The 263,353-nt window shown below is 40.8% G+C and overlaps 11 protein-coding genes across 13 annotated transcripts; 6 read left to right on the top strand and 5 right to left on the bottom strand.

Moving 5' to 3' along the window:
* Positions 1 to 32,991: 32,991 nt before the first annotated feature.
* Positions 32,992 to 42,743, top strand: LOC310963653 (cyclic nucleotide-gated channel beta-3-like; the record flags this gene model as incomplete). Its single annotated transcript, XM_083936543.1, has 17 exons — positions 32,992 to 33,138; positions 33,720 to 33,774; positions 34,505 to 34,610; positions 37,085 to 37,245; positions 37,427 to 37,956; positions 38,042 to 38,092; positions 38,171 to 38,257; positions 38,359 to 38,423; positions 38,972 to 39,094; positions 39,855 to 39,996; positions 40,377 to 40,536; positions 40,694 to 40,791; positions 40,881 to 40,964; positions 41,112 to 41,230; positions 41,371 to 41,523; positions 42,395 to 42,538; positions 42,627 to 42,743. 16 exons carry the CDS (start codon positions 32,992 to 32,994, stop codon positions 42,534 to 42,536), a joined length of 2,223 nt encoding a protein of 740 aa, XP_083792669.1. The 3' UTR covers positions 42,537 to 42,538; positions 42,627 to 42,743.
* Positions 42,744 to 43,805: 1,062 nt separating this feature from the next.
* Positions 43,806 to 53,437, top strand: LOC310963651 (cyclic nucleotide-gated channel beta-3-like). Its single transcript, XM_083936541.1, has 18 exons — positions 43,806 to 43,941; positions 44,585 to 44,783; positions 46,292 to 46,385; positions 47,584 to 47,741; positions 48,611 to 48,907; positions 48,983 to 49,191; positions 49,305 to 49,355; positions 50,233 to 50,319; positions 50,413 to 50,477; positions 50,876 to 50,998; positions 51,190 to 51,331; positions 51,457 to 51,616; positions 51,764 to 51,861; positions 52,004 to 52,087; positions 52,216 to 52,334; positions 52,617 to 52,769; positions 52,943 to 53,066; positions 53,321 to 53,437. Exons 1-18 carry the CDS (start codon positions 43,849 to 43,851, stop codon positions 53,333 to 53,335), a joined length of 2,271 nt encoding a protein of 756 aa, XP_083792667.1. The 5' UTR covers positions 43,806 to 43,848; the 3' UTR covers positions 53,336 to 53,437.
* A 61-nt stretch (positions 53,438 to 53,498) lies between these two features.
* nsmaf (neutral sphingomyelinase (N-SMase) activation associated factor) lies at positions 53,499 to 72,873 on the bottom strand. 2 transcript variants are annotated; one of them, XM_083936455.1, is made up of 31 exons: positions 72,759 to 72,873; positions 68,974 to 69,060; positions 68,003 to 68,081; positions 67,599 to 67,660; positions 67,189 to 67,225; positions 66,953 to 67,003; positions 66,252 to 66,323; positions 65,989 to 66,036; positions 65,048 to 65,100; positions 64,791 to 64,920; positions 64,633 to 64,704; positions 64,434 to 64,542; positions 63,935 to 64,111; positions 63,693 to 63,772; positions 63,169 to 63,259; positions 62,548 to 62,611; positions 62,344 to 62,395; positions 61,287 to 61,407; positions 60,963 to 61,094; positions 60,839 to 60,881; positions 60,589 to 60,755; positions 59,568 to 59,679; positions 59,142 to 59,200; positions 58,222 to 58,289; positions 58,066 to 58,133; positions 57,860 to 57,983; positions 57,606 to 57,689; positions 56,799 to 56,949; positions 55,389 to 55,491; positions 55,024 to 55,133; positions 53,499 to 54,754 (listed from the first exon to the last, which is right to left on the bottom strand). In XM_083936455.1, exons 1-31 carry the CDS (start codon positions 72,794 to 72,796, stop codon positions 54,660 to 54,662), a joined length of 2,739 nt encoding a protein of 912 aa, XP_083792581.1. In that variant the 5' UTR covers positions 72,797 to 72,873; the 3' UTR covers positions 53,499 to 54,659. The 2 variants fall into 2 exon arrangements, with proteins under 2 accessions (XP_083792581.1, XP_083792580.1); XM_083936454.1 differs by having other exon boundaries at positions 60,839 to 61,094.
* Positions 72,874 to 74,401: 1,528 nt separating this feature from the next.
* Positions 74,402 to 80,520, top strand: tmem241 (transmembrane protein 241). The gene is made up of 15 exons (XM_083936312.1): positions 74,402 to 74,585; positions 75,195 to 75,241; positions 75,555 to 75,632; positions 76,019 to 76,100; positions 76,221 to 76,298; positions 76,512 to 76,537; positions 77,236 to 77,287; positions 77,420 to 77,468; positions 77,642 to 77,687; positions 77,895 to 77,930; positions 78,487 to 78,521; positions 78,639 to 78,708; positions 80,030 to 80,123; positions 80,238 to 80,302; positions 80,396 to 80,520. The coding sequence occupies exons 1-15, from the start codon at positions 74,514 to 74,516 to the stop codon at positions 80,460 to 80,462; spliced, it is 897 nt and encodes a 298-aa protein (XP_083792438.1). The 5' UTR covers positions 74,402 to 74,513; the 3' UTR covers positions 80,463 to 80,520.
* Positions 80,521 to 81,316: 796 nt separating this feature from the next.
* Positions 81,317 to 87,688, bottom strand: rbbp8 (retinoblastoma binding protein 8; the record flags this gene model as incomplete). Its single annotated transcript, XM_083936412.1, has 18 exons — positions 81,317 to 81,414; positions 81,581 to 81,722; positions 81,812 to 81,899; positions 82,024 to 82,069; positions 82,187 to 82,345; positions 82,517 to 82,667; positions 82,958 to 83,046; positions 83,191 to 83,305; positions 83,545 to 83,827; positions 84,958 to 85,025; positions 85,132 to 85,205; positions 85,612 to 85,707; positions 85,820 to 86,001; positions 86,271 to 86,343; positions 86,990 to 87,081; positions 87,160 to 87,255; positions 87,390 to 87,432; positions 87,592 to 87,688. The coding sequence occupies 18 exons, from the start codon at positions 87,686 to 87,688 to the stop codon at positions 81,317 to 81,319; spliced, it is 1,992 nt and encodes a 663-aa protein (XP_083792538.1).
* Positions 87,689 to 90,470: 2,782 nt separating this feature from the next.
* On the bottom strand, positions 90,471 to 95,296 carry fam168b (family with sequence similarity 168 member B). The gene is made up of 7 exons (XM_083936427.1): positions 95,173 to 95,296; positions 93,355 to 93,446; positions 93,169 to 93,252; positions 92,758 to 92,900; positions 92,337 to 92,535; positions 92,064 to 92,188; positions 90,471 to 91,885 (listed from the first exon to the last, which is right to left on the bottom strand). The coding sequence occupies exons 2-6, from the start codon at positions 93,422 to 93,424 to the stop codon at positions 92,076 to 92,078; spliced, it is 609 nt and encodes a 202-aa protein (XP_083792553.1). The 5' UTR covers positions 93,425 to 93,446; positions 95,173 to 95,296; the 3' UTR covers positions 90,471 to 91,885; positions 92,064 to 92,075.
* Positions 95,297 to 95,901: 605 nt separating this feature from the next.
* fbxo45 (F-box protein 45) lies at positions 95,902 to 98,442 on the top strand. Its single transcript, XM_083936016.1, has 3 exons — positions 95,902 to 96,360; positions 97,164 to 97,520; positions 97,705 to 98,442. The coding sequence occupies exons 1-3, from the start codon at positions 96,034 to 96,036 to the stop codon at positions 97,888 to 97,890; spliced, it is 870 nt and encodes a 289-aa protein (XP_083792142.1). The 5' UTR covers positions 95,902 to 96,033; the 3' UTR covers positions 97,891 to 98,442.
* A 5,207-nt stretch (positions 98,443 to 103,649) lies between these two features.
* Positions 103,650 to 108,823, top strand: nrros (negative regulator of reactive oxygen species). 2 transcript variants are annotated; one of them, XM_083936472.1, is made up of 3 exons: positions 103,650 to 103,764; positions 104,909 to 105,023; positions 106,848 to 108,823. In XM_083936472.1, the coding sequence occupies exons 2-3, from the start codon at positions 104,922 to 104,924 to the stop codon at positions 108,804 to 108,806; spliced, it is 2,061 nt and encodes a 686-aa protein (XP_083792598.1). In that variant the 5' UTR covers positions 103,650 to 103,764; positions 104,909 to 104,921; the 3' UTR covers positions 108,807 to 108,823. The 2 variants fall into 2 exon arrangements, with proteins under 2 accessions (XP_083792598.1, XP_083792597.1); XM_083936471.1 differs by having other exon boundaries at positions 103,657 to 103,764; positions 104,906 to 105,023.
* Positions 108,824 to 115,039: 6,216 nt separating this feature from the next.
* sh3glb1a (SH3-domain GRB2-like endophilin B1a) lies at positions 115,040 to 124,683 on the bottom strand. Its single transcript, XM_083936456.1, has 9 exons — positions 124,516 to 124,683; positions 123,946 to 124,087; positions 123,046 to 123,174; positions 122,293 to 122,426; positions 121,333 to 121,425; positions 117,875 to 117,964; positions 117,417 to 117,517; positions 115,883 to 116,117; positions 115,040 to 115,148 (listed from the first exon to the last, which is right to left on the bottom strand). Exons 1-9 carry the CDS (start codon positions 124,576 to 124,578, stop codon positions 115,041 to 115,043), a joined length of 1,095 nt encoding a protein of 364 aa, XP_083792582.1. The 5' UTR covers positions 124,579 to 124,683; the 3' UTR covers position 115,040.
* A 2,725-nt stretch (positions 124,684 to 127,408) lies between these two features.
* LOC310963693 (crystallin J1B-like) lies at positions 127,409 to 133,533 on the bottom strand. Its single transcript, XM_083936596.1, has 10 exons — positions 133,496 to 133,533; positions 132,966 to 133,039; positions 132,191 to 132,370; positions 130,921 to 131,019; positions 130,271 to 130,363; positions 130,028 to 130,184; positions 129,741 to 129,856; positions 128,802 to 128,879; positions 128,249 to 128,388; positions 127,409 to 127,755 (listed from the first exon to the last, which is right to left on the bottom strand). The coding sequence occupies exons 2-10, from the start codon at positions 133,030 to 133,032 to the stop codon at positions 127,651 to 127,653; spliced, it is 1,035 nt and encodes a 344-aa protein (XP_083792722.1). The 5' UTR covers positions 133,033 to 133,039; positions 133,496 to 133,533; the 3' UTR covers positions 127,409 to 127,650.
* Positions 133,534 to 140,835: 7,302 nt separating this feature from the next.
* On the top strand, positions 140,836 to 239,822 carry vav3 (vav guanine nucleotide exchange factor 3). The gene is made up of 27 exons (XM_083936108.1): positions 140,836 to 141,103; positions 158,236 to 158,352; positions 185,206 to 185,264; positions 185,375 to 185,440; positions 188,599 to 188,707; positions 189,980 to 190,081; positions 191,502 to 191,570; positions 192,672 to 192,775; positions 192,961 to 193,060; positions 193,666 to 193,761; positions 198,564 to 198,632; positions 199,433 to 199,519; positions 199,624 to 199,709; positions 200,072 to 200,204; positions 204,159 to 204,268; positions 209,265 to 209,366; positions 211,614 to 211,705; positions 213,747 to 213,769; positions 215,327 to 215,345; positions 218,775 to 218,905; positions 221,485 to 221,550; positions 222,222 to 222,256; positions 223,017 to 223,133; positions 225,418 to 225,505; positions 226,228 to 226,357; positions 233,341 to 233,492; positions 235,695 to 239,822. Exons 1-27 carry the CDS (start codon positions 140,897 to 140,899, stop codon positions 235,737 to 235,739), a joined length of 2,514 nt encoding a protein of 837 aa, XP_083792234.1. The 5' UTR covers positions 140,836 to 140,896; the 3' UTR covers positions 235,740 to 239,822.
* Positions 239,823 to 263,353: the final 23,531 nt, after the last annotated feature.

The raw sequence follows: 263,353 nt of genomic DNA on the forward strand, positions 1-263,353 counted from the left end.
TTGAGTTATCCATACAGTCTCTCTTTGACACCAGTACAGACGGCATGGTGGGGTAGCAGCAGGGCTGTTTATTAATCTGCTGCAAAATGAAGGCTTAAGTGTGATGTATGCTCTGGGAATCAGAAGCTGGCATCAGTGATTGACACCAGGCCAATGGGGTGAAGCTAACACCAATGCTTTCCTGGTTTGTGGAGGCAGCTGAAGCAATTACTGTGTGAACATGAATACATGTTTTAACATTTGGCTGTACTGTGTGTCGGCATGGTGTATACATGTAAGTCTATTTTACATCTTAATTTTCCCAAAACAAACCCACTGATTGTCTCGATACCAAGCCGAGAGGGCTAATAAGGGGCAAATCATATTCTCTAATAGCCCAGTAACAGGCAGCTATTACCCTGTTTGAGCCCTTCATTGACAGTAATGAGACCAGTGGAGTTACAGTATAATCAGTCCATAATGTAGTTTGGAGCTCTGGCACATAGAGCAACAGTGGAAAAAGACGGAGGAAGAAGAGAAGAAAGACAGCTGAGAAATCTCAGACAAGGCCAGATGCCAAAAACGCAAACTTTAGAAGGAAATTAATTCATTCCCAGAGGATGTATCACGTAACATCAGTGTACACACACTGCTGCTGAACCACTGATGGCTCAGCGGTAACGATACCCAACGCTACCGCAGCCACATAATACGTAGCGGATCGTAAGCTTTACCACCTGCATTCCCTGAAGGCGTCAGAGTGATGCCATAAGGCTGAGCCGTCCCACTCAATTAAAAGGACATCTCAACAGTGACGGCAAGCTTGAGCCAGGACTGAGTCTTCACAGGATTAAGGCAGGAGGCATGGAAAATCGATCAGGTCTTTCACTTTACAGCGCTATGAATGGATAGCAGCGTTTTACATGTAATCCATCAGGCTGGGTGGATTAAAACGCCTGCATGTACAGTAAATTTGATACTCAATTTTCTGTGTAGAAATCAAACAAAACAGGCCTCGATGTAGGTGTGTGTGTGTGTATGTATGTACGTACGTGTGTGTGCGTGTGCGTGTGCGTGTGCGTGTGCGTGTGCGTGTGTGTGTGTGTGGCAGATGAAAATAAAACAAAAGGGCCCAGTGGACTAATTGACTGTCTGGACATGAGATACAATATTCCGTTAGTGTGTCCAGTGAATATTCCACGGTGTATTATTCCAAGACGGTCTGCTCCAGTTTGGAAGCGTGGGAAAGCAATGCCTGAATCAGGTCAGGCCGGCCAAAGGGCCTGTGAGGTTTGTTTTTGTGTGTGTGTGTGTGTGTGTGTGTGTGTGTGTGTGTGCGTGTGTGTGCGTGTGTGTGTTGCAGCTGCAGCATCACAGTCAGTCAGCCAGTCACTCCAGCATATCCAATGATGTCATTCAAAGTCATAACACACGAGCTATGTGTATTACTACTGTTTTTATTAGGAAATGAGCCCTCTTGCAGCCTTAGTGGAGGTCGTGAGCTTCACCTGGCTATCTTGAGAGGAAACCAATATAGTTTTGTATTTCTGTTGTTTATTTACAGGGAACTTATAAAATTACTTTTCTGGCAAGCAAACCCCTCATTGATGTTGTGCATGTTTTTTCCTACAATGTTTGTGTTTACACATGTATATAATGTGCACAAAGCTTTCAAATTTAGTGAAGTACCGCCTCTCATGTCTGCATAGTTTATATACTGTATAGCTACTGCCATTTCTCGGTTAGCTTAGCTTAGCATAAAGACTGGAAACAGCAAGCCTGGGTCTGCCCTACAAGAATGTCGAAAGCTCACAAATGAACATGTATCTTCTTTGATCAATACATACAAAACTGAAGCGTTTGCAGAATCCTTAAAAATGAATGCGTTCAATATAAAACCCAAGCACATCCTTATCAGCTCAGTTTTTATTGCCTTTTGCAATGCACTGCACATTTACAGTCATGTTTCTCTCCTCTTCTCACACACATGCACACACAGACACACAGGAAAAGGTTTACCTGGGCTATTACAATCACACGACTGGGTTTATTTTTGAGTCTGCAGGGAGATCCCAGTACCCTGAGAGGTTAGACATGGCACTGCTATACACACGCACACGCACACGCACACGCACACGCACACGCACACACACTCAGAAATACTAACATCTTTCTATTTTTCTTCCTTAATCAAGATCCTGGAACGTTGCATACAAATAAGAGTAAAATTATTAAGACAGAGATGGCTTCATTTTCTGTGTGTGTGTGCGTGTGCGTGTGCGTGTGCGTGTGTGTGTGTGTGTGTGTGTGTGTGTGTGTGTGTGTCTGAAGCCATGCACATCTTGCTGTCAGTCATCTGTCAGGCGTAGGCACTGATAAGACACAATCAATCTCCCTTCCCTCAGTGGGCCTGGTTGGCTGTTATCTCACTCTCCACTCTATCCATCTATCTCTCTGAATTTGCCTTTATTTCATCCTGTCTTCCAGTCTCTCTGTTTCCCCTTTTTATTTCTTTACACACTCTATTCCCTTCTGTCTCTTTCACCTTTAGTTTCCCCCCATCAGTCGCACCTCTTATCTCTTCCTCACAAAACAGAAGCAGTGAAGTTCAATCAAGAGAGCTGGCAGGTGTGAATATCCATGATGAAGGAGAGATGAAAACTGACAAAACCTCCGACTGACACTAAACTGAGTCTTTGTGCGTTTGAGTTTGCGGAAAAAAAACCCAGCTTTAACCTATTTTTGTACATCTGTAGGTACATATCCGTCAACAAGCATTTTTAAATTTGCTTTCAATGACAAAACTGAAGGTCCAAGGCATGATTAAGGGGAAAAGGCTTAAAGCTACTTCACATGTGATTTCAAGCCGGCCTGCATGATCCTCGCATTAGACGCAATGTGAAAAATGCGATGTGAAACATGCAATGTTGCTTCCTTCACGTCCATGAATGAGCTTTTTTCCCCCTGGTTAGCACTAGCATAACTTCCCATTTAGAGGCCGCCATTTCAGGACCCTAGCTGTTTTGTCAAAGTGCCGCCCACCAACAAGTATCCGGCAGCTAGCTTGTTGCAGCTAGCCTCGGCTGACAAGATACGTCAGAAAGCCAAACGAGGCGGTTAGCTAGCAACCGCATTTAGTGAAGACGAGGCGTCTGCTAGCTAACTGCCTCGTTTGGTTTTCTGACGTATCTTGGAAAATAGTGAGAGAAAATGTTGTTACATAGGCGGGTTCGCATCATCGCTCCAATCGCGCAGATGGTGCGTTTGAGGTGAAGCTCCAAATATGATCAACACTGGCGTTCCTTTCAATCAAATCATGGCCATCGCCTGTGATTTGAACGCAGCTTACCTTGGGGGCGGAAAGCATTATGTTAGCATTTTATGCACAATTAGCACGAAGCTTGACACCAACATACAGTGAAGAGTTCAGAAATTACCAATACACAAATTACTTGGTCAAAACGTACACCTGTTGAACAGTTAAGCATTTTGTCTATTTATATCTTTTGATTGGTGTCACTGTAAAAGAGCATAACAAATACTACAAAGCACAAAATAAGTGTTACCATCAGTTTTTTGGGGGAGAAAACTGATCATTCATCACCAACTGCTCCCAAATCCAGCAACAATTTAAGTTGTTCTATTGTAAAATGTAAAGATGCCAGGCAACCTTTAAGATTTTGTTAAACAGCAAGAGATTTGGAAGCCCTCACATATTTATAAAAAGTTTTGATATTCTGGGGGGGATGTCTTGTGCTGTTCTGTGATCGAAAAACCATTGGATGATTTCCCATGTCGGCTTCGCTGGGAGAACCCTTACTTTTTAACACACAAAGCTAAACCAGTACACACTAACTGACTGAATAAATATGTGATGTGACTCCTTGTCCCTTGTAACTCATTTTAATGAAGAGGTTGTTTTGATTGGCCCACCATTCAATGTATTATTAATACATGCCCTTGTGTTTAACATTTCATTACCAGGTCCTTAGGGTCATCTGCTGAGTCCAGATTGTAGGGACACACCTAACTATTTAGAATAACATAAAATCCAAAGTTTGGCAAGTACTGTAAAGCAACAGGGAGGAGAGACAAGCAGAGAGAGAGTCATAATGCAGCCCCCTTTTGGGTGAATGTCGACAATAAGGTATTTGATATTTATTATTATTAGTATTATTATTATTTTATGGCATAACCATCATCAAACGCATCAAACAATCGTCTCAAGTTTGATTTCATGGCATTCCCATTCAGCTTTTGTTGTTATTCTTTTTCAGGCAATCAATAAACCAGCCTTCACCAAGATAAAAGCCAGACATCAGACCATGGCAGATGCGTTTCTCAGAGAAAAACAATTACGAGTCCTTGTCTCATAGCACAAATACACACGAGTAGAAGGACACATTTCTGATATTAAACATTTCTTTTTTTCTGTCAGGGATTTCATAAAACTGTTAAATCATCTGCATAATGTATCCAGTCTTGACATTTACTCCTGACATATTCAGTCATTATTATCTATCTGAGAACACACTTAAGACCAGGCTGGGGGATTTTTTTCTTCTTCTTCAGAATGGTTCATCATGCGTCACAATCATTAATAGGCAACAATGTGCAAGTGATTATCAGGTCTGACAAAGGAATGGTAATTTTGCGAATGTGAGAATGAGAGAATGGATTGTATCAAAGCGAGGACGATCCTGAGATGACAATGAAAATCCACTGAGCGTCGTCGGCTCTGCTTTGACAGTCTTTGATAATAATAAATTGATTCATGAATCGAATCTGGTTTTCAACAATGTCTTCAACGGTCAATCTAATACGTGTATTTCATTTGCTGCAGAGCTACAGAATCAGAATTATTTTTACCACAGGAGAATTCTATTCGAGAAATAGATAGACAGATAGACAGATAGACAGGAAAATAGATGGATAGATAGACAGTAAAATAGATGGATAGATAGACAGACAGATTCTCAGCTATCACAGTACAAAACGTTAAGTCTTACTTTGCCCCTGTTCGCAAACCCATCTAAAAACAGTGGTTGCCTAATCATAACTTAGCAACCGTGGGCACAGTAGGCCTGTCAAGCTTTAAATCTACCCACATGTTGAGGTGGTGTGCATGGAGCTTTGGCAAAACTGATGCTGTGTTTTCATGCACAGGGGGGGGGTGTATACAAATGAACGTGGCATGAGACTGTGAAACCTAAAAGTAATTGTTCAATCCCACAAAGGCAGCCAGCAGCCAACCAGTGCTGGATCAATGTTGCATTATAACAGGAATGGGGTCTTCTTTGGCCTTTTGTACCCTATAGTGGTTTATTCATAGGTTCTTAAAACATTTCAGTTTGATCAAAATGTTATTCCAAATGGCACAACTATCTCACATTGGCAGGTGGTTAAAGCTTAAAAGAAAAATAAACACATTTAGAAGTCTATTGTCATCGGAGCGTTGCGATAAGATACAATGATGTAGGTGATGAGGGAGATGGAGAACGTAAAGACCCAGTAGGATTTTTTTTTTTGTCCTGCTAATCCACAGCTATAGGGTTATATGAGCAATTCAATCTGACCAATGGATCATGTGGCTCTGATTAATTATAGGCTAAATGTGTTGCTGATTTAGCTCAGTGGTTTCAAAAGACCCATAGCCCATAATTTAATCAGCAAATGTAATCATAGCTTATAGAACAATGACTCCCCAATGGAGAAACGACCTTCCCAGCTCTATCGTTACCTCACAGGCACTGAAAACACATCTCATTAGGAAAAGCTTCAAATCCCACTGCCTATTACTGTCTTAACGTTAATGTTTCCACCCATCTAGTCACCCACTTCCTCTACCTGTATATTACTTTATAATGCTCTTTAATATAAGCAATAGATGAATTTCCTCTGGTGTTTGGACAAGGAGATGCCACCTCCTATTGTTAGAAAGTACTGCGTGAATATGTATAGGGTAAAGCACAATCCAGGAGAAGTTCCAATCCAGGACCTAATGTTACCAATATATTGCAATTCGCATTTTTATTAGCATCCATCTATTTCCCACCTTATCAGGTTCTGGGTTGTGATAACAAAAGACTAAGGGTACGTCCACACGATCGAAAAAATACTTTTTTCCCCGCGTTCTTAAAAAGTTTGCCACCCACACGGCCTCTGCTGTTGAAATATATAATATGTCCACACGAAACCATTGAAATTGACTCAAAACGCTGTAATACACATGCCAGGCCTATATTTGGCGCTGTAACTGCCACAGAAATACACTAACAATGGAGAAGAAGAGACGGAGAGACGCTGTATACACACACCGGCGACTTTCTCGCTAAATCTGGCGACTTTACAAATACTCTTGGCGTCTTTTTTTGTCAAGAGCGACTAGAGACAAATTTCGAGACTGTTTCTGCTGTTATTGGAGACTTTTGTGGTGTTTTAGAGACTCTGACGTGAAAGCAAGTACCACTCTGCAGTTACTGTCCTCATCGAGCAGCGGGTGCTGCCGTAAGCCCTCCTCCATCCCAAAGCACTCACGGGTGGTCACTTTCCATCTAGATTTAGGGACTTTTCACACTTTCACAGCGACATTATTGATAACAAGTGAATAGCGACAAAGTTAGCGACCTATTTAGACAATCAGGGAAAAGGGAGAAATATATGGTAGGCCTTATTCATTCCCATTCATGCTGCTCAGAGTAATCCAACTCTATGACGGCTGAGATCCGTCTCTCACGCCAGTAGGCGGGCCTTGCCGTCCAGAAGACAACGCAAGCGGGGGGCGTTTTCAGATTTATCCACTCTGGCACAAGGTTTCAGAAGATACCGTTTTTAGGCTCCGATAACGCCGGCCCCGTGTGGATGAACTGCCAAAATGATACAAAAGTTGTGTGGTTACAGCGAAATGCATCTTCTTGGGGCGGCGGTGGCTGAGTGGTTAGAACAGTCGCCTCATGTAAAGAGGCTGAAGGACCTTGAGGCAGCGGCTGCAGGTTCGACTCCGACCTGTAGCCCTTTGCTGCATGTCTCCCTCTCTTTCTCACCCCATTTCCTCTCTGTCCTATCTCATAAAAGGCTTGAAAACTGCCCAAAAAACAATCTTAAAAAAAATGTGTGCATGGGCCCTAAGCATCTTTATACTTAGACACACCTGGTCAACTCCAGAAAAGGCAAGAGTTTAGCCCCCTGGAGAGGTTTCTTCAACCAAAGATGGTAATCATAGTCTGTGTCTTTAGAGACCCAACCAAGCGCCGCTGCTCCTGATAACACTGCTCCCAAGATTACATTTTTGATAATATCTGAAATTTTATACACTTAACAAACGATTGATTTATCAAAAAATAAAGATAACAGAAAGATGAATAAAGAATGAATATGAAACAATCGTTCCAGCTCTAATTTAATCTAAAATTCAGTTGCAGAATAACTTCAGTCACAAAGAGCTGATTGAAAAGGGAGAGGTTATCATGAAAGAGGAACAATTGCTTTTCATGCTTTCATTTGTTGGTTGTTGCTGCTTCAGAAGAGACAAGTTGCTTCGGAGGCTAAATGGCTGACAGCTTTTTGCAAGTGTTGTAATTCCCTGTGGTGCTTCTCATCTCCTGTCATTCCTCTCCCACTTACCTGCCACCCATCCTCTCTGTTTATCAACCCATTTCTCCTTTCCTCCCCCCTTCCTCTACCTTTCTGTTCTTTTCCTGTTTTTCTTCCAGTCTTCTGTCCATGTCCTCCTCTTTCTGCTCTTACCAGAAAAGGGGTTTCAAATATGCTTAATCTGGACGACTCTACGTGGAGAACGAGCAGAGAGAGTGAATTATAGATGGGTGGATGGAGACTGAATAATTAAAAGAAACAGGCAGATGGGACTGCTTTAGGCAGCTCTCCTGATATTCATGTTCAATCAGCTTATAGAAGAACCAGTTCAGAATGGTACGATGGTATGCATGTGTGTGTGTTTACTTGCATACATATGCATCAGTGTGAGCACTCAAACACCCACGTCTAATGATTGTCCATGTGAGCATGCAAAAAGACTCTCCTTGTTTGTTTTGCCTCTTGCCTTCCTACAGCTAAATCTTATAGACAAACAGACAGAACCGCCTGCTTGCTTGATGTATTCAAATGGCTTTGGTGAAAAGAATGAATAATAGATGGTGATTGCATGTGTTTTTTGTGTCTTCAGAGTGATAGAGAGCGGTGGCGGGGAACGGGACTGTCTAAAGCAATAACATCAAAGCTTTCCTTGACTGTACAGTAGTTGTGAGAAGAAAAAAACCCCAGAAGAATAATGCTAACAATCTGTCAACCAGCTGCCTGTCTGTCTGGCTAACTTACCTGTCTGTTAGCCTACCTGCTTGTCTTCTCTCGTCTTCTGTCTATATGAAACTTTTGAGCAAACAGCCTGCCTATGTAGTGGCTAAAGCTGTCTTTAAAGTGGCTTTAAAGCTTCTTTTGGCAAAGAGACGTTTAAAGGAGGCTTGAAGCGCTCCCTGTGGGTTTTGTTTCTTTGGCAATGGTATTTACGTTAGCCAAGTGGCTACACACAACGACAAGCTAACAACAAGCTTACAACACGTACGGTGATAAATGCACAACACTCCGTTCGGTTGATCTGCCCTCACAAAAAGCTTTTCTGTCTTTGTTGTGATAGTTTCCTGAACAGTGACAACACCAGCCGATTCTTGAAAAGTTCAGAGATATTTACCTACAAGCGTTTGGAGCGGCCGAACGAAAAAAGGCAAAAACGCTTTGGAAAGAAAGATGCTCTGTTCAGCTCTCTCTTCATGCTCTCTCCTCATTGGGAACAATTGAAAAAGTTTTTTTTTTTATTTACTCAGACGGGTGTGGGCCCACTCTGTGTGATTACAGCAATTTGTGTTTGTCCACCCTGAAGATGTTTTCACAATGAAGCAAAGACGCTACATCGCACATAGCATCATCTTTTCTTTTTCTTCTTTCTTTACACGGTCCTCATCTTATCTCGGTGTAATAGCGAACGGAGAAAACCAAAACAAAATGTCAGCTTCACATCTTTCAGACATAGGACAAATCTTGGTAATTTACTACCATAAAAACACAGCTGTTGCACAAGAATACTTTGTGTTGGTACATGATTTTGCTTCATGTTTACAATTAAGTTCCTTTTTGAAACCGCCGAACATACATTTGGGCATCTTATGCAAACCACCATAATGACACCACTCTACTTGTTTCCAATCAGACGCTATGACGCCTTCTTTTTAAGTCCTTTTTTTGATGCTTCCACATGTTGCAATGGCATTCTGCAGTCACTGGCATGACTCATGTTGTCTATCAAAGGACTGATGAAGAGTCACGATGCTGTCAAAACTGAAGATGGAGTTGTCAGAATATCAAACATTTATCACACCAGCGACAAAAACAGAACATGGCTGCAAGCAACAATTTGACAGGACAAGCAAAGATTGAAAGTTTCTGCGCCTTTCTGCCAGCTCCATTCAAGTCCTGTCCTGAGTTTGGAGACTGTTGGTCATTGTGTGATGTTATGCATGTTTTTGCTGTTTCTTTTACATGCGTTCTCTTTGTTTTTGTCTCTGCTCTGTGAAGCACTTTGGATGACTGTTACCGGTCTTTTTTAACTGCGCTATATAAAAGTGAACTTAAACATGATTGTTGTATAGAATATCTTCTCTTTAGCGATGCATGGTATATATTGGTGCTGATATATTATCAACTTATAATGGAAAATTGAACCTATAATGTATTATTCCAATAATGAAATTACAGCTGATGTATAATTGGTCAATAACAAACGCAGCTTCTATACATTCCGTAGTAATGCAGCTTCATGAACCATTAGCTGTATTTGGTGAGCCCATAAGATGAAGCTCTCTTGACTCATTGAATGGTAATTCAGTGTGCTTTTAACCCTTTGTGGAACATAGAGTACCATTCATTCATTCACCTTCAACCGCTTGTCCCTGTCGTGGTCTCGGGGGGGCTGGAGCCGATCCCAGCTGACAGCGGGCGTGAGGTGGGGTACACCCTGGACAGGACGCCAGTCTATCGCAGGACACATAAGACGAACAGAGACAGACAAACACTCACACCTACGGGCAATGTAGAATCATCAATTCACCTAACACATGCATGTCTTTGGACTTTGGGAGGAAACCGGAGAACCCGGAGAAAACCCACTCAGACACGGGGAGAACATGCGCACTCCACACAGAAGGGCCCCAGCCGGGATTCGAGCCAGAAACCCTCTTGCTGTAAAGCAACAGTGCCCCCGTGCCGCCCTTAATTTGAATTCTTAAGCAAAAGATTATCTATAAAAGACAAAGTTTTTTAATTCGAATGAACAGTTTTTGTTGCGTTAACAATAATGATGATCAGTTAGATCCGATCATAAGGAATATTAGAGTGACCATCATTGCTCATTACATCTTAGTTTTTCTTACCCTCATAAACTACAGCGTCACATGCTAACATTCACTGCCAACACAGGAAGAAGTGTGCCCTGTATTTGTCATAACCATGATCTTTTCCTAACCACACTGTAGTTTTCATGTGCAGATATTACAGAAAGCAAGAACTTTGAAATCGATTTAGATGCAAATAAACGTAAAAATAATGATGAAAAAGTAATTTATCTTCTGACCAATAGTTAGAAAACGTGAAACCATCAAGTGTGAGTATGAATGCGTTTGCACAGAGATTATCCAATATGAAACTTTGACACTGCACTTTCAGATCGACATTTTAAAAATCAGATGGTGAGCTGAGCTCTTCCTTCCACCCTGCAGCTTACCCACCTGCCAAGCCGAGCGTGGCTCTTCGATGATGAATCCTCCAGCATCCAGGACCTCTGTCCTCTCTGACCGAGCCATGCATGTCTTTTGCTGAGCTCTGCCTCGTAGCTCCGAGCTTATTTCAAAGGTTCAGTGCTAGAATAGTTCAAAGAGCTTGCATGCTAAATCAATGCTTATAGTGATAGTGAGGCCAACAGGGAGTAGCAGCCTGTGGTGTCTGCTTTTTGATTTCCTCCTTATGGTGCTATTGCATTTGTAAGCATAACGTTACAATTAGTTTATGGTTATTGCACCTCATAAGAGACTTGATGAGCTCAGTGTGTCACTTATATCGGAGCCAAAGTCAGCAGCATTATGCTGAGCTGTGCTGTTTGAATTTGTTTTAACAATATTCATGGGACTGTGGAGGGGTTTCCCTTTCTTGAGAAGTCTCAGAGGGACCACATGTGTTTTTCCTGACCACCAAAATGGAAATGAGAAGTACACAATGGATTTGATTTTCTTCACTGCGATCCAAATAGTTGGGAGTCTGAATATGCATTGTTTGTACATAGGCACTTTTTCAAGCCTTTAATATATAGAACAGACAGGAAATAGGGTGGGGGTGGGGGTGAGGGTGAGGGGGGGCATGCAGCAAAGGCCTGCAGGTCGGAGTCGAACTCGCGGCCGCTGCCTCGAGGACCTTCAGCCCCTTTACATGGAGCGGTTGCTCTAACCAATCAGCCACCGGCCGCCCTCTCCTATGCTCTCTGCACTGTATGAAGAAATCTCACTAAGTAGATTCCTGCGACCACCAAACTTGATTCATGGACCTTGTTCCCTGAAGGTTTGGTGATGCAGTGGCAAACAAAGCATGCTGTAACCACCCCTGTCTGGATAATTAGCGGCCCTTTGCTGCATGTCTCCCCCCTGTATTTCCTATACGGTATAATAAAGGCTTGAAAACATGTTAGCATATAAGCATTCTCCACATACCACTTGACTTAGTACGGCCTCACAGAGCTGCTATCGTGGCTGAAAAGTTGTGTTTCATCTTGTCGTATTTCCAGTAGCACATTTTATCTTATTTTATTTTATAATTTAGCCTTTTTTATTTACTACTTCAAAAGCAATGGTGGATTTACATTATCAGCAATTCCTTTTGATCTTTGGATTTCTAAGGCAAACCAAAAATAGTGACCTCTAGCCCTGTATTTGTTTAAGGAAATATTTCACTGTAAGTGCTTCGCAGCTCAGAGGATAAATAAAACCCTAAAATCGCAAGGCTAGGCATTTCTTAAAACCACGAGGAGAGCTTGTTCTTCATCCAGCTTTCACAACACTTGGTGACACTAATTATACATTTTCCAGTGATAATAATAATAACCACTTCTAATCCTCCCATACATTTGTAATTAACTGATGGAAAAGTTTATCATCGCGAGTACAGGAAGGACTCATTCTGGGGGAAAAAATATTTTCTGCAGTGTCAAGGATTTATAGCTTCTTGAAACACACACACACACACACACACACACACACACACACACACACACACACACACACACACACACACACACACACACACACACACACACACACACACACATACACACACACAGCAAGGAGCTGAGCAGTCAGAAAAGGGACAATTGTGTAAGCAGAATGGCAGATTAATTTGTGAGATGCAGGGTTTGTGTGTGTGCGTGACCAGGTGTTTCTGAGTTTGAGAGAGAGTGGTAGATAGAAGGACACTGTATGCCAGAAGGGGTCGGACATGTGCCACAGCAGTGTGGTGCTGAGTTTTGTAAGTTGTACAGATTCTGTTGATGCTTTACTCCAGAGAGTTTATATCTCAGATTAAAAAAATGATAGCCAATTGGCAAAGACACAAACAGAGAGGATGATGAGCTGAATGAGTGAGGAACGAATGACTTCTTGGTGAATGTGTGCAGCAAAACTCCAACTTCAGTAAACACGTTTGCCTCTATCCTTGCCACAAGAAAGTTTAAAAAAACTAAAGTACAGTACTTATGAAGGTAAAATAAAAACAAAATACAAGCACTTAGCTGCCCAGGAGTTTGTGTAGCAGCTGATTGTTTCCTGCAACAAGCTCCAGCACAGTTACCACTTCTCTTTTCTTTCTCTCTGAGGTCGGAAATGTTGAGATTATAACAACAAAATGGCAAAAAAACAATAACTGTGAAATGTAAAGTCTACTTGTGCTACATTTGGGGGTTGAACAACACAAAAGGATGTCACACACACGGATCATTTAAGGGACACGCAACACTGTGGCGATTGGCCCGAGCTGCCGGAGGCTTACAAACATTGCAAGGAAAAAAAAGTTGCTGACCATTTAAAGCCATCTTCCTGAAAGTAGACTTAGCTGAACAAGCTTTAGCTAACTTTGTGGCGTTTCTTTAAGTATCTATGCTATATTTACTCAAGTACTGTACTTAAGAACAAATGTGAGGTACTTGTACTTTACTTTAGTCCTGTTTTCTGCGATTTTTTACTCAACTACATCTTAGAGGGAAAGATTGTACTTTTTACTCCACTATAAAATAATTTCTCATTCATCTGACAGTTAGATTCTAGTTCATTTACAGTTTCAGATTAAAAATACAAAATATTATCTAGCTTTATTGGTCCCCAGTGGTAAATTTACAAGTTACCTAGCAGTATGTGAAGTAATATATAAAATATATGTAAATCAATTAAATATCTCCATCTTTAACAGCTGCAACATATACAGTAAGTGATGAATACATTAATGCATCAATAATTATAATCTGATATAACAAAATTGAAATGATTTGTTTATCCTTTCAAGATGTTGTCCACGGACACTTGCCTACATACTAATAAATACCACAGGCACAGCAGAAGCTGACCCATGGCAGTGTTCTTACCATCAGAATTTTCCTCCAGTTGGAAGCACTGAAAAAGAAAAACAATTGTACAGTATGACTTAAAAAATGTCTTCAAAGCTGATGAGAAACATACTAAAACATAAAAGCATGGCCTGGTTGCTATAAAAGTTGGCAGAGCGACCCATAGACATCCACATGTGCTTGCATGAGAACGAGCAAAACTGTCGGAAAGCAGACACGCTGGATACAAAAGCTTGCTGTATAACTGAGGATTATCTGACTGACTCTCTCTGGAGTTATAGCTGTGTGTTGGTGGCATTCCACTGTTGGAAAAGATTACAGTCCTCCGTCATCAAGCTGTCATCATTTAATAATCACACTGATGCTGATCCCACCTCCGCACATCCTGCTCCTCCAGCGTCATCAAGGGCTTGCGCGGCCAACGCTCTGGGTGTCGAGGTGTTGGATCACATTAAATTCAAGTTCAACAATGTCCAAAAATCGCTGGGTAAACCTTCAGGGTATCGGTATGAGAAAGCAGGCTGCTGTTGTGACCAGACAAGGAGCAAAGAGCCCCACTGATCAGACACTGGGTAGGTGGTGAAGGCCTTTGCCAGCTTGATCAGTGGGGTCTGGAGGCCTTGATTGCTTCTCTGATGGCCTCAACTGTCCTTTTATATGTTTTTTTTCTTACATCCCTTTCTTGCCTTTGCTGTACTTTTCTTCCGAAAGAACTTGGAAGAGTCAAAGGTCAGTCCTGAGGAAAAAGGCAGACTGGTTTAGTTTCAATTTCAGCAGCAATAGGGGATTGTAGAGGAAGCTGTAGCCTGGCTGTGTCTTTGGGGGATTGTGGGGCAATGAGATTCCCACTAAAGCCATTTAGAGCTTTATCAGCACTAGCCAATCACTGTGGCCACTGTGGAGCACCGAGGACCATCCATCACAGCAGAGAGATCAGGGCCTGGGACGCCTCTGTCACTGGATAATGCATTGTGAGGACTGAAGGGTAGAAAACGTCTCAAGAGGAGGATGAATGTCCTCCACTGTCCTCAAAGGACCCGTCTCGTTTCACTCTGATGTAGACTTTGACTGTGGGTGTGATTTGTTCAGACTGGCAAAGACAAAGTGAAGAAAACTCCCTAACAGATACCGAAAATACAGAACGTACCCAGAAACTCAAGCAAGTCCTGAAAACTGAGAGCCAGAGGGTTCAATGTCCACCGTCATCTTCCATGTCTGGAGCAAATCCCAACACTCAGCCACTGGAACACTGGGTTTGATTAATGCCCCCGACTCCTCCAACTGTTAACAAGTGAGAGAGATAGAAGGCCAGAGGATGAGAACAACCCGAACACAGAGGAAATAGATGAGCAACGAATGGGTGTTTAGAAAAACTCTTTTCTTAAGAGGTTTTTCCCCCGGCAAAGGCAGCAGCTGTCGTTAAGCTGGAAGAGAGGCCTGGCAGTAGAATGTGAGGTTATGTCCCACCTCTGCCAGAAACAATTAAGTCCCGACAAAAAGAAATAAACCAGAGAGATTAGAGTGATAAGATTTCAACCAACATGAGGCTCTGTAGCTACCAATCTGAGTGCCAGTGGGAGATCGGAGAGAGGGGGGCGGGGTGATGCTTTTTTTTCTCATTCAATATAAGATAGATCAGGTCTGTTATATTACCTAACAGCCAGTATATATTTTTTATTATTGGTAATAACATCTGCCCCATACAGTAAGATGAAAGATATAAAAACAAGCCCTCTTTATTAAAAGTGTCTATCAGATGGCTGTTCTCGCTTTTGGGTTTGCAAAGAAACCACAAAGTTTAATCTTCAGCAGCAGCTCCTCTGACACCAGAGAGTAGGAGATAACCTTCATTAATCTAAATAATGTAACAGATCTGTCCTTTTCCTGAGAACACACTTTTCGTCAATACTTGTGAGCGAGAATGAAATTAAAGTCTTAGAGATGCTTAGCTACACTGCGTCAAAACTTCACATTGCCAGAACCGAACATAAAAATATGGCACTAAAATGCCCTTATTGCTTCAGCAGCACACACTCAACAACTGCTTGCTACTATGCTTAGTTTAGCATATAAAGGGGAACAAAATCATTTAATCATCTTTAGCCTTAGTTTCTTTATTTCCTATTTGGGGAGATCTGTACATGTTGGCCTGCTATAAGGGCTTGTGTCCAACTTGGACTTCAGAAGTTGGAAGTTACTTTACTCAACCCTTGACTAGTCTTACAAAGTGAAATATCAACTTAAAAATGATATTGTGTTGAGTCTCTTTCTGTGGTTGATTTAGATTAGATAATGGAAAAGGTCTGATAACATTTTCCAGCCAAGAAAAATATGGTGGTGTTGTTCTGTTTTTCCAAATTACAAAAAAGGGTTTTAATTTGTCACGTTACAGACATCAGATCCAAAAAGATACCACGTCATGAAGGCAAGTGTTGGTGGAGGCGTTGTTATCTCTGTCTGTATTGATAGCTCTGTCTCTTTGATGGATGTAATGGATTTCTCTCTGGCTGTCTCCACTGTTATTATCTGCTGATAGAGCTGCAGGATGCATGAAAAAGTAATCTAATGTTGGCTAATAGGTCGAGACATGTACTTAACATATAACCAATTATAGTTTCGTTTTAAGAGTAACTTTTGAAGTGACAACCGGGGCTGTGTATTGCCTATAACCTCACATCTCAAAATACAGAGGCCATGATGCACCATGTATCGTAGTACACATTGGTTTAGACAGCTGTTCTTTATTCTTCTGTATCTTAACTATCATACAACTTAACATAAGACACTCGAAATTCAGGCCCAAAGAGATCTTAAAAGTAGAGTTGTCAATATAAATAAAAGATTCCTATGGCACGTGTTCACAGGGGCGTTTTTGCCTGCGAGGGGTCGCCCCGCTTCCCAGCATTGCATGCTTGATGGGATTGAAAATAGCAGTTATCAATTTCTCCTCAATGACCAACTGAGACAAAAGGCTACACCCACCTACAACAGTGATGGCTGCACCTGATAGGAAGAAGGCTTCGCTCATGGGCTGCCTGCCCCTGGATTTCAAACCGGACCAACTTGGAATTTTTCTCTGATATTACAAAAATACACGAAATGTGTTTCTGAAAACCCTTTATCTGAGAAATTTATGCAGTTGTTGGATCTGTCTTCATCTTGGATGGACTATGGTAAGATGTTTGTGAGGTTCCTGAGTCGTTGAGTCGTGCGGGGAGCCTGTGATTTGCATAAAGTAGCCTGGACCTCAACTTTATGCAGATAAGGAGCTGGCAACTCAGCGCCGAGTCCTTCGAAACTCACGCCACGCTACCAGAGGCACATTATTGTCACATTATTTCCTGCTGCATAGATACACGTATCAGCAAGTACTACATCACGATATATTGTCGTATCGATATCTTGTGCACAGCCCAAGTGACAACTCACCTTCACTTACCTTGCATGGCTGCGGGATTGTGCGATATAACGTGAGAATCACTGGATCACATATCACATGAAAATCCATCTTGTCTGGCTTCAGATAATAAGTTTGTGTTCAGAGCCTCATTGATCCAACTAGTCAATGTCCTGTGCTACTGCCAGACAACAACATGGAGAGGTGATTGTTTCTTTGAAACATCAATGGAAGCTCCTAAAGAGGTTAGCGTAGCTCCAACAATAGCATCAGTTTTGTGTAGAGTATTTCTTCATTGAAAGAAGAGAACTGCACTGAAGATTTTTCTTGATAAAAAAGATCTTTTCACTCTTTTCCTGACTGACTTCGGCAGCCCGCAAAAGACAGATGGTTCATCCAATCACCTGCCAGGTATTTTTTGTTTCAAGCTTCTCAGATGGTTCTGTGTAACAAACCATCTGGTAAATCAGGTTACATCTTCACTGCTATTTGAAGAAATATTGAGACTTTTCTTCCTAGGAAAACAGTACCATCAGTGGTTTTCAGTGAATGGCCAATAACAACATTCTGCATGTTTACGTCCAAGTGACAAAACCCTCTAGTGGCTCTAGGGATTATGACTTTTGCCTGTTGGCAAGAAGAGAGGGAAATAGCTACAAAGTCTGCTAGTGAAAAGACCAATGTAGTTGAGTGGGTCCACAACAATGTAAAATGTCAGACTTGCGAAAGTTGCTACCAATAAAAAAAAGACTTATTTCTGTCATGGGGATTTCCAACCTTTTTAGATGCCAGTGACAAATGTCATCATTCTGCCGATATCGGATCAGAAAATATTTATATGTAACGAAACAACGTATATTGAATAACTGGAATTCACAGAAACATTCTGCGGATATCAAGTGAAGTGGCGTGCAGTAGTCAACAACCATGGCTTCATGTGTTTGACATGGGGACCATTTCCACCCTCAGCATCTGTCTCTAACTATTAAAGACACAGAGTTCATTACCATTCCTGGCTTGTGTGTCATCTTCCATGAAAACATGAACTCCCATGGTCTTGTACCCAATAAAGTGTCGTTATATTGATACAGCCGAGCAACTCTGCTCATGATTGATGAACATGGCATTTACAGATGATGTTTCTCATTGGCAAAAGCTGTCTCTATTAAGAGTTTGCCGGATTTTTTTCTCTCCAGCAAACACTGTCACCATATTGCTTGATGTCTATGTAATGCAGGGTGGGTATCATGCTGTACATTCAGATAATCACGCTATCACATAGATTCTTTGGGGGGTTATTTTCACTTGTCCTGAAAAGTTCTCTTCCTTTCTCTGTTTCTCTCTTTCGGTAGGTGACTGAGCTGAGCTGTACTCTGTAATTTCCTATGCCCCAGGGAACCCTCAGTCTCTCTCTTGTTTCACCACCAGGCTGGAGGCTCTCCATAGGCATTTGTAGAGTGAGGAGTTCATGCACTCCTAATGAATGACGCCGTTACCTCCTTTGGCCTTTTACCCAGTCCTGAAATGACTGCCTAGCCAAGGAAACTGAAATAAAACCCAGTGTTTCTTGCCTGACAGCAAGCTGTGTAGGATTTTCATACACCTGACTAGTCCTGAAAGAGGCTCTACCTCGGTTGACCCACAGAGTGGGATGGGAAGGAAAAGTCATTTAGCATCGTGGCGCTCCACAGGATGACTCACTCCTCCTCTGCCAGAACCAGATGAGAGGGGAACTTCCCTTCTTTCTTCCTTCAGCGACTCCTGTCTCTCCTTTCTCAGTGTTGACGTTTCCACAGCATGATGAGCGCCCTGGTGATATTTATGTCCCGCTTCTTTTTCTCCTCCCGGCACAGTGTCAGACACATTTAAATAGAAAAATAGAGAGATGGGCATAAAATGAGGTAAGAGCCAGAGGGGGAAAATGATGGGGGGAAGTAATCTGGAGGGATATTGTATTTCCAGTACTGCATGGCTGCAGGAGGGGTGTTATCGCTGGACAGGCCTCGGTGCTAAAAAGCTGGTTCCAAGCACCTGTCTCATATTGGAGAGTGACGCTATGCCTCTTAGTGTTGTTCACTCCATCATCCCTGTGGCAGGCAATGTGCTGGCACAGACTGTACAGCTATCTGTTCCATCTCCTCGGCTGGCACTAAACAGACACACATCTCCACCTATGCATAACAACTTCTACTGCACATAAGTCCAGCAAAGACAGCTGTACAGTGTGCAAAAGCATAATCTACTTATCAGACTCGATGTATATCACGCTATGCAAACATTCCACTTTCCCTTAGTTTGATTTATCCAGCACACGGCCCACATTAACGGGGCTAGGGTTGAGCAGGGAGAGGGATGGTTAAAGCATTTGCTCATGAGACAAGACATCAGTCCCAGCCAGAGTTCTGGCATCACTTCTTTGGACGTTTACAGTCTCTATAAAATATTTCAACATAGCCTTAGTCCTGTTGGTCTCTGGTTTCTGGGAAAACCCGGGGAAGATTAGAGTTCAGAGGCAAAACAGAGAAGCTGGAAAGATGCACGTTTTGTATAACGATTAAGGAGAATCACATTTACTTTAACTGACTAAAGACGTGGGCATACTTTCCCAACAACCGTCTACACATTGGCTACGGACTTGTACCGGTCACAAGGGCACAGTTCTAGTCCTTTAAAGAGGCTCTGCTTCAGTGTGGTGTTCCAGGCACGTGCTTTTCCTGTTCCAGTCTCCACACTCTACTCCAGTTGCTGGTCGTTGTCTTTGTCTTCCTTTAAAGACAAATTATATATTCATGAGTAATAGTAGTATTTCTCACACAACCTCCCTTCAAGACAAGCATCCATTTTGTTATTGTCGTCTTTCTATTCGTCTTGTTAGCAAGCCAGCTAGAGAGGCGCAGTAGGTGTGCTTGCTATGCGTACAGTCGAAGCGGTAATTTATTTTTGCCTGAGCGAAGCGGAAGTGAAAACGAATGGTTCTTGCCAGAGGCCACTTGACATCAATTTCAGTATCTGCATCACCATAATGTGCCAGAAAGTAAACTTCAACTTGTGTCAGGCCAGTATTGTTCTCTAAATTAATTACAGACTCAAATGAGGACATTAGCTCTTTGCACAGTTACAATGCAGCGACCAGGTTACACAGGGACATCAATGAGCTTAGCTTGTAGACCGTGAGTCACTATGTCTGATGCCTCAGGACTTGCCGCATATTGATCACAGCTCCTAGTTCAGTGGACAAACACAGACACAAAGCCAGAGCAGGCTATCACATTTCCATAGCCACTCTAACATGATGGTGCTTATTGATTGCGCTCATCCCAATGGCTGCTAATAAATACCTTGTTGCTTCAGCTGCTGCAGTTTTTCCCTGAGCTCGCATCTCTCCGATATGGATCCACCAGTACTGCGTAAATACCCCATTTGCTCTAAGTAGGACCACCTGCCATTACTTTCTAATAAAGATTAAATATATATGATACCCAATCTTGGATAATGGTGTCGAGGCGAATAGATGGCTAATGATAATAGATGGATTTAAGACAAGCAGAGCCATCAGCTTACGCAGGTAGAAAATCCGGAAATGAAAAGCTGCTCTGTGTGTGTGTGTGTGTGTGTGTGTGTGTGTGTGTGTGTGTGTGTGTGTGTGTGTGTGTTCACAGAGACAGTAGGTTGTCTGGCAGGTTTCCATTTGTGTAATTATTTTTTTCTTTTTTACCCACCTGACAGGTCTTCACTCACTCAGATTGTCTTGACATTTAGTAGCAGCAGCCAGCAGAGTGACTGACATCCCACTGAGCTGCTCACCTCTCTGTCCCCTCCGTCAGCCCTCGTGCAGTTCCTTTGCTGAGGCAGCGATGTCAATTAGGCTTACTTACTGTACGTCACCTCAGTCATAATGATGACTGGACTTGACATTCAGTGATAACATTGCTTTTTTTTTTTTTGCCAGGCTAGCAGCTGAAATATTCCAGGAAATATTTGATGGGCTGTCGTTGTTTCCAGAGGTTGAATCCTCCTGACTTTGGCGATCCTCCTGACTTTTCCTCTAGCACCAGCGTGAGGTTGACATGTGTGTTTTTCTGTGAAATGCCTTGACAGCTGTTGGATGGATTGGTTTAGACATTCATCTTCCTCGGGAGGAATTATAACAACCGTAGTAATCCCCTGTCACCGAAAAACAGGAAATCTCCATATTTGAGAGGCTGAAAACAGCCTTTTCTACCATTTTGCATGACGAATTACTTTAACGATTAATCGATTAGCAAAACAGCTGGAGATTAACTAATCAATTAGCTGTAACCCGTTCTCATTCCCTTCCTCACATTTCATACTGACGCTTTTTTTTTTAATACTTTATTTTTATAGAAATCGCAAACAGTTGGTCACCTATGCATTCACTCTGTTATTACACTAATGGAAATACATGTCAGATAACATATAATACTGGCTTAGACAACAGCTCGGGAGGTCACAAACACAATTCATATTCCCCAGTCATACTGAGGCTTTTTGATGCACCATGTCGCAGTTTTAAACACGTGGTTAACGTCGTGAATTTAAACATTTGTCATGGGACGGGACAACAACTGGGCTCTCCAGGGTGAAAGTCCGGTGTGCTTGACCCAACCATCCACCCTGATCTCCTCTCTAAGAGAGCTCGTTATACTACGCAACCTGACTTCGGGAGTGCTTGCTGTGAGTTTGTGTAAAAAAGGTGCTAGAGGGTGCCAGAAAAGCTTCATATCAACGCTTCTGTGGTTTACGGAAATTCACAATGACAACATTCCTTTCACCTGAAAGGAAAATCTGTTTTTCTAAATCTGCGTATTTAATGTGGAAATCACAAGATAAGCATAGACAATGCAGTGACTAGATTAGAGGGAAGGGAAACTGTGAGTATTCGTTCTGTATCCACCTACTGAAATGACGCTGGGAAGGGGAAATGGAACTGGGAAAAGTGACTGTGACTAAGAGAAAGGAAGAAACACAAGTAGATGAAATCAGAGAGAAAACAGTGTGAAAGTGAAGACAAAGCAAGTTCTTCCATTTGCTTTTTTTCTTTAGAAAATAGGCAGCGAGTTCTGCTGAGCCTAAGCATCAAAGGCTCCTGTTCCTCTGGATGTTCACCACAAGCACCCTGCGTGGATACCCATCCCATCCTGTTCCAAGGAGACCTGTCTTCTGACATGGTCGGTGTGGAGGGGCAGGTGCTGCGTCCCAGCAGGATGACCGGGGGAGGGACAATGTATGCAATTCCTGTCTGGCACAGAGTCAGGCTCTCACGGGAACAAAGCACAGGATGTGTGTGTGCGTGTGCGTCTGTGTGTGTGTGTGTCTGTGTGTGTCTGTGTGTGTGTGTCTGTGTGTGTGTACATGCTACTGTTGGGACTCTGCCCCCCCCCCCCCCCCCCGCCTCTCTGAAAGTGAAAATATGGTGAGGCAGCAGGCATAGGTGGAAAAAAACTGCAGTGCACTTGGATGTGATAAAAGGTCAGCAGTACTGTATGTGCACACACACACACACAAGCACACACCCCCCATAAATGCCTTTCAGCAGGTAAAGTGATCCGTTTGATGCATTATACCAAAGCAACACAAACAACAAAATATTCATGTAACAATGGAAATTTACGTTATGTAGATATAAAGGTATATCTATATCTATATCTATATATATATATATATATACAGATTGTTGTTGTTATCATGGTTGTTGTCCCACATTACGTTAAAGGTCTAGTCACTCTGGTGCTGGAAATTACTATTTACGAACGCAACCCATGTTCTTTTCAGTTCCTGGTTTCCCCGTCTAAACAAAAAGAGTGGCAGTTTTACCAAAGCCATTTTCACATATGAATCCCAGAGAATCAGACATAGACAGAAACAGGCAGTCCGGACTTTCTCTTTCACACATGCAGCACATACTGTAACAGGAGATTCTCTTTGTCAGATGTGTTCTCAGTGAGTTAGACATTTCCATCGCCGTCTTCGTGTAAATCACCTTTCTTCTTCACTGTCAGAGCCTGTTTTCTTCTGCTGATGGCCACCGCGTGATAGAAATGTCATGAGCATGCCCATTCACTCTTTGCGAATACACCAAAGTACGAGTGGCTGTATTCACATATGGGCTCACTCCAAGGTTAAATGGTCTTTGATCTAGGGAGCTGCGAGGGTAAACTCCGTTTGATGTCCTGTCAGACTGAAATGGACATTCACGTACTCACATACAGCCCCACCGGGTAATGTCTGGATAATTTCAGGTTTGCTGTGCATGTGTGACGGGGGCTCAGGACAGAGTTAGGAATGATCCTCTGTGGTGCTGAGGGCGAAGAGAGCTGAAGCGTAGGTGCATTATGGAGGAAGTGTGCAGCAGTAGGCTAATGTAGGTGTAATGGCTGCCAAGTGTGAGAGCAGGAGGAGACTCTGTTCAGGCTTATGGAGGTGTTGGACCTGATTAAATAACACCGACTGTTGATGACAGACCTACTTTATCCAAAATGATTTTAAATGCACCCACTGTTTGCCTAATTGCATTGCCAGCTACAATATTTCAATATAGGCTCTTTATAATTTCCAAAATAAATAATATTCAATTTGTTTTACAAGAGTGTAACACATTAACAGTCATCTTATATGGAAACTATATTACATTAGTATAAAATGAATGTTCGGTACTGCATTACAACGCCCAGCTCACACTTCTAACCACATCTGAATTAGAGCCCCAGTTGAAATCCAGTATGAAAGTGGAACTCGATTGTTGGATTAAATCTGTAATTTACATTTGCATTAAGTTGCATGTCTTAAATAACCTATTTTACTTCTTTTATATTAAAATATGCTCATGCCTCTGCTTCTATCACTTCACAACACACAGTAAAAGTGATTTAACCTCATGAAAACCTTTGCATTCATCGCTTATACGCTTTGATTGACTTTAATTCTCAGTGTGGGATGTGTATATGTCTCTTGTTGGTTTTGGGGAATAAAAAGGAAAAAAAGAACTCCAGTCAGTCTTTATTGTGAGATTACGGTCACAGACACTAGACCAGCAAAGGATAAACCACCATCTACAGAAGCTACATATTTAAAAAAAAAAAAAATCCCAGAATAGACACTGATTATATTGTTCCACTGAGGTGATCCCTATAAATGACAAAAAATGAAGACGATATGATGAGAAAAGAAGCTCAAACATTTCTACTTAAAGGGTAATACCTGTGTTTTTTGGTCTCTAAGAAGCAGAAAACCAAATACATGCTATATATAATAGATTGATTGTGTGAATTAAACTCTTTTTCTGTACTGTTGTAGTGCAGTCCTAAAAACATAATTACACTTAAGACAGTGGAAATGATAGTGCCACTGGAGTGTTTGTTTGCACGTCCACCTGCAGTGCAAAGGCCTCAGAAGTTGCACCGTGATAACGCTATCATAAGCAAAACAGCGTTGTATCACTTTAAAAACACCACTATATTTATCCTTAAGATGGGGTTAGCTGCCCTTTGTTATTCTTACGTGGCTGCTTTATCTTGAGGTCATTTTTACATAAAAATCAGTGCTCTTTGTTATTGCATTTCAGGCACACACGCAGTCTCACAGTGAAAGACTGTCCTCAATTCCTCACATGTAAAACACACACACAGACCTGGCAGATTACAGTTGGCATCCGTAGCATAGATATGAAGATAGTCGGTGCTGCAGCTCTTATCCAGAGGAAGTGAAGCTCAGCGGGGAGGCGGCCGGAGGCCAGAATGTAGCTCTGAGAGGAGAGGAAAGGGGAGGATGTTATCAGTGTCTCCATCTGCGGAGGGTGGCACAAGACAAGATGAGAGACACACCTTTCATTAACCTTCACCTTCCTCCTCTTGTTCTCGCGTGTGCGTGTGTTTATGTGGTTAGATGGCAGATAAAACACTGGCTCGCTGTGTGGAAAGTTTCTGAGAGGGAGATGGGTGTAAACCCTGCTCTTAGTCATACAGACATTCAAGATTTATCTCCACTGTATCGTCATTCATCATGTCCTCCGGCTCATTTGTCATATGTTTAAAGCACATAAGCCTTTCCTGTGGTTCCATGTTCCTTCATAGGTGATTTATCACATATACTCTGTGTTCATTTACATTTAAACCCTACATAAGAACAACAACAAAACTGATTGCTTGTCCCTATCAAATAGGTTTTTCTAGAAGCTTTGTGATTTAAAGACTATTTGACATGCATGTAAAGTAGGAAAGAGATGGGGCGGATCTGTGTTTAAAGATGGCGTCCGATTCATGCAGATGAAAGTTGCTCACAGTTTATGCCTATAATGTTTTCAACGTATTCTCATCAACAGGTTTGTATGATATCTTACAAAATAAGACATTCTATTCTGTCGCAGTCCCCTTTGGCGACCAGAGGTAGACTGCAAGGGTTAAGTTTAAATAAAAAAAGACTTGGTTAGGGTTAGAAAAACTGGAGTCCCAGTAAGTCATACCAGTGAGCCAGCGTGCACAATACTAGGACCCTGGAACTAATTCACCTAAATGGATGCAGTCATGTGCTTTTCCCGCTGTGCCGTCCCAAAATGTCAGCTGTTAAAAAGTTATTTCATGCATGGCTACTATTAGTTATTTCTGTTTTTTGTTGATGACAAAATGGATATGAAGAGGAAAGCTGTATTGCATTGCTGTCCCTCATTGCTTCACTGTTCATACCGCTGATTCAGACCATGAAGATGGCTCACTAAGACATTCAGTGTGTTGCTGACGCTACAATGTTACATTCAGTTCAGTGCAAAACCAAAGACGCAATAAACACAAGAGAATATTTAGATTCCAGATGCTACAGCTGTTTCACTAGGGGGATGAATATTCTGAATTTATATGTATATTGTAAAAAACTCTATCTAACCATAGGAAACCAAAAGAGGACCGCAGAGACAGTCCAAACGTTTAGACGACCTGCTAAATAACTAGCTTCCTAAGTCCAGCACGCTTTCATGCTGCACTGGTAACAGAAACAAGCCGACCAGCTGTCACTCATCTGGTGATAGCAATGTTCTTTCCTACGCTGTGACAAGAATGTGTGGATGAAGCATTAAGTTTTTACTCATTAAGTAGCTAGGTAGCCAACGATAGCTTGCGACAGAGCTCAGTACTCACTTCAACCGTGGGAGAGGGAGAGGGAGAGGGAGATATTCGATTGTATACAAATCTACGCAATTTTGACAGCCCTAATGTCCTCTTCCCCGTATGGGTCATTAAAATTTCATCCCTCAGTCAGTGTAAGTAATTGAGGAAGTGTTGGCCCAGGCAGTAATACTTTTGAGCAACAGTTGACCTTTGTCGGGCTGGAAGTGTTAGGATGAGGAGACCTGTAGCTTAACGCTGGCCGACAGCCTTGTCATGTAAGATTTGATTGGTCCCAGGGGGTGTGTCAGACACTGACACGAAAAAGAGAAAAAAAGAAATTGGGTTGTTAACATTCATGAGAAATGATCACGATGTCAGAGGGAGAGCATCAACTTGTCATCTCTCCAGACAGTCCTGATCCATTTGACTGGCCGTCTCTCCTCTATTCAGCCCTGTGATGTGTGGATCCATCTTATCTGTTCACCCTTTCTTTCTTTACACCATCTGCCTCCTCCTGCCATCTCCCCTCCTCCCTCCCTTCATGCTCTCCCTTTTCCCTCTTTCCTTCACTCCCTCACTACTTTCCACCATGCCTTCTTCCCTTGCTTTATTAGTTTCTTCACTGCCTTCCTTCTTTTTACTTGCTCCCTCCCTTCTCCTTTCCCTTTCTTTCCTTCTTTCCCTCTTTCTATCTCTTCCTGCCGTGCCACCCTCTGTCCCTTCTTTCCTCTTTTCTTCTTTTCCTTTCCCTCCCTGCCTCACTTCCCGTTCCTCTCCCCCTCGACCCCCTGCTTTCCTTCCTTCCTTTAATCCTTCATTCTTCCTTCTTTCCATCCTTTCTTCAACTGAATGTTCCAATTTCCAGATCAAGCCGAGCATCCTTTTCTCAGCCAGTTCGCAGTGGGATCTGAATCAGGCATCCATGCATGTATGAGCAATATAAACAGAGAAAGTTTAAATATGCCGCATACATACTGTAGATATGAACAACTTCATCCACAAGAAAGGTTCAGCATCACAACACAGATCTCAACGCCTGATATGAAATGTTAAGTGTTAGCGTGTCCCTGTTTAGCAGCCACCTGTCCATCCAGAACCCTCTGCTCAGTAGGCGACCCAAAGCGTCCTGAGCTGCACTCGGATCCTTCCCAGCTCAAAGTCAATCAGTCCCACTGTTGTGACTGTGGGAAACATGTGACTGTAAGGTTTAATGGGCAGTCTAAATCACAGGCCTGTCACTTTGTGCCTTCATACAGATTAATGTGCACACCAACCAGCCAGGCATTAAGCCCCACAGGCCCTCTCAATGACACACCTCAGTGCTCTGTGGCTCTCTTCTGCGCACCTGCCACACAGAAATACACACACAGAGGCTTGTCATGCTCTGGCTAAAAAGCACATGCGCTCAAAACACAAACACACACACATTTTCACCACGAAGAGCCAATAAACCAGCATTTCACAACCTTGGGAATAGATGTGAAGTGAAACCATGGGAGTGTCAGGGAATCAAATGTGCAGTTATCCAGTAAAAACACGGCTATGACCTCACTACCTCACTACCTCATCACACCCTCCTGAAACACACTCCAATCAATTCTCAATGATTAATATTATTTGATGCTTTTATTATTAAGGAAGAGGAAATGACTCCTCTCCCTTTAACCCTTTATTACATCATCATTCACCCAAACATACCTTCTCAAAACCCAGCTTTTGAGTATCTGCAGTCACAGCCGTTGCCCAGAAAAATGCCTCATCCAGAAGAATCAGATGTTAATTATTAATTTTGCGGTTTGACTAATTTGATGAATTAGTCGCTTTTCTTATTTTCTTGGGACAACTTCTGTAGAGCCACCAGATGTTGCTGTCTTTAAAATGCTCATAAGTCACAGCGGTGTCTGCTCTTGTTCGCCTTCTCAGGGTAATTCCCAACAGCATCTGGCTAATTCTAATGAGAATAGTTTCATCAGCCGTAGGAGAGGAGACCAGAGATATGAAAGGATGCTCTGCCCCCATTTGGTAGCAGACAGAATTGCAACCTTCAGGACCGAGACCCCAACAGCAACACTCAACCCTTTTCAACTTTTCACATATTCCCTTTGAAGATAAATTCAGTACCATTCCCAAGCTACACTCAACTGTCCATCTGCAAAGTGTTTGATCATCCAAAAAGTATATATCAAAGGCAGCACATCATTTCACAAGATTTGAATTAAAGATCATTTTCATGACTGTGAATCTAAACTACATGATTACACAAACACTGACTGACTAAAGGTATAATCTGCCGTATTTTACAGAAATATGTGTATGAGGGCCTAAACCACTGCATTACAAATACGGATTTTGGTGCTCAGTGATGCATTTTTTAACAGAGGGTTATGCAGTAAATAGCATTAGCTAATGTAATAGAGAGCTTGATATTTAGCCTTAGCAGGGAGGGCCAACGAGACTGATAAGATTATACCAGTTATACCTATGAACGTCCAACTTTCTCAACAGAAGACCACAAAATACCAGAATGCTTAGCAACAACATCGCCAAAGCACCCTCTACAAGTACTTCAAGGATTATTACTTTAATCCTTGTGGACCTACTTTGAGGTTTAAGACTTTTCCAGCACCAGTGAAAAAGGAAAATATAATGTTCATCTTACAATTTACCATCCTGCATCTCAGCTGAATCCCCATTCCAAACTCAACCTAACACCCAGAAAGCCAAATTTAGCAGTGATGGTTGGACTTCACATACACATCACAGCCTGGTGAGCCTGCTCTGAGTCATCTCGGGGGAGGAAAAGTCCGGGTAATTTCCAGTGCAACCAGCTTTCACTGCCTTGGTTGTGTGATGCATATTTCATTTGAAGAACTTTAATTTACCTGAAGTCCATAGAGTTATTTCAATTTTTGTATAATATGATTACCGTCACTTAAAACTGCTCTAATCAATATTTCCACATGTACAATGGATCAAATGAGTATCATCATCATTCATCTTCAACCGCTTGTCCCTGTCGGGGTCGCGGGGGCTGGAGCTGATCCCAGCTGACATCGGGCGTGAGGCGGGGTCCACCCTGGACAGGACGCCAGTCTATCCAAGGCCACATAGAGACAAACAGAGACAGACAACCATTCACACCTACAAGAGAGAAAAGACAAAACGCGAAGAAATACTACCACACTCTCCACTTCACCAGAGTGTTTTTTGAATATGTCAGTTCATTGCTTTGGTTATCCAACCTAGAACTTTACTGTTGATTGGGGTTTTTGACTGTCAATGCTCCGGTCAGTGTTGTTTCAGCTTTTTTCAGCAAAAAAATAATTTAAAAACTCAGATAAACCCACTGTACACCAGCACCTGACATCCAGAGAGGTACTTTTTTCATGGCCTTTGTATTTGCCCACATACAAAAACACCTGGAGGTGAAATCTGACAAGGGGGGCAATCAAACAGTACTTGATAGAAACTATCTAACAACCACTTTCTGCTTAATCTCAACCTATTTAATCCTTCAGACAAATCACAAAGCTCCCTGCCCTTATATATCCTCGCCCTTTTCAAATTAGTTTAGCCTTGCTGACTTCCTATTGCGCTAGACAAAAGCCTTGAACATTTTAAACACAAAAACGCTAGAATAAGTGTTCTCTTTCGGTAAAATGAAATAGTCCTTCAGAAAGCCCTTTTCTTGTAACAAATCGCTGGCCTCCTCCTTCTCTTCACTAAAGGGAGACCCCTCACATGGAAACCGAACAGTGCTTGATTTTATGGCATTGTTAAAAGAGTAATGATTGTGGCATTTGCCTCTATGAATTGGCCTCCCTCGGTCAGGCCTTTTAATCATTTCAAGACCCCTGGTTGAGAGCAGCTCTGTGTTACACCAATTAGAGTGGTGAGTCATATGTCACTGGCCACCGGAGGATTTCAGCCTCCTCCACTTTGTACTATATACTGTATGTACCTCTAGCTTTGCACTGTCAAGGTCTATTGTCATTCTGCCGCCGACTGACATGTGAAACTTATATGTTGCCTATACATGCTGGTGTCAGGGCCGTATGGTGCAAGGAGTTCAAAGGTCAGGGTTTAATCTGTATTATATTGCAATTGCAATCATCTCCTTTAGTCACATTTTTGCACAAGTCCTGTACTTTCTGAGGATGATGTACTGCAAATTCTACGAAAACAAGTACATTGAAGTGTTTTCTGTACCTTTCCCTGAGTGCAGGGTAAAACGACAAACCAGACAAATGATGATTCTTTTTACTATATACCAACGTCTAGGCCCAACCCCCGAGACTTAATTAGATTAATGGAAGAGATGGAGAGGATCTAATGACCTATCTCCCTGCATCACTGGAGAGAGGAGAGACGGAGAGGTATGAAAAAGTGCTTCGCCACTCGCCTGCTTCCTCCTCCACTCATCCTCTCCTCTCTGCCCCAGACAAGTCAATGGTCCTTGAGAATTCTCCGAGATACATTACACGAACCCCACAGCTGAGTCAAGCCCCGTCTGCATCACTGTGGCACTTTGTCGGTCGTTCCCCAGCGTGACAAGAGGAATGGAACAGCAGAATATGGGCTGAGTGGGTGGGCGATAGTGGTGTAATTTTATTCTTAACGACAAGCGAGCGTATGAGTGTCTCACTGAGATAAGGGCTAAATGAAAACAGGCAAATATGCAAAGATAATGAAAATGACAATGGAGAGAGATTTATGGGCAGAAATAGCCACACTTATACTTCCCCCCTACATTTATCATGCAGATGAGGAAATCAGCTTAATGTATTCATGAAGCGGAGTCTTCTCACTGGGAATATAGAATACTTTATGTAAGAGCACAAGCACATAGGTAGCACAACCCGTTGTGATACATGTGAGGGGCTGGAGCGTTTCAGATGGTGTTTTGCACCCCCCTTAATCTAACGTACAGTCGTGATTCACCAAATGATTCCACTGATTGAATCTGTTCAACAGCTCAGTTGGTGGCACTAATGTACCAGGACCAACGAATCCACCGCTAAGGCAGAGAAGAGGAAGAACGCTTGCTAAAATAGATGAAAACAATTAAAGAAAAGAGAATTGTTTAAACAATCAGTTTGTTTAATTGAAAAACAATACATATAAGAACACTGCCCAGGGTACTTTTTAATTAAAAAAACCTCAGCACGCAGAAATAATCAAATACAACGTTTTAGAATAGGCCAAAATAACACATTTGTACTGCATTTTTGTCATGACCGGCCCACCACAGTTGATCAGACGGCAAAAAAGTAAGTACAACATAATGGTGCCTCAAATAAGCAGACTTTAATGTACTTAACAATACACTGAATAAGTACAGCAAGTTGTACTAATTATAGGGGTAATTGAAAATAGTAAGACTTCTGAAAACTGCATTTGAGAAAATAATAATGGAGTTAAATAGTAACTGCAAATAATACACTTTAAATATTAGTACACATTTTCCTCCTGGGAATGAATGTACGTCTAAATTGAATCTCTATATAACTCGTGCAGGTTGATAATATTTTGCCCGCGCTGAGGAAGGATGACTGGCCCGAAACATCCGTGTGACAAATAAACCAGTAAACTTTGAGTGCTGTCCTTATCTTTATTATTTTTTATTTTATAATTTTAGTTTTTTCAGGACCCAAAAGTGCTTTTATCTACCCATAGCCTAATAAATAAATGGAGCAAATTAAATACAAAGACACTGACAGCTTATTCACTTTAATGTTGAACAATTAGCAAAGTAATGATATTTTTTTCAACATGCAGACAACAGAGCCACGAATATCTCACCAAAGAAAACACAGGAGACAGGAGCTAGCAAATAACACCACTGAGTGACTTAAGACCATTACTTTAGTAATGGTCTTAAGTCAGTGTTAGCTAAAGTAGCCACTGTGACTTGGCTCTGTTGATATTATTGCATACGTACGTAGCTACAGGGAGCAGGGCTGGACTTAAGTCACATTTTCCAGGATTATTACTTTAATTTTCTGTACTTACTGTTGACATGGTTAAAACTTACTTGAATGTGTTAAACATTTGTATATTTAATTGTAATTTTAATACATACATACTGTAATTTGGCCTACTATGATTTTGAATGTATTTTATGACATACTATACTATGATTTTTTGCATTTATAATCCATTTATCCGTGGTATAGTATGTCCTTAACAGTCATAGTATAGTATTTCATTAAAAAATGCATAAAAAAGTCATAGAATAGTTTGTCATTAAATGTCATATTAAGTCATTTAATAGTATGTCATAAAAAGTCAAAGTATAGTAGGTCATAAAAAATGCTTAAAAATTCATAGTATAGTGCCATAAAAAGTCACAGTACATCATAAAAAAACGTGTTAAAAGTCATGGCATAGTTTGTCGTTAACAGTCATAGTATAGTATGTCATAAAAAGGTCATAAGGCCGGTAGTCATGAGCAGTAGCACTTCATTTAAGTTGTGTGGTAAATGCAGTCTGTATGTATTCTGTAGAGGCAGACCTCCAGTCTCTCAGCCCTGCTTTAGTAGTCACCTGTAAGCCTATTTGGACCTCATATAGCATGGGCATGGGCTTAGATGTCGCTGGTGATGGTGGGGGCTATTCTCCCTGGAAGAGTATTAGTGGTGCTAAAAGCAGTACTGCCATAGGAGTCCGCCTTGTCATGGTTGTGAGCTTTAATAGAAGGGGAGAAGAAACGCTAGACGGAGAGAAAAGAGAGGGTTAATCCAGGAGGGGGATCTTTCAGCTCCTCAGGAAGCCGTACATGCTTTACATTCACTTGCAGAGGACCGAGCAGATGCACCTTTAGGTTTCTAGACATGTTTGGCAAGTTAAAGGGCCTCCTTGGTGGTCCGCAGGTGCCAACCGCCTTAGTGTCCCCTGATCCAGCTCCAGCTCCAGCTCCAGCTCCAGCTCCAGCTCCAGCCCCCGCTCCAGCTCCAGCCCCCGCTCCAGATCCAGCCAAGGTAGGACTTGGCAGAAAACAATGCGCTGTTTAACTGTAACTTAACTGTAAAATGTTTTATATTTATATCTAGTGCTTCACAGAGTATTGGATTCTTCTGTGATTATCACAAGTGTTCAATAGATGTCCTACTGTTCAGTATGTGCCAGTAACAGCAGTAGCAGCCAAGATTGAAATCGAGCCTGAACAAAAAAAAACAAATGAAGTATTGTTCCAGCCTTTAACGCAGCACTTACACTTTGGTTACATTTGTTTCCCCTAAAATCACAGCTGTGGCGTTTTATCTGTCCCCCCATCCATTCAGCTGCTCATAACTCTTGCCAACAAAGAATCAAATAAAATTGTTTTATTACACAGACCTCATTGAAATCGCTCATTACCCAACGGGCACTTTTAAAGTCATTTCATCTCAAACACAGTCTATCAGGCAAGGGAGCGATTCTTCAAATGCTAAATTCACTTTTCATTAAAAAAAGAAAAAAAAGAAGGGCCTTTTAAATTAAAAACGTCTCTCTAATGACTGTGGTTTGACTAATTGAGCGGAACATCTGACTTTGAAGAAAATGTTGATTTGTCTTGTAGGAGGAGAAGCCAGCCGATAAGGAGAATGAAGCCAAGCAAGTGGACAAACCGCAGGGTAAGGCATCATTCGAGTGAGAGGCTGAAACTGCACATTTAGAAACTGAGTTATTGTATGTCCCTGTTTGCTTTGCTCGGTGTCAGATGGGCTATCTTTTAAATTGAGTTGACTGTCCTTTAGCTCTCTTGCACCAAAGCCTGTGGTTAACACTGTATCCCAGACATATTGGGGGGGGGGGGGGGGGGGGGGGTGCTGGGTGTCACAGGCACCCAGGAATATGTTGTCACTTTCCGCTAAAATGACCTCAGCACTGACTTGGGTGCACTGGTAATGATCAAGAGTCAAGACAACCAACAAACATTGATTTTTGATGGATTATCAATTTGAAAAGTTCCAGATGTTCAACTTTTGGAGCAGTCAACCCATGTGGGGAGGCTGGGGGTCCTCGAGGCAGCGACCGTGGGTTCGACTCTGACCTGCGGTCCTTTGCTGCATGCCCCCCCCCCCCCCCCCCCCCCTCTCTCGCCCCATTTCCTGTCTGTCCTTTATAATAAAAGGCTTGGAAAACTGCCCAAACAAGGGTTGATTTCCCTGATTTGTTGATTGGGTTTCTCTCAGTTTAGACACCTGTCTTATAGAAATTGTAGCCTTAAGCACAGTGGGTGGGTCATATGTCTGGGTCCTGTCACCCAAATACAGCTGATTATGTGCTTACTTCTAAACATGATTATATGCTTACCCCTGAACAATCCTCCAACTATAACACATGCACCACTGTCATCATCAGAATCAACTCCTGCACCGGCTCCAGCCCCAGCTCCGGCCCCGGCCCCGGCCCCGGCCCCGGCCCCTACAGCAGCTCCAGCTAACCCTGATCAAACAGGACCTGAGGGGTAAGACCTGCACCCTTGGTAGCTTTTTTTTGTTTTTAGTAACAATCACAACAGCAACATCAAGAGTTTTTTCTACCTATCCATTTGTTCGCAGACATTTAAATTGCAGGGGAGATGCATTGGAAGTTTAATAAAAGGATGAGCAATTAAAGAGAGTAGTAGTAGTGTCTTTATCCCTGGAGCCTCCAAACTCCACTTTTAGCTGACTGAGACCATCGCCTGCCAAGACACTAACACCACAAACCAGTATCAAATTAATCACTCAATGGACACTAATTAATCAGATTCCCTGGCAAGATGGCAGGGAGAGACGGAGAACGCCTTCAGAGAGGAACGCAGCATGTGAGATCTTTATCCTCTGGTGAGGCATGCATATTAAGAGAGGATGACCTGAAAGTGGATTAAAAGCTTTTCAGCTTTTAAGGTTTAAGAAGCTCACCAGGGCTGCTCCTGGGCCAACAATAAAAATCACAAAGGCGACAGATTCAGCAAATTCTTATAGTTGTACACAACTTTTCCAAATGACAACATGTGTTGTAATTGTTACATTGGGGTGTGGTTATGTGTAGCACCGTTAGAGGTTATGTTGACCGACTTATAGCCGGATAGATGCCTCTCCAGATCTGGAAATCTTATTTTGGAAATTTAGCCATACCTTTGTTTTGAAAACTACAATTTAATCATCAAAATCTGCTTGCATTTTAAAACTGGAGCCTTAAAAAAACACCTCTTACATCTTTATACATATATTTCTGATGCAAAGGAATGAATACATGTGAACATTTGGATGTAGATGTCTAAACCTCATGGTTTTTTGGTATCTATAATTTAATGATTATACTGCTTTTTCCCACTCTCTTGGTATTGGCCAGTTTGTTAGGTACATCTAATAATAAAATAAAATAATAATAAAACCTACCTTTGTGAAGGTTATAAGCATTTGTTTGATTAGGAGAGTTGTTGATTCAACTGTATGTTGGACTGTATTAAGCTAAACAGAGAGGTGTTTCTATTATTCAGTCTACCCTGGGGTCTACAGAATCATATTTCTTTAACTGCCAGTATAATGTTATACAATTAAGCAGCACCACTATCTACAGACTGTGTCTTGTATTTTGTGTCCCTGGTGGGATGATCGTCCAATCAGAACTCCAACACGTTGCCAAGAGAGGCAGAATATTGTATTGTATTTGACAGGAGTGCAAGTGAAATGTACTGCTAAATTATGTCCACTAGGAGGTGACATATGAGCAAAGATGTCCCCTTCCTCTGGCTGTGCTGCTGAAGTCACCATTGTCTTTGTCAGCTGAGCTTTTCCACTTAAAATGCTAAATGTCTTTATTTGACATAACAAAGCACAGTTGATATGATCGTACCGCACACAATTGGTGTAAATACAAATCCAACTGAAACAGCAACATTAGCATTTATTATATATATATATATATATTTGTATGTATAGGTGGAAAGATCTGGAAATGCTGACCAATCAAAGCAGACTGGGACTTTTCAGGGGGGTGGCTTAAAGAGACAGGCGCTAAAAGGGAGTGAACCAAAACAATGAGCTGAAAGATTAGAGATATGACAGGAAATGCTGTCTACTCAAACCGATTAAATATTGATTATAGCCAATAAGTAACAGGTCTTTTAATTCAATTCAATTCAATTTTATTTATAGTGCCAAATCATAAAAAAAGTTATCTCAGGACACTTTACAGAGTAGGTAAAGACCACACTCTATGACTTATTTATGATTTACATAGACCCAACAATTCCCCCGTAGAGTACGGTGGCAACGAAAACCTTCACTATAACAGACAGGAACGTCAGACAGACCCAGCTCTGTGGAGGACGGACATCTGTCTGCACCGGTTGGGGAGGAAGAAGAGGAGAGAGAAAGAGAGAAAAGACAGACAGATGTACAGAGAGAGACAAAGACAGACAGACACACTTCTAGCTAGCAAGCAACCACAAAAGTAACAGTGACTATAGTGAAAGCTAAAGTAATGTGAACATGACTCATGGCAGTTAATGCAGCAGAACAGCAAGAAACAGGCACACCTAGAGTGACAGAACATGGCAAAGATAATAATTATGGAGGTAAATATGAAGTTGAAATAGTAACATGCATTGATGAGACATGAATGATACAGACAGACAGGACAAAAGCAACAGAAATTAGTATCAGCAACAGGATTATCCCCCGGCGGACTAGGCCTTTAGCAGCATCATTAGGCCAAATGACAAAATCATCAAAATCAAATTCAAATTCATCAAAATTTGACTTTCGCTTTACTGTGTTTTACTTAAAACACTTAAAGCACTTTGAGTCTGCCTTGTGAATGAAAAGTGCTATACAAATAAAGTTGCCTTGCCTAATTGCCTTAAAAAAATATTTTTACTCTCTTACTTAATATTATGAGATTAAAAAACAAGACTGTGCTAACTTTTCTGACGTTATTTTCCATATACAGGCAAGAGGCAGACGCCCCTCCGCCTCCACCCATCGTCATAAACAAGTATTCAGACGAGCAGCTCAGATCCATAATCAAACGGATGAGAGAGAGGCTGGACCTCTACAAGGAGAAAGTGACCGATCAGTATGCTTCCTCCCCAGAGATCAGCCCTCCTGTCAGTGAGTAAACAGTTCATTTTCTGTGTGCGCGCGAGTTAGAGCTTCACTTCAGCTGTGAAAGTGAACACAAGCGCTTCACATTTGTGATTTATTATATTTGGTGCCTTATAGGAGGCAAAAGATGAACATTTCAATTGCATTACGTGTTTCAGCGCACTCAGACTCAATACTGTCCTTTCAGCACCTGTGCTGCGCAAAGACAACTACGGGCAGGTCATAGAGGAGCGTAAAAGGCAAGCAGAGGAAGACAGAATAAAGAAGGAAGAAGCTGAGAAGAAGAAGAAAGAGGAGCAGGAGAAGAAAAAGAAGGAGGCAGAGGAGAAGAAGAAAGAGAAAGAGGAGGAGGAGAAAAAGAAAGCAGAGGCTCAAGATGAGAAAAAGGAGGTGAAGAGCTTGAAGGTCAGGGTAACCGAAGCTTATTGGCATTCAGTGGACTTTGTGCTGAAGCCAATTGAGGACATGATGGATTCAGTGCTGGGCAACACCATGGACCCTTTCACAGACCGCCGCTACATCGCCTGGCTGAGCTTGGTCACTCTAGCCTTCAACTACAACACCTGGTTCATCACAGCCCGCCTGTGTTTCCCATACCACACTGAGAGCGCCATCCCCGTCTGGTTCGCCCTGGATCTGCTGGCCGACCTCATCTACTTCACAGACTCCGTCATCTTCCAGCCCCGCAAACAGTTTGTCAAAGCAGGAGATATCATAGTAAGGCTAATGTAATCCTGGCCAGTGGAGAAGGATTGAAGGATTTAAGATATAAGAATGTGACAATTTGTTCTCTTCCTTTCAGAAAGACAGAGCGGTGTCAAAGAAGAACTACAGGGAATCGGAGAGATTCGTGGTACTGTAAATTAAAGTATTTTGGAACATTAGGACGAACTCATCTCGGTGACCTCACACATCTATCTCTCGTCTACAGGTGGACATGATATCCCTCCTTCCGTTCGACTTGCTGTACTACCAGTTTGGATTCAAATCCATTTTCAGATTCAATCGCCTGCTGAAGGTGAATTTACTCTTGTGTTACAAAGGACAGCCAATTGATAAGTGACTATGTCTTCCTTACTGCGGTTGCCTTGTCTGACACTTTTCATTCTGATTCTCAAGGCGGGTACATTCTTTGAGTTCAGCGATCGTCTAGAGAGCCTTATGGCCAAGGCTTACATCTGGAGGTTAGTCACATGAAATGAATTAAACAGCTATGATACTGCCAAACACCTGAAAGTAAGGAAGGTCAGGGTGTGTGTGACTTAAAAGTGAGTCAAGGTTAAGAACATGAGCTCTATTTAAGGTCCCATATTGTAAAAAGTGAGGTACCATGTCTTTTTTTTTTCATTCATGAGGTGCTTTAAAAATACTGTGAAAGTATAAAAACACAAAGAAACTGTGCCTTTAAACTAGCGGCCAGGACTTCGGTAGAGTAAAGTCCCCAGATAGCGCGGATGCAGAAGACCAGGAAATGCTGACCAATCAGAGCAGACTGGGCTTTTTCAGGAGGGGGTCTTAAAGAGACAGGTGCTAAAAGGGAGCATTTCGCACAGAGGGTGACTACAGGGATATTCAGACAGACAGTATGAGAAAATAATTTGTTTTATGAACATTAAAGCATGTAAACATGTTCTAGTAGAAACCTTAAATACAAGTACGAACCTGGGCATAAGTATGCATGAAGACAGACACAGACAGAGGGGAGAAATTAACCCCTTTTCTTTTCCGTCAGAGTGATTCGCACCATCGGCTATCTACTCTTCATGCTCCACATCAATGCCTGCTTCTACTACGTTGCTTCTGCCTACCAGGGCATCGGGAAAACTAAATGGGTCTACTCCGGCGTGGGCAGTGCGTAAGTACAGAACCTTTATATTGCTGCTTGTGTTTGATGTGTGTGGGCTTGTATGCCATTCTTCAAAGGTGAAAAAGGAGAAAACTATATCAAAAAGAATAGGCTAAGACACTCAACTGCATCATCAGCACATACATTGATGATCACCAGGCAGCCCAGCACGTTCTGGTTGGGAGTCAGGAAAAAGAGGGAGGGAAGTGTCATTTTATAGAACGCACCACCAGTCTTCGGTCTAATTACCAGCCACCACCTATAACATTCAACTACACAACACATTATGACTCAAGAGACAGAATGTGGCATGTGATATCAAACGCAGCACAGTGCTTTTAAAGTCTGTTCAGTAAAAGTTCCAGTTGTCTCCATCCCTGAGACATCCTCAGACTGAAAATGTCTCGTATGTCCCGTCTCTGCTGCTGCTGCAGTTACCTCAGCTGTTTCTTCTATGCCGAGAAGTCCCTGCTGATGATCGCTGAGTTGCCATTTCCAGACACCATGTTCGGACAGATCTTTCAGATGACAAACTACCTTTTTGGGGCACTCTTTATGTCCGTCATTCTTGGCCAGGTAGTTTATTTGTAATATATGTTTTTCTTTTGTTTTATTTTACAGCAAGACATCAAGGGAATTAAACTTAAAAAAAGGGAAGAAATAACAATGAATTTCACACGTATATATCCATATGTATCCAAAAAAAACAGGCCAATGGCGTATAGTGTTGTTTGTGACAGCACCTCTAATGCCCCCACCCTCTCCACAGGTACCTGCGTTGTTACTACCATGCTGTCCGCAGTCTGATCAACATCGGGGGTCTTAGTGAACCCCATACCGTCTTTGAGATTACCTTTCAGATGACTAACTTTTTCACGGGCGTCTTTGTGTTCTCCAGTTTGATTGGACAGGTAACATAGAGACACAACCTGCCCGTAGCTTGAGTCAAAGTCCCAGCATGCTCAGTTCCTCTGGAAACGTGATAGAAATTAGCACCTTTAAATTAGCACGTCTTTTCCCACTTGTCTCATTAAGGTAGTGATGAACGATGAATGGAACCTGTCGTGTCAGAAATGACACAGACAATCATCGGTCATCTTACCATACTAGTTCTTCTAACTCCCCCATCATCCGTCACTCCAACTGTTGTATTTCTTTGGTTCCCTGTGGAGTCTTGCCTGTTTAAAAGCATGTTACATGTGGTAAATGAAGCATTTTCAAAACAAAAATTCCAATTTAACTCAAGTTTTCCTCAGTGCATGTATTCATTGTCACTGTCATGGTGCCTCAGATGAGAGACGTCATCGGTGCAGCCACAGCAGGACAAACCTACTTTCGATCGTCCATGGATGGCACTGTGGACTACATGGTGACAAACCACATCCCCTCTTTGGTGCAGAACCGAGTCCGCACCTGGTACACCTACACCTGGGACGCTCAGGGCATGTTGGGTCAGTAACACTGGTCAAAGTGCTTATTTTATTTTTACAGTATGTTAGAAAGCCTGAAATTCTAAGAACGCACTCACTCCATGTATTATCACCTCTGTAGATGCAGTCTATTTTGACCCCAGAATAAACATTTTCTGTTCCACGCTGATTCTTTCAGATGAGTCCGAACTGCTTGACAAGATGCCTCTGGTGATGAGAACCGCCATCGCTATTGACATCAACCTGGCCACCTTTCAGAAGATCGATCTCTTCAAGGTGCCTTTTTAAGACACCACAAACACATTAAAACAGGCAAAGTGGAGCTTGGACATTAAAGTCAATTCGTTTGTTTTTTTTCTCCATAGGGCTGCGACCAGCAGATGTTGGTGGACATGTTACTGAGGCTCAAGTCTATCGTCTATTTACCTGGAGACTTTGTCGTAAAAAAAGTGAGTTCACATATCCAGTCATCACCATCTTGGATTTGAACTTTAATATTTGAATCTGTTTGGTCCTTCAAAACCCTATAAGTACAACCTTTGTGTACAGTATATGTTATGTTTCAGCCTATGTTTATGACTTTGCCCCCTCTGCAGGGGGACATCGGTAAAGAGATGTACATCATCAAAAGTGGAGCGGTGCAGGTGGTGGGAGGACCTGACAACAGTATTGTGTTTGTCACGTTGAAGGCCGGCTGTGTGTTTGGAGAAATCAGGTAAGGGAAAATACAGCATTCGTCGAAGTAAATTTCCCCGAGATGTTTAATGCTGCTAATTAGCAGATAACAAATGAAATTCACATATATAAGGAACACTGTCTGGGAACGTTCAGCCATAAAGTTCTGTTATTTCTTAGTCTGTTGCAGTCATCCAAAGATGGAGGGAACAGGCGCACAGCTAATGTCAAAGCCTACGGCTTCGCCAACCTTTTTGTCCTGGAGAAGAAAGACCTGTTTGACATCCTGGTGCACTACCCAGAGTCTCAGAAAGTGCTGGCCAGGAAGGGAAGGTGAGTCAGAGACCTGAAGACAAACAGCTGACTCATGGCCTGGCACTGGGGTGCAAAGATCCCCAGAGCGACTGCACACTGCCACACAAGTGCACATGCACACACTTTTCTCAGTGCAAACACTTATTTATTGTCATTCTTTACGGGGGGAAGGGGCAATTTACACAAACTATACTGAAATGCTGCATTAGACATTAGACATTAGTATTGGTTAAGTAAGCTATTATCATTTTTGCAGTTTATGATTTATATGTTGGTATGTTGGGAGAGACAATACAACAACGGATCAATTTGATTTAAGAACACAAAAGCACATATTGATTATAGACGTTCCTAGGCTGTGGACATAACAACTTGGAATTCCCCTTCAATGAAGAGCTAAACTTGAGATGTTTTCTTACTAATTAAGTTTATGTGTTAGTATTTATTTTTTGATACAGCTTTATTTATGTTTTTTGGCCGGATTGATGAATTTTAATTTAACCACAAGATGGTGCCATTTCGTGTAAAGAGGACACAGTGAAGCTGATAGAAATAATGACTTCATTACGTGTACGTGCGTGCATACGTGCGTGCATACGTGCGTGCATGCGTGCGTGCATGCGTGCGTGCGTGCGTGCATGCGTGCGTGCCTGCGTGGGTGGGTGGGTGTGTGTATGCGTGTATGTGTCATGGCAAAATATGCTGCTACATTTATTTCAGTTAGGATCCTACTTTTTGGCCAGTGCCCACATAGGTTTCTGAAATGTTTTTCTATTAATTTGTAATAGTTGCTTCTAAGAGATAATTCTTCACACACAGCCATGTCCCCACTTTTAGAATCATCCTCTGTGTAGCAATCTTTAGCCAGCTTCGGTTTCTGTGTGTGCAGGAAACTCATGAAGGCAAAGGGCCCAGCAGCAGCTAAAGCAGAAGTGGAAAAGAAGAAAGGCCTGGCACTGTTCGGGCCCAAACCGCCCACACCCAAACTTCTGCATGCTTTCCAGAAACTGAAGAAACAAACGGCCAAATGAAGGTAACGCTTACATCCGATCTATATGTAGTCATATGAAAGCCACTGCAGTTCTGCTGACTGCTAAACAAACCTTCTTCTCCCCCCTCAGAGTGCTGCTGCAGGCGAGTGAGGATTGTAGTGAGCTTATATTTTATCACTCCTTTTTGGGAGCGAATGTACAGTTTTGTTTTCGACCTCTTACTCTTTTGTACTGAGTGTGTTTTTCCTGTCATTTTGAGATATTGTTTAAAATGGATGCATCTGTTATGTAAAGATGTGGAAAAGTTTGGTTTGACATGCTTAGACGACGAGACTAACTCCACCTAACAAAGACGACAAACAGATCCAAACAGCACAAATGTATTAAAACACATATTTCCAAACTATTTTGATGATATGTGCAATATTTGAATCTGTCTGTGAACCTCTAGTGGAAGCTGCTTGTTGTATATCTATCTGCCCATCCAGCTTGTTATGATTGTCTGCTGTTATTGGTTTCATTTTTTTAGTTTGCACAGTAGTTGTAAAAGCCTAACAGAGATTATCCATCATAACGATTGGCAGCGGTAATGCTCCCAGTGTAATATTTGATTGATTCGATCCCTGTCAATATCTGCTTAAATAAATAATGTCCTGATTTAACAGCAGTTTACTCCTAGTGGTGTCTTGTCCTGTTTGTCAGCTGTGTGTCTGTACAGTAAGAGTTACAATTCAGAGAGAGAGAGGTGCTAACTAATCCCATTAGCCAGACAGGGACATTGTGGGCAATCAACTAAGTAGTGTCTGTGTTGCAGACTGAGATAACCCCAACAGTCTAATTTTACACCAGCTACATTGAAGTTACTATCATGTAGTCCATGTGTTATGTTGTGATTTAATATATTGAAAAAGCCGGTTCTGTGTGAAATCCAGAGGCAAAACTCAGTTAGTTTGACTTATTTCATTAAACTTAAAGGCAGAATAAGTTTCCTGTTTGTTGTAATAATCAATAATTATCATTTATTATTAAGAATATGCACTTGTATTAATGGTACTAATAATTATTATGTGCATTCACCAAGAAATGATAACGTAAACCATACAAGGCCGTCTAACTGGTATCTGGACTGGAGTCAACAGTGCCAGAGGGCAGGCGGTGATTGGTGGCTGTGATAGTTGATCTGATGTTGACTGCACAAGAAAGGGGAGTGCCCAGAGGGAATTAATGCTTCCAAGAAATTTGATTGCGAGGACGACAGAGTGTCCTGGATCGGAGAGCCACATTGGAACGCGTCTCAGCAGGAGAGGTGCATGGGCAGACCTGTTTGCTGTAGCCCACGCCGAGCCCCACCATGTTCAGCAGGTTGAAAAAGTTGATGGGGGCTCCTGAGCCCCCCTCTGCCCAAGCTGCAACCCCACCTTCTACCCCAGCTCCACCAGCTAAGGTAAGGCCTGGCCTCTTTCTCATATCTTACGTATAAAACGTATGGACCTTTTACCATTTAAGGTTTGTAAAATCAGCACATTTGACTTTCTTATTTAAGGGTTAGGGTCATTTGGCTTAGCTGCTTCCTAAATAGATGTCTAGCAGTTTTCATGGGTTTTACTATTTAAATCAGTTGTTAAATGAATAAGGTTTTGGGCTCGCTGACTGCTCAAGTATTTTAAGGTAAACCATGACTGGTGGCTCAGATCAGTGAAAGCCTCTGGGGCGACTTGGCACTGATGGAGAGCCGCTTCAGCACGGAGGGTTGGCTTGCAAGGGTGGATTTACTTTTGCTTTTTCAGGGGCATGCTGGGACATCAATCATTTTCCTTAAACTGCAGAAGGGGACAGTACTGAGGATGATCTACAAGTGTAGTTGTGTGCAAAACTTAATCGTTATCAAAATTTAAAACCTGTGCTTGGTTTTATCGGAGTAGCTTTTAAAACTGTTATAGCCCCTTAACATTTTTTGGATGTGCAGTATGCTGGATGCACTTACAACGTAATAGACGAGTCTTACAACTGAGGGTCAGACTGTGTCTTGTTTCTCTCAAGACGTTGTTGCACAACTTTGTCCACACACTGTTATTGTGTATTATTAGGAAGAAAAGCCCCCTGAAAAGCAGGATGAAAAAGAGCAGCCAAAGAAAGAGGACGAGGAAAAGAAAGAAGAGGTACAGAACAAGGAGGAAAAGAAAGAAGAGGTGAAGGAAGAGGAGGAAAAGAAAGAAGAAGTGAAGCAAGAGGAAGAAAAGAAAGAGGAGAAGAAAGAAGAGCCCAAAAAGGAAGAGCCACAACCTGGTGAGAACTCTGTTGTTTGAGCCATTATGGCTGCAAGCAGATCGTTGGAAGATCATCAATCCATGTGTCTCCTTGTTATTGTCCTGACATTAGTGTCAAGTACAACAAGTACACAGGAACTTGAGTATCTCTTAGTGAGACAAGTGCATGAAATAACACCTTGTACATACATTTAGGAAGGTACTGCAAAATAGTCTACTTTAGGGGCTCGTTTACACGTAGAAAAACACGTTTTCATGCGGTGTGGCAACTGTATAAAAAAATGGACGTAGCCTTTCCGTCGAGGTCTGTTCTCTCAACTATCTCTTACAAAAAAAAGGGCATGTATGTGACGTTGGGGGGAGGGAGATACGTCCATCTGGCTGACGTATACCTCCGAGGAGAAGTGAGGGCTGTCACTCAAGAGGCTGCACCCCTAATTATTCATCAACTTTAACCTCCAATAAAATAAAAACTAGCAAAAAAAAAAAATTCACCCCCTAGTGTTGTCATGGCGATAGGACCTAAACATACAGACTAGAATGTTTTTTTTGTACCAGTCCTTAAATAGGTTTATAAGCTGTGAAATTGCTCTATTATGAAGCCTGTCCCTAGTGGCCACTCTGCGAACTGCAGTTTTTGGCACTTCCTTATTGGATCACCCAGGAAGTCGCTGTGGTGGGAGCTTGGGTTTGGCCTTTCATTCACACCAAAACGGAAAACGGTAAACGATGGTTTCTGGCAGATTTGTGAAAACTACATTTTCACGTTAATATGTGTACTGGGGTTTTAGGTTCCTCAACGTCACAGTATGCGTCCTGTGTGTACAGTTTTTTTGGCCAGTGGTCATGTTTACCCTTATGGAAGGAACAGGAAGTCCCTTGTGTCATTCGTTGTTATTGTTGATAATGAGGATTCTGAATGGCATGGGTTGCGTGGATTTATCTTTCTCATTACACTGCCACCTATAAGTTTGGTTCATGTAAACAAAAGCGTTTTAGAAAACGAGTTGTGTCTACGACATTATTTTTAAAAACGTAGGGGGAGAAATATTTGTTTCTGTAAATACACAGCTATTTGACCATGTGGCCTAGGTTACTTCTGTTTACATCCCCCTGCTAAGAAGTCATGGCTTTTTGATGTGACAAGTCTCATGTATGGGTGACATTTGAGTCCCAGTGGCTTTGAAGCTGGTCTTCCGAATGCACTTTGATTAGAAATCATAAAAAATTCACGCTCCACTGCCCTTTTCTGTCAATACTCCTACTTGAATCTTAATTAAAATCCACTTACCTGCAGATTGTGGAGCCAAACCTTTCCTCATATTTCTAAGTGATTTTATTTCCATGGATTAAAAAGCTCCCAGAAGTCAAAGGAGCTTCTGTTACAGTAATGCAAATGATAAAGTGGAGAATTTAGTGGTGTCCTCCCTTTTTGTCCGGGGTATGATTCAGCCTATGTGTCAGTGTTGGTGTCTGTGTTCAGTTGTTAGAAAAACACTAAAAACTTCTGCTGTCCTATTCGTTCAGCTCCAGCTCCAGCTCCAGCTCCAGCTCCAGCTCCAGCTCCAGCTCCATCTGCTCCGGCTGCAGCTGCCCCAGCCAATCCAGAGGGGGCTGCTGGGTAAGAATGCATCATGTATTGTGTGTAATCCACAGCTCACACCCAGAGCGAGACGGGATAGTCTCCAGTCCCCTGCGACCCTGCAGAGTTTAAATGTGTATAGATGATGGGTGGACATATCAGCGTTGACAGATCAGCTTTCAAAATTTACTTTGAGCTACACATTACAGGACTTAGATTTAGATTTATTTTCTGAGATCCAAATTTGAGAAACAAACATTAGAAACTCAACATTGGTGCTTTGGGAACACGTATACCTGCAGGAATGCAAGACTCCTTCCATTATGTTGTGTTTTCTCTGGAATGATATAGAGAAGGTGATTTAGTTTTTGTTGGAACATTTAAAAAATCAACTAAGCAATGATGTGTTTTTATTATTAGCAGCTTATTTTAGGACACATATGAGGCCACGAGAGACTCTAGCAGTAATTAGTAACTATCCAAGTAAACTTGACTGGACTAAGAATATGTTGATCCTGGACCTTGATCTCTGTCTATTTCAGGAACTCCTCATGTCTCAAGTTTGCAGGTATTAGCTTCATCAGTAGGCGATTTGGTAATATTTAGGTGGGGGTGGTTCAATTCCCCCATGAACGAGTGAATCGCCCCATGAATTACTCTTTTGGTTCTGTATTTTTTTATATCCACCCCTCAAATGGCCTACAAGCTTCGGCTTTTTTATACTGTATGTCAGCTGCAGTGACAGCAGCAATGATCAAACTGACTTGGCAGCCTGTGACTCCTAAAGTAGGAAAGGAGATTAGGAGCTTAGTGGTATTTGTGACTGAGAACAAGCAGGGATAACATTCACGTGCAAGTGGGAGTTGGTTTCAAAGAATTGCAGATTTATACACTATTTACTGATTTAAGAAAGTGAACCAAAGCTGAATTATTGGTCTTCTTTCTCTTTGAGGTTCAAATAAAAAACAAAAAAGAACCAAACAACCTGTTTGCGGTGCTGATATAGGGTTGTGTGTCTGTCTGCTTCTCTTCTAGTGTTAGCAGATTAATAGTGACTACTAACTTGAGCACTGCCACAAAATTGCCCCATTTATTAAAAATGTTCCTGCTCAAAATTGAATTCCCAAATTCACCCCCCTCACTTCCCTCCTCTCTGATTTAATGACACATTTTCTGCATTATTCCTTAATTCACCTTTGGGTTTTTTTTATTTATTTACTTTGCTCCTTGGTTTCAGTGAAGAGGAACCCCCCCCTCCTCCTCCTGTTGTCTACTTCCGTTACACAGATGACAAGCTCAGAACTCTGGCCCTGAGGTTAAAAGAGCGGACAGAGATTCTCAGTCAGAAAGCCATTGACCCTTATGCCACTTCACCAGAAATCACCCCACCTGTCAGTAAGTATGGACATGTACAGTACAGACTAACATGCAGACAGGAAATAAGAACAAATCATCACAAATCATAACAAAAGTTATCTCAGGACACTTTACAGAGTAGGTATAGGCCACACTCTATGACTTAATCAACATTTAAATAGACCCAATAATTCCCCCGTAGAGTATGCTGGCAACGAAAACCTTCCCTATTACAGGCAGGAACATCGGACAGACCCAGCTCTGTGGAGGACGGACATCTGTCTGCACCGGTTGGGGAGGAAGAAAAGGAGAGAGAGAGAGAGAAAAGACAGACAGAGAGAGACAAAGAAAGACACAAAGACAGAGACAGACACACTTCCAGTAACTATAATAATATCTATAGTAATGTGAATATGACTTATATGTAATGGCAGTTAATACAGCAGAATAGTAGAAACAAGCACAGCTAAGGTGATGGATTATAACAGCAGCAGGAAGCGTCATGCAGGACCACGGCAGCAGGCACCACCACCATCAGCAAAGACCTGCGAGACGACAAAGCACAACAACTCCGGGGAAGAAGTTGAATTAGTAACATGCATTATATAGACAGGAACGATACAGACAGAGAGGAGAGAAGCTCAGAGGATCTGGAAGAGGATTATGCCGGCAGATAGGGCCTAAAGCAGCATCATTAAGCAGAACAAAATCATTTAAAGAATAACAACATTGCTAGGGACTCAAAAGTCCTAGCTGTAAGCTTTATCAAAAAGGAAAGTTTTAAGTTTACTCTTAAATATGGGGACAGTGTTGTATTCCGAATAACACTTGGGAGTTGGTTCCACAAGAGAGGAGCTTGGTAGCTGAAGGCTCTTTTTAACTGTCCGTCACTCTCTTTACCTGCCCAGCACCTATTCTGAAGAAGGAGGACTACATCCGACTGAAGGAAGAGGAGCGAATAGCAAAAGAAGAAGCGGACAAAAAGAAGGCAGAGGAGGCAGCCAAAAAGGCAGAGGAGAAGAAGAAAAAGGATGAGGAGAAAAGGCTGGAGGCTGAGACGAAAGCAGAGGAGGAGAGGCTGGCGGAGGAGGCAAGGAAGAAAGCGAAGTTCCTCCCAGATCCCAGCTGCGCCTTCTTCGACATCCTCTCCAAACCAGCCGAGAAACTGATGGATAAATTGGTGGGAGAGACCCTAGATCCTTTAGGTGAGGTGCACACAGGGAACAGGACAGCTGAGATTAAACGAACACACAAAAATCTGTATGTCTGTCTCTCTCCAGATCGTCGCTATATTGCCTGGTTGTCCCTGGTAGGGGTGGCATTCAACTACAACATTTGGCTCTGCACTGCCCGTATGGTCTTCCCGTACCATAACGAAAACTCCAACCCCTACTGGATCTTTTTTGATGTTCTTAGCGACGTGGTGAATGTTATCGACATCGTAATTTGGCAGCCCCGAATACAGTTTGTCAAAGCTGGAGACATCATTGTAAGTCACAAAGCATTATGAAACATCACACATTTGGCTATTAGTGGCCTTAAGTGTTCTGTGTGTAATCTTAAACCAGCTGAACTGAAACACTGAGTATTATTCCCCTGCAGCACAATTCAGCGATGTGTAAGGCACACTATCGGAAATCACTGCGGTTTAAGGTGAGACTGTAATGTGGTGTGGTGGAAAGTAAGTAAGTACGTCTACTCAAGTCCTGAATTTAAATGCAGTTTTGAGTCATTTGTATTTTACTTACATTTCCATTGTATGCACCTTTAGACTTCTACTCCACTACATTTTGTTGAGTCATATTGTATGTTTCACTCTGCAGTGTTCTGATAGCTACTAGTTCTGAGCTATGGTAGCAGTAAATTCAAAGAGACATTTACTCTCTTAAAATCCTAATTTGTTTTGCAGATTATTATTTTTTGTTTAGTATCTCATGACCCCCCTGATATATCTGGTAAACCCTTTATAGAAGAGCCCGCTCCTTGGTTGGGAACCTCTTGACCAAACTACCCAACTGTATTAAGTTATTCTTTCATCTTTAAAGGCAGTTTGTACTCCAGGAATCTCCACCTCATGAGCACTTCATACAAACATCAAGCTTTCCAGTTTTATCCCTATCTATATTCTGAAGGTTTTTACCGAGGGGTGTGTTCATATATCTTACATAGCTGGATTTAGTTAACATTTTGTTCTGAAAAACATGGGGGGGGGGGGGGGGGGGCTTTGGCTGTATTTTCTGATATATGCAGTGATGACCAAAATCCCCTCAGTAAAAACCTCTCTCTCAAATTTGTCAACGAAATATAAGAATTTTGAACCTGTCTATATGCATGATTCGGATTTCTGTTCTGGTATTTAGATGATGTCTCATTTGCATATAAACATAACCTGAGAAAACCTGTAATACAGAAATTCTTAATGTCGGCAATCCAATGGGGACGTTTCCTGGTGATATCCATTAGTTATTTGTTTTACCCTATTCAACTGTGTAACCTGTTTTACAAAGTTTTCCTGTGTTCCTCATTTTAGATAGATCTCATCGGCATCATCCCCTTTGACCTTCTCTGCCTGTACTTTGATTTCTCCTCCTTTTACCGCATCAACCGCTTTATCAGGGTAGGAAGCCGACCCACCACTTTTACTAATCATGTAAATGAAGAGAAACCTGCCTTTGAATAGGCTTCATATTTCTCACCTTGTGTGTTCTAGATCGATTCCTTCTTTGACTTCAGTGATCGACTGGAGAGTATCATGGCCAAGGCCTACATCTGGAGGTAAATGCTCCTGAAACAGTGACAGAAATAAATCCAAACTGGTTTAAATCCTATCCCCTGAACAGTGTGTAAACCCTAAGCCATGAGAGGAACTCTGCTGTTGAGTTGCTGAGTTGATTCCCCATAAGATTGTTTGCCATTTAATCTTTGTAACTGAATTGTTTGTGTAACAAATATCCACGTGACACACCTGCTCACACTCCACAGATTTGACATTAACTGAATTCTCATTACTTTTATTCGTTCCGTAATGCACCTTCTGCTGTGTGCACAGCCTTTATACACACTGTTAATCATCTTTTTTTAGTACTGTATCTTGACAAAAATGCAACTAAAATGTCCCATTCTGCACATGGATCCAGTCACTTCCATCTAATCTCTCTCTCTTTCTAACGCAGAGTGGCTCGAACCACAGGTTACCTGCTCTTCGCACTCCATATCAACTCCTGTGCATATTATGTCGCCTCAAAGTCCCGAGGTTTCGCATCGACCACATGGGTGTATGATGGACAGGGCAATGCGTATGTAACTTTTACTGTTGCTCGATGTTTGTGATAATCGATGTTAGCGGTGTTTTGGGAGCTCTCCGTCGTGCTGAACCCACTGAAAGACAAACCCTCTCGGTGTCTCTGTCCATGGTGCTGAAATCTTCCACTCTCACTGTGTTGTGTGTATTTTTATTAACATGGAGATGTACTCTGTCCTTCCACAGGTACCTGCGCTGTTACTACTATGCAGTCCGCAGTCTGATCAACATCGGTGGGCTTCCAGAGCCTGTAACCACCTTTGAAATTACCTTTCAGATGACCAACTTTTTCGTTGGCGTCTTTGTGTTCTCCAGTTTGATTGGACAGGTAGGAGGAGGATTTTTGAACTGAAGCTTAATTTATAATGCATGTCATGTCACAGCTGTCATATTGCACGTCTTACCAAAAGCTTACCTTCAGAGTGTTCTCTCTCTTTCTCTCTCTCTCTTAAGATGAGAGACGTCATAGGAGCAGCAACAGCAGGAAAGACATATTTTCGGGCATCTATGGACGGCTGTGTTGACTACATGAACACCTACTCAATCCCCAAGGTGGTCCAGAATAGAGTCCGGACCTGGTACAACTACACCTGGGCAGCTCAGGGCATGCTGGGTTAGTCTCAGAAACCTATATACCAGAAATGTGTCCTTATCAGAATGAAAACCGCATGAGACACTAATTAATTAATCTCCACTGAAAACAAGGCCTCTCTTGGAATGACAATATATGTATATGTAAAGATATCCGTGTCGTCTCCAGATGAGTCCGAGCTGCTTGACAAGATGCCTCTGGTGATGAAAACTGCCATCGCTGTTGACATCAACCTTGCCACCTTCCAGAAGATCGCACTGTTTCAGGTGATTCAGCATGCACTTCCCGCGTCTTCCTATGATTTAAGACGATTAAATTAAATTGGGTTTAGGAAAATGTAAACATCTAGAGTCATACACATCCATCTGAATCCAGGACTGAAAACTCACCAGGTATTGTCTCTTCCAGGGCTGCGACCAGCAGATGTTGGTGGACATGTTGCTGAGGCTCAAGTCTATCGTCTATCTACCTGGAGACTTTGTTGTGAAGAAGGTGCGTATGTCTGTTTAAAAAATAAACCTCAGTCATCATAACGGTGCAAATAACCAATAATGTGCCCAAGGTATTTGCTTTTGGAGTGTGATGACTTCTGTGTTCCTGTCCTGCGCTCTCCTCTGCAGGGGGACATCGGTAAAGAGATGTACATCATCAAAAGTGGAGCGGTGCAGGTGGTGGGAGGACCTGACAACAGTATTGTGTTCGTCACGTTGAAGGCCGGCTGTGTGTTTGGAGAAATCAGGTTAGTTTGCATTTAGTGATCTGTGACAACTAAAACATGAAATCACAGAGCTAAAAATAAAATGTCACTTTTTACCCTTCGTTTTCATTATCATATCATGCCAGTCAGTGTCTCGATGACAGTGTATGAACCTTAAAATGAGGATAATATGGGACCTTTGAATAAAGCTAAATTATAGTACAGTACATGGCTGTAGCATTGAGGTGTATTTTGTTGTACTGTCGCTGCAGTTCCCACATAGATTTCCAGAGACTGATGTTTTTGCCTCTGTCCCCATTACAGTTTATTGCAGTCTGCCAAAGATGGAGGGAACAGGCGCACAGCTAATGTGAAAGCGTATGGCTTCGCTAACCTTTTTGTCCTGGAGAAGAAAGATCTGTTTGACATCCTGGTGCACTACCCAGAGTCTCAGAAAGTGCTGGCCAGGAAGGGAAGGTGAGTCATTCACAGTTGGAACATCTTTGGTATGCAAAAGCTGTTTTTTTTGTCATTTATCAGTACTAACCTCCAAAAACCTTAGTCAAATCCTCATGATACTACAAATACACTGCAATTTCAATTCTAAAATGCAGCCCATTAAGGATTTATCTGTTTTTTTTTGTGTGAAGGCAACTGACCAAAGCCAAAGGCCCCGCAGCTGCTAAAGCCAACGAGGAAAAGCCCAAAGGTTTGACTCTGTTTGGGCCAAAACCACCAACACCCAAGCTAATGAAACTCTTCGGCAATCTCAAGGTAAAGTCTTTTATAGTGTTGCTGCATTCTTCATACAGAGGTAACTGGGATTGTTTGGTGTGGTCTTTGACAAACAGCCTTGCAGGGCTATAGAAAATGTCACCCCCAGACAGTTAAAGTAAATGTTTGTGAGCATTGATTACTATTTATGATGAGAGAACTGGTACCAAACTTACAGCAGACACACTGCAGCTTTTACTAAAAACACAGTGCAACATGGTTAATGAGCATGACATTTTGTCTTCTGTCCACAGAAAAATAAAACATGAGGATGGCATGTGTGATGCTGCTGAGCTCCACCACTTCACATTTCTATATTATTTTATATATTCCACTTTTTATTGGCTCACAAGAGGACCGAGACAGGGTATCTGCAATTATGATCTGGTGATATTCACATTGTAAACCTTTGTACATCACTTAATAGTTACATTTAACCTGATCAGTGTCAGCAGCCAAATCTGAAGGTTAACGTTTAGGTTTAAAGTTTGTATATTGTGCATCCTTTTTCATATAAAATAAAGTTTAAATGTTTACTACAAAATGTGTCCTCTGTTTTATTAATCCAATATGAGCTCTTACATTCCTCAGGATGGTGTCTCCTCTGTAGTTATTTAGTCTGTAATGAGTTTGAGATCAGAAGAACTGGAAAGTTAGTATGAACAGCTATGGCTCCCATGGCTGGACAGGTAAAGAGCACCATCGGTTTGATATTTAATGTAAAAAGAAAATTACAGGAAAATGACAACAATCCTGGCTCGCACTGTTCAACTGACAGATAATCTGTGGAAAGCACATTAAAGAAATGACTTCTCCTGTTCACAGTACTACAAAGTAAAACCTGATGCACTGATGATGAACTTAATGTGTTTGAATCGTACTGAGCCTGTAACATCAGGAAAATGGTCTCTGCTTTTTAGATGTTTTTGTGGACAAGATAATACTTTTGTACCGTTGTTAAAACTGGTTCCAGCTGAGCAACTAAGCTTTCTAGAAACCTCTGAGGCCCAAGTGATGGTAACAAACAGCAGACAGGAAACTTTTAGAGATCGGTGTTATTCGGATAATGACAACACCTGAGCAGCCTGAAGCGACTGACAGACATTTTAAGTCCACTTCACAGAATAAAATGCACATAAAGCTATAGAAACATGATTGCTAATTTAAAAAAAAAAAAAAAAAAAGCTAAACATGACACAAAACAAATAATACATTTGGAAAAAAAAATCCACACCAACAGGATAAGCTGAAAGCAGAAGTAAAATAAGGCGTGTACACTGTTCCCTGCTCTCATGCACAAAACTGCAATTGGACATTTTCTCTCAATATGCAGATAGCTAAGAAGTAACATGACTGTATGTGACCTTTCGTTTGGTTTTAGACTGAGAACAGTTGAGAGAGAGAGAGAGAAGTCGTCATCTCCCTTGAACTGCTCCGATACTGTGTAGTTACAGTACGTTTTCAGCCCCTCACAACTGTTCACTGAGTCTCTGTTCAAAGTCAGTTAGTGTGCGATACTTGGCTGGTATTGTCCAGTATATTGCACTGGAAGTCTTTATCTGCCCAGCAGATGGGTTGTGCAGAAACAGTCCTTTAACTCTGGAGCTTCCAGAGGATCATCTGTCGGTCCTCTCCGCCTGTGATCACTGTGGAGCACAGCTCACTCATCCACATGGCTGTGACGGCACCTGTGCAACCACACCATTTTCACAATGAACATATTTTGCATCATAATAATCTATTCATTTCTGTAAGAACAAAAATGTCAAGTGCATGCTTTTTGGACTTTGTCATATTGCAAGGATCTTTATTTAAAATTGACATGTAGTATTAGGGCCAAGAGACATTTGTTCCGAGGTAGGCTACACTTAAAAAGCTCTTGTTACTCAACATAAGAAGCAAAACTAATTCATTGTTTAACCAGGTGAGTTGTTGAATGTGGGGAGGTGAGGTGTACCTGAGTGTGCAGGGATCCTCTGAGTGACTGTGTTGCTGAGCAGGTCCCACAGCAGGAGGTCACCGGACTGTCCCCCACACAGCACCGAGTTTCCGTCCCAGCAGAAACACCTGGACCCACAGATGTCAAACACTTGCATCAGTCAGCGAGGTAGAAACTATTTTACATACCAATTCCAGTACAGTGCTAGACATTTAAATGTACAGAGTAGGGCAAAGAAACTCAATTTGAAAATGATTCAAAAAGATTAACAACATAAATTCTCAATTATGTGACTCTTTGGCTTTCTAAGGAGCATTGGATGCAGTGACTTTGAGCTTTGGGCAACATCTGCCTTTCCTGTTGTACAGATGGTGTGATCTTACCTCTGCTCCTGTTCAGCTTTCACAGATGAGATCACCATTCCCGTCTGGACGTCAGTAACCTTCATACAGGAGTCGGCACCCACACTGAGGACGTGTCGGCTGTCTGAGGATGTAACAGTCAGAGTTGTTCCTTGAGCCATGGTTGGAAGGTGACTTTGGGATGTATCAGAGGCAATCTTTGCTCTTTCAGAACAGGATACGTCTATTCATTTGCTTACTCGGATCTTTAAAATACACTTTCAGGGCCACTGCTCATTTTCATGGTGAGTTAATTTACACGGAGAAAAAGGCTGGCATACAGTACTGTATACCGGTCATATTCGCTATATTTTAGTTATATAATACAGATCACCAAGACATAAAGTCTATGAGTTAAAATGGCGCAAATAGTGCACAATGTAAGTGGAGTTATTGTAATCAGTATTGCTTTTTGTAGATTTTATAGATTCATCATGAAATGCAAAACAAAATCGTTAAGCTTAACCCTTTGAAAACGGAGCGGCCGCAGGTGGTTCCTGTTTAGATGATCATGTTTAAAACCATCTAAAATAAAAACTATAAGAGTTGGAGCATTCATTCTTTCTGCAGCAGAAAGCGAAGGCTTCTGTCTCTCCTGTGACCACATTGAACATTGATTCAATTAGTGCATTTCCCAACCGTATAACAAACAAATGACCCTATTTATGTTTGTGTTTACTCTTTTTTTAGGGTCAGCCCAGCAAACAGAAGCGGAATCGTTCCAAACTAACACGCTCACAAACGTTAGGCAACACTCTAGACTCATCTCTATTGAACGTGACTCTGTTCTAGCAAGACTGCAGCCTCCACTTTGGAATACAGCCAGAAAATCCCTACTTCTGTAATGCTGGCCTCCCTTTTGCAGTAGATCTCGATGACTCACACAGCACCAAAAATAAAGCAGTTGTCAGCCCCTTCAAGGCAGTGTGTCAAAGTTAGTTTGTAGGGTGCAAAAACATCCCACCCTGGAACCTCCAGTCCTAAGAGACAGGCCTGCTTACCACTCCCCACAACAACCTGAAGACTTTCGGGCTCAGAGCCTTCAGTGTGGCAGCCCCCGCCCCCTAGTACTCTCTCCAGGCAGACACCTGTAATGCCACATCCATGCACTTATGCTGTTAAATCCCGTTAGTTACTTGATTTGCCTTCATATAAAGTGTACTTGAGTCCCTTGTCAGCAGAACGCATACTGCACCACCTAAAGGGCAGTCTCTAAGACTAAGGCAGTGATAAACCAATCAAGAAGCCCCTCACCTTTAGTGTTTTTAAGGGCAGATGGTGTACCCTAGATTACACCTATAACAGTTGCACATAAGGTTGGATTCTAGTTTTTCAGTGCCCCTAAACACTGACCAGTACTAAAAGTGTCATACTGGCTGCTTTGACACATACCCGGACTAAAGGCCATGTGGTGGATGGTTCCAGTGTGGCAGTGGATTTGCTGCAGTGTTCCATAGATGCTGGTGTCCCAGATGGTGACGGTCCCATCTTTAGAGCCGGACACCAGCAGAGTCCCCGCTGGATTCAGACCAATGGTGTTCACCTGTACATGAGTTGAAGAGAGATGATGTTAGAGGACAAAAACAAGTTTGTATGTTTTGAGTGCTGCTACTACTTTTCAGTGTTGAAGGTAATGCTTTTTTTTTTTAAAAAACCCTTTAAAAAGTGTATCAGTTAATAAAATAAACATTTGGCACCATGACTATAAAGACACTTTTAGTTTTTCATTTATGACAAGTCATAGAATCCAAACAGGCACCCTGCGGGCCTGGACTCAGACCAACCCAGATTCCATTTCATCTGCATGAATGACGTCGATTAAATTAAAAACTGCACATTCTTTCAAGGTCCTATATTGTAAAAAGTGAGATTTTAATGTATTTTTTTGTTATAAAGCAGGTGTTGTGAATACAGGCTGCAAGGACAGTGGAGAGACGTTGAGAGTGCAGATGCAGAAGACCTGGAAAGACTGACCAATCAGAGCAGAGTGGGCTATTTCAGGAGGGAGTCTTAAAGAGACAGGCGGTAAGAGCATTTCAGACAGAGGATGAATACAGGTATAGTATTATAGGTGAAATATTCTGCTTTTTGAGCATTAAAGCATGTTACATGCTCTGCTAGAAACCCAAAATACAAATATGAACCTGAAGAGGAGCATAATATGGGACCTTTAAACACAGACTTGGTCTCCTGACTCACCCCAGCATCATGTTCCAACTCAGCCAGTAACTCAAACTGTGATCTCTTGTGACTGGACAGGTTGTCAGAAGCGCACTGCCACACCTGTGAAATAAACAACATCATCTGCAACTCTCACCTCAATCAGACACCAACATACCTCATCTGTCCGCAGCAATGACGTTATCATTTTTCACAGAGCCTCAACTCGTCCAAATGACATAATGTCTGAGAAATACATGGCTAAAGAATAACTGAATAGCATTGGTTTTTACCTTGACAGTGGAATCCCAGGACGCCGTGTAGAGCCGGTCATCAAACCAGCACATCTCACTGACAGCATCATCATGCCCCATCAGTGTGTCCTGCCGCCGGCCGTACGGGATGGAGTAGAAATAACTAGGGGAAGAGAATCATGTCGATCAGCATGAAGTAATAAAGATCATTTTGAAAATCACATGTCCATATATACTATACGTACACATTGTTGTCCCAGGAAGAACACACCACGGTTTTCCCTTCTGCCAGCATCAAACATGATGATAGTGCCTGAAAAAGAGCAGAGCACTTTTTGTTTAGAGGGAGTTTAAATTAGATTAGAGAGATGGTGAAGTGGAACGTAAATACAGCCACCTACCATGTTGGAGAAGGACATGCTTCTCTGGAAATCCTTCAACTCTTTGGAAAACATTTTAAGTGTTGAGTCTGGAATTAAGAGTGACGCAGCTGAGTGATACAGTAATGAGCAAACAACACTACAGTGAAGGAACAGCGATCGTTTCAGCTTAAACTAAACTGGAACCAGTGCCCTTTGAACCAGTCTGCAATCTGTTTGTCCTTTATTGTTGTTCATTGTAAACCTCATTGCATTCTGATGTCTGACCAATTGAAACTGTTAGTGTTGTGCTATTACTTATTATTTTTTCTCTTTCTTTATATTACAAAGACAAAAACAGAAAACATTTCCTCATGATTAAACAAATAATTTACACAATAATAAACAGCTAGCTGTATTACTGTATTTTATCCCGCTTATTATACTGTTACTTAAAAGTAACTTAAAAGTGATTTTTTTTTTGTCTTAGTTCTAGACAGAATACTGATTTCAACAGAAAGCTAATTTTGCCAGAGCTGATGTGAAATTTAGTGGACTTGTTTCTGCGGATCAGAACTGCGTCCATAGGCAAAACAACTGACTGTAGAATGCATGAGTGATCTTACTGCGATGACGTCACTTTGCACCATTATAGTACTAGAGGAACCACTAGAGGCAGAAGTGACCATACTGTTGAGCACATGTAAAAATCACATCACACAATGTCTATGCCTGACTATGAAGAGACTAAACACACACTGCTCTGTGTTTTTTCTGTCTAAAGTTACACAACCAGGGTTATTGGTGTGAGGAGAACTCATAATGGCCATAATGGATCAGAATATCTCAGGTAACACTACAGTATACTGCAGATTCTCAGTGCCTGTCCTTTGATCCTTTCTTGCACCTCTACAATAATTGATATCTGTCTCTGACTTAAGATGTAAAGGTATTTTCCAGACCTTGTGATGTGGAGAAAATAGCGGCTCCATCTCGAGTCACAGCGATGCCCGTAACAGCCCTGCACATTCAACAGAAACACACAGTTACACAAAAAATAAAGAAATATCAACAAGAAACATGGATGTACTTAGGTAACTTTAGCAGTCACACTTGAGCAACATACAGTTGCATGGGGACTTATATATATAAAAAAGAACATTTTTCATTTTTATAAACCAGAGGAAGTAGTTTTACAGCAGCCACCTGTCTTCAGTTGTTAAGTGTCCTCAATACATTTCAACTGGTTTCTTTTCCGCAGCTGCCTGCTGCTGCCTTCTAGCTTTGCATTCACTTCCCTTATATTTGAACCAGAGCTTTAATTTCAGTTATATGTGGACAAGCAACGCAATTATATTTGCACTTTGTCATTACTGTAGCTGGCTTACTCTTTATGGATCTTGTGGCTGGAGATGGGTTTCAGATTTCCCATGTTTGCCCAGGCTAACTTCCTGCTCTCTTCAGTCAGGTCTTCAAAGGACGAGTCCTCACTCTGAGAGGCTGCAAAAAGAAAAAAGAACAGGGAGAACTGTAGTAGGGACATATGGAGATTTTATCATTTATTTTTACATATAAATACAATTAAATTATTATTAGATTATTACATTATCAATGACAGTGAGAAATGATCTTGGCCCGCTAACAAAACGACCACCCTCCCTCTGGACACACTTTGATACATATTATGTTATATTATGTTATGTATGTTATTAGGAACAGGAACCATTGTGTCAGAAGAGAAGATTTAAACAATGTTTTCTTAGGGCTATAGGGTTCAAAAATCTCTGGAAAACCCTTGGCAACAAAGGTTAAGAAACCCACTACAGTTACCAAACTGTGAAAGAGACTGAAGAAGAACGGACCAAGATCAAACCAGAGCAGTGTGAGAAACTAGGGATGTGCTGTGGGCGCAGATGTGCTGAAGTCATTCAAAGCTGTGGCCTTTACACTTCCTGTTCATTTTTTAATCCTATAGCCCTGAGAAAACATTGTTTAAATCTTCTCTTCTGACACAGTGGTTACTGTGCTCTGATTTTGCTCACTGTGTTTTTCACAAAATAAAGGTTTTTGTTAAAGTGGTTATTTAAAAAAATATGCTAGTACAGCAGAGGTATAGCCAAAATATATTAATAAAAAATAACAGTATTTCAGAATAAATCAAGTATTTATAATAAGTTCTCCAATTTTGATCTCCAGTGTATACACACACACACACACATACACCCACACCTTCTGAATAAGAGCATCACGTGACTTACAGGGATGATTCACTGAAAAACAAATTGCCTCCCAAACTGCACAAAGCCAGTGCTTTGGTCAGCATGACTGTGCAGTTTCCTAACATTATAACATGTCCTTAAATTTCATCAGTTGTTTTTAATCTTTTTAACTGTGAGTGTGTGTTTCTACCTGGAGACAATTCACTGACTGGTGAGTTGCTGCTGGGGCTTCGAGTTATGTTGTGAAACCTCGGTGTGATCCTCTGAGGGTGAGGGGTGGTGAACAGCTGTGTGGGCGTCTGTCCGAACTCCAGGATCTGCGTCAGCATGGCGATTCTCTGGTCTGGGTCCTCGATACTTCTCAGAGAAATGGAAAGTTAGTTCCACAAAGACATGTTACATATCGTTAGTGATCCCTTATTAGTACATTTTCTTCATACCTATCGCAGTCGATGCCTCCTTCATAGGTCAGTGGGTGAAAAACTGAAACACAGTGAGATACATATGAGTCTTTGGCCAGTTTTTGTGGTTGTGATGCTGAAGAACAGCTGCTGGATATTTTACCATTATGGGCTGCGACAGCTTCACTGCCTCTCTGTTTAAAGCCAAACACCAGGTCAATCCACTCATGAAGGTGCTCTGACACATACTGACTCTCAAGTGCTGTCTTGTGCTTTTGGAGAAAATCACTGGTATCTGGAATCATGAGAAACGGGACAAAGTAAATGTAAAGCAGCATGCAGACTCAAAGTAATAGTAACACTGTTAAAACAGCCCCGTGACAAGTGTATGACATGATGTTGTCTGCTGCATGTCATCGTTGGAGGATATGACACCTGGGTCCCAAAGAGCTTACATGCATACCAGGATGAGATGGAATTACGTCACCTGAGGCCCACGGTGGGAGAGCGACATCACCGACTAAGCTCCCGTTCTGTCTTCTGCCCAAACCAAGACTCAGTTTATTTTCCAGGAAGCTGCAGTCATTCCCATAAAACTCTGGAATCAACTGCATCACAGGAAAGATATTTATATAAAGAAGACAAGTCATTAAACACATTCTTCTACACAAACTAATCCAGACACTCTAAATGCTGCTTTGCCAGAGAGACACAGTATGTATGATAAAGAGTCCTGCACAAGCAAGATGTTCACTTCATCAATGACTGAATTGCTTGTTTCAGACTACTCCGTAATTCCCAGTTATGGTTGGAGTATTTTCTGCTTTTACCACCCTTTATCTTTCTTGTCTGAACTTGTTAGCCACCAAGTCTGCCTCTTACAGAAGAAACAGTAGACACTTTAAAACATGCTTATTTCACAGTCATCGTGAGCTGTACCAATGAAGCACTGGCCTGGCATCACAAGACTAATTTGCAAACGCATAATAGTCTGGACCCACTCGGGTCATTTTTGATTTCCAAGGGGTACTATCAACAGTGCAGAGCGAAAAGCTTATGGACGACATTAGATAGACCTACAACCAATCACAGCAATTAAACGACATAGCGCTGAGCGACGTCTGGGGAGGTGCTTGGTCCGTTTTGAAGCAGGAGAAAAAATTGTAGCATGATCCCCAACTTCCTCAAATTACAGATAAACTAAAATGCTTTTCTGAAAACATTGGAGGTGAGAAACAGGCAATACAGAATCTTGATTCATATTTAATCAGAGTCGTCTTGTTTGACTGTTTGATCAGAGTTTCGTGAGCCTGATAAGTTGCACTGGACACATTAGCAACTACATTCAAGTCATTCAACAAGCCCTACATGAGATATATGGTTGTGATTGGTTTCGGTTCTGCAGAGCTGTTAAAAAGCAAATAATGAAAATGACAAGCATGGATAAATTGGTGATTTACACCTATTATTACATGTTGGGAGATATTTGGTGAATGTGGCAGTAGTGTTTCACTGGCATAATATAGAGTAGAGTCATTTTTTACCTCTTTGAAGTCAGTTGCCCCGTCCAAGCAGTTTTTCCATGTGTCACCTATGCTGTAAGAATACATACATCATAAATACCATCATGCAAGTTCAAAAGTTCAAAACACTAAATTTAAATACAAAGTAATTCATGCAATAACTTAAATATTCACAGATTAAATATAAAAACTACCCATCTTTTACATTTTCATGGTTTCATGTACCTATTAAACATGCGATCTGCATGGTCATAGCGGCCATTCTGGACACACAGCATGTGCTCTGGGGCTGCAGGGGAGAAGAGAAAGCATTCACATAATATTAGCTTCATTTTTCAGCAGAAGCAGAGATGGCAACTACATAAGATCAACAAGAGCCAGAATACATTTGCAATAAAAATGACCTCACCATCTGTTTGTGTGATTAGGCTTTAGGTTGCTTTAGTGTGCTGTGTAACATGTTAACAGTTGTTGTGAACGGTGCTCCGTAGAGATTAAAAAAGGAAACCAAGATAAAATGATTTGATATATTATTTTCATTTATCGTTGTTTGTTATTTCGTTTTGGTCTCCATGATTTGTCTACAGGCGACGCCATGCGAGTTTTGAATGTACAAAGAAGAATTTGTGTTTACATATGAGCGCTAATTAATGAAGGGACAGGATTCGCATCTAAGAAGCCTCCACAAGAATCACAGTATTCTTAGGGTACAGACAAGCATGCAGACAAAAAACAGACATTGTGGTTGCGCAGTGGTGGTCCGTGAATAAACAAACTGAGTTGTGTGCACTGTGCTTCCATACATTTGTAATGGAAGCACACCTCAAGATTAGGTGTGTGACCTACCGACTCTGACCAGGTAGAAGAGGACGTAGCCTGGAGAGGAGTAGTGACTGCCGTACATGAAGCGAGGTTCGGGCATGCCTCTGTAGCGAGCCTGTGAACATGACGACAACATGTTTACTGACACTCACACTTCAGAAACATTATGTAGCAAACGCTCACAGAGTTTTTCAAAGTGTGAGGCGGGCCTCCCCAGGTGGCTCCAAACAGTTTCATGAGAGGCCCAGTGAAGGGAAGTGAAAATGATCACATTGGTTATCAAAGGAAGAGAACATAGAATAGTCTAACTGTGTTTTGGTTAAGGAGATAATTCTGAGATACAGTAGTTTGGGGGAATTTTACTGTTTTTCAGTCAGAAGCTAATAGATTTTTTTAGGAGAGACCTTTTTAAACATTTATATTATCATCTTCTGTTACATCAAACATCAATCTTAGGGGCGTTTTCCCCAGCTTTGCCTGAGGGGAGGCCCACAGTCACAGTAAAAAAAAACCATCTCAAAGAAAACACAGATGCGGCAGAGTCTCACCAGCAGTCGGTCTAGTCGCTCTTTGTTTAGGGCTCCCACAGGTTTGCTCAGGTCCCTGAATGTGGCAGCGTTGGTCATATCTGGGAAAAAGAGGGAGAAGTCCAGAAAATGAGCTACCTGTGCATGTTTCAAATGGCCGATTACAGCCCAATATCAATATCAGTGACAAGAACAACTGGATGTTCAGTAATTGCATTCCAGAAGCAACATAATCTGTGTGTATTACTTTTCCGTCGACCCACCCAACTGCGCGCTGGTGTAGTCGGCGATGACCCAGGGGAAGATGGGATACTGGGAGAGGTCGTTGCAGCTGCGGTCAGCCAGGTTGTTGAGGTGAAGAAGATACTGGTAGTTGCTCAGATGGCCGCGCTGCCACTGCAGCATGTAACTCTCTGCTGTGTGCTCCATCATGTGGTTCTCTGAGGAAGTTTCACCAATATTCGTTTCAAAGCGTGAATGCCAATACTTTTGGATCAATGCTGACACTCATTTAGGGCATCAAGGGAGTGTAAATCCTCCTCTGAAAGCCGGGCTATGTCATTGAATATTTGCATCATGTTGGAGAATAGGGTTGAATTGAAAGACAGATTCTGTCACTGAAAAACTGCAAACTGAGAAATGAACCTACATCCATAAGATTTCATCTTTGATACGGTTGATCTTCTGGTTTTTAAGACATAAGATTGTTTAGGAACTCAAGAAACTCTAATCAGATTCCCTACTGGCTTTGAGTTTTCTCACCCAAGAAAGTGGCAATGTAGTAGTAGATTTCATCTCTGTCAGCCGTGTTGTAAAACTTCAGGTAGATGTCGGAGCAAAAATCATTCTCCGTACAAAACACCTCAAGACCCTGAGTGAGGAGAGACATGCACACAAACATGGGTATTTGAAATGATGAGTCTCATTGACCACATTATTATTTATTCACTTACTTACTTACCAGAGGTCTGAGTCCATGCCGTCTTTTGTAGATTCTTCTGACTCTGTGGAGTTTGATTTGAATCACCTGTTCCTGTAATGACAAGCCGTAAAATCATGATATTATTACCTCAGCTCAATAACGGAACTCCGCGTGTCCACTCAGATGTGGCGGCTCACCGGATATCCATTTAGAGGCTGGAAGTAGAGGCTTTCATCTGTTATGCAGACGTGGCCTGGATTTGACACCAGAGGCATGACCATCTCCACTGCACACTCCATGTGGGGCTTCTCAGCAACACTCTGAAAGCTACACATCAGATTACAAACATTGTCTTATCCAGCTGCATGCTCCGACACAAATGATTAATACCTTTCGCGTTCAGTCAGCATTATTTCACAGTGAAATGTGAATGAAAGTGCTGAAGTCAACATACCAGTTTTTGTCAAAAGATGACCTCGCCAGTCGAGACTGTAAATTGGCTGCAACCTAGAAATACACAAGAAATGTATATTTAATCACAGATGATTACATGATGGTCACCAACAAATAATCTAACTAGAATGTAACGAGTCTCTGTCTATCTACTTCACACTTGGTGAGTGTACTGAACCCAAGGAAGTGCCGTGTCGAGTGTGAGTTCTTGGGATCTACGGGACATATTAATTAGTAGTGCATTACGTACACATTGTGTAGTGTATGTAGAGGGGACTCTTTAAAAGCTATAGTAGGTAAAAAGAAAATAAATTAAAAAAGGGAGTACTCTCTCTTTTAAATGACCTGCAATTAGCCAGAGTCTCAAACATGGGCTAGATTTTCCAATGCCAAATGCAGAGCCAAGAGGAGGTGCAGAGGTCTTGTTTTGTCTCAGAACACTTTAATTACAATGTGACAGAAGATTAATATGGATTAAGTCTTCCCCAGGTTTAACTGTACCACTTCCAAACACCATGCTTGGTACAGCTCACTCTCCAGATCCGAGCTGTTACATTGAGCAAATATTTCAAGCATCAGTGATGTAACTTTTGTTCCCAAATAGCTTGCTGTTAGCAGATGATGTCGATACTCTAGCATTGCTAGTGGATTTAACTATGTCATGGCAGGTGTATTGCTCTGGACCTAAGGAAGCGCATTGTTGAGTGTGAAGTTACGATGAGCGATTCTCGAGTAAGCTAGCAGCAGCAAACCCACAGGCCAAGCAATCGGCTTTGAACGGGCACTGCATTAGTTCATAGCCATGCACTGAAGAAAAGAAGATTTTGTGGAATAAAGAACAAGAAGTACAATAGATCATTCATGCTTTTGATTTTCATCATTTTCCCTTTCAGGCTTTAGAGGCCAGCTGTGTGCTTGAACTTTAAGTATTGACGGACTCACCATTGCAGTCTGGTCTCCAAGTTTATCCAGACAGGACGCCCTGTGGAGCTGCAACATTCACCAGAACCAAAATGAGCATTACACCAACACATATCAGTACAAATGCAGCATATTTCCTGTATAACAGAGTCAAGAACAGCCTAACAGCTCCCTTGATTAAAACAAACACACTCTGCCCAATTCCCATGACTCTGAGGTAGTGGTGGAAGTAAATGATTGACCTCCAAATCCTCCCATACTACTGTTTGGGAGTAGCTACGTACCTGATGTAATGTTTGAACGACATCCTCTGTTTTACTCCAACCCTCTAACTGAAAAGTCACTTTCTTCGTCCCCTGCCAAAGTGATGAGAGTGGTTTTAGTGTTTCACGTCAGTAAATGAGCAAATTTTTATTCTTCTGCACTTAGTTTTGGGTTAAATGCTGCTGTGTGGCTTCAGCCAATTTATTAGAGCCCTTTAAGAAACATACTATAACATAATGAAGTACGACTTTCATACTACAAACAAACAGACACATTTAGAGCCCAGTAAAGTCGATGCAAACACCAGACCAATAGGAAGCACATTGTTGACATGAAAAGCGCTACTGTTTGGCTGTGAGTGTATTGACAGTGGAACCTACTATCTGCATACCCTTCTTACTAACCGTTATAACTTTTAACACAGCAATTAATAACCTTCAACTTTAACAGGGAAAAACACCATGACACACAACTATTTGTGACACTGATAAAAGTACATTTACAAGATTACACTGCAGAAGGGTATGTTTTTAGATCATGTTCTCTTGACAGTACAATAAGCCATTATAAACCTGGAATTGTAAATATGCAAAAAAAATAAGAAAATACAGCGATGAACTGCCACAATCCTAAAAAAGAAAATAAATAACTACCATGACACAAATTTTGGTCACACCGCCCAGCACTAAAGAGAACCTCTGTTGAGTATCGGTTGACTCACCCTTTCATTTCTGTAAGGTGCGATCACATTGCTCTCTTTGATGTAAATAACCTGAAATGAAAGTGAAAATGGTATTTGTGTTTTGAAAAGCTGTCATGACAAATAATACACTGGGACAATTAAAGGTAATAAATCTAGTCAGTCAAAGACAAGTGAAACAACAGTGTGACAAGTCATGCGGCTGGGTGCATCTTTGAAGACCAATGTGTCACAAACATGACATTTTAATGACTCACCTGTACACATGAAATACAGATGGCAGATGGCCTCGGCCTGTGAGGAAGACACAAACAAGTTCATATACAAACAAAATCACTGTGGTTCATTTCTTTACTTACATGGCTTTTAAAAGGAAAGTTTCAAACAAAACCAGATCCAAAGATAAAAACGCAGACATTGCATTTTGGGATTTTGCTCGACATCAAATGTGTTCAGAGCTGAACTTCCTTGTAACGCCGCCTCAAAAGCAGCACCGCAGTTGTTTTAAATGATAAGATGTAGCCTTTATTATGTGGAGATGTTTCAAAACTGGTCATCGAGTAGAGTTCACACAACATTTGCGTGCCATTTTGAAGTTAGCGGACCAGTTTGACAAACTGAATAAACATCAGCGTGTGAAGTGAGCTCGAGATGGAAGCATGCTCACTCATTGAAAGGGTTGTTGTCTCTCTCCACAAACTCAATCTTCTTACAGTCTCGAAGAGGAATCTGCAGAAACAGATGAAACAAATGAGCTTGTACCATGATTTACAATGACCTGGTTATTATATCCAGTGTTAAACAGACACACAGTGCACAGTATAAAATCCAGGAAAAACATGACCCTAATGAATAAATAATGTTGTACTTTCTTTCAAACAGCATATATTCTGTTAGTTCTTATATCTTCAGCTTTCCTTAATGAATGATAATATGAACTTTATGGTTCCTATGTGACGCTTTTCATATTAATATTTCCAATGCGTGGCAACTTTATATTTTATCTGTTGGCAAGAGTTAAAAAATATACTCTACATGACTATAAAACTACATAAAAATAAAAAAACAAACCTTTAAAATGGGCTCTGTAAGATCCTCTGGATCAAAAATGACAGATCTGGAACAGACCTTGAACGAGCCTCGGAATTTTCTGAAAGAAAAATAGCTTGTTAGCGTGTTAGCACTGTTAGCCACGAGCCCCTTTAATTGACTTTAACAACATTTATACTAAGACCGCAATAAATGATTAACAGCTCTTTTAAGAAAGTTGAAGAATGCTCATTAAATGCTTGTTTGTCAAAAAAGAAAGAAAAAAAAAATCTCCTAAACCGTAATTTATTCAAACAATACTTCATAGAAACAGAATTAATATACCAAGAGCAATACATGCAAAGGAAGTTGTGTTTGTTTTGTACTGTAAAGCAGATCTGTAGGCTAATCTGACATTGTTGAACATAAACTGTGTATAAAACCATACGTCTATGGCAGAATTAGACTAATAACACCAAATAAAGAGGCAAAAGACACTTATTATACACGTTCAAGTTCATAATCACATGTCAGCGTGAGTCCCTTCTCCTTATTGGACACACCCGCCCGCTTTGACAGGACAATAAAACGAAATTGTCTGAATAATCTTCTCCCGAGAGGCGTGTGACTTTTTTTTTGAGTTTGCTCAAGCCTTCATACAGGATAAACAGGATAAGGTGATGTTTGAACAGCTGCTCCTTGTAGGCTAACACAACCGCCACACGCTTTAAAGACCTGCCTTAATATACCCGCAAACACCTCATAAATACAATAAAAGTGCTACTGTACAAGCATATCTTGGGGTTTACACCTTATAATGGTTTTTACACACTACTGAGGTTTGGATTGGCATCACAACATGGTGATCAGGGTTATCACGTATTATGACGGGAAGGTCCAAACAAAAAGAAACGTGTGAAGTTATTCTGAAGACTGACAGAGAAATCACGTTCATATAGTCACATATGTTACATGTACTGAAGAGACTGATTTCACTCTTTGATCTAAATTACCTCTCCTTTTTTGAACCGGCTGTCACGTGATACGCAGTGTGCTGCTCAAAATAATATTCTTCCAAATCCAGCAACAGGAGAGAAAATCTAGGGAAAACAAGAGAGCACAGTGAGACATGGAAATATTAAATTATGAACTACAGATTTTACACATTACTCTGTTTACAGGTCTTCTGGAGTATAACTGCATATGTGAAAAACATTTGGAGGAAATCTGAAAAACTGCCTCAGGTGAGGTCACTAGAGTGGTGTACTGTGAAGATTTGTTTATTTTTCAGTGCCGGGGTGTAGTATCTCTGCTGTATATATATATATATATATATATATATATATATATTAATCTTATTTGAATCGGAGTTAGTCCAAGAAGCCAAAATACTTTCCAAAAACACTGGGAAGTAAAAAAGGTAAAGGTAATTATTGTTAAAGGTAATGTTTCTCAATATTGTTATGATTTGGCACTATAAATAAAATTGAATTGAATATTGAGAGTACATTTTCAAAAAAAGCTTCATGGACTTCCTGCTCATCTTAAGCCTTTCACCTTCCACACCTTCCAGAAATCCTAAAAGTTGTTTAAACTGGACAAACAGCAGCCTCTTCCCATCAAATCCGACCCCAAAAGGTACATAAAGTGCAACAGTGTGGCTGACACTGACTCAGTTATTCCACTGCTGCTGACTGGATGTGCCAAACAACAAATATGGTGGCAATCTGTTGGTTTTATCATGCTTCATCTTTGGTCAGACCCAGGTACAAGCTACAAAATAATTAATATGGTACTATGGAAACTAAGTCCACAGCAAAATGTGTGTGTGTGTGTGTGTGTGTGTGTGTGTGTGTGTGTGTGTGTGTGTGTGTGTGTGTGTGTGTGTGTGTGTGTGTGTGTGTGAATTATAAGCAGATGTTAATTACAGAACTAAGTAGCTTCATACATTGTGGTGTAGCAGTATAGGTAATGAAATGGTTTATATTCTCTTTTAGATATTTGTCTTATTCTCATACGGAGAAAAATCTTCAAATCACAGCTTTAAATGGTGAAACCCTTACTTTGCGTTTTCATGTCCTCCATTCTGACTCATATTTTATAGTAAAACATGAATTCACGTGAAAAATACTTAAACTGAGTAAACGTAAACTGAGCTGAGCCTAAAGCAGTTCATAGACTTACACGTCATTATAAGAAATGTGCCAGGCCTGTAGGCTAGAAATAGTCCTAAAACCCTAAATATTGTGTCAAATATCCTAATCAAGGGTTAGAGACCAAGGTTGACTATTGGCTCATTCTGACTTTGAACTCACCACCTTTCAGGGAGGGATTTGGGAAATGCCACTAGTGTTTACCGACATGTAAACAAACAGGTGTGTGCAGATGAACAGTCGACTAATTAGTTAGCTGGGAAGTAGGCTAGATCCATATGTTGTTAGCAACAACAGCTAATTCAGGAGGCTAATTCCTGAGTTTTTTCCTGTTTTGGACAAGCGTTTCATATGTGTAAAAGCGTTTAAAATAGGCCAATTACCTTGTTAAACATATTAAGAGATGTTCCGACATTTTATCCTTTTTTGGTATCCAATACCTGAACTTGACCATCTGCCAATATCGTGAACCGAACCGATACAAGTGCATTGAAAATATAAAAAGCGGTATAGGATCGATGCAAACACTCGCATACTTGCATACATACTCACATTCTCAAATACAGAATCTTTTTATATTATATTTTTAAAATCTGCTGAATCCACGACGTCTCCTACTTCTTTAAAAAATGAATTCTTAGTATATTGTCTGTGCACTGGAGGCTTAAATCTTCCACATCACACAGTTGCACACTGGACCATTTAGCTTCCAAACTAGTTGGGACGTCACAAAACCAGGCTTGCACACACACGTCTTAAACATTCCCCCCTACAGCAGATGAAAGTAAAAGCCCATACGTCATTCTGCACAATGGTGGTCAAACATCCAAGAGAAGCAACGATAGGAAAAACACACATTTTTGAGTGGAGGGTTGGATTTGAAAAGCTTTTGGAAGCTTCTGATGCGTTGTTCAGCCCGAGTTGGGTTTCAACAAATCTTCAAAACAAAAGGTGGCGAGGGGTAATGTTAGCATGACCCTCGAGTCAGAATGATCACAATTATGAGAATAAGGGTTTGAATAATAATACAGTTTCTTTGACAGTGTCATGATAGAACTCATTCAGCCTTTAGTGCCACAGCCCTCCCCGGCCTCATGTTACCTCCATAAAAAATGATTTGAATGAGTGCAACACAACGGGATTTTAAATGATTGGGAGAAGTTTATATGATCACCGCATTGTTGTAAGGAGAGATGCAATACCTGGATTGGATATCGGCTCCGATATTGGCTAATTAGCTGATTCGGATATCTGATGATTGATCCATTCATTTCTTTTTTTATTAATATCAAACACAGCGCCACAGTTACAGCGATCTAGTCACTTCCGTTCTATATTTCCACACTAGGGTTTTGTATAGATTTTAAAATATCTGTTTGCAGTGCAATTCATATGGAAGTGTTATTTATTTCTCTTTGCTTCTAATGTACACTTTGTTATTTGTTCATAAATAATATTAAGTACATTTAGATCTGTGTTAATTTGTGACCTTTTTTTGAACAAGGCTAAATGTTTATGTCAAGCCTGATCCCTTCACGCACATGGACAGGTATACGGTCCGTTCACTCAACAGGAGGATCGGATCGATATCGGGTATCTGCCGATACGCTCAGCCCAGGTATCGGTATCTGACTGGATCGGAAAAAATGGATCGGTGCATCTCTAGTTGTAAGCTGTGGTGACTGAAGCAAAAGCTGATCTAAAGTGTCTTACATGGACACACCTGTACACTAATACTAATAAACACTAGTGTGAACACAGCACTTCACTGGAGCTGAAATAGTTGATCCTCAGCTCTTCTTGCTGGCAAAGTAAAACCCTGAGTCAAATGAAATCTAATGCCTCACTTTAGATCAGGGCCAGAGGGAACATCATTGAAAAGCTGGCTGTTGTGGTGCATTTGAAACATGTAGAAATCATTGCAGACTTATTCAATACCTCTTTATCCACTTGTTCACAATGGCCGATATGGTAAATCGACTTGTACTTATATAGGGCCTTTCTAGTCTTCTGACTACTCAAGGCGCATTCACAGTGTTTGTCACATTCACCCATTCACAATGATGACAGTGGACATCTACATACCATCTAATCTAATCATTTACACCACATTTACATAATTCGGGGTTCAGTGTCTTGCCCAAGGACACTTCGACATGTGGGCCGGGGGAGGTGGGGATCGAACCGCCAATCTCGCGAATGGAGGACGACCCGCTATATGTTCCTTAATGCACTTTGGTTGCTGCACAGCTCTGTATCAGTTGTACATGGATGTTGTCGCTGATGTCAGGTCAGAAATAGCCTCGTGAGGATTTTATTGAAGGTTACAGAAGTCAAAGCAGGGTTCACGGTAGGTTCCCTGCGTTCAAATATAAATATAACTACCCGCACACAGCCAGGGACTAAACTCCTGCTCCCCACCCAGGCCATTCATTCAGCGCCTTGAACAACAAGAGTGCATCCCTCAGCTGACACAGGAGCTCTCATTAGCTGAGTGGCTCAGCCTGACTGACGTGATGACGGGATTCAGCCACAGTGGAGAAAAACACACCGCTCCTACCGCGGAGCTCGAGACCGAAGCCCCCCGAAATGACCTCCCCTACCTGAACTAATGCTCCGCTAACAAGAGGAGAAGCGACACAAACCTTTCTTTGGTTCGTTCTTGCGTCTTTAAAAAAGCCATGACTGCACACCATCCTCTAAGGCGCGGGCACCGAGCAGCTCCAGTCTCCGGTGCTCACCTCCAAAAAAAACCCAAACACGGAAACTTGCCGGAGGCCACGTGACCGATCCTGAGACAAACGATGCTTTAACAACGGAGTGGAGCGAGCGCTCACTCTGACTCTATTTCAGGATACCATCCCCTCACTGAAAATAATCTAGCATTAGATGAACTCAAAAAAAATGGAAGTTATCTGTCACACCTAATATGATTGGTTTATTAATGTAAAAGTTGATCAACAGACATTTCGTCACCAGCTGATTGGATAATCACTTAATTGAAGATTTGTAATGAAATGGGATTAAACCCGCTATAGGGCAAGTGGACTTAAACCACTACAAGGTCCAAATCAATCCATGTTTTACTAACTAGGATAAACTGTCTTTAAGCAAGAGTTTCTTTTGCTTACTCACAATTAATGATTACTATTATGGATTCATTTTCTTTTCCATTGATTATGTTAACCATTTCCCAGGCCTCACAATAAATTGTTTTACCCAGCCAAGCCCCAAATAAATCCTACAAATGCATATCCATTATAACAGTTTAACTTTAATGCTTTAGCTGTTTGTTATTTTACTCCTTTAAAATGTATTTTAACTTGCTTAAATCTTCCGCCCTTTACTCGTTTGACTTGTAAATCACTTTGAGCTACGTTTGTGTACGATAGGTGTTATACAAATAAAGTTGATTATACTTATTATATTCAAATCTATATTAAGTAGCCTAACACATAATTGCAGTGAATTCCACATTTGCGTAAACCACCGCAAATTCCCGTCTTTGCATTGACTTTATATGTAATCCCATCCCAATCCCATTTCATTACACATCTTCAATTAAGTGATTATCCAATCAGCTGGTGACGAAATGTCTGTAGATCAACTTTTACATTAATAAACCAATCATTTTACCTCTTCTATGCCTCCATACAGATCCTGGTATACACGTATTGACACCAAAATATTTGATATAAGGGCTTTATAGTCCATACTTTCTAACTGTACATGACCGACATATGTATCACAGTAAATACATTATTGATATGTTTGTTTTCATACCAAACTTTACTGGACACTGCGTCACTTTACTTAGACACTTTGCACTACCTCATTCCATTCTGTTACTCTCTGTTTATATTCACTGTTCACTGTTTATTTATTATTTATACTTCATATTCTACTGCTAATACTCACTTCAAACAGCTGTCAACTCTGTCAACTTAGATGCTATATTATATCTTATTTTATTTTATATTTTATTTTATTTTATATTCTATTTTATATTTTATTTGTTGTAGATATGTCTATATCTTGCCTCCTTTTATATTTTATATTTACCTTTTATATTGTATATTTTTTGGTGGTTTCTGGAGCCTTGCAACGGAATTTCGTTTGTATACATGAAAAAAATGTGTGTGAATGACAATAAAGTTTGTCTAAGTCTAAGTCTAAATGGTGTCCAGAAAATGAGAAAAGACGCACATTGTGCCAGTGAGCGATCACCCTAGACATAGACGATCTTTGTCTCCCAGCGTCTTGACGTGTCGTCGGGGACAGTGAGGGAAGTTCCCTGATCTCTTAGCGTCGCTAGTTTGAAACCCTTTAAAACAGGCTCCATGTATTAGAGTCTTTCTGCCCGGAGTCATGTCCCCGCTGCGGTGCGTCTGCGGGTCAACATGCAGTGGAGAAGACACCTCACCGGCCTCGCTTTTAGCCTCGTTTTCGTTGTATCATATTTCACAAATAAGGTGAGTGTGAGACGACGTGTTTGGGCTTTAACTCCATTATTACTACATTATCCCTCAGCCGAGTTAAAAAAATAAATACAATTTTAAAAAGAAAACTAAAACTGTGACTTTTATCCAGCGATTTAATTCATAACCAGTCCTCCAGATATTTTTTTTTTTTGTATCTGTGACTTATTCCCGTGAAAATTGCAATGTAACCCTCATCACCAAGCATAACCAATAAGTAAACACGATTTAAGACGCTTCTCGAGTTACTGCGACCCCTTCAAAGACTACTAACACAGTCTCGACTCTTATTTTGGTAGATAACAGTCGCAGGAAAGGAAGTTGTAAACACAGCATGTTGGGTGTACAACTATAGTGTAAAAGTAGCCGAATCGAAGTGTGGATCCCACCCATCCTAATGCATACACAGTTGTGTTATACCAGATAAGTGGCATTGCAGATATCTTATGAAAACACTTGATTTGCAGAATTTTGAATGGAGTTTGGTTGGAGGGGTGGAACATCTCCCAGTGTCAGAATATATGATGTAAAAGTTACCACACAGCTTTGTTTCTCATGATAATCCCATGACCTGAATTATATTTCCTCCTTTTTTCTTTCCAGTTTGTCCTGTCAGTGTTAAAATTCACATATCCAACCTTATTCCAAGGGTGAGTAAGTGAAGGTTTAAGTGGAACCTCTCTTCTGTCCTGTCACGGTCTTTACAATGTGTGTGCATGCACTTACAAACATCAACAAATAGAGTAAATTGGTCAAATGCTGACCTTTAAGGCCACTTTCAAGTGTTAAGAGAAACACATGTAGTTCATAATTCTTAAAAAAGTGTGTAATTCTTAAACAATTTCAATCTGTATCTTGATTAAAACGGCCTCTCATGTGCATCCTATACATTAAAAACCTGCTGTGTGTGTTCCTTAACGTGGAAAAATGTATTTATATATTATTATATATTTGTGTTTCCAGATGGCAGACATTTATCGGAGCTGCACTGCTTCTACTCTCTGGGAAGTTTGGTTGGGTGGAAATGAGCCGCATCACCAGGTACTTCACTAATATAAGATTCATGCTGCAAATAAACCTGTGTATTTGCAAGTATAGGTGACTCGACTGGGAACCGGAGGGCTGCCGGTTCGAGTCCCGGTGTGGACATTAAATGGAGTGTGGACTGGTGGCTGGAGAGGTGCCAGTTCATCTCCTGGGCACTGCAGAGATGCTGTTGAGCAAGGCACCGAACCCCCAACTGCTCGGGGCGCCGATCCATTGGCAGCCCCCTCTCTCTGACATCTCTCCATTAATTGCATGTATATAGGTCCTGTCTGTGCATGTGTGTGTATTTCGGGCCTGTGTGTGTATAACATGAATAATAATATTGAAAAAAGTAATAAAGTAATTCTTCTTCTTCTAAGAGCGTATTTGTTGCGTTACAGATCGGCAGCTCTTTCCTGGCTTCCGGGCTCCCTCCTGTTCGTGGGGAACATATATGCTGGTTCCAGGGCCTTATCGAGCATAGTATGTCATACAACCTTCCCCCTTATACATGCACTATCTTTGCAATTACACCCGTTCTAAGCAATCGTGTCGCTCAGCGAGTGGGATCTATCTGAAAGCCTTTTCTTTTTCTCTGTCCAGGACATTCCTCTTTTCTTCACTCTTCAGAATTCCTCTCATGTTGTCAGTTACGTAATCCTGAAGGTTGTCCAGAGAGAGGTACGTGCCTGCACCGCCTGCTGTGTGTGGAGATGTACAATTATGTCCTTCTCCCTCTCATTTGATCGACTGGAAGGAAATGGAGGACAAAGGAGGCAGATGCACCACTGCTTTATGACCTTGGCCGTACACTCCACGTTGTACAAGCTTTAACCGTCACTATGATGCGTTCCACTCTGTAAAATGGGTTGTAATCTCTCTTTTTATCGACAGAAGACACAATGGCTGAAATTGATCAGGTTTGGGCTTTTCTACTTTTCCCTTCCACAGATGGAATTATAATTATTATTATTATTAAATATTTTTTTTATGTGGACATAGCAATTGGACAAACCAGATGCATTGTTGGAGTGTTTTAGCACACGTGCTTATGCGCAACACTTGTCCACAGGCGGCTTTTGAAGGATAAAACAATTAAAATAGAAAGAAAGGAAAGATCCCCCCCCCCTAAATAAACAAACAAATAACAAACAAATGAATAAAAAATAAAAACCAAATGCAACATTTTCCCACTTTAGGTAAATACATAAGCTACAAAGCAAAGGCAACATGATCAAGCAATCAAGCAGTTAAGAGCTATTCATGTGAGCACTGTTGATTTTAGCCATTGTTTGGATTTTAGCCATTGTTTGAGTCCTTTGTTTAAAGTATTGCTGCTGTTCTCTAGTTTTACATTAGTGGGTAGAGAGGTGCGGTGAGTTGTATCAATGCAACTCATTGCCGGTTCAATTTCAACACGTTGGTTCTCCCATTAAAGGAGCATAATTACTGATTTGTAATAATAATGGTGGCGATGTTGATAAAGGTAAACAATTAAACAGGTTTAGCTCGGGATCAGCAACAGTAATATATAAAACCAAGATTATACTCTAAAGTCCAAAGATGAAACAATCCCTTTTTACATCACTGTCTTTAAATGTGCTTCCTTTTCTCGTAGCATATGCTTCATGCTGCTCTCAGCCGTCAACCTCCCCCTCCATGATCCTCAGGTAATCCTTCATTATCATCAAAAAGTGGGGTTTATTTTATTACAATAATATAATTTATACTTGAGACGAAGAAGACCATTGTTTTGGGGTCCTTTGCCACACCAAATAAACTCATGTATGCCTGTTTTGCAGTTTGACCTCACTAGTTACCTTTGGGCTGCCGGTCATCTGCTCTGTGTCGGTAAGTCTGACGTACAGAGATGCTACACTATTAACCAGGATTGTTTAGGAGTTACATAAAGAGAAGAACAGCAGCCCGAGGTTAGAGCCTTGAGGGACACCCCAGGTAATTGAAAGTGTCGTGATAAACAGTAAGGCCTGAGAGTGTAATAAGAATATCGTGTCATCTTTCAGGTGCATACAGAGCGTTTCAAGTTCACTACAAATCCAGTAATTTGAGGTAAGTGGAAGCATGACGAAGCATAAACGCAGAAACGACTTTGCATGAAGAGAGTGTTTCTTATTCGTGCGTCTGATCCTTATCGAACACCAAGTTATTAATCTACTCTCTGCTCTTGGAACCAAATGAAAAAACACTGTACTTTTCACACGCTTGTAACTTAAACACACCACTAAAGACACTCTTTTTGTGCCATTTTCATCGTAGTGACCTTGAACAGCAGTGCATCAACTACTTGTTCAGGTGAGAATAAATTATTCTGAACGACCGGATCAGATAATAAACCCAGTTTCATGTGCGGATGGAAGGTTTTACAATGTCTCAAATGTTCGTAGCAATCATTTATTTCTCAATAGACAATAATATTGACCATGTGTGTCCGTGTGAATGAATGGAACCTGGACTCTGTAAAGTGCCATGAGCACTGAGAAAGACGCTCTATAAATCTAAGCCATAATAATAATAATAATAAACCGATTTCATCTGACAAGCTAACTGCCTTTCAGGTTCACAAATTTGATGAAACATGCAGATGGCTAATGTTTATTGCTTTCCCTGGAGCTCTAGAAGGAGCATGATGAGTCACTATAATCAGGAAATGCTGCAGCAGAAAGGTTCGAGGTAGAGCCAACCATTCAGAATTTTAATTACCTCCTGATAACCTCTTTGAATAGAGCGATTGTAAAAGGTATTTGCTTGTACATACGGAAACGCTACAGTGATTCATAAAGATGGATAATAAGAATGCAACATCAGATATTCTCAGTAACTAACCGCTTTCCCTGCGTTTCCATAACAGTGTACTGCTGCTGGCCATTGCCGCTCACCCCTCAGGTATGGATGACCATACGCTTGTGTCGCATATTTGTTGTGTTCGTAAATGCTACGAAAGTCGCAATAACCTAATGTAGATTTTGTTCCTAGAGTTATTAGCGCATTGTCCCTCTACAGGTGACCTCACGGGCGCCATGGAGTTCCCCTCCCTTCAGTCCTACACATTTCACTGTGGTTGCTGTGCCAGGTGAGAGGAAACAGGGTTTTGTTGGTAACCACTGTTTACTGAATAGAGCCACCGTAACAGTTTCAGTACGAACATCGGCTCAGCCAAATAATCGTCTAGGTCAGGGGTGGGCAGTTCCGGTCCTGGAGAGCCACTGTCCTGCATGTTTTAGGTTTCTCTCTGCTCCAACACACCTGATTCTAAAGATGTGCTTGTTATCAAGCAGCTGATGCCTGTCACAGTTTGATTCTTGTTAGACTCAGGTGTGTGAGGGTAGGGAGAAACCTAAAACCTGCAGGACAGTGACTCTCCAGGACCGGAATTGCCTACCCCTGGTCTAGGTTGTGAGAAGCAGCGTCACTTTATTATACTTTATCCAGGGTCAAAATAGAACATGCTGTAGGTGCCAGTTGTCACTTGGCGCGGAGCCCAGACTGTCAATGTGACTGTGCGGGATTATCAGAGAAGTGCACAACACGAACCGTTAACTAGAGCATGTGGAGGCCTACAGATACATGGTTCAAGTGGATCTGTATCTACAGAGTCCTAATAACACGTTTCTATATAAACAATTCAATTTTATTTATAGTGCCAAATCATAACAAAGTTATCTCAGGACACTTTACAGAGTAGGTAAAGACCACACTCTATGACTTATTTATGATTTACATAGACCCAACAATTCCCCCATGAGTAAAAGCAATCTGATGCACACAGTGGCGTTGAAAACCTTCACTATAACAGGCAGGAACGTCAGACAGACCCAGCTCTGTGGAGGACAGACATCTGTCTTGAGCGGTTGGGGAGGAAGAAAAGGAGAGAGAAAGAGAGAAAAGACAGACAGATGGACAGAGAGAGAGACAATGACAGACACAATGACAGAGACAGACACACTTCCAGTAACTATAATAATATCTATAGTAATGTGAATATGACTTATATGTTATGGCAGTTAATACAGCAGAATAGTAGAAACAAGCACAGCTAAGGTTATAGATTATAATAGTAGCAGGAAGCGTCATGCGGGACCACGGCAGCAGGCACCACCACGGTCAGCAGAGACCTGCGAGACGACAAAGAACAAACAACTCCGGGGAAGAAGTTGAATTAGTAACATGCATTGATGAGACAGGAACGATACAGACAGAGAGGAGAGAAGCTCAGAGGATCTGGAAAGGTTTTATTATTAACAAGACTACAAAGTACTTCTATGTCAGGAACTCCTCTGGCAGGGAAGCCGTGACACTTCTTTTCTAATGATGGGGATGTCTAATTGTGTAACTAACTTTGTGTTATATTGTCTGCTTTCAACATGAGAACTCACCTCGGTGTCATTTCACAGTGCACTGCTGGGGTTCTTGTTGCTGCTGGCCACAGTCAAACTAAAAAGCGGATTGTCCCTCGAGCACTTTGGGGTCTGGATTTTTTTGTCCAAGGTGATTGTGTATTTTCTTTTAAATTTAGGTTTATTAGGAAACATGCACTTCAAAGGAACTCATGACCTACTGCCCACCTGACGTACGGATTGTTGCGCTTCTCTTTCCTTCCAGATTACCGCCATGTCCCTCTCCCCGTTCATTTTCTACATGGACGTCAACACTCCATCTCTTATTTGGTAAGCACATCACCGGCTCATTTTAGGTACTTTATTATGCAGATGAGTTATTATCAAACCATAAATGATTCCTATGATTTTGTGTGGTTGCAGTGTGGTCGTCAGTCATGTCGGAGAGGCCCTGCTGGTGTATTCTGAGAGAGACACCCGACTGGGATGAGAAAGTCGCAGCTCTTTGGATTAAGCCACAACTTGCACTTCATAAAGATTTTTCAGAATATGTATTTTTTCACATTTTTGTAATTTCTCATCGCTGCGCTGACAATCAGCTGACCAAATAAAATGATCTTTGAGTACATAGTGTGCTTGCTGTGTGTAAACAAAGCGACATTTATTAGCCTATTAAAAAGGTACCATTTTGTAAAAGTAAGATTTCCGTCTTTCGAGTTGCTTCACAAATACTGTGAATGTATCAAAACGCTCAAGCCGCAGAGGCCAAACTGTGCCTTTAAACAAGCTGTCAGGTCTTGAATTCTGTACAATAAAAAAACAACAGTATATCAAAATGAATCAAGTATTCATAATCATTCTCCAATTTTGATTTCCAGTGTTTAAGACCGACAGTAAGACAAAAATGCGATTTTTAACTCTAAAGCTAAAAATGTTCTTTTAGAAAGTCAAAATACAAGTTTGACCCTGAAAATGAACATTATGTGAGACCTTTAAAATCACTGAATAAAGAGTTGCACCATTTAATGAGGTAAAGCCAAGTGGATTTCTTGTTGATTGAATAACTCTTTTATTCGTCCAAACACACCCCAAGCAAACTCACCATCAGGAAAAGCTTAACACAAACCATTCCGTCTATACATGCGGACAACACACCGACATTATTAACTTAAAAAACAGAAAAAACAGATGACAAGCAGTCAACGTTCTAAATAAGGTCACTGTATAATACAGAGCTTCAGTGTACTCAGGGCAAATCTAACACTTCTTCATATACTGAACTTCTTCTCTGCGAATGTCAAACAGTACTTGTATTGAGAAAAAAATAAAAATATATATATTTTTTTAGCTTTCCTGCTGGTTCTGCTTCGGGGAGAATAAAGCATTGAATGGTTGTCTTCTCCGAGTACGTGCCTGGGGGGTTTTCTCTTCCTTGATATAACCTATAAAGAAAACGGCATCTTAGTACATGTATGCAACAATGAAGACATTGTGAGAATGACCGTTAATGGATCCCCGCAGGGAGATGTGTTACCATGTTCTGCTCATGCTTTACCAACACGGAGGGTTTCACTAAAAAGCAAAAAAAAACAACAACCAGTGAATTACCTCTTTCAATGCACGTTTGAGTTGATGGGAAACCAACTTCCCAGAAGTTTTCAGGAGTACAAGGAGGAATATACAGAAACCGGTGCCTGGAGCACGCGGACAGCTTTTTCTGCTTTTCGTCCTCTGGTAGATGGGCGTAATACTGTTGGGAAAAAAAACACCCTTAGAGCAGGGTCTGTGATAAAACATTCACAGTCAGTGTGACTTTGACTTTATCATCAAAATACTTACAATCTCACATTCCTTGCAGGTAGTGCCCTTCAGTTTTCTTCTCTCGTCTTTCTTGCGCACGACGGCCACGTGTGCAAATGTTGGAGGTCTAATCCAAAGAGAGAAAATGTTGGTTGTGGGAAATCGACAATGCAAAACTGGAATCTATCTTTTCACTTTTCTGCATAAAACACCCCAAAGGATGACAACATGGAGTATTAAGTGTTTCTTACTGTGCTTTGCGCCTGTTTATTTGGCTCATAGTGTTTTCATGAGGATCTTGTTGATCGTGGAGATTGAAACAAGGACATGAAGTCAAATTTTAGAACCAGCGTCAAACGAAACACTGGTCAAATTACACGATGACAAAAAGTTTATCCAAGCCAAATAGCCTACCATCATCCTCCTCTTCCTCTTCTTTATGATCACCGTCATCATCTTCATCAGCACAGGGCTGGCTCTGACCTAAGTGCGAACAGTTGTAGGACTTGTACTCCACGTCAGCTGTCGTCTCAAACATCATATCCAAACTGTCATTTGCTTTCTTGCCCAGTCCTAAAAGAGCAGACACATCTTGTTAAAATCTGCGTTACAACACATTTGACAAAATTATATTAACTGCTGCAGATAAAACCAATCAACTTGTCTTTAACCTCAGTCAGTCAAAGCATTTTAGGAAGCATTCATTCTAAAAAGCAGCAGTTCACCACAACTTTAATTATTCACCAGACACGCGGTCCCTCCTGTCCTGGGCATTTTCTCCCCGACACTGGAGTAAGCTGTGACTGACCCAAGTGCGGTCGGTATCTACCAATTCTCCATGACGCTCATCATCATCATCATCTTCTACTTCTTCTTCTTCCTCCTCCTCCTTTGGCTGAAATATAAACAGATATGCACATATACAGCCTGGTAGGGACACCAACTATCCAATATTTGCAGATGAACAAGTCCAAAGATTCATGTTTTTAAGTAGTCAAAACAATCCTGACATGTGTCTCTGAACAGAAACAGTTGTCAAAGGTAGATGCTCTCTGGTATTTGCTAAATGAAATTAAAAGTTAAAAAAAACAATCCAAGTTGAATGAACATAAAATAAAATGCATTTCTGTTCAGCATGATACAGTTTGGCTGCTAAAACAAGGCACAGAACCCCAGTGACTGTACCTCGTCTGCTCTCCACTCACTGTCGTACATGGACAGGGCGAGCGCGGGGTCAATGCTCCATGTGGGCTCCACTTTGTACCTCCTTTCCTCTGGGAAAGCAGAGTTAGCATTGGCCACAGTTTAGCCAACTGATTATAAAAAATGTATTGAGCAATAAGCAAACAGAAAATGACATGTAGTGCAAAGCTCGTCAGGCACAACACATTCTGCCTGCAACCGGACAGAAAGCTCACCATCTTTTCCTATACGTGTGCCTTTCCAGCCGACACCGTCCTCGTTTGCTTCTTTAGCATTTGGCTTCTTGAAAGCAGGGCTTTGGTTGGAAAGCCCTGTTTGTGTTGACTGCACCTGTTAAATATTAGAAGAATCACATGGCATTTTAAAACATATGGAGGAATTGTATTATATCGCTTATATATTATATCATAGGCACTTTTATAGATGTAAGAAGTGTCTCAGAAATGGTGGATCAAAGTATGTTTATATGAAGGTCAGGACAAACATACTGCTTCAAATTGTCTTGCTATCTGACATGCTGCTTTCCCCAACACACACATTCATACAAGCCTTCTGGGCACATCCCTAACCTTGCTGTCCTCCTTCTTGAAGCTTCGATTGTTTAAAGTTGCGGAGGTTCGTTTGACCAGTTCAGGTTTTATGTGTTTGCCGTCCTTCGGTTCGTCCTGTCCTTCCTGGATTCCTTGTTTGTCCTTCTCTCGCGCCTCTGGTTCACTCTCCTCCTTCTTTCGCTTTGCCTTGTTAACGGAGCCATCCTCCGAGAACCTTTTGAAACTTGAGAGCAGTGATGGGGACCTTTCTGTGGTCGAGTCTGGACTGTGATGCAGCGTGGATGAAGACGAGGGGTATGGTCTTAAAGCAGGGAAACAAGTTCAGATGTTATTGGAATGTTTGTTTTTTTGCTAGAATACAGTCAAAAATAATCAGGAAACGGGTGAAATTGAAACCTTTAAAAAAAAAAATAGGTTGTATAGTACTGTAAGGTTGTTGTAAATTTGTTGCTTTAAAAAGGTCCCATATTATGCTAATTTACAGGTTCATACTTGCATTTTGGGTTTCTATTACAGGATGTGTGTAGTCTGTGCCACCACTGCAGCCGGGGAATGACTGTAACGGCACTATAGCGACACTTCCTACTTATGTATACACTGTAGTATAGTTGTGACATCACAACTGTACAGACGTCCTGATGGCTCGTTTAAAAGGCACAGTTTCTGAATACGGGCTGTGTGCCTTTCTCTGTGGATTAAATGGTTCGATACTTTCACATTATTTGTCGCACCTCCACCTGCTTTACAATAAAGAAAGACATGGAAATCTCACTTTTTACAATATGGGACCTTTAAAGAGAATTCATGGAGTTTTAAGGGGTTGGGGGATAACATCATGTATTGTTGTCTGCTACAGTGTTTGTGACAAGTCTATCACTTTATTATTTATTATCTGCACATAGCTTATAGTTATATATTATATTTATACTCTATTACTGCACTATAGTTCTGTTTACGTCTGCTCATTACACACATGTATCATGTCAGACCTCATCTGAATCCGATCACTGTCCACTTATATCTTTTCTGCACTACAGTTTTGTTCATACCTGTTTCAACAGTCTACTGCATGTTTACATTGTTTACATTATATACACCTGTTCACATGTCTGCTTACATCTGATACACTCATGTCTTTCTACATCTCACGCCAACGATGTTCTCCCTATCTAACTCTGACTGGATTCTAACCTGTACTAAAACACTAACATCCTGACCCTTAATCTTTTACAATTTATTCTTGTTGTTAGGTTAAAATGTTTTGTATAGTTGCGCTGTCGTTATTTGCTGCTCTGTGTGCCCTGAATTGCCCCCCGGGGAAAAATAAAGTTTTTTGAATTTGAATTGAATTGAAGTCTAAATATACATTTAAAACTCATGATACAACCAAGGTATTCAGCAAAAAAATGTCCAGACTGTTGCCATCCTTACTTTAAACTAACGCCAAACTTCCAGGTAGACTTTGCCTTGCTTTTCTGGCCTGCAGCTGTCACAGTTTTCTGAGAAAATATAACAAGGACAGAAATTACAGACAAAATCAATCCAAAGAGCTACATTAGTTTGAAGATAGAACCATTCAGTTCACACGGTGAACCTTCTACCTACCATGTTAGGCTTCTCAGTAAGTTCAAGGCCACAGGTTTCTGCTATAGCCTCTTCCGGATTTAGGTTTCCATCATCTGAAATGAAACCCAACACTTTTACACATCTCACAATCACACATGGCAACTGAAAATGCTCAATCTTCACTTCCCAAAAATCATGTCAGACAAGATTTTTTTTAAAAATGCAAAATGTATAATTACATCTACCACTTCTGGCAATCTATGCTGCTTCATTTCACATGGACTGGTATGTAGTAGGAGGCAGTTTGTATTTTACTTTTCTCTGAGTAGAGAGAATCTAATCTGAGACTTTAGGGTGACTTCCACAGCAACGCCTCTTGCAGCCCCACCGTGTGAATTAGGCTGATATGATGGGTGAGTTTGTGTAGATAAATATTGCCCATTGCTAACTGAGGACTGAAGAACTAGTCTTCTTAATACTAAAATACTGGTGATATAATAGGAGTGGATTAAGTCATACTTGAGATTTGGGGTGCGTCCAATTCACATGTGTTGGGTACAAGCACTTGAGTCCTCCCAGGATTCTTTGCAGCGTCAACAGGCTCCTTATCCAGTACTTTAAAAAAACAAAAAGGCAACAGACCACATTAGAAGAGTTGACCAAACAGGTTATTAAGACAACAAAAAAGGGCATTAAAGGTCTGAAAGTTACTTAAAAGCAGACTGACCGTTGAAGAGCGTGTTGTTACACTGTGGTAGAGGTAGCTCTGCATAGCGAACATACTTCATTCTGTCAGTATTTTTCCGTTTCTTCAGTTTGTTTGCCACAGGCAGCGAGCCTGGCAGGACTGGTGAATCTGGGATGATGCCTTCTTCTTGTTCCGGGGAAGAGGCCTGCTGGGGCTCTGAACTGATCAAAGAAAGCACCTGCAATGTTTAACTGGGAACCGAAACTTCCACCACAGCCTAAAAACTAAACTGGAGCTATAAACCTGTCTTCGCATACAGATGCACAGAGGACGCTTGAAACCTGACTTGAAATCAAAGCCATATGATTTGGAAGTTCTACAGTATTTAAAGTCACTTTAGCTTTTTTTTTATAGAACAAAAAAACAAAACAAAAAAAACAAACAGCCGATTAAATATCGAAAATTCCATTGAACACACTAAAGAGCTTACCCAGACATCTTTAATGTTTGCAGTTCAGCATATAGTTTTCGATTTTCATACTCAAGGCCGTTTCTTTCACTCTCTGGGGGAACAAACGACACACAAAGTATTTCACACACGCTACATCACATATGTTGAGCTATTTCTCAGGATACTTGCTGGTGGTGCTACAGAAAAAGTCAGGGTATGACCAAAGTCATTAGGATACATCCTCTAGACACCATGTGTGTCTACTTAAAATGTTGTGGCAATTTATTCAACAGCTGTTGGAATATTTCAGTCTGGACCAAAATGGTAGACCAACCGCCGTCTCTGGAGTGATGCTGCTAGCATGGCTAAAATGACAAACCTGAGAAAACTTGATATAGGTTACATGTTAAAAATTAAAAAGGGTCAGTTAAGGTCCTAATTTCCATCAGAAATCAACCACTTTCTGACCTAACCTGTTTTGACCAAATGTTTTCCTACCTGTGCAGCACTTTAAGTCTGCCTTGTGTATGAAAAGTGCTATACAAATAAAGTTGCCTTGCCTTGCCTTCCATATGAGAGAGAGAGTTTAAACGATCTACTTTACCAGAATGACCTTCAAAGTTTGCCCATATCAGCCCTGAACCTAACCCGTAAGCATAACATAGAAGAATTATTATTTTTACAACAGGGAGGGTTGTTAACTGCAGTTCATCACCTCTATCTGACAATGGAATAATAAGAATAATGAGTAAACTCACTCAGTTTGGCGATGAGGCACAAATTCTGATCCTGGTTATTTTTCAGGTTTTCCTCTAAGATGGCACATCGATCACACTCTCCTGCATGGAACCTGGAAACAGGGAAAAAGTTGCTGGTCTTTGTTACATATCGTCTTTAAGAAAATGAACCTGCTGTGGTGGGAAGTTACTTTTCCTCCAGGAGACTTATGGTATGCTGCAGGGTTTTGTTTTGCTCCTTCAGCTGCTGGGTGCGACTGTAGAACACCTCAAGTCTCTGAGCATCTCTGTAGGAAAACAAATAAAGTGAGGTAAATAATGGAGACAAGACTACATTCAAACACTCACGAATGATTTGGGTCAAAAATAATGTTATTAAAACCATCCTTATGTTTAAAAGTTAGTGACATAGTATACTCACAAACAGCGGTCCTTTTTCAACTTGCTCACTTTTGCCTCCAGTTCTATAAACGGCAACAAACGCAGTGTTGACGCGTGCAAAACACAATGCAATAAAAACCTAAATAGATTACATTTTAGTGACAGACTGCAGTTTATACGTAGATGAAGCCATTAAGGAAATTCACTTTATGTCTAGGCTAGATAAAAGCCATCATGGTTACCTTGAAGGGCCTTCTGGTGGCACTCTCCCAGCTGCCTCCATAAATCATCAAAGAGGTTAGTGGTGGGTGTCCCACTGCTCTGTCCTGGGCTGCTCATCCTCCAAAACTACCTGGAAAGACGCATCTTTATCACATAATTCGGTATTATGATTTAGTGCACTTACATGTTGGTCTCTCAATGTCAAATACCAACGTTAACTACTATACAGTATGCGACAAACTCATAAAAGTGGACCAGTTTGTATCTCTTTTGTATTAACTTATAACCCAAAGTTAGGGTGACCAGACGTCCCCGGTTTCAGTGACCTGTCCCTGGCTACTACTGCCCCCGGAAATGACCCCAGCTTTCACTGCGACTGAAAGATCCGAAAATGGAATATAGGAAAAAATTAAAAAATGTAAATGTTGACCAAATGACTCATAGTTGCACACACTACTACTCACAGGCCAAAGCAGTTTGAAATCTCCAGGTCAAAAATCATAAAAAAATAGATTTTATTCAAAAACAAGCTTTGTGATACATGAGTAATATTAGTCTTTATGTTACAAAAGTGCGTTGACATCCACACGTCAAAGATAATGAAGCATAATAGATGCAAGTTTTGTAAAAAAAAAAATAAATAAATAAATAAAATAAAAGCACAGGCAAAATTTGCTCACCAAGGTGGTTTGAAAGCTGCAGGTTAAAAATCATAAAAAATATATTTTAATCAAAAACAAGCCTTGTGATACATGAGTAATATTAGTCCTTATGTTGCAAAAGTGCGTTGACATCCACAGGTCAAAGAGGAGGAATAATAGATGCAAGTTTTGTACAAAAAAAAAAAATAGAAAAATAAAACTCTGGCAAAATTTGCTCACAGGCAAAAGCCAAAGTGGTTTGAAATCAACAGGTTAGAAATCATAAAAATAAAATAATAAAAAATATATTTCATTCAACAAGCCTTGTGATACATGAGGAATTAAATGGTTTAAATGCAGATTTTTTTCTGAATATCAAATGAATGTTGAATATCAAACTGACATAATAAAGGTCATGTTTTGGAGGTTTTTACGCCTCTGACCCAAAAATGTCACCTTACCCAAAGTCAAACCTACAATAACCGGAGAACATTTAAAATAACGACTTAAAGCTTAACGGCTAACGTTAAAGCTAAACGTCCACTCCTCGCTACTGAGATATTTGAATAAGAGACACCACACAACTTAAACCGTCTTTACATTTCCCCACAGTCAAATTAAACTTCACTTAACCGTATACGTTGACGTTAAAAACATGCTAACAGCCGTTAGAAAACGTTAAATTAGCGACAACTTCGGCTTTCAAAATTAAGACTTACGCCAACGAGTCCAGGGAACAAGCAGAGGTGTATAGGGTAAGGTATTGGCAGCTTTATGTGTTAATATAACATCCATGAGTGCGACGCCGCCATGTTTGTTACTCCAAAACAAAATCCAAATTCGCGGGCCCTATTTAATGCCGCGGAGTCTTCTTCTGCTGCTGTTCTGGAATCGTCTACCGCGGACTTCCGCCTGCGACGCCCCCTCCTGTTCACACCTGCTACTACAACTGAACAGTGATTCTGTGCAGTTTGGGCATAATTAGATATTTTTACATTAGGTAGAGCTGATTCTGCCATTACAGCCCCAGTATTTTAATGGGAGCGTGTCTGTGTTCTTTCAACCTGCCAGGGACTTCAGATGAAAATTAGCCTGTATGGCTAAATCTGGCACATTTACATGTGTGACATTGCTCTTGTTAATGTGCATTGTCCCTTCTTAAAAAACAAAAATAATTAAAAAACAAGCAAAAAAAAACAAACATGTGGTCCCTCGGATTAATAATACAATTAAGCATTTCACCTGCATTTTAAGTCATAGAGTGTGGTCTATACCTAGTCTGTAAAGTGTCCTGAGATAACCTTTGTTATGATTTGGCACTGTAAATTAAATTAAATTGAATTGAATTGAATGTGTTTTCAGATTTTAAAAAAGTATTAGAAAAGTTACCCTACAAAGAAAATTAAAGAATTACTACAGTAGCTCAGTCCATAGGTGTGAACCATGAATGGAGTGTGGACTGGTGGCTGGAGAGGTGCCAGTTCATCTCCTGGGCACTGTCGAGGTGCTGTTGAGCAAGGCACCGAACCCCCAACTGCTCGGGGCGCCGGTCACTGGCAGCCCCCTCGCTCTCACATCTCTCCATTAATTGCATGTATATGGGTCCTGTCTGTGCATGTGTGTGTGTGTGTAACATGAATAACAATAATAGAGTGAAAAAAATTGAATTTCCCCATTGCGGGACTAATAAAGGAATTCTTCTTCTACACACTACTACCCACACACAGACTTATTTTTAATTCATAAACAAAGGAGAGAAAACGATTGAGCTCAGATTTAAACCAGTTTCCCCTCACTTGCACACAGCTTTACCACAAACACAATTTCCTAAAATTGTGAGACTAGATCACGAGGGAATATAGGGCCTAATTTGGATGTGGGGAAGATTTCCTATAAATGAGGGAAACATAGTTGACCTCCATTTTTATTAGCCGCACATGCAATCTATCAGTTGTCTACATATTAAAGATTGATTACAAACCACCTGTCTGGCTAACAATATAGTTTATGAATGAGATTGTGTAATTACTCATCTAAATACATTTTCCTGTGCCCAGTCTTTCAGGCAAGCTATTATCTACAACTCTTTTTTTATGTTGTATGTAAAGCACTTTGAATTACCTTGTTGTTGCATGTGCTATATAAATAAACTTGCGTTGCCTAGCTCTTAACAATATATAAAACTATCCCCCAGGTACAGTTGAGGGCCAAAAACACAACACGACAGAACAGGAAGCAAAGATTATCCTTATATTTGTTTTATTTTTGGTCTTTAGAATACAAAACAAGAACCAAAATCACAAAAATAACATTTACAAAACAGAGTATTTAACTGAGGCAACATAGAAAAGCATGTCTGAAACAGTGATATTGGTGGGTTAGCCTAAAACCTTGAGGTAAAACAGCGAGCAATGTAAAAGGTCAGATATCTTTACTGGTTTTCGATTAGTGCCTTCCTTGACTAGTGCTATTCACAAATGGAGTTTAACGATATCATGTTTTCCTAACATGTCCACAGTTAGCAGTGATATACTGGAATAATGTAGTGCTTCAGACCTACCTAAGAGCAAATTGATTATTGTGAGATGTAGGCTGAATATTTCCGGCGTGTCGCACTATATGGCACCATTTTTAATGGTTTCTATTTTAATCAGCTTTTATTCACACACATACACTCACACACACGACACTGTTCCTATACCTCCACTCCCTTAACTCTTAAATGGGTGCAAATGATTTCCAACAACTTACTCTACTTGTTCCCCACCGAGAATGCTTCAAGCTAAAATAAGTGAATAGTTTGAACATTGATATCACCCAAAAAGCAGGAAACAGAAGCTGCTTCACACCTGTGGAAAAGTTGATACGCTTTTCCTAAAAAGGTGTGACAGAGAAGGATAAATAAAACACTCTTATTAAGTGTTGGAATGGCCATCGGTCAGAGGCGCAAACCCCATCTTCCTAAAATACAAAATGGTAAGACAAAATGTATACACTGCATCCACTGAGAGAAATAATAAAAACCTAGCTCCACTTACAAAAACACAAAGCAGTGAAAAGAGTAGTTTGCGCTGCACTTGTTTGTGCAGGTATGTTTTTGCATGAATAAACGTTTCTCGTCTTTTCTTCTTTCACATGTAAGACATGATCACTGGTGATTCAGCATTGCAGATTATTACTTTTTTTAGTTCCTTTGGATGTGTGCCTTTTGTTGATTTTGCATCTGTCACAGCAGGTAGATTGCGCTAGCATTACTTCATATATCTATATATACACATGCATTCAACATCATATGTATCCCCCAAATTAAAAGAAACAAAAAAATAACTATTCCAAATTCCCTTTTTCACCACTTTAAGCTATAAAAACCTGCATGGTAACCCACAAAAAAGTTTGCATGGAGGCATTGCTGTTAGATGTGAGATATGCAGCAGATTGTAGAGGTGCTGACGCTGGGGTGTAACATGGAATGCAGCCTTATTCCATTGAGAGGGGTCATGGGGATGGGCCTATTCTTCACCCCCTCCTATCCAAATGGGCCTCTATGTAGTTGGGTTTTAGATTCACATTATGCTGGAAGAAGAGTATGGTTGCAGACACTGGCAGGGCAGGTCCTCACCAATAGCAAAAAACACTAGAGTAGAGTGTGAATGCATATCTACCATCTTCTGGCCTGCAGAGAGAACAACATGCAGAAATATAAAAACATGTGTTTTAAATGAAGATTTTTAGAGAACAGAATATAAAGTGATAAGGTGGCGTGTTGATATAAAATACACGTTAGAAGCCTGTGAAAGTCTTGAGCCCATATCAGACTGATATTCAGCCCTGCCAAAAAACATCATACTCACGCTTCCCTCTCTTCACCACTGGGGGGGCACATAGCTGTAGCTGGGTGTGCCAGGAGGCCGATATGTGGGCATAGTGACTTGGTGGGGGGCAACAGACGCTGGTGAAGGAGTTGTCAACAAAGTTCCTGGGAACACAAATATGATACAAACACTTTCACAACAAAGAACTGGCCCAGATTTACAGATCGTTAAAGCCAGTATACGTTCCAGAGAAGTGAGGTATAACTTCAAATGTAGATACTGATAAATAATTAAATAGAAACCGCCGCTTACCGGCTGACATGGCCATGGTGGTGCCGGCTACCATCCCCATGGCCACACTGTTTTGGCGTTGAGCATGCATGGGCGGGGCATACATGGCTGCAGGCATCCCATTGGGCTGGACCACTGTAGTGTGATGGATAACATGAGGCGGCGCAGCATACAGCGGCTGTGTGTAATAAGTGCCCTGTTGTTGTGAAGGTATTAGTGCCTGGATCACAGAAGGACAAAACAGCACGTTATAGTTCAAGACATTAAACTAAACAGGACTTTGCCAACAAGTTTAAACAGCTATATCAGTAAAGACACTGTTATGACGTCACAGTTTAACATTTGGACCTTTAATTATAGCACCATCCTATCCTATCCTCTAGATAACACTTTAATGCAAGAGACAAAATCTGTCATCCTTCAGCCACACTATTGCACTGACCTGTGCATAGGGGTTCTGTTGGGGGTAGGTGCTCCTGACCGGGTAAACCGCAGCATGGTAGGGGTTGGGTGAGGAGGAGTATGGTGGCACATTCCCAGTGTTGGGAGAGCAGGACATTTTGAAAGGAGTGCCTGGAGCGTAGCCTGGGTGGGACAGAAGACACGTTCAGTTAGTGCTGCTGATTATTCAATGTACAGTCTCTTTAAAATCAGTGGGGGGTGATGAAGAAATATGCAGAAGTGTTGCACATTGGTGGTTACTAAACGCATCTTGAGAAAGGTCTGCAGACTGAAATGTTGGCCTACATACAAACTGAAGAGGTGTTGAAATCCTTGCTACAGCACAGACTTGTAAAATCTCCATTAGCTAATGCCATACACAGTTCAAACCCGTAGTCTAAAACATTCTTACCACTGGGGAAGGCTGCGTTCGCTCCTGCATAGATATTGGGATTGTATGCTGGCGCAGCTGTAGCATAGCCAACAGGGAATCCAGCTACAATGACCAAAAAGAGAACAAAACAATTCAATTTGAATGAGTTCAGGATATCTTTTGGGGATATTTCTTAAACCTTTAAACACCAACACATGAAATTACCTGGGTAGCCTAAACCCTTAGTATTGGTAAAGGGGACCCCTGTTGGTCCCGGGCTGTACACTGGATTCATAATGGAGGTCTATTCACAGATGCTGCAATGAAAGAAGCGTAGATCATATGAGTTTCAAACATTTAATTAAGAAAAAACAAAATGAAAAGACAGAGATCATGTGGGTAAATCTAGCAGAGACCCAGGTGTCAACTGACAGCTGTCCACCAACCAGGCATCCTATTATACCGTATCTCTGGCTGTAAAATAAGCGCAAAATCATGCTGAAATGTTGACATTCCCCTGATGCTGCCGGTGGATCACAGTGCCAGACAACTGGTCCAAATATGGGTATTATTGACAAATTAGCATACACAAGGCAACAAAAAAAATGTATTGTGGGTATGAAATTATCTGGTGAGGAAAACAGTGAGGGCTGCCACTGACTTATAAGATGACCTTGCTTAGTCATAGTTGTCATTGTCACAACAGGTTGATTTATCTTTCAAGTACTGTCCAGCTGCGAGTGGAATTCCAACATTTTGTGGGGCTGATTTAAATAATATGCATAATTTAACCGGGCCCGCCTGCCTACTAGACTTCTGCACTGCTTGAATTTTTTGTTTTACATATCTCTCCATGTCTTGACTAAGTATGAGCACTTCCATCCCTTAAAAAGCTTCCTGTTTTTGTGTTTCTCCATTTAACGCTCAGTGTAATTTCAATTTTGTACTACAATGTATAGAAAAGTTGTAATTTAACCGTATATGTTATTCATTCATATTATGGATTTGTGTTGCAGCAGTTTTACAACTTTCTCAATGCCATTACCAGATGAAGCCTGACTTCTGCTCCACTTTGTGCTCAATAGTTTAAAAAAAAAAAAAAAAAGCACAAAAGCCTGTGCACAGCTGTTTGTGTTTCTCTGTGACGCCCTCTAGCGGGGGTCCAAATACCATTACATCACTTTTACAAGTCTGCTAGTTCAAGGACAATTTAAGCAGTGGGAGAAACGCACGACTTCATTTGATTTTGAGGTAAAGTTTAAAATAGGACAGCACTAGTGAGTAAAATATTAACATATCAGCAGCATCATCATGCAGTAATGGAGAAAGAACTACAAACCAATCTATTTTATAGTCTTACTTAATTATAATTATATTTATAGACCACGGAGCAAAACCTAACCTGGCTGTCTTTAACAAATCTTCATCGTCTCATTTTATAATTAATAATAATAAATAAAATAGCCTACATCCAAAATCGTGAACTATTTAAGATTTTAGTATTTTGCGGCAAAACAAACAAACCAAAAAAAAAAAAAAAAGAACAGTGTGACGCAATTTAGGCTAATAAGTAGCTTCTTAAAAAACATCTGCATGCACGTAAGCTTGTTCCCAGTATGCATTAATAATAAAAAGGTGTTCCGAGTGTTTTCAGGTGACTAATGTTGCCTGCAAAAAAAATAAAGATGGCAACCTTTAAGTAGAAGAATTTGGAAAGGTGAACGGAGCGGCGCTTTGTTATCATTAGCCCTCGCGGCTCACCAGCCTCATTAGCTGCATGACCCGCCGTTAGCTTAGCATGTTTGCCTTTGAAGGATGGTACCGATGTACGGACCGACCTGCTAATCACCTGCCTGACCGCGCAAAAACACCGGACTGTCCCCGGACAGCAGTCAGATGGGGGCAGCTTGTCAACAGGCCGCATAGCAGAGGAGGGAGGCAGACAGACAGCCAGACAGACAGACAGCTGTGCTCTGCAGTAACGTCCGTCCCAACACTACCGATAACACACACGGCGTCGTATCTAGATGATACCCCACTTACTGTTAACTGCTCTGTCCGTCTGTTGGTCCCTTCCTTTGAGTCCTCTGGTGATTGAATGTATTTTTAGCTTAGCTGCTGTTTTGCTCTCAGATGCTTTAACTGAACTCTTTTCAGCACTCGCGTCACTTCCGTGTAGCGTCACGTGGTCTATAAATATAAGCTATTCTGCTTTTATCAGGTAAACAATATTATTATGATTATGTGGGTATTTTTATTCGTCTTTAAACACGAAATAATTATTTTCTCAATACAAGCACGCTCTTTAAAAACGAACATGAATTCGTATAAATAAAATAATAAAAAGCCGTGACAGGCCAGAAAAAAAGATTTATTATATAACAATGCCGTTCTTTTTTTAATAATAGTTCCTTTATGGTGCTTTTTGTTGCTACACGGTCGCTACACTTCGACATCAATGCAATAATGTAACGTAATGTTCGATATCCTATCACTGCAACATTGTTACTGATTCTTATGGCTGCTCATTGGTCCTTGCAGACGGTAAAACATATTATATTTGTGCAAGCGCTTCCCTTTCTCTGGCAACTTATAAATTCTGCATTGGGACGGTTTTTGTTAACACTTAATGCGAGCAACGATTCTACAAATGAATGTATGTATTTATCTCTACCAGGGGTAGCCTATGACAGGGAATGTGTATTTGCTCTTCAAGGACCTTGACGCATCGTTTCTATTCAGCCATTGAACTGGGAAGAGGGTCCATACTGTTGTGGTTTCAGTGCGACCTATATGTGATATTATAGGTAAAATGTTACTATCGATCCTCTGTTAGGAATCATTCTACGGTGTAAGGTGAAACTATTCGCTCGACTGGTGTCGTCGGTAAAGAGCAGGGGTATAATGTCTGGAGCGGCCGGTGGAGGTGGAGGCTCCTCCTGTCAGGGCGCAGCAGCGGCAGCCAGTTGCAGCTCCGCCGGCTCTCCCTACGCTGCTGCAGCAGGGGGGAGCGCAGGGGTGGCCGGGAGGTTGCCAGCTCGGGTCCTGGAGCATGTTTTTTCTTATTTGGACCTATCCGACTTGATGTGTTGCTCATTGGTCTGCTGGCATTGGAACAATATCCTGGCGGATGAAAACAGCGAGGTGTGGCGCAGCCTCTCCAACCGGTCCTTGAGCGATGAAGCTCTGCGTTCTGATATCCTGTGCAACCTGCCTACCTACAAGGGGAAAGTATGTTTACCAGTGCTGCTCTCTGGGGTTGGGAGAACCTTGATTAATGAGAAACTCCTTAAACATCTCCACGTGACGTAACTGATAATGTGATAAATACAGCATAGAATCATAAACTACAATAGTATAAGTCAGAACACTTTAGTAATTCATACCCAATCTGTAATAAACATATACAAAGTCGAAAAACAGGAATTAAATGGGCATAATCTTGAATGGGGCTTGGTGTAGGGATTTAACAGGCTAATGCATGTGTTGTTTTGTTGTCATCAGCTCACATTAGGCCTTATTGTATTACAGAGCCCTATAGTCAGGTAACTGTTATTGCACAGCTGTACACTTTCTGCAAGGAGATAATAGGACCACCGGAAGTTAAACCCATCTTCAGAGCAGTGTCTGAATGGGACTGTTTGTATGAAGTTATCCTTCATTTTCCATCATTTGAACATCCTCAAGGGACCTTGGAGGTCCCTAGATCACATGCTGTACTTTGAAATGCCAAACCAAAAACTGAGTGAACACTTGTAGCAGAAGTAATTCTGCTAAATATCTTTTATAAAATGAGTCTTTAATTTTAACATAGTGATATAATTATTTCAAATGATAATAGCAGTCATAATCATTTACTTATAACAGTATATGTAAAAGACCTCACAGAAGCTTGACTGGTGCAACACATTATGTCCTGCATGTCACACCTTGTAGCAACACTTCCACAATATGACGTTATGAAATTTCTAACAACAGGATATTTCATACCTAAATGTCCGTTGTCCTTGTCCTTGTCCATTCGTCCTTTACAGCTCAAGGCCTTTCAACACGCTCTGAGCTCCCACGACTGCTCCCGCAATGTTTACGTGAAGAAGAACGGCTTCACCCTGCACCGCAACCCTATTGCCCAGAGCACGGATGGTGCACGTGGCAAAATTGGCTTTTCGGAAGGAAGGCACGCCTGGGAGATCTGGTGGGAAGGCCCTCTTGGCACCGTGGCAGTGATAGGCCTCGCCACGAAGCGGGCATCCATGCAGTGCCAGGGCTACGTGGCCCTGCTGGGCAGCGATGACCAGAGCTGGGGCTGGAACCTCGTCGACAACAACCTGCTTCATAACGGGGAAGTTAATGGAAATTTCCCCCAGTGTAACAATGCGCCAAAATATCAGGTAGGAATCAAAGCTGAATGTTATGTCTGCCCTCCTCAGATTTGAGGTAATCCAAAAAATAATGTGTGGAATGAATTGCCCAATACGTAAAAAACAAATTTGAAGATATGATTGCTTATTTAAAAACGTATAAGTTATTTAGCATTTTTGTAATCCAGCAATGTGTGATTGCGTTTGTCCACAGATCGGGGAGAGAATACGAGTGATTCTAGACATGGATGACAAGACATTAGCCTTCGAGAGGGGTTTTGAGTTTCTTGGAATAGCATTTCGTGGACTGCCCAAAGCCTGCCTGTTCCCTGCTGTCTCTGCAGTATATGGCAACACTGAAGTCACCATGGTGTACCTGGGGAAACCTCTAGACGGCTAGAAGCGAAGTAACCTGTGCCACCATTAAAGCTAACAGGCCACTGGCGAGTGCAGGACTTTTTCTGTGGGCAGACTGCGACAGACTCTGTTTGTTGCACAGGTTCAAAAGGTTTTGAGTCCAAGTGGCCATGTTCCTTCCGGACAGAATAACTATTCACACACACAAAGAGAACTGTTGGCATTTCTACTACAGTTCGACATAAGGAGTCAGTTTTTGGACCGGACAAACTACGGAGGAAAGGAATGCTTGGGAACTGTCATAAACATGTTTCTGTATCGACGTGGAAGTGTCCACTTTCACAGTTTAGCTGCTGGACTGTTTTATTTACAGGATAGGGGAACATTATTTAATTTTTGTGCGATTCAGTGCTGAACATTTTCCTTGAGATTTTATGGCTGCTTGAATAAGAACGCCAAAACGATTCGAAACTGTGGCAAATACTTTAAGACATAATTTTAAGTGAAACAGTAGTTGTTATTGATAGTTATGAGTTTATGGAAACAGCTCATCGTGGATTAACACAGTTTAACTATAAGCGATGACTGGATTATAATAGTTATATGCCAAATCAATGTGACCTGATGTTATATTTTGCTATAGGCAAACTCGGAGGACATGCGGACCAACTGTCATGCATGTGCACGGATACTGGCGGAGGAAGTATAACATCTGACCTTTTAATATACCTATCCAGTAATGGTGTAGACTATACCTGTATCATGTTAACGTATGTCCTTCTTAATGTGCTACCGTAGTATTACACACTATTTATTTCTTGGTTTTATCTATGGTACTATACATAATGTATGGTAATAAGGCCTGAAAATAAAGTATACGTGGTGCCACTCTTAGAATAAAGATGGTTTGATGTTTGATGTCTGCTTACGGCCGTCCAGCTACACTACATGTTCTATTAGCCAGCCACATTCATTTATAGTTTTGAAAAAGCTCTTTTCATATAGATGCTTGAACCTAAGTCTAGATGCTGCATATTGTTGCTGTCCAGTGAAAACCATGTATCTCCAAAATGTGTGATTTTTGAATTTATCACTTAGACCGAAGTATTCACTGTTCCTAAAGCGGAAAACGGCTGCTTTTGAAAACCAGAACAATGTTTTCACATGAGAGCGATACGATATGCATGGATTGTAACTGCAGTGACAGTGCAGTAAGTTATCGGTCTGCATATGAGGTAAATAATGTATAGGACACATTATCCAATACACAAGAGTTATCATGCATAACAATGCAGTTCGTAGAATTCACCACACAGAGTGACTGTGCGTGAAAGGCATTTGAAGTCAAAGACTATCCATTCAGCTCTTACTGTAAGTGTTGAACTACATGTATATTCTCTTTGTGTTGAATAATAATTTGTGTTCAGCAGTTATCTTTTCAATATCAATAGAATTCAAAATGGAAACATTGCACTTATGGCTTGAAATATCCGTCATTAAGTGGCACAATAAAGCCATTATGAGGCTGAAGGATTTTCACAATGCTACATGTTTAGTTAAACTTTATAGTCAGAGATTACCTTACCTCTGCCTTATAATATTCTTGTTCTAATGTTTTAAAGGGATGGATCAGATTTCTTAAACTGTGGTTCCATAGTCAGTACATTATTGTCTCATTAGTAGATGGTGGTGGGTAGGCCCCCAGTTTGGAGAAACAGGCAGGAGGAAAGACAAGGAAGCTAAACAATTACGGTTGCTGATGGGGCAGCAGCAAAATGTATTTTAGCCACCAAAGACAATATCAATTTGACTGTACTCTACATTTACAATATTTTCACAGCTTGACCTTGCCGTCAAACAGTCCTGTTTAATTTACATAGAGATAGCTAAAGCCCTTACCCTTGCTCTCATCAAAGCCACCAGACTCCATTGACATAAACAGTAATTTTACCTTGCAGAACATGTGAGATGATGGTATACCGCTGCCCTGATCGGACTTCTACTACAGGCCTATTTATGCAGTTATTTGTTTTGAGCACATTTTTAGCCGTACTAGCAGCGTGGCTCAAGGACAACAGTTTTAGTTGAAAGATTCCCATGACATTCTTTTGCACACGTGACCCAATAGCGCTATCGTCAGGTCAAAATGATGATGCTAATGACATGCCCCATCAGCCTCAGCTGTAGGCTCTGAAATGCTAATCAGCAAATGTTTGCCTTCTCAACACTAAACTATGGCAAATATGATAAAAAATTATACATCAAAACATCACCATGTCAGCACTGTCATGTTAGCATGCTATTAGCAGTTAACCCTAAGCACTGCTGGGCCTAAATGCAACCTCAAAAGAGCTGCTAGCATGGCTACAACTCAGTCTTATTTCTCTACAATAAATCACATAAGGCTAGATGCAGTAGTGAGACAGATTGAACTGAATGCCCATGAGCTAAATGTAGTAGCTTTAATGGAAGTCTGACAATCCCCTTTTTAACGTGTGAGTTTTCAAGGGAATATAAGAGTCCTGATTGTCTATGCCTTAACGGCTGCTAGAGTATCATTAATGCTATACCACTTAACAAAAACAGGAAAATTGCAACAATGTATGCCAGAAACAGACACCATATCTGGGTAGTATGTCAAGAGATAATAGTGGTTATTCTATCTTTTTTCATCTGCAAATATAAAGGCATTTAAATACTTACAATCTTAGTTTCAAATATCCAATATATACTGTCTCCACAAGATGGCAGTAAACCTCTTGTGCATGTTAAGCAAACAGCCTTACACAGAAAATCCTGGTCATGTCCAATATGAAATTTCAAGAGGATACAGCTGGGGTGTCCAACCCTGCTCCTGGAGAGCTACTGTCCTGCATGTTTTAGGTCTCTCCCTGCTCTAACACACCTGAGTCTAACGATGATCAAACCTGTGACAAGCTTCAGCTGCTTGATAACGAGCACATCGTTAAACTCAGGTGTGTTGGAGCAGGGAGAAAACTAAAACATGCAGGGCAGTGGCTCTCCAGGCGCAGGGCTGGGCAGCCCTCCAGGAGCAGGGCGTGGCAGCCCTTGGATACAGTTATCAACCTTACTTTTTATTGTTAATCAAGCAGGCTTTTGCTAAATTGTATGTTTTCATGCATTTATGCAAACAATATCTTAAAAAATTACAAAACAAATGATGTAAATAAGGCTGAATAAAAGGGGAATTACACATAGAGATTACCGTTGAGAAAACAGGAAACATAGAACATGTTATGTTAATCAAGACACCTTAAACCTGAGACCGGTGAATCGTCAATATTCTAGTATTTATCATCATGTTTGGTCCTGTGAGTCCTCATTGCTGGATTTTTTTGTAAGTTTTTTTTACACTGCAGGGTGTGAGTTGCCCACATCACCTCACACCTATGGGACTTAACAGCCCAACAGCCACTTCACCTCCCTGGCTCTCAAAAATAGAATGCGCATTTTCATACTTTTAATATAACCTTAAACAGACAGATACTAGTGCCCGGAAATCACACTTGTGCCCCCACACGTGCTAACCACAAGTCCAGTGAAAGATGCTTTCCATCTGTCTGCTCAGAATATAAGAATAACACAAGTGACAGAACATGCTGCACTACGACTGGAAGGAAGGATGCTGAATTATACGGCTATTTAACCCATGTGAAGGTACACCCGAAGCCACTAGAACACAAAACGAAGGGCTACTCATTCAGCTGAAATATAAAGCAATGGATCTCCCCTGTTACGTGTTTTTGTTATTCGCAAGCCAGAAGGTGTGAGGCCAGGGATTAACAGTAATTTCACGGCTAAATACGTTTTTAAATTACATCATTGGTGCAGGGTTGGTGAAAATTAAAGGTGCCCTGGGGAGTTATAGTGTCAAATCATAACGAAAGTTTTCTCAGGACGCTTTTCTTAGAACAAACAGGTGTAGACCACACTCTTTAATTTATACTGTTGAGGAAACTCCTCCACTTTAACCTAACCCTAACCCTAACCCCATCAGACAAGCATCGTTGAAGAGATGATTAATAGTGTGATGTTAAAATGGACAAATAGAGGTCTGGTGTTCATCAAAGTATGACGTTTATTAAGACAAGTGATTGGAGAGAGGCTGTGTCTCAGCCGTCTCTGATGAGTTCAGTGAGGATGTTGTTGTTGTCCTTGTGTGTGTGCTCTGATTGATTAAAGGTCTATCTAATTGCGTCCAGAGGCATTAATAATGAGAGGTTCCAAACTAACACGCATTTGCAAATTAATCTGGAGATTCTGGCTCCCTGACCAGACACAAACCGCTGATGTTAAACCCTAGGCCACCAGGATATAATATTTATTTTCCTAGGATGGCAAAGGCATGACCCACCCAACTCTGCCTTTGATTAGATTACCCTGATATTCTCACTCTAACCATAATCAATCTTACTCTCGTGTCTAAACCTAAGCAACCCAACCAAACAAATCAGAAGCAAAGTAGGGCGGATCATGACTTAGCTATCATAGGGAAAGAAAATTTTCCACCAGGATGCATTCATATCAAAATGGAAACCCTATATTTGCAAGAACTCACAAAAACATTTGCAAGAGACCCAAACACCTATCCTAATACTAACCATTGAGGTCAGTGCTTGACCTCAATCCTCTTGCAAGACTTTCGCAAATCTTGGGGTCATCTAGACACGACCCCGATATGCACTAACGTTATTCTTCTTAGGTGTTCTTATGTTTTAAAGCTGCCACTATTCTGGAGTGCTGCAAGAGGCCTTGGGGACACAGTGTATACATTAAACTTAAAGTAAGTGTGCAGATTTATCAGTGGGCCGCACGGCCTCATGTTTGCAATACTCAAATAAGATTTCTTTTAGATTTTTTTTAGACGTATTGCTTATAAAGTGGGGAGTCATAGATTAAAAAATTGAGTGGCCACCTAAACTTAGGTACCTCCCGGTAGCTCACCTGTTAGAGCAGCTGAGGCCTATTGCTGCATGTCACCCCCTCTATACCTGCTGTATCTATCAGAAAGGCAAAATAGCCCAGAAAATGATCTAAAGAAAAACTTACAACAGATTCAGAAGTGAGAGCTGGAGATGTCCTGTATGAAAACAGGAAGGAATCAGTAACAAATCAACACTCTACAAACGGCACCGTCACTTCCTGATTCCTAATTCCTTATTCTCTCACCCGAGAGAAACAACTTAAGAACAGTGAACAGAGTAAGAGTAACAAAAGATGAAGGAGAGCTGGTGCATTCCCTAGTTTCAGTAGCTGGACATCAAGAAAGAGCAACATGCGTTGTTAAGGGAAGGAGCTCGGTTACTTAAAGCAGTTGCATTCATATAAGAATTAAAAGTACAGCATCAGAGTACTTTGCCATAACTCATTTAGATTATGTTGCAGTGATATGTTTTGTGCTGAAAAGTGTGCTCTCCATCGATAATCTTCCTTCCTGGGCAGGAAGGGTGTGTGTGTGTTTGCTGGTTTCCTCTCTAGTAGCTTGGCTGATCAAGCTGAGGGTGTGAAGGGTGTGTTCTCGTTAGGTTTCTGTGGTTGCAGTTGTGCTACCAACCTTAGGTGTCTGCGCAACATCAGTACTGTCGTGGTGTTTGTGTGACGAGAAAAAAAAGAAACTTGTGCTGTGCTGGTTGAGAGCGGTTGAGCCTGCATTCTCCTTCCTGTGGCCCCGGGCTTGAGAACCTCTTTCTGATTGCAGCTTGTCCATGTGACTTTGGTTTCCGTTGCTTGCCTGCTTCCGTGAATAGTAAAAAAGAGGCATCGGTGCTTCAGTCAGAGCAGGGGAAGGCAGCTGAACACCACACATGAGAACACACTCTGCAACAGCAAGTCAACCAGCGATATGGTCAGGGGATCAACCGTCAGTGGCTTGGGAAATCCACACCTAACCACCAGTGTAAGTAAATGCATTATGCACGATTCTAGTACTGCAGTATGCAGTATGCTAAAAGAAGCAAACTGCACACTTTGTCTGAAATTAGACAGTTAAATACAATCATATTTGGGTGTTTTTGAGCAAGATATCTTATTCATCTCCTGCTTTTGTGTATACTAGAGAACCTGATAGGATGTCATGAGGAGTTAAAACACGTCAGCATAAAACAAGTTTTGTAATCAAAATTACAAATTGCTTCGTATTGCATTTGAGTAATGTCCCTTGAGTTATGGATCAACCTTCATTAAAACTCAAAAGTTTGAAAAACCAAATGGCAAAATGTCATCTCAATTTAATAATGCATATTTTTAGTTTCTGTTTAAATTTCCCAATGTTAAATTAACATATTACATATTTTATTATTACTGCGATTAATGGGACCATGTACTGTATATTCTCCGCGCATTCCCTATGACATTTAAGCGTGGCTCATATCATGTCAGTAAACTCTGTATCACAGCAAGAACACCCATAAAAAAGAGAAAGCCGTAATCTGCGTATTGTCTTTTGTCTTTTCTCTCCCCGAGAACACACTTTATAGTTTATTAATGTGTTATGGCCAGGGGTGTACACAACAGTGTAGTTAACTACTGTCAGCCATGCACGTTAGTGAAGATAAACTATTTATTTTAACAAAGGTATTTGTACGTGTACGACTACTATGCCTTTTAAAGATTACATTTATCTGGCATGAAAGACATATGAACTGGACACACCGTTCTCACATGTGCGTCAAGCCATATTCATGACTTTTTAGTTTAAGGCGAGGTGAGAACAGGTCAACAAAAACTGCACACAACTACAGAAATGTTTTAGTCTTGACTCAATACCACAAACTCAAGTTGCAGATCTTAACTCATGGTATGAAAGTTTTTGGCATGAGTAGGTGACTGAACCCAGACCGTCTCTGACCTCCACGCTGCTTCAACACGTTAATGTCAAGCTGTGGTCTCGCCCTCGCAGTTTGATAATGCATCTATAGTTGAGAGATTGACTTCTCCATGCTCATCATCACATGCGAATCCCAATAACTATGGTTTTACACTGATGAAGAGCAAGGCTAACCCAACATCCTCCCTCTCTCTTCCCATCTCCTTCTCAGCAGTGAGGATGTTAAAATGCCAGTCCACAGGCTCACTCCCATCCTGCTTTGCTTAATTCCCGTGTGGAGAATCCTGACACCGGTCTTAAGTCATCCCCAACACAGTCGATGCCAGCTGGTGAGATGTCTCTCGTTATTCTCAGCCCTACTTTATAAAAGCGCATCGTGAAATAAACCCAGTATATTCAGTATATAGAATATCTGATGTAAAGGGCAAAACTTTTTATTTTTTTAGACTCAGATGTGCAACTTTGATAAAAGATTGGCTTTTTTAAATGTCATCATTACAACAGTCACATGCTGATGCTGCATTTAGCGTTTATCAGATGTCCCGTACACATGACAAGTGTAAAAATGTCCGTGTGAACATCCTGCAATGTTGAAACAACGCCTTATGTGTCAGTAACCCATCAAAGTTGGCAGTTCACTGTATCAAATGTTATAACTATAAGTACTTTATACTAAAATGATCCGCTTTCTAATAAGCCACTCTGTTTACAGTAGAGATCAAAAGTAGAGAACAAATAATAAATACTTGATTTCTTCAGAAATATTATTATTTGATGTTCAGAATTTGATAGACTATGTGCTATGGCTGTACCACTGCTGTACTAGTATGTTGTCTTTTTTAAATAACCAAGGCACTTTAACAAAAACCTTTATTTTGTGAAAAAACAGTGAGCAAAATTAGAGACCAGTAACCACTGTGTCACTGCAGAGCTTTAGTCCAAATTCTCCTAAGTGCCGAGACACTGTGCCGAGACGGATCCTTGCCCTGTTCAGCACTGAACTGATGAGCAACTCCAGCTGCAGTGTTGAACTGATTCCCCATTGAGAGTCTTTGCATTTGGACGACCGGCCTTTTTAAGGGACTTAAATGAATCTGTGTCCTTGTGAAGTTTTAATATTCTTAAAATCACAGCCTGTGAACGCCCGACCTCTCTCTGATGGCTGAGAGGATCATCCCTTTGGCCTTCATCTGGACAACCTGCTGTCTCAGGGTTTCAGTCTCCTTAGAGCAACTCGTCATCCTGCAAAGTAACCAGGAGAGCTGCAGATAAATAGGGTGTGTCCAACAATTATGTAAATCGTCACCTTGTTTATTCAAAAAAAAAACATGCTATTACAGCAGTGGTATAGCCACAGCTGATAATCTATCAGATTCTGGGCAGTAAAAAATAACAATATGTCAGTATAAAGCAAGTATTTATTATTTGTTCTATAATTTTGATCTCCACTGTATATTGTAGGGGTTACATATATTCAAACAGATTTTTAATGGACTATTTTAGTGGGAGTACCCATTATTTATGACCTGCTCACTTTTTAAAAAGCCATAATGTCTCAATGTTTTGAAAGTTAATAAAAAATTCTGATGAATTTAGTAGCTACCTAAAAAGACAAAACAAAATAAAAAGTTCACGACATGACAACCCCTACATTTTGACCTATCAAGGGTTAATTTACTAAACACTAATAAATATGGTCATTAAAGCTTACAAAGCCTTTATAAAGACAGATGTAGTGGAAAGTAAAGTGGTATACAACTAATCAAGGCAAGAAATATCGACTATAAATCGTTTATTATCACAATCCATCTAGCAGATGTTTATTAATTACTTCACTCTGAACCAAAGTGGTGGATCAACTGACCGACAGACTGACATCCCTAGATCTGTGCCGCCAGTGTGACTAAAAACCAAGAAAATACAGCCCATGCTAAAGTGTTGATGTAAGATAAAGCGGTATGAGAAGTTAAGCAATCCTTCCCAAAAGGAAGCTGGCTGATATAAACCTAAGAGTAAATTCCGTCTTGTGATTTCTGTTCCTGCATCATCTCTAAAAACACACAAACATTTCTCTCCCACGAGGAGACATACAATACACAAACACACAAACTAACACACAAACTTAAATGCAGGTGCTCTCCTTTTCTCGGCAGATCCAAAGAACGGCTCTCTGCAACAATGGCAAGCTCTCCTCTGTTCCGACGGAACTGCCAGACAACTTAGAGGAGCTTCAGCTCAACTACAATCACATCCAAACACTACAAGACGACTCTCTCCTCCGTCTCCCCTCACTAAACACCCTGAGCTTAGCCTGTAATAGTTTGGAGAAATTAGAATCCGATACTTTTCAAGGCACAAAATTGTTAGAAAACCTCAATTTAGCAAATAACAATCTTTATATTGGCTACGAAGAAACCAGCCACGCATTAAAGACCCTACCCAGGCTTAGAGCTCTGGATCTCTCTGCGAATGACCTTGATGATGAAATGGTGGCTGCTCTTCTCCAAAATCTGACGTCCTTGGAGTACCTCAATCTTTCTGGGAATCTGTTGCAGAGACTGGATGAGACCTCGTTCAGAGATCTTCACCAACTCAAAGAACTCGACCTACAGAAAAACATCATGTTCGAGATCGATGGCGCCTTTGACAGCAATCCCAAGCTCCAGCGGCTCAACTTGGCCTTCAATTATCTGCCCTGCCTGACGGACTTCCACATGACCCAGCTGGTGGTCCTCAACGCCAGCCACAACTTCATCGAGTGGTTCATCTCCAGACAAGACCTTAACGACACTTTCCAGCTCGAGACACTTGATCTATCAGATAACAAACTGCTCTTCTTTCCTTTCTTGCCCAGCAACAGCCACCTGCGGAATCTTTACCTATCCCATAACAGAGTTAGCTTTTACGAACACTTGGCAGACAACAGCACATTCCCAAACTCAACTACTAATGTTGAGTTCTACAATATGAAGAATTACACGAGCAACGTGACGGCTCAGCTGTGGGATGAGAACCTTCACGGTGACATCTCCTCTCTAGAGATTTTGGATCTAAGAGGAAACCAGGTGGAGTATTTTCCTCTGGGATTCATCCAGAAAATGGTTGCCCTGTCTAGACTTCAAATGTGCACGAACTGTCTAGAAACCTTAAATCTAACGTCAGAACAGTTCTCTGGCAGTTTGTACGAGTTGGACGTTAGCAACAACAGGCTGAACCAGATCTTAGCGGATGAAGGTACGCTGACCGCTCTTGGCAATCTAACGTACCTTAACCTTAGCCTGAACGATCTTCAGCGGTTACCCTCAGGATTGTTTTCCTCATTGCCAAGCCTTAGGTCAGTGGATCTCAGTTTTAACAGCGTTGCCATTTGCCTTCCTGAGGAAGCTGAGACCAGTACAAACACTAGCTCAGCTTGCGCGGATTGGAAAAACATCGAGTCCCTAAGGCAGCTTCATCTTGAGGGATGCAACCTTAAAAGAATACCGTCGTCTGCATTCACTGGCTTGTCTCTAACTCACTTGGAACTGTCCAACAACCCTGGACTCATTGTCCAAGAATCAATACAAAGTCTGAGCAGAACGTTACAGCACCTAGGTTTAGGAAACACTCACATACAAGACTTCGACTTCTCCCATTTCCAAAGTCTGAAGTCTTTAAACATTTCAAGGAACTCCCTTGCCTATCTTCCCCCTTCCCTTCTAAATCTGGACCTGAACGTGCTGGATTTGAGGGACAACAGACTTTCCACTATCCCCACAGGTCAGGCTAATGCATTAGCCTCAAAACTGCACACTGTTTTCCTCACAGGAAATCCCTTCAACTGCTGCCAAACAGAATGGTTCAGGACATTTGAAACAACAAAGACAGTCAATATGGTCGGACATTCAGACATTGAATGTGAGGATCTCATCCAAACGACACACAGAGTCAAGCACTCCCAGTCCTTTTTGTGTTTCGAGAAAAATGGGGAATCTATACTCTGGTACATCCTGCTTTTTGTACCCATCTGTCTTTCTTCTGTGGGCATTTTGATTATTGTTCTCCTCACCTTAAAGCCCAAAATGCTACAGAAGTCAATCAAAAAGAAGTGTTTGAAGCCTACATCTTACTGATACGTTACAAACCCTAAACAAATCCATATTTTGTACAGTATTATTGAGAAATGTAATTGAATGTACATTCTGTCGGAAATAAATATCATAAAACTGTCTACAATAACGAAGGATCAATTCTATGATGGGTATTTAAGCGACGGGGTAATCCCTTTTTCCACATTGTTGTGCTGTTGAAGTGCGGTTCAAACTTAGACCCCAAGCACTAAACCCTGATGTAAAATTGGGGCTGCGTTCTTGTGGTACTTGGGGTGTGTGTGTGTGTGTGTGTTTGAGAGAGGGAGCGTGTGTTTTTGTGTGAACATAATGCAGAAGTAGTGTGATGCAAGCTGTTGCTATAAGCAGCAGAGGAAACATGAAATTTCCTGTTTTGGTAAGATGTGCAGGAACTGCCCAGTTCAGTATCTCAAAGAGGAGGGGTTTAAGGTTTCCTTTCCATCAGGGACACACAGATGCAACATAGACATGAAATTCCAGTGTGTCAGTACTCATGAAGAGTTGGTTTCGACCCAGGTTTAAGCACATTTGTACGCATGTCATCAAAAACCTTACAAACAAGCCTCAGCATTATGTTTGTACCTTTGTGTGTATGTGTGGATCCGTGTGTAGCGGTGCATGGTGCTGGAGGCCTAACCAGAAAGTAACCAGAATACCGCTGTGGTGATGCTCAGGGTCACGGTGGTTGGAACATTAAAAGAGAAACCGGAGTGAAGCTGTGTCAAAGCGTACACACACCATCATTTTTACATATCCTTTATGACATAAAGTCCTACTAGTCAAAACAAGTTTTTGAGTATGCATCTGCAGAGCCGGGAGGGTGTACATGGGCTAAACTCAGCAGTAGAGGAACAGGCTTGTGACTTGAAGGTTTCTTGTTTGAACATTAACCACCATGAAGTTATTAATAGGTGGTGTGAACAACAACACACCCTGCACTTCTGGATTAATTTTGATAACTGGCAACTTGAAACCAGTGTGAGTCTACTTTGAAGCAAAACTACCACCAAATATGCTTAGGGGTGCAAATTAAGGTTTTCAGTTTCTATCAGGAAATGAACAGCGGGTGAGAATAAATAAATGGTCTGGGTAACTGAATGGAAGGAAAACATTGACCAAGAGTGATACAATGCTGCTATTGTCCTGAAAAAATGGCTTAAGAGTCTGATCATGTTGGGAAAGAATTGAGAAAGACGTCAGAAATCATCATTTGCGGAAGATACTTTTCCACTGGTCACAGATTGTCGACCAAGAGGTATTTAATTTGATCACTCAGCTATTTTAGCTGGGAAGTTTGAAGAAGACAAGCATATAAAATGGGTTAGAGGTCATGACGCAACACCACAGCCAAACTTTGCTAACTTTGTAGCTAACTTATCGTGGTATATTCATGCATTAGATGTTATTGCACAAGCCATATTCAGTGGTGGTCAGGGAAACCACATACATCATATCGCCACCCAGTCAATGTGTGCACATAGCCCAGCAAACTTGCCAAACACACACTGATGCAACATATTTGTCTTTGCAAAACAGCCGGACTGTCATTATGGCATCCGTACGTGGCGTGAGTTACCAAATATACGCAGCAAATCTTTACATTTCTTCACTGAAGTAGTGCCACAGTCACAGTTCCAAATAGCAAATACATCCAAATGTGAATGGAGAAGTGAAATTTGCCCTTAAGTGGTCAAATGAGATTCTTGTGAGTCACATTCTGACAGCGAGTGTGTACATCCGAGATAGATCTATGCACAATGTAGATAAAGCATACCTGGACACGTTTTTATACCAAAAGTAGTCAAGGTCACATTCTGCATATGTGACTGTGTTCCTGATGCATTGAACGCGTGCAAAGACAACTAATCCAGGTGTTTTTTTAGAAACTGTACATTATAATAATAATTCTGTGAAACATCTTGAGTGAGTTAGTCTCTCTGGCTGACTGTGATCTGCAGAAAAGGGGTGAAGTGTGAATGTATGTACAGTATGTATGAGTGACTGGCAGTCATTTTTAGCTGGATGTGCAAATTTGGGGTTTTCAGGATAAATGATACATACAGTAGAGGACAACAACAGTTGCCTAAAGCCATGTTAATGGATCTATGAGGCTAAGCATCGTAGTTAGCATGCTAATATTTGTTAATCCCTTAAAACTAAGCTGTGGCTAAAGTAAATATCATCACTTTACAAATATTTGAGTAGAAATCTCCGGCAGTGCCATCCATGGAGCCTCGCTGCTGGCATGGCAAAAAAAATATATATAATGGAAGGTAACCCGCACAGATGCAAAACCTGAATTGTTTATAAGTAGAAAGGATTAAAGAAATCAAATCTCCTCATTCACTGTGCAAAAACTTTTGTTGATGAAGGAAAAAATGAACATGCTTTTCCTGTTTATCACTTTTGTGTGCCTGAGCTGGAGATTACAGCACCAAACTATAGTTCGGTGTGCTCTGGAGCAACTGCAAATGCTGCATTTCGCCTGGCAATACATATCCAAGATGGCAACCGCCGAGGATGAGAAGTGTCCCGTTATGAGCCCAACACCTAGGTACTCATAGTGCACTGCATTTTGCCATACTTGTCAGTATGAAAGCACTTCTGCACTCAAATTTAGCAAGTGTAAGTAATTGTGCAAATAGACACAGCAACAGCCTTCGTATCTTTGACAGTGATAATATGGTGATAGTAAAAAACCCAAATACATCTACAGTGCAAACCAGCCTCTTCAGCAAACACATCAGATAAGCAGTTTATCTCCTCGTCTCACTTTTTCACCCTGTTTTTCTCTGATGCTCTCATCGACTGAAACCGAAAAAAAAACTTGTTTTTGCACCCAAACGGATTTTGCCCTCAGATAAACTCATCACTTTCTTAAATGTCAAAAGGAATGTGCAAGAGCCTGACGTGAAGTTGTTGACATCAGTATTTTGTATCAGCACCCTCAGTAGCGACATGAAAGCCTTGTTCAAGTGAGCCGAAGATGAAGCCAAAAAACTGTCATTTTGCTTTTTTCCCGGTACATCAAGTGCACTTTGAGGAGGCCTAAAATGGCAGATTTCAGGTTTTCTCTGTGCAACGTATCAAACAAAAAAGGACCGACAAAAGAGAAGTGTGTTTTCTCAGGGTCACTAATCTGATCTGCGCACTGGTTAAGGCTTACTCCAGACATGAAGGATTAGAAAAAGTCAGGTTACTGAATGCAGAACACTGTACTCCCTGAAGGCTATGCTCACAGCTAAGGTTTTTATGAGGACCAATGTTCGCCTCTGATACTTAATTTCTCCGGCTCTTTATCTCCATTGAGATCTTAGACTTTATCTTTTAATATTACACTTACATAAAACTATCCTTTGGTAAATGGTACCACAAGAGAGGGCTACTAAGGTTAAAGGTTAGTGGTTGATGTGTCTGACACAGATGTGCACGTACTGGAAAAATATTGTCCCGTGTAAGCTGATGTACAGGCAGCTTCTTAGTAAGTCGGCAGGCAGTTTACAAAACTCCACTTCCTCTTAACCCTCCCTGCTCTCATGACAGGGGAGGACGAGACACTTTGCACTGGACTTATTGTTCAGCCAGGAAGCGCTTAATATCGGTGTGGCTGCCTCGAGGCTGCTAAAAGTGACTAATGACAGAATGTGCAAAACAGATTTCACTAGAGCAGCGGTGTCAAACTCAAAGTCACAGTGGGGCAAAATTAAAAACTGGGACAAAGTTGTGGGACAAACTCAATATCTACAAAAAAAAAAAAAAACACCGCAAATGTGATTGTTTTCCCTTCTCTCCAGATGTGTTGGACCTTTCCAGTGCAGGTCGTTGTACTTGTTGTGGTGTTTCTTATGTTTGATTCTTTGGTTTCTTCAGACGAGACAAACAGCTCTTTACCTTCATAAACAGATCATCAGCCTCCCACCGGTGTGGAAAGCTTGTTTTCCATCTTTTGGCCGTTTTTGGGGAGGGGTGGATTAAGTTTGTCAGAAGAGTCTGGCAGCATGGATGCTCATGTTTGTCACCAGAAAAGTAGCAGTGCATGTGCTTTATACTCACGGGCCAGCTCTCATAGAACCTTGATATGATCTTGTGGGCCAAATATAATTACACCGGCCTGAGTTTGACACCCCTGCACTAGAGGGTTCATTTTATAAAGCTGTGGCCAGGGAGGAGCCATCATTAGCAAGGCCAATAATAGTGTACCCTACTTCAAATGATGAAATTCTGTCAAAATGGGTCAGCGTTTTCAGTCATTTTCTGGGGATTTGTATGATTCTGGTCCACAGCTGCTTACACTGCAGCATGAAGCACACTGGGAGTTGTGGGAGTCACCGGGGAATGGGTTCAGGAGAGAGCCCTCATCGCACACTTCTAACACTCTTCGCATGCGCTCACCAAATTCTTTGAATGTCTTATATTTCTTTAATAAGCTTTAATTTAGAGGCATTATACACACACACACAATATTAGCTCTTAGATCATGGTAGGTATTATTTCAGATAACTCATTTGACCTGTCATGAAGTGTGTCACAGCACTACTATAGCAACCCTTAAAAGCAAAAAGTGTACCGCACAAGCTTTTTTTAGATCTACAGAACATTTATGAAGGAGTGACATGCAAGTGCTCTACTGAGAGCTGATGAGGAGAAAATTATTTTGGGAGTTTATCTTTAGGAGTACCAAGGGTGATTTTTTATTTCTAAAATGTTTATTTCCTGCTGGTTTTTAATTGTCTAGTATTTGTATGTTAACGTTTGTTCCGTTGTGTAGTTTCCATTTTTCTTTTATGTACCCCTCTAGCACTACCACAGGAAGTGTCCATGCGTTACAGACATGATCAACTTTTTAAAGGTTGCATTGCTCATTCCACAAAATGACACGGTCACAACATTCGCTCAGTTGTGTGTACTAACAGAAGAACCAGGTTCATTTCACTGTTCACACACTGGTCAGGCTGCCTCTTCTGCCCTCTAGTGGTTCCACCAGGAATCACAACACATTAACAGTGCACGTGAATGGCACTTTCTGCCCCCAAACTACAAGAAATGTCCATTTCCAGTTAAATATAATGAACTCACAAAACAAACCGGTGATATTTTCTTATTTTAATGCATCAAATTGTATATTTATTTTACAACTGTATGCTTTCTTATTCAGTTACACACAAAACAAAAAGCAGCCATGTGATAATATACTTTTATCTCCCAGAATGTAACAAAAGTTGAAATGCAGGTTTAGGGGGAAACTGATGTTAGTAATGTTAAAAATGTAAATGTTTTTACTTTGTTTTCTTCAAAGTCAGTCGGCTAACACCAGGGATGATAAAAACAATCACGATATGTGTATTTATGAATACACAAATGAATAACTGAATCAGAGATAACAGCTGTGTTCTGGATAATGCATTTCAAACAGAAATGTAGAAATGCTGCTTTCCAATTGCCAATAACTTCAATAGAAGTATTCAGGATCAATACTGAAAGGGGATTGAATTGACAGACTCAATACTGCTGGTGTAGCTGCAAAAAAGGCAATTTTGTTTTTTTAAAAGGCTGATCCACTGTGATAGGCACTTAACGATAATGCGTTTAACTCTCCATCCAGCGTGGCTCCATGTGAGTAAAGCTGACACACAATACTAATGATAATGTTAAATAATCAAAGTAATTCATACTTTGGATAACCATACCAGCTACTGCACCATAAGATTATCAATTATAAAATAAGACTTGCTCATAATCGGCATCTCCACTTTGCGCAAGTGCACTTTCGTCTTTAAAAAATGTGTCGTCGCTATGACTACTTGGAAAAAAACCTTGAGGGAAGAGAAATAAACCCCTTCGCAATAAAAGCATTTAGGTCACCATCTGAGATACATGTTGTAAACAAAAACAATACTTTTTGTTAGAAAAAAGTTACAGTTTGGGAGATTTTTCTGGCACATAGCGTAGATTGCAAGGCATCAAATACAAAAGCACGGAAGCAGGTTTTTCAGAAATGTACTGCAGTTGCATAAAAACACACCGGGGATTGGGGTCCGTTTTCCTTTCCCTTCACTCGGATCTATTTATTCCAGCTGGGGTCTGCAAAAACTGAGACTCCTTTTCATAGAAATACAACTCATTCTAAAAGGACTGAATGGAAGAGAAAGGGAGGCCTGTCCCTGCAACACAATATAAATATGAGATCACAGCTGGTTACAGACGGCTGGAGGGAGTGGGGGGGGGGGGGGTTGGGTCTCAGTTAAGCAGCTCCAGGTAAGTGATGGGCACTTTGCCCTTCTGGTTGCCTCGCTCGCCCATCAGCCAGTCTGAATCCATGCCTGGGACACTGCTGACTGTGATCACCTGGAAACATAAGGATACACAGTTTACTGTTTTAAGTTATCTCAGTTTCTTTTTAAAAGTCCCACATACAAAGGTGAGATGTCCTTGTCTTTGACCAATCTGGTCAGACTGCAGACTGGGCTTCTTAAAGAGACACTTAAACTGAGCTTTTAGGTTCATGTTCTAGTAGGAGACCAAAAAACATGTATAAATCTGAAAATGGGCACAACATGGGAGCTTTAAAACGGTGCACTGACTGTATCGTCCATTTTCAATATCAATCCAACATTCATTTGTCAAGACAAATGACTGGAAAAGCAAAACGTGTCCATTCTGTAGCATTTATCAACTTAACAGACAGTGTTTTCCAAATGCACCAAATTGATGAAATGCTTGGTTATAAATCTCATCATCATCGAAGGCAGTTCAGACCCCTCAGTTGGCTCACCAAATACAAGGCAGACTGGAAAATGTTCCTGAATGGGAGTATTAGAACGTATGAGGTGATGTTGGTTCAGTGTTCATACACCACGGTCATACTGTATAGAAGTTTAGACTCATTTTGTCAGTTTAAATGTTGACTAATCTTAATACAAATTGGAAAATAAAAAGACAATAAGAGTCAAGCAAAATGGAAAAATGTATAAAAGACCTGCAGTAAAAATATAAAGTTAGACTAAACCCATCATTCAGTTGGTCTCCACTATTCTCCACAGTGATTAGACAGAATGGAGCAATGATTATTCCAGGCTCACCTCATCAGCCAGCAGGGAAAGCTCGCTGCTGCTGGCAGCGTCGTAGTCGTAAAGCACCCGGGCTTTGCGGCTGCCATTGGAGCTACGCAATTCATTGAACCCGCCTGATGCCGTTGAGCTGCTGTGGCCTGCAGACACACTGGGCAGGGAGGCCGACACCGGGATGGTGGGCACTGAGATGCTGGCCCCGCCCGACACGGACGATTGGTTGTTGTTGGAGAATGACGAGGGGAAACTGGTGGGAGGAAGGGGGGATGATAAGGACTGGCAACTACAGGCAGCCATGCCAGCCTGAAGCAGAGCTGTGCTCTACATTTATACAGTACATTATTTTACCAGTCTCTCTTCTCTGCTTTCTCTCCCTGTAAGAATAAGATAAAGCTGACTTCTCTGTGACCTCCTCTCTGACTGAGTATGAGTCCTTTTGAAGAAGTTGACTCAACTCTACATGAACTACAGGAAGAGTTTCCAAAAGTAAGACAGTGACATTAAGAAGGAAACAGAGCAAGGGCTGAAACAACTTACTGCAGATATAACTTTTGAAATGAGGTTCTGTTTGGAAAATATTAAGACCAGTGCTGCACTCGACCTTTATATCCCAGCTGATATCTCAGAAAAGCTGTCTTCTATGTGACATTATCTGAAACATAAACTGTGTGGACAAATTCCCAGCTAATGCGGTGTGATACTGGAGTTAGCATAGACTGTAAAAAATAATGGGCTTGGCCTTTTGTTTGTGGACTACCGTTTTGAAGCCAGGTGATCAGCATTTGGCTGTCGCCAGCTTGGTCTTTTGTATCCTGAAGTGACCGTATTCTGACAATAGGGCAGAGCACCAAGTTGCGAGGGAGGGAAACTTTTACCGATTTTAAACTGGTGAGTGTGGCGCTCATATGCATGTACTGCAGTGACACAGCGCCAGTTCATCGTTCTTCGATCTCCCCTAAATAAACAGCTCATGCTAGTGCTAACTAGGTTAGCAAACCATTGAATGCTGAAAAATACATTTTTAGGCGACCAAAACATTACAATTAACTTTAGTATTTGACACTCTCACTGTGTGCATTCACTTCATTAATGGGTGTATACTAGTGTACAGATACTAAATAAAACCACAAAACAAGTTTTCAGCTATTTTAATGAACACAGTGGCGTTAATATGTATCACTAAGCCTCTATTGGCAGGTTGCTGTGTAGCCTGTGTTAAATGGGACCATCATTTACTAAATGAGCATCGTAATGTATTAAAGAAGACTTGAAACTGCCAATTGAGTCCCTAAACTCATTAGTAACACGTTCATTAAGGTAATAGATTAACTGAGAAGTGGGTAATTTTTCTCATAGACATTTATAGAGTCTGACAAGTGGAGTCCCCCTGTTGAACATTAACAAGAATACAGGCTTTAGGCACTTCCACATGGACTTCACTTTTCAGACCAAGAAGCTATGTCGGTTATTTTTTACAGTCTGTGGCAATTTGAAGTTTACTAGTTGAGCTATTCAGGATGATTGGACTGAAAGGTGGTATTTTCACCTGCCCAGCTGCTTTTGGAGATCCACCATGTACTGGTAACACTGTGCGTAGTATGTAGTCTGCGCCTCCACAAAGTCATTCAAGCAGCGTAGGTGGTGTGCCTGTTAGTGCACAAGGAGAGATGTAAGATGCAAGCTTCTCTTTAACTTTCCACATTTAAACTCAAGTTTACAATCGGATATTTCAAAAGCTTTCTCAGCCAAACTATTTTATGTTTTAAGGTTAGATTTGCAAGACATACACATGCCTACAAGAACCCTTTTGTCATCTTAAGATGCCAAAATCGATTTTCGGGGCATGTTTTTGCTACCAAAAACCAGCAGCACTGCAATAATATCCCTTAATGTTATTTGTGTAATGATTGGGTGATGATTAAAGCAGAAGCCTGAGAGAGGAAAGGCCTTTCAACAATAATGTGTGGACCTGGAGGGTGTGTTGAGTTGAACTGGGCTACATACGTGGGTGCTGCTGACGCCTTCTAGCAGCAGTCGGGTGATTTCTGCCTGCCGGTCAAACTCACTCTGGGTCATCCTCAACTCCTGCTCTGCCTGCGAATCACGAACCAAAATTAGATTTTTAAAGAATTACATCACCATACACACGTTTCAGTTGAAGAAATCCAAGAGAGAAAAATCAAGTGCAATTTTCAGATGATATTGACTGTAATCATAGTGCTTTACAGACTAAAGGATGGCTGGTTTAAAAATACGAGTGAATAAACATGTCTACAGACTAACAGATTGGTGGGCTGATGTCCTATTTTTGAAAAGGAGGCCAGTCTGCATTGCCATCTCTGACATGCTATATTATCTTTATGTGAATAAAGTGTTTGTGTCCTGTGGTATAAAGCCTGCAGCTATTTGGGGAAAAAAACATCAAATGCAGCTGTTTCAACTACGGAAGCCCTGAGAGGCCAGTGAGAATTTTTTTCTGGTGATGCATTTTCAAAGTCTGATCTAATTGTTTACTCTCCTGTGGTTATGACTTAAGAACAGGTGAAAATAGGTTTTGCCAGAAGAATTTTCCGTCTGTGAAAACTGGTGGGTTTTGGCAGGTGTAAATAAAAGATTTGCTGAGCGTTTCTAATTTCCATCCGTGGGGAAAAGACGTTTTAGCACCTGTTTTCACAGAAAGGAAAAAAAAAAAGAGATTATCCTGGCAAAACATAATTTTCACTCGTTCTTAAACCATTTTTTTTTAGATCAGACTTTGAAAATGGATCACCAGAAAAAAGAAATCTCACTCACCTCTCATGGCTTCTGTATTAAACTCTTTGACATAAAACGGATCAAATTAATTTAAACTGAATATCAATGTATACCACAAGTGATTCCAACAATGTATTCAAAAATAAAAGAACAAAATGAACAAATGAAGAGTTCAGTCAACCACAAGAGAAAATGATGCCAGAATCTACATATGTGCATATGACATGACAGTGCCTCAGTGGGCGCAGACAGGGAACACAGCATCTTAAGAAGTGAACATGATGTTTGTGTCCTGAGGGAAATGTTTCCCCTTCCTCAGATTGAGCCAAATGATTCAATATAAGACCTGTGGAACAATGGCTTTGTTGAGACTTGCTAAAAAAGTCCAATAAACATATGGTGTTGACACTGAACGGGACAATGGACGTACCGTCCTGAAGTCTCCACAGCTTACATTAAAGTGAACATTTACAGTGTGTGGTTCTTGAAGGGCTCCTCTACAAGGATTCAAGATTTTCCATGAGGTATGACATTATGTGTCACGGAGGAGATAGAGAAAGCTATAGACAGCAGCTGTTGACACTGCTACCAGGGGGTTTGGTGTGTGACTGTGTGTGTGTGTGTGACCGTGTGTGCGTGTGTGTGTGTGTGTGTGTGTGTGTGTGTGTGTGTGTGTGTGTGTGTAATTCATAGATGGCTCCAACATTCCACTCACCTCTGTCACTTCCTCTGCTCACATCTGCTGCTTTGCGTTTTGAAAACAGTGACATATTAGTTAGAGCTACAGCTGCTGCACGGCGGCAGCCCACACAACGCATCCTTACACTGTGTGTTTGTGCGAGACAGCTTTGACAAAACCACACTCCGCAGAAGGTAGCGCATAAATATTTCTCATCCCTCAGCTTTCACACAACTAAACCACCCCGGGCTCCCTGCCATCTGAGAGTACCAGTCACCAAGCAAAGATCAAGGAGAACTGGTGTTAACCAGCACATCCTAATATTTACAGCAAATATGATTTCATGACTAAACAAGTTCACTGAGATATCTTTTACAGGATACACGTTTGTTTGTATGGATTAAAAAAACTATTATATCACTAGTCAGCCCTGACGTTTGGAAAAGCTACAATGAATGAGCATGTTAATAAGCCATAGGAGTTGCTTAGCTCTGAATACACCAAGGGGAATGAAATAATATGGAAATTAGGCTCACTGGGTCTCAGAATGTTTCTGTAAGCGTTTGTGGAAAATTGTGCTCCAAAGCCACTCATTTACTGGAGATACACTGCAGACTGCAGCCAAATAGCTTTGCAGGGATACAGCCCAGCGTCCATCCATGACTCTGACATTACATCGTATTGTTTAATGATATTGCTTCAAGTAGTTGTAGACTATCAGCAGCTTAGTTGAGTATTTGTCTCATCCATTTTCTCACTGGCACATCCTTTGTGCCATGATTTTCCAAAACGACTTAATTGTAAATAAGCCAAGGCTTGGCCCAGTCAAACACTGAGATCACGAGAGATATCATGCTCAGACAGACAGGAGGTCACGACAGACAATGTGCAACTTTGAACAAAGTCAGACTGTTAAGTGCCACTAGAAAAATGTGTATCAAGATATTCCAACCAACATTACAATGATCTCAATCAGTTAATACATACGATACCTCAAGTGTATTCAACATGTTTAAAGGCCTCATGCACCAACTCGGTGATGGCCTTTGTACTGATCCTAATCATCATGCTCAATTAATTTGGTAATGATTGATACGCCAAATGACGCAGGGATCAACTGAGCAGTTTCCTTTACAAAGCTCAAATCTACGTGCACACATGGCTCTTTAATAAAAGCATTTGCTTCCATTAGCAAAGCTCTGTGTAAAAAACATTAGAGCAGCCGCTTCTCATTTGGAGCAGTCGCTTTTGCCAGTTAAAAAGAAAAAGGGCAGGTCAAACCAGCACCACCTTAGAAAATTAAATTAATAAAATAAATGGTAAAATAACACGTGAACCCTTTATGCACCCCGGTCCCAGGTACACCTTATGCTTCAAAAGTCTTTAGTAATCTCCTAGTTAAATCTATTTGCCCACCCCTGTCTCATGAATACGTATGTATGTATGTTTAAAAAGAAAAATGCATAAATGTTATTTCTCTAAAGAAAGTTACTGAGCACCTTCCTTTTCATCTGTGCCCCTACATTTTTTTTTGCATTTAAGAACTCTAGTAGTACTAAATGTTAGTGTGGAGCCCTGGTACAACAAAGAAAAAGAGAAATTCAACCCAGATGTCAGAGGAAAAAGGAGACGCCATAGCAAGAAAACAACTGTCCAAAAAAAAGGGAAGTCTCAAGTTCCCATGTAGCTGCTGTGCTCATGTGACTATATGCAAGTCACAAGAGATGAAATTGCCGGCTTCATGTTGTGTAACTTGGTGTGGCAGTTATGACTTGTGTGACTTCAGACGGAGGGACAGCAGGACACGCCCAAACAGCTATTCTTCCTCTCCAAAGGAAATTGGCAGAAAGTTTTGGAGAAAGCAAAATTCACTAACACTGTTCATTAATCCGCGAAAAGACAGTCTTGCATTGCTGATGGTGTGTGTGTGTGTGTGTGTGTGTGTGTGTGTGTGTGTGTGTGTGTGTGTGTGTGTGTGTGTGTGTGTGTGTGTGTGTGTGTGTGTGTGTGTGTGTGTGTGTGTACTTACGGCAGCTCTAGCATCGGCCATTCTAGCTTTCTTTAGCCTGGTTTTGGCTGCGTCCAAATCCAAACGTTTGACCTGCAGTAGCTTCCGTTCTTTCTGGACACGAAACACAATAAAACTCTCAAAACACATAATTGGGTTTGTGCATCATTTACTGAACTGCAATTTTCTTGCGCATGAGCTAAGCGGTGCGCATTTGCTGTCGCCACTCACTTTATGGTGGATGGAGAATTAACAATGATGTTTGGATTCTTAGACTGGGTGTGTGGAGGCATTTGGTAAAAAGTCTAATAGTGCAAATGATATCAGTATCAAAATCAGTTTCAAACAGGTGCACACAGTCAAAATAGGAGAAGATACTCCTAAATATCCTCATCTAACCACTTCACTAGGGCTGTTTCTTCTTTTACCATTCCTCCCTGCAGTATTTAAAACTCATCTGGTCACAAAAAAAGTTGATAATTGGATGCTAGAGCTGCTGTTCTCTAATCGCCAGACAGGGAAAAGCTTTAACTCTGAGTGACAGGAAGTGTTACGTGGGGCTGATAAAAACCAAAGTAAACAAAACGGGGATGATTGCAATGACCACAAACCAACAGTGGGCATCTTATTAGTACAAGTCTTGTGGTTCACCTGTTGATGAAATCCTATCATAGTACTGTTTGGACCACTTTCTTTCAAATAGATGCAAGATCCGCAGATATTTTGCCTTTTCAGATTTTTTTCACTTTTTAAAACAATTAGAAACTTTTAACAATGTAGACTCAAATATCTCTGGACTAACTTCGACAGAGTTCGATATGATTTCTGATTATCAAGAATGCAAAATATAGAAAAGGGGCTGTCATCAAGACCACACTACAGTCTACAGTCACTAGTGCTGAGAGTCAGTTCCTGATAAAAGTTCAAAGTTAAGTGAAAAGTGAAAGTGATACAAGACCTGCATCCAGTAGTCCAACTCACCAGGATGGTTTTGAAGTCACCCTCTAGAAAGTTCCTGAAAGGTGTGAGGAAGTTGATGGCAGCACATTGGATTAACTCCCGTTCTGCCCCTCCAATCTGCTTCTCTGTCTCACCACATTTTATCAGAGCATTTCCTGTAAGGGTCAACAGCACAAACACGGTGTCACTCGCTAAATATAACGCTGGACAGAAGACTACGATGTGTACCACAGTCTCGACTAAGGCCCTAATACTTCCTGTAGATATGCACAAAATGCTGTTGATCAATGTCAAAAAGCTTTATTCAGAGTATACACTGGACAGAATACTAGGCATATAAGACTAAATTTAAGGATCATACTTGAATATGTCTGAATGTCTGAATATACCTGTATTCACCCTCTGTCTGAAACTCTCTGTTTTAGAGCCTGAGCCAAGCCAAACACAATGCCCACGTAGCCTTCACAAAGACCCGGTATAAAATGGGTATCCCTTTAAGCCTGCTCTGATTGTTCAGTATTTGCGGGTCTTCTGCATCTGCGCTCTCTGTGTCTCTGTACCGTCATTGCAGCCAGGGAATCACTGTAGCAGCACTATTGTATGGGAGGATTGTGTTTGTCAACCAGTGATAGGAAGCAGCTAAAAAAAAAAACATGGTATGAGCCACAGCCCAAGTTTAACAGAATTCAGCAAGGTTTAAATGGTAATTTAAATGGGAATTCTGGTGTTTTTCCACCTGGGCACTATTTTCCAATGTATTTGTGTGTCACTCACCATAGGCAGTGCCAGGACCAAATTCACTTCCTGACTCGATCATGGACTGGCCCAGCAGCTCGTGGTTGTTCATTCGCGTAGGGGCTTTTTTCTCCAGTTTCTCGTACACAAATTCTTCTAGCCGGACATCTGCAGATTGCAACGAGTAAACTTAATTACAAAGTCATAAGACTACAGTTTTGGAGCCAAATGTAGGCAGTGGCTCTAGGACAGTGAGTCCAAACAGCCTGCCTTACATTTGTGAACTAAAATAGGAGCTTTCATAATGACATCCACCATGACAAGCGAATGTTCTCACACCACGTGGATGGACCATTACACTCATATTTGTGTTCAAGACCGTTACACAAGCTGCAGCAGGTCTGTCTGTTTGTTGTGCTACAGCGGTACGGCATCATGGTGTGAACTGAAGAGGAGGCACAGCTGAGCTTACAGACTTCACAGACACCCTACCTACTGATGTATGTCAAACACCAACGCAGAGCATTTATTTACTGTGACCCTTCTTACTGGCAAATATGTACGTCTCCCAAATTCAGGCATTTTCTGAATGATGGTGCTACTTGTGTGCAGCTGCTATCATTTGACAACACATATGAAAGGGGGTATCAACTTTCAGAACTGATGTTATTCTTGTAATATTACAGGAATAGTTTCCAAATGTCGGGATCAAAGGTAAAGCACTTATGGGTGGTTCACTACTATGAAAAATCTACAAAACAATTTAGAGTGGTATTAAATTAACAGAACTATAAAATGGGATTTGTTAACTTTCAGCGCCTAGAGAGAGGAAAATATACAGTATGTGGGTTCACTGCTCTGAAAAGGGGTCCAGTGTGCAAGCATTTTGTTTCAAGTCCAGTCCAGTCAAGTTCAACACAGCGTCAACAGTGATCTTACTTGGATTGGGCTGTAGTAAGACTTCTGTCTGCTTCATAATCCTCTCTGTCCATTGCTTGGTGTTCTCAGCTCTGACCAAAAGGTTTTCCAAATGAGCATCCAGCTCTGTTCTCTCAGCCTGGCCAAATTTCTCCTCCGTAAACTGTAGAAGAAAAGACCCGGTTACAGAGTTCACATTGTCTCTCGCCTGTAAATTGATACACTGAAGTATTAAGGGTAAGGGGCTATGGCTAAAGTGCTAATGTTGATAGCTCTACTGAATCTAATGGTTTCGAAGGCCTGCGTAGATGCTTACGCTGAGCAACTGTAAAGTGTTGGCTATAATAGAGCCTGGGCTGTTTTATATATATATATATATATTCATATTCATTATGTGATAACTGCAGCAAATTTTCCGGATATTGCATTTTCTCTCAGACGATAACAGGCTACCTAGCAACACAAACTAGCCCCGGTAGCGTTAGCCGTTTAGCATTCGAGCTAACACAACCAGACTTATTAAGCTAGCAGCTAACGTCGGTTACCAACAACTTCCATGAATTTACGTTAACGTCAGACGGTCAAACTTACTTGTACGGCGCGGCTCAGGAAGGTACCGGCGTCCGCAGCTAACCGCTTCACATTAAAGTCCATGGCACCGCGGGTTAACTTAACACTCAATAATAACAGCTAGTTTGTATCACAAATCAAACTGCCATCACACTGAAAATGTCATAGAGGCAACTTTTTTTTTTGTTGAAGTTCCACCCAGCTGTTGAACCTGACAAAGATGTCACACAGGACAAGATAGTTCACATCTCCACCCAGCTGTTGAACCTGACAAAGATGTCATACAGGACAAGATAGTTCACATCTCCCCCCGTTTAAGCTGCGAGCAAAATGTCGCGCATGCGCTTATCGAAATACCACAAAATGGGACGCTTGACAATGATAATAAAATAATAATAATACGTTTATTTGATAAATCTCCTTTTACAGACAAAAGTCACAAAGTGCTTCAAATGATAACGTTGTTAAAGGTTGAATATGTAGAATCTTTATTTTTAAAAAGGGGTGGAAAAAATAAGTTTATACTTCTTCCCACTCCTTTTCGGATATTTATACAGAAATTATATTTTTTCAGTATACTTTGTTATACTTTGTTTTTTCCCCTTTTTTATGACTGCCCATTAATGTATGATAATTTTGTTTTTTCACATATTCGAAATAAACTATTTAAACTAAAAAAAACTAAACTAAACTTTATTAAAATATATATATATATATATATATATATATATATATATATATATATATATATATATATATATACATATATATATATATTAAAATAATACACCCATGGGGCGTTTTGAGTTGTAAAAAGTACTAGAAAAAGTATTGCTTTTCCATAAAAAAAACAAAAAAAAACTTGAATTAATATTTTAGATTTTATTTTACAGGTTTAACAATGACCTTCTGTCACGTTCAGTTAACATTGTACCAGCCAATAGCTTGGGCATTGCTGATTGCCAGGGTTGTCTGTTGTTGGGTGCAGCTACTGTAAGCTGGCACTGGGTGAAATGGAGTTTGCCAATCCTGCATCTGCTTATTTGTCCCACTAGCTGAGTGACCGAAGACAGGTAAAAACTCAATATAGGCCAAGCATTCACTCCATGGGCTGAGATAAAGGAGTTCAACGACATTAAAACACACACCGAAATGTTTACATTACGTGCTAAATCAAATTTCCCCGTTGCGGGATCAATAAAGTAATTCTTCTTCTTCTTCTTCTAACATTTAAACAGCTGGTGTGCAATACATTCTGCGACAGTCAAGTTAATTGAAAAAGTAATTGAATAATGTGTCAGGAATAGAACAAATAAAAAATGTGTATAAAATCATGTGTTGCACGATTCCTAGTATGGAAATATAAGCACTGGTGTTCTCTGTGGTTTCAGCCTATAGGCTAAACCACATTCAAACTACAGAAAAGAAAGCACATTACAGCAGCGGCTAAACCCATTTATAGCCTCATTATCATCTGCCCTGAAGCCTGGACTCATACGTTTTGCCTGTCAACCTCCATTGAGCCTTTACCATTGACTTCTCCATGCGTCCTATTCTTGACAGTTGTCAAGTCGGAAAGAGAAGTAACCTCAAATCAGGCAATTCTTTTGTGTGCCCAGTAGCATACAAGAACCGAATGCAATATATTAAAACAATGAATATATTTCCTGAATATCATCCTGAAGCCTCGAGCCTGGGTGCTTCTCCCTCCCACCATAAACAGGAACACCACAAGATTTAATTTCATTATGCATTACTTCTATGCGGCAGTGGCGAAGGAGGAGGAGAAGGAGGAGGAGGATGATGAGGAGGAGTCGGACGGGAGAGGCTCATCTGTCCTCATAAGTTATGCTTTTTCTTGTTAGCAGCATTCATGGCTGGACTCCAAACTTTGCAATTCCAATGAACGTAAAGGACAAATTGGTGTGCATGGCAAGTGAGGCTATTATAGGAGACAAGGAGATATTATTTAGGTCCTCCCCTTTAGAATATTGTCTGCGATACAGGTTCAGTGCAGTGCGGATCTGCAACATAATATATTCCGCAATCCCTTCCTCTTTCTTAGAAAATGTCTTGAGGAAGCGGCCTTTGGCACATTTTGGAAAAACAAAAACACTCCCCAGGTCTGGATGTAATTATACCAGACAGAGCCTACTACCTGCTGTGTGGGAGGAAGTCAGGCATAGAGAGAGAAATCAAATGACTTCCCCTCTGTAGGCGACCAACGCACTGTCAGCTACAACCTTTCTACTCAGCTAAACAATGGCTCTTAGGTTTCTTCATCCACACATTTGTTCATCTGTCGCATTTGTGCTTCACAACTGAAAAGGCTGCGGGTCTTTTCCAAATCACACACATACAGAAGTTTCTTATTGGTCTGCCAAAATGACATGTGATGTAATTTTTTTCAGATGCACGCTTGAGCTATTGCCCATTTATCATATTTGAACAACTATAGGCTGTAAAACAGCAAATGTAGCCTGCACATTTCAATTTTTTAGAACCACACTATGTCAAATATATTAAGGCTTTGGCTTTCCTTTATGCTTGGCTAACTTTCAGAATTGTTGGGGCGGGTGCTTTAAACACGTAAATATGGAAGTCAGCATTTTCAGGAAGGCAGAACAGCTCCTTTGAGGGAGGAATCGGTTGCAGTCTGGTTGTTCCAGTAGTAAATCTGTGTGTATCTGCTCTTTCACTTCACAATCACTGAAAGCACTCAAGAGTAAGAAAAGTCCAAAACCTGCTGAAATGTAACTACAAACTCAACAAACTTAACCTTCTCGTCAAGGTAAAGCATGTTTCCTGAGATCAGAAAATCCCAACTGTCCACTTCAGAGTAAAGGACTTATAGAAAAACAATACAGACATGTTGGTGACATATTTATTTGAGACTGTTTCTTACAATGCAGCTCCTCAACACAACATACATGTCTTGCATGGACTTTTACTTTCTTACAGGATGCAGATTTGACAGAGCAAATTAATTCGAGTTTCATTCAGTGCAAGACTTTAGAATGCGACTGTCATGGATCGTCATGTCAAAGTACATCTGCAACTTGATAAAGTCTTCTTAAAAGGCCTTGAACACCCAACACTCCATATATACTTAATAGGTGATAAAACAACTGCATTTAGGGCAAAATCAAAGCTGAACTACAACTGCTGACTTTTTTGGACCACATTTTGGGCTAGCTCCAGCAGCACAGGATATCTGAGCGTCCTCTGCCTCCAAGACTCTGGGATTCCCTGGAGACCAGTCTGAAAACACATCAAGATCACAGCTGAAAGCATCATAGGCAGCACAAAGCTTTCAGAATATCTGTGCTCACTGTCAAACTCATTACAAGAGTCCCATAGTAACAGACAACAACAATATGCTAAATTGAACTATTGCTTTTGACTGATTTGAGTGATTATGTTGATGGATTTTGTGACTGGACTGATAGTGCACTTAGCTTACCATAATCTCTGTGCTGTTACACACGGTTTGCAGTCGTGTCTAGATGGTAACCCTAGATTTGCAAAACCTTGCAAAAAATTCAACAAAAACTGGGGGGGCTTACTGCCCAACCCCCTATCCTAACCTTAACCATTTGAGGGTAATGCCTAACATTAACCATCCAACCTAAAAATCTTTAAAAACACATTTCTGATTGCATTCCCTAATCCTACTTTCCACCCATAAAACCTCAAAACAGTATCAGTGGCTAATAATTATTTTATATGCCTGAGAGCCACGTTTCTACAGTACCTGTGCCCCAAAACAGGCTCCTATGAAGGAGGCTCGGCTGGCGGTGCATCCCCCGCAGCGCATGGTGTCCCTGACTGCTTCATCCAGCTGTTTCAGCGTCAGGACTCCATGAAGCGCTCCCTGGAACGCACCAGGCAAAGCTAGACACAAATCCGGATTTAGTAGAGTTAAGACGTGGTAAATTATACAGTGACAGATCAGTTATAAAATATAGTATCCAGTCTTCTTATATTGCCATCAAGTTACTTACTGTATGCTATTCACTGTGTCTTGAAAAACACTATCATTTGATTAACTTTTGCAATATCAATAGGCTTGAATAGACCTGGCCTGCAGAACTTCACATGTATATTAAACATCTAAACCTTTTAGCCCTGTAAAACCCGAGACACTCGACTCAGTGGGAAGGGGAAAATGAAAAGGAAGGAGGAGGGAGACCATTAGTCAGGAGATCAAAGACTAGAGGACCCTTCTAACGGATATACTGACAGGGAGGGTACGCAAACCATGCCAAGTCAACAGACCTGAATCCTGCTGCTACCGACTGGCTTACCTCATGTATTTGTGAACACAGCAGGTACGAGCTGTTGGGATGTCTTGGCTAGGTTGTCCTTCACCTGGTGGATATGTGCTTTAGCAGACATACAGGAAGAGAGATAAAATGTGTTGTTGAGTGTTTAAACACTGGAAGCCTTTTTTGGCTGTCACTGCCTTTATTAATATCACACATTATGTATCTTATACATCTGTTCTGTAACATTTTATTTTCCCCTTACTGAATCATCAAGCAATATAGAAGATTTCACACCAAATCTATCCTCATGGAATACACTGTCAAATGACCCCTATGTTTCCCGGGTCCTATGTTCCCTGGTCGCATAAGCCTATGCCTTCGCTGATTTAATTCAGCATTCTGTTATGTTTTGGTGAGAAACGTGATGCCCAAAAGGGGGTATGGGTGGGATCTACATAGGCCTATTTGCCTCGGAATTCGGCACTGATTGGGGAAACAATAACGGACCGGGGAAGCAGAAAAAAGGGTCCAATGTTCCCCGGTCACATACAAAGCAGGGAACATAGGAGCCGGTGAACATAGGACCCGGGGGAATATAGGTACGCTTCCGTAAAATGCAATGTAGATGCTGCTAGCTAGCTAGGACAATGCCTGGTTTGCTCACCAAAATTACACTTAGAAAATCATACATATTCACCAGAAGACTTACAGCACTCTCATGTTCTTTTGGAGAGTTAGATTAGAAGGTTGATTGGTAGCTTTAGAGTTAGCCAGGCTAACTGTTTCCACCTATTTCCGGTTATGCTACGCAAAGCTACCAGTTATAGTTTTATATTTTACAGTTATTATTGTGGTCTTTTCATCTAACTCTCTGCAATAGAGTGAATTAGAGTATTGCACAATACGTGTGATTTTATAATTAAATTATTCCTTTGAATCTTAAAAGGACTGAAACTTTGAAGACACATGTAGCATTACCAATGACGGCCCGGTCCAGCTCCTGAGGGTTCTTTCTCATTGGGTCATTCAGCTGAGCCAGAACTGCATCCAGGGCATTTGGATCTGGACCATTCAGAATGAAATGCTCCAAGAACCTAACAAGGTTGGAAAGACAGAAAAGGGTCTATCCAAGTCTTAAGTCTCTCTTCTCTCTGGATTCTCAAGTATTTCTGATTCTGATTCACTCACAGTACTTTTATTGCTACTGTGCTTGACCAAAGGTTTATTATGTTTAATTTATTATGCTCTTCAGAGCTGTTTCTCACCTTGCTGCAGCTAGTGTCTCAGCCACACACATGTCATTGTTTTGGGTCACCCGTATGGCTTTCTCCACTTTCTCCAGCATCTCAGGTCGACCAGCGAACATGGCCACTACCGGAGCCAGCTTAGTGACACCGTCCATCTGACAGTCAACATCACAACCTCAAAAACATATAAAAACAGATTACAAAAAACAAACAAACCTGGGGAGGCAACAATGCACTTGCAATCTGTAATAGGCTATTTACCGGGTTCTTCTTTGCCAGCGTCCACATTTCTGATGAAAGCTTTCAGGCTCCCATTTCTCCATGGGCCATTTATGGGGAGGATGGCTTTGGGACCTAACAAATACAACAGCTATTATATGCAGGAAAATGAATAGTGAGTATTCATTTTCAGAATCAGAGAAGCATGACTCAGTGACAATACAAACAAGAGAGGAAAAGAAACATTTCCTTGAACTTTCTGTTGATGTAGTTTAAGTTTCTGTAGGTGGAGCTCTTTTCTCTGCAGAGCCATGATGACCATCACTGCCCATGATGCTGACACAGCCCTTCTTATGTTGTTCGAAGGCATAAAGCAGTCTGCGGTTTGCTGTACCCAAAAGTGCCCTGTGCTGTCATGGTGATTTACAGCAGCACTGAGTTCATATGATACCCTGACTATAAAGCAACACATATCCAAAGCTCTGAGCACCAACTAAGAACAGAGAAGTCTGACTATATGGAATATTTTCATGGAGAGGGAATTCCCCATCGGCTGGTAGGAAAAACATATGCACATGGTTATCAGACAGTAGCAGAGGTTTTCACATCCTTTTAGGCCTGTTAAGTTGATGATTGATACATATGGACATCACAATATTGACAGTTACATAAATGCAGAACAGGTACAGTACCTCCTTTCTTCCTGTAAGGATCATTGAGAGGCAGGTCATACACTGTTCCTGGGCCAAAGAACTTGTAGATGCGCTTGGTCAAATCTTCCATAATAACATCTGCCAACACATGACATACTGCATCTTTAAAAAAACATGTTAGCCCGATGTCAGCTGGGATCGGCTCCAGCCCCCCGCGACCCCGACCGGATAAGCGGTTGAAGATGAATGAATGAATTAATGTTAGTTCATGAAAACACACTGATGTGACATCATCTCTTATATACTGTAGTAAAAAAAGGCAATTAAGTGATACGTTAAAGGTGGTGTGTCACCAAAAGGGAATAGTTACATTTTTGCCAAAAGTTACATGAGAAGAACCATAATGCTCTCATGTCAGCTAAATATGAAGTTACAGCCAGCTGGTTAGCGTATGTTAGCATAAAAAGCGTAATCACTTTCTTGCAGAGGGTTAGACGAGAAGAGCAATCCTACTCTCATGTCCGTCCGTTAAATATGAGGCTACAGCCAGGAGACTGTTGGTAGCTAGCTTATCATTAAAAAAAACAGGGAAAGGGGGGAAACAGCTAGCTAGCTGGGCTTTGTTGAATAGTAATACACTTTGTCAACCAGCACCTCTAAAGATCACCAGTTAACACATCCTTTATTTTATTCATGTGCTGGACCATTTCTTGGCTAGTTTCTGAGGACTTTCTGGATTCTTCTCAGGAAGTAACCCCAGGATCCCCAGGAAGTCAGTGTACCCGGAGAGACATAGGGTAGACGGTAGAATGTACTGTAGTTACCAAACAACAAGACCGCCATACTGCGCAGGCATCAACAACACAGTTGAAGGCCTACTACAACAAGATGTTATAGTGAATAAATACTGTATGATGCAACCCTAACCCTGTCTTTTAACAGAATCCTAACTCTTCATAGCTAGCTAGCTGCTACTGCTTACTGTAAAAGTTGGCTCTTGCACAGTATTAGAGAAGAATGCCAGTTTCCTTTGTTGACTGGTTGGTACTACATTCTAGCATCTACCAAAAAAAAAGTCTGATACACCTCAAATACAATCACAACTCGTCCCTTTTAAGCTTTAGTTTGGCTAGCCATTTTCCCCTGCTCTCTATCTTTATGCTAAGCTAAAATACTCATCTCTTGGTTTCATATTTAACGTACAAACACCGCTCAGTCTTTTCCAACATGATATATTGCCAATCAAACAATGCTACAAGTTGGCAGACACTGAAGAGAATGGTAACATAGCTGCTGCCGGACTCAGTACCTCCACACTGACTCATTGACTCCAGCAGGACGTATGCCTGATCTCCATAGCAGGTCTGTTCGCCCGTCGTCCTGCGGTAGAAAGGATTCGCTGACTGAGGCCGAAACTCGGGAGATGGCTCCAGATCAGAGAGAACTTCTTTGAGTCTATCTGGATTGTAGATCCAATGCATGGGCTGGGCTGTATGGGTGGGGAACAGAGGGAGAAAAATAGTGGAACATTCAATAGTTTTATTTTTGACATGACCTACTCTGTATATACAGTCTGTCGATAACAGATAACATGTAAAGGGAAACAGATGTGTGTTGAGGGGATCCTGAATCAGGAACTAACATTTGGGATTACCCCCTTTATATGTGTTAGGGATAATTTATAAGGCAAAGAAAGAAAAACCAAATCATTTTGGGTAGTTTAGGTTTAGCAACTATTGCAGGACCTGTGTTTTAATGGCATTATGTATGAAATCACCATGACTTACACAAGTTAGGGAACCACTCTTGTACTTTATCAGCATGTACATATGTTGCTTATAGATAATGCTACTGACGAATGACTGAAATAGAGTTTGACAAGCGCCATGTATAAACTCTTATGAATCACATTTTCAATGTGAGAAATAAACATAACATGAAATAGCAGAAGCTCTGTGAAAGTATCACAACATGAAGTTGGAGTATGAATTATTGAGATATGGGCAGAGAAGGAAGCAGATATTTAAAGCCATGTTGCTGTAATTACCTTAGTCACAGCACCAGTATTTCCCAGTTTATCTTACCTGCTGCATCTGCTACTGCTGCCCCAATAATGGCCCCAATGGCTCTGTCTGCCAAAGTCAAGGCCATCTGTTTTCTTAAGGATAGCAGACACAAGTAGAAATACAGTTAGGGTTTCATTGTACATAAAACAAACAACATTTTTAAAGACTGTTGCTTGAATTAAATGTCTGTAATTAAATAAATAAAACAAAAATACAGCTGCAACATTTAGTATATCCAGATGCCTGTCTATGGTCAGTACATGTCATATTATTTCTTTTGATGAATAATGCTTGGGTTAATGCAGTTTACTTTTTATTTTAGTTACAATGTAAATGCATACAGCACAGCATTTGAATACATAACATCTGGTGAAAAGATTAGAGAATTATGCATCCAAGACTTATATAACCTTAGAGCGAACATACTTTGAAATCAGACTCTGATACTCTGTAATGCGTAGAATATTAATGTGTAGAAGTCCTTGAAACAATATGGTGCATCATAATGAAGTGCAAAATTATATTTGATATCAATAACAAATACAGACCTGTTTATCCTTACCTCGGCCTCCCCTATTAGCAAACAACTTGTGTCAGACAGAATGCTGTCTCAGTGTCAGTTTTTTTGACAAGGGGAGGGTCCCTTCAACCCAGTGATAAGCATACACTGGAGTGAGGCCAAGAAGGTGGTTACAGCACTGGACTGGAGTTGTTATGTAAGGTTCAGACTTAGTATACAGAAAGCAGATTTTGTACAGTATATGAAGGGTAATTAGTTGGTCATGATTCGAGTCAAGGGAACTGATCGTTTTACATTTTACCTATAACATTTAAAGAGCAGCATCATGTTTGGAAGTCATCAGGAGATCTGTTTGTAAGGGACTGTATAGCCCCCTCGCTTGTTATGTGTTTCAGGTATTTTTATACTGTCGTGCTGCTATAGGCTTAATGTTGGGGGCATTCTCACTTCGGGAAGTTATAGGATTTATGCAACAGTGGCTGTTTTGGACACTCAGCATAATCTGACCGACTACATGGCACAACACATAGACTGTTTAATATATGGATGTAGTTTCCCTGACATCATCCACAGGTTGCTGAAGAGCTTTTGCGAAAGCTCAGTGTGGGCGCCTCTGTCCGTCGCCATTTTAGCAGTGCCAGCTCAACATGCTACCAGCTGATGTGAAAATGGGCACAGAAGAGGAGCGTGGATGGAGCTGAGGTGGGCTGAATGAAGCCTATAGTTTGTTAGCCATATGTGATGGCACCCACCTGTCACTCAAAGCAGCCACGCCCTTAATTATGCATTTTTTGTATCAGGCTGTTAACATGTTTATTTCTTCTGTAAAGTTTGGCATTCTAACATGGGGGTCTATGGGGACTTGAGCCAGTCTCAAGTGTCCACTGGACGACCTGCAATTTCTGGCACTTCCGAGTTGGCTTCATTTTTCAGCCCTGGAGCTTTCCACAGTTGTGCTTTGAGCTAAATGCTAACATCCTTATGCTAACACAGTTACGTGTAAACATGCTGAGGTTTAGTAAGTAATGTTTACCATGTTCACCATTTTAGTGTTGCATGTTAGCATGCTATAATCAGCTAATTGGCATTAAACATAAAAGTACTGCTGATATAGCTATATATAGATAGATATTTGATTAAGTTGTCAAATACTTTGTGACCAAATACCTGTTACAATGGCACTCAATGTAACTGTATAGAAAAATTACAACAATTCATCCCAAGAAGACCATGTCTGAACCAAATTTCATGACAATCCCTCTAGCAGTCATTTCACTCGCAACCATAAATGTCAACCTCATGGTGAATCTTGAAGAGAAGTCAGGGGGTTCATCAAAGTCCAAAGCTGGTGCATTTTGCCATTCTACTGACTGCACAATCAAAATGCTTTTGGAGATGCTGTCTGTCTGCAGCTTGAGGCAACAGTTCTCCTTTGTTGGATTTTTTGAGGCTGTCTACAAACATAACACTGGGGCTCACTGCTGTCACCCACTGGGCTTGGTGCTCCAGACATATGGACCGTTTCTGTGTATGACCTTGTGTCTGAACTCAAGATGGTTTCCCTTTAAAATCCAAAGGTTAAACACGTCATTTTTCAGTTAATTTGCACTTGACAAACCTTACTGCAACACAAAAAGGGAAAATTACATGTTGAAATAGCTTTCAATGACTTTCTTTGTCATTCTAATTTGTCATGCTCTCCTTTATATCTTCCAGCCTATTGCATCCATCCTGGCGGTTCCCCAGCTGATCCCCTGCAAGGCCTGGCCAAACTCCACTTATCCCCGGCCTCTCATGGGTATCCAAGTCATTGATTTCTCTTCTGGCCTCCTAAACCAGCAAAATAGAGTGTTAAGGGAAGGGTCAGGTAATCAATAGTAGTTAGAAAACAATGAACAAAAGCTGCTATAGTCGCCTTCAGTGTTACCTCTGCGTTATGATTGTGGATGTCATTCAGGAATAAAACTGAAAGTATTTATGCTATAGTATGTTTAAACTTTCTATATGTAGCCTACCAAAATCCTGCTCAAGACGTACTTACTGAAATTTTGCATCAGTAGGAGAAAAATTTGAATGAGCGAATGGAAGGACAGTTCATATAAGGGGCCTAAAAACAAACACATTAAGCTTCATTTAAATGCATGTACAGATAATCTTATAGTGCAAATCTACAGGAAATGGAGAGCATTTACTCTCTCTGGCAGGGAGATAACATGCCCTTCATAGAGGGGATAAAACTGCTGCACAAATAGATCAGCCTCTGTCACCAGATCGAGTGACACAATGAGCAGGATGAAGCTCTATAAATTACCGCCTGGCAGAATTTGCAAGAAGATATCGAAGGAGTGCGGACAATGTGGCAGTGCCCGCATGTTCGGGAGCTGCTGAGCTTTGAGGGCTTTGATCATCTGGCAGGAGAGCGGGAAGAGGAGGCGATGCCACTGCAATTTCATGCCAAAAACAAAGTAACAGAGAAAGAGAAAACATGCTGACCTGGACATAGTGCTGTGGTTCATCTGATGTCCTGGACTGTCACACTTTAACCTACATGTTTATGTTAAATTAAAAAGACCAAGAGTCTACAGCCTTGCTAGTAGCTCTCTGGTGCACAGTGGTGTCTTGAGCTAAATGTCAGTATGCAAACATGCTCACAATGACAATGCTAACATGCTGATTCTAAGCAGGTATAGTGTTTACCTTAATCACCTTTGAGCATGGCAGCATACTAATATTTGCTAATTAGTGCCAAAGATGCTATATAACTAAATATAGCACATTACAATGTACATACACATAGATACCGCATCCAGACTTGTCAGCCGCCGCCATCTTAGGACAGGGTTGGTTCAGACCTGTACTGACCATAGACAGTAACAGTAACAGTAGAGTCCTGTTAGACTCCTATAAAGTGAAGTGACTGTTCTGATATGGAATATGATAACGCTAGCTTATATCAGGTGCTTAGTCATCAATAGCACATCCGTAAGATGCTGAAAATGTTGTTTGTCAATTAGCTACCTAGTAGCCGAATTGTTCCTCAAACTTGTGGCGTTCTCCAAGCAAGTCATTTCCCATACACTACAATGTAAACGATAACCAACTTTACAGCAGAAATAAACATGTTTACAGATGGGTAAAGCTGTTATACTCTCGGGTAGGTTGGCCTGCTTTGGCCACACGTAGGCTCTGTCATTGGTACACCTTCATATATATATAAGGCAATTCTCAGTGTGCTGCCCTCGTATTCATGTTTTCTCATTAAGCAAAAAAGTGCTGGCCGATACTCTCTGCATTCTCAGGCTCTCATTATGCTTTCTGTCCCACATGTCCGCACAGAACAGGGAAAAGGTGTGTTTTCTTTGCACCCTCAACATGGAATTTGCTGCAGAATGACTTAAAACTTGGTTTTAAATCAAAAAGGAAAGAAATCGTGTCAAACTCCTAAGCATGTAAATGTTTTTAACGTTTTTAAATTGTTCCTGGTTGCAAAAGGGCTCCTTTAATTGTATTTGTGATTGATATGATGTATTGCAAATTGTGTTGCTTTTTTTTTCTTTAAAATGTTATTCTATTCTATAGCTTTTGTCCTTGTGTTTTTGTTTGTAACTATGTGTTGTAACTCTGCTGCTGCCTGTCTTGGCCAGGTCTCCCTTGAAACCTGGATAAATACAGGTTATAATAAGAGCAATAATAATAATTGACTCTCAACCCTTATGAAGTCTAGTTCTAAAGTTGTTCTGGAAGTAGAGCCGAAACACAGTTTTTTGCCAGGGACTGAAATGGTTAAACTCGACAGGAACATTGTAACAAAGGTTACAATTAAGATGAAACCTGATTTGACATTTTGCTCAGGATGCAAAGTGACAAAAATCCTCTATTCAAAATGCTGGCACGGCTGGAGATGACGCACAGCGGCTGGCTGTTGACTCGCTTCTCTGTGATATCTTTTATCTTTTGATATTCTCTTTTACATCCAATACCCTCTTATCGTGTGCCATCTTCTTGTTTTTGCTTATCTTCAGTGCCTCCATCAACGTTTTATCTCTTATTTGATTATTGAAGCATTTGAATTATGTACTGTGATGATGAAAAAAAAAAAAGCCCTGGCAATCAGATCACATCTGCCATATGTGCCCAGACATAATCACGCTGTTTCTTGGAAGCTCACATGGTTAGTCATTACCTTCTAATTTTGGTCCTACTCCAGGTTAAATAATCCAGAAATAGGTAAATCAATCATCCGTGCTTTGATGTAAAATGTAAAGCAATAATACCATGTTTTGATGCGAATGCCAAGGTGACACAAAGTGCTGAGAATATTGGGTTGCTGCAATTTTTGAAAAAGAACTGAGAGTATTGCAATCTCCCCAATGTATGCTTGTGTTACACTTCTGGCTTCCCCTCGGTCCTCCTTGTACAGCATTAATCAGAGGAATGCTGATAATTGTCTGGCTGCGTGGCTGTCCTTCTGGTCCGGGAGATGAAGCTGAAACAAGAGAAGGGCGCCGAGAGGTATGCCAGCATCCAGCAGCTAGCCACCTCTCCTGTCATCTGCGCCATGCCAGCTATGGCATCCAGTGTTGCAGGCCAGGGGAACACAACGCTGGATGCTCACAACCTCTGCTGCACAGACCACCGCCACGGTCTTGATTCGAATGAAACGTCAGGTAAACAAAAGATATGGAGACATTTCTGACATTCATCGAAATCATCTGCGCAAATATGAAGAGGTGGAGATGAGGAATTCGACATCCCAGAAGTGTTTGCGAGTGCAAAATGCTGGAGACTAATCTCCACAGCATTGTTTGCACAGGCCTGTGTTCATTCTCTGTATATGTAAATGTTTTAATTCGTTACCATACATTCTTCTTCTCCTTCTTCGTCTCCTTCTGCGCAGTTTCGCTTTGCTGTAAAGACCCTTCCCCTGCAAATCTTAACATCTCTGCAAATCTCGTTTCTTTCTGTAAGAGTAAATTAATCTTGTAGGCGTGGAGTTCTTCTCTTCTTCTCTTCTTATCTACCATCATTTTCTGCACATACTGTAAGTGCAGCCTCATGTAGCACTTTTAATGTGATTACCAGCTGTGCTATAGAGAGAGTTGTGTTTTCACATATTGGATTTCTCATCCTCTCACATTCCTGTCTTTGTTACGTAATGCATACATTTGTGCAATACATTCAGAATGCTAAATTTATCATGCTCAGAGGCTTAAATCCCTTTTTGAACATCACGATTCTAATGTTTATTTATTTGATCCCATTCACGCTACAGTCTTTATGTAGCCTTTTGTCGAGCTAATAGCCCAACAGGGATCAATAAAAACAATTTGAATTGTATTGCAGGTGCACTCTCTTGCTTCACTGGAAGCTATTCACTTGCAGTCTCTCACTTTGCAGATCTTCTGGATTAGATGGGGCTCAATGGCAACCTGACAGTGACAGAGAGTTCTACCATTCACATTTTTGGCCAAATTCCTTGTAAAGATGGAGCAACGACAGCTTGTGCATATTCTGTAATGACACACCATTCCCATTACTGAAGCGTTTAAAACATTTAATTAGATGCTCATGAGTTTAAACGAGCAGTCAGCAGAGTTTCAGTATTTATTCACACAGAAGCAATACGAGATAAAGCTAGCCTCAGTTAGACCATTTATTGTCTCTGTCACGCCAGTCATGCTCTTAGTGAGGTGATAAGCAGGGTTATGAAATTGAAAGAATGAATATGTAAGAAATATTAATGCTTTGTAGAAAAAGTTGTTCTTTTAACGCATATTTGCCTCTGTCTTGGGGTATTCCTTCTATATTCTCAAATCATAAAAGAAAAAATACCTCTTTATTATCATTATTACTACAGTACATTTTATATTACTGTATTATTATATGTTGTCTCTTCATTGGATATTTGTTTTGGGTAAAAATCTAAACGTGACATAGATAAATGTGTCATGGAAGTGATAAAAACAGAAGTAGTTCTGTTCACTTTCTCCAAAACAGAGGAAACAATGGCAGGGGTGGCAATCATGAACTGAAAATGGCTTCATTAGATGGAGGATAGAGACCTTTCATCGTAGAAAAAGCTTTTTGGTTGGCTGACACATACGTATGGGGAAAGAATAAAGAGGCAGGCGAGGGGGACTTAATGGCTCTGCCATTGTTTCGGCTTACGGGAACAATGTAACAATTAATGCAATTAAAAAGAAACTTTCCCTTCTAAACCAATGTCATATCCAACATCCTTTTTGGCTTTGGTCAAAATAAGGAAGCTCAATGCTCTCAAAATTCAGATTTGAATATCCCAAATGAAAATGACGACTCAATAAGGAAGCAAAGCAGAAAACAAGAAGGAGAAGGAGCAGTTTCACATTTCCAAATATTTTAAAATCATTAGCTAATGTGAATACACGTGTCATTTTTCATCCCAAACCTAATGATTCACTCGTGAAAAAATGAAAGGTTGAGATGCATCACTGAACAAGAACATGCAGCCATGATATGAAAATACAATAAAAAGCCAATACGCATCAAATGTATACAAACAAAACGTGTACCTGTAATGCACTGGTACTGTTGTTACATTTGATCATATAATAAAGTATTGATTATAGAAGATATCCCAGAAGATATGTGTACAATTATAGTGCCTATACTTCATAGACTCATTTACGCTCACCTCATTATGACTAATATCAAATGACAGTTTAACAGTGTATGGATTAAAGTAGGATATTGATAGCGTGACAATAAAGATATTCTATTCTATTCAATGGGTTTATTAGTCATAAGCCATGAGCACATCTCGTAATCTTACAGAACAGTAAAGTGGGTCCTTATCACAGGGATATGCACTTGTTTGGTTTGTTTAATCATTAACTTTGGATATTTGCATACAGACAGGAACTTGGACAAGATGCGTGGTAATATTATCTGTACAAATGAGGAAGTCAATTCATTTAATGCACAAGAAATGCACGTTTTTTTTAAAACTTTTTTTTGTTCTGGACGAATAAGCATCCCCTCATCTTATCCTCTCTTATTTGAATGATTGTAGGTTCATACAGTAGTCTACACAACGAGCCTATGGGTGACAAGCGGAAGAGGTGAAGAACTGGGTGAGGGGGAGGGAAGAGAGAGAGAGAGAGAGAGAGAGAGAGAGAGAGAGAGAGAGAGAGAGAGAGAGAGAGAGAGAGACAGAGAGAGACAGAGAGCAGGGTGCGCTCCATCCACAGCCTCAGTACACCGGACTGTCATCCTCCGCTGTTCTGCTGTGGTCCAGTTCCGTCTCCATCGGCTCTCACAGTTGGCGGATGTGTAGCATGGGTACGGGTTAAGACGCAGACTACTACCGAGCCGAGAGCAGTCGGACTTGCTAAAAAAACCCACCCAAGAACCCATTCTCTTAAAGCTCTGCCGGCCGAAAGTCACAATAATGATGGAGTACTGGAGGCAATGCTCGCTGTGGTTGATAAACTGCAAGGTGCTCCCAGCGAACCACCGGGTTACATGGGAGTCTGCACAGGTATTCGACTTGGCTCAAACCCTCCGGGATGGAGTGCTCCTCTGCCATCTGCTCAACAACCTGAGACCCCAATGCATCAACCTGAAAGAAATCAACCTCCGACCGCAAATGTCACAGGTAAGAAACGAGCGCACGCAGAACCCTGACGTCCGCTCCTCAGCTCCGTCCCCAAACTGCAACTGAAGCCCCGCTGGAGAGAGCGCAACCAGACATCATGAGGAGTATGCTAGTTTAAAGTTTCCTTGCTTCTCGGCGAATTGAACATACCTGCCAAAACACAACTAGAGCTGACTGTAAATGGAAGTAGCGATATGTTAAATTCGGCATTATATAATCCACAAATAAGCACTTGGTTTCAAGAATATATCAACTTTTTACATTTTTGGTCACACCGCTCGCTAACGCCCCCGCCGTGTATTCGGGTGGCGGAACACGGTTTAAGAAGTCAACAAATGATATTAGTTGGAATTAAAGGCAATGCAGTCGATAATAACAAGCGGAATGTATGCCGAATACAAAAGATGATCCTTATCACTGCGGAGGAGCTATAAATTGTTGCTTTATGACGTGAATACCTCAGACAGAAAGCAGAGAAACACTAAATTACCAAAAAAATGAACGGACTTTGGTAGCCTTCTATTGGGGCCAACTTGTGCCATTTAAAAGTCATACTGTATGCTTCAAAAACCTGATTTCTTTGATGCGTTAACTTCACTCTGTAGTGTAAGATAGGCTACTTACTGTGTTACTCATGGACAATGTTGGTCAACAGTGAACCGTTATACGCACAAAACAACGCCTCAATCTGCCCTCCAGGTGATGTCGATGCAGTGGTGATGAGGCTTTGTTGTAGGCTATCCTCATCAGATAATATGATTTATCTCATAGGATTAACAACATGTATAAATAATCAGGTATCTCATGAGAGTATCATTTTTTTGTATTAATAATTAATTATAATAAACTTTGTTTGGCTTCCCTCGTAGGGTAATATGAAGAAACAAAGGCAATCACCATCTATACTGAGTAGTGTTTTTTGTTTGCTTTTTATTGTTTATAGCTAAGTAATGTAACTCTTACTGTTCCACAAACAACCCCATCAACTGTAGCTAGAAATCCCACATATACGTAAATATATATAGATAGATAGATAGAGAGAGAGATATAGATAGATAGATAGTTAGATAGATAGATAGATAGATAGATAGAGAGAGAGATATAGATAGATAGATAGTTAGATAGATAGTGGAGAGCTGTGACCATGTGGTTCCTGTTTGCCAGATACCATCTGCTTCAATAACAGGACAGCCAGAGCCAGATTAACATTCACCTTCATAACAGTGAATCTGGGTGTCTGGCTCGCTGTCAACACGCAGTGAGGTAGACACTCACCTACTGAGCCTGCAGACCTGCTCTAGAAAATGTTGACAATACCAGTAACACAACACACACACACACACACACACACACACACACACACACACACACACACACACACACACACACACACACACACACACACACACACACACACACACACACACACACACACACACACACACACACACACACACACACACACACACACACACCATTAATGGATACTCTAATGCTCTCATCTGATGCAAAACAGGTAATTACGGTTTGAATATCAGTTTTGTGGATGTACTTCACAATCGATGGGGAGAGGGGGATTAGGCTTCTTTCCTGGAAAAGGCACATAAAGTCGATGTCACAGTGGGATGGTTAATATGATATGCAGTTACTGTTCCTTCACAATCTAATTGGGTATCCGCTGTTCAACTTGAGCATGCAGGACAAGCGGAGAGTTTTAAAAAGCACAGAGGATTCTAATGTCATCAATGGCAGTGGAAATAAACTGTCAAAGGATCTGTTTACTCGGAGATTTCAGAGAAAACCAGATTTGGCCTGTAAGAGGAGAGGCTCATTGGTCCATTTGCTGTTCGAAGTTATGCTAGCACCAATGCCATTTCTAAATGAGAGACATCAATAGGGCAGTGTTTGCCGTCGCCCATGACATAATAACATACAACAGAGCTGCCATGTGTGGAGAGGTTGTGAACCATATTTACGCACGGTGCTCGGCCTGGCCTGGCCTGGCCTGCATGGCCCAGACTGGGTTATTTATAGGCAGAGTTTGTTTTATTCATGGCTGGATGGCTTACTCACACAAGGCAGTGGTGAAGCTCCATTCAGGGGTAAATTAGTATTAGTATAAGCCAGTCCTATACATTTACAAAGTGCATACAAGTTCACGTTTGGGAGGACTAGGGTTTGTTATTAAAATGTTATTGAACTGCATTTTTCAGATGTCCTCTATATTGAATAGTGTATCTAGTTTGAAATATGTTTTATGATGTTTTAAGATGGTGCTTGTTCCCTTGCTGCATCAACCATGGGGGTTAGGCCTTCTCATGAAAACCACCTATTCTAGTTCTGTTTATTGCAAAAGCCCACAGATGTCAAGTGCATCACTTCCTGGTCACCATAGGATATTTGCTGTGGGACTTAACTACTTTATATGTATGTCAGTGGATCATGACTTGTGGCTTCCCCTTTCACACAGATTTATACCATGTGATACCAACTCCCTCTTAAAATGGGTGTCAACACCCCCCCAGCAACTTTCCTCCCTCTGTCTCCTCAAAGTTAAATTTACATAACTGAGGGCGGAGTTGCTTCCCTTTTATCCTGCATAATTCATGAGGGCCGTGGCAGCTACTTTGTCATTGGCCAATAATCACACATGGGACGCCACTGTGGACTCACCCATGGGACCAATGCGTTGGAAAGACAAAGGCAGTGAAGGGACAGAGCTACAAAGAGTCTGCCTGGCCTCCGTGGACGCATCTCTGAGGACATAAAGTGCCCTGAAGGGCAAGGCCGCTGTGCTAGCGTTAGCCGCGTAATTAAGGCACAATGCATGAGAATCTCTGGAGGCTTCACATGTGTGATGCTGGCATCAGCACAGACTGCTTTTCATTCTGCAACAGTAATTGTGTTTCAGAGATTTGTATGGGCTATATGGTCTGTCAGTTCTATATGTGCAAGGTCAACAGAGAGCGAAAGTAAAATTCGGACGCCGCTGATCACTTTATATACTGTTTAAACCATTTGTGCTCTTGTGGTGAAAGATACAGAATGATGCATGGGTTGTGTATGTGAACTCTGTGCATGTGAGCATGACAGGGTCTGTTATAATGTTTAAAGGTCCCCCATTATGCTCAATTAAGGTTCATACGTTTTTTTTCTGGGGGGGTTCTACGAGAACATGCTTATTTGTTTTAATGTTCAAAAAACCTTATCTTTCTAATACTGTCTGTCTGAATATACCTGTATTCAACTTATTTATGAAATGTCCCCCTCGTGAAACTGCTCTGCTCTGATTGGTCAGCCTTTACGGGTCTTCTGCATATGCACTCTCAGTGCCTCCGCAACATCATTGCAGCTGGGGAATGACTGTAGCAATACTTTCTACCTATGGACCTTTTCAACAAAATTCCATTGCTAGGCAACAGCCTTGGTCCTTGTTAACTTCCTGTCAGCTGATGTCATTTACATTCACTGCAACAGGAATCAAACTTGGACACATTTACAATGTTTATGTTTGCAACTTTGAAAAGGTCGATATATAGTATAGTTGTGACATCACAACAGTACAGAAGTCCTGACAGGTCTTTTAAAGACACAGTTTCAGAATACAGGCTGTGTGCATTTCTCTTGATTGTACGTTTTATACTTCCTCAACTTGCTTCATAATAAAACAAAGACATGATATCTCACTATTTTTAATATGAGATGTTTAAAATGAAGAGCTCAAAGTTAAGGTTCCAGTTAAGGTCACTGTAAAGCAAAACCCTCTTTGATCATAGTTTTACAGGTCTGTAATGAACCAATTACATAGTCTAGACGCATGGCGACCACGGCAACTGCTGCGATTCTCTTTCCTACCAGAGAAAACAGCACATAATCAGTAGTTGTTTTTTGTCTCACTCAGTCAAAAACAGGAGTTTAGCGTTAAGGGGAACTATGGATTGCTTGCCGTGGCGCAACGAACCGACCATGTGGTCATGCAGTCTTTCCATCCTTCTGTTTCTTGAAACATTTTTGTCGAAGTTCTGCTGAATCCGTTTTTACTGAGAACACTAGAGAGATATTTTCCAAACCCAACTTGTATAAGTAAGGATAGTAACCTCCTTGTATGGGTGTTTTTTCTGTCATAATGCTGCAAGCAAAGTAGTGTGCTAAAAACAAACTAGCTAGCAGAGTGAGCTAGCCATTGATACATTCAGTTCAAGCACCCAAACAGCTGCTTAAATACATAAAACTGAGGTTGTGTTGCAGTAAAAAAGCATATAATAAGGAAATTTGATTGAAATTTAAATCTTCAATCGTCCCCCTAACTTGTTAAGCCTTCTGTTGCTTTGTGCTCCATGACATAGGATTATAAACTGCGGATTCAGAGTGAGAACATTTGTTTCCAACCCACCAGCAGCTGATAGCTTTTCACACAGACCAGTTGTGAGCCTCAAACTGCACAGGAAATCAGGAAATGGAATAGAGGAAGGAAGTGAAACTAAACATGCCCTCAATCAAGCACAGACCAAAGAACTGAGATGTCAGACACAATGAAGAGAAAAGCCGCCGCTCTATTCACACAGTAAAAAAAAAACCCTAAACACTTTGCTCTTCATAGAGCTGGCATCAAAGACTTCGCTTCATTTTTTGGAAAGCGAAAGTGAGAGAAGGATGGAGTATGAGCAAGAGTCAGGTCTAATTTTAACGAGCAGCAGAAAGGGTTTCACTGAGCTCCAAAGTACATCAGTGCACCAAAAGCCAGAGCAAAGGCTTCTTAGATTTTACGCCGATTCAAAACCAACGTAGAGATGCTGTGAAGACCTAATCAACACGATTACGACTGAATTGTCTGCTTATTCTAATGGCTAGCAGGCACAGTTAGCATAGGCAGTATGTACATACAGAGAACCCCTGATATATATGGATTTATTACGCTAGAGCTTATTTTATGACAAACAATTAATGTGCTGTTTATGATATTCTTTTGGACAGGAATGCAGCAGGTTTGATTTTGACACTTGGAGACCTTTTCCGGGCATATCACATTTGCACATATAGTACACTTAAGAGATCACTATTATTCATTATACATGGTGCGCACATGTATATTTTGTAAAGCTGAGAACAAAAAGCCAGCTTCATACAGCGGGCTTCAAAGGCTCGCTCTTCACTTGCAAAGACAAAAGTTAGAGAGAGAGATAGAGAGCGTGGGAGAATGAGAAAGACACAGAGAGAATGTCTTGATTTCCCTTCGGTTAGTGCAGAATAAGACCTTTGCAAGCTCAGGAAACACTGCGATTCATTGTAAACACACAATAAGACGTGCCAAATGGTCGGATATAAAGACATTTTACTGTGTACATTTGATGGGTAGAGTTAGGGTTCAGATTAGGTCATAAAGTGTTATTAGAGAGGAATAGTGAAGGCTGTTGTGAGATTGTCATGGCAACTGAAATTGAAAGAGGACAAATTATTCTCATTATCAGGTTCATGCTTGTATTTTGTGTTTCTACTGGAACATGTTTACATGCTTTAATGTTAAAAAACATTATTTTTCTCATACTTAGTGCGTTTACTTGCATTTTAGAAATCTGATTATATTCGGGTTAAGGCAATACGACATGTTCTCAAACACCATGTAAACACCTTTCCCCTGTTAAAAGACCTGGATAACTCCTTCAGTAACCTGAGTATTCATGCATGTTGAGTTAAGGTGAGTTCATTTGTCTGCGTCTGCTCTCTCAGCATCTGTGCACCATCATTGCAGTCGGGGAATGACTTTAACAGCACGTAAGCGTCATTTTCTTCCTATATATAGTAGAGTTGTGACATCACAACCATACAGAAGTCCTTACGGTTCGTTTAAAGACACTTACTGAATACGGGCTACGTGCTTTTCTCCGTTGAGTGGTTCGATCATTTTAAAGTATATATACCTCATCCTGCTTCATAATCAAAAAAGAAATGGAACTCTAACAATACAATACAATACAATACAATATGGGACCTTTAAGTTACTCAGTAATAAAGTAGAATAAGGTCATAGATAATTGAGGTGTAACCATGTGAAGCGTTACTGCATACTGGTTATTTATACTTTATGTATCTCTTTATGTGTGTGTGAACAACAAAGAGTCATCAGATACATTGAGTCTCCTTTCTTTCTAATTCATATCCACACTCTTGGATAAGATGCACTGTATGTTTTCCTCCTAAACATGCTTTTTAAAATGTTAACAGGAATAGTTGCAGCCTCCAACCTCTAGTCTGAGTACCTGCTAATGTATTGCATTCAACAGGCGTTCATGGTGTCCATCAGTCTTAGATGTGAGAATGGAGTCATCATTAATACAGTATTATTGCCACCTGCTATTTTACAAATGTCTGCTATGGAAAAAGCCTATTGGAGACACAGTTTAAAATAAAGTCAAGAATGTTACAATCTACATCTAAGGGCCATTTTAAGCTGTTCCCTTTTTGAGGAGAATAAACCACTGCTATACTAAAGTGAAACTAATTCATATGCGAAATATTCTTTTTTTGTGGTGGGTGGCAAACCACAGCGCGGCATCTGAAGTTTTTAGTGCATTCCGCTCAGCTTTATAAGTGAATGCCACAAACCAGGAGACAGTCTTTAATACTTTCTGCATGCAGTCTGACTTTCATAAGCAAGTGGACTTTCAGAGTAAACTATTTTGCTTCTCAGAAATCATTTATTATATTGTAAAATTGTGAAGAAATTTGCCACGGAGCGAAGATTTGCCCTTTCTTCTTCCCTTGTTGTCCATCATCTTGTGTGTTAAAAATGTCTCCCTCTAGATTGTTTCTATGGGAACAAGAAGGAGTAATTATGTATCTGATTTCAGTGACCTTACTTCATACTTAACATTCATACCTTTAACCTAGTGAATTTGCATACTGATATTGCACACACTACAAATTGCTTGTCATTGGTATGCAGTGTGTGAGCATTCGGACACAGCATGTGAGCCCCTTGATGACTACCCCTGAGTTACTGTGGCTTGGCTGCCCTCGTTGATTCGTTTTGAAGAAAGGATTGCACCTGTCAGTGTGTAAACACCACATTACTGCAGCCATGCATGCCACGTCGGAGCCAGGCACCACAACCTTCCATTTACAATTCCAGTGCAGCGTAATGCAGTAACATTGGTTTGTGCCGCCGTGTCATCGAGATGACACGCATATCCATGTGCTGCTTTATGTACAGTGACGTGGACGAAGATTATGTTGTGCCCGTACACGTGCACAGAGCGAACTGACCTTTCATTTCATCACCAAGGTAACAAGCCTTCAACACAGCCAACCGGTAAAGGCCGTGGTCTAGTGCACTTTAAAGTATAGATAATGTATATGCTGATTTTATTAGGAGATATTCAGTGGTAGAGAATGTACCTGCAATCAATGTTTATGATGTTACTCAATTCTGCCATGGAGGGTTCAGTTAATCACTGTTGAGTGCTCTGAAAGCTCTGAGAAAGTCAATACTGTCTGTTGTCTTTACTGGCAAACAATCATCATCATAAGTGACATTTTAAGTGTAGTCGGGGGCTAACACACACCAGAGGACACCTCTCAGCATACAGTATAATTTTGACATTTTAAACAGTAACATTCACAAATGATGATAGAAGTTTTGACCACTGTTTTGTTGGCTTGGTGGAAATGTCAAGAGGCTATCGGAAGACAGCGAGCAGTCAGGAATTGTAGATTTAGATCCAGATAATACCGGCTTATAACCACGGCCATAGCCAGCAGCAGTCTGTGTGCAACCTTTTACTGTCAGGTTCACTGTGGTGGAAACCTGGAGCCAAAGAGAGTACTCTATCAAGCTCTACAGAAAGCTAATATAAGACTTCTATATATGCTGCCAAAATATACACCAATGGACCTGCATATACCTTTTAGCATAACATATGTGCAAGTGTGTGGACCCAGTGTTGGTGAGGTAACGCCTGCTGCATATTACTAACCCTGTGTCCTTTTCAGCAGGAACAGGTACTGTATGTATAAGGCGTCCTGCCTTGAGCAGCTCAGGGTGGAAGTGATGGATGGCTGTTGTCTATTGGAAATAGCAACATCCTTATTTGTGTAATGGAGACGGAGAGAGAAGGAGTAAGAATCCTAGCAAGAGAAATCGTAGTGAATCCATACATGTATGACGCGGCACACACACAGGGGTTAAGGGAAAGGGATAGGGCCATGTGTGAGTCCATCTATTGTTATTACCAATACACTATGTACAATTCTATAATGCACAGTTTCCTTGGAGGCTCTACCTTTCCAGAAATCCAAATATGTGAAAACAAATACTTTTTGGCAAGAAAATGGACAAACCTGCATTATATCAGCTTAAACGTTTGAGCTTAAAAAAAATAAAAAAATATTGTAGACATGGTCTACATGTAACATGGTAGACATGGTGTTCAAACCCCAGAGCAGTTGACCATGTTCTGTCAAGTACCACAACAGAGCATTATTCACACTTTTTAACACAATCTTCCAAATGTATGAAACAGGACGAGGAGGAGGAGGAGGGATTCTGTCTGTTCACCATTTATGCTTCAGCATTTCTGCATTCAGTGTGTACACTTTATTTAGCAAAGTTCATATGACATCAACCTTCCAATCTCCACTATCCTTACTCTTTATAAACCCTCTTGTGAGCTAATCACACACAGTTGAGCTAAAACCACTTGACCTGGGTTTCTGTAGCCAGGAGTGTTCATTTCTCACGCAGAAACAGTAATTCAATTCCCTTATCGAGTGGGGGGATGGAGCAGGCTTTGAGTATATGTGGGGTCATCGGGGTTAAAACCAGGATTTAATGGAAAATGGCTTCTGAGACGCTCATTGGTGTTGTGGGGGAGGTACAGGGCTGGTAGGGTGTGGGGTGGAGGGAGCCGGGTGTTCCTCTATTGCCTAATTGTCATTACATGAAAGCTAAATAAAAGCTTTTTTAAAATCCTACATGGTTGGTTCATCAGAAGGTCAGATTTTCTGTCATCTTCAATTCTTTCTGCGATTGTTCATTTTAAATGCCACCGCAGCTGATCACGCAGTTTTGGTAACCGTCATTTATGTTTCTAAGAACGACTTTGAGAACATAAAGAAGGATTTGCATGTTATTACATATGCTCATTTCATGTTCAGACGTGTAATCTTGGTTTCTACTAGCTAACATGCTTTAATAATCAAAAAACATTATTTTTCTCATATTGTCTGACTGAATATACCTGTATTCTCCCTCTGTCTGTAATGCTGTTTTAGCACCTGTCTCTTTAAGCCTCCCTCCTGAAAAAGCCCAGTGTTGCTCTGATTGGTCGGTGTTTACGGGTTACAGTTAACATCTGCACTCTGCGCTGTCTTCACAGCCAGGAAATGACTGTTGCAGCTCTTTCTACCTGTATATGGTATAATTGAGACATCACAACCGTACAGAAGTCCTGACAGCTTCTTTAAAAACCCAGTTTCGGAATATGGGCATTTCTCTGTGGGTGGAGTGTTTTTATGCTATAAAAGTAGTAATATAGCACCTCGCCCTGCCTTTTAATAATGAAGACATTGAAATCGTACCTTTTACAATATGGGACCTTAAAAATATGTGAATGGCAACACTTGCATTGTGTGTTTGGCGACAAGACCAAAAATGAGGAAGAGGCTTAGTGGTTTAGCTATTGCTCTTCAGTATGCACAGTAATCTTCTTGAAACTGTGCTTGGGCAATGTGACATAATTATCTTGAAACTTGTCGATGGCGTTGGAGAAGAAACAGCAATGCAGCAACACCAAAATAACTGTTTGAAAATGACTCAGTCTTTTGTATGTACTTTAAAGGAATAGCATTTTTGTGCATCAGGGTTTTTTTTTAATGTCACACCAAAACAGTAGAGCTATGGGCAGAAAACCAAAGCAGTACGTTGTTAGTATAAACATTTTATTAGTGCAGCTTTTACATTTAGCCTTCTAAAGGCCACACATTCTCATTTTTATCTTTCTCACTTTAAAATGGTGCTCCGCTGCCACAATCACTCAACATACTGAACGGGTGGATTAGCAGGAGCACCGCATAGAGCTATCTGCTGCAAAAGAGGATGAATTGTAAGCCAATCTTCTCCTCACTTAAAGAGGGAGGCGACCAGTGAGCCAAACTCCTGAAAAAACAGAATAGTCCCTTACAGGAAATGTGAGAAGACAAAGGGGGTGATAAAGAGGCCGTCACTAACAAGCAGTGGATATTCAGAGTCATGAAAGTGACTGGAAAAAGTGAGTGGAAAGACTGTTGTCGGTCATGTGCTGTGATAGACCTGGAGCCTCTGGGTTTTCATTCCAACCTAGACAAGCAGCTCATTTCACAGTTTAGCACACCTTAAACCAGAGTGTGATCAGTTACCACAGTTTATTGCTGAAATGAAAAGCTGCTGACCACTGTAACGTTCACAATATTCCATTAGGATTGGTAAGGCTGCCTGCTGTGATGACCCTAACCTCCGCAGCAATGCTTTCGTCAGACCATCGCCTACGTTCCACCTCCCATTTCCTGGTTACACAGCTGACAAAAGCTCCAACATGACATGGATGTGACCTGATGGCTTGGGTTGTGATATGTCGCCCACTGGTTATGACTTACAGAGTCGTGACAAAAGAGCTCCACAGACCAGGCATGTGGACATGAAGTCATCCGCTCCGGACACAATATCTCAGCGACGTAATCCAGCAGGGGTTTGAAACTGACAGACATATGTCTTATTAGCCCCCCCCCCCCCTTTACATTGCAGAAGCGTGGTTTCCTTTTAATAATATACCTCTTTATTCTCCCACAGTGCTGTCAGTAGACATGGTACAGCTACCATATTAGATTCTACACACAGGCCCTCTGCAACAGACCCATCCATTTGATTGCATTAATTGATGCTCAACAAGGTTTAAGCAGTAAGATGGCCAAACTCCGGGCTGTCTTTCATAGCGTAGATCTATGAGAGAACAAGAGCAGGATTTCATTAAGCTCCACAATACGCACAGGGGCCATAAAAAGGCTCCAGCTTGTTGCTATGGAGCTTTGACTTGTACCGAGGAATACATAAGCAGAAACTGGATACTTATTGTAGATACAGAGCACGACCGGGCTCATATCAAAAGCACAGCAGCGAGATGGCTTGTCTTACAGGAATACTTTTTTGCCTTATATTCCAGATGGTTGGTCCTCGAGATGAAATGCTCGGGTGGGATTTGAAAAACCTCCAGACACTGTTTGTGTGTATGTGTGAGTGTGTGTGTGTGTGTGTTTGGAGCATCCTGCTGAAATGTTGCAGCATAATCCATCCTTAATTCCTTATTCTACACAAAGAGGTTATTTGCAGGTGTCATTGAAATGCAGAAATAGGTATACTGACACTGTTGGTTATATTTGCCATGGATTTAGTACAGTTCTACTTGGTACATTAAATACTAGGGTTATAATTAGAGCCTGTTTTTGAGGCAGATGCTGGTATTTGAAAGTAGAACAATCTGACAAAAATATATTGGATGATATATATATTTTTTAAGGAATTGTAACCATATATTAGCTAAGGTTTTCACAATACAGCATTTTTAACTTTGATACAATACCAGTTGAAATATATGATACTCTCTATATACTATGGTCCTAGGCCTAATCCTATTTCTTTCTTCTTTTTTTATATATTTTTTTAAATGAACATCCTGCACATAGTGTTGGTACAGAAAAACTCACTGGTAGGTTCTTTGCTGGAGATGCTGTAACAGCCACAGGTTGAGGACCAGTTGATTTGTTTCCCTGTTATTTCATCTATGCAGCCTCGGTTTGGAAATCTGATTGTAAATATGTATCTTTTTTTAACAGTTTCAGTACTTTTGATATTATTGAATGTATAATTAATGGGGATTGAATCGAAGTATCAACCTTTTTCAATTTTTGACAACCTTTATATGTACTGAGGGAGGCATGTCAGTGATCGTGGACAAACTATATAATGCTGTTTCTTAATTACTTAAAACATATCTTTGCAATTCCTTGTTTATTACCTGCTGCCATATCACTGTAAGCTATATCTGTGATAGTATCTGCAAATTGGTCAATGTAAGTTCTAATGATAGTTGTGATAGTTTTCTTTTATAGCTTTAAAGTTTCAAGTTTTTCTCCTTTCCCAGGCCTTTCAATCATATCATCTTTTCCCTGGTGGATGATTTCTTCTTTGGCATTCATGCTCAGCATTTTCAAGTTTTACTTCAGGACTAGTTAGGGTAGTAGAACAATTTGGGGTCTCTTATTAATTCTCTTCAGGAGAGTTAGATTTAGATGGAAATATATCTCTCTGTTGCCTGCAGTCTAAAAACGAGTCTACAGCCAGTTAGCTTAGCTTAGCATAAAGACTGGAAAGGGGGTAAAATCTAGCTTGACGTGAGATATCACAAATGTCTTTTTTGTTTAATCTGTACAGCCTGTAAATAGAGTCTGTCTAAATAAAAGGTCATGAAAAAGAAACTGTCAAATCACAAACTTTGGGTTTTGTACAGATTAAACAAATAAGATATAAGGTGTAAATTATTGAGCTTCAGAGGAGCTTGTAGACGGACTCTTTCATTCAGAGAGAGCCAGTCTTGCTACTTCCAGTGTTTGTGCTAAGCTAAGCTAACTGGCTCTTGACTGAATTTTCAGGCTAATTGCTTCCATTCTTTGCGCTAAGCTAGCTGACTACTTGCTGTAGCCTATTTAACATACAGAAAGGAGAGTGGTATTGATCTTCTCGACTAACTCTCGGTTAGAAAGTGAATACATTTATTTGTGAAAATGGCGAATGGCTTTAAAAGATATAATATAATGAGCAAAATTCAAAAATGTTTTCATGGCATTGGCTTATTCATGTCCATAGTCAACAACACATGCATGTAGATATAGATGCACGCATACACAAACACACACACACACACACAGGGCCATTCACCTCCTGAGCCCCAGTGAGTCACTAATGCAGAAGAAAAGCTGCCAGTGGAACAGTTACTGGTTGCCTCATGCTGCTACACTCTTGTTAATAAAATTCCCCCTCTACTGTCTTCAGCTCAGTGTAGCAGAGACACGGTCTTTCATATGTGCTCTGTGAAGCTGCTTCCCTCAGATAATATGCTGAGGTCCTTTGGGACTCTCCAGAGACTCCAGGCAGACAAGATGTGCTTGTCTGATAAAAGAAAGTGATGTGTACAAGTGTAAACATTCAATATTATTCACTCACTGCTCGCTCGCTGCTTTACGCTGCCTCTTATCTGGAGTTCAGTGGCCGGGGGCTTTTCTCTGTATTGCGAAGCCATGTGTAAAGCCTAATTCGATCGGAGTGGAGAGGCATTTCATATCTGATGCATGGACATGTGCCGTACAGACCAATCTGATTTGGCTTTGTTCCACAAGGGCAAAGGTGTGTTATGAATAGTCGAATAAGTCCGGCTGCTTCTTCTGGTTGGTTTTTAAGTTAAGGTTGTCAAACCTGGTTAGCCCTTAGAGTATGGACTCCATATTAACTTGCAGGGTTGTGCTACCTTTAAGAAACAGGAAAGGGCTGATGACATCCACTTCCTGTAAACCTGTTAACCAAGAAGAAGAAAAAGAAGAAGGAGATGATGATGATGATGATGATGATAATGATGAAGCGTTGTAATATGGAAATGTATCTCTGGGCAATTTGAAATAATTTCGAAGTTTTTGAACATCTGCATTTCTCCCATGTCGCTCACCTGCAACTAAAGCTCGACTCCCTTAAATAATTTAGCATTTTGTAAATGATTCAAATAATATTGTGACATTTTTCAGTGCTGACACTTGATGCTGACAGGCATTCAAATTAGGGTAACTCTACCGATCATACGATTTAATTCAGTGCTTTTTTTTCTTCCGGCACTGTTTAAGTCTGCTTTTGTACAGTATGCACAGCAATCCAGTGTTTTCAGTTGCCTTTGTTCATTTCAGATGCCGGGCCCTTGTACTGGTGCAGCCATAACGCCTCACTGCTCTAATGCAAAGAGCCACAAGCTCAGTTTGTTTTGCACTCTGTGCCTTTGTGTTGGCTGTGGTATGCTGTTGTCTTAACCCTGCATGTCAATATTAACACTGATGTTACTCCATACCAGTTCCATCACGCAAGCATAACTTTGCATGAAGCCCCATTTCCCACATGTGATGATCTGCCTTTGACAGGTGAACATTAAGCACTGCAAATATTTCTATGTTGTCAAATGTCAAACATTGAACAAACAACAATGTTCAGATCGTTTTCAGTGTAAGATTGAAAGTAGTAAAATGCACATTTCCAGCTCAGGTCATTTGTTAAACCTAATCCCAGCACTAGTGGACAGTGATGCAGCAAAAAAAACACCCCTCCCCAAAACATCCCTTTCACCAGCAAGCTTTTTTTGTCCCATCCTGTATCAACTACAGGAAGGCTTGTGAGCGTAAGTCACAGACAATGCACATTGGCTAACTATCATATGTTGACACCTTCCCCCTCCCTTACCAGATGGCAGTCTTCATAAATAGAGTGAACCACCTTAGATGACCTTAGTGAATTCTGTTAATGTTTCATTGGTGTTGTTGGGCAGCATTCAGTGCTAACTACCCAATAATTTGGATAAATTGTTTCTGGATGAAGCCCCATTAAGATCATTAATATGTTTTAGATTTAGGTTGCAGATGAGGCAGAAACCACAGCCAGTTTAATTACCTTGTTTATTAGAGGAGTTGCTTATTGATTGCTGGGTCAAGGTGCGTCTTCAGCTGTAATTAAGCTCAAAGTGTATAAAAATTAGAGGAGGAAGAGCTTCACGACATTTTTATGTTTCTTTATTGTTGGCAACAACCTTGGTACCCTCTGTGGAAATTGGTCTGTGTCTTGAATTGAACTGGCATAACAACATGATGAATTTAGACTGTAATTCACCCCAAGAGACAACACAATTCCCTCAATTTATTGTTTATTGTTCCTGGGTAAAACATACTCTGATGCATCACAACTAATATATTTTCTGTTTCCAGTTTGTTTTTAATAAAACAAAACAACAGCTTCATTAGCTTAGCTTAGCTCATCACAGATGTGCCTCCTTGAGCCTAGTTTAGTGAACATCATGTGGATGGATGAAAACTTATGTGTTAGTTTATGCATATTTTCTGTAATCTATAATCTATACAACCAATTTGTTTATGTCGCGGGGGCAGCAGCTCTAGCAGGGGACCCCAAACTTCCCTGTCCCGGGCCACATTAACCAGCTCTAACTGGGGGATCCCGAGGCGTTCCCAGGCCAGTGTGGAGATATAATCTCTGCACCTGGTCCTGGGTCTTCCTCAAGGCCTCCTCCCTGTGGACGTGCCTGGAACACCTCCACAGGGACGTGCCCAGGGGGCATCCTTACCAGATGCCTGAACCATCTCAACTGGCTCCTTTCGACGGAAAGGAGCAGCGGCTCTACTCCGAGTTCCTCACGGATGGCTGAACTTCTCACCCTCTCTCTACGGGAGACTCCAGCCACCCTCCTGAGAGAACCCATTTCAACCACTTGTACCTGCAATCTAGTTCTTTGGATCATGACTGAATTACTCACTAGAGCACAACATTGATTGAAGAGCACAACATTATTTGTTATAGATATAGCCTCTTAATTTTGCACCAGATTAATGCGTTTAACTTTAAAATTAACAACATTTTCCTCTGGGGAAGCATGCCCTGGGAACTTCATACTGGGCAACCTCACCCATTTTCAAAATTCAAATGTTATTCCTATTGTCTAAGACAGTCAAACAACTCTCTCCCAAATCCAAAATACTACAGTGCTAAAACTCAAATGTGTGAAATCATTATGTAGAATGTTGAGAACTGCTCCACAATGAATTGGCAATGATGTTATAGATGACTCAGAGCACCCGGGGGAATGTTCTGAGTGTATGGGGACATTTCTTTTTCAGAACTGACAACACTACAATAGAATAAAGCTCACTTGGGTATATTTGAGACTTTCTTCTCCTGTTTCTGGCTTTGTGAGACAGTAGCTCATGTTCACAAATATTGATTGAACTTGAATTACATATTGGAACATATGTAAATTAAGGTAATGTTCCCCTTGAATGCTAACGGCAACATGCTTACAATGACAACAGCAACGTGCTAACAACTTGGAAGCAAAAATGGGCGCTGACAGCCAACATGGCTGAACAATAAAAGAATATAGTTACACCTATAAAAAATTAAACCTCATCAAAATACCGGTCAAGACAGATGGCCGTCCTCCACAGAGCTGGGTCTGTCTGACGTTCCTGCCTGTAATAGGGAAGGGTTTCGTTGCCACCGTACTCTACGGGGGAATTGTTGGGTCTATGTAAATCATAAATAAGTCATAGAGTGTGGTCTTTACCTAGTTTGTTAAGTGTCCTGAGATAACTTTTGTTATGATTTGGCACTATAAATAAAATTGTAATTGAACTGAAATTGAATTGAATCAAAACAGAATAGATCACAGATTGACTGATTGATTAAAAATGCAGCATTAAATCATTAAGTTCTTGGAACCAAAAATGTAGATGATGAAACAGAAGGTATATCAGTCATTGCTGCTGCTTTTTTTTTTTGTCTTCTCTGGCTTTTCTCATGGCTGAATTCAATGTTGATTTTAGAAAAGCGTGAACAAACAAATCACATTCGTACTGCAAACTGCAAATATGAGGAGGGTTTGATCTTGGCGGTTGCATCATCCTTTACCAACAGGAGTAAATAAGATCCCTGCCTTTCTCTCCCTGCTCTGCTGAATTATCTCCTCCTAATTACGCACCACTCTACTGTCCTATTTCAACAGTAAATACATCATATTAATGAAACAAGATGCTCTCACGGTGCCTATCGACACAGAGTCATCTATCTTTTAGAGGAGCTGTGGTCCTCCAGTGTGTCTAGCACGCCCTGATTAGACAGCCAAAGTGAAAGCTACTGAAGCAGGCGGCGGTTTCTGAACACAACTCAGTGGCATTAAGCAAATACACACGTACGAAAGTAAAAATACAATAACACATATCATTTGTGCGTGTCATACATTTCTAGGTGACTCACTCACAGATGCACCCTTTCTGTCTTCCCAACACAGTTCCTGTGCCTGAAGAACATCAGGACATTCCTGGCAGCGTGCAGCGAGGTATTCGGCATGAAGAAAAGCGACCTGTTCGAGGCCTTTGACCTTTTTGACGTCAGGGACTTTGGAAAGGTAAGGCAGGGGTTGCTCGGTGAAGCAGAATTATGAAGTGGAGGCTCGGTCCTTGGTGATGACAGCACGCATCTACTTCCTCTGTGTCTGCCAGCTGTCCCCAAGGACCAAACTGAACCAGTCGAATGAGCTTTTATGCCTCTTGTTTGTGTGGAAATTATTAAAAAAAATATTCATAAGGGAGACAACTCCTTCATCTTGGACTTGGGTTTTTAAATTAACCTTTACTGATTTTGGATAATAAAAATATGTGTTCCTCATTTTAATAGCAGTTTCAATAGCTCTGGGTCATGTCTACAGGATCATTAGTAGATGCTCTTACTGGCACTCCTGGTGCTAATCAGAATAGTCTTAGGCCTTATTGCAGCTTTCCTCACACTCCAAGCTAAAGCTGAAGTCAGCAACATGACCCAGCAGTTTAATCGCTTCCTCTCATTAGAGTGAATACGCCTCAGTGTGAAGCCTTTACGAGGGGTTAAAAGTCTGGCCTCGGGTTCATTACTTTGATAGGACTGTGCTTGTAGCGCTGTGAAGCTGTCTGTGGCTCTTGTGAAGTCCCCAGGAGGTTTACTTAGAAATCAGAGAGAGAGCAGGCTGCCAAACCCACGGTGCACACGATGTTAGGCGTTTATGAGACGACGGGGTCATGCATCCCGGCTTAGAATGTGTGCAAATGTGTCAGTGGGAGAAACTCATGAAGACACAGAGTCATATTGACTGACTGGTTGTCATCATCCTCCGTTTAATTGTAATACAAATTTGTGAAGAAGTGGGATTTAGAGCATCACGGGATGCTAAAAATACTCCAGTGATACCAACAATTATAATAACATGAGCGATTAATATAATTATCAGCTCAGCTTTAAAAATAAATACACAGTATGCATGTAATCAGCCCCACAATAATGCAAATTAATACTATCATATCCAGAAGTTGATTTAAGTCTTTCATGATTAATTGAAAAAATAACTCCTATAAACATTTGTCTATTGAGCTTCCCCTTTTCAAGGCAAACACATCCACCGGGGAGCAACACTCTACCAGGGAAACATTAATGAAAGAGAAATGAAGTGTGATTTCCACAGAACTTTAGATTGGCATTTATTTGAATCATCCATGTATTCCTGGCAGGGGTGTTTGTGTTCTCATAACTCAAAATGTAAAAAAAACAATGGGTTAATATCCACTGAAAAATGTTCAGTTATTGAAAGCTTTGACTTACAAATGATATGTCAATGCAGTCCCTCAGATGAACTCTGTACGATGTAATATGTATGAAAAAGCTAATTACAATACAATGCACTACAGATCTGATAAAATAGTCAAGGGAAAATGAGAAAGGGCTTAAAATGTGGTCAACAGAACCTTTTTATCTTGGCTTGAATGCTCATCGTTGCTGGCGTGCTGAATTAAGTAGCTGAGAGAATTAAGTTGCTTTATTCTGTTCTATTTATTAAGTCATCCAAAATTAAAACACATTTAGACCGCCGGCAAGTTCCTTTCTTCACCCTCATAGGATAATGTTTTCAGAGAAAATCTACAGACGAACCAACAGGGGTTCAGTAAATTACTGGAGGCTATGCAAATCTTTATCCTTACTCTTAAAGAGACCCTAAAATGCTACTGTGGGATTTGCTCATCTTTTGCATCCCTGTGCTTTTCTATTCAAATTGCAGCCCCTGTATGCATTTTAAAGTAACACAGACTATGAAACTGGGTTTTATAGGCTGAAGCTGCTACTGGAAAAACCCATAGGCCTATATAAATACATCCTGTCTTCCCAATCATTTAATCCAATTAACAAATGTGTTTTTTTTTTGCTCAGTGTCACTGATAACACTCCCATGTCTGTATCAAGCTGCAACGTCTGGTGCTGAAAAATTAAGCCAATGTGGAAGTGCCTAAATCTGCAGTTCCTTAAATAGCCACTTGAGGCTGGCTGCAAAAGTGGGTCAATCCCCATAGACGCCCATGTTAAAACGGCCAACTTTACAGCAGAAATAAACATGTTTACAGCCTGGTACAACAAAACAGCTCTGGTCTGTATAGCTAATTTCCCCATTCACAACAACTGTAAGGTGGTGTGTTTTTAAATAACTCATCTGTTTAAAGGATATTGATGCTTAAAGTTCTGCCTAATTAAGGGCATTGTGAGTTACAGGTGGGCTGGAGCCGCCCCCACTGAGCTTCACATCTGCTGTTCAAAAACCTATGGGTAACGTCACGGAGACTTTTCAATATTTATTTTAGTCTATGATATGTACACTTTATATGCTACAGCTAGCAGTCAGTTAGCTTAGCTAAGTGTAAAGACAACCATTAGCGGTTTTATGTGGGGGTTTTCTGCACCACTCTATTTTGACTTGGGAGAGATTAAACAAACTAAAAATAATGTTTCCATTAGTGAGCTTTAGCTTTTTTTGTTTGGCAGAGCCAGGCTAGCTGTATCCCACTGTATCTTAAATTAGGCTAAGCTCACCGGCCGCTGGCGATAGCTTCCTATTTAATAGACTGAAAGTGGCATTATCTAATTCTCAGCAATAAAGCAACGTGCTTCCTAAATGTTGAACTGTTGCTTTAATGTTTTACATTTTCGTCAGTTGTTGAAGCACAATTCCACTGCTTTGATAAATATAACTGGTAATCCAGACGATACTGCTTGTTCCTTTCTGGGTTAGCTCTTATCATAACTTATAACTAAAGGACTCAATATTCATTCTTGATAACTGTGTGAGGTTGAATTTCTCCGTCCAATTTCTCGCTTTCTCCCTGGAGATTCAGATTTCTTCCTCATCTCCCTCAGTGATTCCAGTTTGCTCAAGCACAACACTTTGATGACTCTCTTGAGCGAATCCCACATTGCCCAGAGTGAATTTAACATTTCTCAAATTAGACAGCAAGCAGGCCCCGTAATCCTCGCTTGGCTGGCTCCGCGGAGGCTAATGGAGTGAGGAGAGGAGGGAATGGGAGAAGCTGCAACTCACCTGCAGTTCCAGCATTCTTTTCTTCATTTAAAAAAAAAAAATAGCTGCAATGCTACTCAATAAAACATCAACCGTGCCTGTTTATCGTAAAGTTTGTGTAGTGGTCTTGATAGAGTCTATGTGAGGAAACACATGCTGGATCTCTCTCTCTAGGCTTCAACAGTGGTGCTGTGTTATCTTAAGGTATTTTCCTGCCTGCTGTTATATCGAACCCTGTTACCCTGTTATACCGTTTTGAACTGAACTCATATGAGACAACCTTAACCATACAGCCTGAAAATTCTTCTTGACTCCTGCACCTTTAAAGCTGGGAAGGGATCCAGCAGTAAAGGGCCTGTGCCTGATGAGATTCAGGTCTTAGAAAACACGACCAGGATCAAAACAACATTGACTATCTGAATTTGTGATAACACTGATACAGTCGACAAACAGCTTTCGACTTGTTGGTCTTCTTGGATTCAAACTGTGGCCAAACAACACTGCAATAGTGAGACTGACAAATACAGCAGGTCTCTCTGTAGCCCTTTCTCCTCAGTGCAGGAACATCTGGTTTGCACATCTGTCTTGTAGACACATGGAGGGTTGTGGGCTCTGTAGGGAGAACAGAAAGTGTTCTGCACAGGGCATTCACACACACTGATACACACCTGGCAGAGAGAAAGAGAGAAGATAATGATGAAGTATTTAAAGAAGATATTGAGAGCTGTAATATCCTCTTGCTTTTAAAAGTCTAGTTTTTAATCCGCGGAGGCATTTGGTGGCTTTATGATGAATGAGACGAAACCTAAAACTGTGGATTTCACCATAAGCATCAGTAGTTTTACCGTACCCGACACAATGTCTACATTCAGTGAATAAAGTATTGGCTCTGCTGAGGTAAACCATGTATCCAATGAACTCGTGTAAAAACGTAATGTATCCGTGGTTGTGACACAATTGAAAATTCATGCTGCCATCATCATCCCTGAGAGTGAATCACCGAGTGGAATTAGCAATAAAATAGAAGTGAGACAGTCCCCTCGTATCAGCTCCTTTCAAAAATAGAATCAGAGTGCTGACAGGATCTTTCCATACTAACAGTCACATGATGGGCAGTTGCTTAGTGCTTGGAAACAAAAACGCGTGTCATGGACTGACATATAGGAACTCAGTGAAACCAGCAACAGCAGCCATCGTCCTTGCTGCTGGGCTTGTCAATCAGATGATTGTAAGATGTGCTCAGTGACCACAGAATTGTTTGTTAAAGTGACTCATTGGACTCTCTTTCATCAAGACGCACATTCGCATCTCAATGAGTGTGAAACAGTATTTTGCCTAATTAACTCACAATGAAACTGACACAGAAAACCAAATTCATACATATTATTTTTTTGGCGAGAGAGAGAGAGAGAGAGAGAGAGAGAGAGAGAGAGAGAGAGAGAGAGAGAGAGAGAGAGAGAGAGAGAGAGAGAGAGAGAGAGAGAGAGAGAGAGAGAGAGGGAAGATGACATGAAGCGAAGGGCCTTGGGTCCAACTTGGCTGCTGTGGAAAGGACTCAGCCTTAATGCAGAGTGCTACTGGGACACCATCCTGCTTCCAGTCTTAATGCCATGCTAAGCTACCTGACTACAGACTGTAGCTTCATGTAGTATTGATGATATATATATATATATATATATATATATATATATATATATGATAATATGATTTAAGATCTTACTTATAATCTTAAAGACGTGCACTGAGACACAAAGCACATCTGGATGATTGATGTACACTGTGGGCTTCATGTGGGCTGATTCCGCTACGGTAAAGTGACCTCAGATCATCTGCTACGTTCCAATCTGTGGACTATGCAAATTTTGCTGCACCGCAAATTCCTTTAAATGGTGAGGAGATGCCACACCTGCGTGTCTTTAGTCGTATAATATATCAACAATCTGGCAATAAGAGATTGATACGACATGCTCTTGTTTTTGCAGCTGCGTTCTGTTGATTCTTCTGCAATTCAATCACCTAACATTTTATGTAGATACTGTGTGCCAGTTTCACTATACAGAGACAGATGAAGTTTTAAATATCCTCAACATTTGAGTCTACACTCAAGTAAAACCTACTTCAGTGCAGTTAGTCATATGCAAAATCAATATAACTAGGGCTGTGCGTTATGAAGATATCGTGTGATGTTAGAGCAAAATATAAACAATAGACGTTCTCTATCACACACACACACACACACACACACACACACACACACACACACACACACACACACACACACACACACACACACACACACACACACACACACACACACACACACACACACACACACACACACACACACACACACACACACACACACAGACACACACAGACAGACAGACAGAGAGACCAGACCACACATGTTTAAAAAGCCTCACAACCTCACGCTTTACTTTATTGCTATCTTGTACCACTGGCTCTCTAGCATTTTTAGGTGGATGAAGATGCTGATTATTTTGGTGGGGGGTGGAAAGTGACAGCCCTGTGGGAGGGGTAAACAAAGATGGAAAGGAAGAGGGAGACAGACAGAGAGGGTTTATTGATTAATGTGTTCTTCCTTAGTTCACTGTGATAAATTTAACCATGGAAACCCACTAAAGGCTGATGCACCCCCCCCCCCCCCCCCCATTATCTCTGTCTCTTTCCTTTGTCCTTCAGCTATGCTCTCTCCAGCAGATCTGTGTGGTCAGATATCATATGTCTGCTATGTGCTAATGGATACTGTGGGTGTATCTTTGTACTGCATGCTTAAGCTGCATTAATAGTGGTCCGCAATTGCTTTGGAGGGGGGATTGTGATAGCTGCCATTAAGACTAAATCAGTGTATTGGATGGTCAATATATTGGGAGGATATATAAAATTTACATAATGACCTTTGTAGGACGGCACAGTGGTGTGGTGGTTAGCACTGTTGCCTCACAGGAAGAGGTTTCAAATCCCGGCTGGGGCCTTTCTGTGTGGAGTTTGCATGTTCTCCCCGTGCCCGCGTGGGTTTTCTCTGGGTTCTCCTGCTTCCTACCACAGTCCAAAGACGTGCATGTGTTAGGTTAAGTAATGACTCCAAATTGCCCATAAGTGTGAATGTGAGTGTGAATGGTTGTCTGTCTCGGTTTGTCTCTATGTGCCCTGTGATAGACCAGCGCCCTGTTCAGGGTGTACCCCGCATCACGCCCAATGTCAATGTCCAATGCCCCCCCGGACCCTGATAGGGATCAAGCAGTTGACGATGGATGGGAGGACCTTTGGAGGTTTCCCCCAGACCACTGCTATCCTTAAGTGGATTACCAGAGAAGTCTTTCTTGTTTTGTGTAGGAGGTTTTACTTTATAGCTGCGTAGGTGTAAGTCAGTTAAACCTGCAATCGAACCGTTAGCCTTAAGGAGGCTCGTACAGAGCCTTACTTTCCCATCAAATGCTGTTGCAATTGCTACTCTTGTTCAATATGAGAGAACACTACAAAAGATACAAATACAACCACACAGGAAAGACTAAATTATGTAAGTTTGCGGTGTTCTGGGCACACAAATGCAGCCTTCAAAAACCCATATTGGTTCACCAGCTGTGCGCAGCAGTTTTGCTTACTTGGCTGAGCGGATGCAAATGCAATTACTTAGATTTTATTGGCAGATAGCTGTACAACTGACCTCTCTCTGATAGGCATTTTGTCAAATACAGGTGTAAGCATTAACATTAATATTGACTGCATCCCAAGGATATTGTGCATGCCGGGTCACTTGCACACCTAAATTGAATGGAGCTATCATTAATGTTACACCTTGTCTGCCTTGACAAAGTTCTCTGTAGTCTAGAGTATTTCTGGTGGCTGAAGTAATTAATTCTGATCAGCAACACAGAGGTGTCGTCTGCAAACGTGTAGCTTGACCAACAAAGTCAGAGTCTGTATGTGGAGATGGAGTATGTAGGGCTAACAGACTCTCACATTCATGCCTCTAGGTGTTTTGAGAGTCTGTCTGTTTTGTTGTCTCTTTTGTGGACTTGAACAGAGGTTTAAAAGAGATAAAAAAAGGCGTCAAAGCTTAGAATTTAACCTACATTCGTGATTCAACTGTGATTCATCACATTATCACCTGAGTTCATTCAGAACTGTAGAGTATGCATGTGTTTACTATATTGCTCTAAAATCACAGTACATTTACCTCAAGTTCCAAACGTGCGGTGTCGGAAATCTGCATGCTTCGCTTACAATGCATTTGGAGTTTTGAGTCCAAAGCAATTTGATGAAACCCGCTCTAAAGCGGTTGTGCTGAAAGCTCTGTGTATAATCCATAGACTCCCAGTGACTGACTGCATGACATCAGCTTTCACTGGAATCATACTTTTCACATCAGCTGGCTTTCCTTCAGCATGAATGCATGCAGTCGTGCAAAAACACACACACACCCAACCCTTGCTGGCTGAAGATTACTGGGCCGGAGAGTTTTGTGCTTCCCTGCTTGCAAACTGCAGCTGAGATGGATTGTCTCTTTGATTGTTTCAGGGTGTGAGAGAGAAACTTCTTTGAAGATTGCGGCCATCTGTTCATCTGATCCGTTTGTGTGCACGCTGGATGTCTTACTTGTGGCAACCAACACCTAGGTTTTCACAGTTGTTGGGGTTTGATTCAGTGCAAAAACATAAAACATGTTTAAAAAAATAAGAAAAAGGAAAAGTGCAAGACTTTGCACATAAACGATCGTAGAAAAATCAGTGGCAGCAGCTCACTAGCCATTTGCTGTTAACATTTCCATAGCAAAAGCGAGTTGTTAAGCTTAGCATTGTGGATAGTGTAGTATTTCTCATTTACATTGTGAATTAAACCGTTTTTTTTAAAGTTAATGTATGGACTTGATAAATTTGCAAGGAAAATTGTATCTATTATTTATTACGATACTAGTCACTGAATCCTGGGGTATCTATTGAGAGCTTTAAAGGCGATAAGCTTTAAGTTATGATGAGTTTTGAGATTTTGACAACCCTGTTTACCAGTTGTCTGTCGTTTACACTCAACGATGGCAGTACCGTGCTACATACTAGCTACCTAAGCGATTTGTTCTTGTCAGATTGCAGAATTAACGTTAATTAGCATGTCTTTTTGTATCCCTATGTTCCCCGGGTCCCATTAGCCTCTACCTTCACAGATTCAATTCAGCATTTTGTTAGGGCTAGAGGTTATGGTTAGGGTGAGGGGCGGGTCTAAGGCGGTAGTGTTAGGTTCTACATAGGCCTATTTGCCGGGGAATTCGGCACTGATTGTGGAAAAAACATAGGGGAGCGTGGGACCCTTCTGTGAAAAGCGGTCACAAAAAAAGCGGGGAACATAGGACTCGGGGAACCTAAGCACTGTTCTACTTTTACTCTAAGGAAAGAATGATCAGGTTGAGATTGCATGATGCTATGCCTATATAGTGATACATCAGAGAAGCATTGCATCTATCATGTTTTGTTGCCAACAATGCAAGTTGCCAATAGAACTGTTTTAGAGGACTGTAAGACTGGGAAAAGAGATTGAGACAAGGATTGAAGCATTCGGAAACAACCTGGTCCTATACTTTAACAGAGTTTCTGGAAAATTAGCCGAAGTTGTGGCACCGGTATGGCTGTACAGAAAAGGAGGCTACAAGTAATTTCCCCTCAAATTTACACGTCTGACAAAAGGTATAGCTATTCTTCTTACTTTTTAAATAAGTGTATACGGTTTATGAGTGTATCTGTGTGTGGCTACGTTTTAATGTTTGCATCTGTGTGTGTGTGTGTGTGTGTATGTGTGTGTGTGTGTGAGAGAGTGACTCCCCTGAGGACTGACTCATCTCAAGTCTCAGTAAGCAGCAGGAAACAGGAAGAGGAAACGGTCACCACAGAGCCCCTCTGGAGTTGTTCTCTGTATGTGTGTGTGGATATGTTCAAATTTAGCTCCAGGTGTAATGGTGCATTTACAACAGTGTAAGTAGTATCCATGTATGTGCACTATGCAACACACTGGCAGATGTGCTCCAGCTCTCACCAAGGCCTTATGGGGCTAAACGAGCCTGTCAAGAAATATTTTTTTCTATGTGTGTGACCAAGACTGTTGGACTTCCCCTAATTTCCTGAGCTTCACTGTGTGTTGCCCTGTCAGAGGCTCTATCAATTACCCACTCATCCTGTGACCAGGCCACAGCCCCTGGAAGTGGACGTGTGTGTGTGTGTGTGTGTGTGTGTGTGTGTGACATAGAGAGAAAGAAACTAAGGCGACAGGGTGCTTCATATGAAAAACTGGAAATGTATGCTTGCGATTTAGTTAGGAGAGAGTGTGTGTGTGTCTGTCTGTGTGTGTGTGTGTGTGTGTGTGTGTGTGTAAATCTTTGCCTAATAACAGTTCAAAGGGAGTCTCCCATTGAGCGTGTAACACATAAACACTGCAGGTAGTCCTACAGTGAAAAGATTCAAAAGGAAAATGATCCTCATTTTAAAAATATTAATGGATTTTCCAGTCTGCTCAACTGCAAATAAAAGAGTAAAATATAGAGGAATACAGCACAGATATTCATATTCATTTTATAATGGATTATGTTTTTATACCTTTTTGAGATGCCCTACAAACCATGTTGTTGCGTTATTGATTGACAGCACTAGTAGCAAGCAGTGCAAGGTTACCAGTAATTCTGCTGGCAGGGACCTTAGTGTGGAGGCTCTGCATCTTAGAGCGTTTCTGGGTATTGAGGTTACCTGGCCGAGCAGAAATGGCAGGTATTTATAGGCCACTGCTGAGTCTGGGCCAGCCAGAGTGCATGTGAAGCTAAGCCACCATGGTCAGGATCAAAGACCTCAAAGACTAGAAGTGCAGGTCTGCACACCAGCCCTTCTACCCTCGCTGTCCTACTTTCTGACAGCCCCGCCAGCTTCCGTACTGAGCTACCTGGAACTATAGACACACATGTCACTGTGACTAAGACATACAGAATAGGTTAAGACTGATGCATTGGTTGTACAGTAAATGGCAAGACTGATGCTGTTTTTGGTAGATATGATGCTGTTTGATTCATTTAAAAGAGAACACACCAATCTACCATCAAATAATGTTGCTTTCATCACTTGTACACTATATATCCGTGAGATGACCTTAAACAGAACTCTTTCAAATGTAACAACAAATTGGATTCCACTGGAATATGAATTCAATTATTGTACTTGATTTCAGTGCAGAACTTTATTGTCTTCTGTGGTATAAAAGTTATTTTGGAGGTTTTTCCAACCGACAAGAAGAAAACATGGGGGCTTGAAAAAGGCTGTGAAATGTCAGCTTAATATTTGTTTCCTCCAGCTTCACTCATACCCGATCCAGAGCTGTATACATGTCACAGTCCTACGTAGATATGTCACAAGTTGAAGATCCACTCAGAAATTTTTTACAAACTCACTGGCTGGTGGGAGATCCTCTGTATGTATTAGCTGGGAAATAATAGCATGTGGCTGTAGAGCAATCGTGAATCATTGTGATAGAAAAATTGACAATATGTGGTGTTATGGGGCTTATGTGCCAGGCAGTTTTTTGTCTAGGTGCAGGGACTTTACTGCAAGGGATTACTGTACCTGGCCAATAAAGGGTTCAGCAATAACCCTCCTGTACCACTGAAACATGTTGTTTCTACACTGGTTTTTGTAATTAGTGAGGTTTAAAGGAGCTAATAGGCAGATTTCTTCACTAGCCAGACTAGCGTACACACATGAGTCGTACCACGTTGGATTCTAATCTAAATGTCAGCATGAAGCAAACAAATGACCCTCTCTATCTGAAAACGGGTAAGAAGATTTGAGTGAGTTTAAATGTTCAATATTGTTCTCATAACACATTTTATGAGCAGATATGGGACTGAAATGTCAGAGTTTTGGAGATATCCTTGTAGGACTATGATACATAGTATGGGGCCCTGGATCAGGGCTACTTCAATCCTAAAGTAACACCCTCCAAAATGCATTGGAAGCCTTGGAATAGAAAAACACACCAGACAAACTTTACTATGTAGTTCACCCTCACAGACTCAAGCTATAAAACTTTGATCCTGCTTACAGATGACTGTACGAGGTGCATTTAGATTCAGAACATGACTCGCCCCCGGTCGATGTTGTCTTCCAGATGGGCAACCGTGCGCTGAGATGGAGTAATGTTTAGATTCTGCATGTTTATTTCACTCACTTCAGTCCACTGTCTCCCTGCAGCGAGTCAAGTCTCTCTTGGACACCTGCCGGCATCATAAAAGAAGAGAAATGAGGGAGATTTTATTTTCAACAAGTCCAATCTCTGTCTCTGACACATCTTTAAAAACTTTCTTCTAAATCTTTCATGAGGTGCCAGATGCAGCATCTGTCATCTCTCCAAAGCATCTGAGTTAACAGCAATGGACGGGATTTCACAGGGACGTTTATGTTCTTCTGATCTCGCTGAGATGTTTTTCTGTAACATAAAGATAATGCAGAAGCCGTGCAGAGGACTGTATTTATGTCAACGATGCTTTCTCCAGATGCTTGAGGCTTCAACTATGAGGGGGGTTGGGGGTCTTTTATTCTATGTATGGCTTCCCAGAGGTGGAGGTGGAGTGGGTGGATGTGCTGTCATTCTAAGTGGGCCGTTTTTAAAAGCTAATCTCCATTCTCCGCACATAAAAATCTGATCTCAACTCACAACTGTTAAGTGTTATATAATATCCAAAACGATGCAGTTTTGCTGAAATCACATGGGTTGTTGGGGGGGGGGGATTCATGCCGTAGATATGACATAGTGGAGGACGCATTCTAACTGTGGTTTCCAGCTCTCTGCACAAATAGGAGAAACATTCTGACAAGGAGCACTGCAGCATTTATCATTGTTTAGTTGAGTTAATGTGAAATAATCCACACATGGTCACTGTATATTTTAACAAAATAAACTGCTAATACCAAATCAGGGTTAACTTGTGAGGAATTATCATTTAAGATTAATAATATGTGGGGACAGATTTGTACAATGGAGGTTTACTTTTAAAAATGGACACAGCAGCTTCTATAGTAAAATATTAATATTAACAGACCAGAGTGGACAGTTTGTTATTCGTTTCATGGACGGACACAGGATGCCATGAGCCTCATGAATGACTTCTAATGTCCCTTTAGACACAATCTTTAATGGCAGATAATGTTTGTTATCCATTACAGCTCATGTCTCCAGGGAAGTGTCAATCAATACTAATCTCTCCGTCTGGTCTGAAGTGTATTATTGAACATTAGGGTGATCTAGCAGTATTGTTTTGTGCTGCTGCACAGGTATGTTCATGTCAATGTCATGGTTGTTTTTGCTAGCATGCAATTACTGTAATCAAAAAAACGTGTTTCATAATGAGGGGAGATTAAATATTTTTTAAAATGTCATCATACCCAACTGACAGACTAGGTAATTTGCCAATGACTCCCAAAACGACAATGTATGACCCCTCTATTTAACTTTGTGAAACAGTTGCATTCTGGCAGTTTTAATCATGTGACCGTTCCATTTAATTTTTTGAGATGGGCGCATGTGGTTAACGTTGTGAAATGGAACTTCAGTTCTACTTGGTTGGATTGGGTTAAAAGGAGTGAGTTTGTTGAGATCTGACTGTCATGGTGTACATTTGTTTCTAAGATAAATAAGCCAACACTAATGTGAAAAATGCACACGCTTTCAAACACTTTTGAAAATGCTCAAGATTATGCAACCAAAACACAAAACACGGTGTTGGGGAGAGACTGCTGTTATGGTCAGGCTAAGATTGTACAGCCAGACTTTGTGTTTCTGTACACAACAGCTAACGGCTAACATCAGCATGCTAACATGCTTAGAATGACAGTTTTAACATGCTAATGTTATATAACATTTACTATGTTCAACATCTTAGTTTAGCCTGTCAGCGTGCTAACATTTGCTTATTAGCACTAAACACAAGGTTAAGCTCAGGTTGATGAAGATGGGATTAGCGTTGCAGGTATTTGGTCATAAATCAAAGTATTGGACAAATTTAAACTTTAACTTGAATGGGGAACATGCATTTCTCAACCAAATTTCATGGCAGTCCATCCAATAATTGTGAGACGTTTACTCAAACAACTTCATGAGGACACTCGATGAAGAGTCAGTAGGCTTCTCTCTTCAGAAAAAGGTCATGGCATTTGTGTTTAGCCTGGCTAAAAAGGTGACCTGTCACAGACTGACAGTTTCAAACACTGCATGACATCCATCCCCCCCTTTTCTTCCTGCATTGGCATTAGATGTAAATTGTGGGGAGTGGATTCATCCAGTACATAATTACTGAAGATAAGGAAGGGACCGCGTGACTAGATCGGTAAAGGTGTACATATAGAGAGGTAGTTTTGGAATGAAACCCTGAGATCAATGCTTTCCTTCCTTGTTACAGTAGTTTCCATGTGATTGAAAATATGCAGAGTCTGTGCCATCTTTAGAAAAAAGGAAAAATATCTCTCCCCAGTTGTTGAAACACTATCAACAGCTATTACACGCTCTTCTCTCATGTTATTCTAAGCCTTTATAATGTATACAAAATGCTTCCAAAGTGCCATATTTTACCGTGATATTAAATTATTGAAGCGAAAAGTCACTGAGAAATACCACAAGGCTGTACACAGGCGCATGACTAATGTGAAGAATCTGCACAGTGAGATTGAAACAGTGCGTATTTAATTGTTCATGATTATAATGGATAGTCCTCAGGGTATGAAAAGTGATGCTAACCCACTTACGCCATATAGATATGACAAGCTGGCTATTTCTGTCCAGAGCTTTACACATTTGTTGCATTATAGAGGGAGTGAGGCGTGTTTTGTTAGTCTTGCTCGCTTTGTGCTCCTTCGCTGCTGTTTTGTAGCCAGTTTGGGATTTCATCACTTGGTTCTGATGTGTGAAGTTATGCATATCAGGGAGATTTCCCGCACTTACCCTAACTTACATCAGAGTTTTCATTCAGGCAAATAGGATGAGCATCAATAAGTTTTGCAGCCCTACTTTCCAGTGATTAGAGGAGTAGCTTTCAGCATATTATTCTTGTATATTTCATTCAATATTTAGACAATACAATCACAGATAAAAGCCAATAAAGATGACTAGTTGACCTACAATTTAAAAGAGCATACCACACTGACAGCTGAGATTTAAAGGATTGGACTTCATTTACTTTCCAGGCTTTTAATGTCTTGAGCCAATATTATAGATGACATTATGTTTACTTTTTTCCCCCATGGACATTAGGATTTATGGCACCATTCCTTTGAGTATTGCCTGTTATGGCTCCGGTCAACACTATAATCCAGCATTGACAAAGGAAAGCAATAAAATGGCTGACATGTAAACTGTCATGATGAATAGCGGTGCGAGGTGCAACTAGATGGATAATGCTGCTTCAGCCTTTGTTTACCTATAGCCAGTGTGGTTGTAAATCAGACTAAGTACAACACAGCCAAAGATGCTATCTGTTGGCCAGAAACCTACTATGTTTGAGCTGCTGGGGCTCACAAACAGTGAGGCATTTTCCTCCCTAAATATATATCAGATACATGCGTTTCTCCTTAATCACTATAAAACACATCAGCATATTACTGCAGAATCTGTAGACATCAGGACAGGATTTTGCCATCAGTTTATTTATTCTGGTTTTGGTTTGTTAGGAGTAGCATAGACCAATGACATTTGCGCAGGCTCTGGTTGCACGCAGGTAAACAGCCCGTGTGGAGAGGTGGAAGGCATTAGCTGAATTGCAATCTCTGCAACCATCATCCATTTTTATTTGCTTTAAAATATTCATATATCTCATTATAGAGAAGTCTTCTCCTCACTCCAACCCCATTCTCGTCTAAAGTTGCTATTCAGACCGAGTGCATGGAAGAGGGAGTCTTGGCCAGGATACCCCCTGGCTCCACGATTGGTTTCACCCTAATTTCAGTGACAGCTCTAACTGATAGAGATGTATTTTATGTTTAAAGTTTCTTCACATTGCTGGGTGCAGTTTCCCTATGGAACGCTTCCCAGTCTTGGCTCCCGGGAGCACCGGGCACCTCCTGGCTTTTCTATCCTTCCAACGAGTTGATTACATTCACCTGGTGTCCCAGGTGTAAAGCACTTCCTGATTAGATTAGCTTACAGTGAAACACTTTTTGCATTTATAAAGAAAATGTAAGCTATTCCCCTGTTGGAAATGAGAAACACAAATAATGTACATGTCTCTTTAAAATATGATTTATTAATATTATAAACGTCATACAAAGACTTTGAAATTATTACTTGAGTTATTTAAATATTATCATTATGCAGCCGTTTTCCATATTATTCGACGTAACCGTAAGTAGTTATAAAACCAACACACTTAACCAAACATGCGATGGCAAACATCAGTCAGTCTGTGTCTTGGAATGCAGTTGCTAACTAAACTTCACAAAGAAACATCTCAAAGTTTGTCCAAAAATGTAATACTCCTTTTCTGTTTTTTAAGCTTCTTGTGATGCTCTCCCACCACCACTCATAGTATTTCTTTGTGTTTTTTTTAACAGCTTCTTCATTTTCTTTGTGCATTGCACTGTTGAACAATAATGTCGACCAGCAACACACTCAAAAATCTGATTTATTACATATATCGATGCCTTTGGGTATACTTAGTTTTATCACACAACAGATGCAAAGCCTAAGTATAGAATTAAGCCATCATTTCTGTATTTTCCCTCACTGATGCCATGCTGTATTGTAAATCCCCAAAACTGATTGCAGCATCAGCTTGTCCCCTCTCGCGAATCCCGAGGACCCGCTGCGTGAAGCAGGGCCAACCCAAACTGAAGTGTCAGGGTCCATGACTGACACAGCAGGATCAAAGGCTCTGGGAAGAAGAAGAAAAAAAAAGTCCAGAGGAATGTCCATGTGGATTTTCACTGAGAGCCTTAGGACATCGTTTACAACACAGGCAACCCACTCAAACTTGCTCTTACACTTGGTTACGGTTTTGGCAAGTCTTTCAAGTCCGGGCTCCCCAAATGAGTCTACAAGGAGCTGAAATCTGCAGCTTTAAAACAGTATCCTGATAACTTCACTGCCGTGGTTGTTTGAAGGACTCTTAAAAACAGAGTTTATATTATTGAACTGAAACACCACCCTGGGAGAAGACATTTCCCCAGTTGCTTCATTTCATTCTCAGTTAACTGCAGGATAGTGTTCCAGCGGTGAGGGAATGAGATCGTCATGTCAACGTGATGAAACAATGGAGATTGTATTTTGCATTGATTTGGGAGTGGGTGGGGATGTGAGGTTATGTCTTTAGCATGGCTGCCACATGGGAGTCGATGATAATAACAGCAGTGAACACAAAGCTTGCGGGATAGCTCATGCTATCTCTGAGTGGAGAAGAAGAAGTCATCATCAGTCGGTGATGAATATTTGATGCCGAGGTTTTTGCAAGACACAAAAGTTACTCTAAAGTATAATTCTGGTGTATTTCCATGGTCTTTTTCAGCATGAATTTACATCAAATGAGCCATTGAGACAGTTTTTTTCACCCATTAACAGAGAAATCCAGGGCATGGCTAACACTGAGTAGCTCAGGGCGGCGCGCTGAACCATCCAAAATGGCTTTTTATAACCACTAATACTGCTCAAAATAGCACCAAACCTCTACAGTAGCATGATAACAGTGCCTACACATAAAATGAAGCACCAACGACGTAGTAAGCAAACCCAGAGTTTATGGAAAAAGACTGTTTTACAATGCTACAAGCCTTAGCAGCCGGCTACATCCATATTGAGAGGCAGTCCATACAAGTTGATTACTGAATGCACAGGAGTTCAGTTCAATTCTCCTGCTGATATAATGTCCTACGTGTTTCTGTAGGTAGTTTTCTCAATTCTCAGAAAGTAACCCTGATGATGTTATAGTGATGTCATCATGGTTATCACGGGTCTTTTTGACAGAAAGCCTGTGTTATGAACTCCAGATGTGAAGTTTGAAAGATGTTGGCAGTTACCAGACAGGGAGGAGCGAAGAAAAGGCTGTTGGGTTGCATTATGGGATTTGAAGGATCCAGTGGTTTTTGGGCTAAACGCATACTAGGGACTAAAAGTCAGGACATCTCTACAATAATGTTTTTTTTGGGGTGCAACACATTAAAGTACATTTTCTTGAGTAATTGATGGGTTCACATGTCCTGAGAAAAGGGGGAAAACGCTCATTTAATTCCCTGAAGCCAAAAAGGACATCATCAAAAGTGATGACAACATTTCAAAACCTGATCCAATTCAGTTCATCCTCACATAAGACGAAGAAAAGACAAAAATGCTTACAACTTAGAGCCGGAAACAAGGCAGCAGTTGGATTTTTTCTTTAAAAATCACTAAATGATCTATCGAAACAGCAGATTACTTTAGTGTCTAACTACTAATTGATGAATGGACCAATTGTTTCAGCTCTACTTTTAAAGAACCTGTCTATTGCGAGTCCTCTTACAAGCACTAATGAAAGAGCAATTCTAAATTACTGAAATACTTTTTATTATTAATACATTGAATAATTCATTTTGCTTTATTGTATTCATGCACAAACACTCATATAATCTATAGACGATCATTGCCAGACCTATCTCCACAACGCTGTGTTTATGTGTGTTGGTACAGTAGCCTGCTGATTCACACAGTGTGAAATTCAGCTAGAGTTACCTCACCTGTCAGCAAGGTGAGGATTTTTGTGCATCAAGGCCTCAAGCTGCGTGGGAACATCAGTATTCTTGTTGTGAGTTTGTCTGTGTGTGAAAACCATGCAAATGTGTGATCTCTTGGGTGGAACTGCTGCCATAATAATGTGAACATAACACATTCAGGGAGGAGCACAGGAGCTGTTTTGATTATTGGTGAGTGTGTGTGTGTGTGTGTGTGTGTGTGTGTATGTGTGTGTGTGTGTGTCCTGAGGGGCTGTAGCCTATGGAGGTTGATATGATTTAGCTGGACAGCAATGATGCCCTTGCTTTTGACCTTATGCTGTTGTTGTGCTGTTGCGGAAAGTGCTAAAGGATCACACTGAGACTCAAAGCGTACACTGTTACAGGTAATGTCCCCTGTTGGGACAGATACTGCTCCAAAGTTTGTACTGGAACACCATTTTTTGACTTGTAGAAATCTTACATTTGTGACACATTTTACTTTATGTTTTCTAGAGAGGGAGGCACCATAGTGTCACCCATGAACAAAAAAAACCCATACCCATGTACAGCTGTGATCACAGTACCGCCCACCTTAGTTACTGTTGCTACGCTTGTCAAGCTTCCCATTCTTGCACTGCACATATGCAGCTTACAAAGACAATAGTGGCTGATTTGAAACAATGGATCATTTCTAGCCAACGGTGTTGAATTTGTCATATGATAACATAAACACAAATACAGACTACAACATCAACACATTGACTCCTGGTTCAACTGTTACACTCCATTGAATGGGTGTTATCAGTCTCCTTTCCAGCAAACACTTTTGGAACAGTTAGAACCGTACATTACCCCATACGTACCTAAACATTTAAACATAGTTTGGGTTTCAACCGGAAATGGCACTCTTAAATGTAGGTGTGGTTGTTACCGGATGCAAGTGCTGAGAAACGAGCTGAAAGCTTTTCAATCCTCAATGCTCAATTCCGCTCACGCCGTCTGTCCCTCTTCACAGACAATGCAGAGGGACATCTGCACCAATCCCAGACCACAGTGTTTCTAGCTCCACCTTTTAGCACTGTATCTGTGTGCTAGTTACCTCAACAGAGGGGTAACGACAACAGGATGGAATGGAACAGTTCTTTTGGTACCATCCTAAAGTTTAAACATCGGAAATGTGGTTCTTATGTGTAACGGACTAAACTGAACTGCACTGCTCAGTGGAGACAAGGCTATAGATATGGGATAGAAGGGACAGGCTACACCTGCTAGTAGGTTCGTTATCATCTACTCACATGGTAACAGCTGCCATTAGCTTGGTTTTTAATACACTTGGTGTCCTGTTGTGAATTCAGACAAAACTAACATTTCTCTGTTAGGTTTAGACAACAAAACTACTCGGTCAGGTTTTGTGTTGTGGTTTGGGTAAAAATACTTAACATCTGTGGCGTTAGTTATGAACATTATGTAAGAAAATTAACTTTAAGTAGCCTACACAACCCCCCACAAAGTCAAGTCAAGGCATTTATAAGACACCCTACCATGTTGCTCTTAATGGTGCGTTGTCTGACAGCACCGTAGTCCAGCATTTGCTCTCAGCGTCTAATGTTGAGGTGGATGGGTGATCCAATTTACAGATAAATGATAACGGCCTACTGAGCCAACTATGGGGTGGCCTAGGGCCATACCACACTAACATTGAATTGAGGGATCACAGAGAAGGTTAGAGGTGACAGAAAGTTGGCCTCTTAACTTTACTTCATTTCCCACAGTCCAGTTTTTCTGGGCTGCTCTGCGATCTTTACCACAGGCCTGACTGTAGAGTTAATGCAAGTAAAGCAGTGTTTGATGAGGAGAGCGGTGAACTAAATGATGCAGGGAATGAAGACTGAGGAGGAAACGTGTGTCGCATTCTAATCAGCTACATGTCTGTATATCCAAACACACTAATTATGTATTATGGCCGTTAATGAGCCATGGCACTGATTGCCAAACATTAGCTAGTCTCTCTCTCTGAGCCAATCAGGCTTTTATTGGCTCCTCTGTATGTGGATTGAATTTTATACACCGGCTGCATCTGTCAAACCGACACACACACACACACACACACACACACACACACACACACACACACACACACACACACACACACTCAAGCACACATTTATCATGTATATATGCACGAATAACAATAATCAATCTCACGTTCAACAACAGACACACAGGAACCAAGCTGAAGTCAATTATGGCGCACACACATACACATTTTATACCAAGCTGCATTGAATTTACTCTCCCCACTGTGTATTTATATGTAAATGGTGTGTTTTTTTCAATGTGAATTTTACATCCATTGTTTGCCACTAAGCACACTAACAGAGAAAGAGACAAGGCCGTTAAATATTCACGTTCTTTATTTCCAAACTGTTTCAACAGCATGTTTGATGTGAAAGGTGTGGGTTCAAGGTTTTCTCCCTGAAACAAAAACACCAATTTACTGACTTCCTTTCCTGCTTTTCATAAATGTTTTATCCAGCGAGGCCTGCAAACATGAGATAGTTGCATTAAAACATTGTTCATTGATTAAAGAAGAACATTTACAGATGAGATTTTCAACTCTAACTCACCTTATTTGTTTTTAGCAGTCTTTTGATGGTCTTTTCAAACTTCAGTAGAGCTACAGTATATTAGCAAAAGCCAAGTTGGAGCATTTGGTTCTGTCACTGGTGCAGCAAGGACTTTCTTTCAGGTTGAACAACATGGAACATCCTTGACTTTGACACTCATCCACTTAGAGTCTATTAGTGCAGAACACTAAAGTGGGAAACTCTCCAGATTTTAAAGGGCCTATATTGTAAAGGGTCTTTTTTGGTAATAAAGCAGGTGGAGCGACTATATACACTCTGAAAGCATTAAAACGCTTAATCCACAGGACCTCTGTGATGTCACAACTATACTGTAATGTATACAGTAGGTAGAAAGTGCCACTACAATGCAGAGACAGGGAAATGTTGACCAATCAGAGCAGACTTGTCCTCTTCAGGAGGGGGGTTTAAAGAGACAGGTGCTAAAATGGAATATTTCAGACAGAGGGTGAATACATGTATATTCAAACAGACACTATGAGAAAAATAATGTGTTTTTTTGAACATTAAAGCATGTAAACATGTTCTAGTAGAAACCAAAATACAAGTCTGAACCTGTAAATGAGCATAATATGGGACCTTTGAATAAACTGTTCCAAAATCCAAAAACAGTTTGCTAAGTGTGAGGAAGTGTCTTTGACATACCTGCTCTAAAGCATCAGGTGGGAAAATCCCCTGAAGTCAGCAAGGGCTGCAGATGATGCTTACACTTTCTGACGGTGCTCTCACACCCCCAGGTGTTTCCCCTCCCCGTTTTTTTTCTCAAACGTGGTACCTTAAAGCCGACAGCTGATCCCTGGTCAGCCTGTGTTACGTAGTCACGGGCCGCTGTCATGTGAAACTCGTGGTTTGTGGATAAAAAAATGTGTGTGAAGAGATGCAAGGATCAGATATTTTGGGGCTGACGTGATGTATTATGTATAAAATGGTACAGGGGCATAGGTATGGACGCAGAGTGACTTTTGCCAAATTCTTCAAGTTAAAAATTACAATATTGCTTTCACAAAGGTCCCTAACATGGTGATACGGCTAAGTGGATCTTTGTAATTTTTACACCGCAGTTCAGTTTGTTTTCCTGTGAACCGCTGCAGTTAAGCACCATTTTCAGCACTGATTTCATAAGTGGGTAGATGACCTCAATTTCAATCTGTAAACAGGAATAAAGTGTTTTTTTTTTGGGATGGAAGGCAAAGCCACAGAAAGGAGGAGTAAAAGCGGAGTGCAGGAAACTGGGACAGCATTCAGGGTTGTGTGTGAAAACAGTAAAACTGTTGGCATGTCATACATCTAAAATGCATCACCCAGTTGTTTTGAGGTGCCCTCTACTGTGAGACGGTGAAGGACTTCTCAGAAGAGATAAAGAGGAGGTGATCAGTGGGTTTGCATGTCAATGGCAGATATGCAAAAGTATTTTGTTTCCTTGCTGAGGATAAAAATATGTAACTCCTCTGGACTGATATGTGAGGCTATTATTGATCTTTCTGTGAAAACAGTAAACATGACATCCAGTTTCCATTTAAAATCCAATCAGAGGTTTTGCGGTGCTACAATATGGAGCATCTGATTGATATTGATGGACGTATGAAAAACATTGCATGTACAGTAGTTTATCTGGGACTTCACTGGAGAGTTTGCGTGTTCTGTGGTATAATTACTGTGTCACAGCTGTTTCCTCTTGTAAATGTCTAAAATTGTGGCAACATAAAACTAAGTAGCTACGCTGTCTATCAATGTAGAAATGATAACTAATGGTGATGGGGTGATTTTGAAATTCACTGATAGCTGCTACTGACACACACCTGCAGCCAAGCATGCACGCACACACACACACACCCACACACACACACACACACACGCACGCACGCACGCACGCACGCACGCACGCACGCACGCATGCACGCACACACACACACTGTGTACTTGTCTGCCTTTTATCTGGGCAGACACATCCGTCATCCTGCTTTAATGGCTCCGGTGTGAATCATTAGATCCAGCGGTGCAGCCGTGGTCAGACAGCACAGGTTTTATTATCCTCCGTCAGGACCAGGACCAGTCCCCCCCTTGTTCAACACTCATCTGCTTCACGGCTGCTGAGCCTGTGACCTCTGCTGTATGTGCACACACTTACACTAAAGCTAATGCATGACCTTTGAGCTTTTTCATGTGGAAGTCTTGGATGATATCTTACTGTATGGGGCAGATTTTTACCGTCTCTGTCTCACGTAATGATTTTGGCTGATGACACTGTACGTCAAGGCAGCTTTAAAGAACATATACTTCACATTGGAGTTCTTGTGAATCTTTATCTATTTTTAAAGGTCTCATGTTACAAAAAGTGAGATTTCCATGTCTTTTTTTTTTAAATTAGAAAGCAGGTGGAGGTGCTTCACATTATGGTGAAAGTTTAAAAAATGCTCAATCCACAGAGAAATGCACAGCCTGCATTTAGAAACTGCGTCTTTAAACAATGATGTCACAACTATACTATATATATACACACACAGGTAGGTAGGAAGAGCTGCTACATTGCTTTTACAGTCATTGCATTGGAGTCTCCCTTAGAGAGAGGGTGAGAAGTTCAGCCATCCGTGAGGAACTCGGAGTAGAGCCGCTGCTCCTTTGCGTATAAAGGAGCCAGTTGAGGTGGTTCTGGTATTTGGTAAGGATGCCCCCTGGGCGCCTCCCTAGGGAGGTGTTCCAGGCACGTCCAGCTGGGAGGAGGCCTCGGGGAAGACCCAGGACTAGGTGGAGAGATTAGATCTCCACACTGGCCTGGGAACGCCTCCAGATCCCCCAGTTAGAGCTGGTTAATGTGGCCCAGGAAAGGGAAGTTTGGGGTCCCCTGCTGGAGCTGCTGCCCTCGCGACCCGACCCCGGATAAGCATTTGAAGATGAGTGAGTGAGCGAACATGTTCTAGAAGAAACCCTAATTATATGTATTAACCTGAAAATGAGCATGATACGTCCCATTTAAAGGTTCCATGTTTTTAAAGCTAAAATGATTGCCTGTTGTAATTAAAACCCCTCTTTTCCTTTATGGTCATTTTCTTGACATTTCTATTAACAGTGGTGCGACCTGTGATGGATGTAGCCTAATTCTTGTGAGTCTTCAGAGACTCATCTTGGCTGTGTACAGATGGTCAGTTTTGTGTGACTCATGTATTCAGTGGAGCCAAAAAGCAAAACTGCCCTCAACACATCCCCCAAAGTCGCCGCCAGCTAAAACTGGAAATCCTCCAAAGCTCTGTTCATCAGTGCGCAGTGGCTCTCCAGCTTTTGGACATGCTGTACCTGCCAACTGGCCTCCGGATGTCATGCCCTTCATTTATTAATGGAGGGAGAATGCTATCGACTTTGTCTGATAACTGTGTAAGGATTAATAACTGGAAAGAGGGCGATTCTTTTTGAGTTTTAGAGGATGCACTCAGAAATGTGTCATCCTTACTGCACTCATTCATGTCTGTGTTTGGACTGCGACACTCATTCCTGAGCACATACTTTATGTTGAGTTGATTGTTAATGACCCAAAAAGTTTACAATTATACTCACACCTGCCAAAAGTCTAAATGAGTTTTTTCCTCATTTCTCTTTGCTTGCTTTGTTGGCACAGAGGTTGTCCAACCCCCAGGCGGCTGCTTCAGGACTTCAGTCTGTGCTTAGCTGATAGTTTGGTAGCTCTGTAAGCTTTATACAGTAGTGCTTAGTGTTGGTCCCTGTTTCTAATGTAACATGTAGAAGAAAAGTTCCTGTATCGAACAGCAAAACTTGGCCCCAGGTAAACTTAGGAAACACAATCTGAAAAAAAAAAAACGGTTTTGTTTAAGTCTTTAAAGACAAGTGCGTATTTTGATAAAAAAAAGAATACAATATAATGAACACTTTACAGCAACAATAAGGAAAAATGTATGTAGACTCGTTGACACTGATCTTCAAGGCTTACTGTTCAGCTACCGTAATTCAGAAGAAGTGGATGAACCGTTGGCAGTACTCCATCTATTCGGAACTCCTATTAAACCCACCCACGACCAATGACGGACAGTGTTAATCTTAATAAAAATATTACATTTGATGGAGCAGAACCAGAGATATCTGATATCTGATATCTGAGGGCGGCAGTAGCTCAGTCCATAGGTGACTTGGCTGGAAACCGTAGGGTCGCTGGTTCAAGTCCCTGTGTGGACCATGTATGGAGCGTGGACTGGTGGCTGGAGAGGTGCCAGTTCATCTCCTGGGCACTACCGAGGTGCTGTTGAGCAAGGCATTGAACCCCCAACTGGCAGCCCCCTCGCTCTAACATCTCTCCTTAATTGCATGTATATAGGTCCTGTTTGTGCATGTGTGTATTTCGGGCCTGTGTGTGTGTAACATGTATAATAATTAGAGAAAAAAAATTAAATTTCCCTGTGTGGGATAAATAAAGTAATTCTTCTTCTTCATCTATCTGATATCTTTATTTATTCATTATTCATTCTCTTTCCTTGGCAGAACCTGGTGCCCAAGTTACCCACAATGCAACGTGACTGCCAGCAGTTGTAAATGAGATTTAGGTGTGTTATGCTAGAAGTGGCTAATGTGACTTTAAACCGCTCCCCTCAAGCAGAGATGAGCAGCGGGTTGAAGAGGTCTGGGAACCTGACTTCTCTTTAACTTTCTCTTTAATCTTCAGCCACAACAGCCTGACATGTGACAACACCTGAGGCAAATTGTCAGATTTCACAGAGCTAAAGAAAAGTCTTTGTACAACAAGATGGCAGCGAGTGCTTTGCATACTGTTTTTGAGTGTTTCCTTCTGAGCTACATGCAGGCCACTGTAACTGATTGTTGGAGAGCAACATGTAATTTCTAGCTTATTTGAAGTGGAAAAAAATATTCCAAAATGATGTATCATAAAGTATACATCCTCTAGAAAACTAAAAATCATTTAAAGTAAACTCAGTGAATTATTATGGGCAGCACATCAACCAAGTCTTATTATTATATTGCCTTAAAAGTATATAAATGCATGTCTGAAACATTAGTGCTGCCTCCTCTCATAGAGTGGCATCACTGCTCCACTCCACATATAGCTCTGTCACAAACACAGCCGTGCTCCCTTCCACTGCTCAGCTGCACGGCACTAATATCTCCCTTTGATCAGAGCTATGAATGATAAACTCAGCTGAATCTGTGTTTCATGGTGTTATGAATGCACTGCTGGTCTGCTCTGATGCGTGGGAGGATAAAATGCTTTGTCAAAGTCAGGCTTTGACAGATTTATGAAATATGAAATGTCAGTCAGTGTCATCCACCTTCTATTTGATGGATGTGATACAGTTTAATTGATTACATATTGTGATATCCATCAACGCTTGTCTACTTATCTATTAGAGATCTTTAGAATTGAGACCACTGAATACTGATACTGAAAACAGCATCCGTCCATCAATCTTCAGCATCCTACGTTGGACGAACATTAACTTTAAATCAGTGACACACAACATGTCAGATTATTAGTTCCAGTGGTGCACAGTGTTACAATTTATAGCTTAAAGGACAGCAGAAGCATGTTCCTGCCTCTCTGTGACCTTTGTGTTCCACTGTTTATTCTATTTACTGGTGGGGGAAGGGAAAGGCCAGTTGTGTGATCAGTATTGATCTTTGTGAGCTTATGCTCCAGGCCAGATGTATCTACGGTTACATCGGTGATGTGCATTTCAACTCAAGCGTGCAGGCACGTTTTTGGCGGCACGTCGGGGCGTTATGTCAGTAGACAGATGACCCACACAAAGAGGCATGTGGGCTGTTTGCCAGGTTGCAAAACGTGAATGAGTAGAGCTCCCTGTCGAGTGTTGACTCAGATAATATAAGTGTGTATCGTTCAGTTGGTAGATGAGTTCAACCGTGATAAGTCAAGCAGGTCGCACACACACACACACACACACACACACACACACACACACACACACACACACACACACACACACACACACACACACACACACACACACACACACACATAGAGGGTCAAGGGCACAGGACTGAGCACAGCAGCGTGAAATTACATGTCATACTAATAGCAATCATGTCAGCCCACGGGAGCACGTTAACTTCACAGCACGATCAATTACTGATAAGTTCATGTGACTGCTCTGCTGCTACTATACTGCTAACCGTCTGTCAGATGACTTCTACTTCTGTGCATACAACATTGTTTCTCTCTCATTAGTTCTAAATTCATGTGAATGGCTTATGTGCAGGTTACGATTTTAGATGCAACCCAAAATTTCCCCAGAGGGATGTTAAAACACGCCAAAATGATACTATAGGGAATGTAACGGTGTGTCTGTTGTTGCACACAAATATGTGGCACGCGTTAGTGGCAGCGTCGGAGTGTTTGAGAATGCTGCCCTCATGTGTCTGTTTAGAAACGCAGCACCACGAGCGCACCAAGACCCAAACAACAAACCCCATCAGGTGCTTTTCCAGACCGTAAATGTTCTTTATCATGCATATAATATTGATATAATAACATGTGCTCATTTCCGTTGCAGGTTATGGACACACTCTCTAAACTTTCCCACACAACGATTACACAACAAACTGGAATCAGGTACGAATATACTGTACACCCGATGAAGTGTGACACAATGCGATACAGTAGTATATGACACGATGATGAGCTTTTAAGCCTGACAGATTGTTCTTTGTTCCCATTCAAAGGCCCTTTCCATCTGAGGAGAGTGTTCAAGATGAGGATATCTACAACCACCTGGAGGACCTTATAGAGTACGTCTCCTCTCCTTTCCTCTCCCACTCAATTGTTAATTTAGTCCCCAGTGTCCCTACCACTTACAGTAAAAAACCTACAGGCTGTTGTGGGCGTGTCCCCTGGGAGTTGACTGAAAGGCAGCTACCTTCGCCAAGGCGTTGAGCATAAGCTCGCCCCGCTCTTTTCTTATTCTCTTTTCAAGCTGTGTGGGCTTGATCATATTTTCAGCCTGTTTTGAAACCCTGTTTTCCACACACTTATGAAAGCACTGCAGATTTACATACATACAAATAGGCTTTCCCCAAAAACTTGTAACTCGAACTTGAGTGAATTGTTCAGGCGATCAAATGACCCTGATAAATGAACAGGAATGTACTTTTTTGAACATTTGCATACTGTTCTAAAATAACTTTATCAAAATAACAACAAATGCATCTTTAACTTTTGAAAGTAATTAATGAGCAACATTATAATACACCCACATTGCGAACAGAACTCCTGACACATAGCACTTTATCTAAATGCAGTGCAGCGATAAAAGCTGAATCTGAAAGATTTGAAGCGAGTTGACTATGGCTAGGGTAAAATGGATTTTGGAAGATAATGTGGTTCAGAACAGGGGATTTCAAAGTCTGAGACTTCAGACAAAGTTTGGAAAAAGGTGCCCCTTTACCCCACTTACATAGTTTACTTGCTTAGTTTCGCTCAATTCCTGGATGTTATTTGATCCCACAGACACTCAACAGTTGAGCCAAGGAAGCTTACAGTAATATTGCTGTTTGACATAACTTCAGACTACACCAAATACATAAGACCTTTATTAATGTCTGATTCCTGGGAAAGTAGGAAAAATGTTCCTTCTTTTGATAACCAATGTAATAAATAATGTAATTTCTTTTACTTCAATCCCCCCTTGAAACTAGAGTCCCCCAAGGGAGACCTGACTCCCACTTTAGAACCTGGTTTTAAATACTACAAATTATAGTTTATTTTTCCAATATTTTTCCTTTGACTATTCCTTCTATTCACAGCAAATGGTAATTCAAGTGTTGCATTGATGTTTAAGTGAATGGTTTCCTATAGTCAGCCAGCGTAGTCAACTTTTGATTAATAATGCTGTTGGCCTAAAATCAAATGTAACTTCCTGGGCCTAAGCAAAAGCCATTAGCAATATGGTAAAATATGCAGTTGGTTTTGAGTTGCATTTAAAGGCAGAGCTTTAACTTGTGTGGTAATGTAACGTCAGTGTAGACAGATAATCTTAAAGTAAAGATGTTGGGAAGGCTCACACTGACAAGGTGCTCTGGTCTATGTTCAGCGCTGACAGCTCCTAGAGTAGGAAGCGGCCCACTAGTCAGTAATGACAGAGGGAAACAGCAGTCGGACAGCAGCCAGCGGTGGACGGGAGGTGAAAGTGGCAGCCTGGATCGCACTGAACAGAGCCGTGTTCACCTTTAACTTCCCATCTGCTCAGTGTTCAGCAGCAAACGGACACAACATTTACAGAAGCGTACGCATTCATCCAACAGGAGAGCTTCACTGCCACCATTGACCATTTAGAACCAACTTTACTGTAACAACGTCAACGTCATGGCCAAAATATATATATATATATATATATATATATATATTGAAATTAAATTAGATTAAGTAAAGCAACTGGTGTGCTCCCTTTAGGTCTATGATTGGCTTAATTCACTTTGATGCAACAGCAGCTCGGGAACTAACTTTAGTGGATGCACCAAGGCAGCTTGATGTGCCACAAAAATGTTTATGGTAGGTGTATGTGTAAGTTTTATAAATGTGAACATTGGATTAAATAAGAATTCACCTTTTTTCCCCCTATACATTTACATACTAGTGGGAAATTGACGCTGGGTAGCAGCGTTTTGTGTTGTGCGGTTACAGAATTTACAAAGGTAAAGCCCCTGAAAACTTCAATTTCTCTGTTATATCAAATATTAAAGACTACTTAAGCAACAATCAGTTTAGAAAAATCATCTTCAGACAATATTATATAACAAGAGTTATTCCACATTCAGTCATTGCCATTTTCTAACTAAAGTCCTGCCCATTTCAAACCAGCGAGATTAGCAGAGGGAAAATAGAGAAACAGAAGTCATGTGATACAACAAAAACAGTTCTATTTTTGACACTTACACATACATTTGTACTCATTGTAAAAAGTAGATCAAGACAAGAATTTCCAAGGCCTTTAAACTCTGTTCAGCACTCTTTTGGAAGTGTTTCTTCCAACTACTACTACTATTAAAATCCAGGTACACACCTCCTACTATAACATGGATGTGGCAGCTACTACAACCCATAAGTTAATGTTTTATACGATGGCTATCAGCTGATCCAAATCATTTGATTGAATGAATGAATGTATGAAAATACTGCAATTATATAATTCATATAACAATAGATAACTGAACAATTTACAAAGGGAAATTTTACCTTTTTTTTTAATGTGTGTCAGTGTCAACTTTGTTATTGTATTCAGTGTACAATGATCAGTGAGCTACGGATGGTAGACTATACTTGTTCTTTCAATGCAAATTAGAATATCAGTCCCTGCTGGTTGAAACAGCATGCTATCTTTGTACTACAAATGAATGTAAATCTGTACAAAATACACCTCACAGCCTACATAGTCCACGCTTAATCCTCACCCTCTATTCCTCACCCCAATATGCACAAGGAGGGCTACTCGTACAAAAAGTACATGCATGCACGCACGCACGCACGCACGCACACACACACAAACACACACACACACCATGTTAGCCCAGTTGCCAACGTACAGTAATTGGCTCAGATGTGAGCAGTCGTCGGAACAGGCCTGTCTGTGGTGTCACACATAACACTCTTTGTGTGTGTGTGTGTGTGTGCGTGTGTGTGTGTGTGTGTGTGTGTGTGTGTGTGTATGTATGTGTGTGTGTCTGAGCCACTTTTACAGCCATGGATTCAAGTGTTGTCCCCGGCTAACAAGCTTTGTAGTATAGCGTTAAAATCCACTTCTCTAAAACCAGAACGGTCTGCGTGGTCCTTTCATGTGGCTGTCATGAGGAGTAAAAACCACTACCCACTCACAGTAAAAATCAGGATCAAACAGCTGCGTGATGTAATATGATGTCAGACTCAGTACCATATTCTGTCATGTCTGCTGCAGTGAAAACGGGCTGGAGGATGAGGAGGATCTATATGACTGTGTGTATGACGATGAAGATGGAGGAGAGATCTATGAGGACCTGATGAAGACAGAGGCCATCCCTCCTCCGGTTAGCCCTCCTTTCTTTGACTACACCCACTTCTTTACCAAACCTCATGAATGCAGCTTGACTCTTTTTGGCCCATGCCTCATTGAGCCATCATCTGCTGATTTGCTTTCTTGCTGAGAGAGAGAGAGAAGAAAATTGATACAGTTCTACTTCCATGTACATGTCATGTATGTTAACAAAATATGAAGCTGGAGCCGATTAGCTTAGCGTAGCATTAAAGCATAAATGAAGCTAGCATGATTGTACGGAGGTAACTAAATCTGCCTACAGTACCAGCACCTCTAATGCACACTATTTACGCAATACAGTAAATCGTGTTTGTTTAATCTGTACCAAAACTGAAGAGTTGCAATTATTGGAGTTCTGCTAGACTTTTACTTGGCCGGTCGCAGTGACTCCCAAAGGTCTGTCATCCCTGTGAAGTTACAGGTACCCAGCGGGGACACTTTTAACATTTTTACTTTCAGTTTTTGTCTGGATTAAACAAAAAAGACACAACAGGCCAATTGCTGAGCTTTAGAGATGCTTTAGAAAGAGGCATGGTACCTTTCCCCCCCCCGTCTTCCGGTCTTTGTGCTAATAAGCCAATCAGCTGCTGACTGTAGCTTTAGCGTAAACAGTCTCTTGACTAAATCTGGACATTGAAGTCACATAAATACTCTCTTGTTACCTTAATGGGCTGTTTGAAATTGCCTTGCAAAGCTTTAAGGTGCCTTGATGAAGTACTGCTATTTTAGTGAAAGTGAACTGAAATGAAGAAAGCTGAAGTTGTTGGTATCGGCAAGTACGCAAGTCTATACACCGACCCGATACCACGTAATGTAGCCACAAAAGAAATCTACTTCAGTGTAGTTCATTCACATTCTTTTTCATCCTCTAGTTTTATTTGAACTAAACTTAAACTTTAGTTTTATTCATATCGTACACTATGTACTTCTACATTTGATATTTTCTGATTGTAATTTATAATGTTAATTTTTATGTTTTCTCACATTATTAATGGTTTATTCAATACATTAGGATGGTACCTCCTAATCTTCATATTTGGCAGTCAATCTAACTAGCAGGTGTGACTCTGACCTTGCTCAAAGGGTTATAGAGTACATCTGGTTGAAGACTCAACAGTTTGTCAGCCCACAGCACTGACACATAGTAACAGTGTGTGTGTGTGTGTGTGTGTGTGTGTGTGTGTGTGTGTGTGTGTGTGTGTGTGTGTGTGTGTGTGTGTGTGTGTGTGTGTGTGTGTGTGTGTGTGTGTGTGTGTGTGTGTAGGCGTTCCAGAAGCACGCAGAGACTGACATCAGGAGTTGCTGTTTAACAGAGATAAAGCAGACAGAGGAGAAATACACTGAGACCCTGGAGTCTATAGAGAAGGTACTGTCTTTATAACAGGGCTTGTTACTGTCACTTTATAATGACACTAGCCTCAAAATACAATGCTTTGTGCTGAACCTTTTTGCTGTGAATTCATGTTTTATACACATACAACATAAAGAATGGATAGAATGCAAACTCCTATGCGCTGTCATCCACTGACAGTTACATACAATCATATCCTTTAACTTCAATGACTCATTTAGACCCGAAGAGGAAGAAAGATTTAGTTCTTCACGTTAAAAAAAAGAAGCTAAAATTAGAAAAGTCCGAAAAAAATAATCTAAATTAAAGTAGCAGAGGGATATTTTTTCCTTTTTCCTGACCCTCCGGCTGGTAAACGCTGGTCTAGTTTGAACGAGTGGGTAAATTAATATCTACGCTGTGAGCGTGGTGTGTTTAGAAGCAGAAGTCTGTAAAGAAAACCTCCTTTCATGTAAATTGACAAGTTCAAGATGGACAAGTATTGTAAATAAGAAAAGATAGCAGTGTGTTAATGCATAATGTGTTTTTACTGAATTCATTTTGTCCAAATTGAGGATAGAATTGGTTTGAATGCCAATCATAGCAATGTCACTGACGGTATCACAATAATAACTACATTATCAAAATGGTCCTCTAAATATCTGGCATGAACTGAATTATTTTTCATTTAATATGAGCCCACACTTAGCTACAGTGGGTCAGAAATAAAAGTAAAGTTCATTTTTCAGTGTTTCCAGAGTGGAAAAAGTCCCACTCTGTTGTTTCAATGCAGGGAAAGCATGAGAAGAGCATTAGAAATCAATTTGGCCTCCTTACAACTTGCAATAAGAGAAACTGTGAAACTGACTGGATGTAATTTGGGGTATAATGGAAAAATAATGAGTAGTGTTACAAATCTGTACTCCCAGTGAGAAATGAGTGAAAGAATATATTTGTATTCTTGAAATTAGCAGTGGGTAATGAGTATTCCCAGCACTGTTAAGAACAAACAAAAAGGCCCTTTTGTCGTGGACGTTTTTCCACCTTACCCTGCACTTTTACAGGACTCTCTCACCCCCCAGCCACAGCTACTCGTAGTCTACCTCTTGAGTGTGTTCACGTCAGAAAAAGACCTTGCCTGCTGTCCCAGCGGAGTACTCAGTAGATGAGTTTCAATATGAAGTGGATGGTGGAAGTTAGTTTGTGCTCGCCCACTCCTTTGAGATGTAGAGGTGACTGTGCGATGCGAGCTTTCGGAGAGGAAATCATTAAATTGCAAACTCTGAATATGAGATTATTGTCGTGACCCAGACAGTCCTCCTTGTTTTTGCTGACTGCAGTTCTTTGCAACTGGGCCCCATAGTATAATAGCTTCTCACAAAATGACTCCCCCACTGTTACTCTGGAGGGGACGAGGTTCATTCTCTTAAATTCTCTCTCTCTCTCTCTGCTGCAGCACTTTATGATGCCCCTCACTATGTTTCTATCTGTGGTCGAGATGGAAAAGGTGTTTGTGAATATCCCGGTAAGTCCTTGTCTTTGGCTTTACAGTGTAATAATCTGACTGGGTAGTCAACTGAGGGTAATAACATTCTCTGCTGAAGGGCCCTTTTCACTGTAGACTTGTTACAACAGGAAAAACACACGTGTGAATAACAACATTAAAGATCTCCTCTCATGCTTCTTTTACGTAAAACTGAATTTGGGGTTTTTACTAGAACCCGTTTACACGCTTTAATGTTAAAAAACAACAACATTATGTTTCTGATACTGTCTGTGTGAATATACCTGTACTCATCCTCTGTCTGAAACACTTCTGTCTCTTTAAGCCCCCCCTCCCTAAAAAGCCCAGTCTGCTCTGATTGGTCAGTTTTCTGCGCTCTCTGTGTTTCTGCGCTGTTGTTGCAGCCGGGGAATGATGAGGTTTTTGATACTTTCACAATATTTATAAAGCAGCTGAACCACATTTTTAATCAAAATCACATGGAAATTTCACTTTTTACAATATGAGACCTTTGTCACACTGTCACTTTTTTATTTTCCACAGTGAAACACAACTGTACAAACAGCATTACATGTGTATTTAATAGAGTGGAATTATTATTAAGCTAAAGAGTCCACAGACATGCCGGCGGTTCTGTGAGGATGCACCTTTACGAGTGAAATGCTCACAATGTCAGTGGATACTGTTCGCCTGTTTAATGGATCAGTTACACATTTATGTTAAAAGAGAACTACAAATTAAATTAAATTAATCACATCAAATGCCACCATTAAAATGACGATGTATCATTTAGCTGTTTAGTAGAAAAGATACTTTTTTGATAACATCAAACATTTCCTGATTCTAGTTCATAATCATGAGGATATGTTGCTTTTCTTTGTCTTACGTGATAATAAACACATTTATTTGGGGCTGTTGGTCAGACAAAACAAGCTATTTGATGGAATCACTTTAGGCTCCTGATCATTTTTCACAGACCACATAATTAATGGTTTAATAATGAAAACATTCAGCAAAATATTCCTAATGGTAATGTAAATATTCATTTGTTGCAGCCAGAAATAAGAGTAATAGAAACTTGATGTAGATCAAAGTGTAAGTATATTTGCTGTTATGTTTCAGGACCTGGTTAAAGTTCACAAATGTTTATTGCTTGAAATCCAAGACTCAGTCCACCACAGAAGTGCCCAGAACCTTTACCAGATCTTCATCACTTTCAAAGAAAGGTACACTATGGACTTTGTAACCTCTCCTTCCTCTTCATTTATTCTCTTTGAGTGTGTACATATGCCCTTACAATACATTCTGTACATATAAGACATTAGGACATCTCAGATTCTGTTTTTAGAAAAGTGCAAGTATCCTGACTTCCTCTCTTATCCTCTTGCCGCATGTGTTTGATCTGTGTCAGGTTGTTGATCTATGGGAAATACTGCAGCCATGTGGAAACGGCCATCATCAGTCTGGATGACATCTGCAAAGATAGGGAGGATGTACGCATGAAGCTCGAGGTAAAATGTTTGGAGTGCCCCTAAATGAATATTTGGAGCCAAAGTGACAGGTATTCATTTTTCATCCCCTCAGAATGGTAAGAGAATGCCCTCAAGTGTGTACCTGGGGCATTGCAGGTAATGACACCATAGCTGACAGCATAAAAGATTGTAAAGTTAGCTTGCTCAAATAGCTCTAATGATATAGCCCTACTTTCACTGTACCCATTTCTACAGTACAAAGAGAAAGTTCTATTATGCTCTTTTTTGAGTGAGAGCCCCTGAATGTTTTTCAATAGTTCTGCACTGTCACTGTGCGGTTTTCTATGGGTCTATGATTTATATCATTTAAAGATTTGCTGTCTTTGTTGTCGGGGGTGACACGGTGGTGTGGTGGTCAGCACTGTTGCTTCACTCCTTCTGTGTGGAGTCTGCATTTTCTCCCCATGTCTGCATGGGTTTTCTCCGGGTTCTCCAAAACATGGCCATGTTAGGTTAATTGATGACTCTAAATTGCCCGTAGGTGTGAATGGTTGTCTGTTAGCTGGGATCCGTTCCAGCCCCCCCGCGACCCCGACAGGGACGAGCGCTTGAAGATGATGAATGTCTTTGTTGTCTTCTTACAGGAATGTTCAAAGAGAGCCAACTACGGAAAGTTCACACTGAGGGATCTACTAGTGGTTCCTATGCAGCGAGTCTTGAAGTATCACCTCCTCCTGCAGGTATAGTGCTCCAATCTACCTCATGCTATTTCTACTGTCGTCATAAAGTTCTTATGGCATCATGGTGTAAAGCCGTAGCTTTGCAATTAGTGTTGTGAATGTTGGAAAACCCGGCAACTCAGATATGTTTTCTGCTCAGGTGTTTCAAACCCTCTGCAGTCTGCTTACGAATCTGTCAATACACTCCGCATGTATATCATTTAAAGACAAATTGAATAGCAATCACACAATATTGAATTCATGTCTGTAGGCCATCGTTTTTTAAAGATGTTTTTGAAAGATGTTTTTTAAAGATGTTTTGAACCTTTGAATTATTAATGATGTCAGTGATAGGCATACTGTACATGGACTTTCAATGAGAAAAAGGCACTGAAAAAGAGCTTGGATAAAATCGCTCCTTTGCGTTGAAAGGAGCCAGTTGAGGTGGTTTGGGTATCTAGTAAGGATGAACCCTGGGCACCTCCCTAGGGAGCCGTTCCAGGCACGTCCAGCTGGGAGGAGGCCTTGGGGAAGACCCAGGCCTATGTGCAGAGATTATATCTCCACACTGGCCTGGGGATCCCCCAGTTAGAGCTGGTTAATGTGGCCCGAGAAAGGGAAGTTTGGGGTCCACTGCTAAAGCTGCTGCCCCCGCGACCTGACCCAGGATAAGCGGTTGAAGATGAATGAATGAATGATGAATGAATGAAGAATGTATTGGAGTTTTATTTCTTACATTTTTCTGTTGTATTTGTGTGTATACAAGTAAAACTATATTTTTTTTAAACCTTGAACTATTGCATGGTGATATTTTGAGTGATTATCACTTAAGATTTGTACATTCACTTAGCCCCTTGTTTCATATCTCTTGATTTTTCGGTAACTAGCACCTTTATACTTTGTTAAATTGACAAAGTGTCAGATATATAAGTGAGTTTGTGCTGGGAAAAAGAATGCTCTGCATGGGGAGTAAGGAATGTTTAAAAAAATGCAAAAAAATGCATAAAAAGTCATCAAACTTTAACCAAAATGAGTCTAGACTCCAGATAGATAGATCTTATGGAAACGTATGTACAAGCATGTGGCAGTGACACTTCTGTTATGTCCTACCTTCTCAATACAAAAAATGACATCAGTTACCTTTTCCACCGAGAAAGGTAGCCTATGTACAATTGTTGAATTGAATCAAGCTTCACTGCAACATAGTGCATATTCAGTGGTGGAAAGTACAGGTTTGAAGTACTTTTACTTGAGTACATCCATTCTATTATACAAACATACCTATGTAAATGTTTACATACAAAACATCTGATCAGCAAAGAAATTTGATGATTACATAAAGAAATATATATACATACAAATATATACATTTCTATATACGGTGTATATATATTATATATACTGTCATGATATTCTTGTATGTGTATATATATATATATATATATATATATATATATATATATATATATATATATATATATATATATATATACACACACACACACACATATATACAGTATAATGTTTTAAGTATATTTTGCTGATAGTACTTCTGTCTGTCCATTTGACATAAGTACAATTTTGAAAGCAGGACTTTAACTTAACGCATTATATACTTATTGATCACCTGAAGTTTACATCAAATATCACACTTCACAGCTATAAATAAAGTCACTGTCACTGTAAATGATCAAAACCGGACAGAAACTCAAAGACTGTGATTTTTGTAAGTGACAGAGCCCCATTAGTGGAGCTCTGGATTCATCAAATGCTCCATTATTGCCAATCTGACCTAATGAGTAGACGACCCGCTGTCGCTAGGTGGTGCTGTTGACCACGTTTCCTGCCCGTCCCCTGCCATCGTCCTTCAGGCTCTGAGACTCCTCTCTCGTTTATTTGTGTAGCTTCTTTATGACTCTCAGTTTGAAATGACCCTCACATAATTGTCATCTGATCGAGACAATCAAATAGTCGGAGAGGAAATAGATAGTGAAGTGAGGACTGAAAGAGAGAGCAGCTGACAGAACCAGACAAACAACTTAAGATAGACAGACGGAGAGGTAAAGTACATATGAAGTGGTGAGAATCTGAATGTGAAGCTGGAAACTCAGGGAGAAGTAACGGGCCACTGACAATGTAAACATTTTAATGATCCAGAATGTCTCTCAAGACTTTCCTTGTATGATACATTTTGAATTGACTACATAAGTGATGAAGTTATATTATGTTTTCAAGATTAAAAGGTTGAAATCTTGAGATAAATGTGTAATACAGCTAACTAAAACTGAATTCCCTTAGACTAAATCATGTGTATGTGTGTGTGTGTCAGTATGTGTGTGAGCATGGTCTATCCTTTTAGTGTAATACACACTCATACTATACATTTCTCCCACAGGAGAAGTCAAAGAGGTTGAAGGTGCTCTGTGTATAATGCACATGTGGGTTTGCTGGGATGTATGGTGCATTAATGAAAAGAGAAGCAGCAGCAGCATTTCTCCTGATGAAAAGATGTTTGAGGGTCGTCCATAGGGAACGCGTATGGTCCTTATGTGTCTTGTTGCACTATAATGTGTATATATATACCTGTTTTAATTGGGTATGCTACGGTTGAACTTGAACTATGCTACAGTTGAACTTTAGCAGAGCACTGTTGGCGTATATGGAAACAAAAAAAGCACACACACAAAAAAAGGATTTGAAACTATGATCAGTTGAACACCTACTTTTCAAAATTAATTACTGCTGAATACTTAATGTAGATCTTTAATTATTGAAATATTTTACTTACAGAACCACCCGTCGGACTTCTTGTGGCTCCCCTCTTTGGAATTTCTAGAAGGTCATTTTAAATAATGTAATGTGACAAACGTGATTTTAAGTGTTTCTTTTCAGGCTTCACAAACCTAGACAGAAAATGAATTGCACTTCTTTGTTGAATACTTGATTCTGATTGGTCAATTAAGGCACTTTATGGTCTGTTATTTCTGAATAACCGTTGTTAAGGACGCTTTCCTGATCAGAATCTGAAAGGACCAATTTTTAAATCAATATTTAGTGTAAAATGAAGTAGCCGTGTAATATCCCATAGATCCCATAGAGCGAGCCAACTTGAATATGTGGGCTTGCAAGGATCGAGCCTCTACCATCCCATTTATCTATCTAAACGTCAACGATGAGTATCAGTTGTAGCTTAACTGTCCAATTAGGTATTCAGCTGATTATTAGATTCCATTAGTATCGTCCTTTCTTTGCTCCCATAGATTTACACCTGTTTGTGAGGCAGCTTGGTTTGCAATACAGTACACATTATATATTTTATCTAAGAATCCTTACAGGCATTAAAAGGCATTTAATATCAGTCAAAATACTTTTACCTCCAGTCATAAATGAGCTGATTTCCCCAGGGTTTTTTTAATAAAACGCCCTAAATTAGGCTCGCTGACTGACACCTTGTGATGTGTCATGTTTGCATGCAACACAAATGTCACGCCAAAAGAAAAAACAAAGTGATTACGTGGTGTCGACATGGAACGAGATCCCCGCGGGTAATAGCTAAAGCTGCATCGAGTAAAGCACCCGCAGGGTTACTTTCCCACATGATGACAGCCAGAATCTGTACAACAAATGTCTAGTCACTTCCTCTCGCTCCTCAAGTTCCTCTCTCTTGCTGGTTCTTTTCATTCTCTCTTTTTTTGTCATCAATCTTTCTCTCTTTCTTCCTCCCTGCCTCCGCTCATCATTTCTCTTCCCCCCCTGAACACACCGCAACAAGATTCTCTCGACCAGTCCATCACGTATGGTCCCGGCTATCAGTGTGACCACTCCCTTCCCCTGTATCTCTGTGGATGTGTGGAGGTGGGAGCAAGGCTTGATAAATGGAACTCTGTCGTCTTGCTAGTGATAATAATGCCCAGGTTGAGCTTGACTGACACCAGGGATTTGAGCAGTGCCAAGCAGACATATATATCTCCCTTAGCGGCTCAGTGTGTGCATCTGTGTGTGCGTGTGCGTGTTTGGACACAGTTTGTATGGGAAGTATAAAAGACATGCATGGCAACCTTCCTTATCCGCCACTGCTGAGGTCTAGATGTCTTGTTTACGCTGCAGCCAGGCACTGGCAAGCAATTTCAGATACACACACACACACACACACACACACACACACACACACACACACACACACACACACACCTGATTTCTTTGCAATAAACTATTATATTTCATATCTAGAGCCGAAGCATAACATTCTCAGGTTTGGGATGTGGCTGTAGTGAATATAAGCAGCAGGAAAATGTTCATTTCTGAATGCTTCTTTTTTTTGTTTTTCAGATAGCGTCACTTTCCCTCTAACATTACTGACTTGGGTATATCATTTAAATTATCTTAGCTATTTGTAAATGCTTTAATCCAACAAGTTCTCCAACCCATACGACCACATGGGTCGTTTCTCATACCCTCTTATATGACCCATAGCAGCATTTCCTGAATTAGCACAGCAATTTTGGTGATTTAGGCAACACTTGCCTAGCGACTTGGTTAGGTTTAGGAAAAGATCTTGTTACGTAACTAAGCTTGCATACATGTGTGATTGCAACTTAAATTACAAGTTAACTTAAGGAACATTAAGTCAATGTTGACTTTTGATGTCATGCGGGGGTCTAAAGGTCACAACCACAAAACCCGTGCATTTGGGTCGTAATAAGATGCTAGTCCTTTGGGGTCCTCTTTTGGGGAGAATCTCTTTGAACTAGTTCACACTATGAAATATTTATTATCATGGGATACTTGCTTACTTATGTGTGTGATTTGTTTCTGTCCACTAGGAGCTGGTGAAACACACTCACGATGCCACAGACAAGAGTAATCTGCGGACAGCATTGGATGCCATGAAGGTACATCATGAGTTTATCCAGTTTATTTTTTTCACTGCATGCACCGAGAGTGCACAAGTCATGTATTATTCCTTTAGTTGGCCTTTGAACACTTACTCATTTGCTTCAATATGACTGTGTGGGTTTGTTGCTATCCAGTGTGATTGACAGTAGATGGACAACTTTAGCGAAGTCAGTAATATGGCAACAGGTGAATGTTACTGGAAGTGTAATTGTCAGCAAAAACTCAGTAGCCTGACAGTTAGCCTACCTTGGACCAGGCTAGTTTACCAGCATAAATTGCCATAGGAACTGAGCTTGAATTATGTTGAACTCACTTTATGGAACTGAATCAACTTCAAAGTTGTGGAACAGGCCTCAGGTGCTGTTTATCATTCAAAATAATAACAGCATCATTGATATTTATGTTAATAATAATAATAAAACTTCCCCTCTACCTACTGACATGACATCTCAGCCTGCTATGAAAGCTTGTGTTGGCTCAACGCCAACTTGATCCTGTCCAAAAAGAAACTATAAGTCATGCACTTCATTGCAAGCCATTGCATGCCTACATCTTTTGGCCACACATAAATACTTCTTCCTCTAAAAGCAGCATTTATAAGTCCTGCTCATTTTGTTACCCTCAAAAGCTGCTCAATTGTCCAATGTCATATACAGTATCATATACAGTGTCTCATTGGGGTTTATAAGCCCACTTCAGCAGTGGTTACACAGAACAAAAAGAAAGATAAAAACCCAACACATTATGGGAAAAAATTGGAAATGAATGACTTCTGTTTACCGATTTTTGTTTACAGGACTTGGCTCAGTACGTCAACGAAGTCAAGCGAGACAATGAGACGTTGCGAGAAATAGATCAGTATCAGAAATCCATCGAAAACCTGGTAAGCCACCAGTTTCCTCCAAATAATTACATGCTGATCTCATTATGAGCGTGCCTTCCTTGAGAAACGACTTTTTCTTCCTGTCCCCATCCCTTTTCCTGTAGAATCAGCCCCTGAAAAACTACGGGAGACCCAAAGGTGACGGTGAGGTACGGGTGGCCTCGGTGGACAAACGAGCTAAACAGGACAGGTGAGTTGTCAGGTTGACAGGCTGGCTGACTAAAACACTGAGTGACTGACTGCAGTGGAACTAGAATCACGTGCTGTGGTTTGAGGTGTATTGCTTTAAGCCAAAGTGCTGTTAGAAACTAAACTAGTGGGTCTTGTAGGTAAAGAACAAAATAAAGTACCAGGGTATTTAGTTATGAACGGATGCTCAAGATGTATAACACATCTAATTTATGGATCTTATTGTTATGTCATAAATAATACATTTTGTAGCTTTAAGTGACTAAGAAAGCAAGTGACACACTGATTTCCCAAAATGCACTAGGCAGAGCAATGTGAATATATGCTTTCATCGACTTTGACATGATGCTCTCTGAACTGCAGGCACATCTTCCTGTTCGATGCTGCGGTGATCGTTTGTAAGCGGCGAGGAGACAATTACGAGATGAAAGAAGTGATCGACCTGCACCTCTTCAAGATCACCAACAACCCCACATCGGACAAGGAGAACCGAAAGGTCCGCACAAACACACACACACACACACACATAGGGCTTCTTTGTGTCACAGCTCTGTTTAATTGTTTGCTTTTGTGGCATCCTTAAAGTCTGTGCCGATTCTTTCTCTCCATGCCAAAATAAAGAGTGTCCCCTGCCAACAAATAGGGCTGTGGTTGATCATCCTTAGGTGACCCTTACCTTAACAAGAACACATTTTTAGTGATGACATCAACCACCACGAGGCAGTCAATAGACTTGTTTTTCCTGACAGTTTGACTTTAAACCACAGGCACAACTAACATTAATGGGAGCTCTGTTTCCTGGGTAACTTAGAATCTTCTTAGACATGTCTCTGTTATATTTAGCTGTGTCTGAAAGCCTCAGATTGCAGCCACAACTAATTAAGGGAATAATACTACGTAAATGTCTGAAATATCCAGGGTAAGAATCAGCATGATTATCAGCAGGTGAACTTCCCCTCCGACATGAACATGTCACGGTACATGTTTTTTATGTCATGAAAGATATTCTCTCCTGTTTTTTGACAGCAACACAGTCAATTGCACAATTATTTTTTACCTCAGATGTGCCTCAAACATTAGCCTCAATTAAACAAAACAAAAAAGTGTTATTTTTTTTATTGCAGACCAAGTTTATTGCTTATATTTGCACAAAATAATGAAACACATTTTCCTAATTCCTTACTGTGCTGCACACTGAAGTGAGGACTTTCAGCAATGAACCAAGGTCTTAAATTTTGATCCAGTGACAGAAAGTCCCGGTAATTGTGGCGAGGTCTGAGTAATGTGGCCCAAATCTTCTCTCCCGATATACTGTAGGTCCTTTCAAATCTTAAATACAATATACAGTATAACATGACAAAGAATGTTTTCTGCTTATTCAATAAACAAATGCAATATGAAATAAGCATGTGGTAAAGTCTATTAACACTAGAGTGTTTTCTCATTTTATCAACAACTTTAGTGCCAAATGAACTTAACTCGTAAGGATCAGAACAAGCGTTTCCAAAATGATGTAAATATTGCTATAGCTAATACAGTATGGCTGCTAGCTTGTCTTCTTCACCATGGAAACAATATAAAGAAATAGAAAATACATATCGTCATATGGCCCAGCCCTTATTCTGGCACCCAAATACTTTCTTTCTACGATAAACACTGCATTAATGTGGGAAGGGCCCGCTTCATACCCCGTCCTCTGTGATCAATTTAAAACTGATTCTCCTCTGCTGCCTCCCCTCATTGCAATGACCAGAGGCGTCGAGTTACCACGTCCAGATACATCACAGCTGAGAGGAAAGTCACACGTCTAATTTTATTATTTTTACCCAGAAGAACTAAGCTTCACTATGAATCTTCGGGTCACTGACTGTACATGAAACTATGTTTTGAGCATTAAGCTTTTAATTTTATGGTGTGTTTTCACCATGTTCAGAAAGGAATAACCCACTTTAGGCGTTGATTTACAATGTATAATGGCTAAAACAGCTTCTGATTACATTTCATTTCACCCAGGACTGTATGTCATCTCTATCCCATTAGGACTAGCGAGCGTATTCTGCCTTCTACTTTCACACCCTTATAAACAGCACGTAACAATAACACTGTAAAATTCTGTAAAATCAAAAGAACAAAGCAAACATCTCATATAACAACCAATCAGCTATAATGGAGGGAAGTCTTGCACTGTTGAGTCTATTATTGCCTCTTTATGACTGAGTCAGCAAAGCTCAGAAACCACTTTGGACTCCTGACAGACTAATTAAAAGCACTACTTCAGCATAATGAGCAGCCATAACAATTTATCAGGTGAATACAGGTTCATAACAATTTGTAAAAATGGAGGTAAATTGCTTCTTGGCACCTGTACCAACATGCAAGCACCTGTAGTGCGCCAACATCTAGACCCCACTGCTGCCTTTTGTACTCTGAATCCCCTAATGCGCTGCTTTTTCCAGCTCACAACACAAACAACTAAATAATCACCAGAAAAGAGTCTTAAATAATTTGATACATGCTTGTTCCAGCACATGTTTTACATTGTCGTGTTCATTCAACAGCATAATACTGAAAGTGTTGGACTAGAACAGTCTGCCTCCTCCCAGATGGTGCTATCATTAAACCTCGCTTTGGGCCTGACAACACACACACACACACACACACACACACACACACACACACACACACACACACACACACACACACACACACACACACACACACACACACACACACACACACACACACACACACACACACACACACACACACAGTGAATACTAAGTGCCAAGTGGTGAAAATATTGCCAATCATAATGAGGAATGATATCTAAGGCGTGCCAGGAAACAATGATTTGGGTAATAATGCTGTTGTAAATAGCAGACATTAGTAGGCTTAGACCCATACGGGCTTATAGAGTTGCTTTTTTAAATGAAACCTCAGCTACTTCATTGTCATTCACTTCTGACATGATGGACTTGATGCAGTTTGTTTGATTACATATTTGTTATGGAAATGCCAAAGATGACAGTGGCTGTCTGAGGGAAGCAGCAATAAGAACCTCCATCATAGAGGCAAAATAATCACATTTACATTCAAGTCGTCTGGAGGTAAAAACAAACAACTTACACGGCAGTAGGAAACTTTTGTGTTAGTGGTCGACCGATATGCGTTCTTTCAATGGCCGATACATAATGCCGATATCATGTTTGTGCATCTGATAAAATACAACAAATTTAGTGATTTCCTTCTGTGTATTTTCAGCTTAAAATAACAACATTATGTAATGTGTAAGGTGCCGCTGCAGTTGTTGTTTGGGAATCGATTTAGGATCTTTCAGCTCGTTGTTTGTGTTCTCTGGCCCACAACTTTACTCTTGGTTTTGGTTCGCTCTCACGGCTCACCAACCACAATACACTTCCTGCCCAGCACCAAAAGGCAGAAAGACAAAGTTAGTGACAAGCTAGTAGCTTAAGTAGTTGGCCAAATGAATGCCAGTGTTGTTCAGTGTTGGGTGGATGTGTAAATAGGCAGCTGTATGCTAACAAGTGCAACATATTAACAATAAAGGGGATAATATGTGAATGTTGTGTTTTCAACATGTTTCTGCTGCCCCCAAGTGGTCAAAAGAAACCTTTATTGCAGGTTTCACCTTGGAACATTGAACAACATGCTGAAACACCTGAGAAAGTGCCAGATTAAGTATAGTTGAGGACAATCAACAAATAAATACTTGGATGTGCGGTCAGAACGATATACCAAGCAAAGAAGGGTCTAAACTGACAGAGAGACGGATAGACAAACACCTTCTCCTTCTCTTTACAAATTGGTTGCTAGAGATATCTTTGCTGAGCACAAGTCCTCTGGGAAAGCCTCTGCTTTCTCTTTACTTTCAATAGAAAAGATGAGCCTTTGCGTTTTCTGACAGCACAGTGAGCTTGGCATGTTTTTAGCCTTCAGAGTTGAGTGCTAGAAGTTCAAAACCCCACCTAGGAGCCATAAAAAGTGCATCTCACAAGCATCTGTTGAGTGACGCCATCTAAACAACGGAGGCATGTATTGACACAGTGTAATAGACTAATATTTAGCCTTTGAAGTGGGTAATGGTGGCTGATTTCAAAACAGCCCACTCACTATTTGTGCATGCTGTCTGATGCCCAGCAGTTATATGGCACACTATTTTCCTGTTCTCCTTCATGCTCTTCCTCTTTGTTTTGTCTCTGTCTGTCAGTTCTGCCACCCTCCAACCCTTCAGCCTTTGTGTTCGCTCTCCCCGAGGCATCCCTCTTTCATTTTGCATCTCTTTGTCTCCATCTGTCTCCCTGCATCCTGTCTCCTTCAGCTCCTGCCCCCCTCCTGCTCCATTTGTCTTTCACTCAAACCGTCACTTTATTTATATCGCTGTTGTTATATTTTCTCTCTGAAATGCGCATGTTTTTCTTTCCTGTTGCAGTGGTCCTACGGATTCTACCTCACTCATAACCAGGGCCAGAGCGGCTTCGAATTCTTCTTTAAGACCAAAGAGCTGAAGAAGAAGTGGCTGGAGCAGTTTGGCATGGCCATGTGAGTGTGTATTCATGCGTCCTAGCGTGTAACTTAAGAGAGTGTGCCTCTTTGTCTCAGCTGCATTTTGTCACAGCATCAAAACGCACACATTGCCCGTCCTGTTATTCAAGTTAGGCTACTTGATAATCTATGAGACATGCGACACTGGGACAAAAAAGATGAGCAGATAATAAGTCGCACACATATGTTCAAAAGCAGAACCTGACTGAAAATGCACAAAAGCTGGATTTTGAATCTAGTATTTTATAAACATTTGGATCTTTATGCTCAGAGGACACAGATGGTAACATTTAATCACCGTTTTTTTCTTCCATCAACCAAGTCTGTATTCTCAACTGGATCCAATTCACCTAAAGTGAAACTTCAGTATTTCATTTGTAGAGCCAAGAATGACAAATGACTAATTGTTTCAACTAGTCTGTCTGTCACAGCGCTGACACATACAGGCAGATGGGTTGTACAGTATAGGGTATAATAACTGTAGTAGCAGATAAATATATATTATTTTACTATAGTAAATAAGGGCAATTCATACAACATAGGACAAAAGTGTGGAAACTGTATATGGGTTTATTGAGTGTAAAAAAAATAATTTGCAAAGTGCTTATGACACAGGAAGGCTTGTGAAGATGTATCTTGTTGAGCTGTTTTATAACACTGGTGTTTGATGTGCGGTGGGGGGCCAGGAGTCATACAGGGCTCAATTTCAAACCGTGAAATAAAGCTGCAGTTCATTGAGATCAGAATCACTTTGTTCATTACGACTGAGACTTGTACAGGACTTTATTTAACTTGTGAAATTGGCACCAGAAAGATATTGACATATTGCACATTTAAGCAAAATAATAGGCTGCATCTAACAGAAATGTAATTCTGTCAAGTGCAAGCTCTCGAGATCTACGGGTATTGTTATTAGTTGTGGTGTATGTACACACTAGTGTTTTGAGAGGGGAGCCATATTAACTGTTACATCAGCCAACGGCATGCTGGGTAATACTTTCTCTTCGTCAGCCTCTACAATACATTCAAGAATAGATGAAGAAAGAGAGACTGATGATACATAGTAGCAATCTCAGACATTTCAAGCATTAGTAATGCATGTAACTTTCGGAATGAACTCTTTTGTTACTTGAAATAGACTGGTCCCAAATAGCTAGCTGTTAGCAAATGACGTATACTCTAGCATTGCTAGTGGACGCAACAGTGACAGGTGAATCGCTGAGGACTCAGGTAAGCTCAGTGTCAAGTGTTAAATTGTTTAGATGAAAGCGGTTCTCAAGAAAGCTGTAAGCAGCAATACTGGAGGTCAAGCAGTCAGACCGTTTTAAACAGGAATGTTTTAAACGGGTAATTCCCTAATACAACAGCTGCAGTAGAGACAGTTGAAGACAGCTCTATAATATACTTTCTGGCTTTAGAGAAGCTTTTTATTATTATATTTCAACAAAAAGTCTTCATTACAAACTTCAGGTGTTGAGTTTTGTAGCTGAAGTCGGTAACTTTCTATAAAAACAATGATTTTTGAAATGTCACTCTATCCTGACAGCACAATGAGACAGACAATCTGTGAAAAAGCAATGTTGCTCGACCTCCAACTCCTGCTCCCTGTCTGCTCCCAGAGCCCTCGCTCTCTGCTCCTAATGGCATCTGCTAGATTCCACCACACCCGAACGACAACCGATCAGAGCCAAGGAGTCTCTGACTCAGTGTCAATGACTGCACATGAAATCAAACTGTGAAACTCAGCAGTGTTGATGAAATATGATTCAAGATTATGGTATTGTATTGCATATTTCTTGCATAAAGTGTTTTCACAAACATATTTTAGTGTAGTGTTTAAGTTTGGTGTAAGTTTTTCATTGTCAGCACTCGGAATAGGGGTTTGCACCCACAAAGTCCACGAGTCTGCAAGTGTGTTGAAGTCCAGTCATTTAGGTTGAGCCCTAGTGTCTAACAAAAGATGCTGTTGAGTTGCATTATTGGAAAAGTAGAATAGTATTTTATTCTTAAGTCAGGGTGCCTCCACGTTCACCACATCCTATCCACTGTATCAGACATGGATGACAATAAATAGACTTTTTGAAGAGAAAGGATTTTTGTTAAACCGACAAAATCTGCAAACTTAGATGTGTTCCAAACCCACAGACAAAAAAAAATACATCCTCCCAGTCCTCCTGCATCTCCTTTAATCAGAGCTGAGATACCTGTTATTGGATCCTTGAACAGCCAGGGCAGCAGTGACAGGTGTGGCTCTCAAGTAGCTACTAATTCCCTTGAAAATATAGATAGAAACTGAGGAAAAAAGAGCTACAAGCTACAAAGGGGCAGCAACAGGAAGCGAAGAAGAGGATCACAAGATGATGTGACGTGAAAGAAAAGAGGGGCTTTGGTTGATTAACTTCTGGGACTGAATTAACAAGCTGCGAGAATAGAACGATGCTGACAAACAATCACATGCTCCCACAGCGATCCTTTATAGCTGATCTGTGAACAGCTGTTTTCTCACGTGCTGCCTTCGTGTCCCACTGTTTGCAGAAACTGTTGCTTTATCAGCAGGGAGGCAGCACTCCATCCTTGAAAGTCAGGAGACGACTGCATATGAAGTATTGTATTTCTTTTAAAAGTCCTTAAAATTCAAGCGGCTACCTCTTGGCGGACTGCACAAAGTTGCACCGGGCATCTTTAAAAGCTTCAGAGCACAGAGAATAGTGGGACTGGGAGAGGAGAGTCAGAAGAAAAGGGAAGCTCAGGGGGTTTATAAGGTTGTTTGTATTCACTATCTTTCAGTGTGAATAGTTTTATATTAAAAATTGATCCTCTTTCTTGACAGCGGTATGCGATTTATCGTTAATAACAATCTTCCGTACACAGCAGATATATTGGTTGACCCCAGTACGGAGGAGAGGACACCACCGAAGGTCTCTTTTTCTTTCTTTCTTTCTTTCTCAGCTGTGTTTGTTCTGTTTCCCAGAGAACATGTTGTAGCCCTTCAGTTTGACTAATTGTTTGAGTTTTCAAAGCAGCACCTGTGCATATTAGGCAAAACGCTCATGCAACAATGCCATCATGTCAAGCTATTATGACACTGAAAAACAAAGGAAAGTCCTCTAAAATGTGCTACAGGCAAACTTGGGCAAATACACACACACACACACGCGCACACACACACACACACACACACACACACACACACACACACACACACACACACACACACACACACACACACACACACACACACACACACACACACACACACACACACGCACGCACACACGCACACACGCACACACACACAAACATTCATCCATGTCCCAAGGGTCCAAGAGTACTTCTGTGTTCACTTCAAGCAGACCTTGCATGTCTATTTGCAATTCTCTCCGTCCCACTTCAAAGAACTGTATCAGTGAAATGTTACCGTTGCCTAGGAAGAGTTTGTTGGCTGCGATTTCATGTGACAATTATTATTATTTATTTATTTTTTGCCTTAAAATTCATGTTTTTTCATTAAAGACCAAAGCAGTTTGAAAACTGTGCAAAACAGGCGACAGGCCCACGTTTGTCATTCATTCATCTGGGCTCATCAGTAACAACCCACAATGGTGGTCAGTGTTTATTATTCAGTTTTATTATTATTATTCAGTTAAATGCTTGGTTCTGATTGGTCAATTACAGCTTTCACCAGTCTGTTATTTCTCATTAGTAGGCTGCTGCTATGGATGCATATGCTGATCCTAGACTCTGAGGACCATTTCCCATCAATGAAACCATTTTAAATCAATATTGTGCGTCAGATTATTGATTTCTTTAATGTGGGGCCATGTGATGAATGGGATAATGTAGAGCGAGCAGGTCATTATTGCTAAGCAAAGCCCTTCAGGGTGATACAAGGCAAGGCAAGTTTATTTGTATAGTGCCTTTCAACAACAAGGTTATTCAAAGTGCTGCGAATTAAAAGCATTTGAAAGAATGACATAAAACGACATTTAGATAAAATAATTGAAAAATAAAAATAGGCAAATAAAATAATAAAAAAAATTAAAAAAGCAAATAAAATAATTAAAAAATTTAAACAAAATTATCAAAGGCAAGAGGAGCAGTTTCTGAAAGGGAATGTCTCAATCGTCAGTTATTAATTTGGTATAATTTTCAAGACAGGAAATAGAAGTTACAGTAGTTACAGTGCAGTATAAGCAATTAATACATGTTTGTATTTACTGAAAGGCAGCGGAAAACCGAAAAGTCTTCAGTCTGGATTTAAAAGAGCGGAGATTTGCAGCAGACCTGCAGTTTTCTGGAAGTTTGTTCCAGATATTTGGTGCATAAAAACTGAATGCTGCCTCTTCCTGTTTAGTTTTAACTCACGTGACGCAAAGTTAAACACTGATACAAGTCGAGCGTCACTCTGTCGGTGTTTACCTGGCAATACTGACCTGCTCACTTTATCACTTTATCACTTCCTTTTCCTTAACTCAAAAAAACGTACCTACTGTGCAATACAATGTTGTCAGTGTAGGGAGCTTTGAATGCTGGTTTTTAAAGACCGTGGTGCATTCAAGGACACTCAAACTCTTGTGATTTAGCTGACACTGCATATTGGAATGCAAGGTAACTAGAAAATCTGCATTATTCTTTTGAAATCTCTATTTATTGTTTGTCTTCTGGATATGATTTTCTGGAATCGTAGCTCATGAATGCAAATGATTTTTGGAAGCTTACTCTCAAATCCCAAATGTCGGAGCACCCTTAGGAGACAGTCGCTGCTTGAACTGCATTAGTATGTTGATGATAGGGACTTAAAGGTGCTTTGCTGTCACGGATTACTTATCTCAACCAAGCTTCAACTCTCCTTTTCTTTTAGGAGAAAATGGAGTGGCGTATTTAGAAAATGTTTACTTACTTTAAGAATACATATTTACAGTATATTTTATAAGCATGAGAAATGTAAATTCAATGTATATCTAATGGTTGTTGTGTGTTATGTCTTGTTCAGATCCAACATTCGTCCAGAGAACGCCATGAACAACTTCCATGAGTTTAATATGCACACCTTTGAAAGGATCACCTCCTGCAACTCTTGCCACATGCTGCTGAGGTACAGTAAGAGGCCCATTATTATTATAATAATTATTATTATTATACACACACACACACACACACACACACGCACACGCACACACACACGCACACACAATGTTGAAGCATCAAAAAATAACCCCCTCTAAGGCGCCCGTCAAACATATAGCCTGAGGACAAGACGTGGACCCTTTCCCTTCAAACAACTCCAGGCCTCCTTTGAAAGACCTCCACTCCTCCGCTCCCACTCCACTGTACCCTAACAATCTATTCGTTACTTTCCCTTTACTCCGCTCTTCCTCTGTAAATGTGCCTTAGTTACACAAAGTTTCTTTTGAATTTGCTGAATTGTATCGGCACCCATAGGACTGTGCCCGAAGGCCTTTCTCACAGCGGGCAACGACTGAGTGGTTTCACCTAGCGAGGACGGAGAAGAAAAAATTCTGTCACACTTCAACACTTTTTCAAGGCGAAAGGTGACAAGATTATTGCACTGTGAATATACAGAGCCGACCAACGTTTTCGGAGGATAAGACGTGAGCAAAAACAAGAATGATGCGGGGAAGGTTTCAAGAGACGGCCGTGTAAAGTGCAAATTATATTAATTTATTGATCATTTCCCTTGGTTTTCCAATTGTGATTGGTGCTTTGGTATTTTTTTATTCGTACTATTGTGCTAGAGTATTGGCTTAACTTGAAAAGAGAAAGAAGTGTAACCTCTTAACTAAGACGCATCAAATATTAAATGACTTCATGAATCACAAGTCTAATGAGTCAAGTGTAATCAGAAAACATGATACATACGAGTACTCAGTAGCATGCCTTGTTCTTGTGCGTTTATTTTAAAGTTTTAATTTGAAAGGGAAATCTTTTGGCGAACCTAAACGTATTTCCTTTCATTTGATTTCATAGGAGGTGTGAAGGTTTAATCTGCTTTGACTTTGCCCCCCAATGCAACACACACACCCTGTAGTTCTGAAGTGTGCAAAAAAGAATAGTGAACCTGCATGTGAAGAGGTTAAACAAACAATTAGCTGGAGAGCAGACCAAAGCAGCCCTTACTTTCATGTGATTTTAATTAGGGCCTCTGAGATGGTTGTATAAATGAAAACTTCTCACTGCTGCTGCTTCAATATCCGTGTGTGTGTGTGTGTGTGTGTGTGTGTGTGTGTGTGTGTGTGTGTGTGTGTGTGTGTGTGTGTGTGTGTGTGTCAGCGTGTGTGTGTGCGCACCTATCGTTTCTGTGTCGTTCTTTTCAGTATATATTAGATTTTAGCTGGTGCTTATTTTGGTATTGAATAGTTTAAAGTGAAACAGAATAGCATTACCGTCTTGTATATCATCTACCTAAAACACCTGTTGTGGGTTTCATAAAAAGTATGGTATCGTGGCTGGTGTCCTAGTGCTGCTACTAGAGGTGCTTTATCTTAAATGCTAACATCTGCATATGAGCATGCTCAAAATGACAGTGCTGTATGTCTGATGTTTAGCAGGTATGATGACAGTAGTTTATCATGCTAACATTTGCTAATGAGTACTAAACACAAAGTACAGCTGAGTTGGTCTGTTTGTCTGTCCGGCAGCTAGATTACAGAAAAACTACTGGCTTGATTTGTCTGATTTTCTTAGTGGAAGGGTGTATTATGGACTAAGGAAGAACCTATATACATTTTGGAGTAGATCTGAATCTGTTAACGTTGGGAGATTGGGCATTTATGTTGCATCAATGTGGGGTCGGAATAGTTGGAAAAATGAGTTTCCAACTGGGAATATTCACTTTTCATTAGCATTGTATTGCCTTGCCGTGGCCGAGGTCTGCACTCTTCTAGTTTTGCAGGTATTTCATTTATGGTCAGCCAAAGATTTGGACAAGATAGATTTTTTAACTAACGATGGTGCTAGATGAAATGTTAAGGGGTTACCAAAGTCATGACAATCCGTCCAGTAGTTTTTGAGACTGACAAAAGTCAGGGGATCACCAGTGTCATTTGGATTCACCAGCATTCCAGCCAGTAGTGGTGGAGATATCTCAGTCTAGACCAATCATAGGGCCACGGCACTGCGGTGGCTAAAAATACAGGAGGAACTGACTGTAGGTTTCCAAACTTTTGGCCCTCCGAAAATGTGGCAAGCATTTCTACATGGCATTCAGTCTCTTAAGTGCAATACTTTCTGTTAATTCTGCTATTCTTTGCATTGATATAATGTTTATGCTGTTTGTATTCCATCAAGTAATCCATGACTTGTCCTGTTTGTGTGTCTGCAGGGGCGTCTTTAACCAGGGCTACCTGTGCTCCAAGTGCGGTTTAGGTGCCCATAAAGAATGCTTGGGACGCTTTGGCAGCTGTGGAAAAACAGGTAACACAATAGTGCCTTACACACGCAAGTAAAACCAAAGTCTCTCACTTTATTGCACAAGCTCACATCAGTCTATCTAGTCGGCAATAATTCTGCAGTTAACAATTTGTCACTGAACAAAATTATGTCAAGGGACACATTAAATGTAATCGTATAAACACGAGGGCATTTTTACACTGTAGCGTTATGAACATAATGACTGATCACACGCATAAAACCTGATGTATGAGTGTCTCATGTGACCTATTATGGGCATAAGGGAGATTTGTGGAACTCTGACTTAAAACAGCTACACAGTGACATTCTGAAAAGGATTGCACCAAGTGGAATTATGGAAATTAGGGGGTTTACTCTACATACATTAGAACTTTATAAGTGCCCTTATTTCTGCCAACCAAGGTCATCCGAGTATTCGATCAGTGTTGCAGATATTCATCCAAAAGCTCCCCCGCTTCCCTGGGTGGGTGTGAGACTTCAGAGCACCTCAAAGGCAATGTCACTGTGTATCATTGCACCGATCCCCAAAGCTTAATAGTAGTTTTACTGAGGACTTTTATGAAACTCCTGACTTTTTTATTATGCCCATGTTATGTATCTGTCACTCAGCTCCCTGTGCAGGAGCACTGACAGCTCTAAAAGAAATGGTTGGAAAACTTCAGGCATGTTGAATGAATAGAAGGCCTTCAGAAACCAGCTTAGTGAGAGAGCGAGAGAGAGAGTGAGAGAGAGAGGGAGAGAGAGAGAGAGAGAGAGAGAGCGAGCATGAAGAGGTGAAAACTAAACTTACACTTTTTCTTTGTGGAAGTTCTTTTAGGTTTTTAAAGTGCATGCTTGTGTTCTCATGGCCCTAAAAAAGCTCTGCACAATGTTTTAAAAAACAAGCGAGCGTACAGGTTTGACTGTTACAACCCCGAACACTGAGTGTCACGATTGCATGTGTTAGTCTATTGTCCCTTCGGCATGCTGCCAGCTCCTGTTGGACCGTGCATCTGTCATGGTGCTACAGTATCAGGACGCAGAGGCAATAACGCCACAGCCAGGCCCACCCGGGCACAGTGTGTGCCTGAGTGTATTTGGACAACACTGGTGGCGGGAGAGCTGGTGCAGACTGGGATGTCAGCTCAAATTCCCCCTCTCATTACTCCACACAGTGTCCAATGTGCAGGGGTGAGGACCAACACTTAGAAAAGTCAGAAACTCCTAAAAGTAGAAGTAAAAAAACTCAGTGACAGTGATGGGAGGCCGCTTTTTGCTGATATCCATTTGACCACAACATTGAACTTTCCTCACACAATGTGTTCTTGTGGAGATATTGTCAATACACAGGCAGGGTTGCACAATCACAGCAACACACTGTAGGGTTTTATGTGTGTGTGTGTGTGTGTGTGTGTGTGTGTGTGTGTGTGTGTCAGAGATAAGCCATTGTTTACCTGAATTTGTCTCTGTTATCAGCACCCCCGCCAGGTGTTTGCGCAACAGGTCAAAGTTCACCTGAGAAACAACAGTCCTGCTGAGAGAAGTGTATGTGTGGGTCTGTGTCGGTGTGTGTGTGTGTGTGTCTGTGTAGGGACAGTGCATATATTTGTGGCTTTCTGATAACTAGTGTGTGTGTGTGTGTGTGTGTGTGTGTGTGTGTGTGTGACTGTGAAGGCATTTGTGTGTGTGTTTATGCAATTGCTGTGTTTGCACAGGTACAGGAGTACTTATGTGTGTGCGTGTGTGCAAAGGCGTGTGTTGGTGTGTGTCTAGGGGGTGTAACCCGTCCCTCAGGGAGCCAATGAAAGAAACTGGTGGAGCAAAAAACCTCAGGTCTGCCCCCCCCCCCCCCCCCCTTCCTCTACCACCCCCCGCCTCGTTACCTCCTCTATCCCGGCTGTCAGGTAGTGGCAGAGCAGCAAAACAAAGTGAACCACGGTCAGACACGAGCGTCCGCCTTCTCCACTAATGAGGGAGTGTTGCCTTGTACCGACGAGTGTGTGCAAGTGTTTGCGTGCACCTGCTAACCCGTCATTCACTATGCCTGTTCTCAAACTTCTTTCAGATCCTGGCTCCGTCAGAACTCAGGTGAGCTGCTGCTGTGCTTGTGTGTGTGTGTGTGTGTTGATGTGTATACTGTCTGCCTGTGTTTGCCGTTCGCCTTCTCTCCAAAGCTTTACTGCCCTTTGAAGACTGCTCTCTCCTGCAGCTATTTGCCAAGGAGACTCCAATTGACTTTACTTTCTGCAGCCGTCCTGACGCCCAAAAAACAAGAATGTTTTTTGCAGAATTACCCCTAGTTGTCTCCGCTGTTTCTGAAACTTCTGTGTGCTTTGGTATCAGTATAAGGAAATTAGTCTGGGCTTACAACAATTATAAAAACTGCACTGTGCAGATTTTTATGCAAAAAAAATCTCCCATCTAATCAGCATAAACACAAAACTGTGTTCCTATTGCTCTGAGTTTATTCCTGGTGTCAGGTGCTGTAAAGTGACTAATGAGAAATGTTCTTTGTGCACAAAAATTGCTCAGCACAAGATAAAAATGTAACAACTTTTTATTACAGCATAAACTTTTTGACCAACTGCTCTGATGCAATGCACACAACACTAAGTATAGATTGTATTGTATTGTTCTAGTAGTAGTAGTAGTAGTAGTAGTAAAAGCAATTGTACTATTTTGTGTAGAAGTGTACTGTAAAATGTCACTATTGGCTACATGCAGTTTTCCACCTGCACCAAAATGAATTTGTGGACGAAGTATTCACATTTTTTACACAAGTAAAAGTAGCAATACCATGGTGTAAAAATACTCTGTTACAAGCAAAAGTCCTGCATTCAAATTCTCACTTCAATAAAAGTACAAAAGCATAAACATCAAAATATACGTCAAGTACCAGAAGCAGGAGTACACATTATGCAGAATGGCCCAATCAAAACAATAAATATTATATTATTGAATTATAAATCAGTCTAATAATTGTAGTGGAGTAGAAGTATAAAGTAGCATAACATTGAAATACTCCAGTAAAGTACAATACTTCAGTAAAAGTACATGTAATTAGGCTACTTTCAACTACTGCCAAAATTCAGAAACAAAAATCAAACAAGGTCTCATTATCTGAAAAAACATTATATATATATATATATATATATATATATATATATATATATATATATATATATTGCCTATAAATATCACATCAGTTAAACTTCTCTCTGCAGCTCTGAAATATTTGTGCTGCAGCAGGACACACAGTACTTTGCCTGTGGCGTCAGTGGATGCGATATGGGTTTTAATATGTTATGTGTCATCTATGCTAGGCCCGCTGCATGTGGCCTGTATAGGGGGTAAAATATTAATTCTATGTGTGCAGCAGTGGAGGGGTATATTGGTAGCGTTAGGATGTGTGTGTGAACATATTAATCTCACTGAGTGTGGCTAATAATTGATTCAGTAGGTCATAAGGTATAGAAGGAGATGCAGGTTGACTCAAAATGACTTGAGATGTTTAAGTTACTCACTTTTACCACAGCAGGGATTTGTGTGTGCTCGTGATGGAGAAATAAATGTGCATGTGTTTGGTTGTTAACATGCACGCGTGTGCCTATTTCAGTGTGTAACTTTCTCTCTGCATTTTTTCAGGGCAAAGATCAAGATCCAGGTGAGTTATTCAGAGTAGTGTGTCAACACCACACAGACATCCCACCTCCCACCTCGTCTTCCACTGTAGCCTATATTAATCACTGGCAATGTTAAAATGCATAAAGATGTCTGCTTTTGAGAGAAATGGCCAGACTTTGGGATGTAGGGATGAACCACTGTTGACTGATTTGGTCTGAATTGACAAACGCGGGTTTGAACACGGATGAGTTAACCCTGTACACCTTTATTTAATAGACATTATTGCAGGAGTGCAGGAGATAACGAAGCCTGCAGTGTTTGTATATTTAATTGTTAAATATAACAATAGTGTAGTAAATACAAAAAACTAAAAGAAATAAAGAAATTACAATACAATAATATAAAAGATAAAAGATTGAGAAAATAGATAATAAGGTAGGCAAGTATGACGGCGTGCACACATATACACATACGCTGTATACACATGCACAGTAGACGTATACAGTATATGCATACCCACACACAACGCACACAACAAGTTAACTCTTCCAACTCTTCAGGGCTGAATCGTTTAATATTGTTTGTTATTGCTTGCTCGTATTTCATCAATCGATTTCACCGTTTCAAACATTCTTGTTATTGAGGTCTCATTGTAGGTTATTTCTTTCCATTTCTAAAGTGCTGTTTACACTTCCAGCTGTTAAATAAAGGTGGACATTTGAATCAGCTCCTTGTTATCCTTTTCAAAGCTGCAACTCTTAAGCATCCTGTATAGATATCGGTTTATTTCAGCTGAGATGCTGAGATATCACACCTTAAAGGGCTGTGCCGAGAAGAATCCATTAACATTTGAGAGAAGAATTTTGGGAAGAATCTGTGAATAGACATGTTGTTTTAGCACTACACCTTTGACATGTTACAGAAGGATTACTATTAAATCATTCTCTCATTGTTGTAGATACAGTATTGTCTTGTGCACGCACTGATTAGTTCGATTTTTTTTTCCGTTTGGTTTCAACCCCACCACACATACGTAGACTAGATGAACAAGATCAACGAGCAAACGTGCCATACTTCCCTCTTTTAGGTTGATTATCTAGATTGGCAATGTGTTCGCGTGAATTGCTACTGGCATGGTGTCATAACTGTTGTTCCTCGAATCAAAGGTAACATGGCTCAGTCAGAGAGGAAGGCGTACTGTACCCTGCAGCTATTAATGGATTTACAGCAGAGACTAAATCAATAACTTTATGAAAGGCTTATGTAAAGGCTGAGGTAAACTGTTTAGGTAGAATAAAGACAAAAACGGTGCATGAAATAGTACGTTACTGGGTGTGCATGGTAAATGCAGTAAATATAGCCATTGTTTTTCTGCCTCCATCCTTCTGTGGCTCTCTGTCTCAATCTTTCTCCAACAGAATATGAATAACATGCAGCATCCTTTTGAACTGTGTGTGTGCGTGTGTGTTTGTGTGTGTGTGTGTGTGCGTGCATGTGTGGGTGCGTGTGTGTGTGTGTGTGTGCCTACTCCACACCGTGGGCCTTTAATCTCTCATAAACCTGGCTTCAACACTCATTTTTCCACCCCTCTATCCATTATGCTGCAGAAAATCATTTCTGACTGAAGACGCATTAAAATCAATAGGCATTTGATTGCCCCGGCCTTTGGCGTTTCATTATATTTCGGCGCTGCTCTCTTTGTCTGTTTTCAAAGGTGCGCTAACACTTGGCTTGTCCTTGTGCGGATAGGAATGCAATTCATGCCCGTAAGACTCAATTCTCCACGGCCCTGTGTCTTTAGAAGTCCTATTCAGGCGAGCTAGCACATGTCAGGCTGCAAGCTTAGTGCTGCAGCACTGGAACAGACCCTGAAAGAGAAGCAAGCCAGATAAAGATGTATTAGTTTTCAATACAATGCTGTTGACATCTCTATTATTTGCCTTTAGCTTTACCTTTTTCTCCACGCTCTTACTTGAATTTCTTTTTCCACATATTGTATTCCTGCACAGCAATATCACATCACAATGCAGAGAAAAATATGCCCATTTCATTTGGCATAATGACATATGAACTTGGGATTTGTTTGGCATGGGTGGGTGCTTCAGAACAGGGGTGTTGTAATTCAATTTCTGTGTTGTCTTGGTGAATAATGGGATCAAAGACGGCCATTGTGCAAAATCAAATAGTGTTCACAGAGGTCAATTCTACAAACGAAATATGCCTGATTAAGTGCCAGTGCAAGCCCCTGTGGAGTAGTACGCTTCAATTAGTCTCTGGTGATTTTAACAGGTGGGGAAAAGTTATGCAACTATGAGCCAAGAAAAAAGCAGGGGAACGGTGATAGCGTCTCCGAAGACAATACCATTACCAAACATAGTATAGTGAAAAACAACAGAATTATTCTGTATTGTAAATGCATGTAGGATTAGTTTTTTTTTAGATATGAAAAATGTTGACTTTGATTGAATTTCCCTTATAAATTCTCTCAGGAGGTCACAATACATCATGCAGCAACTCACTCCTGCTTATCTTTTATCTACTAGCCAGATAACCAGCCAGAGTGCACTGTTGCTTATCTCTCATATGATAATGGCTCCAAATGATTTGCAAGGGCAGTTCACTGGTGACAAGAGGTGTGTTTGTGTACACATGTGTATACTCCCTTTCATTACCGTCTATAATGGGGCCATGAATAGTTAAGTAGAGCAAAGTCACACTTTAAGAATGGCAATCATGCCCTTATAGAGCTGAGGTCATACAGTATATGCATGCATACGCACAGCTGGATAATCTCATATGCAGCCAGACATTCACGACTGAATACTCTATTTTTATAAGGAGGACCGTTTGGTTAAAACATCACCATACATCAGTGGTTTCACATGTTGAATGTTAATTAACAGAGACTTTCAATTAAATTGACTTTTATTTCAAAGCCATGGTCCATAGAAAATAGATTAAACATTAAATATAAAGTACATAATTACAAACATTAAAACTGGTAATTCATCCCTATAAAACTGTCAGCACCACTTCATATTAAAACAGTTTAATTAATCATCATGTGTAATAAAACAAAGAGGGCAAAAACTGTATATTTATAAAGACAATTATATTTGAATGGTATACAGTAGATTTGTTGTTATCATATCATTTTCATATTTTCTTACTTTTACTTTATACTTTAAACTTTTTACAACCCCTGGATCCTAACTGCCTATATTAAAAACAGACACTTCATTAACAGATATTTAAGTATTTTCTATTTTTTCATATTCTATTGTATCATTACATTTGCACTGTGTTATTGTTACGCACCAAATCATCACCAAGTCAACTTCCTTGTATTTGCAAGCATAAACTGTCTCTTTATCGGATTAAACACTGTTTTAGGTACATTGCATATTGACAGGGCAGATTGGTTTAAAACCCAACCAGTATGGAGGAACTAATCATATCCCTCTTGCAGGTCTTCCCAAGATGCTGGTAATCAGGAACTACTTTGGTGTACCGAGCCCTGCGTCTGGTCCAGCACTCAGCATCCAGACTGGTGACATCATTGAATTAATCTGCGCCGACCTTCACAGCCCTTGGTGGCAGGTCAGATGTCATGCTATCTCTTAATCACATATTTCACAACAGTAAAAAATGGACCTACTGTATTTAAATCTCTCATTTCCTCCACTGTCAGACCATCTAACCCTCATATTGACCTCATATTCTGTAACCGGGTTTGAATGATCCATCTGTTGATCCGTTCTGCCTTTTTATTATAAGTCAGATATGTATAGTCAGCATGGTCCACTTTTCATTAAATGGATTTTGCACTAATGCCCTGTGGAGAACTTCCTCCTCAGTTAAAGACGTGTTCATGGAGACATCATACTGGACATGTTATACCTGCGACTGTACTTAGTCACATTCCAGTTGTATTTTGCAGGACATTTGGATGTGCTAACATGTCACACGTGAAAATCAAATCCATAGTAACATGTACAGTACACACCCACAGACAATTAAACAACTACAAAGCATCATCACACTGGAAATGTTTGTCTATGCAAGCAATTACTGTCATTTGACAACATGTGTGATTTAAACCTCGCCGGAGGAGGAAAGAGCAGCTGTTTTCTGGATATTTGATGCTCTGCTGTGTAGTTGTTACTTACAATGTGTGTTTCAGAAGCTGTAACGAAATCATGATAATAATTATAATGGCATTTTACCTGAGGCCTGAAATAGGCATTTTATTGACATGGACTACTGTACGAATGTATTATAATCAGACATTTAATGAGGAAAGCAACACATCTCATAGTACTTAATACAAAACAGATAAAATGAAGATTTCAATTAACCCTGTGAAAAAGCTTAACTGGGGGCAGCTACAGCCCCGAAGACAGCAAACATTCAATATCCATCACCTTCGTGACCATAATCATTTCTGTTGCAGGGATGCGTGAAAAACTAGAATCGATCACTGTAATTTCATTCAACAGCAGCGACCTGTTTACTCAGTGTTACCTGCTATAATCATTATCACACTGTTAGCAAGGGCGCGGCAGAAAGCAAGGCTTTCCACAAGGACCGATCAGATGTTCTGAGGTAGCAGGGATGTGACAGGTGACGACAACGAAACCACCAAAATGGGTTTAGCGGCCAGTGTGATACTTGTGCTTCTTAGATTATGTCTAAAAACACCCCTCATTCCCTCAACTCTCTTCTCCCAGTGTAAGAACACATTTCCAGAGTGCAAACGATGGGAGGTCTCAGACCTACTAATGAACTCCTAGAGTCCCTGAAATCGTTAAATTCACACTTTCAAACCAAATCAAAACAGTCTGATAGTCTGGCAGTTTGTGTACAGTACAGCCTAAAGGTACGGCCACACGTGCAAAATGAACATCATGTCCACGCAATTAAAGAGTTACGTGGAGTTAAACTTTGGTGGCCGTGTGGGTGTGTATTTGCACAGTGTGTATGTCTTTGTGTATCTCTTTGTGTATATTTGTGGGGGTGGGAGGTTTGGGTTTTCATGGTGTTTCTTTGTTGTTCATGTTTTGTTTTGTTTTGCTTTTTTTCTGTAAATGTATGCTACTGTAAACAGTATGAAAAGTGCAATATAAATAAAGATTTGATTAGATTTGATTTGATTTGAACTTTGACTGGTGAAATAACGTTTTCTCCATGTTTGCAAAAAGCCTCATTTATGCCTTTAAAGTCCAATTGGCTAAATATAAAGTCCATGCAAAATATTTGTCCTCATTACCCCTGCACGCCAAAAGACTCTGCATTGGGAGGATGAAATAGAAACAGAATTAGCTTTAAAAGAAAGCTTGACAGGCAGCCAGGATGACTTGTGTCTCCTAATACGGCTAATAGGGACATCTTGCAATGGGATCACACTAGCCTCGACACCAAATTGTGCCAGGGGCTTAACGAAAGTTCCCTACTTTCTACACTCTTACTGCTCGCCCACTTGCTCGGACCACACCATCATTTTGATGTAAACTACACGCCTGTAAAATTTTGACTGTATCTTGCACGGTTGCCACACTATCACAGTGACAGCCTCTGGCCAAAGACAAACATATGAACAACTTACAAAATACTCAAAGCTGCCTCTGTGTTAGTGCCTCATACGGTAGGAGGCTCCAGGACCACAGTTTAACCTGATGACACTGACACACGCGCACGCGCACGCGCACACGCACACGCACACGCACACGCACAAATTAGCAAGAGTGAATGTGCTCTGAGTCTATAGACAGACACTGCATGCATGCTGAAGGTTCTTACCCTGAATACTTTTTTAAGCTTCAATTTCTTTTCAGATATGGAATCCATGGCTGGATTATTGTCCTATATATAGAAATGAAATATTTTGTCAGTGCACAGAACAAAACAAAACAAAACAACAACATCAACCTGCACTGTGGCCTCTCAATTCATACGGACCGAGCCTCCCCAGTGTTGATAAATCAAGGCACTGAGCTTTAACAATCATCGCCATGGGAGGAATAAGGAACTCTTCCTCCTTCCCTCTTCCTGCCAGCCATTATTTCAACAATAGTTAACTAGGGCTGTAAATTCATGCTGCTCTGTGTTGCAAGCTAATTGTTTCTGAATAATGGAGTCAGCCAGATGTACATAACGCAATTATCTCTCTGTGGTTTCAGGGCAAAATCCTGACGACGAAAGAGGTTGGCTTCTTTCCAAGCGACGCTGTGAAGCCTTGCCCATGTGTAAGCAGCATTTCCTTCTAGTCCTTTGCTACATTAGGGCCTGTTGTAGCAGCTCGTGTTTGACAACATGTATTTACTAGCAGTCCAGTGATGTGAGGATGGTCGGGGATTTGTGAGGGGAGGTAGGGTGTTTCACCTGGCATGAAAAGAAAAACAGCCCGTGGGTTTTTAATGTTCTGAGCACAAGGAACTTGTATTGTGAGATAAAAGTGGTTTACTGTCCAATTCACTTTTAAAACAGAAGCAAAGAAGAAACCATTGTCTTATAAAGAACAAGCAATATTTTTTTACACAGTTAAGTCACTGACTTAACTGTGTAATTGCTTGTTTTTGTTCTCTCTTTTAGAAATCTCCCCACCGCTGGATTGTCACGTTCAACATGTACAACATGTTGACAAAATGAAATTTACAATGTCCAGCTGTTTCAGGAATATGGGTCATCCTGTAGATAACAAGCTGTTATCACCATGTCTACACTTGTGTAAAGATAAGAAGAGCATTAAGCTGTTTTATTGGGGTTTTACGCTGTAAAAGCACCTGTGATATACAAGGGAAAAAAAGCTCGAACTAGCACCAAATACCTTACTGTAGGAGTGTATGTGGTATTAGAGTTGGACAAGTGCAAGCTTCATGAAAATAACAACAATGCCTACTTTTTCTCTTTGCTCCAGGTCCCAAAGCCTGTTGATTACTCCTCTCAAGCCTGGTATGTTCACAGAACAGCTGTCTCAGTCTGAATATATTTCCAAAGAGGGTTAAAGTCTTTACTCATGCTGTAAGGCATCACAGAGTTTTATTGGATCGAGCAAAAACGAAGCAAATCAGATCAGCAGATCACACAAACCAGCTACAGGCGTATAAGTAATAAATCACTTAGCCCAGATCATGACAAAATATTAAAGATGCCATATTTTTAAAAGTGATTTTTCTACGTCTTGTTTTGTTAGATGAGGCCACAGTGCTTTATGAATAATGTGAATGTACCAATCTACAGAGAAATGCACACAGCCTGCATCCAGAGAGTGAGTCTTTAAATGAGCCGTCAGGAATTCTGAATGGTTGTGATGTCACAAACGTACTATAGATAGGTAGAAAGTGGCGCTACTGTGCTTTTACATTAATTCCCTGGCTGCAATGACGGCGCAGGGACTCGGCTTGACTGGGCTTTTTTCAGGAAGGGGTCTTCAAGAGACATGCGCCTAAACTGAGCTTCTTAGACAAAGGGGGAATACAGGTATATTCAAACAGACAGCATGAAAAAACGAAAATGTTTTGTTTTACATTAAAGCATGTAGACATGCTCTAGTAGAAACCCAACAAACAAGCATGAACCTGAAAAAGAGCATAATATGGGACCTTTAATTTATTTGAATTTATCAGTCAATTTATCATGTTAAAGCAATTGCATGTGGCTCTGACCCAGAGTGAGTCAATCATTTCTTTTCTTTTCGGTTGTTGTGTTGTAGGTTTGCAGGGCCCATGGAGAGGCTCCAGGCCGAGACAGAACTCATCAACAGGGTCAACAGCACCTACCTGGTCCGCCATCGCAGCAGAGAATACACAGAGTACGCCATCAGTATAAAGTGAGTCTGACATTCCCATCAAGTCATTCAAGAACCTCATATACAGAAATTGCCAGTGTCACCACCTCTGATTAAAACTTGATTCTTGCATTTAATTGATTTGAAATTAAATGCTTTCATCAATGAAAAATAATACACAATCTTCACTCATGATAGGGGTGCCCTTTAAAAGTAATATCTTATTTTATAGATTTTATCATTTCTCAAAAACATGACGTTTTTACTGCGGCTGCTCCGGCTGCTAGATTGATCAGATGCCTTTAGCCAAACCAAAGTATTGACTAAATGTAACTCCCAGCTATACAAGACAATCTGATGGACAGATTTATAGTTCCGTTGCAGGACAATGTGGTTTGACTCTGTGGTTAACCACAGTGATGTGTGTGAAACTGACCAAACCAGGTGGTAATCATCGAGCAGGATCTCAGTTAAGGCACATGTAGCAGTATTCATTATGGTTTGACCCTAAACCCCTCTAAGACTATCTTACTTTATAATTACAATCACACAGCCATGTTAATCTTAGTAATGAGAAATTGACAAAATACATTTCAGAACTTAGGGCTGAAAAGAACAACTTGTCCCTCAATGTGCCAGCATGCTTCTCTGTTGTCAACAGAAACAGTCCTTGAAATTCATTCACCTTTCTTTGCATCCCTTTTTCCTCTGGAATGGAGCTCTTTCAGTGCCTACATGTTCCTTCTGCGCTGAAGTCTTAATTATTTGCGTGCTCTCAGATGCTGCGATGATTGTGTCCAAATAGCCAAAAGATGAATTAAGTTCTCGCATTTTACCTCACTGCATTGGGGTTATCCCTATGTTCCCTAGTTGCATAAGCCTCTGCCTTTGCAGATTTAATCCATCATTCTGTTAGGGCTAGAGGTAACGTTTAGGACAAGGGTTAGGGTCAGGGTTGGTAGGTAGTGTTAGGGTCTACATAAGCCTATTTGCCGGATAATTCGGCACTGATTCTGGTAAAAATAACAGGTCAGGAACATAAGACCCTTTCTGTGAAAAGCGGAGAGCAAAATGTCCTATGTTCTCTGCTTTTTATGTGACCGGGGGACCTGAGGAACATAAGTACATTCCCACTGCAATTGCCAAAAGAAAAGGCACACACAATCGAATGTGACTTTTTTAATCTCTAAAGAAGCTTTACATGCATTTTCTGTATTTGAAAATATTGAAGAAATTAAAATTGAGTGGGATTTATACCTCTCTCATGACTGTACGGGAAATGTGAAGCCAGGAGAGGGTTAGCTTAGCTAAGAACAAAGGAACAGAAGGAAAGAGCTAGCTTGGCTCTGTCCAAAAGTTAAAACCCAACTACTAGCAACTGTAATGCTCACTATTTAACTTATTTTTCATAAAGTGTAGAAGTGTAATATGTTTTTTTAGGGCGCCACTAGACTGGTTTTATATCCAGCCATTTTGCTAAGCTAAGCTGATGGGCTGCTGGCTGTAGCTTCATATTGGACAGACGGATATAAGTAGAGGTGTTGATTTCAGATCTCATCTAACTCTCAGCAAAAAACACAGTGTATTTCTAAAAACATCAAACTATTGCATTAACATACAAAATATGCAATTCCTAGCACAAGCATCAAGTTCTTCTATTTGGGCCTAGAGAGGGAAAGTAAAAGTGATGTGTATTGCTACTCTTTTCCACCATCGCTGCTCGGGAACTGGCGGTGCGTCATCCTGTCATTCTGTGTTTGTTCTCTCTCTGTTTGGGTTGATCGCAATTTGGAAGTGGCTCTGACTGTCGTCAGGTCACTTTTTGGATCAAGTCTGTTTGTTTAACTAATTCACGGGAGGTGATTACCGTCTCCACAAGTACAGAAATCAGTTGATACCATCACAAGATTATACATGAAAATTTCCAACTTGGTGTCCCCTAGTGGTAGTATCAAAGACACTTACCCAAACCAGATTCTAACAGTTTTTACCTGGGCTGTCACAGTTTTGATGTACAAGCTATCAGAATAATTTGATGCAATAGTTAAGTATGAAAAGATAGGACAGGAACAGACAGATTGATGCAGTTGGCTGTGATCACTCTTCTGCACACCCTGCTACCACAAGTATGAGGATGAAGTGGAGCTGTTGCACACACATGCACACATTCTCCTCAACACCCATCATTCACGTGTCACACAAACCTTTTGGACCCTATGCATTACAGCGACTACCGTGCTCTCCACAGGAGCCAGCGGCCGGCCACCGATCGATGGCGGTGATCAGAGACGGAAATTAGACTCATAACTTATTCCATGGCCCACAGGTACAACAACGACGTGAAGCACATAAAGATCCTGACCAAGGAGGGCTGCTTTTACATCGCAGAGAACAAGAAGTTCAGGAGCATATTAGTGAGTCTTTTCAGCTCCTTTTATTTTATTTTTTTTTATTCCACCACTGCAATTCATGAATAAATCATCATGTTCTCTAATGAAGTGTCAAAACCTGAATTTTATTTTAGCAGTGTGCACAAAAATAGAAGTGATTAGGGACGTGTTTATACTGGCCTGAGGGCTCCAGCATTATAGATAAGTCCAGTGCATATTGGAAAGGTTCACCAGTTTTCTTTATGTCAGCACTGGCTTTTCTGTGTCAAAGCTCTGCTAATAATAGGTTATTAAGTGCAATATTTGATATTTGAAAAATACTATTTGTTAACATATAATTTACCTGCATTTTATAGTCAGACTGATCAAAAAGTCAGTCCAATGTTGTGTTTTATTAAGTCAATATTGTCAGCTTTCATAACATTATCATGCAGCACATGATTTTTGTTTGATTTTATTTTTTTGCTATTATTTTATTCCGTCTCTACAGCAGCTTTAAAGCAACAGGTACTGAGGAAATAATAAGATCTAGTTTTCCATCAGGCTCTTAATGATTTGACAGATATATTAATGATACAGATGTTTCTGAAATGAGCTGAAAGAAAAAACACAAATATGGGTAATTAATCTTGTTTTACAAACTGTTTTTCATGAAAAATGTGACATTCGTTAAACACAAATGACTGCATATTTTTGCTTACCTATTTGATGTGTGTGTGTGTGTGTCTGTGTCCGTGTGTGTTCAGGAGCTGATTGAGTACTATAAACACCACTCCTTGAGAGAAGGCTTTAGGAGTCTTGACACCACACTGAAGTTTCCTTACCAGGAACCGGAGAACGCTGCTATGCACCGCCTCATCCGGCCGGGTGGCAACGGTGAGTACGTCTGTAGAGTCACTAAGAATAGAAACAATCCTGCACTAATGCACTAATGCACTTTTATGCGGTAATGCAGGGGTGTCAACTTCTGAAAAGGTTCAATCCAACCCACTGGATGACTTTACAAAACACTCAGTAAAGGTGCATCTTATCCTATCTCATAAAACAGACAACAAGCTATCAGTAATGCAGTCTGTGGGAGCTGACACCGTCACTCCGCTGATCAATCACACTCCTGTTATTGTTAATAGCTTTTGTTTCAACTTGCAACATTCTGCTGTCACTGGCTCTGCTGATTTCTCCCTCTACTCCTCCAGCCGCCCTTACTGTTTCCTTGACTTTCATCCTCCCCGGCTTTCTCTCACACTGCTTTGATTCACTTGGCAGCAGCTTCCCAGCCTTAAAAGAGCTAGGTAGCTATTTGTTCTTAAAAACAGTCTGGTCTCTTTCGGATGTTAATTGTTTGTGACTGATCTGTCAAACGGTGGTTGGAGAATCCATCAAGCGTGTTATTAGATTTGATAACACTCTCTGGACGTTTACTGAAGATCAAATTAATTTCTGTCTCGGAGGAGAGCGATCCCTACCTGCTGGAGGTGCACAAGATATCGTCCCACGAGATCTCGCGGTATTAAAATGTGATGATATTTCTCATCACCACCGCAGTTCTATGCTGAGATCAAAATCAAGAAAATATCAAAAGTTAAAAAAGGCGTTAAAGTCTCGTCTTGTCTCGTGAGCTCAGGGTCTCGTCACACCCCCGCTACCTACTGTAGTGGAAAACTAAATAACACTATCATCATTTATTGGTTTTATTTCGGTATAATAAATAAACATTATATACAGTACTCCGAATATAGCATATGTATAAACTACGACAACAGCTTTTAATGTAGGCAATGCAAAAATATAATTATCTAATTATTTTAAGAGTCCCTTTGTAGCATATTCTTCTTTTTTTTAAGATATCTGGTTACGTCACACCATAAGAGATTTAAAATGGCTTCATTCGGCGGCGGGATTTTGTTAAAAATGCTTCAAACATTCTAAAATATAGCATAATTTAAAATTTATAAGATTTACTACATTAATTTATCAGTTAAAGAAGCTGGACTCGGAATAACTGAAATAAATTAGGGGAATTGGTGTTCCCAAATTCGTGAACATGTAGAGGCGGTCCGATCTCTCACACAAACAACAGACCAACTCAGAGTACAACACAAACAGAGGGAGAGTGTATTTATTCTCTGCTCAGGACACTTTACTCCGCTGTATCTTTATATTTTTGTTTGCTGCGATATTAATGCTCTGAATGTTGAGTACAGCAATATTACAACATTTGTATTTATTTGAGGCTATGTCATACCGTCAAAGACTTATTTAAAAATCCATTATTACTGAATAACCGATCATCAATCAATTGGTTGTGTAATTTGTGTTATTGAAACAAAAGCTTACCAACAGTTTATTGTTATATTCAAGCCCTCTACTGCTGCAAACATCATTTTACACTTCAGACAGCCCAGACTTTGTTAGCAACCGCGCCTCAAGAAGTTTCGCTTCTTGTGGATGTTGCAGCGTGCTGTCTGCCAGTTTTTGCGGTGAAGATTTGAGCTGTGTGTTTCTTACCCGTTTGTTCTCTTATGAACAAACCCAGCAACACCTCAAGACAAAGCAGCTGTTGTCAACAACACTTCCCGAGGAGCAGCACTGTACTGGATGGCAGCACACTGACGATTATTTATGCATGCAGCTGTTGCCGTCTTAACTGTGCGGCTTTGTCAGTCATTACCCTTACTAACCTGATTCCTCTCGCCATTCAGGTGTGAGAGATGTTACCTGTCAGTGCTGAATAAGAGAGAACAGGATAAGGGACATCCAACGAGTTTCCTTCTGACTTAGAATGTAACAGATGTAAAGTGTGTAACTTTGAACTTGGATTTTAATGAGATGGTATGGGTTTGAAGGGAAGCAACAGATTAAACAACAGAAGAACATTGTCTGAAGTGCCGACTTCTGTGACAAAAACTATAGTGTTTTTTTAGTGTACCATAGTGTTTTTACAAGAGTAAAAAGACTGGAGTTTATTTTAAGAAGAGAAATGCAGTTTAAAACCACTTTCATCCTTTGTTTTATTGGCTTGGCTGATGACATCAGGTAGGAAAATGTATGAAAAAGCATCAAGGGAGGTTTAAACAAGGAGAAAGTGCTGTCCGCCCTGTAAAACATCTATGATCACCCCATACAAGCGAATGTTTCAAGCAACGCCAGAAGAAAATATATTAAACAGTGTGGGAGCCAGGCAAAGCAGCATTGCCCATCAGTTGGTAAATGGAAAATGTATGACATATCACAATCAGTGGCAAAATGAGATTTCATTTGAACCCTGTATGCCACTGCGCGCAATGGAAAATTGAAAAAAAAAAAGCCCGACTTGTTGACGAGTCCATTCCAAGCGAGGGAAACAGATTTTACGGAGCTGTTTGCTTGTTCTAGAGGAGGCCTGTTGTTCAAACTTCAAAACACAAGTCGAGACAGCTTCAATCCAAATTAGTTTTGCTCCAGTGTGGTCTTCTATCTTGTAGGCAGCCTCCTCCTGGTGTGCAGACTTCATTTCTCTCTTTCACTCCTAAATGACTCTTTTGTTTTGATTTCCATCCTCCTCGAGCACTGCTGGAAGACGGCTAATTAACGTTTGTGCTTTGTTTTATGTTTTTTTGGACAGCTTTGCAGAAGGCAAAACTGATTGATTGATAGTTTGTTTTACCAAAACACTAACTACAAGAGCCACAGTACCAGTGTTAGCGCAAAATATATGCATGTCTGTGGAACAATCTCAGCTCACTCTGGGCTGCTGATTGGATTCTGGCTCATCTTCACTCTCTTGTGAAATAATACAATGTGTGTGTTTGTGTGTGTGTGTGTGTGTGTGTGTGTGTGTGTGTGCGTACTCTCAGTCTCCTATTAGTCAACTAGACCATATTATGTATTCCAGTGTGCTGCACATATCAGATTTTGCAAAAATGAAGCATGTAAAATGCAGCTGGTGTTTTGGTGGCTGTTTGAAGTGGAGGGCGATCCCTCTTCATATTGCTTGTACCTAGACACCCATTAGGGGTTGCTGAGCTGTCTCTCAGTGCGCTGATTAGTATTCATTTTAAAAACCAGTGGAGCTCTGCTCTCCTTATAGCATATCAATAAACCAGGCCAGTTAACTTGCCGGCAGTATTATTGGGAGCTGCGTATTTTTCATAAAGTTTTGGCATTTATCTGCTATTGTGGGGATCAGTCTTTCTATTCCCAATTCGCATAAATGTGTCCTCCTGTGCAGGGGCGGCACTAAATGGGGCTTTCTTAAAGAAGGGGGGCACATTTGTAAAATAAGTGAAATTGCGTTAGGACTCAGATTCAAGGCCCTGGATCTTTGCAATAATAAACAGTACATTTTTTCATAAGGACATGGTTTATTTAGTGTAATATAATGCCAAGTAAACAATTATATTGTTAGCAACTATTCATTGATATTACTTAATTTGAAGTTTGTAACTCAAAGTAGCCTACTACTATGGAACAATTATGAGACAATGGGCTCCTAGACACTGACATTGAAAGGCCTAAAATAAATCTATCCCCTATGCTGTAATAATGAGTACACCACATGTTCCATCAAATCTAATGCACAAGTGAAGCTATGGTCGCTTATGAATGATGCATTCATCCTTTCGGCAAATTTCTTTGCAAAACGAGGCGTTACAACCATTCATATTTAAAACAACAAAATAATTCATATTTGTTTTGGAACTTCAATGTTTGACCTTGAATTAAGTCAGGAAGATCTTTCAATTTTCACCAAATCACAAAATGTGCATTCTTCCAAGTTGTATGAACATTTTAGATCACTACATGCCTGCCAAGTATATTATATAAATCTAAAATAGCCTGGTGTTGTAGCTTTTGTGTGACAGTTTCTGAAATAAGAACCTTAAAGTTTGGACGGTCCATGAGTGGGTCCGCCGACTTTTTGTCTTTCAGAGGCTGTAAAGCTATAAAAAAATATCTTGGTATCCTCTAACTGGTATCTGACACCAGACAATCTGAGCAATCCTATGGAACCATAATATATAACATGCTAGCTTGGCTAAATTTTGGCGAGGGAAAAACTGGCATGGCCATTTTTTTTATAGGTACCCACGGGTCTCCCTTTCAAAATGTGTGTATTTGAATATTTATGCAATTTGCGTGTTTAAGGACCCCAGTATGCAGAAATTAGGGTTGGAAAGCTGCAACGTTTGTGGATTCAGTAAGTCCAACTGTATTCAGTGTCAGTACCCATAGTTGCCATTTTATTGTAGTGAGACCATTTTCAAAACTTGAGCTCATTGCATAAAATGATCTGTTGTGACCTTTAGGCTAATGGCAGCCTTGTGACACTTTACAACCACCAACAGGTAATCCAACAATAAGGGGGTTTGTGAGCAGTTTCCAGAACATAGGTGCTCCAATGTCAAAAGTTTTCAATAACAACTCACAGCATGAATCTTTCTAGGTCTTGGTGTCTGAATACTGGAAACTCATATTTTAGTATAATTTTAAGACAAGCGTTGAAACAAACTGTAGAGAAAACCAAAGGGGGTCCTCTGCCTTTCGTAATTTATTTTCGTTCAAACTGCAACTGTGTTCTTTATACCTCAGAGTTGGGATTTTAAAAAACATGTTTTCTCCTTTGCTTCTCTCTCCTTCTGCCATAACCCCCCATCTCTCCGCTCCCTGCCTGGCCTGCCCTGCCATAGCCCCATTGCTCTGCGGCCTGTCTTTTGTAACTCCTGCCGGCTACAGCTTTGTACCTCCTTCCTCTGCTCCCTTCTGGTCAGGTACAGGTATCGCTTCTCTCTCTCTCTCTCTCTCTCTCTCTCTCTCTCTCTCTCTCTCTGTCTGCCTCTCTAACACTATTTCTCTCTTTCCTTTCATGTTGAAAGCTGCTTAGCATGCTGGCTGTAGCTCAGTGCATACACATCATCATCTGCATCTCTGCCTTTACATCTGCCATCCAGCTTTCTATTGCACCATTTCATCTCTTTCATAGTAGTGTGCACATACCGTACATACATGTCATCCTGTGTGGAGAATAGGGACTATTTGTCATGCATGTATGTACTGTAGGCATATGTCCTTTTGTGTATGTGTATTCTTTCATGTAAATATCAGAGTATGAGGCCGAGACTGCTGAGAAAGGAGTTTGAGGTGCTTTCAGGCGTATGTAGCTGAGGTTTGTGTGTGTGAGTGTGTGTTTGCTTGTGTGTGTCTGTCTGTCAAAGTAAAGGTGGAGGTGTCCAAATACACAGAGCTCCTCTATATTAGATATTCTCTCCCCACGGCCAGGTTGTAGAGGTCTGACATTCCATTTCCACCTGTCAGCTTAGCCCAGTCTGACCCACCAGTCAGTGTCTGGAGAAGGTAGCAAGCTGGCAGGGTGGGATGGAGCAGAGGTAACTAGCTAACCTTCTCCACAGCTGTCTCTCATACCACTGTCTCTGCGACAGGACGTCTAGTCGCACACATACACGGCTGTCAGAACACTCGAGCTGGACTTTCTCAGCTAAAGCAATGCACTACACAACTACAAGGACTCATAGGGCCACACTTCTCTTTTAGTTAGGCAAGGTACAGTAAATCACACACACTGGTAGTACAGACACACAAATAGCAAATTCATTCCTGTGTACACAATTTCTGAATTAGCATTACATTTACATTTCATCCCCCTCAGCCCTCATTTGAGACCTGCTAAATTGAGTTGCGCCATCTATTAGTAAACCTATTTAGTTTGTGTATTGAGTCCTACCTAGTTCCAAACTACTTACTTATTAAATCAGGTTACACCATTAAATCTATGGAAGTGACTTAGCTAGTAAAGTGCAAATAGGCATCTTGGAGAACATTTTAGAGCGATACAATTGCTCTATCTCATGTTCTTTATACTAATATTTCATATTCAAGCAAGCTAACATTATCTTTTTCAGTTCCATGACTAACACCTGGCAGTTACGGGGTATAAACATCAGCAATAACTAGCTTTTCAAAGTTGTAAACATAAACATTCTAAATGTGTCCAAGTTCGATTCCTTCTGCAGTGAATGTGGATGATATCAGCTAACAGGAAGTTAACAAGGACCAAGGCTGTTGCCTAGCATTGGAATTCATTTGAAAAGGTCCACAGGAAATATAGCCATGATGTCGCCCATTGGTTTGTTGACTACTGTTTTGAAGCCTTGCCGAGTTGGCATTTTGTCCGTCACCATCCTTTTTGCTAGCGCTAATTTGGCTAGCATGGTGCTAAATATGTTAGTACAACCACAGTGAGAAGTTCTAATACAGAGAAGAGACACCCAAACTGAAGCTTAGCTGTAGCTAGCTGACAGTCCCAGTGTAGGCTCGCCCTAAAGCCTATCCTGCTCTATCGCCTATTTTACTCTATACTCATGATTTACAAGTGAACACTATCAAAGAACACATAAGCTATTGAGACCATAAAATCATGAGGGAAAAGTGTACTAAGGTAGGAAGTGAAAAGTAGGGTCATCCCTCATAGACTTATATACAATCTGACTTCTTTTTGCGACCAGTGGAGTTAGAGCCCCCAGTTGGACATTGACTTCCACATTGGCTTCACTTTTCAGGCTATGAGGTTTCAGCTCGATACTGACATTTATTTGCGAATAAACAGTAGGCTAATGGAAGTAGACCACTTTTTTAATAATGTATCAGCTAAATACAACTACTTCTGTGAATTGGCAATGTTTTAAGCTGTCATCAGGAAAAGAGAGAAAGGAGAGGAGTGATGGTGTGAGGTGTTTCCGGATGACTGAGGAAATATCATCCATCTCCATGTGTGTGTGTACATATGTGTTTGTGTTGAAGCCTTGAATAAACAAAAAACTATACATTTTTTAATGCCCACCTCTCATCCTCTCTTTTTTCAGTTTTTACTCCAAAGGTGATTGGTGTGGCGATCGCGCGTTACGACTTCAGCTCGCGTGACACGCGGGAGCTCTCGCTGCAGGAGGGTGACGTGGTTAAGATCTACACAAAGTCAGGAGCCAACGGCTGGTGGAGGGGCGAGGTCAATGGCAGGGTATGTGGCAGCCTCCCATCACTACATCCATGAGGGGAGAATAAGGTTTCTCTGAGGGCAGATATTGGCTTCCAGTATCCACTTTATTAAAAAAAAGTCCCACGTTTGAAGGGTGAAATGTTGCTGTGCCCTTTTTCATTAGTTTTCATTTGATATATAGCTCTGCACCTCATTCGTATTTAATCTATTTAATCAAGACGGAAAAGTTTCAGAACTTCCATTAGCTGTGTTCACAACTATTTTTTCTCTTCATTCTGGCTGTCAAATCCTTAAATTCCATTCTATATGAGGGTATGTCCCTTTGAAGACGTAAGATTTGGCAGATATTCTTGTTTACGGGTAGCAAGGAGGGACTATTCAGATTCGGTCGGTTTCATCGTTAGTTTGTACACCTTTCCAAAATGTCGGTTCCCCTATATCATTGCTTGGAAGAGTTCATTTACTGTTCTTGTATGACTTAAATGCATAGACTTTCCCATCCAATACCAAGAGCACTTAATAATCAGGCATGCAGCGTTGAGAATACCCTGCTTCTAAATGCAGGGAAATATATATATATATATATACATATATATATATATATATATATATATATATATATATATATATATATATATATACACTGACTCCCATTGACATGCACTGAATTTTAGCTTGAGTGTTTTATCTCTGTGACAAATTCCGCCGGTGTTTGTGTTTGTTTATGTGTGTGTGCTGCAGCCCTCGGTAATGTATCTGTGCCATGAGTGTTTTGTGAACAGCTGTTGTAAATGAAGAAGCTTTTCTCTTTTACTAAGCCTGATGTGTGTGTGTGTGTGTGTGTGTGTGTGGATGCTGCTCTGGTGAAAACTAAACTCTGTATGTCGAGAGCTGTTACACTCTCTTCTGAGTATTCAGCCAGTAAAAACAATCCGTACTGCTGGCTGGAAAAAAAAGCTCCCTTAACCTGTCAATGTAAAAACACTTATCACACGTATTCACCACAACCTTTCAATATCAGTTCAAGGTAATATCAGGCTCTTATTGTCTGGTTATGGAATATGGTTGAACCAAAAGATAGCAGCATCGGTGTATAGTAATTTGTCTTATCTCAATCATGCAAAATGACTGCCAGCATGAATGATATGTGTCATTAAAAATTAGTTATTGCCATTAATAACTGGAATGGTTGTATATCATTTAATGACATTTTGTTTGGCCATTTTTCGTCAACATTTCTTTTCAGCTCAGGCACCATTCTTTGGGATATGTGAGGGATACAAATAGATAAGACATTTAAAAGAAAATGATAAAAATAATGAATATGAAGAAGAATGAATTATATTTCAAATCTGAATTTAATTATGTGTTTAATTAAATAATATTCATGCTCAAACTTTGTGTAAAAAAAAGTAGCTTTAATATCATAAAAGCTTTAATAATTTAAAAGTTTTAATTTCAACAAAAAAATATTATCTAAATAAATACATTTAAATAACTGAACTTGATCTTCATTTTATTTTAGACTCACCATTCTGATGCCATGAGCATTACCAAACAGAGGCATGTCAAATATTACATTTAAATTGTTGTTACCAGTACTCTCTCCTACACATACAGTATAAAGTTATTCACTCTAGGTTACTGTACTTTAATGTCCCATATTGTAAAAAATTAGGTTTCCATGTCAACTATTTTTTTTTTTATAAAGCAGGTGGGGGTGCTATATAAATAAAGTGGAAGTGTCAAAACACAGAGAAATACATGCAATACAATACAGCCGTCGGGACTTCTGGACAGTTGTGATGTCACAACTATAATATGTATAGGTGGAAAGTGTATTTACAGTGCTGTTACAGTCATTCCCTGGCTGCACTGATGGTGCAGAAATGCTGAAAGCGCTGATACGGAAGACTGAACTTTTTCAGGAGGGGGGCATAAAAACACAGGCGCTAAAACGGAGCATTTCAGACAAGGGTGAATACTGTTTACTGTATTAAGTCTGAAAGTATGAGAAAAATGATGTGTTCTTTGAACATTAAGGCATGTAAACATGTTCTAGTAGAAACCCAAAATACAAGTAGGACCTTCAAAATAAGCACAATATATCACCTTTAAAGGCATCCTGGTAAAGGAAGCTGAAGTAAAAAAGCAGAAAGAGGGGAAGTGAGTACACCATAATTTCCCTGTGTGATGACTTATTCTTTTTTCTTCTCACTTTAGGTCGGCTGGTTCCCATCCACATATGTAGAGGAGGGTGAGGAGTGAAAAGTCCATCATGGGAAGAAGAGTAAGATAAAGGAATAAGGGTAGCAGTGGAGCAAGCAAACTGAGAACACAACAGGAACAAACAGAGTGAGCTTCTGCACCACTGCTTGCCCCAGTGTTACTTTTCAGTTTCACTCTCCGATGGAGTCCCGTTGTCGACAACCATCCCAGAGGCCTTTGGGAGAGAAAAGGGCTAGAGCACGTTGCAGATGCAAAGATGGCCCCGATCATTTCTGGATTGACTCTGTGTGGCTAAGTGACTCCACCAACTAGCAGCTTGCCTGTCAGCAGGGTACAAACCCTCGCCAGACACCCCCTCCTCCCGGCCTCCCTCCCTAACTTCATCCATCCATCTATTATTCACCCTGCACTCCCTTCCTCTCTCTGCACCAACCAGCCCCCAACTCCCACCTGTTTCTGCTTGCCAAGTCGACCGTCGCCAGTCTGTCAAAAGTAGATACTAAAACGCTGCTCCTCCATTCATGCACTCATCCATCCTTCCATCCATTCATCCATCCATATAAGCATCCATCCTCCCTCCCACTCCCTGTGGGAATAGAGTCATCTCAGCCGGAAAAGCCAAACACTGCATTCTGTTTTTTTCTCTTCCTTTCATCCCCTTTTCTCTGTTAAGGGTTTTCAGTTAGTTTCGACCTTGCCTGTGTGTTTTTTCCCTCTAATGCAGGTGGTTATTGATGACTTGATGACCCAGATTCACTCTCTCTCACACACACACACACACACACACGCACACACACACACACACACACACACACACACACACCTCTCCTCCCCTTCTGATTATGATCGGCTCACACGCGTTCTTACAGGAGATGTAAGAGAGGGATGGCGTCGGATAGCATCGCCGCGCAGTGCCAGCAATTGATTGCTGTTGTTCCTATTTTCCTCCCACCTCCTACATTCTTTATCTCCAGCCCAGCCTCTCATGTCTTTAGTTGACTCGGCCGTTAGCGATCCTCCGCTCTTATCGGTGGCAGCTCTGTCGACAGGAGCCCATTCGCAGAGAGTTTATCTTATTGGAGGCATTAGCAGCTTGTCGGGGAACAAGCCACACTACTTAGAAGCCCCCTGTCCCCTGGACATAAAAAAGAAATCACACAAACAAAGCCCAACTCTGTTCTTCTTTTCGTCTCTTTTCTTCCTCAAATTTTCCACCTCACTTTCTCTGCTTTGTATGATTCATTATGTCAGTTATCATCTGCAGATATGATGCAGTTTGAGTGATTGCATCCCTGCTAAAATGGAAAGTCTATGGGAGGTTATCTAGCCGGATTTGTACTTTCACCATTTTTTGCATCAAAATGTTTTATCACCATCTTCAACTGTTAGTTGAGGATGGGTCTTCTACTATAACTGCTATTTTTTCCATCTGAGAATACAATTTGTGCAGGAACATTTGCAATTTAGAGGATTTATTTTGGCAAGAAAAACATCCTAGAAAAGGCATTCATGTATTAACATTTCAATCCAAAGGAAGGGACTTGAGCTCTCCAAAACCTTTTTGCACTGCATATATCTTCCTGCTAACTGTTCTGCCTCGCACCCACTCTCCCTTTCTGTGTTCGACCCTCACCCCCCGTCTGCATTATGCACACTGTCTGCTTAATCCACAGTGAAAGAGGATTTTCCCACATTTGATGGAACAAACACCTTTACAGAAAAACATGCTGCACAACACACTCTTAATGTTAACACACGGCAATATGTAGTCGCAGACAGAGTAAGAAGGCAACGCACATAAAACTAAGTAGTTATCACCTTATGTCTGGAGGTGAGACCAGAGAATCCCCAGCACTTGGCTTTGTGCAGCGAAGTTTTAATCTAAGCCTTTTATAGGCACAGAGAAAAACCAACCACGAGCCGTACTTGTGGGCTTGAAATATGTACATATTGATTTTTTTTATTTTTTTTATTCAATTTGTGGTTAGAGATTACTGTTTACACAACAGGCAGAAAGCAGGCAAACTCTTTGAACTAGTCCTTTAACTTATCCAGCTGTTCTTTGGCTATATTTCTTATGGGCCCCATACACTTTCACACGCCTACACGTCGTTTTAAATATTTTTGGTTAAGAGAAATGTAAATAAAATACAAAATTTGGGTATTTTACTAAGAGGCAGAGTTGACAACTTAAGTGAAAACATGTAGTAGGCATTGAAATCAGATGCTAATAGAAAAGTTGAACCACCTGCTAGGATAGAGAAAGGGGGGCTCATGTGGGGCTCACTAGTGGACCCTGCCTCTGGTTATAGCCCTCAGAGCATTGCTTCCATTCAAGGCTATCATCCTCCCCTGTCATGTCCTCATTGTGTCAGTTTCATCGGGTATTGTGTCATAAATATATTTTGTGAATCTAAGTACGTATTTATTGTAAAGATATGCTTTGTATGCACTTAATGGAGCCATTATGTTTGGAAATCCTTAATACCCCCCTCCCCCTGCGACTCTACCCCATTACATAATGTATGACATAGATACTTTTTTTTCTTTTTCAGTCCTAGTGTTTAACACTGACCTGAAGATGTGTCAAAGAGTCATGTTAATTTATTTTTGCACTGTGACGTCCCCATCAGTGTCCTTGAGTGACCACTAGATGGAAGCATCCTAAACCCATCTCTTCCTCTCTGAGCAGTCACCTTCAACTTGCTTAAGTTTGGAGATGACATCATCTGATTAGGAGGTGGCATCAGCCTTAGACCTGCCGCTGTGAGTGAAAGGGAAAGAAGACACCTTATAGACAAAAAAAGCATGAAAAGTTTTCGAAAGAAGTCAGTCATTATTCGTATTACAGGTAGAATAAAAAAAAAACCATGCAAATTATTGTAAAAATCGGTTTTAATGTGAAGTGTCTTTCCAGTCCCTGAATTCTACCCCGTGTTTCAGATTCCCTGACTTTCTTTCAAAATGTCCTGATATTTCAGGGACTTCATGGCCATATTTCTCCTCTCCTTGTGCTTCTTAAACTGTCTGCAGTCACCGAGCAGTCAAATATTACATTTTTAACATCTTTAGGAAACTGCGGCACAAATGTGATCCAGCACGAGCACCTCTATCTCATCTTGGGGGAACTGAAGAGGCAGAGTAGGCGTCTCTAATCGCAGACTCCGGTAATCCACTCCCGCACTCTTCCTCCACCCAGATGAACTCTGACAGCGGGGCCATTTACAACTGCAGGCCTTCCTCAACTCCGAGTGCGTTTCCAGATTTTTTTTGTGTGCAGGAGGGACGGGAGGAAGGCTCAAGGGTATCTGTGATCTAATCATTACACCATCTCCTCACCCCAGCGACCCTGCTGCATCCATCTCTCTGTCGGCTCCTCTCTTTCCCGCTCTATCTCACCTTGTCACTTCCCTTCTCTCTCTCTCTCTCTCTCCCTTTCTTTACTGCTCTCTTTCCCCATCTATCTTTCATCCAATCTCCGTCTTCTCGGCTTCTCTCTGTATTCTGTCCCTCACCACGCAGATGCTCTGTACGCTGTAACTGCTGCTGCTGTATGTTGGCGGGAGAAGAATAGAAGATTCAGTATTATCAGGAGAGGAGGGAGGGAGAGAGGCGGGTCTGATTCTCTATAAACAACCAGAGCAAAATGAGGACTAGTTTAATTTAACCACTAATTCATAGGCTGAGAGAGATGATGCCAATTAGAGAATTAATTAGAATCACCACTGTTATCTCCTCCCATACAGCGTGTGCACAGATTATGCAGACGCACATGGCATGTACGTGTGGAGAAACATTTTGACAGGATTTACAGCTGGGCAAGTCTTAGCCCAACAGGGGGTTTAGGATGCAATCTTCTTAACCAACAGAAGAGGACAATTCTGTAGTAACCTGAACAGAAACATAATACCATACCACCCATACATAAAGAAATATGTCCTATAATACTTCTGTGTCTCTGGGCTGAAAACCAATCCTTAATCCATTGACAGTGTCGTCCATATTCTGTTATCCCTATGAAGCCAAAGATGTATGCTGTGCACCCCATGTTATGTCTCGTAACCACGGTACCCGACCGCTGTGGCCTAACTCTAAAGCCGCACAGTCTTTACTGTGTAGCATAGCTGTTTATTGTTGCTGTATCATACTGTAAAATATGTACATAGCATATAATAAAGATATACATTGCTTCTTCTTATGTGTTGTTATTTCACATTATGTGTTAAAGCACATTATTCTCAACTTTATGTGTTATCAGCAGTATTTATCAAATGTGTCACTTTCTAATTTTCTCTGAATATTCACTGAAAACTCAGTGAAATCACATTATTCATTACTGTTTTGCATGATGACGATAAAATAAATAACTTAAATTCATTAGACAATAAAAGGAAGTAGTTATATAAGAAAAGGTAGTAAATAAAACAAAAAACTAACCAATTAGTTTCATAAGAAATACAATTATTATACATCCACATCTTTTAGGACTTACAGTAGGTGAGTTGGAGTTTTTATGACATATTAACTCTATTTGTAGTTTTAGGTTTTGACAAACTTTCCTACAGTTGCATCAGTTCGGTACGTACAGTAAGTACATATTTGAGGTACCTACTTAAATATTTCCACTTTCTGCTTCTCAACACTTATTCCACTATATTTCAGAAAAAAATATAGCATTATTGACATTTATGAAACAGCTTTAGTCCGTAGTTACTTTACAGAATAAATATTCCATCCCAACCTGATAGACATGTAAGAAGAGACTGATTTGAATACTCATTTTGTTTCTGATGTGGTTTTTCCACAAAGAAAGTTCAATTAACCGGTTAATCTTAACATCTTCTCCTCCTCCCTCATTGAAAAAAGCCCAGAATCTATGAACATGTAAACTCACTCGCAATAGCATCCGTAATAATAATAACCTACACCCTGTACCATGTATAATGATATATGATAATTCTGGACATGCACTCATTTGCAGAGTGAGTTTTACTTCTTTACGTGTGATTTTACATTTTACTCGTACCTTTACTTGTCAAGTAGTAATGCGCCTTTCAGGACACAGGTGGTTTGAGCTGGGCCTGCCGCTGGGTTCAAAGCCTCTAGTAAAATATTAAGGGAGACACCGAGGACAGAGCAACGTGGGCAGGGTTTTCAAAACCCATCAGTGTGATATTGCTACTATAACTTTAGTTATAAACGTATTCTCATCGACTGGTTCGTAGGATATCGTACAAAAAGTTCTGCACAAGAATGTGTGTCATATCTCAAGAAATGGCAAACAGAAGTCGACCACAAGACATTGATGGACCAGGAAAGTACCGTGAAGGTTGCATTTGGTGTCGGTCTGGATTAGGCGTCAAAATGGTAACGGTCATTTTGACGCCTAATCCAGGCCGACATTTGTGACCGGATTTTGGCCTACAAAAAGGTGACGGTAAGGGTAAGGCAGGTAAATGGGTTAGTAATGGATCTGGATACTTTTTCCACCACTACAAACCTGACAGCAAATAAGATGAACCATGCAATCAGCATCAAATGTATTTCATTTGTAAAGCGTCTGCATATCGTTATATATATTTTATATACAAGGATTTTAAATAATAATTCAAATCAGTGGACAAACACCACAATGCCTCAGAGTAATACATCACATGACATATAGTTTTATGTTATGGAGTATTATACCTTTCAAATGCCATATTCAAAAGAATACACTTTGCATCATAACCTGCTTCTTAACACATTTTCTAACTTGTGCACAGCTCTTCTGTTACTCTAGTAATTAAAAGTTTTAAGATTGGGATTTTTACTGTTGACCTCATCAAACAGCTAAGGAGTAACCGGAGCACGCCGCTATAGTTGCCAATTGTTGTCAGTAAATCCAAGAGTGTAGTTCTGTCTCTCTCTTTATTGTTGTCAGGCTCACCTCTGTTAGCTCAGCGTGCTCAGAGGTGACATCGTGGCTGAAATTAGGACATGGTCCTTGAAGTATCGTAGTGCTCATTAAATGGCTGCTGTGGTGTTACCGCTGTGTTTTGTCGCTGTTCCCTCTGCAGGTCTTAAATATCCTGCAGCCAGTGGGGTGCTGTTTCTCACTAGCTTATTGGATAATAGGTGTGAATGAATGTGGGTATAACGGTGGGTCTTGTTGCTGTTATCATGCAGACATTGCCAAACTTCCAAATATAGAAAGTGACAATGAATGCAAAAGGTGAATGGTAACAGTTCTGTGGGTGTGTGAAAATATGCAGTAAATAGTTGTGCCAGTGTAGGCAAGACGCAGACCATATGTTGATACTAACTGTTTTCTCATTAAAATGACTGTGAATGCATGTGCGGGTTGTGTGTGTGTGTGTGTGTTTGTGTTTTGTGGGTAGTGGTCTCCTCAGCCATCTGGTGCCTGTTACCTGCCGCTGCTGAAGCTAGACTGAGGCTCAGACACCAAAAGGATCAGTGATGGCGAAATTAAGCAGCCAGTGCTGCTGGAACTGCAGGGGTGAAGAGAGATGCTGCATTATAAACCCGCCAGGCGAGCTTTTTCCTTGCCGAGCCAGTCTGGATCCACTACCAGGCACTTCCAGCTGAGGATGGACCACCAGTGTGACAGATGGCTAGTGAGAGGGTGACATCAGCCCTCTTCACAGCACTCAGAGAATGTTAGGGCCAACTTTCTGGACTGCTGCAGTCATCCCCTATATTAAATGGATTTTGAAGATGAGCAAAGTGTTCTGTGTTGTTGAGACTGATAGAACAAGAAGCCCTTGTCACTGATAAGTGACTGATAAGTGAATAAGAGCAGAGGTGGCTGATAACTGTAGTGAGATTGTTCCCAAATCAGAGAATCCCTGGCACAGCCTTCAGTGTGGCCCCACACATCAAAGTACACACTTAAACTCTGCCTGTGTGACAGATTCTGCAGTGTAGCTTTAGTGGCTCATCTCCCAGAAGCTAAATGCTGCCAGTTGCTTGAACTTTGCCAGTTCGTGAGAGATATGCCTGAAGTTGGTTGTTTAGCTCAGCACTTCCGTGTCAACTAAGAAGAAACACCAACCGCGGGTCTTAACTGAGGCGTCACATCAGCGTCATGCTAGCATGTCAACAGCGTTCTTGTACAGCATCCACTGAAGCAGTTGTGAATACTAGTTCCATCGGGTTTACAAATTTCAATCAGACAGCTAGATTAAAATGAGATTGATCTGTTGCGTGAGACGTGCAAGTTAAAAACAAGTGTGATACACCTAAAGTCTAGACAAAGGGAAAGACGTGTAAGCCAAAATTAAATTGGCCATGCACGCAAGTGGGCGAAGCTCCCTGTGATGTAAATGTTGTCATCAGAGGGTGTACGTATAGGATCTGTGTAAACGCCTGAGTAGACGCAGCTGTCCATGAACATGTCTGTTTTGGGGTATAATTGAACCTCACCAAGAAGATGGAATGCGTGTCGTGGTGATATATTGGTCTTTCATGTGAAATAGTGCTCTTGGCAAACAAGCTAGCTAGCTTTTGTGCAAAAGTTCATGTTGCTGCTGTATCATTTCACTGTGATTTTCATGACAGATTGCAGCCAGTTGCAGTGGTGTCCGGCTAATACATGGAGTTGCTACCCCAGAGACAGCACAATCAATATCACCAACCCAACCTGAGGGATGAGTACATTCTACTGTCATTCAAAGTTCAAGTTGTTAAAATGAATTGAAAAAAAATCACATTGCATACAGTACATTGAACATTACACTGCTTCCAAAGCATACTTTAGTTAGTTATGTTTCTGATTGTCATGCAGCATGAAGTTTGTCACCAACACTATTTCAAATAAAGAGCTTTGAACTATCCCTAGCTCTACAAAGGATGATAATACTACTACTACTACTACTACTACTACTACTACTAAGAAGAAGAAGAAGAAGAAGAAGAAGAAGAAGAAGAAGAAGAAGAAGAAGAAGAAGAAGAAGAAGAATTTAGAGGATTTTAATATTGACTTCCCAAATTCTAGGGAGTCATTTTAGTTCAGCCTAGTAGATTCAAGTTATGTAATGCAGATCAGAAGCTAAACAAAAGCAAAGATGGACTTGTGAGACTTGTGAAATCATGAAATGGTGTGAAAATAAAGCACAGGACTCTCAGATATGTCTTTGTAAGTATGGACAAGCGAAATATTTTAAACAGTTCTTGCTCCCAACTGCAACAAAACCTTATGTTGGTTTCCTATTCCAGTCCAATATTCATCCTTAGGAAGTAGATTTCCTTTCTGTCTTTAAATAAATACAAATAAAAGAATGCCTGGCAACTTGCATTGTACCCTATTGGAAACAATCCTGGAGTATGAATATGATTGATACAGTCTGGAACGTGCCAAAACACCAGTGAGGACCATTGAAACTAAATGACCTGCTCAGTTAACTGAACCTCTCTCTTGTTTCAGTTTAGCACTGCAGTCATTTGTATAATTTGCCTTCCATCTCCCCCTTCCAAATCCCTGCATCTCATCTAATCTGTCATGTTTCGACTTTGACGAATGCACTTCATATATCCAGGTCTATTTCTCGCTCTGTCTTGCTTGTGCTTTCTTTGGGTTTATTGCTGTCTTTTGGAGCCATGAGGGAGCCATCACCATTGCCAGACGGTATGGCTGCTGTGTGTAAATATCAAGCAGCACTCTTCCCCCCTTGTTTTTCTGGAGACTATCAGCACTGCATAAACACTGAGGTGCTTTCTATGGAACACACTCAGACAGAGCTCATCACCATAAAACACACACACACACACACGCACACGCACACGCACACCACGCACGCGCACACTCACACGCACGCACACACACACACACACACACACACACACACACACACACACACACACACACACACACACACACACACACCTGTATCGGCATCTTTCTTCACAGGTTGCAGCTACATTATTCTGGCCTTTAGTTTATCCTCATACATAGTTATGCAGTCCTGAAGCGTTGATTCAAGTGAACGTATGTCCTCTACAGCCCTGCGTGCATGTTGACGTCGCTTGGCATTTCATAGCAGTGGAGTGTGTGCAGGGTGATTGCATTTATTCCTACTGGCAGCGGCATGAAATGAAGGCATACACTCATGCATACTCTAGTGCACTTTTCAGAGCTGCAGTTCACCGCCATATTGCTTTAAAAAAAAAAAAAAAAATTTAAAAATCACACATACAAACAAACACGTGACTCCAAGTCTTATTTAGCCACATTGTAATAAACATATTCCGCTTCTTCTTAATAGGGTACATAAAGACTTTACCATGTTGTCCTTCCACTTCAAGGTCAACAGACAACAACAGGGAACCTGCTGCACAGCTGAAGATGAATGAGATCAAAACCATGTACATGTTTCAGTCTGAAAAATACAACAGACTTGACAAAAGCATCTCAATAGGAATCTCATGTACTGTATAGCTGATATCTACAGCAGTTACATTCAGTTGGTGCTGTAAGAAATACTTGGGTGTGAGTGAGTGTGTATATATATGTAAAGTAAAAGGGGAAACTGGGAGGGTGTAGGTATGTTTATCATACCTACGACCTACTCATACTAGATCTGGAAGAACTCCATCTGGATGTTGGAATTATAAATATTATATGGTGATAATACTTATATTCTTTTATGCTGCATTATCACATTTAATGCAGCTATATAATTCTTTCCGACACCACAGTTTGATTATTCCAACAGGTTGAGATATCTTTTAACCACAATTACACAACAGTATATTCTCACAAAACTGTACAAATATGCTTTACATTATGTGAATGACAAATCATTTGTGCACCAGCATGTGCGTCCGTAGATGCAGGTATGTGCGCATTATTCTGCTGTAGACATTTGCATGTAGGGATTTGCAGGAAACAACAGATGTGTGTACTGGACAGAATTGGGTAGACAAGATCCTCTGCATTCGCACATTACAGATGATATGTGCACGTGTCACGCAATGATGCAATTGAAACAGCTGGTTCCAGCAATTTTAAAGTGGTACCATATTTGCGGTGGCACAAGTAGAGCTGCAAAAATGTATTAAAAGACAAACTAAAATGACAACAGCATTTTCACCATTGCCAAACATTGGTAAAAAAGACAACATATTAAAGTCAAGAGTTTATTGCATGTCTTCAAACCCAGATAACTTTATTTAAAATTCAGAATCCCAAAGTTTAGTACCACACTGTCATGCTGAACAGTTAGAAAAATGTACATTATCAAAGGCACCTAGAACTTCCCAGGCTTGGCGTGCGTGATTTGAATATTTTGCTCAACATAACTGTAATACTGCTTCAAGGCAACGCTGGGGATACACAGATACAAAATATGTTATCAAGTTTAAATTGGGTACATTAACTTCAACTGCCCTTTTATTTTTACTCCAGTATTTTGACTAGTGCTCCGGTGAAATTTCAACACAGCTGAGGTACTTCCGTGTGTCCAGGAGATCCTCGAATTCTTCCCTCCCCTGTGGTTTGTACAGGGGTCTGGAGCTCACACTGATCCACTCCAATTTAGCCGAGGAGATGAGGGAAATGCACTCTGTATGGTAAGCTACTGTCTCGGTTACATTTCATTTGCCCCTCGGTTCCAAATGCATTAGCTGATCATGCTTTGTGTTATTGAAGTGGGACTGAAAGGACTTTCTGGCATTAAACACCCTGTGTAAACCACATACAGGCCATCTGACACGCTGTTTGTCCGACATTCTAATTAACTACATGACTTTCACTTTTCTAATTTGGCATGTTAACTGCCTGAACGCCTGCTCTTCCTTAGCCCCGCTGTGAGATTTGGTTGGGTCCTGTGCATGTGAACTGTTTTGATGTGAGGGTTGAACACTGTGTGTGAGCTCAACACATTCCCCAGTGCATCTTGTTTAATCGTTAGATGAGTTTATTTTAGGTGCTGCTGGGAAGCTTCACATCCATTATTTATCTGGACCCTGAAATGCATAGAAATTGCATTTTACAGTACGTTTCTGTGTATGTGTGTTTAGATCTGAAGCCCTGTGCCGCCTCTCTGCGAAGGAGAAAACGGTTTTAAAGTTATCAGGCTCTTTGCCAAACCAGATAAACAAGTTGTAAAACTTTTTTTTACATACATTAAAACATTACTACTCTGAGTTTGGAATTTTGAAAGAGAGCAGGGAAAACAAATTCTTATTTCTTCGTCAGTTTCTTTCTTTTTAAAGCAATAAGCCAGTTTAGTAAATTCACATGTTTTGAATTCATTGACACATGTCATTTAACAATACTACATCATAACCACATTAATTCCACTAAAGTCTGAAGCCTCAGAGACAGAAGTTACTGATAATTTACTCAAGTAGGCTAGTGAACAACTTTAGCAGGACTACTTCATGTGGTACCATTTTTTCTCCATTATAAGTGTATATAGTTCCTGCGTTATTTACAGTTTATAGTATAAAAAAACTCAATTACTGAGATGGTTAAAGCATCAAAAAGATGTTCAACTAGAAAGGCCGTCAGAGAGTGCAGACCAAGGCCATGCCCTATATCTCACAGTGTGAATGGAAGTGAAAAATAATTTGTGCATCTGCCCCTTTGATTTGGATCCACTCCAAACTGTAATGGGTTCTTTCCTGGCCCCTGCTACATCCTTCCACCAAGCTTCATGGAAATTGGATAGTTTTTCTGTGAGCCTGCTGACAAACACACCAAACATAAAACATAACCTTCTCGGCGGAGGTTACAGGAAACAAGAGAAACTGGTAAATTAGAGTGAGGTAATGAGTTACCAGCTAACGGTTTGTTTTTTTTACACAATATTTTCCCATGATGACACATTCTTATGGCACAGTATTTTATACGACAACACAACACTTCAGTTCACTCAGTTCTGTCCAGATGTGTAGTTGCAGTAATAATGTACTTTGCTGAAAATGTTACACCAGACATGAAAGCGATAAGGACAGTAACATGCTGATTAACTTTAACACATCACTTTGAATCCACCATTAGCTGTATGAAATGTGTGGATGTGTCTTATTTGATACAGCTGCAGCTATTGGTTATACCTCCCAATGCGGCTCAAAGCATGACTGGATGGCATATACCCATGCACTTCTATATATTATGTATGCAGACCCCCATTTCCTCCCACGTGGCAGAGGAATGATGGAGATGTAGGAGGCAGAGCTTCTATTTTGGGGCCTTTGAGTCGAGTTCACTCTTTGCTTTGCCTCTCTCTTTCCCTCCTAACCTCAACTGGCAATCGTGCCATTCACAATGTGCCCATTCCCCAGTGTCCCCTGAAGCACCTCCAGATGTATTCAGCTCCCATTTGTCATTCCTGGGAATGTGGTGGCGTCAGCAGTTATGTCCCAACCTCCACTGATGGCACCGCACCACCACTACGAGGAGTTTCAGCCCAGCCTGAGGTCACCCTACTCCCTTATTACAGTTTTATACCTTCAGCGTGATGGATAATGATGATGTTGTTGCCCTATTTAGTCTGCTGTGGCAACCACACTCACGCATTGACTGCTCATTCAGTTGCATTTCATTTATGTGCTGGCTCACTTTTCATAGATCTGTTAGCAACACTTGTAAATTCAATGAATCAACTGAATGTGCTGAGAGATTTACTTTTTTTTCTTGTTAGTAGTGATTGGTGCATGCAAACATTATAACTGAATACAGTGCAACTTGCAGCACAATAGTTACCTCTTTTTCATACCAAACAATTTGACTTATCATAGATTGAAAATATTAACAATGCCTGTTCTATTGTGTCCCATAAGTCATGACAATGAGCCAGCACGCACAAACCAGGACCCTGAAACCGAAGCAGCCAAATGGAATTCAGATACCCTGCTGTATTATTTTATTTGAGTGTTTTTCCTACCGTGACATGTCAAAATGTCTCTTGTTGAGTCACATTTGTTTGACATATTATAACTGTATTTTTCAATATACCTCACTTTTGAATAGCCTTATGAAAAGCTTGAGGGGCATTCATGTTAAGACCATGGCCATGAAGAATACGGCAAATGTTAGCGACCATCAGGCTACGTTTTTTTGTGTATATGAATTTTCTATCAAAATTGTGTTATAACCATACGTTGAGATGGGGGGTGGGGGGGTGGGGGGGTGATGTAAATCATGAATTTGGATTATTTTATTGCCAAATATGGAAGCTTGTTGAACTTCAGGGAGAGCCCAGGCCAAAAATAACAAACCAGCTAGCCCTAGCCAAATTACAATACTATATATAAACAACCCAAAAAGAAACAGCTACAATCATTAACTTTTATTTCTAACACATAACATGTGTTTGTCCATGAAAAGCAGATGGGGCTAGAAGCTTGGTTATGTAGTGAATACAGGGAAGGTCATCCCTCTGTTCCCCGGGTCCTAAAGGGTCCTAAAGGGTCCTAAAGGATCCTAAAGGGTCCTAAAGGGTCCTAAAGGGTCCTGGGAAACATAGATATGCTCCCATACAGGGTTAGTTGGTGAACTGCTGTGTTTAACATGTGCTTGCCAACTACTTGTAACCACTTGATAGGCAACCACAGAGCCTCTTACTATTTTCTCTCTGTTCTGTTTAATTCCAGCTGACATTTTGATCACTACTGCACAACATTTTGTAAAAAAGAAAAGAAAAAAGAAATTGAAGAGGGGAGAATAAAACCTCCTATGAGCTAATGAGTTTCAACAGATGTTAGCAGGCTTGTTAGCTTAACTCGGTTGTTTGCAGGACAATAAGTTCACAGTTTATTCAAAAAGACAAGTATACCATCATAACTGTCCACAAACCATGCCTGTTTTGATCAACCGTTTTTAATCTGACACAGGGGGTTAAATAAAAGTGAGAGGTGCAACTACTAAGTTAATAAGCTATTGTAACCTCTATTTTGGACTCTCAGGCCCTTAAAGTTCAGCACTGTCAATATGGCTTGCCATTAGTTGACTGCATAACTTTTTAAATCGCGGTGTGATAAAACCTTTACTTTATTCTACACAATGCCCTGATAACTGGCTCATTACACAAATACTCTGGGTGTAAGCAGGCTGCAGAGAAAGGCTCCTCAGCATTTATATACACCCAGGTGGTCTGTGATTGGTTCCCACATTCACCAGCCAATAGCATAAGAGAGCAGGATTATGTAAAACTGAGGCCCAAAGAGCCGGAGGAGCAACACAGCATATGCTAGCAAATTCAACATTTACACATTCATTGGGGGATATAACTATTCCAAAGGTGTGCATAAACAACGTTAGCTTGTGCTAAATGTTAAGTTTGTAATGACCATGCACCCATGAATTTGACACATTATAACATTTTTAAATGATGGGTAAAGATGCAATAGCCTATTGAACAAATTAGAAAAATCTATAGTAAGATTTCCACCAGAAGACATTGTTTTCTTTGTTCAACTGATTAAATTCTGCTCACAAAACAACATATATCATTTGTATGAAAGGGCTTTTACATAATAAAGAATCCTTTCAGCTGGGGAAAGAAGATGTCGGGGCATTCAGTAACTTGCTGAGCAGCTAACGGCAGCCCTCATTTGAAACAGCTTTGGCAGCTCTTTCCCATCAAAGCTACAACATCCACCTGCAAAAACACAAAGGCCCCGCAGCAGCGTACACTGATGACCATCTAATAAATTAAACTCAATTAATTACCATGTTTAGCATAATTCTGGAGTTTAACAAAGGTCTTGTGGTAGATGTATGCATTACAACAATTATTCATTTTGATGAGCAGGGATTATAAATGAGGCAATTAACACCCTGTCACATTGGAGGCAGAAAAGCCTTGCTGCTCATTCTCTGAATCCTGTTTTTTTTCCATGTAAACTTCAGACTAGAGTGCCGAGGCGGCAGCTGGTGTCAGGCTGTCAGATGGGGAGGGCTGAGGGTCAGTTCGGTGCTGGAGTGACCGGGACAGCAGTGGACAGTTGACCCCATCAAAACACAGAGGCCGAGTTAAAGTGGAGATGTAGCGTCCTTCCATCCTCTCAGGTTAACCTGATTTAACTCAATAATGACAACCACACACACACACACACACACACGCACACACACACACGCACACGCACGCACACACGCACGCACGCACGCACGCACGCACGCACGCACGCACGCACGCACGCACGCACGCACGCACGCACGCACGCACGCACACACACACACACACACATACACACACACACACACACACACACACACACATGCTGCCAGCTAGTTAAGTCCCTAGGCGAGAGCTGTGGCTGCAGAGAGGGAGAACACATTAGCCTAATAAGGGCCATCTGGTGGCCATTCATTAACTTGACCATCCTTGAAGTCCCCGACCCAAGATGTCATTTTTCACTTTGCAGAGGAATCCGTTAGGTGACAAGATGAACTTGGGCCAAATTACCAAAGATGGAAAACGTGAGTGAAACAAGACACACGCACACATGCACACACACAGAGACAATAGAGCACTAACGAAGTCGAAACGTACTTCCCACCAACGACTGGCACTCCAACAACGGTCGTTGTCACTTGGAGCACAAAGGGTTCCAGTGACATCATTGGCCTTCTAAGAGGTTAAATACCTGGATCTCCACACCATACTTAGACCTCTTGGATGAGAGGTGAAACATCTCCCTAGACAAATAACCAAGTCCAGTTGAAATTGGTCTTGGGATTGATTCATTAATCCATAACTTCAGAGAGACGACAGTGAAAAATCAACAGATTCTATTTGGAGAGGGACAGGCAGCTTACTTAGCTACACAATATGTGACTGCATATCACAAACTTAGGGACAGATTATAAGAAATGAATATGACAAGTTATTATCTTTACACACACACACACACACACACACACACACACACACACACACACACACACACACACACACACACACACACACACACACACACACACACACACACACACACACACACACACACTCGTTTGAATTTGGATATAGAGTATAAAATAAAATTATAATGTATTATGCAGGTTTTCATGGTTTTCAAAATGTTATATAGCGTATTTTATCTATGTTGTATTTTGCCATTTACTGTACTTTAATTTAGAGAGTGAGAGTGAGAGTGAGAGTGAGAGTGAGAGTGAGAGAGAGAGTGGACTTGTGGTGTTGGTTGAGCTGGGATATAAAAAAAGAAAAAGAGAAAAGGGAAAGACTGGCAGGGAGTGGGAGCATGAGTGAGGCCAGAAAGGGAAGTTAATTAGCTGACGTTTTATACACTGGGGGCTGATCCGAAGCATTAGTGACACAGTGAAATGGAAAGACACTTTGTCTCCCGGTTAGCTAATTCGTCATGTAATCATAAACACCAAATGTTTGGACCCCATTTTTAGGCATTACTTTTTGACAACTTTAACAAAAAAAATAGAAATCCTTATCCCTTCATGTTCTGCCATCATGTCCAAGAAACAGAAAATGCTTTGTGGAAACTTAGGGTGGAAGGATTAATGAGAAGACACTGTGACGGATACTTATGCAGTGCATCTCAGACCTTGACTGACACTCATTTACCATGATAAGTGATTCTTAAATGAGTGTACGTTCACACACGTGAGCTGCAGAGCTCTCATGCAACAGGGGGTCTGCACGGGTTTAATCAAGCTGTCTGATTAGATGTGTGCACAGAGAAACACCCTTCTGTCTTACACCAAAACACTCCACAAGGTCATATGCAAATGTTCAGATGATTTCTTACCGTCTTAAATTCTTTCAAGTGTTAATGTGAGGTTTTTTTTTTATAATCCTTGGTGCTAAGCGGTCATTGCTGTTTTTGTTCCCAGAGGATGAATTTGTTTTTATTTTAAACATCTGTTACTATATGTTCAAGGTTATGGAGAATTCTCAGCATTACTGTCAGTACTGTATTGTTATCTCGCATGTATGAGGAAGTGAGCTGGAATTTTTGTAGGTGCTCCTTGTCTGGTCCAACATGTTCCTGATTCATCACCTTTCTCTCTACTTCTCACCCTCTCAGGATGCCTTTAGGGCCATGTGGTCTATTTTCTCTTTCTTTCAGATCGAATGTACTTTTCGTACGGCTGCTCAGATCCTCAAAAATGACTGTGAACCCATTTTCCCAAGTGACATGTACTGCTTATAAATTGATACAAATAAATGCATATTTAATGATATTTTTATAAAGTATAAAAGTATAAAACGCCATAAAAGCATACCGTTTTTGTTAAATTTCACAGATTGAGCTAGCCTGGGAACAAAAACGAATCGCATTGATTTCTCATGTGGGCCGGTGACGCTTCACGCTTGGATGTAGTTACTGAATGTAACTTGTGTTCATGTCCAGCGCAACTTTTCAGACTCACAAAACTCTGATCAATGTGTCAAACTTTCTCACCTAAAAAGGTTTTCAGGAACACATTTAAGTGTACTGTTTAGCTGTGATTTGACGTTTCCACCGTTCCAAGAACCACTCAGCACTACGTAATTTCAGTGCTCTGATTGGCTCTAGTCATGTTTGTTGCTCAGAGTGGTTGCAAGCAGAGGCGGATTAATGCACAGGCTGGCCAGGGCTGCAGCCTAGGGGCCCCAGGTGTGCAGGGGCCCTGGATTGGCCAGACTATTTTAATTTATTTAAATTTACCTCACTGGGGAAAAAAAACTTCCACCCTATTGGGGCCCTTAGAAACATTAAAAAAAACTAAGTCCCTGATTGGATAGATATGGGACACATTTACCCAATCAGCTGCCATCATGTGGCCGGGTTCATAAGGTCAATTTTGTTGTCAAATGATACGTCACTCACTATTAGTAGACAGTATGGCGGCAAAATGTCAGAAAGGAAATGTGGAGCACGAAAAAGAGAAGCACAATGACTGAAAGAAAAGCGGGACCTAGATCTACTAAAGAAAATTCCTCAATTGACAGGATTTATCAAGATTGTGGACTCTTCTTTAGTTCCAGCATTTTTGTTTTCTTTCGGATAAAGCATGATTAATGATGTGGGAGGCCCAAACAAACAGTAGCCTATAGGGGCCCATGACCACCTTAATCTGTCACTGGTTGTAGGTCTATCTGATGGCATCCAGAGGCATTTTGAGCTGCACTGTTGATAACACCCCTTGAAAATCTACAATGAGCTGTTAAAAATTAACAAATTGCCCATTGGGTGTACCCTTTCATCCTATTTTAGCGTGTTAGCATGCTTCAGCTGAAGCTGATGGGAATGTACCATCATTATTTACCATTTACCATCAGCATGACAAAACCTGTCATTAAGTACGTTTTTGATCATGTGGCCAGAATGGAGATTTCCAGCAGACAAGCTTACACAGTGGGTTTATGCTTTTTTTCTCCATCATCTCATTTTGATACTGCATTAAAACCAGAAATGATAATAATCATCACAGTAAGCGCAGATATATTTACATCTTCATCACTGAAGCCGTGAAGAGGACTTTAGAGCAAACATGCCATGCATAATTATTTCATGCACCTGTTTGTGTCCTTGGGGATAAGTGAAAGCGAAAGCGTTATTTTCTGCTGCTCAGCGACAGCTCCTTAATGAAGGTCTTCCTAAGCAACAATCTAGGTTACCAACTGCATTTGCTCATCAGCGGAAACCAGACGGAGGAGAGATTCTCAGCTGATTGGACAGGAGTCACAGGGAACAAAAATGTCCTCATTATCCTTTTTCACTATGGGCTTATAAAGTAAAAATGTCACTTTGGTGTCAATACTTCCTGCACCGTGTCTCTGAGACATGCTTCTCTTAAAAATGCTAACATTTAATCTTCATAATGAACCATTTTAATCTTTTTCAGCATTATCCTCCATTCAACCAGATGCACTGAGGTTAGTTGGATGTGACTTGCCCAAGGGCACTTTACATCCAGTAGATGAGAAGCAAAGAGGGAAGCTTTCATTTACACCCCCTGGTTGTTGCCGCAGAGCTGCCAACCAACACACTGTGCTATCCAAACCCTGGAGGTTGCATAGTGGTCAAGCTGCCAGACTGAAGGACTTTTAGCCATATTTGTCTCTTTAGCATCCAATAAACGCCTTTTGTTTGATTCTCTGCCAGAGCCTTTGCTGAGATATTCCCATTAGTAGGGCTGGACCACAATACGGCTGATCAACCAATCCTTATTAGAGCTGCAGGGATGCCAGCAGTGGAGCAAACTGCATTTACAGCACCCAGAGATGCTCTCTTGTTCTCCCAATAAAAAGGAAAGATACAGGAATGTTGGCTAATGATGGCACAGAAGACCATCGTGGCCCTCATTTGTTGTTAGCAAGCAGCGTGAGGCATCATTCTCTCCCTCAGACCGTCACCCTTCTACTCCTGTCTCCCACTACACGGTGTACCTGCAGGAACATCAAAGATAGCAGGAATTAGCCTGCCTCTTTGAAGGTGAACAATGCTTAAATTATGCTAATTCTCTAACCTCCATCTCTTGACTGAAACAATGGCATAAAGCAAACAGTAAAGAGGGGATAGCGCGGTCCTACACAACATCAAGCTATGACTGACAAGTTTTCTATCAATTTGTAACAAGCAATCCAGGCACAGTTGTCTTCTCTCAGTGCAGTTTACAGAAGCCAGGGTGGCAAGTCTTACAAGTTTTTGCTCATTTTGTTTTGCCACGGCACGGCCCCGAATCAACTGAAAGCATTGATAGAACCACCTTTAACACAAGACATGTGAATGAATACCTGGTGTGCTGACAAATTACTGTCAAAACAAATCCACATTCAGGCAATAATATGACAGAGATGACTTTAATTGATCGATTCACTTAATTAGCTGGTTTGGCGCACAACAGTGATTCTGAGATGACACTTACATTTTGGTGGGATTAATGCAATCAACACAGAAATTAAAGACAGACGAGGAAGGATGAAACTAAAGATCGGAAACTAAACCAGTTTCCCAGTTTGTATTTTTTTTTGGCATGTGACTTTTTATTTGACCCTGTGCTTGTTCAGTCTATCAGTATATCAGAGTGTTGACACTGCTGTTGCACACGCAGTTTGCCCACAGCACACACTGCATCTGTGGAAAACGGCCAGCGTGTACTCAGGTTGATAATATATACACCGCGGTGTCACAGAAAACCAACAATCTGTAACCTCAACTTTCAGCACTTCCAAAGCCATTCATTCGTATTTTTGCTTTTTTTTAACTTTGACATGTGACTTGTGTTAAGTGTGCCGTGAGGCTGGTTTGCTCCACTTGTTCTCACAAAGCCTCGTGGAGTAAATCTGGGCATTTTGAAGGCACTGTTGCCCCAACAGCACAGGTGTTTCCATTTTTAGCTGCTTAGACCTCTTCCCAAGACTGTGTGGGCGTGTACACACTGCTTGATTGACGTCCTCACTCACCTGTTGCACACACAGATGGCAGTCATAATCAGGAGTTTAATTAATTGGTAATTAATTGGAGCCCATGCGATCCAAAACTAAACAGTTGAAGTAACATAGTCTATTTTTATCCCAAAATTCCCCCAGGTGCTGAGGTGCCGCGTTCCTGCTTCACCGTGGTTTGGTTCCTCTTTCAGGTCACACAAAACCTCAAATTAATTTTTGCTAGTGCTTGTTTTGACTGATATTTTACTGACTTACTGTCACTTATCCGGACAAAATTGTAATTTTATTAAAAAAAATAAAATATTAAACATTAAGTTTTATTAATAGCATCCCCTACTCTAGTTTTCGACAGGGGCATGAATGCTGAACCTGGAAATTGGGATGCTGTATTCTAAAAATAGTTTCTTAAGAGGTGACATGTGAGTCTTCATTGTGACAGGTGCAATTACACTGTCCTGGATCATAGAATATCACCTAAAATAACAAAAAATTCAGGTCACATTTCATTGCATGATCACAATTGTGTCTCTTAGCAAACTATATGGATGAAACTGTCCATGTTAGGATGACTCTTCAAAAACAACCATCGTACACCTCCAGATTTGAGACTGCACAGTATGTATTTCATGAAATAATATATAATTCTCCGGTCTTCACTCATATTTATTTAGATTTCAGCCCTGGTCATGGTTTGTTGTCCTGTCCGCTCTGTATGTACAGCTATAGCATTACGGAGGCATTTCAGCCGGCTCAGCCAGCATTACTGTCTTTAATAGGATTATTTCTCAATCCTATTGTAATTCCATTCACAGAATTGCCAGTTGCATTTGGCTGTGGCTCCCAGTTACAGGTGCATCATTCCATGGCCCAGGAAAAGCTTGTCATTGCCAAACTGTCACATCAAACGTGATGGTGGCTGGTTTCGTATTTGACGTCCATCAACCACTTTGAGCCGCGATGGAATTTCCCCTACTTTACATTTCAAACATTCCTTGCTCACAGCTGGAGAGTTATCATGAGTGTCAAGTAATTTAAAGTGCCGGGAAAATGCATGACAAAGCTTAAATCCCGATGGCTTAACGCTGTAACCCCGGTACAATGTTTTCACTTCAGCAAGATGTCACCCCTCAGTCTCACTTCTCAATCACCCTGTCTCCCATGTGCCGTCTCACTCTGCCGATGTGATGGGGCCCGGCACTGAGTAAACACTGTGCTACTGATATTATGTGAGTCACAAGATAATGAAGAAGTCTACACAGTTGTGGTCATGCATGCAGAAAAGAAGCATACATCTTTATCTTTTAGCACTTCCACAGAATAACACAATGCAATACAACAGTGCAATAACAAATACTGCCTATGTGAAGCCAAAAATCTCTTCTTTTATGAGACTGTAACTTTGTATTAACAGTGAATAGTATAATTTCATCATGCCTTTTTAATTCAAACTTACTAAAAGCATCAATATCACACACATTATAATTCTCCTTGAAGGCAATTAAAGGTTGTCTACCTTTAAGAATAACATGTGTTTCCTAACTGACTATTTGACATTTCCCCCATGGAAAAAGCATACAACACCACTGTGTTCCAGCCAGGTACGGATGCAGACGTAAAATACTTAATCACCAGCAGGGAGACATATTACCCCGGTAACATCACCGTGGAAACTCTCAGGTGTCCCGGTCTCCAAAGGAATCTGTACCTTTGAAAAATGGAGCCTTGAAAGTATTCATTAGTTAGCCAAGCATTAAGATCACCCTGCTAATGCTAGTGTGATTTAAAAAGAAAAATGTGGGCCGGACGGAAAAACAAGACGTTTTAACTCCTCAAAAGAACCATTTCTAAAGGAAATTTTAACGATTTCAGTCAAGCTCTGTGAAAGCTGCTAGCTGAGTAGCAGCTTTTGTATCCATTAATGGACATACTGTATGTCTAGTTTCTGTGTGGAGAAACCACTCAGTGCCTACTGTAGGAAAAAGAAACACTGATCGATAAGTGCTGTGTGCAGTTCAATAAGTGCATTGATCACGCAAACAAACACATCACAACCATATTCGGAATAAGAGTGCTGGGGCAAGGTCAATACCTCTCAACTTGACCAAATGTAAGTCTGTGTAGGCTTTTTTTTCCCGCTCGCCTTCTAACACTTGATCAGTCGTCTGAAGTACAGACACCCAATCGACTAACCTTGAATGCTTAAAATGTGAGATATGTCTGACATGTCCGTTTGATTCTTATAAACTGATGCTGATTATATTCCATGATTATGGCAGATTGGCATTTAATAGTCAAGACGTGGAGAGTGAAATAATTCTAGCAACCAAAGTAAGTCCGTTTGAAGAGAAGAGAAAATGCAGCATGAATAAATTAATGTGGATCCTTGGACACCTTCACTAAACAGTCAATGACAATCTGAATTACTGTTAATTCTCTGCCACATCATGAAATAGATGAGGAAAAGAATGATATAATTTTTCGTTGTATAGGATATGACACACTCTCTGTATGCACAATACACAGTTCTCCGTCTATTGCCGAGGTAGTTTACAGATTAGGGAAGTATTCCTATGTCCTTCATGATATCTACAGACGGTAGTTTTTTCAAGGAATCTCAATAATAGAAAAGAAAGATAAAGATCCAGAAAATTTCTTTCGCCAAACAAGTACATATCATATGATGACTTGAACAAATGGGAGGCCTGAATTTTTACTGAGAGAGAGTCAGGTACTACAAAGGGTGTCTGTAGAGCTGTCTACAGTTTATCGCAGTAGTCTTGAGTTTGTACAGTCCACTCCAAAGTAGCAGTGATCAATTTTCTTATTTTAACTATGGATCACATTGTCTGTGACAGTAGTCACACCGTAATGAATCCACAGAGAAGTATCACACAAGCCTGCAGGTCCTCTTAGCTCTACAGAGCTTTCGTAGTTATATGAGTATGCCCTCTAACATCTTCTTTAGTGGGAAAGGTAACGATCTGCATTCATACCTGGAACAAATGACTGCTGTATTTATTGTCTCCCTCGACCATCCACGGTGATGAAAACATGACACCCGGGTGGACGCTTATTGTTCGCCACTTTTGCGGCGCGATGCTATGACTTTTTCCACAATTCTGTCCGTCTCTGTGCCAGCTGCGTTCGAACATTGTTAGCCAGCACCGGGTTTAAAAGAGAGACTGAATAAGTTATAGATCTAAATAAGAGGTAACCACCGTAACATTTTCACTGGCCTCCATGCTGCTTTCTACTGTTGACTAAAGGCTCATTTATGCTCCCATTTCAGGCGTAAATAGAGACGTACGCTATCTAGTATTGCTCAGATTCAAAGGTCAATCCAATGAAGTTTAAAGAAAATATAGTTTGTGACAACAACCAACATGGAGACGATGGAGGAGATATCGCAAGACTAGTACAAAATAAAAAAATGTTGGTGCTTTTGGGGTATGACACATGCACAGTGAAATCTGGTCCACAATTCCCTTGATTCTCAATAGGTGGCGCACTATCATAGAAAGAGAACAGCGCAGCTCCAGTTCCACTGCGCATGCATCATACCCCCAAAGCACCGGCATCTTTGATTGGTGTCCATGCCTCCTTCCAAAATCTTGAGATAAGGATCCTGCATCTATGGAGAAGGAGGCAAAATGGCAGGCAGCGTTGTAGACGGCGCTGGTCTGTGAGACCGTTAAATACATCCTGGAGTGTGGACGGAAAATTCCAGACATTGGTTTTACAGATGAGAGAGATTGCAGACGAACATCAATTTCAGTATTTCAGGATGTCCGTCGTGGCTTTTGATGACTTGCTCTCTCCTGCTTTTCACGACACTTTTTTGTGTACAATGAGACTGTCCCAATGATTGCCGGTGGTACTGTAGCATATTAGTCAAGCTTGCAGGATACGTGCAGAAATACGGACAAATGTATGCAGAGTACGGACAGAAGTCTCCGTCCATATCCACATGCGTATCAAAAGTAGAGCATAATGAGCCTTAACTCTGTTCTCCAGCGCATGCACGTGACACAACAGAACAAAAACAGAAAGGCATAGGCAACTTGTCTACGTGCAATGGGAGGGGAGTCTTTCACCTTTTTTTTAATCTGTTTTTATATTTTAAAAAAACCCACATATACATGCTTAGTCAGGTGGAAAAGGGACGTAGGTTTAGCATAAAGATTGCTACTTGTGTTTAGGAAACACATGAAGGTGTATCCAAATTCTTATTACAGCCAATCATTTTAACCATCTCAAAATATATATAACTGCCCTTCTTGTGTCCTCTGTGATGCATTATATACAACAGCTGAAGTATGACTCCAAAACAATAGAATGCAAGGATGGTGGGCAAATAAAGATCCAAAAAATTAGCTTGAGTACCAAAGATGCATCAGATGGCGATTTGGCTCAGTAGCAAATGGGAGAAGCCTCAAAAGTCACTGCAAGAGTGAAGCGTTAGGTTTATTCAGAACCAGTTCAAGTGGATGAGAAAATTGAAAGCTTTAAGCTTCATTTACTGTGAATAGAAACAACACAGTCTCAAAGTTTAAAGTTCTTGATTTCCTTAGACGTTTGTTTGTCTCAGAGACAACTAAGAGAAGTCCTCCATGAGTTCTGAGTTGGGTTCCTGGAGATGACACTCACCATTCAACTTCAAATCTGACAAAGAGAAGTATCCTTTTGAGCTACGGTGGCCTGTGAGTAACAAACAGTTGTTACATTTCAGCCGAATTTGAGCTAATTACAGCATGAATCCAAAGAGACATTCACTGCCTCCGTAGCTGAAGTGCCTTTGTCGAGTCTTTGATTCCCCACAGATAAATCACACACTGTCTTTGCCACAGGGCAGAAAAAGAAAAGGAACATTGTCCCCTTTAAACACTTTTCACCAGCCATTTCCACAAAGCACATTACAGGAGGGAGATAATCCAGTGGCAGCGGATGGTTTGCTCCGAGGTATTTGGGTGATGCTTCATGGTTGGGTCAGCCAACAGCTGCTGGAGGTGAGATATCTGGGATGAAGTCCTCTCCCCATACGACTTCTACTCTATTTTAATTCTCCACGCAGCATGGTGCATTGACACCTGGGCTGAACACATGGTTAAAATTAGGGCCACTGCAGGGGACCTTGACAAACAAGTGACTTTGACTGAATTCATCAGGGCGTCCCCTGAGTCACACACTTCGTACACACACACAACGGTGACGGAGTTTTGTTTTAGTTTGTGTTCAGTATTAATTTCCTGTTTTAAGATGTACTTACATGCGATGCAATTATAAATGGTAGATGGCTGTGTTTATATAAGAGATATTGGACTTGTCTGACAATAAGGTTTTCTGCCTGCAACATACTTTGGATCTTATCTCAAGTCTCTCCAAGAAACAGGATTGACCTTTTTTTTGAAAGCAGCAGATATGCCTGCAACTTTTTCTGAAGCGTGTTTTACTCTTCCTTCAAATTTTTCTATCCATCTGTTAGAAAAACATATGCTATGGAATTAACTATTATTGTCATCTTTTTGATCTATACCCTATTAAGTATAAAAAAATATGACTACTCTACAAATAATATTAAAGAAAACACATTGTTAAAATAACTTTTGCTGAGAAACCCCAGCGAAAATCTAAATCCAGTCAAATAAAGAGCCTTTTATTTTCCTTTCAGTACAGATGTTTCAGAAGATGAATTTTGGTTCATTTGACCAGACACAGTTCAGGATAGAAAAAATCAGAATCAATCCATTTTGCATAAAAATGACAACGTACAAGTACACATTTATTATTATTTTGTCACTTTGCTCTGTTAATCGCAGCCTAAAAAGATGAGAAAAAACCTAACGTACATGTTGCATCTGAATGTGTTTACATTTCAGGTTTCATTGCAACTGTATTGGGAATTACATTAGGAAGGAAAAAAGTACAATCTCAGTATCTGCTCTGTCCCATTGAGAAAGAGAGAACACATAAAGACATATAAGTATAACAAACAGCCCCAAGTTCCTTTATTTCTTCTGACTCAAACTTTTATCAAAAACAAAAACCAAAAAAACAAAACTGAGTCTGTTTAGCTGCAGTTTGAATATTTCGGGTTATGGATGAACTGTCGAGTGTCTGACAAGACCCACTATATAAACTTTGAACACAGGCTCTCTGGGAGACATCGATAGTTGTAAATATTTAATTCAGTGCCTCCGACAATGCATGCCACTGAAACAAATCTTTAGCAGATTGAATTCGAGATAAATAGCACGGAAATATCACCAGAGCTGATACACAGATTTCCATGCCGTTGGTTGTCAGAGTGGCCTTGTTGGGGGTTTCTGTTGCACAGATCGCATGTTAGTTTGTCCAACATGTCAGCACTTTGCAAACAGCAGCTCAAGTGTTTGTCGCATATTATTCATGCAGATATAAATTAGATCATAAAACACCATGTTAAGACTCTGGAGTTACCTGGAGTGTTTTTTATAAAAGGCCCTAACTAAGATTTCTAATTAGCAATGCAGTGATCACTTTGTGACGAAGTATCAACAGTAATGAATGAATACTACAAAATCTTATACATGGACGGATGATGAGATTGTGGGCCTCTGTGCCCGTGTGTAACATGTAAAAGGCCCCCACCCCTAAGTAAGAACCCCAGACTGTCTTTCAGCAACATTTTGAAGGTGAACCTGAACTCTCAGGTGTTGGTGTTGGCTCCAAAAGTGTCGGCGGACTTCAATATTTAGTTCACACCGGAGATGAAGAGCTGCCACAGCAGAACCGCACTGACCCTGTTCTGCACAGATATGATACACAATACTACAGCAAACTATAACGTTACTATATCTCTACTTTTACTGTATTTTAATGAAATATTAATAGCCTCAGTGCAGCTGTGGAATGAAGGAAAAAGTAAGAAAAAACATACAGCGTAAAACATTTGAAGCTTGTTCAATTGAAAACATAAATAAATAAATTCTACTCCCTTCAAAATTGGTTCCATTAGTTCACGGTCATCTCATTAGTGAAGTCGAGTTTAACTAATTGAACTTGAGAAAACAAGTTCAATAAGATATTAGGTTAAAGGAAAAACTATCACACTGACATGTTACAGTCACATTTGATAATTGCGTTCTTTTAACTGACACAGATAAGTTACAGGTGTGATACAGACTGTAGGAGCCACTGTAGCACCACAGAGCTGACCACACCTGCCTTAACAAAGTATCGGAGTAAGGGGTTAGGGACTGAAAACTGGACATCTGACTGGACAGTTGAATTAACTTTAAATATATATTTAAATAT

The sequence above is a fragment of the Echiichthys vipera genome (assembly GCF_963691815.1).
Source record: "Echiichthys vipera genome assembly, chromosome: 21".
Classification (NCBI taxonomy): Eukaryota; Metazoa; Chordata; class Actinopteri; order Perciformes; family Trachinidae; genus Echiichthys; species Echiichthys vipera.

Bases quoted from the DNA above. Each gene is read 5' to 3' on its own strand.
- nsmaf (XM_083936454.1), bottom strand. From the start codon at position 72,796: ATGGCTTTTTTAAAGACGCAAGAACGAACCAAAGAAAG. The intron at 62,396-62,547 runs GTACATGAAACC...GTATTCTTACAG, and splicing joins GCAGATCGCATGTTTAATAG to CATAGGTGACACATGGAAAA. The intron at 59,201-59,567 runs GTAAGCCAGCTA...TTGAATGTGCAG, and splicing joins AGCCACAAGATCCATAAAGA to GGCTGTTACGGGCATCGCTG.
- nrros (XM_083936472.1), top strand. From the start codon at position 104,922: ATGCCAGTCCACAGGCTCACTCCCATCCTGCTTTGCTTAATTCCCGTG. The intron at 105,024-106,847 runs GTGAGATGTCTC...TTTTCTCGGCAG, and splicing joins AACACAGTCGATGCCAGCTG to ATCCAAAGAACGGCTCTCTG.
- tmem241 (XM_083936312.1), top strand. From the start codon at position 74,514: ATGCAGTGGAGAAGACACCTCACCGGCCTCGCTTTTAGCCTCGTTTTC. The intron at 77,288-77,419 runs GTAATCCTTCAT...CCTGTTTTGCAG, and splicing joins TCCCCCTCCATGATCCTCAG to TTTGACCTCACTAGTTACCT. The intron at 78,709-80,029 runs GTGAGAGGAAAC...GTCATTTCACAG, and splicing joins CACTGTGGTTGCTGTGCCAG to TGCACTGCTGGGGTTCTTGT.
- sh3glb1a (XM_083936456.1), bottom strand. From the start codon at position 124,578: ATGGACTTTAATGTGAAGCGGTTAGCTGCGGACGCCGGTACCTTCCTG. The intron at 121,426-122,292 runs GTGAGTTGGACT...TTTCGTGTCCAG, and splicing joins GTGACTTCAAAACCATCCTG to AAAGAACGGAAGCTACTGCA. The intron at 115,149-115,882 runs GTGAGCCTGGAA...TTATGTTTCCAG, and splicing joins TTTCCCTGCTGGCTGATGAG to GTGATCACAGTCAGCAGTGT.
- fbxo45 (XM_083936016.1), top strand. From the start codon at position 96,034: ATGTCTGGAGCGGCCGGTGGAGGTGGAGGCTCCTCCTGTCAGGGCGCA. The intron at 96,361-97,163 runs GTATGTTTACCA...CGTCCTTTACAG, and splicing joins TGCCTACCTACAAGGGGAAA to CTCAAGGCCTTTCAACACGC. The intron at 97,521-97,704 runs GTAGGAATCAAA...GTTTGTCCACAG, and splicing joins ACAATGCGCCAAAATATCAG to ATCGGGGAGAGAATACGAGT.
- LOC310963651 (XM_083936541.1), top strand. From the start codon at position 43,849: ATGTTCAGCAGGTTGAAAAAGTTGATGGGGGCTCCTGAGCCCCCCTCT. The intron at 49,192-49,304 runs GTAAGTCACAAA...ATTCCCCTGCAG, and splicing joins TCAAAGCTGGAGACATCATT to CACAATTCAGCGATGTGTAA. The intron at 50,999-51,189 runs GTATGTAACTTT...GTCCTTCCACAG, and splicing joins TATGATGGACAGGGCAATGC to GTACCTGCGCTGTTACTACT.
- fam168b (XM_083936427.1), bottom strand. From the start codon at position 93,424: ATGAATCCAGTGTACAGCCCGGGACCAACAGGGGTCCCCTTTACCAAT. The intron at 93,253-93,354 runs GTAATTTCATGT...TGGTCATTGTAG, and splicing joins TAAGGGTTTAGGCTACCCAG to CTGGATTCCCTGTTGGCTAT. The intron at 92,901-93,168 runs GTAAGAATGTTT...TGTCCCACCCAG, and splicing joins GAACGCAGCCTTCCCCAGTG to GCTACGCTCCAGGCACTCCT.
- vav3 (XM_083936108.1), top strand. From the start codon at position 140,897: ATGATGGAGTACTGGAGGCAATGCTCGCTGTGGTTGATAAACTGCAAG. The intron at 185,441-188,598 runs GTACGTCTCCTC...TGTCTGCTGCAG, and splicing joins CACCTGGAGGACCTTATAGA to TGAAAACGGGCTGGAGGATG. The intron at 223,134-225,417 runs GTGAGTCTGACA...CATGGCCCACAG, and splicing joins GAGTACGCCATCAGTATAAA to GTACAACAACGACGTGAAGC.